At 33.5% G+C, this 288,358-nt stretch overlaps 2 protein-coding genes and 1 pseudogene across 7 annotated transcripts; 1 reads left to right on the top strand and 2 right to left on the bottom strand.

Moving 5' to 3' along the window:
• Positions 1–32,338: 32,338 nt before the first annotated feature.
• LOC143201829 (uncharacterized) lies at positions 32,339–32,435 on the bottom strand (annotated as a pseudogene).
• Positions 32,436–93,745: 61,310 nt separating this feature from the next.
• LOC143200509 (cysteine sulfinic acid decarboxylase) lies at positions 93,746–121,171 on the top strand. Of its 2 annotated transcripts, XM_076410947.1 has the most exons (7): positions 93,746–94,023; positions 98,078–98,306; positions 98,362–98,581; positions 98,645–98,768; positions 101,475–101,727; positions 115,911–116,102; positions 120,293–121,171. In XM_076410947.1, exons 1-7 carry the CDS (start codon positions 93,755–93,757, stop codon positions 120,470–120,472), a joined length of 1,467 nt encoding a protein of 488 aa, XP_076267062.1. In that variant the 5' UTR covers positions 93,746–93,754; the 3' UTR covers positions 120,473–121,171. The 2 variants fall into 2 exon arrangements, with proteins under 2 accessions (XP_076267062.1, XP_076267063.1); XM_076410948.1 differs by lacking the exon at positions 115,911–116,102.
• Positions 121,172–132,846: 11,675 nt separating this feature from the next.
• On the bottom strand, positions 132,847–274,836 carry dsx (doublesex). Of its 5 annotated transcripts, XM_076411918.1 has the most exons (7): positions 274,070–274,824; positions 202,880–203,023; positions 194,212–194,289; positions 193,654–194,009; positions 184,568–184,711; positions 168,526–168,771; positions 132,847–134,151 (listed from the first exon to the last, which is right to left on the bottom strand). In XM_076411918.1, the coding sequence occupies exons 1-4, from the start codon at positions 274,617–274,619 to the stop codon at positions 193,915–193,917; spliced, it is 867 nt and encodes a 288-aa protein (XP_076268033.1). In that variant the 5' UTR covers positions 274,620–274,824; the 3' UTR covers positions 132,847–134,151; positions 168,526–168,771; positions 184,568–184,711; positions 193,654–193,914. The 5 variants fall into 5 exon arrangements, with proteins under 5 accessions (XP_076268033.1, XP_076268037.1, XP_076268034.1 ...); XM_076411920.1 differs by lacking the exon at positions 132,847–134,151 and having other exon boundaries at positions 194,208–194,289; XM_076411922.1 differs by lacking the exons at positions 193,654–194,009; positions 194,212–194,289 and having other exon boundaries at positions 274,070–274,836.
• Positions 274,837–288,358: the final 13,522 nt, after the last annotated feature.

Genomic DNA, 288,358 nt, shown 5'->3' with positions numbered 1-288,358 from the left:
TTTATTAGTATAATTTTCAGATACTAATCAATGATCGATAACCTTTGTTGAAGGTTTCTGAAATCTATTTTTTTACATATATTTATAACGTTTTATAGTTTTTCCTTTGCGATACACGAAAAATACTAATTTTATTACAATATTTGTATTTATATACGCATGATACATTAAATCTGAAGTTGTTTTTGAAGACACGTAAGTGTTTATTGTATGTATGTGGCTATTTTGCACTGTCGCCCAATCAAACACAATTTTTTTTGCTTCATACAAAGTCCTGATACATTATGGCACAACTCCAATGAAAAAATGCCTCAGACAAATTTTATGCCTCTTATATTGTGGTAAAAATAAATTAAGATATAATAAACATAGTTACAAATATCTACCAGCCATTAACTAAGTTTACTAAATAAAAACTTTTTTTATATTTCTTATTTTTAATTAATATCAGTTTATAAACTATTTACTCGAAATATTACCCCAAATACAAAACTGGGGATGGTTTATTTTATGATACTAATGACGCTGGACAAAAAGTTGCTGTTTATAAGATTGATAATAAAATTTCCGAGGTAGATTCAAGGCGTTCTATCTTCGCCCGTGACGTCAATGTAAAGTTGTTGCCCCGTTGTATAGCACTCGTTTATTTCTGGATCGGATACTTTTCCTTTGATCATAAATTTGTCGAAAATTCGCCTATATATTTTTGGACTCGATCGAGTCGTCTTCCGACCGAGTTGTTCCGAATTAATTTATATATTCGCCGGCCTGCTCGCCCCGTGATTCTTTGCCAGATCGTGTTGGGTCTATTTTCATTTGATCTGCGCCAATTGGAGGAAAAGAACGAGGGAGGGGAAGGTTGTTATTCGTTCGTTGAAATGGAGTATCGTTTCAGTAGTTTATAATGGAAATAAATAGTCTTTTATTAGCCACTATTAGTTGCAAATGATGTAATTTATGTACAATTATAAGTGGGGTAATAAAAAGATGATATTTCATAAAAATAAACTAGTTATTATTCTTTCGTCAGCCTTTATAGTTCCACACTATTAACAAAAAACTTAGTTTTTTATAAGCTTGTATCAGAGGCTTTCCCATTCTCTCCATTTTTTGATTTCAATGTAGATTAAAAAGTTTAAATCATTATATTCACTGTTTTAGAGTAAAGTATACCATTATATAAAACTAAAACTATTTAGAATAGAAATAAAGTAATCGTAATTTTTTCTAACATAAATTTCATGGTACATTGTGGAGTATAGGCTATTAATGACACTGTTAACTGCAAATCGAAGATAATATAAAACCTATCTAGTTACTCTGGTACTATTTCCTAATTTTTAACCTAAATTTCACGTTACGTTCTGTAGTATAGACTGTTAATGACACCATTCAATACCAGTAGGATCTAAAGATAAAGGTAGGGTAATCTAAAAACTTAGCTTGTTAGTGGCTACCAACAATAGCCACTGAACTAGTAGAAAGTCACGAACAAACTCGGTATAAAAATATCAATATGTTCAATTAGTGATTTAAAATTAACCTCATTATCTCAATAAAACTCACTAATATATGAAAAAAACGTAAAATAACAAATCTGATTAAAAATTATCTGTAACCGAACGTGATTTCGATTTTTCCGCTTAGTCGATTAATTTTTTTCGGTAACATCGGGGATATTTCATTTAATGTCACCTCATAAAAGTCCGGATATTAATCCAACGTGGCCAAATAGAATTTTAATTAGGCGGCCTATCAGCTCGGCATGAGCTTAAATGACAGAAAGGCGAAAAGGGTTACCCGCCCTGAAAATATACGCGAAAAGGACGAAGGCACGACTCAATATAAAGATATATGACCCTGCGACAGAAAAAAAGAGCCTGTGTGTGCGTGTGCGCTTTTTTTCGAGCTCCAGCAATGCCCGGCCATCCAGGCGACTAAATTATTTAAACACATTGTCAGGACGATCCTTTTGAATATTTCTTTCCGAATATTTAATGGAACAATGCTAATATAAAGTAGAAAATACATAAAGTAGATGTCTGTTTTCAACTGGGTTAAGAGGAAAATATAACCAAAATAAATTGGCTAAAATAAACATAAATTTTTAATTAGTTTTCAATCTTTTTCCGATTAAAATCGAGAACAGAAACTCATAAGAATTTGTTTTCTAATAGATCATGCCTTATTATATCTGATTCCTGATAATATTATGACTAATCAGCAATATTAATTGGAACCTGAATGACAAAATTATGGATAACGTCTTTTACTTGACCAGATGTAAGATGAAATGAATTAATGTTATATATATATATATATATATATATATATATATATTTATATATATATATATATATATATATATATATATATATTTATATATATATATATATATATATATATATATATATATATATATTTATATATATATATATATATATATATATATATATATATATATATATATATATTTATATATATATATATATATATATATATATATATATATATATAATAAAAATAATATACCCTATATAACATAAAAAGAAACATCCAAAAACGTTTTCACAATTAATGATGACATGAGACACCTCAACTATTTGCAAAGGTTTATATTTTAACGTCTATATCGTACCTTATTACATCTAATACTTTACTATATTATCATACATAACGAATATTTGTTCGAAATAGAACGATACGAGGTTCAATATTGTTTTCTACTAGAGATAATTGATATTCCTTTATAGCAATTGATAGAGAAATTATATAATTGAAGAGCTAATAGTAATAGGCATCTTTCAGTCCAATTAGATCCAAGAATTATTAAATTTGAAGACTCAGTTTATAGACGAGAAACACTCAGCTTAAGAAAATATTACTCAAACCAGTGAATTAAAAAAAAAGGATTTCTACTGACCCTGATTTTCTCTGGTTCAGGTTTGCTGATTGATATTGTATCGTGGATTGATGAATAACAGTGATGAAATGAGGAACAGCTTCTATATGAATAACACTATAATGATGAGTTATAGAATATTGGAGGTCTTGAACTGTAGAATTACTGTAAAAAGTATGTTAAAGTTAAGTATGTTACGGCTATAAATGCGAGTTGTATGGTTTTTTATTTATTGGCAAATAAAACAACAATAAGTACATATGGTGGATGTAACAATGATCTTATATGATGAAAGCCAGGTTAGTAACCTTAATAGTTTTGGTATATGCTTAATTAAAGGAATAAGTATTTAATGTTTAACTATTTGATGTTTGATTGTTTTATTTTGTGTTACATTAAAGTGTCTGTTTCTATTTTCCGCTTGCTCGCTACTGAGGACTTGGATGGTACGTAAAATTTTCCACTGTCTACTTGAGTTTATCATTTTATATGTTCATTATTACAGTTGGCTATAATTTAGATTATAACTCCATTAAAAAAAAAGTAATTTGGCGTCAAGTTAAAAGCTAAGCAAAAAGCAGAACGCGTCATAACAGACGCGAAATAAACCAATTATTTAAAATGGGAACGCAGCGTCCCTTTTATATTCTCTCGTAAAGTGGATGGAGAGTCGACCCACAGCGGGAAATATTGTTCAGGCTCCTATCATACGTATAAACATAGAGCATCTCGTTCCGTACGGCGGATCGTGATTTATTTTGATAGTAGCAATTTTTCAAGGGGGCCCGCCGAAACGGTAGCGGGGCCCGGGGTGTGGGGAAACAGCCGAACGCGAGCGAAAAAGATGGCGAGAGTTCCCAAAGCCTCCGGGGGAGTGCCGATGGCGAAATCTGTTCCTGGGAACGACGAGAAAAACCGGGACACGCGGCAGTCGTTGTACGTCGCGCGAGCTCTTTTGTTTCGGTCAGGAACAATGGGGCCTTTGAGGCGACTTGATCGAATGGAACAACAATGGCTCACGGCACATCGTCATTGATTACGCGAGAGCGAATTACGGGCGGACGCTACAATTGCAAACAACAACTTAAGACGATTTTGAGGGAACAAAACCATGCGGCGGGAGAAATAAAGTTTCCCGGCACGTCTTGTATTAAAAAATGGGATTGGGGGACCAAAAATAGACGGCAGAGTTTTTATGCGCTCCGATGAATGTCTTCTATTGTGGCTATGTAACAATTTAAGGCCGTAGAAAATACTATTGATACTGTCAGGTATAGGACTTCAGTTCTAGAGATTTTCGGTGATGCACAGGTGGTTTTGTTCAATGATTAAATATTATATGGTGATCCCGAAATAAGCCAGTGAAAAATTAATGAGAAAATGAGGATAGAAGAAAAGAGGAGACCAATTTTTTAAGCCATGTAGTTTTACTACTTAGAGCTTTGCCTCTATTCCCGAGTTTATTATGATCTCATATTTTTTCGTCTTTTATTAACATATATATCGTTTCCAATAGGGGTTACTAATAATAGAGAGTAATAGAATAATCAAGTAGAGAGATCATAATATATACCAAATCTTGTTGCATATTGGTAACAATGTTTAGGTTAACTCTTCCAGTTACATGGCATGTCTTGTAGGTTATATTTCACTGCATATACATGATACATTTTGTTCTACGACAGTTAAAACGAGCCATTGGTGTTCCCATGAATCGTTGTTCAGATTTTTTCTTACGGTCCGAACTATGTTATGATTTGGACGGCAGTATCCTGAGATACAGCTGATACTCTTTCCGGACGTAGTTTTATTCAAGTTCGAAATAACAAACACAAGATAATTAGTGAAGGATTAGATACCACGAGAATATAAACATTCATGCTACAGTAGATTTTATTATCGGATTTCTACCTACCGGTATCTCATATGATAACTAATTGTGCTAAAGTATATCAGAATTTTGTCCTTGTATGCGGAAAAGTAATGTCTGATAATAAGGATTATTCATAATTTATTATTAGGCACATTTGCACTATTTATAATGTTATGAATTCTATGCCTGCATGGATTTTTGAGTTTACTTTCTGGTAGCTCCTGCCTTATTTCTGATTCATCATAATATTATCAGTAATGAGCAATATTATTTCGAACCTGAATGATACTGTGTTCAAAATTATTGATAACGCCTTTTACTAGGCTAGATGAAATGACTGATGTCATATGCTGAATATAGTAAGCCAAAAATTGAAGATTGAATCATTTAATGTACTTCAAATGGGGATGCTGCGCTACAGAAATACATTAATATAGAGGAATCTACCAAGTGTTAGCATTAAATACATTAATAATGGTTTTAGTATCTTTTATCTACTAAGTTACTTAGTAAGCTCATGTACCACCATATTGAGAGCTTATTATTATATCTTCAATTACCATTAGGGGAAAATAAATTACACAATTCTTTTGTTTAAATCAAGTTATGATAAAGTTAGTATAATCACGCCTCCAATTAGATAATTTTTGAATATTTATATTTTGAGTTTTACAAGCTTTAGTTAATTGAAAAGATTCAATTGTAATGTCTATATATTATGAAAAGGTTTTGTTTTTGTCCACCCTTACAACTTATCCTTGTTTAGTACGAATTTTGGATAGAAAATAGCATTCTTCTTCTAATCTGCAAATGACTAGATAACTGTATCATGCTAAATAAGCTTTTGTATTGATATTGTAAAATACAGCATGACAATTGTGTGGTATTAACAAGACTTTTTGGTAATCATAAATCGATACCCACACCATCTATGGGATGTAGGTTGAGAAAGTTTATGCTTAACGGTTCATGTGATATAGTTCCTCACAATAAATCAAGAACAAGATTCTGATAAGTGGATTCATTAGATAAGAAATTTTAATTATTTAATCAGAAATAAGTATGGTGATAATGAGAATAGTTTTTCTTTAGCGTTATATAATCCCGGACCGAAGCTCTTTGAAAGTAATATTGAAAGCATCACTTGTCAATAAACATATTTGTCCGAGCACTTTCGGCGTCGAGAAAAATAATGAAAAAACAGGAGAAAAGAAAAACCTAAACGCTTCTCCAATTTACCGACAAAACAAACACGCAGAAAGTTTAAGCCGTCGTATAAGAAAGGGATTTCTATGTCGTACAATAGAAAAACTGTGCCCCATTATAGAGCCGGCCGACAGCTTGGATGTATTCCTCCCGGTTTTTTTTTAAATAAATGGAAACTTTCGCTTGCCGAGCCTATTTGGCCTCGACCGGGTAAATGTTTGTCTTTCGACAGCAGTTTGTGGATCTCTTCTCGAATACATTTCTGTTCATTATTCACTTTTCTTTATGTCAAGACCGAACACTTGCTATTGGGAAGGGTTTCGGTTTATTTCTTGTAAATAATCGCGGTTATTCAGGTTTTTATAGGGCGAAGAAATAGCTTTTGAGATTTTTTTATAACTTTTAGTTTGCAAAAAGTGCTTTGAGAAAAATAATTTCAAAATGGCTCAATAGATAACTTTAAAATCACATGTCTCTTTGAATAATGATTCAATGAAGCCATGTTACATCGCGATTGAAAGTTAATCGTTTATAGTATATTCAAAACATGCAATATAACAAAAAAGATAACACAGTTTCTATTTTATCGAACATCTTTTAACAATTAAATTATCGGTCAATTTCTGTCTCTCTGATGGCGTTTATCTAAAGGAGAGATATTATTGCAGACAAAAAGAGGAGTAAACTACGTAAAACACAAACATTTAATTTAAAAATAATATGTATTTGTCAGCATTTTGTGAAATTAAGCTTTAGGAATAAATTCATGCCTGTTTCCACCATGAACTATAATATATCTGCGATGACTTAATAAAACATTATATGGTAGCAGTTAGTGACAAAACATAGACATTCTTTTAATTTTACATCTTTTATCTGCTTTTGTTGTCTTTACATCCTTTATTAAAGTTTTACCAAGAGTGGCCCTATGTCCCATTTTGAAATATCTCCTCTGGATAAGTAACATATGCTATTAAAATGGTATTTTTTAAAAACAATATATTAGGGTTGTATTTGACCTCCAATAAAACTACTTTTCCATATATATAATATTTAATAGTACTATTATTATGTCGTATTATAAAACTACCAAAAAAATAGCTTCAATATAGGTTTAAGTCCACCAAAATGAAAGGGAAACCGTCTTAATTCTGATTCGATATTATTCTAAATGTACTACGGCTTATTCCACAGTTATTTCATTCGAACGCCGCGCAACAGTATGCAAATAATATGCAATTAAAAAACGATAAACGACAAAAAGTCCCGAGTGGCACTGGGGATATCGCGGGGAAATGGTTTCGTTTCAACAGTAGCGCCTAAACATTATCTGAGAAACTTTTTATTTATGAAGTTAAATTGTACCGAACTTTCGAAATAATGGAAAATTCCAGCCCTGTACCGTCATTATTCGCGATAATAAGATTCCATTTCTTATTCTGGCTGATGATTTACGTTGGCAGTTGTGGAGGTAGGGCGGAAATGACGTAGATTAAACTGTAATTATAAATACGAACTTGATGTGGTTATCGCTATAGAAAAAGGATGAAGACGAGTCGAATTTCTATCTGTTATATAATATATATTTGTTCACCTATAAATAGTTGAGGCTAATTTTCTTTTACTAGCTTTTATAACTGATGAATAATATACGATATCTTAATGACATTATCAACATCTTTGTTCAGTTTAAAGTTCATCAAGGTGGTGTGACTATTTCCTTATTTGACTAAAAATTGTAAATTGCACGATATGTTAGTGAAAGTAACAATGGTTAGAATTTAATGCTCAAAAAGACCGTATAATAATATCGTATATATCTAAAAGTGATCTAGTAAATAATCAGAAAATATCTATTTTTTTGATTATATAATCTACGATATATTAATGAAAATATTACTCTATATGGAGAATTTTATTCACAAGAAGATATTATTTTTAAATTGTATATATATATATATATATATATATATATATATATATATATATATATATATATATATATATATAACTTCTGTAAAATAATAAAGAAAAATATATATATATCTTTGGATAATTAATTTTCTCTTTAACTATTCGCTAAGGACAAAAATAAATGTTCAAAATTACCAAAACATATATAAACTTAAATGCTTGATAATATGGCCTGGTTATTTTTGCTACATATTTAATATTTGATGAGTTTTAAAATATTATGGACGAAATATATTTTTCTCTATTTAATAATTAAACATAATCTTACTTATATCTTAAAAACTATTCCTCTAACATGAAAAATAATGCTATTATCGATTTTTTCACCACAATTTTCATAGAAATAGGAAGTTTTACCTCATTTGGAATCCCATAATTTTTTGACAATTTTTCCATATATATACTCAGGAAAAATTGCGTTTTTTAGCCATTTTCAAACTTCTCTTTATAATTCCAGTTTAAGCAAGGCTACTGACTTAAAAATATCACTACTTATGTAAAATTAGATGCTGAATAAGATAGAGGAGTCAGTTTTATGAGAGTCTAAAAAGTTTTAGATATATAACTTAAAAGTTGTTTTTGCTGAAATTTTTTTAAATTGGCATTTTACTTGTATTTCAAAATCTGTTTAATAAACACCAAAAATAATGATTTCCATATTCTTTTTACCACCATATTTAGTAGATATAAAAGTTTTAGCCCGTTTGGAAACATAAAATATTTGACCGTATATTTTCTAAAACAAGTTTCTAAATCTAATTCCAAGTCGAAATTTGACAAAGTATCTACATATGCACAAGCTAAACTTGTTATTTTATTGGGTATTATATATCTTATTTTGTATAATTAAAAAATAATGGCAAAAATATCGATTCAGTAATAAATAGTTTTATTTTTATTATTCTTCTATTGTTCTTTAAAACTCTGAAATAGCCAATATAGCACAAAAACAGTTCTAGAGAATAATATTAAAAATAACTGTTCAGCTATGAATAGTTAAGGTTGATTTTTCTTCAATTCTTTGTTATGACTTTGGAATATTCTTCCGTATGTTAATGAAAATATCAGTATTTATGTAGAATTTAGTACTCAACCAGATTATATAAAATATCCACCAAACTATTTGATGTACAAGGCATCAAATATATCATGGGCAGGCTAAAATAGGGCAGATGGGTCCTTTCAGATATAGGTATTAAGTTAAAGACAAGTTGTAGGTTTATCAGCAAGGACTAATAACAATATAAAAATAAATAATAAATAGCAAAAACTTGCTAACTGGAAAATGAGGAATAATATAGAAAAATTTCTTCGATTATAATAAAAAAAAAGGATAACTAAACAATAATAATGAATAATCGTTGTTCGCGAACGATTTAGCCAAGAAAACGTCTAGACTATTACGTATACATTATCATTTCGATATGGATCCTCGTCCTCCATAGCGGGCATCGGATTAGCATAGAAAGAATCCTGTTTTGCGGGACCAGATAAAAATATAATCCTATCTTCGCGCTGTCGCAATAGACTTACCCCAATTTGGGTAATTTGAAAATTATGCCAGATTACGCAGGGGGAGTGCTTTCGTATTACATTCGCTGAATATACAAAACTTATCGATGGAACAGAACGAGTTGCGGAAGAGGTTTCTTATGATTAACGCGTACGAGTTTTATATCGAGCCTGAAGATCGTTGATACTTCGTTTGGGTGGAATATTATTTGCTGTTTTTTGGTCTCTATTGCAGAATGGCACTTTTATAAGAATTCAATTTTTTATTCTTTTTAAGCCCTGCTATTTCGTTCTAAAAATAAGTATTAGTTTATATCAGGCTAGACTTGTATTGGTTTTATGTCGAATTAAACTTCACTCAACAGCATAGCATATAGCATATATCTTGGTCAATAAATGTATCTCTTCATACTTTCGCTTCTATTCGCTACTAAATCGATATCAACATTTTTGATAAAAAAATACTTCTAGCAAATTAAAAAATTCTTAACCTATTCTAGCATAAAATAAGCAACGATATTTTGTAGGAATATAACATCTGACATTACGGGTAAAGAGAAAATGTCAATCATAGTCGGAAAAATTATGACAATTAAGCTGCTAGCGCTTTTTAATGAATGATGAGCCTTTATACACAAATAAAGCTAAACAAGTCTGTCCAATTCTATTCTATGAAAATCAGAGATATAACATTTATAGAGAATAATAATAACAATATTCGTTCAGATATGGGAACAACATTATTTTAACAATTTCTCTATATATATATATATATATATATATATATATATATATATATATATATATATATATATATATATATATATATATAAAATTGCCATTTTTGGCCATTTTAGAATTTTTCCTCTTAACTCCTGGTTAAACAGGGATTTAGAGTTAAAAATATTTCTACGACAATTAACTATATATTCAAACATTTCAAAGAAACTCGTTGTATGGTAAAATAAACCAGAAAACTACCTGTTTTAAGCGAATATCATTTGATTTCGTGGGTAGAGAGAAAGTGTTAATCATATCCGAACAAATTATGACCACTAGGCAGCTAAAATTTTTTAATCATAAAAGATACAAATAAGTTACGTTAAATAAGCACTAAAAGAATGTAAGCGAAGTGAAGTAATATAGGCTTAAGATCACGTCAATATTATTACTATATTATTAACTAATATTAGTGTGAATTGAAAATTCAATAAAATTGTTCTGTTACACTGTAGGTTTTTTGAATACATTTTCTGATTCTTATGATTCTTATAGCGCACAATAAGAGGTATGAAGGGGTACTGATATTATAAAATAGTAACTAATCTACGAACTAATATAAATAGGTACTTCCTTGGAACACCTGACACCAAAATATCAACTCAAACTGATGCTTAAACGTTTTTTCCATATATACCAAAGGAAAATGGAGATCTTTCGCCTGAGTTAAATGGTGTAAAAACAAAAATTAATTGATTTAAACTAAAATTTCAAGACAAAATCATTCATTATATTTCATGCACAATATTTTTTATTATTAATTAGATTTTTAAAAAGTTGATGAAATATTATCATAAAGTTTCAAATACGATTTATTAAATCGAATTTCTTTCCATTTTGACTAACTTACGACGACATTTTTAAGACTTTTTTCTTCAGTAATTTTTCCTAACTCCCCTCACGATATCGGTAAACATTCCTAATGAAACAACAACACTAAATAAAACACAGTTTCGTTTACGATATCACCTCTTACGCGCAGTTACAACAAATAAAACGTTCTCGACTTTATATATTTTTCACAGACTGCTTGATTCAAAACGTTTACGGCCGAATATAAAAATATGATTGTTACAGCTTGGTTTGACGTAAACCTCTTTATAAAACATCGTAAAGGGGGTTGATTTGTACCCTTTCTTTATATCGGGATAAATTTCCAAGTTTTTATGACTTTCGTCACTGCGGGGTGGGTGAGATGAGGAGACTTTGAGGAAAGGAAGTTCTAATAGGTAGCTGCGTCACCATCATCAATTGACTGTCTATGGTCGAATTTTTATGAAAACAAAATAATATTTTAATAGGTATTATATTTTCTGGTTATATTTGAAACTTCTGTAAATTAATAATAAAAGTATTCCTCCAACTATGCATAGTTCTAAGTAATTAATTTTAATTTTTTCCATAAAAGAATGAAACAAAATATTACAATACTTTAAAATTACCAACGCATTTATATAATGAAATTTTTAATAATATGGCTTGGTTACTTTTTCTATGTTTTTTATTGATTTATAACATTAGGGATATAACGCAATTTGGTGATATTTTAAACATTATTAGCCTGGCAAAAAAACAATGTTATTATTTAATTTAATATAAACTTTAATGAAAGATACCATTAAAAATTAGGAATTACATCATGGTTAGGGATATCCTTTGGGTCTATAATCATCTAATTAGTCCTGAAATATAATGAGTAAACCTCTTAATGTAGGAAAACATACGATATTTCCTGAAGTTTATCATTATTTACTTTTAAAAACCGTTTTTATGCTAAAGCAGAATACTTTGTAAAATAATTAATTTCATTTGGACGTCGAATCCTGTAGAATACACATATAAATAAGAACAAATATGACCTGCCACAAAGACATGTAAACTAATGAGCCTGTCAAAGTCTCCCAGTTGTCAGGCGTATGCAAAATTCTCGAAAGCAAAAGTGATAAGAGGTTATGACTCTAACCTATCAACTGTTGTGGCTGGATAATTAACTGTAGTTTTTAGATGTACTGTAATTTTAAAATCATTTATATTTCATAACATTTTTGTTCAATTATTTTATTTAGATTAGAATTTTTTGTGTACCAAAGCCCAAGTCGATACGGCAATATTGAGGCGTTTTGACGTCACAGATCAAGACGAGGAATGTACAAAATAACTTTGAACAGACTATATAATATCTTTACCTCCGGCCCTTTAGTGATTCAAACGAACAAAATGTGGAACAAAAAACGGATGTACCCGTTTAAGTTTCCATTCTGTATTTTTATGTTTTGTCGTGTACATTCGTTTTTGTATCAATTTCGCAGAACGTTGGTTAGTGGTTTCAATTTTTTTATCACTTTAATCAACGACACTCTTTCCTTTACTCCCCCGGGATCGGTAATAGATCAGTAACAAAGTCTCTTTCCATAAAGAACACGGGCGGAATGGCCGCCGGCCCGTTGTATATAAAAATCTATTGTTTTTCCGCGAGGCCTGTCCATGACAGAAGGTCCAGTTCCGTGACCGGAACTGAAAGCAGTCGGCAACAGTCGAGTTCCATTGTGTCGCCGACGCTTTCGGCTTTTTATCCTGCCCGAGAATAATGTTAAACATGACCAGATAAAGATTTTCCCTTGTGTTTTTCCAAGTTTACCAGACGGCCGAGCGATTTTTCACCGCCATTGTTTTTCGATTTCGGTATTAGCGTCAAGATAATCATTAAGAACGCACAAATCGCGTTGATAGTATTTTAATAAATGATCTTCCTACTAATGACGCTCTCCGAGATTGATTTCACGCATATTCTAGTCCTATAATGGCCGGAGATTCCTATTTAGCTCATAATTCATTTGATAGTTTATTTGGTAATCGTTTGCACGCTTTTTTGACATTTAAATCCTTTTATAGCATCTGTTGAGGTTGTTGAGTTAAGGAGATAAATAAATAATTTATTAACTTATTTATTAAACAATATAATAACAAAATAATATAAAAGATATATGAAATAAAAAACTAAAATAAAAATATCGTAAAATCGTTTCGTAATGGCAAAGAGAATTATGAAATTATTTATTTAACGATTTCCTAAATCGCATGTCTGATTTTACTAATGCCGATTCCATCATCGGACCGAACTCATGATTACACAGACGTCATATAAAAATTCTACTATTCTTCTTGATGAGCTTCTGATGAAAATCGTGATTCGATTCTGACTCTTTCTTTACAATTAACTACTCTATCTTAACTATTCCATTTCGGTTCTTGATTATTGTTGTAGACTTTTTCTACTTTCTAAATTCTGATTCTTGTTTATGTTCTGACTGTCCTGATTTGATCATCTTTAATTTCCGCCAAAATTTTATCCCGAGAATACTTCTGTCTTCATTTACCAAGTAACTGTTCACAGGCAAATACACTCCGTTCCATATTTGTTTGTTGATTTGTTTTACAAATTCCAGCTTCAATCTTAACTAATCACGGTCACTGATTTCGTTTTATTGAAGTAAATAATTTATATTTCAAACGGAGGCTCTAAATATTAAGTTACAAACCATACCAATTGTCCAACAAATGTCCAATAACCCTCTGCAATAAGTAAATGTGCATATATATTCTTTATCAAACTATTTTGATTATATATCAAACATTTTTAGAAAATAATAATGAAAATATTTATTCGACTGTAACATCATGTCCAATAAGACGCTGCTATTATTTTATCTGAATATTTGTACTTTTGTAGAATAATAATAATAATATATGTTCAACTATAAATAGTTCTGGGTAACTAAAATATCTTTTCGACAGTTATTTATTAATCACAATTTTCCTTTTGTTATTCTCTAACAATTCCTGAACCAAATCCAATCAATATCGGACACATTCAACAATTACTGCCAGAATAATCAGTAATAAGATCCAGGATGTAGTAAACGAGGGAATCTCATGTTAGGACCGAATATCATTCGATCCAGTGGAAAGAGAGGAAGCGGCAATCATACCCGGAGAAATTATGACGAGTAAGCCGCTAACGGTCATTAATATCAGCTTATTTTTTTCGCAGCAGGCGCTCAATAACCGGCAGGGGTAGAAGACAGAGCGCAGGAATAAAAAACCGGACCGTAGTTGGGTTTAATCTTGCTGCGCGAGGAAATTCGTGACATCGTTATTTTTTTCACGCTCGATAAGGTTTGTTATTTCTATTTCCGTTTAATTAGGTGGGAGCCGGGCTGGAGATGAATGTTTGGGGCCAGCAGTAAATACCGTCATATTTCAGATGAGGTTTATCAGATAAATCTGACCAGTTTGTCTTCAATAAATGATGGCCTGGTTGGAAAGAGTTCGTTTTGTTTCGTATAACCTGTAAATAACATGAAATTTTGTATGAATTCAGTGAGCAAACATCGTACAATCATTAATACCATTTAAAAAATAAAAACAGTATTTATGAATTATTTCTTTTGGATGATATTATCAATAGACAATGTAATTTGAATATAATTTAATTGTAATTCATTGGAATTATGGGAATAAGTTATCTATTTACTAAAATATTATTTACAAATATTATATTATATGATTACAACTGCACTACGATATGAGGGGAACATACATTGTTGGAACATACATTGGAACATTGTTGTTCGTTAGTCTTGTTAAAATTCGGCTTAACGGCTTAGCAGCTCAAAATTAGAATGGCTGGACTGATTAGGCTAAATTTGGTCCAGAGAAGTTTTGTATGGTTCGTATACAAAATGTTACTGTTATCATTAGTTTCACTAACCCAAAGAATCAACATTTTTGTTGATTGACAAATATTTATGGTTGTTTCCGTAAGTTTATTTTGTACCAATAACTTAGTTCTAAGCGAAGAATTGACAAGTATTCGTTAAATTTCAAGGCATTAAAATTAAGTGGAAACTACTGAGTTCCGTTGTATTGGTGGAAATGTTCACTCGGTCACCCAATGGATATTTGAGCTCGCCAGTCAGTTACATATGTATCACGAAGTGATTAAGAATAATTTTTTGAAATTTTTTATGATTTTACTCCAAACTGGTGGAATAATAAATATAAAGTATTGTTGAAGTTTTTGTAACCAGTTTTAAGTAATCAGGGTTAACAGAAAAATGATCAAAAATCAAAATCTTGCTTATGTTTTGAACTACATATGCCTTCAGGTAACTGACGAATAAACACCATCATGTAAATCTTGGATAAAGATTAGAAATGTTTCCGATATCTACCTTATTCATCAGATTTAACTCTCTTTCATTTCTGAGTGTTGATTTGGACTTACTACTAACCCATACAATACGATATCAATGGAACAGACTGAGAAGAATGACAAGCTGTATTTTTAACGTACGACAAATCATAAAATCGTGTTTTTCTTACATAATAAAGTGTTAAACCTCTAATTTATGGACAATTTGTCGATGTTATCACCGTATGTTGAAGTAGCTTTAAAAGAATCCATTTTCTTCCAATTAATATAGTATTAAAACGATCCATATAAGGCTTAAGCATCAGCAATAGAACGTAATATAAAAGCCTGCCTCCAGTTCTCTACTAAATCGGGTTCCACGAGATTCGGTTTTATTTTCTTTGCTTTCGCCACGTCCACGAATACACCTTGCGCATCTTAACCGTCATAAATCACACCGTGGGTGCCGAAAAGGATATAAATCACCGTAAATCGCATTCGTCGAAATTAAAATTTCATTGGGGCAAGCTCCAACGCAATTTTTTTTCGGTTTTGTTCTTCCGGCTCGTTTTTTCAAGCAAAACTCTTGCTACACAACTCATTTGTAATGAAATATATACATTATTGTCAATATATATCGAGTATTATAGAATTTTCAAGAATTATGATATAAGGAAGGAATATTACTAAAGTTAAATGGTGAAATAAAAACATTTTACATGACCATTTCACGAGTTATATATTGTTTTCGAAATATAGAATTACACAAGGCTAGGCCGCACACATTTTAATAACCCCATTAATATATTAACAATTTACAGTGCCTTTTAATCAATATCGAAATAAACTGAACAATCAATACCATAAAAACCAATCGGCTACTCGGCAATCATGTTACGAAAAAAGGAAATTTCAATTAATTTGTTGACTAGAGAGAAAATTGAAATCATACCCGAATAAATTATGACCACCAAGGCGCTTATCGAAAAAAGTATTTTACGGGAAAAGTTATAAAAGGTCATAGATCAAAACGGTACATATATCATTCATTGGAGTTTGACATTCATATGAATAAGATTACTTTGAAAATCTAAAGGAAAACGAAATAAGTTTTTCTCAAAGCCGTTAAATTAGGTTTAAATAGCTAATTTCTTTCTTTTCAGAAAATAATGACCAAACTGAGGCATCTCGGAGGCGTTTTATCTACTCCTAATTATGTAATTCATCTGGGAAAACGCGAACTATCCATCAGCATCTTTGTCGAAAACCAGAAACGAGACAACCTAGCCGGGAAAATCATCTGGAAATTAATTGTTCTCAGCTTTTCGACGGAATATTAATACTATCTAGATGTTCCTCCCTCCTATCAATATTCTTCAGTACTTCGCGCGTCTAATTCCGGCTCCAGCTGTTCCACTAACTGTGCCATCGAATGGAAAATGACTAGTCACCGGACCAGACCTCTTTATTTGCGAAAATATGATGGAATTATTTCGGATCCAGATAGGAGTCCCGTCCGGAACTTGATTTCGCTTCCCCTTTGGGGTCGTTTGTATAATGCCCCCGAAAGTCTCCGGCAAAATTTTAAACTTCTTCGCTTTTATAAAATTGTATTAAAAAGAAACAGAGAAAAGCGAATAAAAATCTAGGTTTAGATGTAATTTGAAAACATTTTATTGTTCTAAAGCAACATGATCTTTCTTTCAGCATAATTGGTCGTTACGTTCAATGTTTCGCGTAAATATGTGTCATATTAAGTAAATAATAAGAAATAAAAGGAGTTGATTTCTATTGCTCCCCGTTTTTTTTATTTTGTGGATTTCATTCAATTAATTTTTTTATAGATATAAATTTGATATATTACTTACGATATTATTTCATAAAATAAATTAACTTTCAAGTTGATATTCAAAATATAAAACATATAGTCCTTATAGTCCTTTCGAAGTAACAGTGAACTCAAGTTATCAAAATGTAAGACGTTATCACGTCGCAATGTTGCCACATCAACTTTTACTTATGAACGAAATAAGATAATATTAAATATGATTTATATTGACATTGTACATATAGTGCATATATTATCGAAGTATTTACACTTCAGTTAATTATACAGCCACAATAATCTGCAGGTTAGGCTTGTTTTATTATTAGAACTTTTATTATATTGATCTCTGTTCCACGCAACCCATGCAGTAGAGATTTGGACACGGTTTTTTGTTGGTGTGGTATCCTGTGGAGGCCTAATCTCACTAATTAACAATTTTATATAAATTCAATACATTTTATTTTCATTGTAGTGTATATATAATAATTTTAACATAGTCACAATAATTTATAGATTAGGGCTGTTATATTATATTTACATTGAACTCTGTTCCACACTACCTATGAAGTAGAGTTTCAGGCAGGTAAGTTTTTAGTATTGGTACCCTCTGGAAACGTAATTAACAGTTTTATATTGTAAGTTATTGTTTCCTTTGCTGTAATGTTTCCATCTCATCTTTCCTTGTCAAGTTCTTCTAGTACCAATTAAGTTCTTATTATTATCTTGTGTTACTACATCTACACATTTTTCTTGGATAGTTCTGATTTCCTCTATATCTTCTGTTTAAATATCAATTGCACTTTCGCCTTCACCATCTCTTTCACAATAACTTTCACTATAATTTTCACCACCATTATCACTTACATTATTTAAATAATTCAATACATTCGACGTCGTAATAACGTGAGTTTACTGCTATTTTTTGGAGGAACCGTATATAGAGTCCTTCCAATAAAAAAGCCAATGCACGTTATCAAAATTTATAATGCAACGTTGCTACACCATATTGAAGATTTCATCTGTTTTGCATCTAACAACCAAACACAAAATAAAGAAAATCATTAAAGAAAAATAACGTTATAAAATATAATATGTTTTAAGATTAAAAGACATATTTATTAAAGGACTTATATGCTTTTATTACCTTAAATAAAAATAATTTCACTAGATATATATAAATATAGAGAAAAATATGATATATTTAATGTTCGAAAAGCCTAAACATCTAAAGAATACAACGCATTTTATTCAAATAATAAAAAAACAGCCCCACAATTTGGGGACCCCTCATATTATACCGATTTTAAATCAGAATTAGCCCGAATATGATGTAACATTTATCGAAACCTATGTTTACCATTCGGCTTCGGGCAATAAAGGAAAAGCGGCACGGGGAAAAAGAATAATAAAACTTTTATGATCGTATATCTGGCGTCGAGATTTCAACTCATCTCGGTAGGTAATTTTTATTCTCGCATTCCCTTCGTTTTACCTTTTAGGCGGGTGTCGAGATGGCGGTGAAATTTTTACACGTTCTTTATGAACAAAAGATTGAAAGTTCCCTGTTTTTATCGCGACTTATCTGAAGTTTATAGGCTCGCAGGAGGATGATATCTAAATAAATAACTCGGCGGGCAAATTGGAACGAAATTGAACATAAAGCGTGTTTGAGTATTTTATGATTTATTGAAGTAATGTGGTAGTTGTTATGATTTTGTAGCTGGAGCTCACATTGTTTAGGTCCGAGGTTTGGTTTTTGTTAATATTCATCTAATTTTCTCAGGCTTCATTTAAATAACAAACTACTATTGTATACGTTGCGTATAGTCATCATTTATGCTTTTTATGAAGATCTAGACCATTTGTGGCTATCGAAGTTCACTGTCACTGGTCTGAAAAACTAGAAGTATTATAGCTATTAAATTTAGTTGGTTAATGCTGTTAGTAATATCAAAGGAGATTGAGGTACATAAATAACAAGAGAAGAATGGTTAATCATGCCTTTAAAAATTCTGTTCCTCTATATATTTTGCCTCTACTAATATAATAAATCCAATCCAATCAATAAAGGCATTTTGATCAGTATTTGAAGATAATGCAGGTATAGTATCATAATATCGAAAAATGTTTTAAAAATTGTTATATCATAAATGCATTAGTCTGGAAACTAGGAATAATTAAACTACTAAATTTAGTTGGTTAACAATGTGAATAATATCAAAGAAGTTTGAGGCTTCAAAAGGTGTTTCATACCTGCAGAAATTATGTTTTGCAATATTAACTACTTCTACTACTATTAGAGTAACCCTAGTAAGAATAAGAAGACAGTGGAGATATTTATGAAGCTCTTGATTGTATTTTTTCTGATGTTGCGAACAATTCGTTGACATTGCTAATATTGAGAATATACTATAAACTTTTAAAATAAATTAAAAATTATTATACCATAAAGACATTGGTTTGGAAAAATGAGAATACATTAATACATTACATAATATCAAAGAAAATTGAGGCTAATCTTAGGAGGGAAAACACGTTTTATACCAGTAAATATTATATAACATTATATCTACTGTTAATATTATAGTATAAATAAGGGTATTCTGATGAGTATTTGAGGATGTTAGAGACGCTGAACTTGAAATGTAGACAAAAAACCCACAGCTTCAAGCTCATTAAAAAGAAATATCATAATATTAAAAAAGTTACATCATGCTTGCAAAAATTATGTTGGACTATATTTTCTGCTTTTACTATTATTAATAAGCCTCCTGACATAACAAGGATATTTTGATAAGCATTTGAAGGCTCATTTGATTTAAATCCCACGAAATGAGATTCTCTACTTTGGAGATACTTTCCAATACCATATACGACAGAATAATGAGAAACGATGTATATTTTAAACTTAGAATTAAAACCACAATAGGATATACTGTTTGATCTTTGCTCTGTTCAAATCAGAATGATTTATCTTCGAAGAAAGAACAAGTCCCGATAACGTCGAACAGTATCCGCGAAAAAAAGCGAGACGGCGCTTAATGTAATTCAGCAGTTCTCTCGCGAGTATATAAAACACACGCTGGTGTGTTGTTGTTCTAAGTTATCGCCCCGCGTTCATCGACGATAATGCCGAGCGGGATCTCTGCCTGCATCCTCCCGCAGTTCGCCTTCTTCCGGGTGATATACCGATACAATATTCGACTACCGCTTCTCGGTAGGATTATATTTTTCCGATATATTTACGAGTCTTTCGACGATAATCAGATGAAATGTAGTGGCAGGTTTTATCTCAAATATTGATTCATTTAGTAAATAAGGATATGGAATTGAGAGTTAGCATTGTCTAACTATACTATTTTTTACTTATGAGCATTACTCTAGTTAAAAAGAGACATAATGAAGTCTTATAGTTTCGAACATGTAACAGAATCGGTCAATATATCAATATCGATCTCTATTGGTACTGGTCGACACCTTTGCCATATGTCTGCAAACTTATTAAAAGCATTAATAATACTACTCTTTGATAACATTTTTCCATTCATTGTTTTATTGACATTAGTATATTGTTATATCAGAGTCAATATAAACCAAATTAAAGGCAACATTTGCATTATAAATTTCGATGACGTGTATTAGCTGTTTTATTGGAAGGGCTACATATTACCTACCATTATCAGCACTGTGCTTAATATCTATCACCCGATTTTTTAAATAAATAATTTACTCAGAACCATCAAACATTTAAGACAGCTTGTATTGATGCTCTACCTGCTATTACCTAACAGGAAACAGTACTATCGCGAAAAATTTTATTTAGTAAAGCTCGATCGATATCGGGCGACTCAGATAGGCCTAATTACCTAATGGATTCGAACTTAACGTCTTCTGCGTCCAACAAAAAGCACTCGCAGCTCTCCCGCTTCTTTCAAATCAAGCCGGATGACTCTCGCTTTAATCTTCTCGCATTTTGTTGGGATGGCGTCGGCTGTCGCTTCTCCAGAACAGAGATCCTCGACCGCTATAAATCACAAAACAGACGATGAAAAGGATTTCAACCGTCGAGATGTATCTGCCTTGCCTTCATAACTGAAGCTGAGAGTACGAATGGGTTAGTTATGGCCATAGTGTTCATAATTAGACAATATCTATTCTTGTATATAACTTGAGTTATGTTTGAAACCTCTTAATATAGTTTCTATAATAATACAGTATTAATTTTGATGATTATCTTCACTATTTCCTCATTAACTACAATTATAACAGACACTACACATATATGTATGTTTGGATTTACTATAATATATATTGCATAAAAATACACCTTTTATTTTCTGGTTTAACAATTTTTTTAGAAGGAATGCTTCATCAGAAGTAAATTTTTTTCGTTCCAGCTTAAAATCTTCTACATGTCATTTGCAAGGGAACTTTTGGTTTCCTTCTTTAAATAGAAGAAATCTAATTATCGGACACCTTGATTATAGAGGCATCTCTACTTATTAAAATGGCGTTAATAGTAAAATAATAGTGGAAACACGAAAACATATACAGAAGCCGAAATTAAACTTGTGTATTGAACTTGAGTGATTTTGCAATCATTTTCAGACATTGAACCTTCCAACTACCACTCTTTTTCTTCCACTTTGAATTGTTTGATTGACAACAGCTGTTAGTTCACTGTTACCTTTATTCAATAACTTCTGTGCTCTTTCTGAATATATAATATTCGCTGTATATCTATCATTCAATATCTATCTCCACTTTTCTTCTTATCATTTCATGTAAAATTTGTCTAGTATTCAAAAATAGTTTTCATGTTTGTTTTCATGCCACTGTAGTACTTATATTCACTTATTATAAGTACTGATTAATAGTAAAATTAATGATATACACATAGTCATATGTAATGTTTAATGGTATATCACATATTACGAAATTAAACGTGTATGACATATAGAAGATGCCATTCTTGTAAGTGATAATGTATTACATTCCTGAAAGACTTGTATGATCACAGCGAAGAATAGAAATGAGTATGTTGGGGTAAAAATATAATAAAATTACTAAAAAAATATCTTTTAGATATACCATAGACTTGTTTAGGAATGTGGATCATTGTGGATGATATTTCATCTAAATGTTAAATCTCTGAATATTAAATATAATCTGAATATAAAATATTAAATCATATTCGTATCAGTACAGCTAGTAAATTTGTGTGACATATGAAGTTTTTAACGAAAAATACCATGGTCATCATAATTATCATCGTAATTGTAATATGCAACCCTCCTAATTATTATAAAAGTTCAATATACTGAACGCTTTTACACTTTTTTTAGTTTTTCAGATTCTTCGAACCAAAATTCGCCTCAGTCTCGGTCGATAGACTTTATTCAAATAAAAAACATTGATTTATAGCCGTTTGATTTGTCAGCGTCTTCCCTGTTTGATTGATGGCGGCCGTGAGACAGAGGAAGGTGTGGCTCAGACGATATTCCAAAAAAAAACGAGTAAACAGAAGAGAAAGTCATTTAATCTGATTTGAGCGCACTAATGTTCAGGCAGACGACGTCCATTATAAAATTATTATTTTGGCTAGTCCGCAAAATATCGTTTTCCGTCTGGGTAAATGAAATGAAATGAGGCCAGAAAAACCCGAATGCATGAAGATTTTTTTAGACTTAGACTCCGATGGATTTTGATTCGCGACATTATACTACCAACAATATTATACAACTTTTTTCTAACGCGTCAGGTATTTTTATTATTATATTTCTTAACGCTACTGACTAACAAATGAACAAAATTTACAGAATACATTTTCTAATCTTAGCTTGTAGCCTTCGTCACACAAATTTACAAATAAAAATTAAAAACGCTATGAACAAGATTTGGACCAATTTCTAGAAGTACACTACCATCCCCTTGACCACTACACACATCAGGCCATGTAATATTTTGTATATGTAACAGATGTGTTTCGAACTAGATTTATTTTAATGTACAAATATATGCTAGGCTGTACCAAATCGCTTTCCATGACGCATACTTTTGACTCTACAAATAGCCGGTGCTTACTGGAGGCTAGATCTGGACTATACGGTAGGTCACAAAGAAATTTCGAACAACATTTCATCTACTTTGACCATTCTATGCATTAACATATGTTTCAGAAATAATAAAAATGACTGTGGGTTTTAAACTATATACTAGTTTACTGTGCAATGCTGTTTGAAGATTTAAAGGGATAGTTAGGAGAGCGCGTCATCCGTATGTCGAGCACTGCACTTATTGAGAAATTATTCAGTAAAATCTGTAGAATTATCTCTTCTGTATCTGAAACCTTCCTTCAGTGATGAAAAGTGGTTAAATTTTTAAATAAAAGTGGTATTGCAACGTCACCAACAAATGTAGCCATGGTAACATTTTCAATTTTTGGTAATTAATAAACACATGTTACTAGTATTAGTGTTTGAATTTTGAATCTTCAACTATTTTATTTTGTTTTTAACATGTTCTCCCTTTGAAAAATATAACAGTGTGCCTTAATACTAAACATTATAATGATTTCGATATTTTTTGCGAGGCAGCGTGACCGCCAAAGACATTTACCAGAAAAAAACCCTTCCTATTGATCTGTATTCTCTCCATCGCGTCCCCGGTGATTTATGGTTGTCGAAAGAGCCGCACGAATATTGTCGACCTACGTATCGTCACGAAAGAGAGAATAAACGAAGTCATCTGGTCCAAAGATGGACCGAACAGACGCAAACATTTAGCCGGAGTCTAGGGTCGCTGGAGGAGGATGAGGGGGGAGGGACCTAGTAACGTGAAGTGTTACGGCTATTATAAAATTAGTCCGTTTTCGCAGCGACAGCAGTCCACCAGGAGCCCGGGACACTCTCGCCGCCGACGCCGCCTCCTCACCCCGGCCGTTCCTCCCGTCCCTCCTCGGTGCTTTTAACGGATAAAAGATGGCAGAAAAAAAAGCGAAGGGCAATAAAAAACTGTTTTCGTTCGATGGAAATTTAGTTTACTTTGTCGGCCAAATTCATATTTCTTTCGGAGCGAGATAGAGCGCGAGAGCAAGGTTGAGAGAGAGAGGGTTCTCGAGGGGTCGACATGGCTTCTTTGTGTTTCGGTCGTCCCCAACTTTGGACAATGGGAGATGTGTAAACATCGAAAAGAAAATATATTTTTTATGGTTAATATTATGTAAAAAATAATATATATATATATATATATATATATATATATATATATATATATATATATATATATATATACGAGAATAGCTTAGTTTCCAAAAACAAGAATAGTTCCTGTCCCAGATCCCGTAACCACCAGGGAACGCTCGTTCCTAAAAAGGATGCCAAGTCCAATCCATCTGAAACAGGCCCATCATCTTGATTAGTTCAACGAAAAAGCGATATTACACGCTTTGAACGTCTGTGAGACGCATTCCACATAATCCCGAGCGAACCATTCCTCGCCAAACATTCAAGTCTCCACCAAGCTCCTCGCGTCGCACCAAGAAAAAACCAGACGTTAAGAAAAAGGTTGAAAAACTGGAGCCATCTTTCTAGATCTCTCCAAAGCTTTCGATCAAGTATGGTATCACGGTCTAATATTCAAAGCGAGACAGCTTGGTCTGCCGAATGTCCTAATCTCCCTGATAGATTCATACATGGACGGTAGGTTCTCTCAAGTGAGCATCGGTGACGCAATTTTCTCTCGTATATGTGGCTGAATTTCCACCTCACAAACTTTCCCACACAGCATTCTGTGCAAATGATACCACTTTTTTCACAACCGGTTATAGTCTCGACGCTATTCGCAACAGACTTCAAGACTAGCTAAACCAGGAGATTGGGTGGTACAAATTCTGGCGACCGGACTGGCCCCAGAAAGTATAATACCTCGGTCTCCAGTTCGATCGCAGATTCCAATCGTCAGATCAAATTCAGCACGCTATTTGCTAAGGCAATGGCGTGTACAGACTTCTATTTCCACTCCTCTGAAGAAAAAGTAAACTTCCAGCCCCCAAGAAAGTGACCCTGTACAAAATGCTAGTCCACCCAGTCTGCCTCTACGGAGCATATATGTGGTACAGGTATATCTCTGAGAGACAACTTGAACTACTTCAAGCGTTCCAAGGGTTTTTGAGAAACATTAACACTCACGTAGAATCAGGCATCACGTTTGTGAAGAATTTCACGAGCACGCTCTGTGTAAGGTTCTCCATAGACACCTTAGAACAAGACAACACCTTGATTAAATCCCTACCCATCCACAAACCTGGATAGTAAACCAACTACGACATTCCCAGTCCCAAAACGCCCACATCCCAAACCCGAAGGATATAAGAAAAAATCTAGCTGCTCATCTTGGAATAGGAGACAAAACATCAGCAGAACCAAGAAGAAACATTCGTTCGAAAGAGGTCCCTGATGCACAGTCAGCGAATTTTCCGAGTGACCTATCGCCAGTGTGTGTGTGAAGTGATCTGAAAACACGAAGTCCCAGATTAGAACAGCTTTGCTTGGCGAACGTCAATAGCTCCATTTGAAGATGAAAAATGTTGCTAGTTCTGCGACATTAATAGCAGCGTATTGGTTGAACGATGATGATGAAGGTATGTGATTAAAAGTGATTTAAATAAAGCTCATTTAACTAGTTTGACTGTCTGAAAAATAAGGGTTAATTTATATTAAAAATAATAATATTATAAAGTTAATTAAACAGTTTCTCAAAAAATGTAAGAACTAACACCCACTGAACTATAAAATTATATAAAACAAGCTCCTCCGTCGAAACCTTCACGGTACTATTTAATCCCGACAAATATTCGCGCGGTATATTCATAAAGGTTCTGCTTTTGTGGCCTTAAATCTAATAAAACTATAAGTTCGTCGGTTCAATTTAAATATGCATGAGGAACGGGCCCGTTCCGACGCCATTTTTGGTCTTTTACGCCCTTCCAATGCGCCATGAATGTTTAAACATATCGCCGACAACAACAAGAACGAAGGAATTCGCGATTTTTTCTCGACAATACCGGGATGCGAACACACGTGGTAAGTAGCTCGTTAAAGAGAACGTTCCTCCCCCGTTTGTGCTGTCCTCGCAGTCTGTTGATGGGAATTGGGAACAACTTCCTCTTGATTTTTCCCCTACCGAGGGCGGTGCAAGGTTAATATTTAATGTGACTCTTCGGAAGGGGCTTTTTGTTTGTTTTTAAAGAACATATTGCACATGGATGAGTTTGTTCTCTGATAGTATTTCTTATTCATACTTAATATACCCTATATTGAACCAAAATTAGAGCCTGAATCTCTTCCAGTCTTCAGCTTTTAGTTGATGTTCAAATTATAGTTCATTAAGCGCGTTTTAAGTATAATTGTTTCCCTGATTATAGAGGATGTTGTGGTAAATTTGATAGATCAATTTTTATGAATAGTGCCTTCAGGTAACTGCAGCCGAGGCACCTGCACGTTGGAAAGAACCTAAAATGTTGTTGTTCAGCTGACAAATATTCGCGCGGTATATTCATAAAGGTTCTGCTTTTGTGGCCTTAAATCTAATAAAACTATAAGTTCGTCGGTTCAATTTTAATATGCATGAGGGACGGGCCCGTTCCGACGCCATTTTTAGTCTTTTACGCTCTTCCAATGCGCCATGAATGTTTAGACATATCGCCGACAACAACAAGAACGGAGGAATTCGCGATTTTTTCTCGGCAATACCGGGATGCGAACACACGTGGTAAGTAGCTCGTTAAAGAGAACGTTCCTCCCCCGTTTCTGCTGTCCTCGCAGTCTGTTGATGGGAATTGGGAACAACTTCCTCTTGATTTTTCCCCTACTGAGTGCGGTGCAAGGTTAATATTTAATGTGACTCTTCGGAAGGGGCTTTTTGTTTGTTTTTAAAGAACATATTGCACATGGATGAGTTTGTTCTCTGATAGTATTTCTTATTCATACTTAATATACCCTATATTGAACCAAAAGTAGAGCCTGAATCTCTTCCAGTCTTTAGCTTATAGTTGATGTTCAAATTATAGTTCATTAAGCGCGTTTTAAGTATAATTGTCTCCCTATTTATATAGGAAGTTGTAGTAAATTTGATAAATCAATTTGTATGAATAATGCCTTCAGGTAACTGCAGCCGAGGCAGCTGCACGTTGGAGAAAACCTAAAATGTTGTTGTTCAGGATATGATCACTTCATACAATGATAGGGAAGATGTTACAGCCTCCAAGTACTAACCATTAGAAGCATCAATATTATTGTGACATGAATTTGTTGAGATTTACAGTATTTTTTTTACAAGTGTTCTGAAAAGAAAGATGTACAATGGTTGATGTCAGAGACACATTAAAAAAGCATTTGAGTGGTTATGATGACAGAATTCGAGCTACCGTATGATGTTTTTACACTACGTTTACTTAGATTTTACAGTTAATAAAATTTAATTAATAATTTACACTTGACCATATTCTTGTAAATAATCCATCTTCGGCAATGCAGAAGGTCATTTGAGGTCATGTAACGAGGAGCAGGACAAGGGGAATCAAGACCTGAAAATGGCAGATGAGATTATGCCGAAACGTTACAAAATCGGAAAGGGTTTTAGAACAATAAACTATTAATTTACTTCAAAAAACCCCGAAGCAAATCGACAGTGGGGGCGTTTATCTATTAGAAAACAGACCACACTCATCTAACTCTTGGACATCCGCAACTATATATATATATATATATATATATATATATATATATATATATATATATATATATATATATATATATATATATTTATATGTATATACTAAACTAAACTAAATTTTCTACATCAGCAATGTTTTTCACATATCAGGATCGGTATCGTTCCACGTCGAAAATGGAGGAACGGCAGTCCCGTTTATTTTTCCTGCTATAAGCATTTTATATCATTCCCATAATTTATGTGGAAACTTTTTCGTGGTGTTGTTATCAGAACAAAAAGCTACATTTTAATTTGTCTCCCCGATGTTCCTGCTTAACTTTTACGAGTATTTCCGCGGCTCCATATTGTTTTACATTTTTTTTATTATATTTGTTTTGTCCCGGCGTTTTCCCCCCTCCGTATTCAATTTGTATTAACGTTTATATTCATCTTTATTGCCGGCAATTCGGCTAAAATATCGTCGGGGATTTGGGGTAAGTCACCTGGAAATTCGGTTTGTGTAGATGTAATTAAGAAGTTTTTCTTACATAGTATATGGAATATTACTTTCATTATTAATTAAGATCAAATATTATTGATCAAAACAACTTTCTCGAAGTGTCGCATAACTGTTTAAATATCAATTAAATATCATTATATACATCAGTTGCCTAATAGTTGTACCTCCACCCTTTTTCCTAGCCATTCTTTTTTGTTATAGTTACCCATTAGCATGGGCCCAACTGGGCGGCTTATAGTTGCAACTTCAGTCCGCCTTACACCTTTAACTGTGATCTGTACTTTAAAAAACTATTTTATTTAACAAAAATAAGACATGCACTACATTTTATTCTATACAATATAGTATTAGTCTGACATTATAATATCATATGACATTATTAGGCACAGCATTAAAAAACTCTTATATTTTATGTTTATTTTAGATCTTTTACAATTCCTAATAGCTAAATAAATGGAGAAACTCTCTCTATTTTTTGTTTAAAATTTTTCTACATGAATAAACTACGGTATATAAGAAGATTATGTGTTAATTTTGATTGTTATTATTTCCAAATAATGATAGTATTCGAAATATGTGAATTCTATTTTGAAAAGCCATAGAGGAATCTCAGTTATACCACCAGATTTTTTGATATCTAAAGAGGGGGGATCTATATATATATGGGCTTTAAGAAGTTTTGTTCGTTTTCTATTAATCAAACTACTATGTGCTGTATTTTACCAGGTTTATATTTCTGAATTATATTGGAACTGCTTTTAAACAAATATCACAGACATTTCTTCCAACACATCATGATTTTCATCAGAAGTGTGTCTATAACTAAATAAGGTAACATAATTGGAGTTAAAAATAAACTTATACTAGAAGAATATTTATTATTACACTGTAACTCTCTTGATACTTCCCCAACATAAGAACCAATTTTTATATAAGCTCCCGAGGCCAACGTTTCCACGGCGCCAGGAACACGGATGCAATCCCATGTAAATTTCTTATAAGTCTTCCATTTCGGAGCGGGTGGAATCAATTTTGCAAATTGGGGACGTCAATCTCGACATAGGTAAGTAGTCGGGTCAATATTGGTTTAGGATATCGGCCACCGTTGGGAAGTCGTTGTAATTGAAAAGCACATTCCTGCGAACGCTTAGAGGCGTTATATTAATAAACGTCCACGCCGGATTGGTATTTACCCTGTTTCGTATGTACACTGTTCAGTAAAACCGTAAGTATACGGAAGAATATCCATTAATTAGGCCAAATATTTGGTAAAGGTTATTAGGTAAAAAAAGGTAATTTGAGTTTTTTTTAATGTACATAGTGTACTGAATGCCTTATATAGAGCTGTCACATAATTGAGACGTAACTAAAATTAAAAGTGTATCGGGTATTGTATCAACATATTCTTTAATATACATGTAAATAGATTGCACAAATTGTTATTATAAAGTTTATTTTAATGCTATACTTTTACAAAACGTGTATTAGACTTGCTTTAACACATTGAATATACAGGATATATACCAATGTCGTCATTGTAGGAAATATTAAACCACAGGCAGGACTGTGTCAAGGCCAACCTCGAACTTTAAGCTCTTGTTTATTATATTAATGAGGAAATAAGAAATAAATGTCAATTAGACCAAAAAACATGTAGTTTATAAAAATATAGAAAACATAAAATTTAGGTAGAATCTTGCAGATGATGTAATACCAACAACTGATGACCAGAACACCTACAGAAAATTTTAAACAGATACGATATCATACCAACAGAATATGGAATGAGAATCAAAAGATCAGAACAAAAGTGGTTGACTAGAGATGATAAATATCCAAATTTAAGATGTGAAAATAGAATAAGTAAATGCATTTTAGTATCTTTGTATAGAAACCAGAAATAATGGAAGCCAGGAGCTGGAAATAAATTACAGAATTGGGTAAGAAAACCATTAAAATAGGAAACATCAAGCAAAACTAAAATGGAAGTGTACAAAGAAATTTATGCCATACTCTCCAGAACTTGCCCCGACCGACTATCAACTTACTGCATGAACGCGCTTGTAGAGCAGCAGTTCGCCAATTTCGAAGAAGTCAAAGGACAAATAATCTTTGTGGGATACTATCCAGAAAATTGTCTGAAAGATGGGCGTGAATTTGAATAAATACATTTTGCTATTTTCTTGAAAATTATGTAGTTTTTTTTTTCGAGGAAACCAAACATACGTGAATGCAAACAAGAACATCAAGACTATATAGGTCAACGGTCGAACCCCAAACGCAACCCGGAAGTCCCGTGGCGAAACTATCCCGGCCTGGATCGGGATAAACAAAAACATCCGGCTGAGGCGGCGGCTCACTTTTTTTATGACGGCCTCATAAATCGACACGTCACGAAAATCGCCCTGTTATTGGCAGCTGAGCGGCGAATTTCGAGCTCCGTACACAGACATTAGGGAATCCTAATCCTTCCTCATCCCGACCAAATTCCAGACAAACGTCGAATAAATATACGGCATTAATCACCGCTTTTTGCCCCGACTGAACGCCACGCATTATGGCTCGTCGACTGACAGCTTTATCAAGAGGATTTATATCCAGACCGCGACGACTATCGTACGAGAGAGGGGGGTGGTAAGCGGTGGCTTGGCTTTTTCGATCTGATTTTTGACGTTTATTCCTCAGGATTGATTTTTTTCAGATTTCGATCGGGTTACATATAGTTAATGAACTTACGCCTTACTGGTAGCAGTTCGTTTAGCCAATTGGTTAGTAATAGCTGACGGATACCATCGCGAGAGTAACAAAAAATTGGTTATGTGACATTTAGCTCAGTTTAGCTTTAATCATTGTATTGTGTAAACGTCCAAATTTTATTATGAATAAATATATGCCACAAGGTCATCATCTGTTTTTTTTTGACTACCTAAATGGTGAAGGAATACGACGGGTTGGTTCTTTGAATAAATTGAATTGTTTAATACTCTTTCACAGAATAAAATTATATCTAAGAGGGTCCATTGATTACACAAGATGAAATGGTTTGAATGTTTGAGTATTTATCCCGGTCTCATTTTACGATTCTCTTGAATTACTTAGTGACAGTCGGTATCTGAATGTCTCGGTGTAAGTAATCAGTCTCGTAGTACCTGGGTGCATCCACAATACTTTATATTATATATTTTACCGTATTTTCATATAGGTTTGAATATTTGCTTGTATAATAGCAGTTTATTGTACTGATACTTCTGATTTTCTTCCAATTAATCAATACATTCTTCTATACTTGAACTACAATTATTTACTTTTCTTTTTTATGTTCTTTATTATAGTAATAGTATAGAATTATAGTAATATTTATTGTTAGTAGTAGATGTGGGGCCTGAATATAGGTGAACTGCACAGATTCACGTTCATTAATTCTATACATTTTGATCATCTATTTATTTATTGATCAAAAACCCATCAGTCTGTTACTGTATTTAGGATCTGTTTACAAAATAGAATCACATTCAAATGAAATATTAGTATATCGAATACAAGATATGACATAAGAAACAAAACAGAAAAGTGTATAGTAGTAAAAACATAAATATTTATATACACAATGTTTCTGCCTGTGTATATGTAATTGAGCTTCTCCTAAACGGTTGGACCGATTTTGATGGAGTTCCTTTCATATGTTTTGGTTGATATGAGAATGGTTTCTAGGTCCCTATGCTACTGCTTCTCAAAATCTCAGATGAGGTTTTACCGAATTTAGGTCCTCCAGGGAGCCTATCGGGTCGGAAGCAAGATTTGCAAGATATTTTATATATTCTGTATAGATGGCTAGTAGATATAGGCTAGATTTTGCATGTCATCCTTGCGAAGGAGCCATGCTAATCTCCTTTCTGTTTCCTTCCAAATTTAGTATATGTACCTGATGTATATTCAAAGTTTCAAAGTTTTTTTGTGCATAGATGTTTAATATATTGCCTGCCGCAATTTGTAAATTTGTTTTAGAATCAGAAAATATTTTCCTTCTCATTTTATTCTAGTTAAAAAGAGACACAGTGCTGTCTTATTAGTTCGAATACGTAAACGAATGAGCCTGTCAATGTCGTTCGGTTAGCAGAGGTATGCAAAATTCTTGAAAGCAATAGCGATAAGAGGCTATAATTCTAACCTATAAAATATTGTGGCTATATAAATAACTCTAGTTTTTAGATGAACTATAATATTAAAATTAATTATATTTGATAACATTTTTGTTGTTTATGACCAAGCCAAACTGCACTAAAACTCATAGTTGAGGCAACAACATTGCTACATTTTGACGTTACAAATTTAGATGATGTGTGACCTACAAAATAACTATGAATAGGCTATCTGAGTATATTATAGTATATGTATTTTGATAAGTTTATATGTTGGTAAAATATGATATTTTTAAATTCTCTTCAGTATTCTATTTTTAAGTAATTTGATATTATTAAGTTATTGTTTTTGATTCTTGATCTGAAGAGGTCTGGAAAAGAATAGGAAGTATTTAAAAAGGAGGGAAGCCTAGGTACACTACGATAATTTCATTAGCAAGAAATCACGGATGTATTTGGGGGAGTCATTCACATCGACCAGAAAATATTTTGGTGCTTATGGTGGGATCAGTAAGTTGTAGTGCATTGCAAGCTGTTAAGGCCGAATTAAACTGTTATTGAGGTGTCTATCGAAGGCAATTGAACAAATTAAATGACGTATTGTTTCAATAAACTAACAGCAGTGGCATATGACATACTAGAACATATTTTTTTGCATGACAATGCTCGACCTTACTGTGCAAAATTTGTCGGGGATACAGTCAGATCATTGATTGTATCACTGTCATTAATATTATAATTAACATCATTCTAAAGATACAGTATCGCCATGTTGTCAAAAATATGAGAAAATGTTGCAAAAAATGACAGAAAATATTAATCAAAATGTTAAAAATAATCATTATGTATTGTTATAAAATTTTAACATCAGTACTTAATGTTACAGATAACGACATGGGTATATGAGATACCTACAATATTATTTTCACTACCAATAATAACTGATTTTTAATGACCTAACGTTGAGATACCTAAATATTCTGATTTGTTAATATTTTGATCTATTTTCTTCTTTTTTATTTCTCACATGTCTAACTCTATCGATTTTAATCTGCTTCTATCAACAGAAGGAGGGCGTTTTAATGAGTGACGCGTCAGACCGCGAACGGGGATCCCTTCTGTTTGTATCGGGGCGAGAACGTAAACGTCGGGCTGGTGTGGGTCTGATAACCGCAGATCGAAGGGTGCCGATACAGGGACGTCGGACGGATCGTCGATGAAATTTCGTTTAAATTCCAGATGGGCCTTGCGGGGAAACCGTTGATGGTAATAGGGCTCTGTATCGACACATTTCAACGTCACTTTTACCAATTTAGCCCTGCTAAACGTTAATACCGTGTGAGTTTAATGGAAGAAGGCGTCTGTTGATAACAAGTGAAAAACAATAAACTCTTTGTTTGGTTTGGTTTGAAGCTTTCTTTTTATTTTTCGTATTTCAACTCCAACACTCGAGAATTGCATATGTTCAATGAAGATGTTGTTACATTTTCAGATGACACTGAAATGCTATATATATATATATATAGTAGTCTTTCGTAAAATATACCTAAATATCTTGACATGAACTTTGATGTTAAAATCAAGCCATATGATAAGAAGAAATGTAAAAAACTCAAGCTGGTCTACAAAAAAATATACTAGTTATTGGATAGAAATTCAGTCCTGTCAGTTTATAATAAGCCTTGGAATCACGCAGTCTTAAGGTGTTCTATTCTGGGGTTGTACCAGAGAAACCAACAAAAATATTATACAAGGATTCGAGAACTGCGAGGTACTGCTAGGTATTGTTGAAATTCCATGGTAATCGATATATCGATTCATCGATAATCTACATAAAAAACTGAAGGTGGAAACTGCCGATAACTGTACCTAAATATATGAACATAGGCTACATCAGCACATTAATGTTGAAGTCCTCTAATTTTCAGACAATAATGGCTTAATCAGAAGAATAAAAAGTCTAGAACAATTTGATCTATTTCAGTTTAATGAACTTTACTTTGTGGTGTTAAAAACCCTAGCAAATTAGGATAAAACAAATAGCTAGTTATCATTAATTTACTAGATATTTTTAATAAAAAAATCAACTCAAATGAATGACTATATTAAATTCTATATAAACTATTTGGAAACACCTTTGTCGTAATTTGTATATAAAACTTTCTATTTCAAGTAAAATAAACTAGTTTTCTACTTCTTTAGGTTCTCTTGTTTTGTCCACAGACTACCTATTTGTTTCAAGAAAACTATGTTAATAATGCCGAAGCCAATTAATTTTTTTTCTAGCCGTTTAAAACCAAACGCGGATTACTATCTGAACTTTTAATTTTTCACTAGTCCGTTGGGTTTTTCTGGGGATTATCTGGCACTGGTTTTGTGTCCCAGCTCGAACTTTTTATCTTGTTGTCGTTTGTTGTTTATAGTGGACGCTGTTTGGCGATGTTGGTCGTATTTTCCTGTTGATTTATCGGCATTTCATGGCCAGCTACAAATGCGAAATTGTTCAAAATATACATTTCATAGGATATTATTTTTACCATAACTTTCTAAATAAAAAGTAGCCTCATACACTGTCATACATATGCCCTAATAGCTATATATTCTGCGAATAAAAGAGAATAAAACATTTAACAAATGTATGTTAATTCTATGATATATCTAATTTCTTTACTTGTAACTCTTTAAATTAGTCTAACAGCAAATGAAAACATATATCATACATATATATCTATCAACTCGAGTAATTCTTAGTCACATTTTAATGATGTTATATACAATATACAATACAGTAACTGATAAATTCTTTCTTGATCATGATATTGCATTTAATTTGTACAGAAAAAATATAAACAGCTTCATCGTATAAGGTTTCTTTTCTTCCTTCATGTCATAATTAAGGAATATTAATTGAGGTTTCGTACAATATTAGCTCGAGGCTTTTGTGTTCATAGTTAATATAAAAAAACTTATGTGTTAAAAAACATCATAATGTATTAATTAAATTAAACAACTTAATACAGTCATAAGGACTACAAAGATATATCTAAAAGGAATAGTATAAAAAAATATATCACTCAATGATTTGATAAAAGCTTTGAAAAAAAATTATTATGTTTATTTATATTTAAAATATTGACAAGGTTTTTCTTTCTTTCACTCTAACATCTACAATATTTTAGTTAAATGAAGATAGTTAGAAGGATTTCCTACGAAATATTTATTTGTGTTGTAAAAAGAGAAAAGGAAATATACGAATGACTGAATAAATTTATAACTCCTGATAGTGATGTCAATATTTTAGATATTGGAATTATAATGCTTGATTAGATATTGATTATTTTAATTATCAAACCAGGCCTGGCATATAGTATAAATAAGTTTTCCACGTAAAAACGATTTAGAAAAAAGAGATTCGAACCCAATTCACCTTCCACTTTTATCGGCCATAAGTAAACATCGAAAATAGCTCTCGCACATTTTATGTGAACTTTTCCCGATATATTATAAAAACGATTTATAGCTGTTGAACTTATATATTTCAATATTAAAAACATATATTATGGAAAAATGTATTTTGAACTGTTTATTTTAATTAGTTAACAATACATGTTTTTAAAACGTGTAAAACGCTATTCAGTCAGTAAGTAAAACAACAGTATCGAAATAACTAAGTTATTTACGACTTTGTATTGTGTCTTCATATAGTCTGCAAGTCTACATTTTCAAACATTCAACGCTGTTTCAAGGCGTGGCATGTATTATATACAGATATACAAAATTCAGATTTTATAGCACATAAAATCACCACCAAGAAAAGTACAAATAGATTACCATGCTTTAGCAGCAAACTCAATATGCTATTCACTTGTCAACGTAAACTATGCTATTCCTCGTTACTCAGATAATTTTGTTTAAAACTCCAAAAAAAAAAACACGAGAGCATTTATTTTTAAAATCTTTCATCAATTTAATAAAATAAATATACAATAAATATTCACGAAAATATTTCCCACCAAAGCAATTAACGTTAATCTTCTCGCAATAACTAGTTGCTCGAATAACAAAACTTCTGATCTATATCTCCGGAAGCGTTACTGTAGTCTACATAAACTACCGTTAACACTATCATTTTCTCATTTAATCCACACTCATTTATAGGCAGGGCACATTGTCCTGCACTGTGGAAAATGGCAGGGGCCCCGACTAAGTTTACTGCAGCTTATGCAAATGATGAAGTTAATAGAAGATTTCGGAAAATTTACGGTGCTAGGAACTTAAGAAGGACGTTATAATAAAGGTAATATTTTTATCTGGTACGTCGGTACGTGTATGTTTTCATCATTATTCCACAGTTTATACGTTCTATAAAAATAGATATTTTTAGAAAATCTGTTTAAATGTCTATCTTAAATGTTAAAAGTATATTTTAATATTCAACAAAGCTCATATTTTAATAGATTGTATGGTAACAGTGATTGAGGGGAAACGAGGAGTAATCTAGAGCCACGTGGGGGTTGGTTTCTCAACATAATTGCTTCACATTTCCTTATATATCAACGTTTTATGACAATTTATTTGATAATGCTATTCTTGTTCGTGAATGATTCGGAGGCTATTTTTATATGTAATATAAAATCAACTCACATTTGCTCATTACAAAAACCTTCTATGGATTCCGACAAATATTTTGAAATCAAAATTAGCTAAATCGATTCAGCAGTTCTTGAGTTTTATCGAGTCTAATTCGAGCATTTGAAACGTTTTGCCTCTTTTTCGGTAAAACAGTTCTACTACTGTAGAAATTTAAAAAACTAGGGCAAGTGAAACAAGAAACTCTTATATTAATATTATGATATAAATAAACATAAAATCATTACTTGTTATAGAGAAAAAATATTATATGAACAAACCAAATTATATTAGAAAATGATAATACAATAATAAACACCTTCTGAAACAAACTATTTCAAAATTTAACTTAAACTTCTATCTTTTTTATTGACATATTACACCTGTGATGTAAAGAATATTTTAGAACTATTTGAAATTAAGGATATATATGCATTATTTAATGATCTTTCTTTATGCATTACTAGGGGAAAAAGAATGGATAGTATTGGGAGAGCATCAATATTTTTTTAGACAATAAAATTATTAAATCATGTATATAAGTACGAACGATAAAGACATTCATCGAGTATGAAAATGATTAACTAAAACAGGCCACAAGATACATGAAACGGATAAAATTATCTATGCCGTCAGATACCAACTTTTTTCTATAACATCTGAGTTGACGGACCCCTTCTTCCCATCCAATTCCGGGAATGGTTTATCACGTGACGATACGAACATTCGAACGACCGTAACGATCTCTTACGTACCAGAATTCTAATTACAATTAACGTTAAATTTCAATTACGGATCGGGTTTCGGATCGTTCTACGTTCGTCTTAGATGTTCCCGAATACATCGTTTGATGAGGAAAATCGTCCAGGTTATTACGCGATAAATTCATTTTATTATGTCGGAACGGGGGCTTCGAACGTTGGAAGTTAATGGTGGCCTTTAATCGGGCGTATGCCTGCTTGAGTGTGCTGATGTGTATATCTACGGAATGCTATTTATTTGACCCATATAACGCATTCAATAAGTATTATTACGTGGTATTGTAAGTATCCGGAGTCATATCTAGTTGGTGCTTCTATAAAAATTCATCAATCATCATTTTGTGTCATTTAAACATATTATTCTTAGGATAGATGGGTTATTATGGCTTCCAAATCTACAATCTATTTCATAGCTACCAATATTATCAATTTGGTGAATGTCAAATTTAATTACAAATACTCAAACAATGACTAGGTGCATATAACCATAGATATAGTTGATGAAACTCTCTAAGAGTAATAAAAAGAGTGCTCAACTATATTCTTCGGCGTAGTCTTAATACTCGACAAGGTTTGGTATGAGATACTTATCCAAAAGCTTCAGAAACCACATCCTATTGAACAATTAAATAAATAAAACCAAAATGTACTAAGTCGGTAGACTAGTGTAAATAAAAATAGTTGACATTGCAATACCTACAAATAGAAAAAATGTGAAGTGTCATAATTGGTAGGTGTATATGGATTTAGAATAGATGTAGAATCAATTATTAACCTGCATGCTCCATTGGTAGTAACTCAATAAGTGGATAAAGAATCTATACAAAGGAATAATATCCCCGTACTAAGAAACTACCCAACAGAAAGTTGTGATTTCCTAACAAATAGGGGTAAAGCATGAAAAATGGCAACAATGCATAGTACTAGCAAATAAAACTGTGCTAAATTAACTAGGTCAAAAACTTAAACAGAAACTTGGTTTCATATATCTATTGCTAAAAATTGCGAATCTTGTCTAACAACTTCTAAACTCACCAATTCCTAAGGACAACAAAGGATGGGCAAGAAATATAAAGAGAAGGTGGAAATATTTGCTGAATATTTTCCACTCATATGTTGCTGATTTATATGAAATTTTAGTTCAGAAAATATATTTATAAACTCAAACACTCCAAAGGATATACTTTAAAAATTTCCTAAAAATCACAGAGCGCCTGAGTATGGTTTGATAAGTGGTCAAGTACAAATCAAAAGGAGGTATAATGAATTTTGACACCATAATAAGATTGCAATTAATATGAGATGAAAATTAAAAAGAGATCAAGATAAATATTCGAGAGTTAATCATATTACAAATCTAATTTAAACAATCACATCTGTTCAGCACTATTTATAGATGTAGCCTTTGATAAAGTATTGGACATGAAGGTCTTGAATACAAGTTAGCAAACATGTCTAAGTGTCATACTAGTATATATGTATCTGATTGTAATGAACATGTACAACAACATACTGTGCCTTGGTCAATATTGTACTTGTTTTATACTAGTGATATACCTAAATATAAAGAAGTAATAAGAATACTGATGGTACTATATATTAAAAGGCGAATAAGTAAAATTAAGGTATCCAAATAAATTATAAACAGCTGCCAAGCATTCAACAAGCTCAAGTGAACAGAACCAAGGAAAATAAACAATTATTTGGTCGGTAAAAATGTCAAGAGTTAATAAGTGTCATGCTAGTATATATGTATCTGATTGTAATGAACATGTACAACAACATACTGTGCTTTGGTCAATATTGTACTTGTTTTATACTAGTGATATACCTAAATGTAAAGAAGTAATAAGAATACTGATGGTACTATATATTAAAAGGCGAATAAGTAGAATTAAGATCTCCAAATAAATTATAAACCGCTGCCAAGCATTAAACAACAAGCTCAAGTGAACAGAACCAAGGAAAATAAACAGTTATTTGGTCGGTAAAAGTGTCAAGAGTTAATAAGTGTCATGCTAGTATATATGTATCTGATTGTAATGAACATGTACAACAACATACTGTGCTTTGGTCAATATTGTACTTGTTTTATACTAGTGATATACCTAAATGTAAAGAAGTAATAAGAATACTGATGGTACTATATATTAAAAGGCGAATAAGTAGAATTAAGATCTCCAAATAAATTATAAACCGCTGCCAAGCATTCAACAACAAGCTCAAGTGAACAGAACCAAGGAAAATAAACAGTTATTTGGTCGGTAAAAGTGTCAAGAGTTAATAAGTGTCATGCTAATATATATGTATCTGATTGTAATGAACATGTACAACAACATACTGTGCTTTGGTCAATATTGTACTTGTTTTATACTAGTGATATACCTAAATGTAAAGAAGTAATAAGAATACTGATGGTACTATATATTAAAAGGCGAATAAGTAGAATTAAGATCTCCAAATAAATTATAAACCGCTGCCAAGCATTCAACAAGCTCAAGTGAACAGAACCAAGGAAAATAAACAGTTATTTGGTCGGTAAAAGTGTCAAGAGTTAATAAGTGTCATGCTAGTATATATGTATCTGATTGTAATGAACATGTACAACAACATACTGTGCCTTGGTCAATATTGTACTTGTTTTATACTAGTGATATACCTAAATATAAAGAAGTAATAAGAATACTGATGGTACTATATATTAAAAGGCGAATAAGTAAAATTAAGGTATCCAAATAAATTATAAACAGCTGCCAAGCATTCAACAAGCTCAAGTGAACAGAACCAAGGAAAACAAACAATTATTTGGTCGGTAAAAGAGGCAAGAGTTAATACGCTTTAAAAATATTTACTCAACGTGTTAGTTACACAAATAGTGTTAATTTAAATAGAGATATTTACTTGTAAAATAAATAATACCACGCCAAACTGCTCAAAATTAATTCCGGTATATATTTACCAATAGTAACCAATAGCACAGAAATAGATATGAAAAATCATTAAATATTCATCTCGAACTATCTAAAGCAATAGGTTGGTTAAAATTTGAGAACGAATACTTGATGATTTCGTGTATTTGCTGACGAAAGGAGTACTTTTAACGATTGAATTCGACTGCGGAACAATTAAAGATTGATTTTCTGGCAATTTCGCCTTTCCCTGAATCCAAAAACAATCCTGATATGTCGCCAACACTATCTTAATGACGAAAACCGCAAACTGGAACCGTTCTCGGCTATTTCGGTCGAGCCGCAGCCCGAAACAAAAAGCGATTGATTGCAGATGAACCGCCCGAATGTCGTCGACAGCGGGAGCTTCCCCCGCCGAGGGACTATCAGCCCTCGGGCTCACCGGACACGGTTTTGTCACGTTTTGGATGGAAATTACTTCCTCCGAAGTGGATAAGGAAAAAACTGGATGGGCCCGATGCGGTCGGAGGAGGGCTGTCGCCAATTTCCGAGTCTCCGGCCTTTATTCGATGTGAAATAGCGCGTCGAATTATCAGCATTAGTCGATTTTCGTGGAAGTTTTGGTAAGTTTAATGTTTTCCTTTTCATCAGTTTGATTGAAAAGTGAATAGCAATGTTACAGTTAAGAAAACACATATTTTATGGAGGTATTCTGTTGTATTGAATTGTATCGAGATTTATTTATGAAAACAGAGCAAATCCACAACTATATGTAAATCTCTGTTTTGGTCTATGATAGAAAAAGTGGTCAAGAAAAGGCGAGTAAACATTATTTCACTATAGTCTACCTAACATAACAGTGAACTGCAGTCATCAAGATTTTTATTGGTTATGTATTGCCTGATGCTGTTTGTAAATTAATTTTTGAATCAGACAATACGTCCCCTCTCCTTTTATTGTAGTTAAAAAGAGAAACAATGCTGTCTGATAACTCCAAGCATATAACCGAACGAGCTTCCAAAAGTCATCCGGTTATTAAACGTCCGCAAAATTCTTCAAAATATTAAACTACAGGTTATAGACCAATGGATCCAAAAATAAAATTGATTCAAATTGAATGTAGCCTATTTATTGACCCTTCTCGAGCGCATGCTATGAATTGATGATGGGGACGATGATGATCACATTGCAACCATAATTTCACTGTTCACTGCAGTTATAAGATTGCTGTCTTTACTTATTAATACTCGCCTGTGCCTTTCCTGAAACCATGCAATCATAATAATTTATTTTGTGTGACACGCATACACTAAATCTACTTTGGACAAGATTGTCTTTATCGAGTGAAAATCTTTATCGTGTGCACTAGTCCAGTGCTCTTTACAAAATTGTTAGTGTACAAGAAAATAAGTCCGATGGCCTTATCAAAAGACTCGAAGAGTTCTTCTCAACATTCAAAAATATATAGTTTTCCGAAAAAAAAAACACTATTTTAGAAGCAACTCATTAGAGCTAAATAAGACATCACATTCCCCATGTTAGTTATTGGTGCACCTTCATCAAGTAACGAATTGAATTAGTAATATTCATATTAATAACTTTTATCTAGTATTCTTTAGACAGTATATCTGAACTGGACCTACTCATTAATTAGTTAATACTCTCTCCTACATTTTTACTCTTCAATTATTAATCAATTATCTTCAATCCAACTCTTTAATCATTAATTTAATTAATACATCGAGCAACAAACAACGGTCGTTCAAAAAAAAACTGAAAGCTGATAAAATATTTTAAAATAATAATAATACAATTAATTTTTCTGGTACACTGAGTAATTTTGCTACTAAATTTTGACCCCAGTCATGTGTTTTTATTACTATAATCACTCTTGTAATGAACAATAATGATGGTAACATGGGAGAAAACCTCAAGAAAATCAAATAAAAAACATAACATCTGTGCTGAAACTCTGAGAGAAAAAAATATAAGAACGTATTTCTTTATAGAGACGTATATAACAAATGACAAGACTAATCTAAAACATATATTTGAAGGACAGATAGTATAATTTAGATAGTTACGTATAGTCGAATTTCGACCACGGGGTCATCACTAGTAAATAAACATTCCTCATATGTTATTATTTTTTATAATTATACAAACATTGGTAATTAATTAAAAAAAATAATATCACTCCAATATTTCTAACTAAAATGAAATACATTCATACAAGACTTTTCTACATCTTGGAATATCATCAATCATCATCATCGAACAACATCATCTTGGACGTGTACCGACGTCATTATGAATCTTAATACCAAGCCAAAGGGAATAGAGCGTTAAATATTCATTTAAAATCGATATCGTCAGACTGCCCGCCTATTTTCGTTTGAATTGCGTCCGATTTTTGAGCACTTTTTATGAGTATTCCACGTCCGGATCGCTGTTCGTCCGCAATTTACAACAGAGCGGGTACTAAATCGCCTTGGTTAATGCGTCCTGATAGACAGCGATTGCACATTACGTCCCTGGCACACACCCAAACTGTTCCGGCTCGAGGAATATAAATATCCCCGACCATCGCTTTGGCTTGCCTCCCCCTCTCTCATCCCGGTCCTGACCCCCGCCATCTTCCACACGTTATGGCGCGACTGGTCCTTTTGCTGCTCGCATCTCTCTTTCTCGACTATCGCCCCGGGATGGAGGCGTTAAATCTGCTTTGTCTGTTTCCTGTTGCCCTTGACGAGACAGCAGCGTTGTCTTTGTTGGCGTGACGGCGCTTGGCGTATATCTCCATCGGGATGCGGTACGTGATTTTAATGACAACGAGCGTCGTTGCCCTCACCTGGACGCCACTGGACGCCGGCGTCATCCGGAATGATGGCCATAATTTGCTTCCATTGATCAGAGCTCTTTGGTTTCGAGAGCGGAAAGAGGTTGCGTGCTCGCGCAAGACGAGCACGTGAGCTGAATTTTGTGGTTTTGTTTATTTTTTCGGGTCTGGTTTATGTGACCTAGCGAGACGAATCGTTTTTCAAGTCCACAGTGATGGCGAAACTGTCAGCAATTATATATGACCAATAATATTTAATTGTAGATCTTAAACAAGAAACATGAATGAAATAAAGACGATAATAAATCATAATTATTAATAATCCATTAACTCAAAGATTGTATCAGTGAATCGGCGTCAATAATCTAATAACAATGCAATAAACGAAGTTTCTTAATAATGTTCAACTATACCTGGATTTTAATTTTGACATAAAGTCCTTTTTAACTTATTTTCTTCTATCTCTGACTGAACCATCGAGATGGAGCATTGAATAATAGGAGGTAATTTTTTCGTTCTACAGCACTATATTTGTAATTTGTAAACAAAAAGAAAGCATATACGAACTAAAGAAAGGAAATAGCAAAAAAAAATATAGTAATATATAACGTACAGGAACAAGACACAGAAAATACAATAACAACAATAAGCAACAAATTAATAATGGAAACAAAAATAAAAAACAACTACAAAAGAGGTAGAAATACTAAAAAATCAAGAGGAAATTATATCTTAAGAATACCTAGAGAAGGAAACTAATAATATCAGAAAATTGCTACAACGTATCTAACAAGAACAAAAAGTGAATAAGGAACAAGAACATGATGACGACAAACACGAAATAAATTGTGAGAGATCAATAAGGCAAACAACAACTCAAAACAGAAACACATAAATAGGAATCTTATGGAAATTAATCCACCGTAAAAGAACTAGAAACTTTTAGAACGAGATCTCGTTATTGATTCAATATATTTGATTCATTGCAATGTATTTTATTTGAACGAAAAATATTGAGCAAATTCGTTTACTATAGAGATCAGAAAAAGATAAAGCCATATCTAATTAAGATATAATAACAAGAACATCGGACAGTAATTGTGAATAATTAACAGAATGGGAAGAGGTTGGAAGAACCAGAGAGAAACAGAATTAAACCAAAAGGTAAATAGCAAAAGGAATAAAAAAAAGATATGGAGAACACCAAGAGAAACTTAACAAAACGGTAGCAATAGGAGGAAATAAAAATGAAGGATTTTAGGTGCCAGTCTGTAGTCGTCAGTTTTCCTCATTTGCTTTTTAGATAATTCGTCTTCCCACGTCAGCTCTTCGTTGTGGGCTTGAATTTGCTGTGATTGGACTTTCAGTGATTCATCGATTGTTCTTATCGTAGAATTTTCCATTTCAAAATTCATTAATAATTGCTCCCGTGTTAAGGTGGTGTTTGTAGTTGAGTTCCTCTCTTCTGTTTCATTTTCGGTTCCATATTAGATTGTGTTTTGACCTCTTTGCTTTCTTAGAACAGCTCTTTAAAGAGCTCTTCATCTTGGGTGAATTATTTACTTTGAATTTTGTTTGTTTGATTAAATAATCATTCGCAAGTAGCCAGATATATTGGGGTACCGACGTTTTAAGGAAATATGTTGCTAAATAATACGTGTTTGTATTCGAAACAGGTCAATTATCACGAAACACGATCCTGTTTACTTGCATTACCTCAATCGGTTTAATTTTCCAAAGAAAATCAGAGATATTACCATGAAAATTCCATTTTAATTAGGGCGGATGCGGAATGGCAACGGCCGCACAAAAAGGTGCCTCGTTAAAAGAAAGCGAACGCCAAAAGAAAAAAAATCACGCTCGGAAGAATGGACCTTGATTATCCAGACTTGTCCCTCGGGGTAATGGATCGGTAATTAACCTGGATATAAATTTCCGGCAAATGGGAGACGGGAACGATCGTTTCTGTGTCGGTTTGACGGCGGGAAGGGGGTGGTAGAGAGAGGAATTTTAACCGTCCCGTATCCCTCAGCCGGCGCTAGATAACGTTCATGGATAATGCGTGAAAATAAAATGGATAATGACGACCTGACGGTAACGGTATTGTCACGGGCTCGTTAGGCCCTTCGTCGATTGCTTCCGCTGCTTCGACTTACCCTTTCGTCGGAGGGGATTCGGCGAACAAATGTGCCGAATTTCGTGTATATTAAGTTGACGAAAGAGAAATGGCAACATTTGATTGCTAGTATTACGTTCGGATAAGCTTAAAATGTAGTTTTAAAGTTGGTGATAGTTCTGAATAAAATTGTAATGAATACTAATGCTCCTTATACAATTTCTTCTTCTAAAAATCCTGAAAATCGAAAAATAATTAACAAAATTATTATATAAATTTATAGGTAATCAGGGAAATAAGACCAATTTTACTGCTAAATTTTGAGCCTAATCATGTATAGGTTTTTTATTATATTCACTACTATATCTGCAATTAACACTGAAGATACTAAAAGTACTCAAAACTGAAAACCTCAAACACAACACAGAAGAAAATTCAGAATCAGAGAGAAAAAAACAATATATTTAGCAATATTTAAAGAGAAACCTTAAAAAATTGGAATGAAGATAACATAACATATAATAATACAGCCATTTTTAATTTAAAAAATTAATATCGGAGAATCATAGTCCTAGAAATTATGAAAACGCCAAACACGATATTTTTTTTGTCATAGGTTAACATATTTCTTGAAAATTTTGGATAACTATAATAAACGAGTTATTACATTGAAAAAAAGAGATTGAATTAGTATTCTTTTGACGATTTCTTTATTGTAAGGATTTTTCTGATTACCTATGCATTTTTCTATGACTCATTATTTGCTCTTTAAAATCAATCAACCATTCTATCTGATGGTATAAATGTCGTGATGAATTGTCAGGTAAGTCACAAGCCGTCTAATATCTGACGAAAACAAATTCCTTCATATTTGCTTCTGAGATATCTAGAAACTAAAGGCGATAGGACGGTCCTCCTACTGTTGCGATAGCCGCAGGTTCGAATCCGTATAGGGCATGGTCGTAAATTTATGTTTGTGATTGTTTAAAATTTGTGATTGTCCTAGGCAAAAGTGTAAAATCCGACAAGGAAAATGATCCCAGTCACGCCAGTAACCAGGCTGGGTGAGACCGGATATCTTTTGGGATGATTTCTAAAGTTGGTCACTCGGCAGTCGGTAGGTGCTATCTGCTATATAGGTGTCTGCTATCCCATAGATACAAAAACCGAAAGGTTGGTAAATCCAGCATTCTGCTCATCTTATGTAATAAATAATGATCAATAGTGATACTGAAAACACTAATATTTGACTCCCATCAGTTTCAAGGCTCCCTAAAAATTCTCTTGAATTTGAAATTTATACTAACGGATTTCTAGTAATATTGAATAAATCGTTGTTATCAAGAATACTAGGTTTCATTTACTATTAAAAAATTAATTTTGATTTTAAATTGGTTAAACGTGATATTCAAGTGAGAGAAGGAGTAATATTTATTGAAACGCCAAAGATGTCCGCCTTTATTTGGAAATTACAATTGCAAATGAAAATTATATATACAATTTTTAAATCAGAAACCTTTATTCATTATTTTAATGAGGTTGCTTGTTGTTAACGCTGTCGGTAACACTAATAACATTATTTCTCGACAAAAGCCGAACTTTCAAACGAATTCGAATCGAGAATATTGCAACAAACTAAAACATTAATTCCAATTTACGCAGTGGAACAATCCCGGCACGGGCCCCTCGCCCCCCATCGCTCCAACTTCACACGTTCGGTCGCCTCTTTCGACATCACACGCACACACACGCGCGCGAGCGCTCTCATCAGAGCCACCTGCTGTTCAATCGATCATATTACAGAATAAATTATTTAGATTTAAATTGTGCGACTCCCACGATAGTTCAGATACCGGTGAATGGTCTTAATTTGTCAACGTTTAGTCGGTGTATGATGATGGGGTCGTAGGTAGTCGCAAATCGAGAAACGTACATGGGACTCGTAATTACGTTTCCTTTGATCAAATAATAAAGAATTTTGTCATCTAGAAACATATTAAATTACGTGTAATTTGATTGATTACGAGTCAGTAATGTTTTGGTTAAATTTAAATGTATTGTTTTCTAGAAGTTAAAAAATAACACATATTATAATTATAAATAATACATTTTCTAAAACTTAAAAAAATAAAAACACAGTACAGTGAATAGACTTATCTGTAGGTAAAAGAGACAAAAACTTTAATATATATAACTATATTAGTCAAATATAAACAAAGTCAAAGTCAAATATATTAGTCAAATATAACTATATTAGTCAAAATATAACTATATTAGTCAAATGGGAATACTTCCGTGTTTTAACACCATATGTAGAGCCCCAATGGGAGTACATCCACCAAATTCTAATTAAGCTTAGGATTGATATCTCAGGTTTCACCTTTAAAAATAATATGAACGTTGTTGCTAATAACCATCTGTAATATGTATGTTATGCGCTAAGTTAACTCTTAAATTAGCGAGAAATAAAATTTAATATGTTATTACAAATAATTATTAGAAACTTAATTAATAATCACATAATTAACCACAAGTCCAACCACAGAGTTTGGAAATTTTTTTATAACATCTTTATTACATACTCTTAGTACAATCTTAATTTACAATTAATTTACTACTACTATTCCTATGTATTTGGATTAATTAACAAGCAAGATAAGTGCGAGAAAATATATCAGTATGTATTCCTCAATCATAAAATTATAATTATTTATTAATTACTAACTCATAGCTATAGTTTACACTAAATGGGTACACTTTATATAAGTTCGTATGGTTTTGTTCGTTTCAATCTCCTGACATCCTTCGCGCTGTCCAGCAGTTGTTTTGCTTCCACGTGAGTATGATTTAGTAATCTTCTTTTGTGTTTCAAGGCGAAATCTTGGATAAGTTCGCAAATCCATTTTATTTCCAGGTCATCGTGCAGATCTTCGTTGGTTACGTAGCGATAGGCATTGGTAATCAATCGAAGAGCCTTGTTTTACAGCGCTGTTTGACTAGTTGATTTGAATTTTTAGTGCAACCCCATATTTGCACTCCATAGGTCCAAATTGGCTTTATAATTTTATTATAGATCAACCTCTTTGATTTTAGATCAAGTTGAGAGTATCTTCCGACTAACCAAGAAGCCAGAACGATAGTAACTCCGATAAATCCCAATAAAGTTGTTCGTAATTATATAACATTTCTACTTGATGCTCATAGACGTATCGACTAAAAGGTTTGGCCACGCTGTGGCACCTTCCCGTATACTAGTGGAAAATATAATATGCAAAATAAAAGCGTCAGTTGCCGAATTAACTGAAAATATGGGATATGTTATCTATTGCGATGGACGGGAATAGAATACGAAGAAAAAATTAGAAAGTTAATAGATCTATTCATCTGGGTTATCAACCAGCATCAACCAGCAGCCAGATCAGCTAGTATAACTAAAAGCAAAGCAAGAAAGCAAGACCTGATAATGACAGATAGCCAAAATATTAAAGGTTCCTTTAAGCACCAAACATGGAAATCATTAGCGGCATAATGCTATAATTTTAAAGATGATACGTATTTTTCCCAACGTTTAACATTATACTAAAGACATTTAGTATAATATTAAATATGTAGATTTACAAGAAACATAATGAACACTTTCAAGAATATATTTTATTCGTATATTTAAAGCAGCTAACACGTGTAAAAAATATTAGGCTTTCCAAACTCTTTGTCGATCACAATCAATCGAACTGATATCTAAAAAAAAACCCGAACCGGATCCAAACCCAAATCTGGAATAATTAAATCAGAACCGCCACGGAGTTTGTGTAAATTAGAGTAAACAGCGACAAAAAGGGCGTCGGGATGGTGACTGGACGTCGGCGTCAGCGCCGTCGGCCATTTTTCACCGGGACGCCGTCGACGCCCGTCGACGCCTTTTCACTCGGAAACGGTGGCGGCAACAGCAGCACCAGCGACAAATTGAAGCAGCCTGCAGCAACCGACTGCGTCTTCTATTTGCAGCGACGTTAATTAGTCACGTTTCGTTCAACGCGGTCTCATCTCCAGGGCCGCGATTTACCTTTGCTTTGCTCACGACATAGATTATAGCTGTTGGGGTCGGAATTTGCGGTTTGTCTTCGTTGCCGTTGCATCTCGTCCTGTTTCAGTGCAGTTTACGGACGTATTGTGTTAATGTTTTATTGCGATTTTACCAGGAAGGCTCGATATGAAGTTCCGGATCGCTATGACAAAATGGTTATCATACAACAAACACTGTGGAAGAACTGAAATAATAATCCGAAAATATTTCATAATCAGCAGATATTATATATAGGTTATTTCATTTTGTTTCAATATTGAAGCTGCATACACCTTAATTAAGTCTTAATTAAGGTGTATTAATGTATACATTTTTACCAAAACATAAAATTTGTATCAGAAATTGAGAAACAATCATATTTTAGAGGTAGATTACAAAATGAGTATCACAGCCCTAGAAATTATGAAAAAGATTTAATATGTTTCAAAATTATAGATATCTGCAACAATAAATCGGTTTGAGTATTTTCAACTATGTATGTTGGTATACTGAAAATGAAAGAAATATGGAAAAATGTTTAGTACTTGATTATCATCAGTCATCAACATATGCACAAATTTATTATGACCTATGTCTTTATATATTTGGAAAATATATAATTTTTAGATTTCGTTTAGACTACTACACAATGTTTATTTAGTGCCTAACAAAAAACTAGAGACGCGTTACCCATTGAAGGTCAATGGAGCGGCAGGGACTATTCGTGGACCATTTCCTTCAGGCGGTCATTCTTTTCCGTGTTATAACGCGCGGTTGCCCGACAAGAAGCTGGGGCTTAAAATTCAGCGCGTAGCCCCAGGATGCATATGAATTTTCTGCATCTCGCCGCATTCAAATACGGTGAAGCCGCCATAAAGAGAAATGATCCGGAGGAAACGCGATGGAGATTGAATTCGCAATTTTGCCTCCTGTCGGTTTCCTGCCAGTAAACAAAAGTGCTGTTTCAATTTTAGATCTTTCCAGTGACTGACCATCTGTAATATTTAAGTCTTGTATAATACATGATTTTATTTAATTTTTTTAATTTTTAACTTTTATATTTCGTTAATTTTTAGCTAATCCATTTTTTACAGTAATTAATTTCACAGTAATAAAGTCTTAATCTTTTTTGTCATAATTTTATATTGTTGTTTAATAAATTGATAACTTTATATCTCTATAACTTTTTTTGTTTCAACTTATTGATATTCTGTTAATTACGGGGATATGATATAAAAGCAACTATATTTTCATTTTAGAAGTTATTTTATAAAATTATTCCTTACCCATGTTTGCGAACGAAAACGTTTCAAATTCATATGGTAGTATTATTGTACTCGGTATTTAACATTGATTAATGTAATTAGCTGTGACGGATTCGAGTGAATTTTTTCAGAGTGGCCACCAGTAAATATTAAATTTTAAAAATAATCTAGAAAAATAGGAATTAAAGAATCTCAATCAGTAGGAATTTTCACGCTTTTAAGCCTTAAGAGAGAACAAAACTATCCGAAATCTATCGGCTAAATCTAAACTTATTTTACAATGAGGGCGGCAAAAAGTCGCACTTTTCGCTACGAGAGAAGATCCTCGCTGTTGATTTCGGGTGACTTGGCCCAGTTGGGACGATAAACTGGAAAAGTTTTCGCTCCAGGTGCGGAAACTTTCCGGCGATATAAGGAATTAGATAAGTCCTCCTTCGGTGTTTCGTCTTTATTACGCCCTGTGTATATTTGAGTAGCTCGAATGTGTGCAGCTCGAAATTGTTCCTGTCAATATATGCGGAAGAGGTTTTATCATAAGCTGAACTATTTTAGCTCTATTGCGTATTGGGGCTTTAATTCTTAAGCATACAGCTCATTCATATTATGGAACATCATTCATATTTTCTGATATTTCCTGGACAATGATTCATCAACTTCTGGGGTTTTCTAAGGTCTGTATGTCTATATGTTTTCGATATACCAAGTTATATGATAAGTAAGCCCAGAAGTTAAGGAATAAATTATATATTTTAAAAAAATCAAATAATTGAATATAGTACTGGAACTAAATTACTTGTAAAATATTTAAAGACCGCATATATTTATGGCAAATAGTAAAATAAGTTGGATAAACATGTCGCTTCAAAAACAATAGGGAGGTGTCTCGATTTATCTGTTGGTATTCTTATTTCATTTACCTATTCTTCACTATACAGAAAGAGCTGTACTTTATTTTTCAGCAAAAGTATATTTTATATCCTTTAGTGCAATTTTTCTTTAATTTCATATACTTATTTTAACGATTTCGCTTATAGCCTTTACAATCAAACAGCCAATGCACATCATAAAAATGTATGACTAAAATACTAATGAAAATAAAATCATGAAACAAAAATAATTTTAGAAAATATTTTTCATTTTATTATATATATAGTACATCTAATACATATATTATGGAAGGACTTAAAACATGCTTAATTATACTGACATAATAGTTTGTAAATTAGAGTTTTTTTATTATATCTATATTGAATGCTTTTCTACATCACCTATGAGGTAGAGTTCTAGGCGCCTTTTTATATAGTGGTATTCCCTGGAGGACTAATCTTATTAATTAACAATTGTATATCCAAGTAATGTATTTTTCTTTCATTATAGAGCATATTTACCTTGTTATTTTTGTTCTTGTTTCCTTCGTTCCTTATAGAGTCATTTTGATGTCACTATATTGCCAAGAGTGGCCCAATTTTTTATTTTGAGATATCTAGGTCTTGTCAAAATATATAAACTGAAAACTTAAGGTTCATTCTAAAGTTCTTAAGGTCTGCACGAATTAACTGTTTGGGAACCAATGGATTTATAATTATGACTATTTAATGGCTTAATCATTTTCAATAAAAATAATCACTAATGTTAAACCACAGTTAGAAATTTATAAAAACAAGCGCCGAAGCACATTTTGCCGGCTTATAATCCCTATTATTATCATTAAAGCTTTAATAATTTAGCAGATATATGACAACAATGTCGACCAGTGGCAACAAAAATCGAATTTTATAGACTCATTCAATTATATATTCCAACGTAAGAAGAACAGTAAGAGAGAAATAGTAGAGAGAGAAAGAAAGAAAAGACAGAGAAAGAGAAGAGAGAGGAAGAAACAGACGAAAGAAAAGAGGAAATCCGCTCGGAGTTTGAAACAAATTTTACGTTTTTATAGATTGGCAATTTGGTAGTACTTCCGACTTCATCCATGACGTGCGTTGGCTAGTTTATTGGATAGGACTTTAGTTCTCTTATTAAGGAATATTATTGGAGAATTTATTAAGTCACCTCATATATAAAATTTGAAGAATTACATGACTATTTTTAGAAGAAATATGTAATAAAATCTGCCGCTGTGACTCACTAATGCGCTTATAAAAATTCGAATAATTTATATAAACGCTTGAAAATGTAACTGTACCATTAATAATCGTTGTAGAAGCCTCGGAGCATTACGATTGCCGTCTGTTTCCTCTGCCGTCGCTTCCGTCCCCTCCTCCTCACCTCCTCAGCTCGACGGAATGACGTTTGGCTTAAAAGCGTATCGTTTCGACGCTATTTATAACCGATGCGCTACCGTACACCATTTATTAGATTACGACAACATTTTTAGGTTGCTCGTAGCGGGGAGAAGTGGAGACTAGTGGGAAAAAAAATGTCCCGTCTCCCCGTTCGTTAAATCCGCGTTACAGCTTTACATGTTCGTTATGGGAGTTTGGCTTATTGGCGTCGTTAGACCGGCGGAGGAGGTCTACGAGGAATTTTCGACCTAGGGAAATGTCCTCGTCGAAGTGGAAGCACTTCTCCCGACTAACGTCAGCCTATTTGTCACGCGGCATGTAAAAATGTTTCATTTCGGGAGGTTTATCGATTTGCTGGAGATAAAATAAACTACGTTTATGTAACATGTCAACTGAGAACCCAGATTCTCAGTGAATTTGGCTGAATTGATACTGATAAGCTATTTGCATATGCTACTATAATAAAATTTCTCTAAAAAATAGGGAATAAGAAATAAAGAATTTAACACACGGAGAGAATAGATTGCTGTCTCTAAATAATATTAATTAAGAATTATCAGCGTGAGTTCGATTTTTGATCCACTAGCTGTTACACTTTACTCCAGAACCACCTGTCTTTGACTTTCTTCATAATTTCGTTCTCTCTCATTCTTTTTATTTTTCTGTTATTTTAATTATTTCATTCCTCCTTTCTTCTTGACTATCATTTGCTCATTCTTGATACCTATATTTATTTGTCCAATGTTCCTTTCCTCCTTCTCCTGTGAACGTTTCAATTTTTATCGCTATTTATTCATCACCTTCTTATTTTAAATTCCCTTTTAAAATCCCAAATTCCCTTTCACCATCTTTCAAACTTTGGTGACTGATTTTGCTTGTTTCTTCGGTTCTTCTTTCAACTGACTTTATATTGTTTGGTTTGGTTACTACAGTTTGGTTATCAACAGTTACTGTATCAATTTATATGAATGTTTTTGGTGGTCCTAATGCTTTTCTAATTTTTTATTCTTACTAAAATGCTCTAGCGCATTGTTTGTTTATGAATTTTAAAAGCCTTTGGTCCTCGTTATTCTTGTTAGTACAGCTAAACTATTTAACTACGTTGCTGGTTTCTGAATCTGACTTTAGTTATGTTGTTCCCTTTTCTGGATTTAAATTATTTTACTCATAGCATGTTTCTTTATTATTTTCCAGAAAGACTAACCACAGAACAATAAATAAGAATTAGATTGTTGGCGTAGGAGAGTGGCTTGAACCAAATAAGTCGTGAGTTAAATGGGTAAGATTAGCAAGAAATCCTAGAACCTGTGGAACCATGGCTTCAATTATCTGCACTGAGCTTTTAGTTTACAAAACAAGCCTTCAATTATAGATATTTATACTGTTACAATGAGGTTCACTGTGCTATGTCTGCTTATTATCCGACTTTAAAGAATCTCTCATTTGAACGACTTCTATATTAGGTTTTTTATTTGACTTTTTTGTCGGGTCTTTACGTCCCCCTCAACCTCAAATGTCAACCAATACAAAATGTGCGTATAAAAAATCGTCAGACATCAATTTTCGATGACCCTGGAACAACGCAAGATTTCCCAAGACGGCCGCAAATTAAAGACGCCATCTCGCGGCGTGGAAATTAAATACGGCGGGCAGGCCATGGGGGACGTTCCGGTGGGTCATGGCTCAACGGCGGGCAGAAGACGATGGCGGTGGCCGCGATATAAACGATCCGACAGGACGTGGCGTCGAAATTAGATCTTTCCGACGATTTTTTATGTCGGCTTTTGTGCGATCCCCTCCGCTGCGGCTCGAAATTGCTTTATATGAGCGCGGCCATTGTTTTCTGGAAAAAAATTGGGCCGTCTTGTCGGGATCAGAGCTCGCGGAGGGCCCGCAACACGGCTCAGGCGACGACAATAAAGACGAAACGCAATAGGAGATAATGGATCGCTGGCGGTTTGGCGGGCTGTTTTGTTTTCGCATTTGGGATCTCGTTTCCCCTCCGTTTCTTTAGCCAGGATTTGAATTGTGCGATTCTGTCGCAAGAAAAACGTCCTCTTAATGGATACATGTATAATGTAGTCAGTTATTAGTAAAAATATTAAGTGTAAGATTATTAAGATACCAATTCTTCTAAAAATATTTCAAGAGATTCAAATGAATCAAGATATATGCCAAAGTGATAAGGTATTGCTTAAGTATTTATCACATTTAGCATAATCTTATTACGATAACAGCATTCTTTCCTCTAGTTACTGAATTCATAATCAGTTGAAATATGTTAATTTATATGAATATCTGAAAGGTTTATAATTTATAATTGTCAATAATGCTTTATTCCTTTAAATGATTACGAATTTCTAAAATAACTTTAGTCCTCTTTATTTATCATTTCCATTTTAGTCACCATAATTTGTCTAACTATGATAACCATTTTCTTTTTTTATTCCTAAATTTCTCCTTGGGTTTATATGAATTTTTCTAATGGCCCTGGTACTTTTCTGATTTTTTATTTTTAAATATGCTGTAGCATGTTGTGTGTTTATGAATTTCTGAAAAACAAAAATTAGCATTTTTATTTTACAGTTTCTCTATTTTGTCTAATTACCTCAGAAATGCTCTATTTTTAGCTCTTAAACATTTTCATTAGGTTATGTGAATATTCCTGATGTTTTTCTGGTTTTTCATTGGTAAATATGCTCCAACGCAATGTTTATTTCTGAATTGAATTGAATTAATTTCTAAAAGCGTTAAAAATTTTGTAATATGCATGTGATTTTATATGAAAATGATATTAAACTTATCGAACATTTCTGTAGAATATATGGAAACCAATTAACTTACGTTTGGTATTTAATAAAACACTCAAGGGGTCATAAATAAGAAACATAAATACGCAGGAATCAACCAAAATATAATGGCCACGCCGAAAAATGAAACTGGTTAATTACGGCTTATATTTTAAAACAGATTTATCGGTTGTTAACGACTGTGAAATTAGCTAGCGATTAAAACTAGAACTGTAAATTAAACGAGCGCCGCATCAACTTATCCCCAGTCCATAAATTTCGACCAATTAACTCCGGGACACGGGAAAGAAAATATCGAGACGTTCGGTAAGGGAAAAGGTGCAGGAGGGGGAGGTGCGCGCCCCTCCTCGGGCCGCAATGAGACGGGCCATCATGCCGCTATCCATCATCGTTGCCGGAATGAAGTTGTAATTTGCGTGAGGCCGCCCGGAGCTTCGAACCGAACCTAATTAACGGCCAATACGGTCTTGATATTTCTATTTCGCCTACGGCGATGTTAATAAACGACGAACAACGATCGAACAATTGACCTCGTTTATGTCGCAGCAGGCCGCCTCTTCTTGTATCGGATTAGTCGTTTGTTTTCCAATTTATGTATAGGGATTCTCGATCCTGTTACTGCGTGTATCGTGCGGATAACTGAAATATATCGAGATTGTTTGTTTTCCCTGTGATGCCTTTAATTTTTTAAATCTAATCCCTCTCAGACTAAAGAGTTGATTTGTAATTGAGAAACGCCAAGTTCCCTATTGTTGGTTATCGGATTAGAACCGCGAGTATTGAGTAAAACTAGACGAAGTTTATCAGTCGTTACATATTATACCTCCAGGCACTTCTAGTTAAGCCAGTGCGTCATTATTACATAGTTGAATAATTTAAAAAATGGGGACAGTATGCTAGAGAGGATTGGTCTTATAGCTCTTGTGGTTGTTGAGATTGTTTTGGTCTATGTCTGTTTCCATAGTGGGTTTGAGGAGTGGCTGAAATCTCGAGTTTTTAAACTGAATATTGTGAATGGTATCTATTGAGTAACCAGCGAAAGCTAACTTGGGCAGGGTGTGTATGTCTTACTCATCATTCTTGCACAAGATATTCTATTATCCATGTATACTTCCCCACATTCACAGAAGACCTTAATATGGTTTTTCATTATATCATATCATATAAAAGAGGACATGATCCATCTACATAAAGCCTCGCTCAAATATCATTGAAAAAATCATATTTTTGAAAGATTTATTTACTGTTACATACCATACCTCATTATTCTACCAGAAAACATCATAATAATAAGTACAAAATGCCAAAATTTAACCTCTGTGACACAAAAGATTTTATTTATTATATGTTAACATTAAAGGGCTTTTTAAGGCCTGTTACAATAACTATTACATATTCAGTTGGATAACATAATTACAAGGTTATGTAAGTACCATCGTGTATATTTTTTACAGGATTATATGTTAGGGTTATTGATTAGATAACATTATTCTCGACAGGATCTTCTTCCCAGCTTTTTTCCACTGTTTAATCGATTTATTCCTCACTGTATATGTTTGACCAGTCATTTCTACTCAACATTCACGGCAAACAGTGCTAAAACGAATAAAAATAGTCTGCTTTTAACGAGGTCTAACTAATTTGTTCACATTTGAATGCTGCGTCTTTTAAAGGTAAGACCCTTAAAAGGAGATTTACGTTGATTAAATGCTTTTTTAAATTTTTCTAAAACGGATGTTTCTATGACGAATATGGCGAGACCAAATAGACCCAATGTCTTGAAGTGATATCATTGAGTCTTAATCTTTATCAATACCAATTCTGTATCAATATTTAAGAGGCTTATACCTTCTGCCGTTAGGAGGCTTATAGTATTGATATTTCTGTATATATTATCATGTGACTGAAGTACCTTTCTTCACAGATACTGATAAATAATTCTCAAATTATGTTAGTTCTAATATAGGTTTATAGGGTAACTTCTTATCTTAAAGAGATGTTGATTTTAAGTGGTGATAGAGGGTTGTTATTTTTAGAAATTTTTGTTGGAGGGAAGGCATTTGGATATATTAGTGGGAGAGAAACCGCAGTATTATTCTATGAGGAATAGATAACTATTTTGCGTGTAGTTATTGTATTTCTACTACCGAAGAGAGTACTCATAGTTAAGTGTTGGTTTTAAACAGGACCCTGCTTCTCATGGCCCGTTTTCCACCATCTTACTTTAACATTTATAAATCTCAAAGTTTTCTCGAGGCATTTTCCAAAAATAGCCTTATGGGCTGGCTAAAATCTTGCTTTAATGATAATATTGTACGGTGTGTTTATATGTCACATATGGTTCTTTGGCACAATATTCTTTTATCGGTGTAAATCTCCCAGTTTCTCCTATATACACTTCCCCAAGAGACAAAGAGTAGATCTTTTAGGGAGAAATAAAGGCGGTTATGTGATTGCGAACATGTATTAGAATAATTTAGACAGAACTTATTGGCAAATCCCACTATCTACTTTTATATATTACTAGTGAATACACTAATGACAATAAGTAAGAAAAAAACAATAACACTTAAATAATAATTTATCATCGATTAGCTGCCCCCCCCCCTGCAGCCAACGAAGTCGGAGTACCGCCCGGCGAATATTTTACTAATTATTCACGGACCAACACTGGTCTGAGCTCCAGTATAATTAACGGAAATTTATAGGCGGACTAATGTTTACTCTTGGCAAACTAAGCATCATTTCAGTTGGCGTCTTTACTTTAATAGCCGTTCAAATTAGTATCCATTAACAAAAGATAATTTCGCTACATCTCACCGAAAGAATTATTCTCCCCTAATCATATCTATTTCGTTTTAATGGGTTGATAATAAGTCAAAAAATATACCCGCTGCGACTTCTTTGCAATGTTTGAGGCAGTTTACGTGTTCCACGGTGAAAATAAATCTCATTTGTACTTTTGTCAATCTACTTTTGTACAATTTTTGTTCGACTAGTCCCAAGAAACAATCTCTGGTGCGTACGGAGGGACGGTAATGTACAACTTAATCTTGGAGACACGAAACAGTGGTTCGTAATATTTGCCTTATTATGATGCCCATTTTCTCTTCTCGTGTTACAGAATTATGCGTTACAGAATATATTAACCTTTAAAAATTGATCTTATGCATTTATAATTTGAATTTGTTTGAAATGCTTTAATAAATTATATGTTTATTGATTTCTACAATCCTTTTCCAAACTGTTTGTTTTTTATTTGTAATAGTTTGCCTTATTACACTAACCATTTTCTTTGGTCAACTTACTGAATTAGTTCATAGTCAGTTTAAATATATTAATACATGATGCCTATATAGATGCCTTTATATATTTTATTTGTTAGAAATGCTTTAATATTTATGTCTTTATGAATTTCTAAAATTATTTTCAATCTCATTGTTTGTAATATGTCATGATAGGCTTTATTACGATAACCGCTTTTTTCCCTAGTTAATTAATTCATAATCCATTCCAATATTTCAATTTACATGAATATACCTGAGTGCCCTTATAACTTGTATTTCTTAAAAATGTTTTAAGAATTTATGAATTTTCGAAATCATTATTTAAATTTATTTCTTTTTGGTTTATCACAATGTGGCTTATTACGATACCCATTTTTTATTTTCTAGTTGCTTAATTCATACACTTTTTTCCCTAGTTAATTAATTCCTAATCCATTCCAATATTTCAATTTACATGAATATACCTGAGTGCCCTTATAACTTGTATTTCCTAAATATGTTTTAAGAATTTATGAATGTTCGAAATCATTTTTTAAATTTATTTCTTTTTGGTTTATCACAATGTGGCTTATTACGATACCCATTTTCTATTTTCTTAATTCTGAATTCATATCTTTTAATTGTTAAAGTCACGAATAAACCCGCTACGATTTATACATCTAATTTTGTTAATTATTGTGTTCAATTAGTTGCAAGAAACAATATCTGGCAAGTACGGAAGGTCGGTAATGTATACCTTAATCTTGGAGAAACGACTGTCATAAAATTTCTCTGATATAAGTCTGATTTAAATTCTCCAAGAAACTGTCGAACAGCGATGGTATAATCAAGAAAAATCCGTACGTCTCGGAGCGGCACGCTTCATTGCCAGCTGGAACGTTTCCCTTTTCGCCGCTGAAGTCCCGTCGATTATATTGTCAAGCGAAACAGACCCACGTCACAAGCACGGCCCAATTTAAATGTTTGGAGCAGTCGTTGCCTCGAATATTCCGCCACGGCAGATTGGCGTATCTTATACGTCGACGAAGAAACAAAACAGCGTCTTAAAATTGCTTTAAAGTTTTGTCCAGAGAGAAGTAAAATGCTTCACAGTCAATATTAGGTAACTTAGGCGATCATAAAACATTACTCTTTTAGTTTAAATCTCCTATGTGTACAGTCCGTTCAATAAAACATTGAGCTCACGTTATCCAAACTGATAATGTCAGAACAATCTCTGAAGTCTAGTTCATTTTATCTCTGACAAAATTTTAACCTAAATAAAATAATAAAACAAAAGTTGTTATCAAATATAATTTACTTTACAATTATAGTACATCTAATATGTAGGTTAAGGTTAAGGTATTACTTTATTTATATTGAACTTCTTCCATATAACAATTAGAGTTCTGGTACGTATTTTTTATGTAGTGGTGCCCCCTTGGGACCAAATCCACCTAATTAACAAATATATATACAAGTAATGCATTTTACTTCCATTAAAAGGCATAATTGTCTTTTACATTTAGTTTTTATTTCCTTCGGTACAGTGTTTCCTTGTAAAGTCATTTTAATTTATATATTTATCGCACATTAATTATGTACTTACGTTTAAAGGTAGGTACATAATTAATATGCGATAAATATATAAATTAAAATATAATAAAAAATATATAAATATAAAAATAATATATATATATATATATATATATATATATATATATATATATATATATTCAGACGTTTATTATATCTAAAAACTATAATATTTTGAGATGTTGACTGCTAGATTTTGAGATGTTGCTGGCTTTAACCTTCTGGAAAGATATTCAATAAGATTTTAAATTTTTAGGTTTAGTTGTTCAAATAGAGTAAGTTTTAATGTTAATTTGTTGGTTGTTTCAATTTCCAGTTTTGATGACCATGACTAGACCTTTAGTTTCTTTTTTTATGAGGTTTTTGCTTTACTGTTAGAATGAATTTCTTCTCGTTTGTGCCGCCAAAACTCGAGAGCAGCTGGACCGATTTGGCTAATTTTAGTTTAGAATTACTTATGGAAGTCTAAGGAAAGTTTATTTCATGAGAAAATATGGAATGATTGTGAGAACAATAATAAAAATAACAATTTTGTTTTCCCAGACATTTTTGAAAGAATCACTGGCGCGATGGATCTACAATTTTCTCAGCTGTCAAGTATTTAAGGGTATGTTCGGGAATTTATTTCGTAAGTGAAAATCCTGAACAGTGATTAAAACTGTCGACCACACACAAACCGCGATAGATTTATTTATTCAAAACACATATTTCAGGTAATTTTTGGATGCCATCCCAAAAAAACTGTTTCCCCTTTGAGTAAAACCATTCATGTTTCCATTTTCTAACTTCAAAATTGCTGTAGTGCTGTTTTGCTAGAACGTGTCCCATTGATGCGAAAAATTGTTATCAAATATAATTTACTTTACAATTATAGTACATCTAATATGTAGGTTAAGGTGAAGGTATTATTTTATTTATATTGAACTTTTTCCATATAATAATTAGAGTTCTGATACGTATTTTTATGTAGTGGTGCCCCCTTGAGACCTAATCCATCTAATTAACAAATGTATATACAAGCATTTTACTTCCATTAAAAAGCATAATTGTCTTTTACATTTAGTTTTTATTTCCTTCGGTATAGTCTTAAGTCATTTTAATTTATATATTTAACGCACATTAATTATGTACTTATGTTTAAAGGTAAGTACATAATTAATGTGCGATAAATATATAAATTAAAATATAATAAAAAATTTATAAATATGAAAATAATATATATATATATATATATATATATATATATATATATATATATATATATATATATATATATATATATATATTGAGATGTTGACTGCTAGCATCGCAAACTCTCGATCTTCCACTGTCTGCAACAACTGAAAATATAGAAACAACACATATTTAATTATAGCGAAAGGTTTCAAGCACTTTATAAAATTACTCTCTAATACGTTTTGGAATATATTGTTTAGCAAGTTTTAAGGCCACAGTTCGGAATGTGATTCCGAGATATCCATTATGTAATTAGTTGTTGCTTTTTGCCTTTTTCTTGTTTTGTTTTGTTCTTCAAACATTAACTTACCTCGAAAAGTAATCTACATTTATTGCATTCTTATTTTTAATAAATATAATCATCATTCAACGTCTTGTATTATACATAGAGTAGAATTCGATAAACGTCTCAATCAGGAGCTAAACACAGCGGGACTCTCGGACGAATATGGAGGCTATTGTGTTGGTAACCGTCATTAGTATGTGACCTTTTGGCAATAACTCGTAGTCAAATGGTCACTAAGAAATAAGGAAACTTGTTATTTGTGAAAGCTTGTCGAAATTTGTTCTATGTTAATTTCTTGACTATTTTCCAAATGAAGCTATTCGTTATCTGGTTATGGTTATGGTTACTGGTTATGGAGTATTTGGTTATTTGTTACATGAATTAAACTTTTAGACAATATTACACAAAACTGTGTCCTTTAGAGACATGTGAAATATATTTGATATGAGGTTTTACTGCATCCACCACATATTCCAAACATTTCTCCATGTAATTATTATGTATTATTTACAAGTAGACGTTTTAATTCCCAAGAGAATACTAAAAGTGAGGCTGATCTTTATTTCTAGAAATAAATCACGATTTTTGAATCGAATTACTATTGCTGCTGTTAGGAATATTATTGATAGTGGCGCAACGTAACGGCCGCAATCATGTTTTTGCCATCGTCCTATTGTAATATTGGCTATGTAAATTTGTATTATATTTATAGCGGGACCAGCAGCAAGCTCCAGCGCCATCAGATAAACGGTCGGGATTTTCATAATAATTGATCCGGATCTGAAACGGGACATTAATTATTTATGACACGAATCGGTGCAAAGTTCGCCATATTTATGCGGCTCGTCATCGCCGACGCTTTTGACTTGCAAATTCACGAAATAACTCCATTAACCCGGCAGTCCCGACGCCAACCGGCGAAAGATTAACGAAACGGTATGGTCGCGAGCTTTGAAAGCACGATCCGTTGGTCCACGCACCGAAAGTCACCCCCGACTACCAATTATCGAACATCGAACAAGCGCTGAACCGGAAACAATTGGAAACAGAAGGGGTCAACGACACCGGCCACAACCTAGCTGACTTAAAAGACTTGTAGATAGAAGGAGGCATACCTAAAGCTTATGGTACCTGACTCTACAGTTCATAAAAGTTTTTATTTATGTTTGTGCTTCGAGTAAGGCTATGGTATGTCCAAAGTAGCAGGAAACCTACATCATCAAAAATAAAATGTATTTTTTTGTACCAGACAATAGTTTCCTTCTAATTTTATTCACATTGAAAAGAGATGTAAATCTGTCTAAGGTGTTCGAACATGTAACCCAATCAGCGTGCAAAACTTGTTCGTTTATAAACCGAGAAATGTTTCGGCTCTTTGTCTATTTTGAAAAATTTCAAATCGCTGCTTGATATTTATGATTTCTCTTTTTGAAAATGTCGAAGCCAAATAAGTAATCAGTCAGAAACAAATTAGTTCTCTAATGAATAAGTTTGAAGAGATACAATGGTATTGGTGCCCATTACTATCAGAAAAATTTGTTAGAGACGTAAGCATTGACACTATTAATTATTAACCTGCTGTGATTTTTATTGGAAACATGTTCTTGTGTTATAACTGCACTGCATATCAGTATGGACACCTCATAACTAAACTTTCTCAAAAACAGAAAAACAGTATAATTTTGAAATAATCGAAAAGAAATTATCTAGATACCTTGATGTTAGTTCTATTCACGATTAAATTTATGAAATGCTTAAAAACGATGATAATTTTTATTAATATAAACATAATTTAATATAATTTCTTCAGATATAGCTGTTAATATAAAAAGTATATATAGTATCCGGTAGTATCTCTTAATTGACTCATTGGAATGGGAAAAACACTACATATTTTGCCATTTACATAACCACTATTTTGAACAAAAGTGTCTCATAACAAGAAAAATTATGAAAAGCCATAAGGACTCAAAAAATATCAATAAAGTTGAGAATCTATACAAGTTTTATTGTTTTGTACTAAAATGTGTAAATAATTTGTATGACTTCTTGATCTTACTATAAACGAACCTTTATATTTTTATTTATATTGATTTATTTGACTCCTGAGTGAGAATATAAGGAAATTAGAAGAATTTTTCCTTCTTCAATACAATTGCTTATTTTATTTGTTATTTATTGACAATTTCTATATTATTATATATGTTATATTCAGTGGATTTCAATAAATAAATAGAAACTGACAAGTCATTATCATTGACGCGGGTAAACTCAATTTTTCCCGTAGTTGCTACAACGTGGAATACAAAAAAACTAAACTGTGTCATAATCGTTCAGACGAATGAATATTGACATTTGATTAGCAGTTCCGAAACTCGATAACGTAAAAAACAAAAGGGGAACGCGGAACAAATCCAAGGTGGGTTTAATTTCGTAGCTGTCAGGTCGAGGCATCGTGTTCAAATAAAATTGACGCAGCAACTGCCGGATAGGGTTTTCCAACCTTGCCACGCCCACTTTGCCGCGTGGCCTACGCCAATTTCCGACTTGGATTATTCGACTTCCACGGTTATGGTACTGTATATTTGACAAGTTTGATATCGTGCGCTAATAGCTCAGTTAAATCACTTGCATTTTGCACCTATCGATTCTCATGACGATTTCAGCATTAACAACACTTTAACCTTCTGGAAAGATATTCAATAACATTTAAATTTTTTAGGTTTAGTTGTTCAAATAGAGTAAGTTTTAATACTAATTTGTTGGTTGTCTCAATTTCTAGTTTTGATGACCATGACTAGACCTTTAGTTTCTTTTATGAGGTTTTTGCTTTACTATTAGAATGAATTTCTTCTCGTTTGTGTCGCCAAAACTACAGCTGGATCGATTTGGCTAATTTTAGTTTAGAATTACTTACGGCAGTCTAAGGAAAGTTTATTTCATGAGAAAATATGAAATGATTGTGAGCACAATAATCAATATAACACTTTCGTTTTCCCAGACAATTTTGAAAGAATCACTGGGGCGATGGATCTACAATTTTCTCGGCTGTCAAGTATTTAAGGGTATGTTCGGGAATTTATTTTATAACTGAAAATCCTGAACAGTGATTAAAACTGCCGACCACACACAAACCGCGAAAGATTTATTTATTCAAAGCACATATTTCAGGTAATTTGTGGATGCCATCCCAAAAAAACTGTTTCCTTTTTGAATAAAGCCATTCATGGTGCTATTTCCTAACTTCAAAATTGGTGGAATGCTGTTTTGCTAGAACGTGTCCCATTGATGCAAAAAGTTGATAGTAGGGCAGGGCAAGCTTTAGAGAATACAGCAGGTGTAATAATATGTCCTATCCAAGTGCTTTCAATACTCCCTTGGCCGATTTTTGATCAATGCACCACACAAATTCATCATTATTTATGAGTAGCGATCACCATTAATTGTTTCACCAGGTTTCAACATTGATAGCCACGGTTATGGCTTTTAAAATAATAAAATATGTACATAATAATCGTTCTAATGATTAAATAAAAATAAACAAAAACTTTATTTAACTTATCTACTGTACTTATTTTGTCTTCTTCTAGATAAAAACAATCTAGCTTAGCACCTACCTAAAGCAATTAGTATATATACAATATTATTTTAACTACTACCAACTAATCAGTTTGAAGTCGGTGGCGAACTCAAAGAATACAAAAATAATATTATAATTTTGTGACATATATACAAAATTAAAATACAAACAAAACAAAACTACTTTGTCGCTTGACTTCAAACATATCAGTTGGTAGTAGTTAAAATAATATTGTAAATACATAAATATATTTAGGTAGATATTAAGCTAAATTGTGTGTATATAGTAGAATATATAATACGTGTAGTAAACATACTAAATAAGGTTTTGTTATTTTTATTTAGTTATAACAACGATTATTATTTACAGATCTTATTTTAAAACTTTTTCTATTGTTATATATCTAAGTTTCATTTTTTGTACTTTTTAGTGAGCTTATTTTTTGAAATCGATTCAATATTTTTCAATATTTTTCTACTTGTCTTATCGTGATTCTTTGAACCACAAATTCTGTATAGTTATGCTTTAAACATATTCCTATTTTACAATAAAAAGTTGTAAATTGGGCGTTTAAGTTGACGCACTATTCTCAGAAGAGCTATACCATAACCAGACAATAATTGATAATATATGCGTAAAAATTATTGAATGAATAAAAATAATCGCGTCTCTATCAATCACGATGTGGGCCATTAAAAGACCGATCGCTATCTGGCCCGATAGTCGCATCCATTACGCCCGACACATCAACGTAATTTTCTCGCTTATCCGGCCGAGTCGGAAGTCGCGTTTGCAGTTTCCGCTCATCGAAGGGAAATTAATGAAAGCGGGACTCGTACTTTGTCGAATAGGCGTGTGTGCGAAACAGAAAAATCCCGAAATGAAAACCCGTTGCCCCTATACCTAATGGGAAAATCAATGCCCTCGGGACACTGCATTATTCATAACGAATTTCCACGACCTGAAAAATGTAACCGACAATATGTTGAATATTATAAAATTGTTAGCGATAGCCGTGACAGGGGGATTAGCGACCACTCAGTTCAATATTTTTTTAAATTTTATTTATTAAAACTAGTAATACAGGTATCAATTAACATTAAACTGACTTAACCTACTAATAAACAATTACACCTAAGTTTATTTCCACTGAATCACTTAGTGTGCAAACATTCGCAAGATTAGAATGTCTTCTCTCGTTTGAGACATCTATTGACATTGAACCTCTGATTTATTTGGACATTGATGTCATTAGCGCAGCTCCACAACTGAATTCTCTATCTGCACACTGGTCTCAATATATGTTGATACAAAATAAACTTGTAGGATGGCAATTTAAATTAGTGCTTAATTTCTTCGGAAACCTTCCAAGAAGTAACCATTGCAATACTGTCAGAACAGTTATTGAGGTAGAAGTATGGCAGAACATCATCCACTTTGATAGTACAGAATCTTTTTTCCAGATGTTCAACAAATATATTTGCTTTCTCAAAATTATTTCGGGCCCACCTCCCATCAGGCATTGTAATTTACAGAGAATTTCGAAAGGAATTCACCCATTGGTGCTTGTTTGATTTCTCTAATTTCCTTTAATTAATTGTTACTAGCTCTCTTAAGAAATATTTTATTTTCTTCTAAGTAGACTTTTCCGGCAATCAATTTTTCGGCTCAGCTATAATAAACCTTCTGGATAATCAAAAATAAATCCTCTCAAATTCTCTTATGTATACTTTCCTGCATACTCTTGCTTCATTTGCGTACCCTACTCAAGAAATAAGAAAATTGCTATAAAATATTTAGCGAGCTAATATTTCTTCTTAATTATATTTTGTTATTTCCTATCTTCACTCAAGGAGTTAGTATAAAATTATATTATAAATAGTATGACAAAGACTTTGCAAGATATATAGAATGTCCATTTTATAGATATTTTGAGGTCCTTAAGGATTTCTCACAATTCTTCTGAATATGATTCGCCATTATTAAAAATAACGGTTGTGCAAAATTTGTTGTTGTGTTTTTATATTTTTGAATGAGTTGAATATATTAGATAACAAATAAAGTTTATAATTAGAGTTCTTTAGGATAAATGATGATAAGATAAATACAGCAAAAATCCCTCTAGTAAGCTACGAAGTATTGAAGTGATTTTCATTAGGATCTTAAATGACACATTTCTTGTATTTTGTGGAATAAATAATGTTAATATATTTATAGGTGTAGCTTGAATGCAATAAAAAAATTAACCAATATAAAATTAAAATTAAATAAATCTTACACAGACGTTCACCCACACAAATAGTTATAAATGATCGATTGCTGTTAATGCAGACCATCTCGAATTTTAATACTTCAAGCTTGTCGAGTAGAGACTGCTGAAAGCATATATTCGACGCAAAAGGTATGCCAGAAGGACCTAGTTGAAATTCATATATTCCTCCAATGAATAAAAATGTACGACGGTCGATTTTTTTACTGTTTGTTGTTGTCACTGGGACCCCGTTCCTTCTTTTTCCCATTTTTTCTTCGCTTAAATCGACGTGGAATGGTGTAGTGTCTAATTTGTCAGTCGAAAAGATGCTCCGTTAAATTTCCTTTGACGATGTGACGTGGATTCCGTCGAAAAAACACACACTCCTAAGATGTTTTATTCGTTATTTACGTTGTTTCCTTGTTTTGCATGGGAATGAACGCGGTGTGAATGTAAAGTATACGTTTGTTGTGCAAATATTTTACCGGGTATGAAAGAAAATTCGCTTTGTTAAAAGTTTCTGTTTGATTATTCATAACTTTAACAGTTTGTTCTCGGGAACAACGCTTAATGTCGAACGTAGTTTTCGATAACAAACCTTTTGTTTGTTTCGCGAAACTTTAGCTGATAATTTTCCTGCTGGGCTGAATTTTATTGACGGCAAATACAGTGCAGGGCTTTAGTTTATTGTGCTTTTATTTTATTTTTAAAATCAAGACTTTTGAGTTTTGATACATTGGCGCCATTATTGAAAAATATAGTACTATTTATTTCATATTGACAACAAATGTTCCTTCAATATACTATCATTATTCAAATCTAAGAAAATTGAAAGAAATAATATTCAGAAATCTTAAAATAATACTAAAGGCATGTCAGTTTTATTGATATATAGATATGTTTCATATAAACAACTTGGTGCTTATTACCACATAATGCATCTACTTCTTCATAGATATTGATATTTTTAGTTAAGTCCAATGTTATTAAGAAAAGTTTCAAAGTATTTAAAATGGACAAAAATCGCGATTTTTCCTGAATATATATATATGGAAAAATTGTCAAAAAATGTCATGTCTCCAAATGGACTGGAACTTCCACATTTGATCAATATTATAACGAGAAAAACGTTACAGGCATTAGTTTTCACGTAAAGTTAACTGTTTTTGATATATTAACAAAAATAGAGGTCAAACGATTTTTGATTAAAAATTCAAAAGGCTCATATCTTTATAACTGTTTGGTATTCGTTAAAACTAATGTCACCACCTTATTCGGCATACAATTTTAAATATTTCTTGCAATTTTAATTCGTATACCTTTGTTTCATACAAAGTTATAAGAAAAAGTCCGAAAATGTACAAAAATCGGGATTTTTCCTGAGTATATATATGGAAAAATTGTCAAAAAATGTCATGTCTCCAAATGGACTGGAACTTCCACATTTGATCAATATTATAACGAGAAAAACGATACAGGCATTAGTTTTCACGTAAAGTTAACTGTTTTTGATATATTAACAAAAATAGAGGTCAAACGATTTTTGATTAAAAATTCAAAAGGCTCATATCTTTATAACTGTTTGGTATTCGTTAAAACTAATGTCACCACCTTATTCGGCATACAATTTTACATATTTCTTGCAATTTTAATTCGTATATCTTTGTTTGATACAAAGTTATAAGAAAAAGTCCGAAAATGGACAAAAATCGCGATTTTTCCTGAGTATATATATGGAAAAATTGTCAAAAAATGTCATGTCTCCAAATGGACTGGAACTTCCACATTTGATCAATATTATAACGAGAAAAATGATACAGGCATTAGTTTTCATGTAAAGTTAACTGTTTTTGATTTATTAACAAAAATAGAGGTCAAACGATTTTTGATTAAAAATTCAAAAGGCTCATATCTTTATAACTGTTTGGTATTCGTTAAAACTAATGTCACCGCCTTATTCGGCATACAATTTTACATATTTCTTGCAATTTTAATTCGTATATCTTTGTTTGGTACAAAGTTATAAGAAAAAGTCCGAAAATGGACAAAAATCGCGATTTTTCCTGAGTATATATATGGAAAAATTGTCAAAAACGTCATGTCTCTAAATGGACTGGAACTTCCACATTTGATCAATATTATAACGAGAAAAACGATACAGGCATTAGTTTTCATGTAAAGTTAACTGTTTTTGATTTATTAACAAAAATAGAGGTCAAACGATTTTTGATTAAAAATTCAAAAGGCTCATATCTTTGTAACTGTTTGGTATTCGTTAAAACTAATGTCACCACCTTATTCGGCATACAATTTTACATATTTCTTGCAATTTTAATTCGTATATCTTTGTTTGGTACAAAGTTATAAGAAAAAGTCCGAAAATGGACAAAAATCGCGATTTTTCCTGAGTATATATATGGAAAAATTGTCAAAAACGTCATGTCTCTAAATGGACTGGAACTTCCACATTTGATCAATATTATAACGAGAAAAACGATACAGGCATTAGTTTTCATGTAAAGTTAACTGTTTTTGATTTATTAACAAAAATAGAGGTCAAACGATTTTTGATTAAAAATTCAAAAGGCTCATATCTTTGTAACTGTTTGGTATTCGTTAAAACTAATGTCACCACTTTATTCGGCATACAATTTTACATATTTCTTGCAATTTTAATTCGTATATCTTTGTTTGGTACAAAGTTATAAGAAAAAGTCCGAAAATGGACAAAAATCGCGATTTTTCCTGAGTATATATATGGAAAAATTGTCAAAAACGTCATGTCTCTAAATGGACTGGAACTTCCACATTTGATCAATATTATAACGAGAAAAATGATACAGGTATTAGTTTTCACGTAAAGTTAACTGTTTTTGATATATTAAAAAAAAATAGAGGTCAAACGATTTTTGATTAAAAATTCAAAAGGCTCATATCTTTATAACTGTTTGGTATTCGTTAAAACTAATGTCACCACCTTATTCGGCATACAATTTTACATATTTCTTGCAATTTTAATTCGTATATCTTTGTTTGGTACAAAGTTATAAGAAAAAGTCCGAAAATGGACAAAAATCGCGATTTTTCCTGAGTATATATATGGAAAAATTGTCAAAAAATGTCATGTCTCCAAATGGACTGGAACTTCCACATTTGATCAATATTATAACGAGAAAAACGATACAGGCATTAGTTTTCATGTAAAGTTAACTGTTTTTGATTTATTAACAAAAATAGAGGTCAAACGATTTTTGATTAAAAATTCAAAAGGCTCATATCTTTGTAACTGTTTGGTATTCGTTAAAACTAATATCACCACCTTTTTCGGCATACAATTTTACATATTTCTTGCAATTTTAATTCGTATATCTTTGTTTGGTACAAAGTTATAAGAAAAAGTCCGAAAATGGACAAAAATCGCGATTTTTCCTGAGTATATATATGGAAAAATTGTCAAAAACGTCATGTCTCTAAATGGACTGGAACTTCCACATTTGATCAATATTATAACGAGAAAAATGATACAGGTATTAGTTTTCACGTAAAGTTAACTGTTTTTGATATATTAAAAAAAATAGAGGTCAAACGATTTTTGATTAAAAATTCAAAAGGCTCATATCTTTGTAACTGTTTGGTATTCGTTAAAACTAATGTCACCACCTTATTCGGCATACAATTTTACATATTTCTTGCAATTTTAATTCGTATATCTTTGTTTGGTACAAAGTTATAAGAAAAAGTCCGAAAATGGACAAAAATCGCGATTTTTCCTGAGTATATATATGGAAAAATTGTCAAAAAATGTCATGTCTCCAAATGGACTGGAACTTCCACATTTGATCAATATTATAACGAGAAAAACGATACAGGCATTAGTTTTCATGTAAAGTTAACTGTTTTTGATTTATTAACAAAAATAGAGGTCAAACGATTTTTGATTAAAAATTCAAAAGGCTCATATCTTTGTAACTGTTAGGTATTCGTTAAAACTAATGTCACCACCTTATTCGGCATACAATTTTACATATTTCTTGCAATTTTAATTCGTATATCTTTGTTTGGTACAAAGTTATAAGAAAAGTCCGAAAATGGACAAAAATCGCGATTTTTCCTGAGTATATATATATGGAAAAATTGTCAAAAAATGTCATGTCTCCAAATGGACTGGAACTTCCACATTTGATCAATATTATAACGAGAAAAACGATACAGGCATTAGTTTTCAAGTAAAGTTAACTGTTTTTGATTTATTAACAAAAATAGAGGTCAAACGATTTTTGATTAAAAATTCAAAAGGCTCATATCTTTGTAACTGTTTGGTATTCGTTAAAACTAATGTCACCACCTTATTCGGCATACAATTTTACATATTTCTTGCAATTTTAATTCGTATATCTTTGTTTGGTACAAAGTTATAAGAAAAAGTCCGAAAATGGACAATAATCGCGATTTTTCCTGAGTATATATATGGAAAAATTGTCAAAAAATGTCATGTCTCCAAATGGACTGGAACTTCCACATTTGATCAATATTATAACGAGAAAAACGATACAGGCATTAGTTTTCATGTAAAGTTAACTGTTTTTGATTTATTAACAGAAATAGAGGTCAAACGATTTTTGATTAAAAATTCAAAAGGCTCATATCTTTGTAACTGTTTGGTATTCGTTAAAACTAATGTCACCACCTTATTCGGCATACAATTTTACATATTTCTTGCAATTTTAATTCGTATATCTTTGTTTGGTACAAAGTTATAAGAAAAAGTCCGAAAATGGACAAAAATCGCGATTTTTCCTGAGTATATATATGGAAAAATTGTCAAAAACGTCATGTCTCTAAATGGACTGGAACTTCCACATTTGATCAATATTATAACGAGAAAAATGATACAGGTATTAGTTTTCACGTAAAGTTAACTGTTTTTGATATATTAAAAAAAAATAGAGGTCAAACGATTTTTGATTAAAAATTCAAAAGGCTCATATCTTTATAACTGTTTGGTATTCGTTAAAACTAATGTCACCACCTTATTCGGCATACAATTTTACATATTTCTTGCAATTTTAATTCGTATATCTTTGTTTGGTACAAAGTTATAAGAAAAAGTCCGAAAATGGACAAAAATCGCGATTTTTCCTGAGTATATGGAAAAATTGTCAAAAAATGTCATGTCTCCAAATGGACTGGAACTTCCACATTTGATCAATATTATAAGGAGAAAAACGATACAGGCATTAGTTTTCATGTAAAGTTAACTGTTTTTGATTTATTAACAAAAATAGAGGTCAAACGATTTTTGATTAAAAATTCAAAAGGCTCATATCTTTGTAACTGTTTGGTATTCGTTAAAACTAATATCACCACCTTTTTCGGCATACAATTTTACATATTTCTTGCAATTTTAATTCGTATATCTTTGTTTGGTACAAAGTTATAAGAAAAAGTCCGAAAATGGACAAAAATCGCGATTTTTCCTGAGTATATATATGGAAAAATTGTCAAAAACGTCATGTCTCTAAATGGACTGGAACTTCCACATTTGATCAATATTATAACGAGAAAAATGATACAGGTATTAGTTTTCACGTAAAGTTAACTGTTTTTGATATATTAAAAAAAAATAGAGGTCAAACGATTTTTGATTAAAAATTCAAAAGGCTCATATCTTTGTAACTGTTTGGTATTCGTTAAAACTAATGTCACCACCTTATTCGGTATACAATTTTACATATTTCTTGCAATTTTAATTCGTATATCTTTGTTTGGTACAAAGTTATAAGAAAAAGTCCGAAAATGGACAAAAATCGCGATTTTTCCTGAGTATATATATGGAAAAATTGTCAAAAAATGTCATGTCTCCAAATGGACTGGAACTTCCACATTTGATCAATATTATAACGAGAAAAACGATACAGGCATTAGTTTTCATGTAAAGTTAACTGTTTTTGATTTATTAACAAAAATAGAGGTCAAACGATTTTTGATTAAAAATTCAAAAGGCTCATATCTTTGTAACTGTTTGGTATTCGTTAAAACTAATGTCACCACCTTATTCGGCATACAATTTTACATATTTCTTGCAATTTTAATTCGTATATCTTTGTTTGGTACAAAGTTATAAGAAAAGTCCGAAAATGGACAAAAATCGCGATTTTTCCTGAGTATATATATGGAAAAATTGTCAAAAAATGTCATGTCTCCAAATGGACTGGAACTTCCACATTTGATCAATATTATAACGAGAAAAACGATACAGGCATTAGTTTTCATGTAAAGTTAACTGTTTTTGATTTATTAACAAAAATAGAGGTCAAACGATTTTTGATTAAAAATTCAAAAGGCTCATATCTTTGTAACTGTTTGGTATTCGTTAAAACTAATGTCACCACCTTATTCGGCATACAATTTTACATATTTCTTGCAATTTTAATTCGTATATCTTTGTTTGGTACAAAGTTATAAGAAAAGTCCGAAAATGGACAAAAATCGCGATTTTTCCTGAGTATATATATGGAAAAATTGTCAAAAAATGTCATGTCTCCAAATGGACTGGAGCTTCCACATTTGATCAATATTATAACGAGAAAAACGATACAGGCATTAGTTTTCATGTAAAGTTAACTGTTTTTGATTTATTAACAAAAATAGAGGTCAAACGATTTTTGATTAAAAATTCAAAAGGCTCATATCTTTATAACTGTTTGGTATTCGTTAAAACTAATGTCACCACCTTATTCGGCATACAATTTTACATATTTCTTGCAATTTTATTTCGTATATCTTTGTTTGATACAAAGTTATAAGAAAAAGTCCGAAAATGGACAAAAATCGCGATTTTTCCTGAGTATATATATGGAAAAATTGTCAAAAATGTCATGTCTCTAAATGGACTGGAACTTCCACATTTGATCAATATTATAACGAGAAAAACGCTACAGGCATTAGTTTTCACGTAAAGTTAACTGTTTTTGATATATTAACAAAAATAGAGGTCAAACGACTTTTGATTAAAAATTCAAAAGGCTCATATCTTTAAAACTGCTTGGTATTCGTTAAAACTAATGTCACCACCTTATTCGGCATACAATTTTACATATGTCTTGCAATTTTAATTCGTATATCTTTGTTTGATACAAAGTTAAAAGAAAAAGTCCGAAAATGGACAAAAATCGCGATTTTTCCTGAGTATATATATGGAAAAATTGTTAAAAAATGTCATGTCTCCAAATGGATTGGAACTTCCACATTTGATCAATATTATAACGAGGAAAACGATACAGGCATTAGTTTTCATGTAAAGTTAACTGTTTTGATATATTAACAAAAATAGAGTTCAAACGATTTTTGAATAAATAAATTTCTCAGTTCTCTAATACCTATAGCTCTAGATAATGTGATATTACCAACTTTCTATACAAATCCTATATTCTCTATATATTCTATAAGCCTATATTCTCTTATACCTATTTTTCTAGTTATAAGATAACTTTAACAATACCAAATAAATAAAATAAATCACATAATTTTTAATAAGTTTTCGCATTTTGATAAATATATCTGTATTCAATGCAGAGTTAAAAGATAATGCTTGAAGATAGTCAGATAAATCCTATATTCTTTAATACCTGCTGTTGAAATTACGGTGTTAACTATTTCTTTACCAAACTTATTACGAAAACTAGATTTGTTGATCATTGCTGATAAAACTTGTGTCAATCTAATAGAAGAAAGTGATAATACTCTTATATTAAATCGGATTTTAAGTATTGATAAATATATATAAAAATTAAGCACGATAAACAGGATAAAATTGACACGATATTTTGAAGGGATTCCGTCCAGCTCTCAGATTGATAATGCGAAAAGTTCAAGTTTCATGGGTGTCATAGGATGAAGAGAGGTGGGTGTTAGACCCTCCGTCCTCCACCCCCGCGGAAAGAGTGCGAAAATGACGAAACGAAAGCCTAAAACAGGCGAGCGAAATTGAGCAACTTCCATTTAGATTTCGAGCCGGCGATATGTATCTTTATTCTTCCGGTGAAATGGCGCCTTCCTATGGTTTCCGCTCGTGTCGGATATTGCTGTTTAACTTCGGAGTTTATCGCGAAACTGGTGCCTCGTTTCTTTCATTGTTTCAATGGATTGTTTGATATTTCCCGGATGGTACAGATAACAGACGGGCGATTCATCTGATATAAAAACCGACAGAATCCTCTAATTTGCTTCCTTTCCCTGTAAAACATCATAATACAATCGCTAAGCACCCTTATTAAAAGTAAAAATTGATTAATTAGACCGGACAAAGGTACACATCATCAAGTCAACGCTTTCGCATCGTTAGCGAAAGTTGATGCTTACTTTTTGGAGCAGTTATTTCTGACTTGGGTCCCTAATATTTCACCCAACTTCGGAATCTTGTTTGTCCTCGGCCCGTCCCCCCAATTTCCATGGATAAAAAACTTTTCCTGCGCGTATTCTTCTTGTTTTCGCCGCGACAGATGAAGAAAAATTATTCAAATTTAACATCCGCCTTGTGGACGGTATGCTGCGACCATTCCAACAGTGATTCCCAAAAAGTTTCGGCGACCAGTCGACGTTAAATTTTCTCGAGGAGTTTGAGGGATTAGGTTTTTCTTCGAGACGTCAAGAAAATGGTCGCTGCAATAGTATTGGATAGCAGCAAATCAATATTATTTTTGAAAAAAGAAACAGCTCGGCTATCAAAGAGACCAGTCCATAATTTATAACGGTTGATATTTGTATATAATATACCTATGACTAAAGAAAAGTTATGAGAAATTGTTTTGAATGTAGGCAAAAACTTCTATTTTTGAATATCTATTTTTCTAAGTGACATGGCGTTATTTGTTGCCAGCTTTACTTCGTAAAGAATTAATAAAATCCTTAAATCATATACATATTCCCTCATAAGTTTTACATCAAAACAGACCTACAAGGAGAAATCTAAAAAATCAGATAAATTCTATATTCTCTAATACCTACTATTCTAAATAAATAATTATATAATATATAATACCAACTTTGTTTCATACAGAATAAATAACTTCACTAAATTAAGTACATATAAGTTCCTCATAATTGTTCAAATTTTGATAAAATATGTAATATGAAAATCGTAATAAAGATAAAGCTTATATTCTCTAATACATATTGTTCTAAGTAAAATGACGTTATTTGTGATCGACGTTGTAATTTTAATAACATCAGTAAATACAGTACACAATAAAGTTTTTTATAATTATTCGCATTTTGATAACTATATATCTAACGCAAAGTTACAAGGGAAAGTCTAAAAGAAAATAATGATGCTTTAAAATGTATATAAGTTATATATATATAATATATATATATATATATATATATATATATATATATATATATATATATATATATAAATGTAAGTAAGATAAAAAAATAAAGCCTATATTATCTATTACCTACTGTTCTAGGTAAAGCCACGGTATTTACTGACAACTTTGTTTCCTATAGAATTAACACCATAACTAAATAAAGTATATATTTTTCCATAACAGTTTACATTTTGATAACCATATGTATATCCAACACAAAGTTACACTGGAAGGTTTGAAAGATTATTTAAAGCCCATAATCTCTAATACCTACTGCTCTCAGTAAGGGGTCTTCGTTTATATATCCAATATTATTTCCTATAGAGTTAATGATACTATTAAATCAAATACACATTTTAATAATCATACCTAAAACAGACAGGTAAAGCCTATATTCTCTAATACCTATTGTTCTAAGTAAGTTGATGCTATTTATTAACAAGGTTGTTCCATATAGTATTTAACACTACTATACAAAGTATATATTTTTTCATAAGTGTTCATATTTTTATAGCTATAGCTATATCCTAAGCAAAGCTGCTTTGCTAACTAAACACACTTTGTTTTGTATAAGGTTAATAAGATCGCATCATTTCTTTATAGTGATTCCATTACCTACAGATATAGTCTATATTCTCGAATACATACTCTTTTGTCTAATAATAATAGCGTCACTACCATCGTAAGTAAACAATTTAATTCTTCATCTGTTTTATTAATATATCTATAGTTACAAGGCAAATCCTTTATTCTCTAATACCTAGAGGGATATTTATTAACAGATTTTATATACATCACTTAATAAAACATTTATTTCTTCATATTTCTTGTTATTTTGTTGTAAATGTCTATGCCCAATGCAAAACTACTGTGTAAAGCTTGCCTTAGCTTATATTCTCGATTACCCGTCATTGGAATGTCACATAATTTTAATAAAATTGATTAAATCACTAAAAAAGCATTATTTTTGTATGTGTACTAATATTTTAGTCCAATAAACAACTTCATTTTAGATAATTTTTCTTACAGCACCAAATCAAGCATTTACCTCTTCATAAGTGCTTAGATTCTGATAAATCTATCATCATTTCAATCGTGGATAGTTTGAGTACGTATTGTTCTAGTAACATATAGAGAGAAACAATACGACTTGTAGGAGTTCGAATGGAACAAAGTTTGAGTAGGCCGTCGAAAAATAATCTTTTGTCCGGCCATAATACAACAAGGAACTTACAATCGATTAGGACTAGGATCCGAGGGTCAGGACGGAATATCTGGATCTATTATATCGTAGGCCGAGACTAGGGGGCCGTTTTATGTTTTACAGTTAATAAGATGCCGGCCGTGTTGTCGTCCCGTTCGCCGTGGAAAGGGTCCAGTGAGATCCGAATTCTCCGCTACCATTATACAGAAACTACCCGGCAAACTAAAACTGCTAATGGCTGAAAAGATAATTATTCTACGGCCGTTGCGAGAACTGGGGAAGTTTTCTGGGAGTCCCATCGACCAAGACGGGGACTACTTAAAATTCATTTGTTTTGCGAAATGGAAGAATCAAGGTTAACGCTGATGAAACAGTTCTAACGCCCACGGCTTTTTTATATCATTCATTTATATAAATTAATGCGGATTGTTTCCTTTACAATCATATATTATATAATCTTCTATTACAGGTCAATTGAAATGTCCCCGGCCTACCATAGTAAAACAATTTTTTTGGAAAAATTATTTTTTTTGTTCAACATAATTCCTTTCAAGGGTAGTACATTTGTCCTTTTGTACGATGCGGCCGTTTTCTTGTCGATTTCGTCCTTCAAACGGTCCAATAACGCTATGTAATAGTCGTTGCTGTTGATGGTTCTTCTTTTTTCAAGGTAGTCAATGAAAATGTTTCCATGTGCATCGCAAAATACAGACGCTATAAAATTGCTAGTCAACTGTTGCGTTTTCCCACGCTTTGAAGCACTCGGATGTCGATTGGACTTCGGAGTGAAATGATGAAAACCATGTTTCACCCATTATCACATATCGACGCAAAAACTCGGGTTTATTACGCTTGATAATTTTCAAACACTGCTCCGAATCATCAACTCGTCGTTGTTTTTGGTCGAAAGTGAGCTCACGCTGCACCCACATTGCATAGAGCTTTCCTAATATTCCTAATATTCATAATATTTGTGAATAATATGATGTGCACGTTCAGTTGATAGCTTTAGAGTGTCTGCTATTTCATTCAATTTCAATATACGGTCATTCAAAATAATTTTGTAGATTTTTTAAATGTTTTCGTCGGTAACAATCCCTTTTGGGCGTCCACTGCGTTCACCGTCTTCGGTGCTCATTTCACCACGTCTAGACTTAGCATACCAATGCTTGATGGTTGATTTTCCTGAGGCAGTATCCGGAAACTCGGCATCAAGCCAAGTTTTTCCTTCAACTGTATTTTTTTCCTTCAAAAAGCAATATTTTATCAACACGTGAAATTCCTTTTTATCAATTTTTTTCACAATAGCTGTTGCGACAGCTGTCAAGTTTATACTCGCACCTTTTGAAGAATAGGGATAACTAAAAAACATATGGATTTAATTCTAGTAGCGTCATCTATGTGTCAGGACGGGGACGCTTATGTTTGGGACATTTTATACGGAAGAAGAAGTTTTAGGTCTAAAATTTGTAATATGCCCCACAATCTATATCTTGATAAATTAATTGTTTATTTTTATATTAGGAAACACTTTATATTCTCGAAGAACTTGAAATATAATTCTTATACAAAATAAATCATATCACTAAACAAAACTGCTTCAAAAGTACTACTACACTAATAACTAAATCTTTAGAAATTCATTGTTCTAAAGTATTTAATTATCAACACAATTTAAGCAATGAAAATAATATACTGTTAGAGACCCATGATTGGTCTTGTCAGTTTGGCCGAACTACCTACCCTCTTAATGTTTATCTATTTATTGTATCATCCTTATTATTTATTGTCTCAGTATATAGAATATAAAGAGTTTTAATATATGTGTCGAGCCCACTGGTGTACTTTCTTTTATTCTTAATTTATGTCTGAATCTGTAAGAGTATAGAGTATCGTTCTCTAAATTAAGATAAATTCAATTCTTCATATGTACCGATATTTTAAGATATCTTCGCCTTGATTATTTTACATAAGTGCGGATCTTTTGAGATATCCTTGATTACTTTAAAATAATAAGCGGGTATTTGAAAGTATTATTTCCCTATAATATATAACTTGGTATTACAATAACCACTTAATAAAACATTGAATTCTTCAAAATCGCCGATAAATAAATTAGAGTTTATTTATTTATTTTTTAGAAAAGCTGTTGTTATATCAGTAAAAAAATTTTTAACCACTTTGTTTGGTTTACATTTCGTAAGTGCGTACCTTTTGAATCCAAGTTACAGAACAAATCGACAGTTTTCTTAACAGTGCGCTATTCTACACTATTTAAATCTCTAAATATTTGAGTACGATATAAGTTGCACTACAAAATAAAACCTTTAATTATTCACAAGTGTCCGGATCTCAATAGGTGTTTGAACTGGATTTATGAAGAATAATCTCAAGGTAGTCAAACATACTTTATTTTTTATATCTACAGTTCTCTAGCAAAATATTTTAGAAATTCCCTATTTTTTTAAACTTTTTCATAAGTTTCATAATATTGGTAGATATATATTACGTCTATCTTCGCATCAAGATCTCCTTATACTATTTTATGCTATTTGTTGAAAACATTTTGTTCCATTATACTTAACACTCTATATAAATTTATATGAAATAAATGACACTATATAATAAACAATTAAGTTTTTTATAGGTACAGCTATTTTATGAAAAATATCCTTATTTGCATCATAATTATAAGAAACAATTAAAGTTTCATACTAAGTTCTCAAAAACTTAAATTATAGAGCACTGTATTCTTTATAAACATTGATATAGATATTAATAAATATATCTCAAAACTAGAGATAACAGTTATTGTTCTAAATAATGTGATCTATTTCCTAAACAATTTTGGCTCGTATGAATTAAATTATACCATTAGATAAACGTTGATTTACTAAACAACATATACATAATTAAGGTAAGCTCTCTATATTATGAAAATCTAAACCTCCTTATTTAACGAACTTAGTAAAACCATCTAGTTCTATATTTACATGGCCCCCCGGCCCGTAATCAACAACATCAAATTAATTTTAAAGCTTTATCCTACCGAATAGTAACAAATGAATGAAACAAACATGTATATCGAGAGGAAATGGAGCGGCTCTTATTTAATAAATGAATTTAATGAGCTCCCTCGTCGAGGGGGCCGGCCCCCTTCCCGCTCCTCTCGGAATGTGTTCTGTCGCCGTTAGAACCCGGCTACCGAACGTCCTATTAATTATTTATTAATCAGCGCGTAGCGTTCATTAAAATTTTATTCCAGGGCCTTTTACGGCGCGGCGATAGTCGTCAGTCGGTGACATAAACTCAATTTACTTGAAATAAGACGTTATCAAGCGCGGTGAAGCGGCAGAAGTGGCTGGGAAACACCCAGAGGACATCTATCTCTGCTTTTTCGCACCGTCTGGATTTTTTCGGTCCCACCCAGCGGCAATCCTCGATATAATTCCCTTCATTTTTTTTGAGGGAATATTACGTATTAAACATCTTCTCACGGGTAGCGGTAATGGTAGGATGGGTGATCAGCCTGATGGAGATGCGTCTGGGGGATAAGATAGATGAAGGAGTGTTCGACGTTGATTTAGGTCGTAGGCGTGGGATTGCTGTTTTAGTTTTTAATAAACAATAATTGTTTCGAGTCTTCTTAAGCACTCTACATAATACATAATGAAGAGAGATTAGATATTTTTAATCTTAGTCCAAATTTTAATCCTAAAATTGTATTTCGATAGGAACAAGTGGCTATATTGATGAATCAGTTTAATTCCAACCAAGCACCCATGAATTTTGTTGTATCCAACAGCAAAACGTAGTAAATTTTTCCTTGACAGATCAATAGAAAGTTCTGGAGTAATTAGTATAAAAACAATGTTTCAAGGTAATGGTTATTCTACCCAAAAAGTATAAATGTACTTGTTCTTTGCAATGATGGAGATCCTTCGTTATTCTATTCAAACTCAGTTGTTTATCAATGTAAATTTCTTTATTACATTCAATTTAAAATCGCATATCTCTAGTAACGCTATTTTAATAAAGTAAAGTAAAATCGTATTTGGAAATTATCTGTCCATAGAGCGTTTCAAGGATGTAGGTTCTAGGTCCTTATACTATGTTATGCTATTTGTTGAAAACATACTGTTCCATTGTATTTAACGTTCTATAAAAATTTATATGAAATAAATGATACTACATAATAAACAATTAAGTTTTTCATAAGTGCGGATATTTTATGAAATCTATCCTTGTTTGAATTAACTTAATTAACTAAGAAACTTAAATATAGAGCGCTGTATTCTTCATAAATATTGATATAGATATTAATGAGTGTATATTAAAACTAGAGATAACAGCTATAGTTCTAAATAAAGTGAGCCATTTCCTAAAGAATTCTGTCTAGTTTGAATTGAATTATACCATTAGATAAACGTTGGTTTACTAAATAACATATACATAATTAAGGTAAGCTTTTTAAATTACGAAAAGCTAAACCTCCTTATTTAACGAACTTTGTAAAACCGTCTAGTTCTATATTTACACGCCCCCCCCCCCCCCCCCCCCGACCCGTAATCAACAATATCAAATTAATTTTAGAGCTTTATCCTACCGAATCGTAACAAATGAAGCTGATCTTATTTAATAAATGAATTATAACTGAATATATGCATGGAATAATTACTCATGCACTATTACATAACGTTATTGGATCATTTGAAGGAAGAAATCGCAGAGAAACGGCCGCATTTCAAGAACAAGTATGTGCTGCTTCATCAAGACAATGGACCGTGTTAAAAATCCATGAATTGGGCTTCGAATTGCTTACTCATCTACCCTATTCTCCAGATCTGGCCCCGAGCGACTATTTTCTGTTTTCAGATCTCAAGAGAACACCCGCTGGGAAGAAATTTTCGTGGAATGAGGAGGTGATTGACGAAACTGATGCCTATTTTGAAGCAAAGGACAAATCGTACTACAAAAATGGTGTAGCAAAGTTAGAAGGTTGCTATAATCAGTGTATCACCCTTGAAGGGAATTATGTTGAATAAAAAAAACTAATTTTACCTAAAAAAGTGTTTTACTTATCACCTATTATATATTATATTACAAACTATTTTCTTATACTGACGAAAATATTAGAGCTTGAAACAAGAACATTAAACTCTTGATTAAAAACAAGCCATATCAAAGCCATCTTATCCATCTAACAAGGGGCAATCGTGTACTGTATAGATCCCGACCTGTCTGGTGACTTAATGAAGATTAGTAGCAGTATCGGCCGCAGCGTCGTTAACGTCGATAAATAATAGCCGCACTACGCCTATCGACAAACGTCCATTTTGCTACGGAATGAAATATCTGACGATACAACTCACCGTGTGTCAACATGGAGAACGGTCGACGCCCCCTGCGACCCTTGTTCAGGTAAATAGCCGTCCTGCTGGACGTAGATGCGAATCTTCTTACCGAGTTAACACGACGCCGGCCCCGTCCATCGATCACCCGCGCCGAATTGTTGATAACAAATAGGGGACAACAGCAAATAGTACATAATAAATGTGTCGGGGACATCAGAAAGATTGAAATATCGGGACCGAGAGAGCGATTCGAATCGAAATGCTTTTTTTCTGTCTCCCTTTTTCCGCGCCGAGGATGTTTTGCCTCTTTTTGTCCACGTATTTTTCCCATTTTAAAAAATTCTTTACGCGGGGGATGTTATTGAGAGTATCTTAGTGTCGACGAACTGTCTGTCACTCCTCCATGTTTCTTTTTTATATTGATATTTCGAGATTAATCACATTTTCAGAATTTATCGCCTTTAAGAAATCTCCGTTGACTGTCATTACCTATAATTAGAAGATAACTTTTCGGAAATATAGAGTGATATTTAAATAAAAATCTGTAACAGTTTCACAAAGGATACTCATCCTGATGGTATATCCAATTAGAAACATCACGTTAAACAAAATTATGAACAGATAAGACCCAGTAATTAGTCAAAAAAATATACCTAATTTAGACTGAAAACAGAGAAATCAGTCTCCTATAGTTTATAAATCTAAAAATTAAGGTCTGTACGTTAATCTTGCTAAAACAGAAGAGCGTTGGACCGGCTTCGCTAATTTTGTTTTTGAACTATTTGCCAGGACAGCTTTTTACAGTCCAGGAAAGGTTCATACGAATATATTTTTATTGTTTTTCAAAGTACTCGCCACGACGATCGATACACGACAATCGATGTGTGAGAGCTCACATTGTCATGATGATGAACAATTCGACGTCTCATGTTTGTTTTCCATCTGATTTGGTTGTGTACCAATCAGAATTTACTGTTCCACGATCCATTGAAGGCATTGTTGCAATATGACCAGTTTTCTAGAAGAAACAGGCCACCATTTTCTTTGAAGTGCTTCGTGCGCGAATAACTTTTGTTGGATTTGGTTCATCTTGGAACACCCATTCAGTCGACTGCTGTTTACTTTCGGCCTCATACGAATATATCCATGATTTGTCAAATGTCACAATTTTATAGACGCGTTTTGAAGCATCGCGATTGAATTTCTTAAGCATTTCTTTGCACCAATCGACACGAGCCTTTTTTGAGCGATTGTCAATTTGTGTGGGATCCAACGCGATCATAATTTTCGCATAGCTAAGTGTTCGCGTAAAATCCCACCTATGCTGGTAAAACTAATGCTTAGGGATTCCTCAATCTCACAATAAGTGACATGACGATCCTCCTTAATCATTTCGCACACAGCATCGATGTTTTCTGGCACAACAGCCGATTTTGGACGACTTTCACGAAACTCGTCGGACAGCGAACTACGACCACAATTGAATTCACCAAATCAACGATACATGGCGGTTGTTAATGGAGCTTCATCATCAATAATCAAATTAAGTTGATTGATGCACTCTTGTTGTGATAATCCACACCGAAAATCACTGTGTGCAGTCCACTCAGATAACTGTCGATTGGACTTCGAAGTGAAATGATGGAGTCATGTTTCATCCATTGTGACATATTGACGCGAAACCTCAGGTTTATTGCGCTTCATCATCTTCAAACTTTGCACAGAGCTATCTCAAACCCAAAATGTTCGTGAGTGATATGATTACACGTTCAGTTGATATCTTTAGGGTGTTCTATTTCATTCAGCTTCAATTTACGGTCATTCAAAATCATTTTGTGGATTTTTTTAATGTTTTCGTCGGTAACAACCTCTTTTGGGCGTCCACTGCGTTCACCACCTTCGGTGCTCATTTCACCACGTCTAGAGTTAGCATACCAAAAATTGATGGTTGATTTTGCTGGGATACTGTCCGGAAACTCAGTGTCAAGCCGATTTTTTTCTTCAACTGTACTTTTTCCTTCAAAAAATAATATTTTATCAACACGCAAAATTCCTTTTTATCCATTTTTTTACAATATGTTGTACAAAAGTTGCCTCACTCAAAATGCTATAATTCACAAACTAATGATCCGACAGCTGTCAAATTTATACACGCATCTTTTGAGGGTTAGGGCTAACCAAAAAATTGTTGGATTTAATTCTAGTAGCGCCATCTATGTGTCAGGCCGGGGACATTTCTAAAATGCAAAAATCGTAACATAATTTAATAAACTATGAATATTCAATTCTTATATAACAAATTTTCCCCATTTTTCATTTATACAATCGATATCTTATTGTGACAAAATTGTGAGTGCTTTGTAGCATAAATATTAGTCAGAAAGCTTTTACAAACATTTATTTTGTCGGGTGTAATTAATTACTGTCGAACTTCAACGACTGGACGACCACCAGTAATCAATTAATCAATTAAATTTCGGTATTATCACAATTATATCAGCGCCAATCGACAACAAATAAAAAATACACACACACACACACAGACACGCGCGCACACACAATCGGTTTGTCGCTATTCACAATGGTAACTCGCTTGTTCGATAAATATGATTTTCCGTCGAGTCACTCCGGGCTCCCATTGATAAATAATCGACTCCACAGAATGGGCAAGTGCCCGCTCCTGCTGAATACTGGGCAGGACTGCCGTCGGGAGACCGAAATTGAATTTGCCGAAATGTTTACCCTCACGTTTTCTTCTGCTCGCCGACTCGGTAAGTGCTTTTCACCGACAGATATTGTAAAAAGGGTTTGATGGTGAAGCCCGAATAGATTGCAATCGGCTGGCTTTTCCACTGTATTTTTTGGAGCGCATTCATCTCCGCGAGAGCGCCGCTCACATCGAGAAGAGCAGGTTTTAAATGCATATTTGCATGTTTCTTAATAGCTTCTATAACTGCTCTCATATAACAGGTCCATTGAAAAGTTTCCGGCCTACCGTAGTTAAGTTAGTGATAATTCCAGAGGCGATATAAAGATTTACTCTCAATAGAATGATAGTATATCAACAAAACTATTATCTTTGTTCAAGAGATAAAAAGTGTTCGTATATTTTCGTACATTTTCCATATATAAATAGTTGTGAAAATTAGGATTTTATGTCATTTTTAGCCTTTGTGCTGTCATTTCCCCGTTACAAAAATAGCAAGCTAATGCAAACCACTACGATTATAAAGAAAGTTCCACTGATTCCAATGCTAGTATAATACATTTTGTATAACTTTTAATTTTTAAATACTACAACGAAACATTTATTTTTTAAATTGTCCATAAATTAACACGAAATTTCACATATATCTTGGGAAAATCGATACTGAAACTTATAATTTATTAGAGCAAGTGAATGACACTAAATACTATTGAACTAAGGGTGTTGTTTTGAGTGTTTTCAGCCTTTTCATGATGCTCTGGATATCTTATGTCGTATGATCATTGTTTCTAACTTCTGTTTACACGTATTCTGCCTGTGTGATTAATATTACATAAGTACTAATTATTTTTAGCCACGTAGTCTTCCACGGTTAGATTTTTTTGGCCCAGTTCTTAACAGAATTCAAAGTTCATCGCTCCTAGTTGCTTATTCAACGACAGTCGAACTGAAGTCTGATTAAATTCGCGACGGCATCGAGACTCCGTCGCCGGATCCGCCAAGAATACGGTCCGTTAACCAAAACCAAAGACGACGCGGGGCGCGCGCCTTGGAAGCCAATTAATGGCAAACGGAAACTGCGAAATAGCCCCCCTTTCGACGACCGCGTCCCCGTTTAATTAATTTCGAGGCCGTACCGGGTTTACGAACCACCAACGAGGGCGAGGAGGAGGAGGAGGAGGAGGTGGTGGTGGCGAGGAGAGGAGGCCTACTCGAAAGTCTATTTAGATGGTGTGATTTAAGTTTCGTCTGTGTATGGAAACTATTTCGATTCCATCCGGGTCGAATATATAGCCTGGCTAGGATACCGGGCCAGCGCTGAACTAATACGACCAGATAATATACAATTTTGATGGTGTGGGGCTTGTTTATTCCCGTTTGTGTACGTAGGAACTAATCAAGGCCTTTAAATTACTGTTCGCTATGTTATTCGCTTGAAACGGTACAATATTCGTATAATAAAAGTATATTTTTCCTCTGTCCTCTCCTTTGATCTACCTTCTGACCGCTTCATCGCCAGGAATAATAACAGTTTTGTCAAACATGACTATCAAAGAGAAACCTCCTTCTCTGTGAAATAATAGACCTAACTGGCCAGTATTTAGGGAAAAGTTAGACAGGATCATGTTTTTAAATTTGCCATTAAATACAGAAATTGTTATAGAAAGAGCAGCAATAAATATTATACAGGAGGCAGTATAATTCACGACCCTTAACGGTGAAATATCTACAAGAACAATAATGAAAATAGATGTACCGTATACAATTTAGAAAAGAATAGTAGAAAAAACGAAACTTCGAACGAATTGGCAATAACTAAGAATTACAAAAAATAAAATAAAGTGCAATAAAGCGATAAAAGATCTGCAAGATGGTTAATGGTCCTTCCTTTTTCAAGGTAGTCAGTGAAAATTATTCCATGCGCATCCCAAATTATAGACGCTATAATCTTGCCAGCCGAGTGTTGCGTTTTCCTACGTTTTGGAGCGGGTTCATCTTGTCCAGTCCACTCGGATGTCTGTCGATTGAACTTCGGAGTAAAATAATGGAGCCATGCTTCATCCATTGTCACATATCAATGCAAAAACTCGAGTTTATTACGCTTGATTATCTCAAACACTGCTCCGAATCATCAACTCGTCATTGTTTTTGGTCAAAAGTGAGCTCGCGCAGCACCCACTTTGCACAGAGCTTTCTCATACCCAAACATTCGTGAATGATATGATGTACACGTTCAATTAATAACTTTAGAGTGTCTGCTATTTCATTCATTTTCAATTTAAAGTCATTCAAAATGATTTTGTTGATTTTGTTAATGTTTTCGACGGTAACAACCTCTTTTGGGCGTCCACTGCGTTCATCGTCTTCGGTGCTTATTTCACCACGTCTAAACTTAGCATACCATTCCTTGATGGTTGATTCTCCTGAGGCAGTGTCCGGAAATTCGGCATCAAGCCAAGTTTTTGCTTCAACTGTATTTTTTCCCTTCAAAAAACAATATTTTTCAACACGCGTAATTCCTTTTTATCCATTTCTTTCACAATAACAAAAGTTGCTTCACTCAAAATGCTATAATTCACAAACTAATGAACCGACAGTTATCAAATTTATACACGCATCTTTTGCGAATTAGAGCTAACCGAAAAACGTATGAATTGAATTCTAGTAGCGCCATCTATGTGTCAGACCGGGGACTTTTCAATTGACCTGAGAGAAACGTGCATATAACCTATGAAATTAACTGCTCGAACCAATTATCTCCGTCCTTTCCTCCCTCACAATTTATACAGGAAAGGGTTCGTACATTTTCGTCTGCCCTCACAAAATGTGAAACACACAAACAGCCGAACCGTCCATTTTCAATTTTGCGACTATCGACTGTTTCCATTGTCTTCAGACGATAGTTCCCAACGCTTGTGACACTCAGTGTTAGTACAATAACTGTTTTCTTCTGTTTCTTGTAGTATTGTTCTAGCCTCAGCTCGATGAAACCAATATCTTTATTTAATATTTCACGAACATGTTAATCAAGTGGAGGAGCCTGTATCGTCAAAAACAGACCTCCCACGTTGATCCTACTCACCCCCCATCGTTCCTTTTCCAACGGACTCCCCATATCAATCACCTGCACCATTCTGTATCTTATATAGACCGACAGTTTATCCATCGTCACCCCGTCAGCCCGAGAACCCCATGAGGTAGTGGTGGATTTTCAGTCGAAAGGCAATGCAAAAATCGAACCCCCTCCGTCCCGATCTCACCCCCGCTTTCTCTTTCAATCATCGCACGGCCGCAACCGATCGCCTCCCTCCCCGTTCCCCCTTTATCCGGCTTGATGCCCATAAATCACGCTACCTATTGGCAACGGTATTTTTTCGTTTTTTTTTCTCTCCTCGGGTAACATCCGGCTTCGGAAAAAATTAATATTTATGTCATCGTGATACATCGCGTACAAAGAGGGCGCTAATTTCGCCCATAAAAGGTGATCGGTTTTTACCTGGATTTTTTGCGTTGTTGTTGTTGTTGTTGTTATGGGGAAAGGGAAGTATCGGATGCTGGGGGAGAGGCGGGGGATGTGAGGGGGATTTATTTATGTTTTGCGTTCTGGGTTCCGATTTCCGGCGGACGCTTTCGGGATCAGAAGTTCCCGAATAACAATTAGCGGATTGGGCCGCTTTATTTTTTGTTCCCCGTTGGATTGTTGAATCTCGCTATAAAGGAACCAGATAACTTTTGAAAAGTTGCCTGTATTGCTCGTTGTGTTTTGTATATTTTCCACTTAACAACCGACGTATAACCCTAATATTAAATTAGAAATAATATTTAGGTTATCGACTGAGTTGTTCGATTCCTCGAATGGTCTAATTTGTTACAAAACATCTTTAACAGCTGAATGGCTCAAAGAAAACGACCAAGCTTTAATTATTGCGTATATATATATATATATATATATATATATATATATATATATATATATATATATATACCGAATACGTTATTTATTAAATCGTGTTGAATAATACTTGGAAAAAAAATTATTTCCTATCAAAACAGTTCTTTGATTTCGGGAAACCGCAAATGGAACTATCGTAGGATGCCTGAAGATGTTTAATAATACTGTTTTGGATTTCCTATGCCATCGTTATAAACTTTGTCCATGATATCGTTGTCTAACTCGTCACGTTCTTTAGTAATAGGGTGAATACTATTTACGCTTAACAGCTGAATTATTCTACAATGGCAACCGATATACTTTGCCAACCATAACTATGGCATATTCAGTGATTTTAAAAGGAACGTATGAAAACATGGAACTAATTTTAGACTTAATCAAATACAAAGTACAATCAAATACAACTGATAAGTTTATGCTTGTTCGAACAACTATAGTGCTCGGACTACAGTTAGGTTTCACGAAATATTGTTGTCTTCTCTGTTTATGGGACAGTACAGATACCAAAAACTACTATGAAGTTAATGATTTGCCAAAAATAACTGACTGCGTTTGTGGTAAATCAAACGTTAAATATAAACCTCTTATTCCACAAGAAAATACGATTCTTCCACTCTTCCACCATTCTTCATTTAAAAGTAGTTGCACTGAAAAATGTTGTTAAGGCCATGAATAAAGATGGTAAAAGATTTTTGTAATTTAAGACGGTTTTTTCTAAATCAAATAATGCTAAACTAAAAAAGACATTATTGTTGATACACAACTAATAAAACTTATAAAAATAATGAATTCGATGAAAATCTAACCGCGAAAGAATCCGCAATCTTTTTTCTATTACTCTCCTAGAACGTCAAAGATTTTCCCGTGAGCAATAAATATTATTATATGATTTCAGTTATATAATATAATATAACTAACCTAACATGTAGTAGATCACTTACTGAAGTGATAGTTATATTACTAAAGAAAATGGCGTCTTAGATAACGATAACGTAATCTTAATTATGTTAAAAAAAATGTCTTACACAGTATTATTAAATTTCTACAGGCATCTTGCGATGGTTCCAATAGTTTCAAGAACTGTTTTGATAGGAAATAAGTTATATAACTTCAGTAAGTGATCTACTGTAAAATTTATAATCTAAATCTTATTCTAGATAGTATTCTAACTTACCTTTATACTGGACTTTATAGTCTATCCTAACTTATTCTAAAACCTATTCTAGCTTATACTAGAGATTATTAAATCTCACTCTATGTGTCTATTAATCAGTTCGTACGGCAGTTTGCGTTTGAGCCTACGCACTTCACTGTCATCACGCACATTTAACTATTTGGCGAGTGCATTGGAAAGTACTAATAGTCTTTCAGAGTACTTTGCACTAACACTCCGAATTACACTCGTTATGGGTTCTATGGGGATATCGCACAGAATCAGTTTGTTGCAGACGTAATATGGGGCATCGACGATGACTCGCAACACTTTATTGTGGAACCCCTGGAGGATATCTATGTTAGATTTGCTAGTAGTACCCCACAGTTCAATACTATATGTCCAAATGGGCCTAAGTAATGACTTATACCGCAAAACTTTGCTATATAATGATAATTTAGATTTACGCCCTATCAGCCAGTACATTTGGTTTAGTTTAAGCCCAAGCTGTTTGCGTTTTGTAACTATATGTTTTTTCTATGTCAAACGTTGGTGGAAACGCATTCCCAGATATTTAACGTTGTCTGCTTGCGTTCATAAGTTCATAATTATAGAATTTTACTAAGGAACATGTTCTTCTACAAAGGGTGAATGACACATGGGTTGATTTTGTCTCATTTGCTTTGGTACGTCACGTTCTCAACCACAATTCGACTTTGTTAATATGAAGTTGGAGGTTTCTTGTGGCTGATATTGGATCATCGTGTGATGATGAAACCACTGTGTCGTCTGCATATGTTGCAATAGTAGTGTTTCTTGAGGTCGGTAAGAACACCCGAATATATTGAGTGTAGGTCAGCGTATTCGTCACCCTGTTTGACAATAAAATGTCTGTCTCTGAGGTACAATTTGAGCAGTTGAAAGTGCGTATGGGGCAAGGCAATCTTAAAGCTGAGTTTTTAGTGAATGACTCGACAAAAATCAAAAACGATGGCGTGCGAAATGTCTTTAAAAATACATTAATGTTATGTAGTCTTTCGATGACGTCTTGTTTTGTTGAACATAAACCTCAGTTACTTTCTCAAAGTTATTCGGTTTATAATAAACCTAAAACCCAAGCAACAGAATTAATGAAACGTAAACACGAAACAATAGATTATTGTTGTAGTGAAACCCGTGGGATACACCAAAACGAACGAATATATTATTTTTTATTTATTCTCGACGTAGTATCGCCCATTAAAATCGCCCCGGGACATCACTTCTAATTCGCCGTTATCCACACTACACAAAAGAAGCATCTTCATTAATCAGAACGGGACTTGATTTAAAAATAATTGAAAATTGTCGGAATAAATTGAACGGGCACTAATCGCCGACAATTAGCTTAATCAGGAAACCCAAATTAGTCACGGGTTTCGATAAAAGGGCTGGTGATTTCTGTCGGCACTTCAGTCTTTTCGAAACGGTTGGAGACATGGACGATTTCAGGCCGTTGCCCAGCCGAGAACTACACGCGGATTTCTTGAAGAAAGTAGTCCAGTTGTTGTTCAAAACGGTGGTGTTCACCACCCGGCAAGATAAGGTTATTCTGTGGCGCTCGCCCGAAGATTTGGAAAAGCAGTTCGATTTCGAGGTGAGACAGAATGGGGAGAGCCAGGAGAAGTTGCTGCAGTTGCTCAAGGATACGGTGAAGTACAGCGTGAAGACCGGACATCCTTATTTTATCAACCAGCTTTTTTCTGGGTGAGTAACAAATTAATTTATTACTACTATACTGTTGTACTTGCTTTAGTATACAAGCAAGGCGAATATGGGGCTAATACATCAGTAAATGCTTCTCAAATTAAAATAAAACTAAACTTTTTAAGCTAAAGCTAAGAATACACTTATACAGTAAAGAAGTTCATGTGCTTTGGTTCGCTTCAGCTTTCTGATTTCCTGCGTGCTCTCCAGTAGCTGTATTGCTTCCACATTACGTGGAAGTGATTTCACTCCCTCATTTCATGTTTTAAGGTGAAATCTTGAATCACTTCGTATATACATTTGATTTTAAGGTCATCGTGCAACCCCTCGATGGTTACGTAGCGACTAGCATTAGTAATTATTCGAAGAACTTTGCTTTGGCAGCGTTGAATTACTGATTACTTTAATGTTTTATTGCAAGCCAATATTTGTACCACAAGTTATTCAATGATTAAGTAAGAATTAGAGACATTGATGGTATTTATATATCTTTGGGTTGTTCTGATTTACTTAATCGGTAGTAGTCGTTATATTTTCATTCCTAACATATTTATTTTTTGTTCTATAAATGTCTTATTCCTAATAGCCTAATGTAATTAAAAACACCAAGATATCAGTTGAAGTATCAACAAATACTTTACAATCAAGCTTCCAGTTTCTTTGTCTTAAAGAATAAAGAACAATGATGATGACTTATCGTATTTATCCAATGAAATCGGATTTATATATTCACAGAAATTAATTTATTTTCATATTTAAGTCGTAATTAACGATTTACTTGCTAAAATAACAGAAAATACAACAATCTGCCGCGATAAGTTGCACACAAAACAGAGCATAATACGCCAGTATTCACTAACGAATGATATATAGTTATTTAAGAAATATAATATAAAGAATGTGAATGATATGATCACCTGATATATACAAAATATTTATTTATTAATAAGTCTGCAATTCTTCGCACAATATATTTGTAGAGTGTCTGAATAGTTTTCAACGTTTTGTTGTTCTATTCTTGTTCCAAAAAATATACAATAATTGTTTCAATAATGTTGTTGATGGAAACCTACTCCTCATTCACTATTCAAAAACTCGTTATTAATAGTGATAAAGCCGTGTAAAAATTAACAGTAATATTTTATAGAATATAAATATGGAGAATATTCAAATATGAAGTCGTTCTATATATACAAGTAACATAAAAATCATGTTTATTCACTTAAAATTTTGATTATATTATATATATTATGAGATGCTATTATAATATATTTTCTGTTAATTATTGAGATAACATTTCCTTTTCTGGTTGTAATTTGGATAGCAATATATATCGTTCCTAGTGCAGTCATGAACCTACCAAAGATAATTGTTAATATTCTACTATTTTCTTAAGGGTAGAGAATATTTTTAGTTATTATTACTCAATTTCACAAATGGCTGTTTTAGCTGGGTATTTGTGAATTTAAAATGTCATATTTTATGAATTAGGTTTTATACTATATTATGAGTTAGTTATTCAGCTAACATCCTTTTTTGTAGTTGTAATTTGGTTAGCTATACATTATTGTAAGTGCAATCATATATCTGACAAAGTAAATTGTTAATATTCTACTATTTTCTTAATGATAAGGAATATTTTAGTTATTATTACTCAGATTGTCAAATGACTGTTTTAGTTATATATTTATTCATTTAAAATTTTGATCATATTTTATAAGCTAGCTCTTATACTATATACTGAGTTAATTATTTAACTAGCATTCCTTTTTGTGGATATATTTATTCATTTAAAATGTTAAATTACATTTTATGAGTTAGCTATTATACTATATCATGAGTTTATTATTCAGTTAACAGTCTTTTTTGTGGAGGACGATAAATTGTTGCTAGTACAATCATATATCTACAAGAGTAAGTTGTTGATATTCTACTAGTTTCTTGACAGCAAGACATATTATTTTCAATAAAACCCTTGCGAATCACTTCTTTATTCAATTAAAAAACGATTGCTCGTTCAATATCACCATCAGCCCGTTACCAACATCGGCCGATTGCTCCGGAATGCCAACTATCAATAAGGAACGCTCGACAGTACATTCGAGAATAAGATGTTTATCTGTAACAATCCAATCGAAGCGATCCACTCGAATCCGTCCGGTATCCCTTCGGGGGTGAATAAATCTCGGCTGTCGTGGAAGCGGCGGAAACAAATTTCGCTTTTGTGAAATATTCAGCGCGTCCTTTAAAATTTGATTGAGATTTTTGGTCGGTCTATGCCCGATATTAAAACGCGATCTCGTTCATCCTCGAAAGATGATCGCCGAGACCGTGTCTCTCGCGTGGCGAATCACGGGAGAGTAGGGGGGAGCGCGTAATCCCCGTAATAACAGCCGAGGGGAGGGGGGATGATTCGTGTATTGACGTAATAAAGACGAGTTCGTGTCGGCGATTTCGTTTCTTTGTGAGCGGTCGCATGATTTGTACAGAAGGAACATTATTAGGATATTCTGGATATTAATTTTTTGTTGTTCTCGTATAGTAAGTGGCCAATATTGAGATTATTTAGTTTTCTAGTTTAATTGAGTTTCTGTAACAAATGATTAGTAGAAGGTCTATTATATATATTTTTATTTTTATCTGTAATCTATTTCTATCGCATTAACTACCAAAAAAAACCAAATACAGTTTTATAACGTTCGTTTTAGTAATTTTAATATTATTATATTAATTTTCTGCATTAGAAGTTTCTATACGTTGAGGCATGCTCTCAATATATGTTTTCGTATCTTCCTGGAGGAATTGTGATGCTATTCTCTAACGAGCGTTTCAATTAACCGCTGCTCCATTATAATCACTTCCTTTGCAGATCATAAACTCATCGTTGTTTGTGGCCACCTTTGAAGATAATTATATTCAATAAAAAAACTAATTTTGCATGTGTTTTGCTATGGTAGGCCGGACACTTTTCAATTGACCAATAAACTATAAGGAGTACTGAACCTAATAATTTGGTCACTTACTGTATATTTACCATATTCATCAACATCTATGGCATACCAATTTCTCAAATTCCCCAATTTTTGGAGAAAATCTTGCTGATTCCCCACTAATCGTCTCAAAATTATTTTAAGAAATGAGATTATTAGTCCCAACTATTAGAATTATCTATACCTACTAGAGATAGTTCTTAATATTCTGCTAGTTTCTGGATAGTAGAAAATATTTTTAGCTATATCAAATATTATATAATTATATATACTAATATATAGTCCATATTATTACCCATTTTCTCATATGACCGCATTATTCTTGTTTTTCTTCTTACAAAGACATCTAAGTTTTTCTGATCACTTGTGTCTTATGAGCTGTCTATAACTCATTAAATGTGGTTATCCACGGCACCTTCTGAGTTTCAATGATTTCCAGTGATCCTTCTATTTGAATAGAAATTTTGACGTAGATCCTACCAAATATCGTGGAAGCTATGAATGGCTTTTCATCGTTGTAATATTGCAAAAAACATTATATTTAATCAATTGATTTGAATTTTTAATATATATATATATATATATATATATATATATATATATATATATATATATATATATATATATATATATATATATATATATATTCAAAAGAAGCTCGATACTTAGGTTGCATACAAGTCAACGGCAATAATTTGCGAAAAAGGTTGTGTTAAGTGTTTCGTAAGATTTAGAAACAACTTATTCATCATAAGTTGTTCAAATGGCCTGAATATTATCTCCACTCTCTACTATCAATAACTGACAAAAATGAAGCAGATGTTTAAAAAAAAGGTAGTATTTATTAATAGGAAACGTCTTGCTTTTTGGTTTTGCAAAAATTAAGAGAGATTGACTAAGATTAGGAATACCCAATTATTATTTGTTGCCTCTGGCTTAGCAACCGATACATAATTTTACCTGAAGAGTGATGAAAAGATCATCATCGATTAATGTTTGACAAAATCAAAATTAGTTTTTGCAAAACAGTTATTTCTTCATTTTATTTATGTCTTATGTTATAGGCTGGACCCCTATGGATTGGCAGCCCAATGGTTGACAGATGCCCTCAACGCCAGCGTTTATACCTACGAAGTAGCACCGGTATTTACGTTAATGGAACAACATATCATCAACGAAGTATGTAAAATGATCGGACCACAATGGAGTGACGGTATATTCTGTCCTGGTGGTTCTTTCGCAAATGGATGTGCTATAAACTTGGCCAGGTTCCATCGATACCCTGAGATCAAAGTAAGATTGAAAGCAAATAATATCAGTCACACTGTTTACGTTCTCTATTTGTTAGAAAAAGGGAAACAAATCTGCCCCACCATTGGCAATATTCGCCTCAGATGAATGCCACTACTCCATCTTCAAGTTCAGTGCATTGTTGGGTCTGGGCGAAGATAATGTGGTCACACTAAAAGCTAATGATGTAGGTCAAATAGTTCCTGAAGATTTGGAGCGGAAGATATCGGAATGTATTGAAGAAGGAATAGTACCTCTGATGGTTATCGCTACCATGGGTAATTCTCCTACACCTAGAAATACAAATTATGCTTTCATTGCTTTTTTGCTTCCTTTAACAGGAACAACAGTTAGAGGAGCCTTCGACCCAGTAAACGAAATATCCGTAATATGCAGGAAATACAACATGTGGCTTCATATTGATGCAGCTTGGGGAGGCGGGCTTTTGTTTTCACCAAAATACAGGTACTATAATAGTATAACATAACATTAAGTACTACAGCACTAACTAATAGAAATGACCAAGTTTACAGATTTCAGTTTAATAACTATAAAGCTTAATACATTACTTAGAATTAACCCTACATTATTTCTTCGAGGAAGCAATGAACAATTCTTTATTCTTAACCACATTATTCGGGATTTATTATTGAATGACGATTTCTCCATTCAAAAATTGGTAGCATTAAATAGCAATTATCATTAGCATTAAGTCATAGATCAATTGAATCGTTATGGCTTCAATTTTAGGTAATTTTAACGGTTATTAACATTCATTTATTGATAATGTTTTGATGATTTAAGAGGTCACCTTGTCTAGCATCGTGATTTTTTTTGTTAATTGCTGATAAACTGATTACTAGATTTGCGCTAAATAAAATGGTAAAGTGATTTTTCAATATTCGTTGAAAACTTGAGACGTGATCTGCTGTACAAACTTATAATCTAAATCTTATTCTAGATACTATTCTAACTTATTCTAAAGACTATTCTAATTTCCGTTATTTATATTAGTAGTCTCTATAGTTTGGTCATATATACCGTATATTTGGCACCTTAGCCAATATTATGCTGACAGGTCACCAATAACGTCAAAAATCTTTCTGAAAGAAGAATTTTTACGTTCAAATATACAGAACAATAATAAATATCTTAATTTATTGGTAAGGAATTTGGTTCTGAAATATCTTGACTTTAACACCAAAATACCTGAAAGTGCAATATTTTTGCCTAGCTAGAATTGGAACAAGGGTGAAATAAGCAAACACTTCCAAAGGAAGAAGAAAAAATTCATTCTGGACTACCTAAAAAGGATTTTCAAAGTTTTAGATTGGTATGTAGAATAAAATCCATTTGGTGTCTTGCTACTTGCTACAATTCATCAGCTGTTTTCTTGACATGAGTGTCTTGCAACTTTTTAGTCTGAAAATTTTTTTTAATTTAACAAACTCATGGCATACATATTGCAACTAGTTATTCACTATTTAGAAATGTTTCCTTAATATTGTTGTTAAAATCCATATCTAGTATTTCAGACACAATTTTAGTTAGTATTTGATGGATGTACTCTATATACATATAAAGCGTAACACAGTTTTCATATATTACTTAACTATATTAACTAAAAGAATTCTGTGCTTTCAGCTTCCTCGTTGGTACCCTTAGATCTTTGTGGATGTCATTTTTTATTATACCATGAGGCTTTAGCAATGTTGCGAAGTACTTTCTTGGTGCTATCTTATAGTTACAAAATGTAAGTTCATACTGGGGTCAAAATTTGTTTAAATAATAACGATTCTTTGTAGAGTGATAACTAGAATTGTTGTCTAAGCAACCACTATATTTTTGAGCCTCATATGAAGCTCATTTCTTTTTAATATACTGCGAAATATGCAGTAGCAGAGTCTATGAAGTATAAATCATGGTAAAATATTAAACGGTTAGTGCCGAAAGATTATCTGTAATATTTAATACATTATATATTCTAACTGCAGCTCTATAGTAGTAAGTAGGTAGATAGGTGGGATAAGCCGGTAGTTTTGATCAGTACTCAATATTTTTAGTCACAAAATAATTTTTCGAATACACCCGTAAATAATCCCTTCTCACAGTGAAACTATTGATGACAGCTTTTACTATTTTTGAGAGAATATTCCATATTTTGTTACCATATAAACCTTCCCTGGATTTCCATAAAAGGTCCAAAACCAAAACCAGCTAAATCGGTCCATCCGTTCTCGAGTCTTAGCGAGACTAACGAGCAACAATCCATTTTTAAGATTAAACAAGCCGAAATAAACCGGCGTCATCACACGTCAGGGTCCCCTCAAACCAATTTAACACCCTGGTCAAAATAATAGTTCGCAGCGTTCGAGCGTTGAACATAATTGATAAATTCGCGAAAACTAACGCGTATTATTTCTAAAACACGACGCTGCGGGCGAAATTCGAACAATAGACGCCGATAATTCAACCCGAAAGGCCGCGTCGGTCAAAAGCGGCTATGCAAATTTAAATCCGACCTTTCTCGGATAGTTTTCTTCGCACTATCCGTTGTTTTTCTCGCAGAAAAACGAGAGAGCACTAAATCAGTCGCCGTAAACCCCGACCGGGAACACAAAAGACAGTGGCGGGCGCTACCACACTCACCCCCAGGGGAAGGGGTAGGAAGGACGTGCAAGTCGAGCGTTAATAATACATTTAATTTTCGTCGGTTGGTGAAATAGCTCCACTTTTATATCCACGTTTCGGTGGAATGGGACTGTCGTAAAAGGACGTCGGATTCTTGGTAAACTAGGGTCGGATGATGAAGCCGGAAGCGCGATACGAACGACATAAAGTAAACCTGTACGAAGGCATTTGCAGCTGGAACGTCCATGCACTAAACTGGGTGAAAATTGGGTTAGTAAAACGTATTGCGACTATGAAATTTTTGCGGTTTATATAACAGAAAATATATGTATATACGATCTGATTTGAATAGGGATATATATGAAACTAAACAAATCTATAGAATACATGACTTTTTGCATGTTTTTGCATATAGATTACAAGAATAATTATTTAGAGCTTTTAGTAAAGAGTAGAATGTTTTCCAACTCTAACGTTTTACTATAAATATTTTGTGGGCTTCACATAGATATTAAAAATATGCCATTACAACTGTTACAGATCTAAGTTGAATGGTATAGAAAATGCAGATTCCATTGTCATCAACCCCCATAAGCTTCTAGCAGTTCCCCAGCAGTGCTCCATGTTACTCGTTAAGGATAAGAAGATCCTCCACGAATGTCATTCCAGGGGTGCCGAATACCTATTTCAAAAAGACAAATATTATGACGCTACCTATGATGTAGGAGACCGATATTTACAGTGCGGAAGAAAATGTGACGTCTTCAAGTTTTGGTTCATGTGGAAGGCCAAGGTAAGATTGGTCAATTACTAAGGAATAACTCGAATATGTTCAATGGATTTCATGGATCTTTCGGGTAATATACCTGAGATATTCAGAACAATATCAGTGAGTCGGGTAATAGTCAAATACATTGTTTTTGTTGTTATATGAGCTTCGCCGCTTTTAGACTTTTTACTTTGGGAAAATTAAATTAAATGTTGGGTTTAAAATGAGGACACACATTCATTAAACATTCTAAAATAAATTATCTGAAGAGAACATAAGAAAACGAAGTGTTTCTTAACAGATAGCTTTAAAATCGCATCTATCTGGCAACACTTATTCAATGAAGTCATAATATAGCGCGTCTGAACGTTAACATGCCGGATTTAGTCGGTGTAAACTTCTCCAGTTTCCAGAAGGTCCTTCTCGTTGAACGTCAATCTAATTGTTCGTTAAAGAAGTGGATGAATAATTAATCATTAAACAGTTTTGAGTTATTTACGTTAGACAAAGAAAATATAGCAAAGGAAAGTTTATTTTTATTCAGATTCCATATCAGTTAACTCTGAAAAATGTAATAGAGAATCAAAAGAAACAAGTAAATATTGAAAAAAATAATTAGGATTAAGATCAGGAATTAGGAGGAGAAGCTTCCCAAACTCCTGAAAACCTACATCGACGCTAGGTGTTTGATAGGACTGAAGCTACACTATTATGTCAAACTATTAATTCAACTAAACCGTTAACAACTACTTTAATTGAACCAGCTCATATAAAAAATTTCTATATCAATAGGAAAAGATTTAAAACTTCAAAACTTTAAGAGAATCTCGATGATTACGTAGGTTCCATATTAATTAATACTGAATAATTTACTAGTGAATACCTGAAAAAAAAAACAAGACCGAAATAATATTTAAAAGAATAAATAAGGGCGATGGAAATTGAATTACATACGATGATAATATGCAAAATAAATCGTGTTTAAAGCTTTACAAATGGTTTCAAAGCCCCATTGACCGCAAGTGTTAAATAGAAATAAAGAGGAAATGTTCATCATAAGCTAATCTATTATGTCAAACTATTCATTCGATAATTTATTGTTAATAACAAACTGTTAATATGACTCTTTAATATTAAGAACTAGTAAGAGTGGATTAGGTCATTTAAAAAATAACTGGTAAATAGAAGAGATAACAAAAGAAGCTCGATGCTTACATAGGTTCCGTATTAATTAACAGTGAAGAATTTATTAGAAAATGGCCATCATAAACTGCTCTATTATGCCAAGTTATTAATCCGACTCTGCTGTTAACAACTAAAGTGGCCGAGCCAACTGAATTAAGCAATCTCTGTCACTGATCAGTAGGAAGGTCATTATTCTCCCCCAGGCAAGATTGATACGACTACCATTTGTTATGCTCTCTGGATTTCTTTCCAATATAAGAACCATGGACACCACAGACCTGAGTCTAGTCACCCGTTAAAAGGAGAACCATAGAATTGAATAGGAAATATTCATCATAAGCTGCTCTATTATGCTCAACTGTTAATACGACTCTTTCCTATGAACAACTAGTGCGATTGGATTAGGTGATTTAAAAATAACTATGATTGATTAATAGGAATAGACGGGACGTATATAGCTTCGTATTAATTAACAGTGAAGAATTTATTAGAAAATGGTCATCGTAAACTGCACTATTATGTAAAACTATTAGTTCGACTCTGCTGTTAAAAACTAAAGTTACTGAGCCCACTGAATTAAGCAATCTCTGTCACTGATCAGTAGGAAGGTCATTATTCTCCCCCAGGCAAGATTGGCACGACTACCATTTGTTATGTTCTCTGGATTTCTTTCCAATATAAGAACCATGGACACCACAGACCTGAGTCTAGTCACCCGTTAAAAGGAGAACCATAGAATTGAATAGGAAATATTCATCATAAGCTGCTCTATTATGCCCAACTGTTAATACGACTCTTTACTATGAACAACTAGTACGATTGGATTAGGTGATTTAAAAATAACTATGATTGATTAATAGGAATAGACTGGACGTATATAGCTTCGTATTAATTAACAGGGAAGAATTTATTAGAAAATGGTCATCGTAAACTGCACTATTATGTAAAACTATTAGTTCGACTCTGCTGTTAAAAACTAAAGTTACTGAGCCCACTGAATTAAGCAATCTCTGTCACTGATCAGTAGGAAGGTCATTATTCTCCCCAGGCAAGATTGACACGACTACCATTTGTTATGTTCTCTGGATTTCTTTCCAATATAAGAACCATGGACACCACAAACCTGAGTCAAGTCACTCGTTAATAGGAGAACCATAGAATTGAATGGGAAATAATCATCATAAGCTGCTCTATTATGCCCAACTGTTAATACGACTCTTTACTATGAACAACTAGTACGATTGGATTAGGTGATTTAAAAATAACTATGATTGATTAATAGGAATAGACTGGACGTATATAGCTTCGTATTAATTAACAGGGAAGAATTTATTAGAAAATGGTCATCGTAAACTGCACTATTATGTAAAACTATTAGTTCGACTCTGCTGTTAAAAACTAAAGTTACTGAGCCCACTGAATTAAGCAATCTCTGTCACTGATCAGTAGGAAGGTCATTATTCTCCCCAGGCAAGATTGACACGACTACCATTTGTTATGTTCTCTGGATTTCTTTCCAATATAAGAACCATGGACACCACAGACCTGAGTCAAGTCACTCGTTAATAGGAGAACCATAGAATTGAATGGGAAATAATCATCATAAGCTGCTCTATTATGCCCAACTGTTAATACGACTCTTTACTATGAACAACTAGTACGATTGGATTAGGTGATTTAAAAATAACTATGATTGATTAATAGGAATAGACTGGACGTATATAGCTTCGTATTAATTAACAGGGAAGAATTTATTAGAAAATGGTCATCGTAAACTGCACTATTATGTAAAACTATTAGTTCGACTCTGCTGTTAAAAACTAAAGTTACTGAGCCCACTGAATTAAGCAATCTCTGTCACTGATCAGTAGGAAGGTCATTATTCTCCCCCAGGCAAGATTGGCACGACTACCATTTGTTATGTTCTCTGGATTTCTTTCCAATATAAGAACCATGGACACCACAGACCTGAGTCTAGTCACCCGTTAAAAGGAGAACCATAGAATTGAATAGGAAATATTCATCATAAGCTGCTCTATTATGCCCAACTGTTAATACGACTCTTTACCATGAACAACTAGTGCGATTGGATTAGGTGATTTGAAAATAATTATGATTGATCAAAAGGAATAGACGGGACGTATATAGCTTCGTATTAATTAACATGGAAGAATTTATTAGAAAATGGCTCTATTATGCCAAGCTATTAATTCGAATTGGCTGTTAATAACTAAAGTGACCTACCATTTGTTATGTCCTCTGTATTTCTTTCCAATGTAGGAACTATGGATCCCATAGAAGTGAATCCAAAAAATTATCAACTGTCAACAATCTTTAAATAAATTTTTTATGGCTGAGCTTATAAAAAATATTTTACTCGGTTAGACCAAATATTTATTGAGCGATTGAGCTCTATATATGTTTAATTTTTTTCTATTACCAACGTTATCGAAGCTTCAGTGATTCGAACGCGTCCACATATTTCATATCCCCTAAGTATTTAAAAAAGACCGTGATAATATGTGAAAAAAAGAGTCGGAAACCCAAAGTGAAAAAAAAATGCTTATATTAAATAAAGCTGGGCGGCCAAGCATTAAAGCGATAAAATTATCGGGCGACTGCTGCGGCTGAATAAGTCATTATTGGTATCGGGATTTTCGGGACCAAATCTGGCCCGCTCCGATAAGAATATTAAAATTCAATAAAAATTACCATTCAACCGCGAGCAAATTTGTATGAAAAATCGATGAGAAGCCCGGTCGCGCGCCGTGAATGGAGGAACGGGACCGATTGTGCAGGTCGTTGCAGTTTTAATATCCTTACTAGACCGGATGAATGTTCGCGTAAATGAATCACAGAGCGAACAGCGACAAATGCAATTACAGGGGGAGGAATTTTTCATTTTTCCTAATATTATAGGATATTTCGTTAATATGGCAACAGCGCCTGGACCTTACGTTACATTTTAACTGTTTTTTGATACCATTTCAATTCAATGTAATGTTTTTTTTACAGAAACAGTTAGGAAACTGTACAATTAAAAATTAACCATTGTTTGAACGAATTAGACGACTCTTTAGTACTTTAAAATAGTCTAGTGCAACCTTGGATACCAACTCACAGGTACAAGGCGTGAAATTATGACTTCGCCAAACGTTGTCTTCAATGAATCGTTAATAACATCAGCTATACATGTCGTCTTGTTAAAACCACATATCCTCCACACTGAAATGATTGAACTCAACAAACAAGAAGTCGGTAACTAAGTGAACAAAATCTTATCTCGAACCATCTTTCAAAAAGCTTGGAAGCTCCAGACGTTCAGATTATTATTTCAGTTCAGTTATTTTTTTTTTAATTTACTATTATATTATTGATAGTCGCTACAGACTAACTTATAATTTATTTCTGCTGTGACCTGAAACTGGATACTTAGCTATAGTCTATTCAGATCTTCAGCTAATCCGCGTCATCTGAAGTGATGACCCAATGGTGCCGCATCAACTGTGAGTTTTAGTACATTTTGACTTATAGCAAAATTCTAATCAAAATTAAATAATTAAACAATAATACTGTCATCAAATATAATTTATTTTAACTTTACAGTAAATCAAATGCATATATTATCAAGGGGCTTAAAACTACAATTAAGTACACAGTTATAATGGTTTGTGGTTAGGGTTGCGTTTAATTATATTTACAATGAACTCTTTTCCATACCACCTGTGAGTCACAGTTCTAGGAGCCTTTGTAGTTGTATCCCCTGAAGGCCTAATCTATCTAATTAACAATTGTACTGTAAAAAATTGCAATTAACATTGCATTTAACAAAAATTATTTAATATTAGCAAAGATTCTTACCTCTCTAATAAATTTTAGTGGCAACAGGGGCCTACTATTCAACTCATTAGAGACGCAATCTGTTTTGTCTGTCTTTAGAATTTTCTATCACAGTAATAATAACTTACTATTGACTATTGTTTTGAATAATTTTGCAAAGGTTTGACAACCGGACGACTTTGACAGGCTAGTTCAGTTGTTTTAACTGTTTTTTGATACCCTTTCAATTCGATCTAATGTTTTTTTTACAGAAACAGTTAGAAATAAAACTGTACTATTAACAATTAACCATTGTTTGAACGAATTAGACGACTCTTTAGTACATTAAAATAGTCTAGTGCAACCTTGGATACCAACTCACAGGTACAAGACGTGAAATTATGACTTCGCCAACGGTGTCTTCAATGAATCGTTAATAACATCAGCTGTACATGTCGTCTTGTTAAAACCACATATCCTCCACACTGAAATGATTGAACTCAAGAAACAAGAAGTCGGTAACTAACTGAACAAAATCTTATCTCGAACCATCTTTCAAAAAGCTTGGAAGCTCCAGACGTTCAGATTATTTCCAGAAGTTTACATACAATAGTAAAGAAATGTCTCAACATCGCGATTCCATTACTTGTTAGACAAAAAATTAGTTCTCTGTGGCGCAATGCGACTATCCCAAGCGCAAGAAGTCGTGTATTAGCCGAGGAGAGATAGCTATAGATATCTGAATATTTATGACCATGAAATCTTGTTGTGGATATCGTGGGATCAATGTAGCAATGTATACTGTATTAAGACCAGCTAAACCCGAATGAAATTGTTACTGCAGATATCTATCAACGCTAATTGAACAAACTGAATGACGTATTGTTACCAAAAATATCAGCGATGGCAAGTAACCGAAGCACTCACCAGATATAGCGCCTACTGATTACCACTTGTACAGACCAATGCAGCACAGCTTAGTTGCCATATCATTTCGAAACGCTGAAGTAGTGCAAAAATGGATCGACCATTGGATCACTGCCAAACCAACAATGGTCAAACCAACAACACGTCGAAGAGGAAATAAGTATTGTAAACCAATGAAAGTAGAGGTATTTTATTAACTAAAATAATTAGTAAAAGATCAATAATGGATAAATCAATAAAATCACTAGAAAAATAATGATATTTTTTCTAATTCGTTCGAATAGTTTTATATATAAAGTATATTTAAATATTATATTGTCGCCTATTGTTTATAAGCCTCGCCAAACATGCAATGGTTCTACAATGTGGTGGTTACGTTTGTACGACACGATGTCCGAGGTCTGAATTGAAATGGCTCAAAACTAGTATGAGAATATCAACATTGTGCCACCTATTCCCCTAGCGCTAACGCGAATTTACCACAGCCGGTTCATTATTTTTACGCCAAGTATTAGGATTACATTCTAATATAAAGGAAAACACGTAAAAGCTTTTTGAATAAATAACGACCCTGGATATATAGCATTGCTGTTAAAGGTGCTTGTTATTATGGTATACGTGATATTATAAATTGCGAGTTATAAAAGCGAGTGATTTATTGTTTATATTACGAGCACTGTTGCTTTTTTTCGAGGATAGTTACTAATAAAATAAAGCGGAAAATTTTTTTTAATAAAAAATCCAATAAAATTTTATTAAATTCAGTATAGGTTCGGCAAGAAATAACGCTGTAAAATGTCTCGTGTGATTACTCGTTAGCTTGATTACACTGTCAGTTATTACATTTGTAAAAAAAATGTTTTTTTTTAATTTACTATTATATTATTAATAGTCGTTACAGACTAACTTATAATTTATTTCTGTGGTGACCTAAAACTAGATATTTAGCTATAGTCTATTCAGATCTTCAGCTAACCCGCGTCATCTGAATTAATGACCCAATGTTGCCGCATCAACTGTGAGTTTTAGTACATTTTGACTTAAAGCAAAATTCTAATCAAAATTAAATAATTAAACAATAATACTGTCATTAAATATAATTTATTTTAACATTACAGTAAATCAAATGCATATATTATCAAAGGGCTTAAAACTACAATTAAGTGCACAGTTATAATGGTTTGTGGTTAAGGTTGCGTTTAATTATATTAACAATGAACTCTTTTCCATACAACCTGTGAGTTAGAGTTCTAGGAGCGTTTGTAGTTGTATCCCCTGAAGGCCTAATCTATCTAATTAACAATTGTACTGTAAAAAATTGCAAGCGTTTGCATTTAACAAAAATTATTTAATTTATTATTTGATATAAGATTCTTACCTCTCTAATGAATTTTAGTGGCAATAGGGGCCTCCTATTCAACTCATTAGAGGCGCAATCTGTTTTGTCTGTCTTTAGAATTTTCTATCACAGTAATAATAAGTTACTATTGACTATTGTTTTGAATAATTTTGCAAAGGTTTGACAACCGGACGACTTTGACAGGCTAGTTCAGTTACAAGATCGTACTTATCAGACAACATTGTGTCTCTTTTTAAGCAGAATAAAATGAATAGGAAAATATTGTCTAATTCTAAAACAAACATACCAATTGCAACAGGCAATACATTAAACATCTTGATGACGTATGTACAAAAGGACTTTGAATATACTGTCGTTGACCTTTGTTTTCTTCATCTGGGTTCATTTAATAAACTTTTTCTTAATTAACTCTAAACTTCCTGGCTGAGAGGTTGGACTTCCTTCCAGTCCTTTATGCTAGGATTTATAATAAATTTTTTGGTCCTCGTAGACTCTTCCAATGATATCTGTGATCCTATATACGTGGTAAATTGTCGAATGATTGTTCATAAAACCAAATTAATGTTCAGTTATTAGATTTCTTCTATCTATGATTAGCTTTAAGCCTTTTAAGAGAAGTTTTTCAAATACTTAATAAAATCTAACTCAATAAACACCTGATTCATCCCAAACGGAGCTCCAAACTTACTGCTATATATTTTACAGCCTCCCGGCCACAACCACAACTGCACCAGGTTCATCATGCTTTATTTATCTTCCAGATAGCATCAGGACGATACATTAAAAGCGCCTCTTGTATATTTTAGTGTTTGCTTAATTTCGCTTGCAAATAAAAAGCGATCTCGGAGCCAGTAGGTGCTCCCACGAAAACGGATGGGAATATGGATGCAAATGCGAAATTTACTTAAATTATATTCGCTTTTAAAACGGTCTGTTTACCTCGCGACCGTGAAAAGGGGCACTTCCATTCCGACGTTAGAGAGGGTAAATAGTGTTTTATTAAAAGGTTTTTTTCTCTCGGATTCGTGTTTGAGGAACGGTTAAACATCATCGGTCTCCATCAGGAATATCGTCGTCGAGAATAGTTTATATTAATAGAGGAATAATTGAGTTTGGCGAATAAAATAATTCGCAGTAACTAACAAGGAATTGGAAACCTAAGCCGAAGTCATTATACAATATCGAGTCGAATACTGCCACGTATATTCTGTACAATTACACGCATATCTATGCACATAAATCTTTTACACCCTACAATAGGATATTTTACAGTTATTCTCTATAGATGATATACTCTACATCCAGAAAGTTTCATTCAGTCACTGTCACCTTGTAATAACTACAGTGTTAATTTCCAATCTAAATCTAGTTTATAGTTCCACCATGTGTCAATTTTAAGTCAATCCCTCTTTCCACATTTCTAAACAGTTCCTGCTTTGTGCACCTTTCTTGATTTAGGTGTATATTTTACTCTATTTAATGTGGCCGCATTGTTCAGCCATTTGACCTATTACCTATCATTTTTTGAAGCCAAAATATTTTCTACTAATGCTAACAACTGATTTTCGAACGAGTGCAAACACTTATGGTGCATTTTTCCATGCTAGTCGGTCTTAAACTTGGAGGAAATTACTAACTCTGGCCAAGGAATAAAATCACTCATATTTCTAGCATAAAGAACAACAATTAAAAAATATTATTATTAAAAAAGCCTATTTAAATGGTCCTATCTAACTTTTACCTCTTTCCCTCAATTTTTATTGTCTTTACGCTCCTTTTATTAGGGTCTTTCCCAGGGTGATCTAATATTCCATTTTGAAACAATTTTGACTGTACACAAATTGAAATAACAAATCTTGCCTGAAAATACTGTTAGATCCCTTCGTGTCATCGTTACATTATTTAAGTGATGATTTAAAAGTGTATAAAGAGATAACTTACATCCCTGAAAGAGCTGCTGTTTAAGACATAAACAGAGACCAATACAATAGCTCCTCCAGCTCCTAGATGATATTGACGTAGTCAGAATATTAAAGATAATAAACATATTTGATCTAGTTCAATTGAGTTAAAACTAAAACTCAGTGCACCTTAAAAACAGTGACATAAATATTAAGCCCAAAGTGTCGATCGTCGGAAAAGTACTTTGTGACTTTAAATCCATAGAACAATAGTATTTTTTATTAATCTACTAGACGACAACAATCTGCTGTACAACTTATAATCTAAATCCTATTCTAGATACTATTCTAACTTATTCTAAAACTATTTTAGCTTATTCTAGAGATTATTAAATCTCACTCTATGTGTCTATTAATTAGTTCGTATGGTAGTTTGCAATACACTATCATCGCGAATCATTAACTGTTTGGCGAGTGCATTGGGATGGAATAATAGTCTTTCAGAGTACTTCGCACTAACACTCCGAATCACACTCGTTATGGGTTCTATGGGTATATCGCACTAAATCAGTTTGTTGCTCTGAAGAATATTTATGTTAGATTTGCTGGTTGTACCCCACAGTTCAATACCATATGTCCAAATGGGCCCAAGTATTAACTTATACAGCAAAACCTTGTTATCTAATAATAATTTAGATTTACGCTCTATAAGCCGGTACATTTGGTTTAGTTTAAGCCCAAGCTGTTTGCATTTGATCGCTATATGTTTTACTCCATGTCAAAGGTCGATCTAAATGCATTCCCATATATTTAACGTTGTCTGCTAGCGGAAGTTCAGATTTATTAAATTTTACTGAGGGGAATGTTCTTCTACAAAGGGTGAATGTCACATGAGTAGATTTTGTCTCATTTGCTTTGATATGCCGCGTTTTCAACCACAATTCGGCGAATAGTATAAATAAACTAATTTATTAGTCTTAATTTGCTAGATTGATATCATCAATAAAGAACATTGTATAAGAGCTGTTGGAAACAAAAACTAATCACTATACCTTTAAAGGTGACCAAATTCTTGTTCTTTTTCATTTTACATGACCAGCCGACGATGTTTTATGTCCGTACATGAACTTCCCAAGAGCGGCGCAACAATTTAAGTCGAACTAAGTGAATTTAACGCGAAACACGGACATAAATCAACTGCTTGTGAAGCTGATATAAAAGTTGGTCGGCTCATTTTCTCGTTCGTCCATTTTCTAAGATATACACGGGGTTTTGTTAGGACGCGGAGCTAAAAACGCCATATTTCATAATTAACCTTTGCGAGCCGACCTAGCGAAGCCCGACATAAAAATGCTGAAAGGCGAGCAGGTTGAATGAGAAACATACCACCTCACTAAGAGTGGACCATTATCGTAAGTGTAGAGTCACTACGTTATTTATCGCCTGGTTCAATATACAGTTTTTCCTAAAGATTTTTTATATTTTCCTTTTTTACCGAACGGTTTTAATTTTAATGATGCTCGTGATAATATATCTTATATTAGATATGCTTAGTACTATATTAATTTACAAATTAATGTATTACTACTGTTCTGTTATACGTACACTAATATACAAGCAAGGCGAGTACGGGTTTAATACATCAGTATGTATTTCTCAAACTAAAATAAAACTAATCTACTTAAGCTAGAGTTAAGAATACGCTTATACACCTAAAGAAGTTCGTGTGGTTTGGTTCACTTCAATCTTCTGATTTCCTGCCTGTTGTCCAGTAGTTGTATCGCTTCCACGTTGCTCTCTCTGAAATCTTGTATCACTGTGTGTATTCATTTGAGTTCGAGGTCATTAATCATAGAACTTTCTTTTGGGTGCGTTGGATTACTAGTTGGTTTGATGTTTGGTTTGACGTAGGTCGAAATAGGCTTTATGATTGACTGATAAACTAATCTCTTTGATTTTAGGTCAAGTTTAGAGTATCTTCCGATTAACCAGTACAGTTTCTAGACTATAAGCCTAATGCGCTCTGCTTTTTGTCTAACACGGGATTTCCAGTTTAACTTACTATCGAGGTATTTGGCTGATACTGCGAGGAATCGGGCATCCGTCAATATAATAGGGTTTAATTAGGTTTCTGTCATTTTGTCGCAAAGCAAAATTAATATGGACAAATTTGGAGCTATTACACTGTATTTTCCAGTCTCTATTCCATTTGCAGATCTTGTTGATCGCTACTTATACTTTTTCTACAACCTCAGACAGAGGTACATCTTTTGCCATGGCAACTGTATCGTCAGAAAATGTTCCAAGTACTGTTTCTTTTATTGTTGGAATATCAGCAGTATAGAGACACGTGATAATGATGCCACCTACCGGATCTGGTAGTAAATCAAGCCAATTCTCCAATTAGTTTTCCACGCACAAAAATTCATCAAAATCGGTCCTCGTTAGTGTATATTATTTGTTTCATTGTAAGTTTAATTAATAATTAATTACCTTATGTAATGGATTTTTTTTATTTACCCTATGTACGCATAGGATAATTAATTTCTATCTTAATTAGCCCTAATTTCATGCTCTTGTCCATGTCCTCCCTATATTTTCATCGTTCTTCCTTTATTTCGCCAAGCACTGTTATTTATTCGCCTTCAAAAACTTCAGGTATTATATTAATAATCGTGTCCAACATTTCCTATGTTCCCCTTCCCATATTTAAGCTTCTTTCAATCTTCGCATTCCTTCCAGTTCTGCACTTGGTTTTCTTCAGTTTTTTTTTCCGGAGTGGTATGTTCTTCTTTCTCGTTGTTTATTTTGCATCAATATCACACCGAGTCGAGCTTTTTTTTCAAAATTTGTTATGTTGCCAATAATTGCTTCTGCGTCAGATAATCTCTTTGTTATTATTGTCAGACCACACCTCTGTCGCCTATATTCACGCTTCTTTTCCTCCTTAATCTTAAAAATAAGTTTGAATTTAATGTTCGTTGAGTGAAGTGAGTTTCACTTTACAAATTTGTTTTCCACTGCTACAAAAATGAAAAATCTAACCAACTTAACCTGCTGCGTTGTCTCTCTCTGGTATTAAAATTCATATTAATCAAAATTTTATCCATATTTTCCTACAACTTTTTCTTATATTCGTAACAAAATTTTGTTACCGCCCGCCTCAAAAGAACTCTATTGGTTTGCTAAAAATCCAATAATTCATTTATTTTAGCACTTCTTGGCCATTTGAAATCGTGTGAAAAGCAAAGAAACCGCTATATTCGAAATGGCATGTTCAGTATATTCCTATGGTAGTAATTTGGTTGCTTCGTATGTTAAGATGTCTGAAAGATTTTTGAGAGTTTGAGTTGGGTTTTTATCTAATATGTCTTACATTTCATTGTCTTCGAATTCCCTTGGTTTTCTAAGTCATTCTTACCATTGACATTAAATTAACCACTTTAAATTTATCAAAACCAACTATGGGAAGTAGCATAACCATAACATTCTAAAAACATTTGATGATTCCTTCAAATCAAACACCAAATATTCAATAATTAGAACTCGTATGGAAATAATTTAAAAATACGGATTTCGTGCCTTCGTTGCTCAGTTCCTACTTTTAAAATATCGAATATCCCAACTACAACGCGATCTTGTACATATTTCCGTCGCCGCCCACCATCCAGTAATAAAATTCAAATTTTCAACCGCAAATTTCCACCGCGGCAGAAAGGAAATCGCCACGAAAATACCATAAAAGCATTTTCATATACTCCCGCAGTTTCTTTTACGGATGAAAAAAGATTTTTACCGATATGGTCCACAAAAAGAAAGGTTACGCCCGCTTCCCCTTTTTCATCCAGCATTACGGGAGATTTAAGTTTTTTTTTTCAGCTTCCTTGTCCTGTTCAAACAGGAATACATTTTATGCCGTTGAATTGGCAGAAAAGAATTTTCGCCGTTATAACGTGATTTAACTACGATGTTTTTAAGAGTATTCGGACTTTAACAGAATATTAGGACCAAGTTGCATTTTCGTCGTCTGTCACTTTTGTTTTAAAATAACAAATAAAGAAATAAATATACTCAGAGTCATCCCTATCGATTCCAAACCGGAATAAGTGGTCATAATACATGAGGTACTGCTAAGACTGAACGAAAATGATACTGCAGTTGCTTACCAACATCAATTGAACAAGATGAAAGACCTATCTTGGCAAAAAATATCAGTAATAGCGAGTAACACACGAAAAGTCATCCTCTTGCAGGGCAGAGCTCGGTCACGTTGCAATAATTGTCAAGAATACAATTCTGTACCTGGCGCAACTTAAGATCGACACTTTTTAAAATAGTATATATTTTGAATTGGGCTGATATTATTGTTGTGAACAAATTACCGATATTCAAAATTTACTGGCTGGTTCCCGTCTTCTAATATTTTTCTGCCGTGGAACGAAAATAAGAACTTATTTGGGGTTTATAGCGATGTATAATTTCATTTAAGTCCATGATACCGTCAATGCAAGATAAAATGTCTAATTATAACACAGAATTATTAAAATTATGTATATAAATCATCCAGTGCAACTAAAACAACTACATCACGCGGGGATTTGGACCGTTTTAGCGCGTACTTACACTTTATTCAAAAATTCATTATTTCAAAAATCAATTTTTCTTGCAAATATATTTTCCCTTTGTAGAAATAACTTTTATTTCAGGTAAAGTAAATACATAGAATTGTTATAAAGTGGTTTTTGAAAAATAGTCATACAGCCTATGATGATTCCAATTTATTCTTCAAAAAAAAACTTATTAAAACTCGACATACCAACTTAAATATTAAATATATCAAATTCCTGTTTTATATTCCTGTATTATATTTGTTCCGGACGAGTTTTCCGATAGAATAAATGGAAACTTCATTACAATTGGAGCCGGAACGCGTTTCTAATATCGTCTTAACATCATATTTACACAATGCACGGCGGTAAACACGAAAACTGATGATTATTCGTATTATTTCCCAGGGCGCCGGCGGCTTCGCCAGCCACATCGACGTCCTCATGGACCTGGCCGCCTATTTCGAGAGTCAAGTCAGCCTGCGGCCCGAATTCGCTTTGGTCTCCGAACGACAATACATGAACGTTTGCTTCTGGTTCCTGCCGAGATATCTGAGGTCGAGGCCGAACATTGCCGACTACCACGCCCAATTACAAAAGGTTAGAGCCGTCATTACGAGCCCTCGGCCGTTTTTTCCCTAAATTTATTAGTTTTACCATCGGAAAAATGGGGTCGGGTGGCACAATGGAACTTTGTAAATACGAGATACTTAGCTGTACTCAATAGTATCCCTCAATAGTATAGTACTTAACTGCCCCTATACTATTTTACATAGTTCGTTCAATAAAACAGTGTACTAACGTCATCTGAATTAATGACGTCAAAACGTCGCAATGTTGCCGGATCAACTCTGAGTTCATTTTGGCTTTGGCATACAACAAATTTCTAATCTAAATAAAATAATTAAACAAAAATACTGTTATACAGTGTAATTTATATTAACATTATAGTACATCTAATGCATATGTTATCGACTTAAAACTACAATTAATTATACAGTCGTAATAATTTGTAGGTTAGGGTTGTGTTTGATTATATTTACAGCGAACTCTTTTCCACAACACCTATAAAACAGAGCTCTACGTTTTTTTTTAAGTAGTGTCCCCTGGGGGTAAATCCTAATTAATAGTTGTATATCTAAGTAATATATTTTACTTTCATTAAAGAATAATTACTTTTTACGCTTAATATTATTAATAATAGCGATCATGGCATTATCCATTTGTTGTATATCACATATGTAGTGTAGGTAAAGAACTGGCCACAGTACACTTCCCTGGGGTACACCTGCTTTAACTTATTGTGTTGTACAGTAAGATTCTTCTTGTTTGATTCTAAACATTTTGTTTGTAATGTAAAATGTTAATAGTTGAGTGTGTTATTTTTTAATTTTTTGTTTAATATGTTCTATATCTCTAGAAAAGTTGATGATATGTTAATAAAAAATAGAATTTATGTAGAATTTTATACTAAATAGGATAGTGTAACGTTATTATGTATATTGCTGTAACCAATAGTAAAGATGTCTGCTCACCAATAAGCGTATTTGGGTATTAAATTTTGATCTTTCCCTTCTAAATGTGAAACGACACAATATAGATCTCTAAAATTACCAGTACATATATAAAACTAAGTGCTTTATAAGATGGTGTGGTTACGTTTACTATACCTTTGAGAGTTTTAAGAAATTACCGATAAAATATCTTTTTCGCTATATACTTAATAAACCCAATTTTGCTTATATCTTAGAAACTAATAGCCCTACGTGAAAAATAACGTTATAGGCGATTTTCTCATCACAAGATACATAGAATATGAAGATTTCGTCTCATTTGGAAGTCAAAATTTTTTTAACAATTTTTGCGTATATATACTCAGGAAAAATAGCGATTTTAGGCCATTTTCAAACTTTTCCGTATAACTCTGATTTAAAGGAGGATCGAGAGCCAAAAATATGACTACTTATGTAAAATTAAATGCCAAATAAGGTGATAATGTCATTTTTGAATAATTCAGAAATAATTAAGAAATATGGATTAAAAGTTTTTTTTGCTGAAAATTATTTTAATTCGAATTTTACTCCTATTTCAAAAACTATTTAATATAGACCAAAAATAATGGTTTATATGTTTTTTTCACCGCTTTATTTACCAGATTTGAAAATTTTAGTCCATTTGGACACCCAAAATTTTTTGGATTTTTTTTGCATAAAAGAGTGCTAAAAAATCGAGTCTCAATCGAAATTGAACAATAATATTACAAAGCAAACATAGCTGAGTAGGCAAAACTACCTATTTGGTAAGGGGCCATAAAAATTTCCTGTAAATATGCTTCCATTTTTCCTGAAACTCGCGTTCAATCGTTCAATCTAAATGCCTGAAGCCTGAGTATTTATGTAGAAACTCACTTCCAGTAAGATAGGTAACTTTTCTTCTATTTATTTTTACAACTGTAGAAAACTCTACGATATTTTAATGGAAACAAAAGTACTTATAGTCTATTCAAAGTTTTTTTGTACATACGTCATCAAGATGTTTAATGTATTGCCTATCGCAATTTGTAAATTCTTTTCAGAACCAGACAATATTTTCCTTCTCATTTTATTCTAGTTAAAAAGACACACCATGCTGTCTGATTAGTTCAATCACTTGTTGAAATCAATGGTGATAAGAGGTTATGACTATAATCTATTAACTATTGTGACTGTATAATTAACTGTAGTGTTTAGATGTAGTATAATGTGAAAATGAATTATACTTGATAACATTTTTATTCAGATATTTTATTTAGATTAGAATTTTGTTGTGTATCAAAGCCCAACTGAACTAAAACTCAGAGTTGATGCGACAACATTTCGACGTTTTGACGTCACAAATTTGGATGGTGAATGTACAAAATAACTTTGAGTAGACTTGACAACATGTTATAATCATATTATATTTACAGCTAAAAGTTCTACGAAATATTAAAAATGATATTTGTTCAGTTACCCTACACATTTTTTTAGATACTTCTTGCTAAATCTAGAAAAGTTATTATAATATGATAATGAAAATATCAGCATTTATGTAGAGTGTAATGCGCGAATAGATAATATAGTTATATTATGCATATATTAAATATCTGGAAGAAGTTTACAAAACCACTGTAGAATACTCAGGAATCTAATATATAACTATTACTCTTAATTTTAACTTAAGTAGTTTAATGTCTTATTTAAAGACTTATCTTTGTCCGTATATGTCTACGAATATCCCTATTATATGTAAGAAAAGCTCATATAATAATAGGTAGTTGCGCTGGAAGCAATTTCCGTTGTATTGAAATCAATGATAATGATTTACAGGCAATTGAAGTCGGTTTGTTTTAATTTAATTTATTTTGCCAGTACCTACCAGAAAGGTAAAAGAAAAAACAAGGTTTTTGAATTGGGTTATAATTAGAGATGTCCAATGGAACATAAATATTCTATGACAACCCAAAGAAGAATAGATGTTATGCTATAACCATACAGCACCCTCTGTATTAGCCAATCATTGCATTTTCCTCCAATACAAAACTGATTTGGGATGTGAGAGCTTCACTTTCTTCGCATACTAACTCCTAACCATAATAGATTCACGACACCAAACAAATGGAATACATGAATTGTTTGCAAGTTATCCGGTACTTATACCTGTGATTCTGTACTGACAGAAAATCATTTTTAACCAAAAACAAACAAACCAAATAATGTTTCACTTATATTAAATGAAAGTATCTATAATATCTAAAAAAAAACTGCTGGCTTAACATATCTGGATTAGATATAAACTCCGAACTTAGACAGATCACCAATTGACGACCTCCTTTAATTGCGTCCTTTATCCCGCCTCATTCTCATCAATATTTTCCTTTTATTTCCATCAATTAAACATTTACGGCCGCATCGGTGGTCTTAAACGCTCAACATAATGGACAATCTGGCGCGTTTCTTTCTCCAATTTTATGACAAACAGACACATCACGATAGCTGCGGTAGGATTGGCGCTGGTTTACTTTTATAGCCACCCTTAAAACGCCATGATCCTTTTAAGGAGGGCTCTCCCGATCTGGCTAAACTCCGGTTTCCAATTTTATTTACATAACACCATATAGGGTCAACAAAAGTGAGTTTTATACATATACATACATATATATATATATATATATATATATATATATATATATATATATATATATATATATATATATATATATATATATATATATATATATATATATACGCCCTTATTCCGATTGGAGTCGCAATTATTGATCCTGCAGTATGCTGAAGTCCGCATTTCGTATTTCGAGCGCCATCTATGTGTAGAAGATGGAGTATCGTTTGTCTTTTTGCTCCAATAATAAATAGCTCGTGTTTATTATTACTTAACAGTATATATCATAATATTATTGAGAAATCTGGAGTTTCTTTTCATCCAGATCAATGTAGAACTCATTACTTTCGTTGCCAATATAATGGTGCTGACATCTATGGTGATATAATCACAAATTGATCAAAGATATCTTTATTAATAGCGTTAGTATTGTTCAGTTTGTATTAGATTTAAAACCAGACGAATAAATAATAATGTACATGAGTTTTTATAATGGAAATACGGAAATAAAATGTTTATTATACAAGAGGTGCCATCTATGAATAAATTTTCTTTACGAATTGTGCTGAACCCTAGCGGTGGACTGTCGCAACTCCATATAATCGATACCACAGAACACTAATGTTTACATTTATGATTTATGTCCACAGGTGGCGCCGCAGATCAAAGCCGTCATGGTGAATCACGGGTCTGTGATGCTGAACTATCAGCCTCTGAAAAGTTTGCCGAACTTTTTCAGATTCGTGTCGCAGAATTCATCGCTGACAACGCGGGATGTTGACTTCATACTGGACCATATAGTGGAGATAGGCAACTCTCTATTCAAATGAGGAAGCCGTGGGCTAGGGGTGTTGGCCACCGAAAAAAATATAGATATTTCGATATATCGATATTTTAAAAAATAACGATATATCGTTTTCGATATTTAAAAAAATATATCGATATTTTTTTTGTAATAAGTATAAAGTATATCGATATTTTACAAAAAAAATATATCGATACTTTTAAAGAAAAATAAAAATAGTAAAGTAATAGCCTAAAAAAAATATTATTTAACTTTAAATAATTTTTTAAAATAACGATATATCGTTTTCGATATTAAAAAAAAATATATCGATATTTTTTTTTGTAATAAGTATAAAGTATATCGATATTTTACAAAAAAATATATCGATACGTTTAAAGAAAAATAAAAATAGTGAAGTAATAGCCTAAAAAATATATTATGTAACTTTAAATAAACATTTAAAATTAAATAAAACTATTAAAGGTTTATTAAAAATGATATTTAATTTATTCGAAAAAAATATCGAAAAATACCGGCTAAAAAAATATCGATATAACGGCCAAAAAAACATCGGTCGAAAATATCGATACTTTTTTCAGAAAATATCGAAATATATCGATATTTTTTCCGTATCCATGCCCTGGGCCACGCTTTATTTTGATTGTTCTTTAATAGATCTGGAGTTATTCTTTTTTCTTGAGGTCGTTATTACATTATAGAATACACCGATACATCTCATAAACTATATGTGTATTATTTTAGATAGTCCAATTAGTAATAAATGGAGTATTTGTTAGTTTGTTTGTTTTCTTTAATTGCGGTGAGCAATTTTCCCGGTCTGACAGAACCGGATTTGCGAGACGGAATAACGTTATAATTAATGAAGTGCCAGACTACTTTTTCTGTTTTAATTAACATCACTAATGATAAAATCTTTTTTAGAATATTAATGGGTTGTATTAAACGAGACCTTTGAATGAATTTTCCTTTTGGCTATACGTTTTTTTAAAGGTCCTATTTTTATCTTTCAAACCTTATACTTGGTCAAGCATATTTCAACATGTACGGCTTGAAGGTATCATTTATAAAGATTCATTATGTTCAAATATGATTTTAACAGCTTTGGGTGTAATGTTACTCACGTCCCAGCATTCCATGGTGAAAAAATGAATATAAAAACGGCATATATTGTCGTTTTTAAATATCTGCCATATAAACAGACTTTTCTACTAAACTTTTTGGTAAAAAACGATAAGTTGATGATTCGGGGCAGTGCTTGAAGATGATGGATAAAACAAGGATCCATCATTTCACTCCGAAGTCCCGTCGACAGTCATCCGAGTGTACTGCACACGATTAAACCGTTCCAACGCGTGGGAAAACGTAACAGTCGGCTGGCAAGGTTATGGCGTCTGTATTTTGGGATGCGCGTGGAATAATTTTCATTGACTACCTTGAAAAAGGAAGGACCATCAACAGCGACTATCACATAGCGTTATTGGACCGCCTAAAGGACGAAATCGTCGAATAACGGCTGCATTTGAAGAACAAGAAGGTGCTGCTTCACCAAGACAATGCACCGTGTCACAAATCAGTGAAAACGATGGCAAAAATTCATGAATTGGGTTTTGAATTGCTTCCTCATCCACCGTATTCTCCAGATCTGGCCCCCAGCGACTCCTGTTTTTTTCTGATTTCCTGTTCTCAGATCTCCACAGAATGCTCGCTGGGAAGAAATGTTCGTCTAACGAAGAGATGACCGCCGAAACTGAGGTCTATTTTGAACCAAAGGACAAATCGTCCTACAGAAGTGGTATCGAAACGTTGGAGGGTCGCCTTGAAGGAAATTATGTTGAATAAAAAAAAACTAATTTTGCCAAAAAAACTGTTTTACTATCGTCAGCCGGGGACTTTTCAATTGAGCTGTTAAATAATCACGTTCTTCTCCAAGTACATTTACTGTTACTCAGGTTAAAGCATGCTGACAGTAAAAAAGGGGGATAATTTGTCAACCAAAAGTCTTCAACTTTATGAAGTCATAACTCTCCAAATGATGTTCTGCCCAAACCAAATTTCTCCAATATCCAAACCAACATTTAAGAATTAACATATTAATAACAACAATTTAATATTTAAGATGATCCCAATATTTATTATTATTACTTAATTTAAAAAATATTATTCATAATAAGAAACAATATGGCTAAAAATATGCGGTAATTATTTTTTACTAATCTAGAATCTAAAACCATACGCAAATTAATAATTAATGAAATGAGTTCATAGGTACAGGTCAAGGTAGGAATTGTAGCCATGGAAACTGAATTAGACCTTATGTAGGTAAAATATACATAAAAATTGCCCGAGTGTTTGGCAATATAGGTGAAAGAAAAATAGACCGTAATGTATCTACGAAACTTTATTACATGTTTATTTTACAAATATTACAGTGGATAAACAAAACGATATGAATACCTTGCAATATAGTATATCTTGTTTCATATTGGTAATACTGCTATAGTGTAAAAGAATTATGGTTTACATTGTTTCCTACTAACGGTAGCGTTTAATAGGTCAATTAAAAAGTCCACGGCCTACCATAGTAAAACACATTCTTTGGCAAAATTAGTTCTTCTTATTCAACATAATACCCTTCAAGGGTGATAAACTGATTATAGCGACTATCCAACTTTTCGATACCATTTTTGTAGTACGATTTGTCCTTTGCTTCAAAATAGGCGTCAGTTTCGGCGATCACCTCTTCATTCGACGAAAATTTCTTCCCAGCGAGCATTCTTTTAAGATGTGAGAACAGGAAATGGTCGCTGGGGGCCAGATCTGGAGAATACGGTGGGTGAGGAAGCAATTCGAAGCATAAGTCATAGATTTTTGCCACCATTTTCACTGACTTGTGACACGGTGCATTGTCTTGGTTAAGCAGCACTTTCTTTTTCTTCAAAGGGTCAATAACGCTATGTAACAGTCGCTGTTGGTGGTCCTTCCTTTTTCAATGGAAATTATTCTATGCGCATCTCAAAATACAGACGCCATAACTGCCATTGCCGTTCATTCGAGCGGGTTCATCGCGTGCAGTCCACTCGAATGACTGTCGATTAGACTTTAAAGTAAAATGATGGAGCCATGTTTCATCCATTGTCACATATCGACGCAAAAACTTGGGTTTATTACGCTTGATCATCTTCAAACACTGCTCCGAATCATCAACTCGTCGTTGTTTTTGGTCAAAAGTGAGCTCGCGCGGCCCTCACTTTGGACAGAGCTTTCTCATACCCAAATATTCGTGAATGATATGATGTACAAGTTCGGTTGATATTTTTAGAGTGCTATTTCAGTGTGTTAGCTATTGTGTGTTTCTGCTATTTCATTCAATTTCAATTTACGGTCATTCAGAATCATTTTGCGGATTTCTTTTATGTTTCCGTCGGTAACAGCCTCTTTTGGGCGTTCACTGCGTTCACTGTCTTCGGTGCTTATTTCACCACGTCTAAACCTAGCATACCAATCCTTGATGGTTGATTTTCCTGGGACAGTGTCCGGAAACTCGGCATCAAGCCAAGTTTTTGCTTCAAATGTAATTTTTCCCTTCAAAAAGCAACATTTTATCATCACGCGAAATTCCTTTTTATCCATTTTCTTCACATTAACAAATGTTGCTTCCTCAAAATGCTATAACTAAAGACCCGACAGCTGTCATATTTATACACGCATCTTTTGAGGGTTAGAGCTAACTAAAAACATATGGACTTAATTCTGATAGAGACATTTATGTATCAGGCAGGGGCTTCTCAATTGACCTGTTTATGTTATTCGGATTTTGTTCACTATACTACCATATTTTCGATATATTTTGTGTTAGGCAACGATATCACTGAAACTATTGAATGAAAACTCTCTATATAAGTTTATCCATATTCCCAGACTCGCATAAAGAATTGTTTATACATGAGAAATAAAAATGTATACGATATCATGAATCAGAAGTGCCACAGACCGTATAATCAGTCGGTTTGGAGCGTTTTATTCTTGTGTTCTCTGCTACCGGGGGCTTATATCGATCAACTTAAAACTGTTCTCTCGCCGTTTTAAGTTTTACCGGGCAAGTTTTAGGATTTCTGCAACACAAACTTTTAAATATTAATATTAATGGTCGTTTTTACGGCCCTTCCGCTGTAAACACGCCGTCGTAAAAATTTTACTGGTGCATTGAGCAGTGCGAGATGACTTGCCAGCCTTCAATTGGAACCCGGAGGCTGTTAAAATCCCTATTTCTTTCAATTTAACTATTTCATTAAGCGGCCGCGTTTCATATGAGGCGAAAAGGATTTTTCGTTACGCGGTACCGTCCTTAAAGTTATTACCCATTAATTTAATTACGGAACGTAATTTTAATCGCCAAGCCGTACCGCATAGTAAAGCAGTACCTATTTGGTTCTTTTTGCGGCTATCGGGTTATTCTTTTTTGATCAAAAATCCTGAATTTCATTTCCAAAGAACCACAACAGTTGCTTTGATACCTTAAATATACATGCGACTTGTATAATATTAACACTGCAGCGACCTTGAGGCATGTCGAATTTTACATCGTGGAATAACAGTCTACAAAATACCCAGAAATATAATCCCAGATGTTGAACACGGGCGGGGTGCCAGCAGCGTCAACTAGAACCCGACAATGAATAGCTGGCAACCCCAAGACGTTTATCTGGGATGTTATTGAAGGGTATTTCGATTCATTCAGTGCTCAACCATCGTTTGCTTCAGACGTGCCACCATCGACTGCCCAAGCCTCGTCTCCAGGTAACACCGCTACCATCCGTTATATCTAATTGTATTTTTCACATTTTTTTATACAGCCAATAAATAACGGTCACATAATGTAAACACCACTGTTTCATTTCGTTTTACCTCCAGTCACCGAGCCACATCATTTACCCTAAAACACTAATGATGCAGCAGTACCATTACATTAATTTGGATACTGGATTATAAAAATCTACATGAGAACAAATTATAAAATACTCGCATATACTTAAAATACAACGTTGTCAGTTGTTGAAAATTATACGTATATTTGAAGAATAGAGGAAAACGTAAATAGAATAAATTATCTTGAATTCACAAGTTAATATAATATTTCTGTTGAGACAGAAGTTAAAATATTTTGGTATATGTTTCGTCCCCCATAGTCTTTTCAATCTTCCACTTCTTAAATTAGCTCGGGTTTCATCCAATATAAAATAGATTGGAATTTTAGCAGATAGTTGGGCTTCAATCATATTTTTATCTGAATTCAATAACTCACACCCTTCACCCTTTGATATACTCCTATGAATTCCTGATAGATTACGTTCAAATGTAGAAGCGGTAATATTTTACCAAACTTGGAACCCCCTACCCTAAAAATCTTCAAGCCAGCCAAACTTTAATGTTTCTCATTGAATTTTAATGCTGTAGATTGACTATATCATTAGAACTTTTACTTGGGCATGGTCAACTAAGACTAAAATATAGTGAATTTGGTGTAGAAGTGAATCCAATTAGCTAAATTAAAATAAAAATTGAATAGATACGAACCTGGATGGAACGTCCTTATATGTCTATTCTGATTAAAAGTGTTATAACAGCTTTTTCGAAAATATTCACCAATCGATGATGATTTATCCATTACAACCTACCATTTGTAATCAAAATATGAACAATGCAAAAAAAAATAAAAACAACACAATTTTTTACCTTATAAAACAGAGCTCCTACCAGAACCAGTGTTAAATCCAAAATAACTATTGTGGTTCGTTGGATTCTGCCTCTGGATTGTTTGTAAATCAGGCAACGTTGCAATATCAAGCGGAAACTATCGAAGTTTACCGTATACCGATTAGGATTCTCCAGAAATAGCCCACCACTCTCGCGCAGAGTTCAAACCATTGACTTCGTTCATGTTTGTATTCACCAAAATAGTTATTATATGTCCAAAACAATGCGAGGTAAGATATTAAAATAAACAATGTGCTATCTCGGTGAATTCATGTTCTCTAAGGCATCTTTCGTTACTTTCTTAATAATTGATATCAGATTGAGCTCAAAATTTAAACACTCAAAATAAATAACGGTAACTCCTTTGTAACAGTAATTATGTCCCAGAATATAAACGAGAGAAATCTGTAAATATAAATCCTAGTTAATTTTATGCTATTCAAGTGCGAAATGTTTTCTTTTGATAGCGAGGAAGAGAGAAAACAGTTTTATTAAGCTATTTTATCGACCATAAAACTATTTTATTACCCAACCTTTAATAATTTTTACGTTTTACTGAAGATCGAGGTCTAGCCTCGTCTCTTATTGCATGATAAACGCGTCGCTTTTTTCCTTTCCTCTGAGAGATAATTCGATAATTTCTTCTACTGCTCGATTATATCATTCCTCGTCATTTTTCGCCACCTTTATATCGATCGGGGTGATCGTAAACGACGTCTCTCGGCTACCGTCCGACTTTTCAAGCTTGGACCGCGCCGACTTTTCAATATTAACGTTAACGATCGCTTTTATGGTAATCTTCCCGCAGTAAACACGAGCCCGTATAATTTTTACTGGTGTGTCGGGCAGTGCGAAATGACTTGCCAACTTTCAATCGTAGACTCCGGATCGTTAAAATCTCCACTTCTTCGCCGTTTTTATATAATTCGGAAGAAAGAATTTTTCGTTACGTGGTACGAGTCTTCGGTTTTTTTTAATTACGTGGTACCATCCCGAGATTTTTTTCTCTCCCTGTGTTGTGTTGTGGTCAATAAGAATAAATAATTATATAATTCTTCATCATTTTTTGCCACTTTATATCGAACACGGCGATCATAAACTAGGTCCCTCGGTCACCGTCCAACTTTTTAAGCTTGTTTTCAGTCTTCGCTCAGTTAACACGAGCCCGTATAATTTTTATTGGTGTGTCGGGCACTGCAAAATGACTTGCCAACTTTCAATCGTAGACTCCGGATCGTTAAAATCTCCACTTCTTCGCCGTTTTTATATAATTCCGAAGAATGGATTTTTCGTTACGTGGTACGCGTCTTCGGATTTTTTAATTATGTGGTACCATCGCGAGATTTTTTCTCTCCCTGTATTGTGTTGTGGGCAATGAGAACAAATAGTTATATAATTTCATCATTTTTCGCTACTTTATATCGATCGCGGCGATCATAATCTACGTCCCTCGGTCACCGTCCAACTATTCAAGCTTGCTTTCAGTATTCCCGCAGTAAACACGAGCCCCTATAATCTTGACTGGTGTGTCGGGAAGTGCGAAATGACTTGCCAACTTTCAATCCTAGACTCCGGATCGTTAAAATCTCTACATCGCCGATTTTATATAAATTCGGCGAAGGAATTCTTCGTTATGTGGTACCCGTCTTCGCATCATTTTTTTATTACGTGGTACCACCCCGAGATTTTTTCTCTCCTCCGTATGGTGTCTTGGACAATGAGAACAATTAAAAGGTTTCGGAGGGTCATAAAATTGAAAAATGTACGCTAGCGAATCTGGAAGATTTCGATTATGACTTGATAGATTTTCATAAAGATAAAAATCGATCGCAGAGGGTGGAAGGGGGAGATGGACGAGGAAATTATCTAAAGGGCACTATTTTATTATGCAATACGAGATGAGGATGAGGTTGCTTGCGATCGGCAAACGATGAAATTGTTAAAGGTGAGTAATAAAATAAGTTTATGACCAATAAAATGGTACAGTAAGTCTCTCCTTTCTTGCAGTATCTGTAGAAAATATCTTACGGTCGCCGTATATACATAAATCGACTGCATGAACCCCCAGATTCAGTTTAAAACATCTCCAAGATCACTAATAAGCAAATTTAAATAATTATAGTTGGATATTCAAGACTATATTCAACAATTCATTCTTATATATGTAGGAAAGAGTTTTCAGGGCTTTACAAAAGATGGTGTAGCTGTTACTAAGTTCTAATTTTCGGAAAAGGAAGGTTTTGAAAGAAACATTGATGTTTTAAATGATAAAGCCTTAAATATGTGCCCAATCGCTAGAATTGTAATGACGTCGAGATGACGTAATGATTGTAATTTACGAGTATATTGTGATATATTATTTTAATTATTTTAAGTTCTACCTGCACTTTGTCTCAACATAATACATCGATAAAAACTTCAAACATATGGTCCGTTAACATCCATAAGCGTTCATAATATTCATAACCTTTAGCTAAATATTGCAAGATGAGTCTCGAATGAAGTACTGTTTGTGTATACGAGTTCCAAGTACCAAGTTATAACTAATATCATGTGATGACTTGAAATTTGTACATGAGTCAGACCAGGCAAGGTTTGAAATTCAAAAAAAAGGAAACACGTGGCTTAATTCATTATGTTTTATGAGACTATATAGTAACTCAAATTAGTTTGTGTAATTCTTTGACACTATCACGAGGTCCATTAATGTTAAAGTTAAAAAACCTTCAAAACTTATTTGTACGCACTATATTTAGATTAAAGACAACCAAGAGACAGTTACAAGACAATATTAGTATAGTTAAAATATTACTGGAAGTCTTTTTGTTGCTGAATCTATATTGTTCCATATTATAACTCCACTTAGGACTCAGTTATGTTGATGTGGAGGCCCTTAGATATCTCTTTTCGCTTACGGTTATGGTGATATATCCGCTTTCCATCATCAGCATTAATAGCGTACAAACATTACTATTTTAGACAAGTAAAATTTCCTTTCAATCTACATCAGCTTCATTGACTCAATCATTAACTAACTTCGGCAAATTCAAAGAACTGATCAATATATAATGGTTTCTCAAGCTGCTCTAGCATGTAACTCGTATCTTCAGCCAGTACGTTCACATAGCAGCTGCAAGAGTTCAGTGCGAAAAAAGAACTTTGGAAAAACTTTTTTTAAATAACTTAAACAGCTTTTCATAGTCTTAAGCGTTTTTAGAAGTCTCGCAAGAGTTGGCGTTAGCACAATCCATATTGTTTACTGTAGCTTAACAGTTATATCTGTTGAACATTGAAACATTGAACTCTTTCTTCAATAATAAATAGGAATGAACAGGAGAAATTTGCTGCTGTTTTAATTGCGTTGGAACTATGTACCATCCTCACACAATCCTAATACACTATCCTTACTTTTCTATTTTGAACATGGCGGTTTGATTGCCTATCAGACAAAAAAGTAAGAGCTTTCAGTAGCGTATTGTGTTCAAAAAAAGGGGTGACATCTACTACAATAATTCTAATGGTGACCGGGACTCGCTATGTAACTTTCGGCTCTTTTTATAGAATTTTTCATGACATCCTGCAACATCTGAAGCTGAATTTCTTCAAATTCGTGACGAATAGTGTGTTTAAAATGTTGAATCGTTTGAGGCTTATTCACATAAACTTTTGATTTAAAAAAAACCCAATAAGAAAAAGTCTGGTGCTATTAAATCCGGAGATCTGCTTGACCGTGCTAAATCGCCACTTCGCGAAATTAGTCTTCGTGGAAAAACTTTATTCAGTAGTTGAATTGTTGAACAAGCTGTGTGTGCTGTGGCCCCATCTTGCTGAAACCACATGTCCTTTAGTTCTTTCTGTTCCATTTCAGGCACAAGAGAATTTCGAATCATGTCTTGGTACCGTTCAGCAGTAATAGTAACTGCTAAACCTTGGTCATTTAAAAAAAAAGGGACAAATTATCTGTCCAGCATGAATACTACACCATACAGTTGTTTTTAGTTGATGCAGTGATGTTTCATAAATTAATTTAGGATTCTGTGTTCCCCAAAAACGAACTGTTCTGTTTATTGACGTGGCCACCGAAAAGAAAAAGAGCTTCATCGCTCGTTATCAATTTAGACGAAAAATCGACCGATTATTTTCAATAAATATTTCACCTCCCTATATATATTATATAATTTTTTCTCAAAAATACATTTAAAATTATTATAATACCTAATCCTTACGAAACTCTGTACACTGTACATACTAAACACGGTGAAATCAATTCACAATACTGATAATAAGTATGTTAATAATAAAAGATGGCGGATACCATCGCTCGAGAAGAAAAAAAACGCAAAGATGCAAGTAATAAAACAGGCCTTATAGGCCATAAAATCCAACAGTAAAGCTATTATCGTCTCTGGTTCCTTTTAGAATATAAAGGAACGATTTTATACATAAACGACAGAAAAATCATATGAATTATATATATGATTACTCGTATACTTCGCTGGTGTTTCCTAGTTTCATTGTTTACGAAAAAAAAAAACAAGAAAATATCACTAAAGTGCTCTTATATTCAGTTAAACTCATTTATCGACATTAATAACGTAAATAGTCCCGAAAAATCATCAAACATCTTGTAAAAATTAAGGAAAAACCGTCACATGAACTAGTTATAGAAGTCAATAACCAGATGGAGGACGAAAATGCAAATAGAACTGTGGAAACGCGGAAAAAAACACGGTGTTAAGAACGATCGGGGGCGGAGAGGTACCGCGTAACGAGAAATTCTTTCGCGGGTTCTATTTTCTCGAAAGTACGGTCTTTTATGGCGGGACCGTAACAACAAAAGAAGTAGAGGAGATTTTAACGGTCCCAAGACTGCAATTGAAAGCCGGCGAGTCATTCCGTACTACTGAACGCACCGATAAAAATTTTACGAGTCCGTGTTTAGTGCGGAAGTGCCGTAAAGACGCTCGTTAATATTAATATTTAAAAGTTTGTGTTGCAGAAATCCTAAAACTCGCCCGGCAAAACTTAAAACGGCAAACGAACATTTATAACTTGATCGATACGAAACGAAACGATATCGCGAAAAAATGGCGGAGGCGCGCCCGGGCTGCGTGAAACGCGGGGGAAAAAATCATATTTTACTGCGGCGCGAGATGCGGGGACGTCTCCCGTCGCCCGGGCCAAGAACTGGAATTATTATGCTTGACCAATAAAATTGTTTTATGAGCAATGAAACGGGATAGTAAAACAGTACTTCTCTATTTTGATCTTTTTACTATCCTAACAAGGGACGTTTTTAACTCGCACAGTCGATGGATCTAATTTAAATTTACCCTAGATTGACCGTCTTGTCTCCATCTATCTAGTATCGTAGATTAAATTGTTATATAACAAATATTAGTCTTTAAAATCAAAGAAAAACCAATCACCCTCCTGTTAAAAGAGAAAAATTAAACGAGGACTAGAATGTAATATATTTGCATGGAGAAAAACCCAGAAAAAGACATAAAATAGAGAATGTTGAGGCATCACATTCAATGCAGATCCAATCCATAGTGATATTCAACACTTTCCAGAAACAGCTTTCATATTACCAAGCCAACATTCTTTAATGATAATAGGTCCAAATCCCATTCACTATAATTACATTTTAGACATAGTTGTGAATTTAACCTAACTATAATACTTGGTTTATAATACAAGTGCCCTTGGTACTGTTTTTTATGTCTTCTGTCATTTGACAAAAGGTGACTCCAATTCATAGTTTCAATTTTGAAAATAAAAAATTCTGCCTTTGAAAAAAATTGTTTTAAAAAAGTAAATACACTAATGATTTGTTTGATATTTCCACCCAAAACATATTTGAGATCAGAGAAGTTTTTGAGTATAAAAGGTAGTTTTGTCGCCAAAAAAAAGAACTTGGACAATTCCTTAAAAATCATGAAATAATCAATGCATGATACTCCCTTTTCCGTTATTAAAAAATTGTGAAAACATTAATATAATTTGATATACCAATATTCTTAAATTATTTTTTGACTCAAACTTCGAAATAACGAGCGACTTCGAGAACAAAAGAAAATTACCGTTACATATAATTTAATGAAGCTGTGACTGTGACTAAGCTTTTTGGTAATGTAAAAAGCAAACAACGAACTATAAACTCACGGTTGCCTCATGACTCCAGCTCTTCTATAAACAATTGTTCTTGAAAACTGATGTCTTGTGAGTGAAGAGCAAGAGGAACAGATTTATCAAGACATAAAAGAAACTAAGAAACGATACCAAGTACCATGAATACTAAGATCAAAGTGGTCTCTTAACAGAAACACAAGAAAATTGACCACACAGGAGAAAGAGCTATATAAAAAAAACCCTATAGACAAACCCAATTAGTTTACAACATCAAGGACTTGTTCAAAACATATTTGAGATCAGAGTGGTATTTGAGTACAGAGGATAGTGGATAGGATTCCTCAAAAATCATTCTTCTCAAATGCTTATTTCATGATAGTTTTTCAGTCACTGTATAATACTTAGTTTTGCTTAGATTCAAATAATTTTGAACATATTCTGGACTCAGTTATCTTTCACTACACCTGACGTTCATAAAAATCTACGGAAAAATAAAAACAACGCGTCTACGATTTGCTGTAAACATTTTATTATAGTAAACATGCCTATCAACTTAATACTATAGCACATGTTCATTTTATAACCTTAACATTTAAGTTACATCTAGTTATAAGTAGATAATAAACATTTAATAGATCACTACACATCTACGAAAACAACGTTTTATAAAAATAATATGTACAGTAACTACACCTAGGTTGTATCACTAAACGATATACAATAACAAAAAGAAAAGGGAGATAGAGAGAGATAAAAAAAAACAAAGCGACGACTACACTCCTTGTTGTTTCCGAAATCCTCTCTTAACCACTAAATAACAAACTAAATTGAGCATTTACTGTAGATAAATTAGCAGCCAAGGTGTGTATGTGTTGTGTGTGTGTCTATCTATACGACCTAAATCTATCTGTTTATATCTAGAAAACATCACCAATATCAACCACTTAAAACTAACACATGTAAACTGACAAGAACAAAAAAAAACAACCTCTAAGCTAAGCGCGCGAGTCCCAGTCGGCCGGTAAAACGAAACACAATCGAAAAGGAATCATTATTTGGCGTCAGTATTGTTAGTTGCATAACTAACGTATCACATGATCTCACTGACAACTAGGTAATCATTGTAAACAGTGCGGTGTCGTTGTGTGTATGTTCGGTTGCATAACGAACTAACAAATTAAGTGATTGCGCGTTAACGACATGGCTTACTTGACATATGAGAACAATAATAGCGTTGGAAGGAAGTGTGTGTGTATATTGTGCTAGGATGTGCAAACTATGGGGGTATTACTCGAAATGATTTACTGTATAACCCTCCTTTCATTTATAGATATACATTTATATATAAAGCAGGAAAATAGAGTTCTATCGTCCTAGGGAGGAAGGATATTTATCTCGATATATGCTCGAATTCGGTTGGATTACTCATTTGTTATATATATCTAAATATATTGTTATGTACAGGGTGTTCTTGTGTTTTGCACGGGACGCGATGCGTGTCGTCGAGCTTGGTTAGGATTGTCATCGTTGTCTGGTGATTTTTACAAGCTGAGGGTGACGGGTCGCCGTGCAAGACCCTCGAGGAACACGCCACATCAAAAACCAGGTTCCACTGCGGAGGGCGGGGGTGCCCAGACGGATCGGCTCGACGTGGTCGGACAGTGGAACTGCCGTTTGGACGAATAACATTGATAAAAGACGGATGAATTGATTTTCTCTTAAGGGACACGAATCTTCTTAACAGTTACGGATCACAACATTTCTTCTATTCTAATAATTCGGTTGGTTAAGTATAGGTACACTTTGGATGACCTGGAACAAAAGAAAAGGTTATGTTCGCATTCTGTAAATTAATCCTAACAACCTAACCTAACAGTAGGAATGACCGATATTATGAAGACATCGATGTTGATATCGAATTTTTATAACATCTTTATTAGATACGCTTAATAAAATCTTAATTATAAGATAATTTATTACTAAATGCCATTTGTACTTGGATTAATTCACAAGCAAGACAAGTATCAATAAGTATTTCTCAATTATAAAGTTATGGTAACTTATAGCTATAGTTTACACTAAAGATATACACTTTATATAAGTTCGTATGGTTTGGTTCGCTTCAATCTCCTGATATAATGTGCGCTGTCCAGCAGTATTGCTTCCACGTTAGTATGATGTAGTAATCTTCTCTCGTGTTTCAAGATGAAATGTTGGATAACTTCGCAAATACATTTGATTTCCAGGTCATCGTGCAGTTCTTCGTTAGTTACGTAGCGATAGACATTGGTAACCAATCAAAGTTTTGGCAGCGTTGGCAACCCAATATTTGCATCCCATATGTTCAAATTGGCTTTACAATTGTCTTAATAAACCTCTTTGATTTTAGATCAAGTTGAATCTTCCGACTTACTAGTATAGTTGTTTTATTTCGGTTCTAATGAGTTTTGCTTTTTGTCTAACATGATGTTTCCAATTTAATCTATCGTCAAGATGGATTCCAAGCTATTTAGCTGATTCTGCTTGAGGAATCGGGCATCCATTGAATGATATAATTAAGTTTATGTTAGTTCGCCGCAATGCAAAAGTAACGTGGACAGATTTGGAGCTATTAGGTTGAATTTTCCAATCTTTCGTCCATTTGTAAACTTTGTTGACTGTCACTTGTACTTTTTCTAGAGCCCTAGGCAGAGATATGTCGTTTGCCATAGTAATTGCGTCATCAGCAAATCTTCCAAGTAGTGTTTCTTTTGTTGTTGGACTGTAAGCACTGTAGAGCAGATAAAGGAGAGGTTCTAAGACGCTACCTTGTGAAACTCCCGCCGAAATAGTTTTAAATGTCGAGAACGCCATTTCGTGCGATACTCTAAATTTTCTTTCGAATAAATATGACTCCAGCAACTGACAATAGTTACGCGGTAACAATTTGCTCATCTTACAGATTAATCCCAAATACCAAACCCGATCAAAAGCTTGTGAGACATCCAGGAATATTGTAGGGTATCGAATGAAAAGTATCGATATTTCGGTGGTCTGTGTAATGATGACAATTTGTTTGGAACAAAAAGAGAAAAAAAGGGTTTCGATAGATTTCATCAATTATCTGTAGATCACTATCTATTTTTAACTTTTAAGGCTACTACACATGTTCGATGATAATTGTATTTGATTAGGTTGATAACTATATTTGAATAGTCAGTATAAGAACTTTTAAGCCTTTTTTTATGTATGTTCGCCGATTTCGTCATGATTTATGGACCGATTTTCAAAATCCTTTTTTTTTATTGGAAAGAGTGCATTTCCCAGGTGGGCCCATTGGAACCAAATCAGGATCTGTTGGGGGTAAGGGAGAAAATCTTTAAGCACTATCCTTATGATATGAGACGTCGTAGAAAAAAAGAAGGCAACAGTTTGTATGGTGTAACTATTAGAACGTTATACTTAGATGTGGAGGTCGCGAGTTCGGTTCTCAACTGTGCCAGGAACTTTTTATATACTAGTTTGGTTGGAAAAAATCGACTTCAAAGTGATTAGTTTGTAGTAGTTAAAATAATATTGTAAATAGATGAATAGGTTCAGGTAGGTATTAAGCTAAATTGTGTGTATATAGTAGAATATAAAATACGTGTAGTAGATACGTTATATAAGGTGTTTGTTTATTTTTATTTAGTTATTACAACGATTATTATGTACATATTTTATTTTAAAATACTTCAATAAAAAGTCGGCTCAATGTTTTTGTTATAAATATTTTATTGTGTTATAGTTACTATAAAATTTGGTTAAATGAATATTTTGACTTCATAAATGAATATCTTAAAATTATCATTTTAAATTTTTTTAGTAGGTTTGCCATCGGTACAATTTTAATTCATCTTAACAAATAGAATATAGGGGACTTGATTTCAATAACACTACTCTCACTGGTCCCAAGTGGAGATTGTGTTATTATTGGCTACTTTTAAAAAAAGTTATAACCATAATATATTAATGTTCTTACCTTACCTTAAGTATAATACTGTTAGTGTTTTTACTTGATTTTCTTCAATATAATTTTCTAACAGAGAAATATAAGACAAACAATCCAAATAAAATCGCACTAAAAAGATTAAACGGTGGAATACGGGAATGATGGTTAGGAAACGGTAAGTGACGTCAATGTTTCGTATCGCTTCTCATTGCGGTTTGAGACTTAACATGGCGAATTGAACCTTTTTGTTTTTATTTCCGGTGTTTTTTTCCGGCTAAATCTTAGTAATCCCTCTTTTTATTTAAAGTTAATGCATATAAATATTATAAATTAACTTCGAAGTATTATAAAACAATAGAGCGGTTCTTTTTCAACCAGTACGGACCTGTTAGTCGAAATATAAACGATCGGTTCGCTCTCTTGACGTCGAGAAAGAGAAAATTACGACCCAATCGTCATTGGTAGCGGTAATTTATAACTCATTTTTTTCGCCGACCGGCCGAAAGTCGCAAATCATTCACAGATATTTCGCATAACAATACCGAAATAATAAAAGATAGTCTTATGACTGTAATTAGGAGAGGCGAACCTCGAACCAGTCCCGGAGAAAACCATAAAAATTTTAATTAGATATAAATCAGGATAGGATTTCTATACGCAGACTGTCGAGAGCGTGTGTTTGTGTGTGGTTCTTGTTCGTTTTCCGTTTTTTTTTGCTCCTTCATCTTGTTGTGTTCTGGGTCAGTTCTTTTTAACAGCCAAATACAGCAGAGGCGGCATATCTTTGGTGTTGTGTCAATGGTGCAGGTCAGGTTGGTTGGATTAGAGCCTCTACGGTCGTAATTCATACTATTTAATAGTCTCTGGTTTTTATTTCGTGTATTGGACTGAATTCCTATGACTATTCAGCTCGTCAATCCTTTTATTATCTTTAATTCTTCACTTTAACTATCAATTATATCTTTGAACACATGTGGCTATGAATTAGACTACAGGGAAATGCATAAGATACCTAAAAAGAATAATATTTTAGTTTAGTTTGCAGTTTGGTAGCAGAAGTTGTTCAATCCACACTAGAATCTTCAAAAAGAACAGGAAGTATATAGTATGAAATATGTTTTTCAAGTAAAATAAAATGAGGGTGTGGGATATCATGTGTTTCTTCACAGATTCAGAGACATCAAAACCGGGTAGTATAACATTAAAAGGGCCAAGAACTAAATGTATATATGGTACGAGATAAGAACAACAGTAGTAGAATAAAAGAAAGCAAGATCTGAAGATGGCAGATGAGATGTTAAGCCCAAAAACTATTATTAATTTTCAAAATAAGATTAGAAATATATTTAATATATAACTTTAATCACAATAACAAATGTCTCTATATTAATGTACATGCAAACTATCTCAGGAACTAACACTCACTTACTTTGCTTAAAATTTTAACGAGTAGTGATAATTTTAAATTACTACATCACTAAACATTATATCAAAAGTACCATGAGTAAGAATATTTTTTGAACTGATTCTTTTTGAACTGCAACAACTTCTATTATACTTATATGACTTAATTATTCCAATAATTATTTGCTCCCTTGACAAAGTGGGATGCTAAAGGGACAAATTTATCTGTAGTTCATTTTAAATGTTGTAGAAATTGAAGTTTTTCAGTAATGTCATGTATATATGATGAGCATATGTAAGGCTATATTTAATGTCTTGAAAAATAAGTATTTCTATATAATCTCTTTGAAAATTATATTATCGATTGACATGAATGTGAACGTAAATGCAAAAAATTCAAATAAATATGGATAAAAATGTATTTAAATCGCCATACTGTGCAGGACAGTGGGTTTCGTTACACTATAATTAATCTTTTAACGTCAGCCAGAGCAAGAGAAAACATTTACAGTCGTTATCTCTTGTCGTCTTCTAGTCCCAACTATTATTTCATGCCCACTCGAGGGAGGTTCGAAAAAAATCTCCGTCTAGCAACCGTCTAAATACTTCAAGCCAAATGACCACCATTTACTTACGATATACATACAATAACCAATATAACATAAACAGCATGGATTATGGAAGGTGTTAAAAAATTGTTCTATTTTCCATTAATGCCGAAGGCGCGTGGAAGAACGATATTCCTTTTATCAGCGTTCGCCTAAAGATACCCCCTAATTAACTATACATGTTATACGCCAGCCCAACGACTATTGTGAGTTTGTTTAATTTGTTTAATTGCAAGAAGAAAAACATTTATGAGTCGTAAAGTTAGACTGATGGTCGAATATGAACCCGCCGCTGCTATTATCGTTTAAAGTGGTCTTTTATTACAACATGGCTGCTGTTTATGTGTATAGGCCGCCATATTTATTATTATCGTCAACGGGAAACCGTAGAAAATATTACGGGAATAATCAGCATCGGCAGATTACGGCTCGGGTTCGATTATTAACCTCGAAATATCGATATTTTCATGGGTGGTCGAATTTCTACAGGTGACCGATGAAGTTACTTACAAAAAAAATATGTAATAGTTTTGTTCAATTTGTAGCAAACTTATATGAAATGAAACAAGCAAAACTACAATTTTCTGTAATTGCTATTGAATAAAACGAAATGTTTCTTAAATAATATCGCATTTTTACTACATTTATAGAAAAAAAATAGACCCAATGTTCAAATTAAAATAAATAAATCGCATAAGAAGAAAACAACAATGTTATATATACGATGTATAATTTCTACAGATGCTTGATAAATTTTATATGCAATTTGTAAGACGATAATATTTTATTTATTTAGATATTTCTCAAAAATTTACTGTGTGAAAGTTGTGTACCACTACATCTTCATATTTTCTTCCAATCTTGCATATTTTCTCGAACAATAACAATAGCCACTTGTTTTGTAGCAACCAGGTATTTTGTCAGGTCGATGTTATGACTATCACAGACGTCCGATTCAACTTATTTATAACAACAACAGACAATAACGCCACAATTAGAGCATTGCTTTGATTTTCCTACAGGTGTGCGATGAAGTTAATTATTATTAAATATGCAAAAGTACCCAATTTGTAAGTTTGTAACATGCAATTGAAAAGTCCCCGACCTGAATCATAGATGGCGCCACCAGAATTAAATCCATATATTTTTTAGTTAGCCCTAACCCTCAAAAGATGCGTGTATAAATTTGACAGCTGTCGGGTCATTACTTTGTGAATAATAGCATTTCGAGTGAAGCAACTTTCGTTATTGTGAAAAAAAGGAATTTCGCGTGTTGATAGAATATTGCTTTTGAAAGACAAAAGTACAGTTGAAGCAAAAACTTGGCTTGGTGCCGAGTTTCCGGACACTGCCCCCAGAAAATCAACTGTCAAGGATTAGACAGTGGTGAAATGAGCATCGAAGACGGTGAACGAAGAAGTTGTTACCGACGAAAACATTTTAAAAATCCACCAAATGATTTTGAATGACCCTAAATTGAAATTGAATGAATGAAATAGCAGACACTCTAAAGATATGAACTGAACGTCTATATAATATCATCCACGAATATTTGGGTATGAGAAGGCTGTGTGCAAAGTATCACTTCTGTTATCTTATTAACAATTTCAATGAATATATTTTTAACTATATGTTGCACAAATGCTAATTATGCATCGGTATGTAAAATAAACATCATTTTTCGCATTTTTTGAATAAATATGTATATCTGCAAACATTCAAAATGTCTATTTTATGGTGTGGGATTATTTTTTCGATTTGCTGACCGTTCTGTGACACAGAACTATAGAAAAATCGTAACAACTCGTATCTCGCCATGCCAGGGTCGCGTTTCCTTCCCGGCATCGTCAAAATTAAAACCTTCCTCCGCCTAATTCGTTCAAAGCTCCCCCGGCAGCAAACTAACGACAAAATTAATCTGCAGCAACGGCTCGACCATAGAGGAAAGCAGTAAAAATTAGAAAAAGCCCCATAAATGTCGGAATACTCGTACGCTACAAAGTTTATAGTGACCGGGCAGAGTCGGTTAACTGATTTCCAACTAAACAGTAAAGGTGGAAACTTTTAACAACGACCTGGGGAACGGTTTCGGGGGAGATGGTGAGGGACGGATAAGTATTACTGGGCTTCTGTTGTAATTATCTTAATTATTTATATTAAAATTGTCACAGATTATTTGCAAAGGATCATATTTCGAACATATATTAATCTGATCAAAAAATAATAGGATTCTTGATCAGGAACGATGGCAGCATCTTTTAGTTTATTTAATAATCTGAAGAACCAGTGCTGTTTAAGTTTAATGAATAGTTTTGTTTAACGGACAAACAGTTTTTTTTGGGATGGCACCCATAAATTGCCTGAAATATTGGCAAGAATTCTTAAATTTTTTTTAAATTATGTAGTTTTTTCTATATCTTATAATAAAAGGAAATAATTCATTCAATGTATATCAAAGATTACTTGTAAAAACATTGGGTATAGTAATATTTTTATAGTTAATAAAATAACACTCAGGATATGTTCACCAAGATTAATTTTTTGGTTTCGAAATATCTGCATTTCTTCATGGAAGTAAACATTTTGTAATTGGGAAGAAGAAAGAATTGCTGGGTCCCATGCCAGATAAGTGTGGTGCATCGGTTTATGCCTTTTGATGAGTGTTCGACAAAATCTTGAAAGAATCGTTTCTTATGGTCTACTCTACTATAAAATTTATATGAACATTAAGTGAATTTCGTACCAACAAGACACCGCTGACCATCTGACTAACTAACCCAAGGCTAGAAAAGGTTGAGTTCTCCATCAGTTGCACATCTTTCTTGTAAGTTAATAAAGTGTTCTTAAATAAAGTTATTCCGTTCCAATGTGAGACACCTAGATACTCCAGATATTGGTAAACCTAGAATAAGTGAATGAAAACATATAAGCAAACTAGATGAATCCTCAACACGGAATTGTGAGTCGTTAGAATAGAACGGAAGCACTCGAACAGAATCCCACAGGAAGAAATTCAAATTGCAATCCAGTCTTGGAAATAATTAGAAGCAAAGACAAAAACAAATATACCCAGTACCCTGCCTATATAACAAGTCTGGTTGTAGATAAACTAAGCCAATCATAGAGACCAGTGGAATTACTAGCAGGTGGTATTGCCGTATCAGAATGAGCAATGCGAAACTTGTGGATGGAAAACTTCCTGAAAATAGAAGAAGCATCCTGATTATTCGCCATGATAACTTAATCTTATAATTCAACAAATATTTGATATGCCAAAAGCATAAAAAAACTTCTTGAGGTATAGTATTTTGAGTGTCGTCACCATAGTAAACGGGAAATAACTGTTCCGATATTGAAAAAACGAGTAATATATGTTGTAGAGTTATCGTTATGAATTATCGTATCAGTTACCGAAATATTTATAGTTAAGTTAATAATTAAGGTAAAGATGTTAAGCAGCGTTATAAAGACCCACAAAAGACATTGAATAAAAATGGAAATGACAGTGCTTGAAAGTATTATGCGGTTGCCATGGCGTCACTCTGACAGTCACACGTCAATTTATTTTTATATGTTTAGTATTGTGCATCGATAGCCGCTACTGTTTCCCACCTTCCAGAATTTACAGACTCCATGTCGAAAAGACTATGTATTCTTTGAGGGTGTCCACAAATCGACACCTAGTCGGCGCTAGTCTGGTCCCGACTCATATGTCGGAATAAGTAGTAATCAGAAGGAGCAAAGTCTGGAGAATATGGTGGGTGAGGTAGCACTCCCATTTTAATGTTTCCAAGTATGTTTTCACCCGTTTTGCAACACGTTGTCCTGTCATCATGCTGAAGAATAATATCCTCGCCTTCGAGTATTTTTAGCTGTACGAAATGCTCTTTCACCTCGGTGTTAAAATCACCACTTTTTAAACGTCTAAACCAGCATTTACATATTAAGACCGAGAGAGCAAGCTTGCCATAATCTTCACGCAGCATTTGATGACCTTCAACAGCCTGTTTCTCCAAAAAAGGTACAGATTCAGACATTTTCAATGCACTGAAAAAAATATTTGTTCACACTTCGACGAAATGACACATACTGAAAAATTAAGTTTCAATTAAGGCTTCAATATGAAGTTGGCTTCAAATGTACCCGATAGGATTTAATACACAGTAACACCACGAATTTACAAGCCTAATATCTTGAAAGAAACAAGACAACAGTTTCAATATATAGACTACAGGACACATAAGCACAGCAAGTAGTTGTAAAAATGTCGGTTGAGGAACTGATAAGTCTAACAGGACACCTGGGCTGCTGACATCTTATTAAAACCGTTAATGAATGAAGTTATAGGCGGACAATTTTTTACGGCTAAATTATTTAATAACGTGCTAGGTCTTTAGACGTTTTTATTATGGTGTGCGACAATAACTCCCATAGCCGGCTAAAAAGAAATATTTTATGGGCATATTTTAATACAGGGAACGTTTGTATTAATGTGTGTTTTAATACGTCCGGAACAAAGCAGACAACGATCAACGACAATAAAAAGTTAGAGTAGGTATCATATTTATTTCGCGACACAACTACAGCTGTTCGGATATCTTTTGGAACATTTTATGAGCATCATTATAATGGATCTTGGAATAAAAGTTGTCCAATGACGATGTAACGCCATAATTCTCATGTAGTAGGTGTAGTTCCTTCCCGTGTTTTAATTCATGATTTTCTGAACTCTAAATACATTGAACCAACCTACAATATACTTTTACACAGTTCAACAATTGCATGTTAAAAAGAAAGGAACAGAACTTTGTATGAGGCTGAACCAAATGTGGTGGTTCCTCGGACGACCATCCAAATCATCCCTAATTAACAAATTGATATCATCTATATATTAATAGACTAAGTAAAAATTTCGCCTCCTTGTATGAACGAAAACAGAGGAACCTGAAGGTGTAAAATTGGACACGGTTAAAGCTTATATCCAGAAAGAGTTTTTAGGCCTGACATTTTTGTGTAATATACGTTACAAGTAAAGACATTGCAACAAAACGAAATACGCACAAATCAAGCCGTCAGATAGCTGACATAAAATATATATACAAATCCGCGCGGGCTAAGAGTTTAGCCAGACGACACTAATGTACTAGGACCCAATTTCAGTAGGGATGGTAAGATGAACAAGTATTACTGCGGTTCTGTTGTATTTATCTTATTGATTTATATTAAAATTGTTACATATTATTTGCAAAGGATCATATTTCGACTATATATTAACCTGATCAAAAAATAATAAGATTCTTGATCAGGAACGATGTCTGCGTTTTTTAGTTTAGTTAATAATCGAAAGAGCCTGTGCTGTTTAAGTTTAATGAATGTTTTTGTTTAAAGGATAAACATTTTTTTTTGGGATGATATCCATAAATTTCTTGAACGATGGACAAGATGAATAGAATCAAATGGCCAGTACTTTGATATATTTTTTTTCATTTTCTTTAAGGTTATATTAAATACTAGCGACCCACCCCGGCTTCGCACGGGTGCAATGCTGATACTAAATTAAATACACTACAGAAAAAATATGAACGTTGTATATAAAAACATAGCGGCCCGCTCCGACTTTGCACGGGCATAAAATATATATGCCTATGTCACTCAATGAAAACATGATTAAAATCGATCCAGTATTTTTGGTTCATTCATTACTGCCCTTGGCCTGCACGCATTAAATTTGGAGTAAAACAATTCCTCTTCCCCTATACTTACTATGAAGATTTCCTGCTATCTTTGGAATATCTAAATTCATACAATTTTTATTACATTACACATTTTTAAACGCAAATTTTAAATTTGTAATATCTCCGAAAATATTTGTTTAATTTACATGCTGTAAGGAACCATATTGATCTATATTAATTGCACACTGTATTTAAGGTACTTAATTCGATTAGGATTAATGCCGTATTGCTTAAAATAGCTTCGTAAATAAGCCATTTTCTCACGTAAAAAGTAATCAATAAAAATGGTTAATGTGGGTTATCCCTAAAAGATAAACATATATCATCGCGGACTTTTTTGTAGACCTTTTTATGGTGTACAATACTGTAGTACATTAATTTGATCTAACTCGTAGGGTTAGGTAGCGTTTTTGCTAATTGCTAAATAAGCCTAAAAAATAGGTTAATTTACGACATCACGTTAGAAACCTCTAAAATTAGCAATGTTGCCTTAGTATATTATGCATGTATTATACATATAAACCTTCCTCTTGAATCACTCTATCTATTGAAAAAAACCGCATCAAAATCCGTTGCGTAGTTTTAAAGATTTAAGCGCACATAGGGATATAGGGACAGAAAAGGCGACTTTGTTTTATACTATGTAGTGATTACGAAAAAGAACGGTAATGACTTTCCGGTTCATCTTATTCATATTGGCGTTCATACCTATTTTTTTTAATTACAGTACATTATTACACAATATGCCTATGTACATATAATAAGAATGCCGAATATATCGAAGGAACTTATTTGTTTTCGTGCAACAGATCTACATCGTAAATAAACTACTTGCACCAAGAAAGGTCCAAGCTCCCCGAAAACGTACCGTATATCCCACTCGAGTCAGCGAATCAGCTTCTCACTAACCTGGTCTACAAACCTGACGAAATTTTACGACTTCAAAAACTTTGGCCTCTCGACATCCGTCGTTTTTTCTCTTTCCTCTCTTTCGGCTTCGGGTCCGTACCGCCCGCCCCGCCCCTTCGCCGCTATCCTAGTTCCTTTTTTATTTTTCGAAATGGAGTTTTAACTATAGGTCGTAAAACGAAATTCGTCAGACCCTTTCGCTCTTACAATGAGCAGACATAAAAAGATCCGCATTTTGAAAGAAAGTAATAAAAATTAACACGTGTGTGTATTTGTATGTGTGTTTGTCGGCTGTCGGTGGCTGTCGTTTTGGTTGTTTCTTTTCTTTGTAGAGAACGGCTTTTGTTGTTAGTACCGTCTCTTGACGCTCGAGACTTAAATGAATTGTTATTTTCTGAAAGAAATTCTGCCGAATAGAGGCTCCCTACGTTATTAGCGTCGTTTTCTCGATAACGCCTTCCTCTCGAAGCTTCTGACATGTAAATATTTATTATAAAACTACTTTAATCTAAGTTTTAGCAAGTGGGATATCGAAAATAATCAACAACCATCAAAATATTGTGATTATCTAATGAAATAGCCTTAGTGAATTTACAAAAATCCATTTATTTTCATATTTAGGTCGAGAGTGATGATTTATTTCATAAAATATAATCGGAAAATAGAGCTATCCACCATTTTAATATAAGCTGAACATCAATCAGCGCCCATTGCGTGTTTAATGTCAGAAGTGGTTTTGTTAGCTCCCTGTATTTGTCCAAATTTAAGATTTATACAACATGTACGAATTCCCATAAATTATACTATTTGAATTGAAACATATTATTGAAAAAATAATTTAGAAATACTGTAGCAATATTTCGAAAATATGTATCAAATTATTAGACGTAAATCACTTAAAATACTAGGTAATTGAGAAATATAAAGCGAATGATATAATAGAGCATTCAATTTTAAATAAACAGTGACATTTTAATAGTTATATATTTACCTAATGCCAAGTTACGAAGTCATAAGTTCGAAAATAGTTCATTATAGCGAATATTTCGAAATAAAAAGAATAAATCGTGAACTATTTTATAATATAAAAAGGCAATTGTAACATACAATAGAGCAATCATTTCTCTAAAGGAGTGATATTGGTTTACAAGTAGTGCATTATAGAGAATGTTTCTAATTAAGTAGGATTAAATCCTAAATAACTTGACAATATAAAAAGAAATCTTAAGATATAATAGAACACACAATTTTTAATTAATGTTGCAATTTTAATAAGTTTATCTAAGGCATAGGTAGATAGTCACAACTTTAAAAACTGGCCAGCATAGAAAATGTTTCTAATTAAGAAGGAACAAATGATAAGCTATTTAACATGATAAAGCAACTATATTATATAAAAGGGTACTCAATTGTGAATAAAGGCTGATATTTTGATAGATATATCTCCAACTAAAGCAAAGTCAGAATCTAAGAAATTAGATTGGTATACCGAATATTTCTAATTAAGAAACAAAAATTGTAAGTTATTTAGCAATATAAAAAGAAAATTATATGATATGATAGAGCATTTAATTTTGAATAAATAATACTTCAATAGATATATATTTACATAAAGCAAAGTCATGAACGCAAAATTTAAAAATACTTCAGTATAGAGAAATGTTTCGAATTAAGAGCCAATTGCGTTAGAGTTCAGTGACATACTAACAACCAACAATTTTTATAGATCTATCGATATTTATTCAACAAGTCAGGACAAAAAGGTGATTTTGTTCTGTGTCAACTTCGAGGATTTCTTTTTTTATTTGTTGACCATTAACATACTTTAAGTTCATAATTTATACACAAAATACGTTATTTTGATGCTTTAGAGTCCAGCACCATTGGTTACTTGAGTTATATAACAGCGAAAAGAATTTTGGAGTTAATTTAGAACTTTTATACTTATAATTTCACAAAATTAGTATCACACATCACTATTAATCAACCAATTTTTTTCAAAACTACATTATGTTAATTAGTAAATATAAAATCATTATTTTATTATATTTTGAAGTTGATAAAAATTACAACGACAGTGTTTGAAAATATTACGCGGTTACCACTCTGACTGACACATGTCAACGATAGCCGCTACTTTTTCCCACCTTCCAGGCAATTTACAGACTCCATGTCGAAAGAACTATGTATATTTTGAGGATATCCACAAACCGACACCTAGTCGGCGCTAGTCAGGTCCCGACTCATATGTCGGAACAAGTAGTAATCAGAAGGAGCAAAGTCTGGAGAATATAGTGGGTGAGGTAGCACTCCCATTTTAATGTTTCCAAGCATGTTTACACCGGTTTTGCAACATGTTGTCGCGTCATCATGCTGAAGAATAATTTTGTTGTGTATTTGCTGTTCGATTCGAACGTATTAATTATAATCGATAGCGATGTCCATTGATAGATTCATCGGCAATTGCCTTCAAATCCTGGTCTTTGAATATGTTTAGCTGTTCGATATGCTCTTTCCCCTCGGTATTTACACTAAATTAAATACTTTAAATACTTCAAAATTAATTTGTAAGCCTAATATATTGAAAGAAATCAGACAAACAGCTTCAATATATAGTAAAAATCCAGGGAAACCCATACTACAGGACACATAAGCACAGCAAGTAGTTGTAAAAATGTAGGTTAAGGAACTGATAAGTCTAACAGGACACCTGGGCTTCTGATATCTCATTAAAACCGTTAATGAATGAAGCTATAGGTGGACAATTTTTACGGCTAAATTATTTAATAACGTGCTAGGTCTTTAGACGTTTTTATTATGGTGTGCGACAATAACTCACATGGCCTGCTAAAAAGAATTATTTTATGGGCATATGGGCAAGTTTTTTCAAAACTACATTATATTAATTAGTAAGTATAAAATTATTATTTTATTATATTTAAGTAACAATTTTATTCAAAGTTCAAGATCGTCGTCTCTCTTAAACTAACACTTACACAAAAATAATAATAATAAGCGAAAAAGTTTAGATCTTATATTGAACTAAACAAGATCATATCAGAATTATATTGAGATATATGAAAATTCCATTAACTTTATACTGCAATTTGCATGTCTGGAAATTTGGCTTGTCAAAGTTTTGGAGCATTTATAGCTACATATCTACAATGTTCTATGGACTTCAAAGCTATAATATGGCTTCATTAAATATTTTTTATTAGAGATATGCGACTTAAATAACGAAATTACTTTTCTCTAACCTTATGTATTGAAATCATTAGGCTATAAACAATTTAATGCTTGTAAATAGTAAAAATACACTGTATTTAATTGGACTTTGGATTAGAGGACACTTACGGTGGTTTTTATTCTTTTTTATGCGTTTGGTACCACGTTTTTTATTGTTTAGTTTATGTGGTACTTGCCCTAAGATTTGTAATTATCGGATGTCTTTAAATGTTTTAGTTTTCTCCTATCTAATCAGAGAATTGGTTAAAACTAAATATAATTTACCACTGCTTGAGGAAAATAAAGGTTAAATAAGAGCATTTCATGTATGTGATTCGAACAACCATCGCCATATTAAGACAATCAATGAACATGACAAATTACAGCGAATACAAGAGATAAAATATTTATAGATATTCTTCAGTTATTTTCACCAAACTATGCTAAAATTTTGTCGCGTCGTTCGAGCGGCATGCTTTTACGCGTAAGCTATATGTGGACTATAGGTGTCTTTTTGTAATATTTAGATGAACTAGCCGTCTTTAGTAGAATTTTAAAGCTCCAAAGGTATTTTTGTTATTGCATGTTAATAAAAAATGCGAGGTGTGCTAAAGTTTTGTCGGTGTGTGTAACATGTCAATGGAAAAGTCCCCGACATGACACATAGATGGCGCTACTGGAATTAAATCTATATGTTTTTTAGTTAGCCCTCACCCTAAAAAAATGCATGTATAAATTTGGCAGCTGTCGGATCATTAGTTGGTGAATTATAGCATTTTGAGTGCAGCTACTTTTGTTGTTGTGAAAAAATGGATAAAAAGGAATTTCGCGTGTTGATAAAATATTGCTTTTTGAAGGGGAAACACACAGTTGAAGCAAAAACTTGGTTTGACGCCGCATTTCCCGACACTGCCCCAGGAAAATCAACCATCAAGGATTGGTATGCTAATTTTAGACGTGGTGAAATGAGCACCGAAGACGGTGAACGCCCAAAATAGATTGTTACCGACGAAAACATTAAAAAAATCCACAAAATGATTTTGAATTACCGTAAATTCAAATTGAATGAAATAGCAGACACTACAAAGATATCAACTGAACGTGTAAAGTTCTGTGCAAAGTGGGTGCCGTGCGAGCTCACTTTTGACCAAAAACAACGACGAGTTGATGATTCGAAGCAGTGTTTGAAGGTGATCAAGCGTAATAAACTCGAGTTTTTGCGTCGATATGTAACATGGCTCCATCATTTCACTGCGAAGTATAATCGACAGTCATCCGAGTGGTCGATGAACAGCACACGATGAACCAGCTCCAAAGTGTGGGAAAATGCAACAGTCGGCTGGCAAGGTTATGGCGTCTGTATTATCGGATGCGCATGGAATACTTCCCATTGACTACCTTGAAAAATGACGGACCATCAACAGCGAATATTATATAGCGTCATTGGACCGTTTGAAGGACGAAATCGCCGAAAAATGGCCGCATTTGAAGAAAAAGAAAGTGCTGCTTCACCAAGACAATGCACCGTGTCACAAGTCAGTGAAAACGATGGCAAAAATCCATGAATTGGGCTTCGAATTGCTTCCTCATCCACCGTATTCTCCAGATCTGGCCTCCAGCGACTATTTCCTGTCCTCAGATCTCAAAAAAATGCTTACTGGGAAGAAATTTTTGTCGAATTAAGAGATAATCGCCGAAACTGGTGCCTATTTTGAAGCAAAGGACAAATGGTACTACAAAAATGGTATCGAAAAGGTGGAGGGTCGCCTTGAAGGGAATTATGTTGAATAGAGAAAACTAATTTTGCCAAAAAAATGTGTAATAAAATAATGGTTTATTCCACAACACTGTAGTATTTCAACGATTCTGATTATTTCTCATCCTGATTATATTTATATTTGTCCATTTATTAAACAAAATAACGTTTCTATGTTACAGTAAATTACAAATGTGATTCTTAAGGACCATTTTTCAGTCTGTGCAAATACTTAGACGGCATAAATTATAATAATGGTTTATAAACAATAGTTATTACCCAGTGAATATCGTAGAAAATGAAAGCCCTGATTGTTTAACTGGCACAGACGATAATGTACGTATCGATTTAGTATTATTCTGTTATCATTTCGTATAAGGTGGTTCTTTGATATCAAGTTGATATATGGGATAGCCGAACGACTGGTGGTTTTGATTCTGCTAGTCAAAGCCCTTGTGTGTTCTGCGTTCTCATTAATATATATGTGCACATTGGCGTTCATATTTTTATGTTTAATTACAACAAGGAAATATTTTCGAAAAGCTTTTGTTAATTTGATTAAATAAATTTATAGACAGAAAAAATATATAGAGTAATAAAATACGACAGCTACTATTTGGAAGGTCGAAGAGTTGAATAATAAGTAAATAAAAATAAAATTTTATTGTAAAATTTATGTAAATACATTATTCTTTTATCAAATAATTCTAATATAAAAATTGTTTTTTCATGACATTTTCTTGAAGCACGTTTGACTTTGAAAAAATTGTATATTTTTTCGTTAATTTAATATGTTAATATGATTTAATAAACAAACATAACAGGTCCCCGGCCTATTATAGTAAAACACATTTATTTGGCAAATTTTTTTTTATTCAACATAATTCCCTTCAAGGGTGATACGCTGATTATAGTGACCCTCCAACTTTTCGATACCGTTTTTGTAGTACGATTTGTCCTTTGCCTCAAAATAGGACTCAGTTTCGTCATCACCTCTTCGTTCGACGAACATTTCTTCCCAGCGAGCAGATTCTTTTGAGATATGAGAACAGGAAATAGTCACTGGAGGCCGGATCTGAAGAATACGGTGGATGGGGAAGTAATTGGAAGCCCAATTCATGGATTTTTGACATGGTGCATTGTCTTGGTGAAACAACACTTTCATTTTCTTCAAATACGGTCGTTTTTCGGCGATTTCGTCTTTCAAACGGTCTAATAACACTATGTAATAATTGCTGCCAATGGTCCTTCCTTTCTGAAGGTTATCAATGAGAATTATTCCATGCGCATCCCAAAATACAGACGCTATAATCTCGACAGCCGACTGTTGCGTTTTCCCACGCTTTGGAGCGGGTTCATCGTGTGCAGTCCACTCGGATGACTGTCGATTGGACTTCGTGTTGAAATGATGGGGCCATGTTTCATCGATTGTCACATATCGACGCAAAAACTCGGGTTTATTAAGCTTGATCATCTTCAAACACTGCTCCGAATCATCAACTCGTCGTTGTTTTTGGTCAAAAGTGAGCTCGCGCGACACCCACCTTGCACAAAGCTTTCTCATACCCAAATATTATTAATTTATTATTATTACATTAACAATTTTGTCAAACAAGTTTTAATAACACAACATATTATATTTAAAGTCCTTTACTCTATTCTGAGAAAAATATGATGACTAGTAACCATTAAAAACCACTTTTAATTGGGCGTGTTCTTAGTTTTTTTTCTTAAAATTGAATGAGGAAGTGCATAATAAGAAAAAAGAGAGCGAAATATCATCTTTATATATCGTATCTTCTAACAGAGCACCATAAAGTTATTTGTACACATTAAAACAATTTCTTATCTTTCATTTACCATTTTTTGCTTTTCTCAATTAATTTAAATTTTGTACTCAATATTTCTACTCAATATCTTCGTCTTCCATTGGTTTTAAGATCTAGAGCGGCGGTTGCTGTCGCTGATAAGTTTCGCGTTAATCGATCAAAACTCTTGCGTATAGTTCGCAACGAGACGCAACGTCCCAATTCTTCTGGTTCTGCCAGAGAGTGTGTCACAATGACCAGGCGTACTGTCGGCAATAAAATTTTCGTTTTAATGGCCTTTTTATTCGCCGTAAAATCCACCGAAAATAAAAATAAGTCCTTCGCAGTTATCCCGTGGAGAATTTCAAACGCGGCTCCATCATTTCTTCGCGCTAGCTTTGAGGATCTCCGCGAAATGGGACTAAGACTCGCTGTTCGGGGCTCGACCTCCCACGTATCATAATTAAATTAGATTAAGCGATTATCACCCATTTTTTGGACCCTTGCCTTTGTTCAAATTGAAGGTCTCTTCATGATGTACTGATGCCATGAAATAAGGTGGCTAATTTCACAAAAAATATACTATTTTGTTGCTAATTGCTATTGCATTACTAATTTTTTAATTGCAATTACTATTGCAATATTTCTATATTTTTAATTGCAATATATAATTGTTGAAAAAAAATTTTATCTAAAATTATGAAAATATGTATGAAATTAAAAGAAATAAGTTCACAAATAACTTCCAGTACTAGATGAATGCACCAGACAAAGCAAAAATTATATATTAGAGCTTTCAATTTTGAATAAATAGTGACATTTTAAGGTTTATTTAAAACAAGGCTATGAGATTATACATTTGAAAATAATTCACTACAGCAAATATTTTTAATTAAGAATGAACAAATGGTAAACTGTTTTACAATATAAAAAGGAAATTATATCATATAAATAAAGCATTTGATTTTAAATAATTAAGGACATTTTAATAGATATATCTTTAGTGCAAAGTTATGAACTAAAGCAAAGAATTTAACAATACAAAAAGACAATGACATTATATAATAGGGAATTTCTCCAATTTTGAAGAAAGGTGATATTTTGATAATTATATCTTTACCTAAGTCAGTATTAGGCAACCATGAGACTAAAAATTGTTTTATATAGCATATTATTTAAAACAATATTTCTAATTAGGAGTAATAAAGCATAAACCACCTAATAACATGCAAAGGAAGTTACGTCATATAATAGAGCATTTAATTTTGAATAAATGGTGATATTTTAAGAGATATATCTTTATTTAAAAGAAAGTTATGAATTCATTAGTTTGAAAACTGTTTAGTATGGTGACTGTTCCCAATTAAGAATTTCTTCTATAATATAAAATAAATAGCAAAGAATGTAACTCTATAAAAAGGTAATTTCGTTATGTACTATAGCATTTAATTTGGAATAAATAGTAATATTTTAACTAAGATAACGGCTCAATTGAAAAGTACACGGCATGACATATAGATGGCGCTACTAGAATTAAATCCATATGTTTTTTAGTTAACCCTCAAAAGATTCGTGTATAAATTTGACAGCTGTCGGATCACTAGTTTGTGAATTAGGGCATTTTGAGTGAAACAAGTTTTGTTATTGTGAAAAAAAAGGATAAAAAAAATTTCGCGTGTTGATAAGATATTACTTATTGAAGGGAAAAAATAAAGTTGAAGCAAAAAATTGGCTAGATGTCGAGTTTACGGACACTGCTCCAGGAAAATCAACCATCATGGATGGGTATACTAAGTTTAGACGCGGTGAAATGAACGTCGAAGACGGTGAACTCAGTGGATACCTAAGAGAGGTTGTTACCGATGAAAACATTTTAAAAAATCCACAAAATGATTTTGAATAACCATAAATTGAAACTGAATGAAACATATCATTCACGAATATCACGCGTGAGCACACTTTTATCCAAAAACAAGGATGATTTGATAATTCGGAGCAGTGTTTGAAGATGGTCAAGCGTAATAAACCCGAGTTTTTGCATCGATACGTGACAATGGATGAAACATGGCTCCATCATTTCACTCCGAAGTCCAATCGATAGTCATTCGAGTGGACTGCACACGATGAACCCGATCCAAAGCGTGGGAAAACGCAACAGTCGTCTGGCAGGGTTATGGCGTTGTTATTTTGGGATGCGCATGAAAAAGAAGGAAGGACCATCAACAGCGACTATTACATAGCGTTATTGGGCCGTTTGAACGACGAAATCGGCAAAAAACGGCCGCATTTGAAGAAAAAGAAAGTGCTGCTTCATCAAGGCAACGCACCGTGTCACAAGTCAGTGAAAACGATGGAAAAAATCCATGAATTGGGCTTCGACTTGCTTCCTTATCCACCGTATTCTCCAGATCTGGCCACCAGCGACTATTTCCTATTCTCAGATCTCAAAAGAATGCTCACTGAGATGACATTTTCGTTGAATGAAGAGATGATCGCCGAAAGTGAGGCCTATTTGAAAAGTTGGAGCAATTGTGTTGAATAAAAAAACTAATTTTGTCAAAAAAATGTGTTTTACTATGGTAGACCGGGGACTTTTCAATTTATCTGTTAATTTAATTTAAAATATTTGTTTACCTATAGCAAATTTAGGAAGTCATAACTATGAAAATAGTTTAGTATACTGAATGTATCTAATTAAAATGAGATATAAAAATAATGTTACGCCATAATAAATATAGTCTATTCAAAGTTTTTTTATACATACGTCATCAAGATGTTTAATGTCTTGCCTGCCGCAATTTGTAAATTCGTTTTGGAATCAAACAAGAATTTCCTATCATTTTATTCTAGTTAAAAAGAGACACAATGCTGTCTTGTCAAGTCGTCCGTTTGTCAGACGTATGCAAAATTCTTGAAAGTGTAGCTACCTTGAGGCATGTCGAATTTTACATCGTGGAATAACGGTCTACAAAATACCCAGAAATATAATCCCAGATGTTGAACACGGGCGGGGTGCCAACTGGAACCCGACAACGAATAGCTAGCGGCAACCCCGAGACGTTTATCTGGGATATTATTGAAGGGTATTTCGATTAATTCAGTGCTCAACCCTCGTTTGGTTTAGACGTGCCACCATCGACTGCCCAAGCCTCGTCTCCAGGTAACACCGCTGCCATACATTCTATTCTATATCTAATTGTATTTGTCACATTTTTTTATATAGCCAATAAATAACGATCACATAATGTAAACACCGCTGCTTCATTCCGTTTTACCTCCATTCACCGAGCCACATCATTTACCCTAAAAAAGCCATAGGGATAAGAGGTTATAACTCTAACCTATAAACTATTGTGACTATACAATTAACAGATTTTAGATGCACTATAATGTTGAAATAAATTATATTTAAACATATTTTTGTTCCAATATTTTATTTAGAGTAGAATTTTATTGCATGTCAAAGTCAAACTGAACTAAAACTCAGAGTTGGTGCGGCAATATTGCGACGTTTTGACGTCACACATTTAGATGACGTATATACAAAATAACTTTGAAAAGACTTTAGTTCAATTTTGTACAAATAACGTTAATTAAGTAAATACAACATCACTCAAAGAAAATTCGTAAAATAAATCTGCAGCGATTTATTTAATAAGTCGCGTAATTCAACGATTCCGTCAACAACGACATTCCGTGTTCTAAAAACATTTGAATTATTTAAACTTCCATAAGAAATATTGATGATGGGGGAGGTGGGTTTGGCTGCAATCGAACTGAATTGAAGATCGACATCAGTTTTATGGGCGATTTTCAATTGAATCGAATCTAGCCGTCGTCGTCGTCGTCGATTGTTTTTTGTTTTGCTCGTAGCCCGCTGGATTTTTTCGCGATTTACGAGTGAACGGAGCAGTTTCCGTCGTAAAAGCGTCGGCTCGTCGTTATTGGGAGGCGGTGGGGGGTGTTGGGTTGTGGGGGGAGGCAGGCCGTTTAAGTATTCGCTACACCACCGCATTACGTAATACATAAAATTCGTCATAAATATATTTTACAATTTCGTCAAGTGCAACGCTGGTTCTTACCATGAATAAACCGAGATGTCGTAAATATTTCCATTCTATTTTAGTCGAGGCAACTTATGTTTTCAATTAATTACTTCTAACATCTTCGAATTAGATCGTTTGTTATTAAATATCATTAGAGTGGTGCAATGATATTATTAACCTAACTCTTTTTGTTGGCTTAATCATTGAACGGATAAATTGTGTTTGACTGATACTGGTGATTAACAAACTCCTAGTTTTCGAATCTTGCCCATCTGGTGCATACGTTCGTATTTGATCAATATGTAATTGGGCCATTTCAAGAACAAGAACAGTACGGGATAAATTCACCAATACGTGTTTTCCGAATTATAATTAAGTAAACCATGAGAAGTTACAAAATAAAATTATACACAAAGCACAGCAGAAATGGAGCAAGATCTGTTTAAAAACAAACAGCATAGTGCTTCGAAGAAATAATACTACAAAAAACCCAACTTTACAAAATTTCACTTTACACAAGTCTCATTTTTACCAACAAGGATTTATCTGGATTGGACCTATGGTTTAACGAGGTCTCCGAACCACCATCCTCGGCATTAAACCTACCCGACTGGCCAGGGACGGTAGGTGGATGGTTAATCTTTGTCGGATTTTCCACTGTTGCCTGTAAATACATTTAAAATTACAACCACAACCATATAGTACTTCCATACCTCATGAGGATTCAAACCAACGATTATATATTATATATTTATGGACACATACAGGAACTTAATACAGGAATATTTTCAGAAAATGCTTTATTTGCAAGAATCAAGTTACAAATATTTTCACTATATATATGTAAAGTGTCCAAATTTTGTACATCTTGGATATATATATATATATATATACAAACAAAAATACACTTATTTCTTGAAAATACATTTTTAATTCTGTAACTTAAAAACTAAACGCTGCATAAAATTTATTGTACTACCATTCGATTCAGCGTAAAATTCCCTCCAATTTCTCTAATATTCATTAACTTGAGATTATTTGAAATGAAATGACAACAAAAGTGTTGAAAATGGCAAAAAATCGCCAATTTTCACGACTATATGGAAAAAGTGCCAAAATTTTTTACCACTTAGATAAACACAAAACTCTCAGAATATATGTATTTTGAGGTGGTAGAACCGAAAATCGATGTTAAATTGCCTTAGAATCTGTAATTTTTAAGATAAGCGACATAAATAGAAATCCACATATTTCTTGAAAATACACTTTTCATTCTGTAACTTAAAAACTAAACGCTGTATAAAATTTATTCTACTACCATTCGATTCAGCGTAAAATTCCCTACAATTTCTTTAATATTCATTAACTTGAGATTATTTGAAATGAAATGACAATAAAAGTATTGAAAATGGCAAAAAATCGCCAATTTTCACGACTATATATATGGAAAAAGTGCCAAAATTTTTTACCACTTAGATAAACACAAAACTCTCAGAATATATGTATTTTGAGGTGGTAGAACCCAATATCGATGTTAAATTGCCTTAGAATCTGTAATTTTTAAGATAAGCGACATAAATAGAAATCCACATATTTCTTGAAAATACACTTTTCATTCTGTAACTTAAAAAATAAACGCTGCATAAAATTTATTCTACTACCATTCGATTCAGCGCAAAATTCCCTACAATACCTCTAATATTCATTAACTTGAGATTATTTGAAATGAAATGACAATAAAAGTGTTGAAAATGGCCAAAAATCGCCAATTTTCACGACTATATATATGGAAAAAGTGCCAAAATTTTTACCACTTAGATAAACACAAAACTCTCAGAATATATGTATTTTGAGGTAGTAGAACCGAATATCGATGTTAAATTGCCTTAGAATCTGTAATTTTTAAGATAAGCGACATAAATAGAAATCCACATATTTCTTGAAAATACACTTTTCATTCTGTAACTTAAAAAATAAACGCTGCATAAAATTTATTCTACTACCATTCGATTCAGCGCAAAATTCCCTACAATACCTCTAATATTCATTAACTTGAGATTATTTGAAATGAAATGACAATAAAAGTGTTGAAAATGGCCAAAAATCGCCAATTTTCACGACTATATATATGGAAAAAGTGCCAAAATTTTTGACCTCTTAGATAAATATAAAACTCTCAGAATATATGTATTTTGAGGTGGTAGAACCGAAAATCGATGTTAAATTGCCTTAGAATCTGTAATTTTTAAGATAAGCGACATAAATAGAAATCCACATATTTCTTGAAAATACACTTTTCATTCTGTAACTTAAAAACTAAATGCTGTATAACATTCATTCTACTACCATTCGATTCAGCGTAAAATTCCCTACAATTTCTTTAATATTCATTAACTTGAGATTATTTGAAATGAAATGATAATAAAAGTGTTGAAAATGGCAAAAAATCGCCAATTTTCACGACTATATATATGTAAAAAGTGCCAAAAATTTTTTACCTCTTAGATAAATATAAAACTCTCAGAATATATGTATTTTGAGGTGGTAGAACCGAAAATAGATGTTAAATTGCCTTAGAATCTGTAATTTTTAAGATAAGTGACATAAATAGAAATCCACATATTTCTTGAAAATACACTTTCCATTCTGTAACTTAAAAACTAAACGTTGTATAAAATTTATTCTACTACCATTCGATTTAGCGTAAAATTCCCTACAAATCCTCTAATATTCATTAAGCTCAACTTATTTGAAGTGAAATGATAATAAGATTATTGACGTATCTATGATATATATACATATCTTGAGGTGAGAGAACCGAAATATATTAAAAATATATTAAAAATATATTAAATTATCTGAAAATTTAAAATTTTTAAGCTGAATATAATTCTTTAATTTTTAACCGTTTTACCGACGTCATATGATACCGATGGGTGGTTTGGCAAGAATTTGAATATTAAACTAGAATTTTTCCTTAAACATTTTTATTTTCTGCTGTATTAATATATTTCCGAGATATGGTAAATACATTAGTATATCGTAGGATGTCATTAATATGTCAATTATTTAAATTAGTCATCGGACGACCGCAGATTCTGTAGTCTACTACACAGGATGTTACGAAACTAATGTACAGTATTTTAAATATTTGTGCCTGGTGATCATTACTTTTTATGCATGAACATAAATCTAAAATCTGAGTATTGTCAGAGAATATTTCAGTAATTTTAAATCAAATATAAGATGCAGTTAACTTATCTTATCTGTTGTTCTTACATAATCAATTTTTAATCGATCGAAATAAGGAAACTGTCCCCCGACTGGTGCTTAAATTGATAACAAACACCTTGTCCGGTCAATAATAACCGGATACCTTGCGAAAAACACATCTCGATGACGCCGTACAAAACCAAAAACGCCCACGAGCTCTTTATGAGCCGATGCTGATGCTCGACATTGCCCGTGGTGTACTATAAAATTATAATTTACGTTACTACGACATAGATTTATACCAGTTCTAAAGTGTCCTATCTGGGAACAGCTCGAGAGCAAGATGGTACGAAATAAATTATTTGTTTATTAATGTTAATAAATTTCGCCGGCCAGACTAACGCTAACGCCAAAAGAAAAACGCTCTCTCCTACTTCGACGCAGTTTGCGGGTCGTAAAATTTTTTCCGGACTGACGAAAGCGCATGACAAAGAGACTAAAATACAGCGACTATTAAATAGATCTAATTTTAGACACTTACACTGATGATCGGGCCATTTTCCGGACTGTTTTAACAACTTTTAGTAACGACAACAATGCAATAAAAATACGTAACAAATTGTGGTGTTAACGAGAGGCATCTATTTTGTTGGAAATACATTTTATTGCAACTGGTGATCGTTGCAGGTCGAATTTCGGGCGTTTTTTGATCAAGGGCCGTGTTTCAAGACCACCAAAATGTTGTTAGTACTTTCTGAAAGGTCCTTTAAACAGATAATGGACGTTTGTTGTGTAATGAAGCGTGGCCAGCAAGTTTTATCGGTGAAAATGTGAAATATCTTCTACATATAAATAGCTTGATATAGTTGTGAAAGGAAAAGCCCCACATATGCGAAAATTTCATCCCAACATAGATTAGCAACATTCAAGAATAACAAAAATCATCTGTCCTCTTTGTACTTTTTGAAATCATCTTTTGACTGATTGACTTCCGAATCATTTCGAGTTCCTTTAGTAAATTCATTTCTTAACAAAGCACTAACCGAATATTGTAGATAACAAATAGATTTTGATACAAGATTTAAAATGAACAAAAAAACGAGGAAGAATGAACAAACTTGGGCCTAGAATGTGGGTCACAAAACATTTTCTACATTTGCATCTTCTTTTTTCTGAAAAATGATCTGCTTTTTTCCCGCAAAACTTCTACATAGTGTCTGTGGAGCGAGCAAAAAGAACGGCTACACCAAGATATAGCGAAAATCGAAAGATGATGGCATGATGAACGATTATTATTGGACTCTAACCCATGAAACAGATCCTAGACAGTATAATAGAACCCTATTTTGGATTGACATTTTGACTTTTCGTCCAAAGAGCCAATATAGTTCGTTTATATTCGGCTAATTTCTTTTCGAGATGGTCCTTCGATTTTAATTTGGCATCTGGGTCATGCCTATTAAATATTTAGCACTATTCACATATGGCACTATATTACCATTCAATTTCAAGACTGGTGAGTTTAGATTCTTGTTGGTAAAACTAAAAGAACGGTTTTTTGCTCGGTTAGGTTTATTCTCCATTGTTTGGCACAGCCTATTAGTTTATCGCTAGCTGTCTATGGTCTTTATTGATGCTTCTTGGTTGATTTTTGTCCACTAACACTGTGGCATGTGACTAATATAAAAAAGATTGAGGATAGGTCCCAGGACGCTGCCTTGAGGCACTCCCACTTGTATTTTTTTCAGTTCAGAGTATTTTTCTTGTTTGATTCTGAAGAGTCTATAAGAGATACAGGATGTTAACGTTAACGCCTATATATATCTGTGGCAGCGTTTTGTTTAAATTATATATCAAGCCCTGGAGCCAAGCTTTATCGAAGGCTTGTGCTTAGTCCTAGGAAAATTGTAGATCATATTTATATTGTGCTCAAAGAACGCTCTATGATATCGGTTATTCTATAGACCTAGTCGATTGATGAATGATTCTGTCTGAATCCAAAGATAGCACGGAATTAGGTTGCTTTATTTCATTATTGGACTAATTCTCTTGAATATTATTATCTCGAAAAGTTTCAACACAATTTTTAATAGAGGTTATGCATATAAGATTTGACTTCATTAGGTTCAACAATAGTAGAATAAGAAATATATTTAATATTTTACACCTATTTACCTATATCTTGCACTTACCACCTATCAAATTTAACTTATATACAGGTTTTGGTTGCTCAAGTCCAAAACCATGCATAAATGTGTAAATAGCATCAGAAGTACTTCCAAACTAGCATCGCATGACGTTTTAATATCGTATTTGTTATATCAATACAAAATGAATGAATGAGAAATAGTGTTGAAGCAATTAAGTTATACATAATCCCCAGTTGCGGCATCTCTGTCGCCTTAACCCCTTCGCCCCCGCCCCATCGACTATATAATAAATTTTAACTGACCAAAAGGGAGAGACTGCGCATACCTCGTTCGCTACACCGCGACGTTAAATGTAGCCATAAAACGCACTTTATATCCGTTTTACGGCATTTGTAAAATATTGCATTCGGTGGGTAATGTATGCAACCGGCGTTGCAACTGGATATGTGAGAGATTAGCTTTAAATCCATCCGAGAGCGGATCCCTACCCCCTAACCCCCTCACCTAGCGGTCCTCGGGCGCTCCTTTAGGGCTAGGTGTTAAATTTTAGTTGTACGGCGGTTTTGTGAGAGGTATAGGGCGCTCGTTTCACTTATATTAACCTGGTGGGAATATCATAACAGCGGCATGGCCGACACGGCGAGTGTTACGACGCAAACATTCAACTTAAATGTTTTTAACTTGTGGTTTAAGATGACCTTTCCTTCCTAAAAATATAGCTGAACATACTATTTACCTTCATAGTCTCTTTCAATTACCTGGTCGATTGTTGAATGTTTGTTAATAAACCCAAATTGGTGTGTAGATATTAGATTTTTTTCTCCCTATAATCAATTTTATTTTTTTAAGAAGTTTTCAGATTAGATATTACTAAAGCAGACAGTGAATAGATCACAGGACGCTGCCTTGAGGTTTGTATTAATTTCAGTTCAAATTATTCTTCTTTTTCTTTAATTTTGAAGAGTCTATTGGACGATTAGGATGTTAATATGCCTACTATTGATTTGGGAACATTTTGTTTAATTTATATATCAAGCCCTGATGGCAAAACTTATCGACAATTTGTGTTACGCCCAGAAAAATTGTAAGCTCTATTTGTACTCTTAGTATCCGGAGTATAAGCCGAAGCGGCTCGTTGGATGTCTACAACGAATTTTTTTTGCTCCAAAACTTAATTGTTAGGCTGTCTTAAAGGGTACGGTTAGTTGAATTCGACTGTTAAATCTTTCTAAGTCCGTTCTCTTGATTACATTGCTATCCCGGGTACAGCCCCACAGCTCCATGCCATATGATGGTTTAAATACCTGATTGTATATCCCTATATTTTTGAGAATAAGCATTTTGTATATTCTTCTAAGGAGCCAATATAGTTGTTTATATTTTATTTTGAGTTCGGCTAATTTCTTTTTGACATGCCTAAATATTTAGAACTATTTACATGTGGTACTATAGCACCACTCAATTTCAAGACCGGTGGGTTATTTAGATTATTTCTGATAAAATTTGTAGCGAAAGATTTTAGCTCCTTTAATTTCATTCTCCATTATTTGGTTCAGTCTATTAGTATATCGCTAGCTGCTTGTAGTCTCTTTATGGATGCTTCTTGGATATTGTCTACTGCTAACAATGCTGCACCATCCGCAAATACAGTATTGGTAATTCCTCGAGTTAGAAATCAGATAGTGAGGCACTCTCAGTTCAGATTATTCTTCATCTTGTTTTTGATTCTGCAGAATCTATTGGAGATTTAGCATACACGTTAATATCTTTACATATTTCGTTGGGAACATTTTGTTTAATTTATATATCAAGCCCTGATGGCAAAACTTATCGACGATTTGTGTTACGCCCAGAAAAATTGCAGAGCTCTATTCGTACTCTTAGTATCCGGAGTATAAGCCGAAGCGGCTTGTTGGATATCTTCGAACAATTTTTCTGCTCCAAAACTTAATTGTTAGGCTATCTTAAAGGGTACAGTTAGTTGAATGCGATTGCTCAAAGCTTCTCAGTCTGTTATCTTGTTTATTAACGTTGGATTTTGCTCCTTTTTAATTATAATTCCACTCAGGAGCAGAATCAACGAGTTTTAAAATATTATTAATATATACTGTACCAATTTTTCTCAACAAATGCCTTTTTAAAGTAAAAAAAAAACGATCAGAATACATGCGAGGACCCAATACTATTACACATTTAAGAACATAGTCATATAACAATGGTTAGTTTCTCACGAAATCACCACGAAACGGTAGAGCAATAATTGTTTTCGTTCGAAATATGGGTGGACCGACGGTATGCCCGGCCAACTTGATACCTTTTCAATTTTCTGCCTCGTTACCGTACGGGGGAATAAAAACTCGGGTCCGATAACTACTCAAAACAACGTTTTAAGCTGTCGGACAAAGCTGATAGTTCCTTGTGCCGCTTAATTTTACGACGGTCATTAAAAATATTCGATATTAGTGAAACGTCTTTGTTTTACGGCCGCACACACACACACATATATATATATATAGGAGCTATCCCCATTAGATTATAATATTTTCGAGATTGTTACCGGCCCGATGGTGAATCTCGACAAGCAAACGTCGAAGATGACGATAAGATAATGGTCAAGAAAGGATTCAGAGTTAAGACACGTTTACATCGGAGTAATATACCCCAATATTTTTTATTAATTGCAATGTGTAATAGATATGCTTAGTAAAATCTTAAATTACAAGTTAATTTATTAGTACTGTTCTGTGGTACTTGCATTAATACACAACCATGGAGGTACGGACGGTACATCAGTAAGTTTTTCTCAAATTAAAATAAAACTAAGTTAAAGTTGAGAATACACTTCACACTAAACAATTTCGTGTGGTTTGGTTCGCTTCAAACTTCTGATTTCCTGCGTGTTGTCCAGTCGCTGTATTGCTTCCACGTTGCTGTAATTTCTCAACTTTATTTCATGTTTTCAGCCGATATCTTGTCAGAGCCGAGTCATCGCGTAGCTCTTCATTGGCAACGTAGCGATAACCAATGATAATTAATCGTAGAACTTTGTTTCGAGTGCGTTGGAATAGTACTTGGTTTGATGTTTCAGTGCAACCCCATAGTTGCACCCATAGATCCAAATTGGCTCTATGATTGACTGATAAACCAATCTCGTTGATTTTAGGTCAAGTTGAGAGTATCTTCCGAGTAACCAGTATAGTTGCTTGACTTTGACTTCAATCTGCTACGCTTTTTGTCTAACATGATGTTTCCAGTTTAACCTATCATTGATATCTATGTCAAGGTATTCGGCTGATTCTGCTTGAGGAATCGCGCATCCATCAAGTGATATAATTAAGTTTTTGTCATTTCGACGCAACGCAAAATTAACATGAACAGATTTCAAGCTTTAGTAGCTGTATTTTCCAGTCCCTAGTCCATTTGTAGATCTTGTTGACCGTTACTTGTACTTTTTCTACAGGCTTAGACAGAGATGCATACTTTACCGTTATAACTGTGTCATCGGCAAACGTTTCAAGTACTGTTTCTTTTGTAGTTGGGATATCAGCAGTATAGAGCAGATACAATAAAAATCCCAAGACCTATCCTGTGAAACACCAGCCAAAATAGGTTTAAGTGTTGAGAAAACCCCTTCACGCGAGACTATAAATTTTCTTTTAAAAAGATATAATTCTAGTCGTCGATAGTATTTCCGCGGTAGTAATTTGCTCATTTTGTAGATTAATTACAAATACCATACCCGGCCAGAAGCTTGTCAGTCGTCCAGTTATATTGCAGGGCTCACACCCCAATATAATAATTATTAATTAATTATTTTATAACTAAACCATAACTTAAAACAAAACCCAGAAATATCCGACGTTATTTCCAACACAATCCAATATATCGAAATATTAACTAATAATATGTCTAATAGATCGAAGTAATTATACCATAAAAAAACAATTATACAAATGCAATTAACTCGAATATTGATAAATGTTTGCCATTCTAAATTGTAGTTAAAAATATTTATGGAAAAACGCTCCGTATTAACTTTAATTGCTAATTATTGTTCGGGCTTTCTATTCGCATATAATAGGTTATATCCAGTGTTTTCAATTAAATTCTTAAGTTGGAACAACTACATTATAATAGATGTATATAGTATGTAATCCATGACAATCGATGGAGTGGTATCAACCAAAATTACCTCCTATATAAGAAATAACCGTTGACAACTGTTTTAAGAAATGGTAACCCATTAAAAGTTTCTTTCTGACCAGCCGATTAAAAAAACAATAACCATTGAGATCAGGATGTATTTATTATCTGGGTCATAAGAATTATCTGACGGTACACAGACCTCCGAATATATCACTGACGGTGAATTAAAAGAAAACAAAATTGAAGTACATTTAAAATTAATGAAGAATGTTTTTTTTAATTACAGAAAATTTAAGTAAGTAACTGGATTATTTTTTGTATTTTTTATGAATCTTTAAGCAATTCTACTACAGTCTACATCAATTATGAAGGCTATAAAGTTTTTCCTAAAGCCAACACCTTGCATTTTAAACTCTCAAATTCGTAACAGTATAAAAGAAATGTTAAATATGTAATTTTGTTCGATATATTTATTATTAGTAGCTTTAGATAAATATATATCGTTAATAGTAACAGTATGTCAATTTCAGATCTACAAAATAACTCACTAACAGTATATCAAAGTAACTAAAAGCCAAAGTGTTTTGAGTTTGTTATCAGTAAATATCGGTGATCATTTAGTTATTAAGATATATAACTATACTCTATTCAAAATGTTTTTGTACATACGTCATAAAGATGTTTAATGTATTACCTAGCAAAATTTGTAAATTCGTTTTAGAATCAGACAATACTTTCCCTCTCTGTTTATTCTACTTAAATAGAAACACAATGCTGTCTGATTAGATCGAATACGTCGTCCGGTTGTCAGACGTATGCAACGTTCTTGAATACAATAGGAATAAGATGTTACAACCCTAACCTATAAACTACTGTGGCTGTATAATTAACTGTAGTTTTTAGACGTATTATAATGTTAAAATAAATTATATTTGAAAACATTTTTGTTCAATTATTTTATTTAGATTAGAATTTTGTCATATGCCAAAGTCAAACTTAATTAAAACTCAGAATTGATGCGGCAACATTGCGACGTTTTGATGTCACAAATTGAAATGACGCATGTACAAAATAACTTATAAAACTAATAGAACTAATAAATAAATTAATATAATAAATGTATAAATAATTAATAAATAACAGACTGCAGATAGCCATGTATTCAAGTACCTAAATGAGCAATGACCTCTAATTCAACGAGCCTTATATTCTTCAATATTAAATAACGATACCTTTTATCAATTTAAAATGTTCAATTAGTAACAATCGATGATTTTTATTAATGTAAAATATATCAAAGTAACTAGTTATCAAAAGATTTTATATTATATTAGTAGTAACTAATTGTTATTATCTATTTATAACTAACCATTGATAATATAAATTTAGCTACTCAAATATCACATTTTACATTTTCTATTAGTAACTATCGATACATTTTATCGACTTAATATATCAATGTTATTAAAACTCAACACATTTTGTATTAATATAACTCAAAATCGTTTCAAAGTAGCTATCAATACCATTAATCAAATATAAAATATACCATAGTAACTATATAAAAGTATCAATAGATTTATATACTACTAATAGGTATAAGATGTCGTACTACAAGATGTCGATACATTTTATATTCTTATTAGTAACCATCGACATTTTTATCGATTTAATATACATCAAAGTAATTAAATTATCAATAACTTTTCTCTATTAGTAACTATAGATACATTTTATTAATTTAATATATTAATGTTACTAAATGACAACGGCCTGTATATTCTTTATTAGACTGTCCACAGTTTTACTTTTTGTTGATTTAATATATACTTTAGTTACTAAATATTAATATATTTTATAGATAGTTTTAGTAACCATCGATATTTTTATATATAGCAAAATAAATATGAATAAATGTTATATATTTTATTAGTAACTTTCGATGTATTTTTCCGATTTAATATACCAATGTTACTAAGTGTCAACATGCTTTATATTAATATAATTCAAAGTTGACAAATTCATACACAGTATATAAACATAACTATTAGATGTCGATACATTTTATATTCTTATTAGTAACCATCGACATTTTTATCGATTTAATATACATCAAAGTAATTAAATTATCAATAACTTTTCTCTATTAGTAACTATAGATACATTTTATTAATTTAATATATTAATGTTACTAAATGACAACGGCCTGTATATTCTTTATTAGACTGTCCACAGTTTTACTTTTTGTTGATTTAATATATACTTTAGTTACTAAATATTAATATATTTTATAGATAGTTTTAGTAACCATCGATATTTTTATATATAGCAAAATAAATATGAATAAATGTTATATATTTTATTAGTAACTATCGATATATTTTACCAATTCTATATTCCAATGTTACTAAGTGGCAACAAGCTTTATATTAATATAATTCAAAGTTGACAAATTCATACACAGTATAAACATAACTACTAGATGTCGATACATTTTATATTCTTATTAGTAAATTTTATGTTGTATCAATAACTTTTATATTCTCTATTAGTAACTATCGATACATTTTATTAATTTAATATATTAATATTACTAAATAACAATGACCTTTATATTATTTAATAGTAACTATCCACAGTTTTATGGATTTAATATATACTTTAGTCACTAAACATTAATATATTTTATATATTTTAGTAACCATCGAAATTTTTAAATATAACAAAATAAATATGAATAAATTTTTATTATTATTATTAGTAACTATCGATAGATTTAATATACCAAAGTTAATATATGTCAACATATGTTTAGTAACTATCGATTTATTTTATCAATTTAAAATATATAACAACAACTATTGATTTTGTTATCGATCATTGATTTGTTATCGAGTATCAAGGTGAGTTGAAATCGATACATTTTGTATTTTTCCTTAATAACTATCGAATTGTTTATACATATACATATTAATATATTTTATTAGTAACTATCGATATTTTTATCGATTTAATATATAAAAAAGTAACTAAACATGAATAAATTGTATTTTTTATTAGTAAATATCGATATATATGATCAATTTAAAATTATTTCGGTAATAAAATTGATTATTATCGAAATATGAAATATCGAAATTCGATGTGTTATTAGTAAGTATCGATTTTTAGAGTATTCTACTTACATGTATATACGAGTAAAGATAAACATACCTTTTAATATTCAACTCCTCGATCTAAGGGTCGGCGCATTCTGGGGTGGAGAGGGCGAGGCGCAGGCGTTGGGCGGTACCCTCAGGAAGAGCGATGTCTGCGCGTGTTGGTGGTACAACGAAATCGAGGGCAGGTATACGGGCGGATACATCGCCGCTGTGGACGTGGTGTACAACCCCTGGTACGGCAGGTGGTAGGTGTAATGGGCCGCCTCTACCGCCGCTATGGCTCTTATTTCACGGAATGCTAAAAAACGGAAAATCAGAAAGAAGCAAAAAACCCAAAGTGATCAATTAGCTTGTCGACTATGAAGATTAATGGCCACCAACTCCCCAATAGGAAATCATTACGTGAAGTGTACAAGCGTCTAATTTAGCCGTTTGCCAAGTGAGCCCCAATTCGGTAGCTCGGTTCATGTAGAATTAATATCTAAATACAGGTCATTAAAGGTATTTCATTGGAAATAAATTGACCAGCAACAAGCCTAATTATTTATATTTAATTTCAGCTTAAACATACCGGGGAAAAAACGAAAGAGACACGCCAGAACCGTGGTTGGCGTGCAGGAGGTACGACCGTAATTTGTAGGAAATAACGCCCGTTTGACCGGACCACTTCTGCGGGTTGCCGAACAGAGAAAAATTGCCCGATTTTTCTCTTTTTGCGCGGTCTCAATATTAAGCAACGTATACTTAGGACGTTAAGATAATGTCTCGTTTCAGTTACTTCAGATTCAGGCCGAATTAAGATCTTAAATGCGATTTCTTTTGTTTTTAACGGATATCGGGGATGATTTCCATCATATTACGGGTAACTGTCGGTGTTTACTCGGTGTAATCCTGTTTTAAGAAAAAAATCTAGTAGTTTTAGCAGGACTGCTTCATTTTGCTAAATATATAGTCGTGCGACCGCCTCAACTTTGACATAGTACAGTGGGCATGTTGGTGAAGCTATAACTTTGAAATTTAGAAGTTATATTAGGTACTTGCATGTAGTTTGACTTTTTTACGAACCGTTATGTCTGCTGGGTGCGACAGAACTTCTCATTCGAGCTACAATAATGTATCCTCCTCTACAACTTCTTGCCTCTATTACTCTTTATTTCTGGTCTTTTGTGCAACAATACGTCGTTCAATTTGTTCAACTGATGCCGGTAGACATTTGCAGTAATAGTTATATTCGGTTTTAGAACTTTGTAGTGCCGTACACCTGGCAGATCCCACCATATGTACAGAAAAACTTTATGGCCATGAATATTCCAATTCGGAGTCGATGTGAATGACTCTACTGGAGTAACCCATGACTTCTTGCGCTTGGAATTGTGGTTGTAGACCCAGTCACAACACTCTACAAAAAAACTGCTCTTTCTCTGACAAACCAGCAATCAAAACAGTATTTTCAATGAATTAGTGTGGTTCCCTTCTTTTGGATCATCTCCTTTTAAGCTCGAATTCGAAACTTCTTTGAGAGACTGAGCTGTGTTTTCGTCCAATAAGTGTTCCAGTTCACTACCTTCGTACTATTTTGATCATTCAGGCCTTTCTTTCTCACGGACATCAAAATCATCACTTTTAAATGGTTAAAACCAAAACCGACGATAGGGAAATGACGGAGAAATATCACCATAAGTTTCTGAAAGTGTTTTATGAACTTGGGCAGCAGATCTCGAGACAGTTTCATGCTTAGCCACTGTATACATTGAATAAATCAAAAATAATAAACGAAAAACTAGTATAATATAATAAACTGTATAAAATTACTAGTATAACATAACTAATATAAACTAGTGATACAACAAAATCCTAAATTGGGTATACAACTAGTTTCCACCGTTTAATAAACAAAATTAAGTTAAAGTTGATTGCAAAGTGACATATTGAAATGTTGACCTGTCATAATGTTGATATTTTAGCAATTTTGGAACGAATATGTCTCAATTGCCTCTAAGAGTATATGGTAAGACTGACTTAAGTGACATTACAACAATAAGTCGTTGTATTTGATGACTTAGATTGTAACTGATGTGTTTTGTTTGAATTTGAAGAAGCAACGATTTTTCTTATATAACATGTCAATTTAAAAGTCCCCGGCCTGACACATAGATGGCGCTACTAGAATTATATGCATTATATGTTTTTTAGTTAGACCTAACCGTTAAAAGAAGCGTGTATAAATTTGACAGCTGTCGGATCATTAGTTTGTGAATTATAGCATTTTGAGTGAAACATCTTTTGTTATTGTGAAAAAACTAGATAAAAATGAATTTCGCGTGTTAATAAAATATTACTTTTTGAAGGGAAAAAATACAGTTGACGCAAAAACTTGGCTTGATGCCCAATTTCTGGACACTGCCACAGGAAAATCAACCATCAAAGATTGGTACATTAAGTTTAGACGTGGTGAAATGAGCACCGAAGAGGTGAACGCAGTGGATGCCCAAAAGAGGTTGTTACCGACGAAAACATTAAAAAAATCCACAAAATGATTTTAAATCACCGTAGATTGAAACTGAATGAAATAGCAGACACTATAAAGATATCAACTGAACGTGTACATCATATCATTCATGAATATTTGGGTATGAGAAAGCTCTGTGCAAAGTGGGTGCCGCGCGAGCTCACTTTTGATCAAAAACAACGACGAGTTGATGATTCGGAGCAGTGTTTGAAGATGATCTAGGGCAATAAACCCCAGTTTTCGCATCTATATGTGACAATGGATGAAATATGGCTCCATCATTTCACTCCGAAGTCCAATTGAGAGTCATTCGAGTGGAATGTACAAGATGAACCCGCTCCAAAGCGTGGGAAAACGCAACAGTCGACGAGCAAGGTTATGGCGTCTGTATTTTGGAATGCGCATGGAATAATTTTCATTGACTACCTTGAAAAAGGAAGGACCATCAACAGCGACTATTACATAGGGTTATCGGATCGTTTGTAGGACGAAATCGCCGAAAAACTGCCGCATTTGAAGAAAATGAAAGTCATTCAAAGAAAAAGAAAGAATTCACCAAGACAATGCACCGTGTCACAAGTCAGTGTATTAGAATTGCTTCCTCATCCACCGTATTCTCCAGATCTGACCCCCAGCGACTATTTACTGTTCTCAGATCTCAAAAGACTACCAAAACACAATAAAATGTGTTTTATGGTAGGCTAGGGAATTTTCAATTAACTTGTCAGTCACTAAATAAATTTCCAAATGCTTATTCTATAATTTCGCACCACGTATACCTTCCCTGAACCTCCACAAATATTTCGAAACCAAAGTTAGCCAAATCGATCCAGCCGTTCTCGAGTTTTAGTGAGACTAACGAACAACAATTCATTTTTATGTATATAGATAATAAAAAAAAGCACCATCGAAGTATGTGCAGGTAGGACGGTGGCAAACTAGATCTACACGTCGCATACATAATTAATCGCCGATCTATGTCCGAACCATCGGAATCATTAATATTAACCACATGGGAGAATGATTAAAGCATTTATTATGAAGTAGCGGAACGCGTCATAGATAATCAATTTCTACATATTAAATTTTGCTTCTTCTCCATCGGAGAAGAAGGTATGGAAACGAACCGACAAGGAAAAGGTAATTATTTACACGGATGGTTTTTCCTTCCTGGTCAACGTCTTTAGTCGTTGCTAATGATTGCTATTCTAATCAGTCCGACGGTCTATAATTAAAGGGGCGTCGACTATGAAGACACTTAGAATATTATCAGTAGCGACAGTTCGTCGACGTTTTTCATTGGTAAATTAGTTTGTGTTCGTTAAAAGGCTTCTGTCTAGAACTGTCCTCTGAGAGCAAATCAAATTGTGACTATTAGTACTTAATATAGATCTTTGATGCAGTTGATGATCCTGAGTGGCTGAATATATTTGGAATAGAATTTTGATCACCCCAGGCTTAGCCCTCTGACTCGCGAGCTAGTGCAGTGTATATGTTATGTACGCAATTTATCTGTTAACTTTTCCAACAAGTCCTAGGTTGTTCTTGCCGCCGACTTCCATTCTAGGTATCTGTGGGTTGTCGTTAATTACATACATAGTTACTACTATATATGTTGTGGCGACCGCCACGACCCTTTAGGCCACCACCAATTCACCATCAACAACTACAAAGGTTGGCAACGCCGGTGGATTGGTACCATGCAAGTTCCAGGGTATAAAAGACCATCACGACGACGTCTCGCCCTCTTTTCTTATCACCGTCCCCCTGTAACAGTACCACTTCCACAGCGCTACCGTACTTCCTTCACCTTAACCTAATATCCTGTCAATTCTCCCATCGACCACATGTATCAATCGTAAGTTAAAATAAACAACTTTGATTCAACCAGTGTTTTTAGTTCCCGTGCAAATTCCTTCCAAAAATAGTAGTGAGTGTTCTGACAAATAATCGCAGCGGCAGCCACACATTTCGACCGATTGACCGACCCGACGAACATACCTGTGACGAACATACAATGTGAACGCCACTGTTACCACAATTTTATAAAAACTCTTTGGTTTTGATGATGGAGGAACCCTTATAAAAACTCCCCCTCCCTCCTGTTAATGCTCACTCATTATTAAGATGATTTTTTGTAACAAATGCCGTGCAATAACTAAAAAGGCACGTGAAGAGTATACGTTTAAACTTATAAAGTGTGTGAAATAATTGTACAACATAAGATTTAAAGCTTTGTTATTTATTATTTCGTTTAGTTTATATAACTGTCCATAACTAACTGATATATAATACAGAAATGTTGAAATCATCATATAACAAATTAAAATGCAATTATTTTGAGATATTATCTGGCAGTATTTAGAAACGCCCAAAAGCCATGTTTGCACCATGACATATTCATGACAAGTAAATATGTGCATCCATGGACTTCATGAATATGATCTCGATCAAAATATGATGTTTTACTCTGTTTTTATTTCAGATTCAAAAGTGTATTCGGCAATATACTCTTCTAACCTTTACAAGTGCTTTTTCCAAGTACAGATATATTGTTTTTTGCGCTAGAATCGGCAATCTCAAGATCTCAACAAGTGCTTGGCAAAGGCTGTAATGCAGGAGTGGATTGCAAAACATAAATTAAGTTTTGAGTATATAATGGTAAAGATTGAAGTATTTCTAATTATTACTTAGTAAATATAAATGAAATATTCAATTGATTTTGATGTAATTTACTTTTTTAGTAATAGGCCTGAAAAAAGACACACAGCAATTCAGATGTTTGGTCAATATGGCCATAGAAGGTCACGTCTTCCTCTCTGTCACTACATATTCAATCAAATCAAATTTTTATAGGATGTGGCAAAGAATAACTATAATAATAAACATAAAAAAGTGAATATGTTCTCCAATGAAAATTAAAATACACTAATTAGACGCAGAATAATTAATTAGGCAAATTAAGCCTGCAGGAGATGCAACAGTTGGTTTAAATAAGTGTTTTATGTAGATATAATAACTCCAAATTATAAACTATTAATTAACCATATTTTAAGTCCACCGATAATATATGCGTTAGAAGTACTGTAAAGTTAAAAAGAAATATATTTGATAACACGTTTGCATTGCAACATTTTATAACATTGCGACTGTTTTCACCTAAAAAATTCAGATGGCATAAGTTCACTGCTACTTTAGACAGACTATAGTTTAAGGATTATAAAGGCATGTATATGAAGTATAGTTTTCTGGTGTCTGGAGAAGCGAGCTTTAACATCATTGATGTTCTTTTATTATTATGTAATTATTATATTGTTAGTAGTCGTTTCCGACTAAAATACAATTTGTCTTTATGATAACTTAAATCTAGGTATGTAACTAGGTAGACCCATCGTCCCCATCTCAGTCTCTGGTGAAATAATGTTTATACATGTCCCTGCTGTAATTTTTATTATATGCACGTCAGTAAACAAGATCAGATGGTTTGATTCTTCTGTGTCCTGTTCTGGTGGTATCCAAAAGCAGTAATATTTCAATATCCTCATGAGCATGGAGTCTTTTCCCATGCCTCTTGATTTCACTTCCTGCAATCCTCTTCATTTGTTGACTTACTGAGGGTATCTGAAAGTCGATGTAGGTAATCAACCCTATAGCATTTGGGTGCGCCCACAATATCTCCCAGGAATTTGTTCTGAAAATACTGTATTTCGTTTATATTACTCTTTGCAGAACATCCCCATAATTGAACTCCGTATGTCCATACAGGTTTCAGTATTTGCTTATATAATTCCAGTTCTTTTCTTTTCTTCATAGTAACATATAAATCCTTCCAGCGAAGTTCTGCATCAAGATTCATTCCGAGATATTTAGCGTTGCTGCTATATGGAATGATAGTATTATTTAGTGTTATAGGTGCTTGTACGGTCTGATTGTAGATGAACTGCACATAAACAGAATTACTTTCGTTTTTATTTTCCAAGCTTATGTCCAATTATTTATATTGTCACTTGCCTGTTGTAATTTTCGTGAGGTTTCTTCACTATTGTCTCCGACAGCTATAATCGCAGTATTATCAGTAAATGTAGCCATCGTAATCTGTGTCTATCTATGTTTTGTGATATATCACAAGTGTAGAGTAGATAAAGCATTGGCCCCAGTACACTTCCTGTGGTAGACCTGATTTAGCCTCTTTTATTGTAGAGTAAGCTTCTTCTTGTTTGACTCTAAACATACCGGTTGTAATGTACGATTTTAATAGTTCGATGTGTTGTTTTGGTAACATTTCTGTAGTTTATGAACAAGGCCTTCATGCCAAACCTTATCGAAGGCTTGTACTACATCAAAGAATAAAGCTGAGCATAGTTTTTACTTTCGTAGGCCTTTCATCTGTTATTCTGTGGACCTGGTCAATTGTTGAATGCTTGTTAATAAATCCAAACTGGTGTGTTGGTATTATGATTTTTCTCTCAATGCTCGGTTTTATTTATGCAAGAGGAATCATTGCTGTGACGCGTTTGTTGTTTCAAATCCTCCCCATTTCGTAAGGTATATTGTCGATTCTGTTTCATCGCCTTGTGGAGCACGGCCTAACGCAGAACGTGTTGAATACAAACGACGCTTAATAGTCGTTAAAAAGTGCGAGAACACTCCGCGTCGGTGGAACGTGCCTAAGACGCGGGCAGCCATAGCCGCGATCGACGACCAAAACGTCTAAACAAACACGCGATATCGCGCAGTCACTGGCGGAAAAACAAAAGACCGGCGGCTCCCTCCGCAGACTTTCGAACCCCGGTCCGTACCACCCATTACCATACGAATCGCGCGAATCGGACAATGGTCGCGGTAGGCCCCGAGCGCGCGCTCTCTCGTCCGCCGTTTTTGCCTTCGGTTTCTCGTTTTTCCGATAGAAACGACATCGTAAAATCGCGCCACGATATTTACGGCGGTCGTAAACGCGCCGCGTTGTAATATTTTTAGCGTATTTACGCGTACGGACCCTATGCGTAGGAGAATGTACCAAATGCGGCCCTGCGTCGACCTTACGTAAGGACTACGGTCGCCCGACGCCCAGTCGACCGTGCTATTATCGACCGGTAATATTCGTACATTTTGTTTGTATTTTAGGTAAATTTAATACATTCTCGGGCCGAGCGAGGTATAGGCACGTAGCGAGCTTTAACGGGCGACCGTAAACGATCGGCGTATCGGCCGTTTTAATGATGTTTGGACGCGAGAGCGGCGTGAAAAATGGAACGGTCGGGAATAAATGGCGTTAACAATTATCTAATAACGCTCTTTGCCGGCTACCGGTGTTGCGTTTTCATCTGATTATCGTTCGAAATAATTACTTTTTATCATAAAAATGTGTTTTAGCGAGCTTCCAGGCAACGGTTCGTTAATTTTTACTCGATAGGCAAAAACAAGCTATATAGATCATTGTTTTCGACACTGACTGTTCATAATACACCTTATAAAAATGTACCCGACCTATACATTAATTTAAAAGGATTTGCAATAGATGGTGTTACAGTATATTAAATCGAATTATGTTGAAGCCTCACTAACAAGCCTCATTTCTCAGTACCATCTACTCCAACCATATCTCATCTATTTCAACATATACATACTGGTTTCGACGTTTTAAAAGTGGCGATTTTGACACCGAAGACAAAGAGCGTACTCGATAGCCAAAAAAAATATTCGTGTAAAGCGCAAGAGCATATGCATAACTGTTGGGAGTAACACAAAAAACAATTGAAGAAGAAATTAACAAATGATGGAATCGTGAACAAATATTAGATCGGAAATTATCAGCGACTTGAATGAAACTTTCTGAATATCTATGATGCTGACAATTTCCAAGAAAGGGTGATGACAGTGCAAACAACTAAAGGTAAATATATAATTAATATACGATAACTGTAGCAAACTTTTTTGTAAAATGTGGAAGATTTATGAGCACAGATATGTGTGTAATTGTTTAGAACCATTTGGTTAAAATATGCGAGGAGAGAAAGAATGAATGAAGAAGAAAGAATTGTTTTGCAGATATGGCCAATGCATTAGGGAGAATGCAGTTTTTCAACTCTACTTTTTTCAAGAAACATGTATACAGGTAGCAACATAACAAACTTAGGAGATATACAGTGGCATCAAAATAACTTCACAAGGAAACACTATACCGAAGGAAACACGAACTAAGCGTAAAAGGTAAATATGCTCTCTAATGAAAGTAAAATATATTACTTGGATACACAATTGTTGATTAGGTTGATTAAAAGCCCAGGCTACACTGCTGTATAAAAAGGACGCCTAGAATTCTTTCATAGGTGGTGTGGAAAAAATTTTAATGTAAATATAACAAGATAGAACTCTGACCTACAAACTATTATAACTGCATAATTAATTGTAATTGTAAGATGTCCTATTATCTCAAAATAAATTATATTTGATAACAGTATTTTTGCTTAATTATTTTATTCAAATTAGAATTTTGTTGTATGTCAATGCCAAAATGACCTCACACTGAGAGTTGATAGGGTAACATTGGTTTCACTACTTTATTGACCATATTATATTATAAATAATAATAAAAAAAAGTTGTGAGAAAATCATATTTCTCTTTATTCGGTAATATATAACTTACATCAACAAATAGCTGAATAATTCTCGATCCAAGTCATATATAGATATTTTGATAGCGATCTCTACAATATACTTACCGGTCGAACTGGAACGAATCAGTTCCTGCATCAAGACAAATACTGATAAGGTGGAATGACAGTTTTGGTAAGAATTTAAACTGTGGTCATTTTACGAGCCCTAATTCTAAAGAGTAGCCGCTTTTCCGCTGAATCGAATGACATAAAATTTATAGACAACACCGTAAAGCGTCACTGGATATCGTAAAGGTCAGCGAAATAGCGGGGGGGCGGCGGGGGGTGTACGCGGACGGACTAGGACGGGACCTTTAAAACGGTCTAAATCCTCGCTGTATGATGATCTTATCATTTATTGATCGTAAATTGGTAACGTTCGACTTTATGTATATATGTATGCGTACTGAAAAACGATCGGTCCAATTTGTCCGTTCCAGATTACGAAGTGAATATACGGGAACCAGTCTGGGCAAGGTCTAATTAGTCCGAGCATCGATCTACATTAGTTTTATTAAGCAATTATTTTTTCAGTTCAATGTGCAAGCAGAGTGATATAAACTAACAGGTTTGGTAGTCATTTAATAATTATTTTGTTGGCGTTCTGTATTTTTAAACTTTGAATTCGAAAATGAAAGACAAGACATTTATCCGAAGACATCTACAGTAACAGCTTCATTCCGTTTTAGCAGCTAGTAATACACTGCTCATTACTGATCCCAAAACAGGCACAGAAAGAGATATCGAAGTTCTCCTTGGCTAACCCATGACTCCTTACGTTTGGAAATTATGGTAGTACATCCACTGTCCATCCACTTTTCAGTTACAATACGCCACAGAAAACTGTTCTTTCTTTGACAGATAAGCAAAGAAACGGTTCGAAATAATATTTCCAGACAAAAAGTATTGTAAATCAATGTCTTCGAGATTTATTGCTTCTCCAGGTCTTTCTTTATCATTGACATCAAAATCACTCCTTCTACATATTTGAAACTAAAACTGACAATTAGGATATGAGGAAATAGCATCACCATCAACTCCTAAGAATCCTTGATGATGATGATGATCCTTCTCAAGAGATTTCTCAAATAAAACAACAAAAATAATGCAAATTAAACATACAATTTTGAGCAATGAATTGGTAGTAGTTAAAATAATATTGTAAATAGACAAATAGGTTTAGGTAGGTATTAAGCTAAATTGTGTGTATATAGTAGAATATAAAATATGTGTAGTATATACGTTAAATAAGGTCTTCGTTTATTTTTATTTAGTTATTACAATGATTATTATGTATATATTTTATTTTTAAACGTTTTTTTTGTGTTAAAAATAGTAAGTTTGATTATTTCTTAAGTTTTAGTGAGTTCCTTATTTATTTGTTAAGTCGGTAAGGTTTTTTGATAAAAGTAGTTTATTTTTCTCTTTTTGGTGTTAGATATTTACTGAATAAATTACGCAGTTATTTTATTAAATATTACAATGGGAAAACCAAGTAAAGTTGTAGCCCGTATGAGGAAAAAGGGGGATAAAGAAACGATGATTGAAAATAAGGAGCGCTTATGTCCAAGGGTCCGTTACCTATATACCTTCCTAATATGGAGAAATCGGCGAACATACATTAAAAAAAAAGTAAACGGCAACTGAACATAGACCTCCTCCTTTTTCGAAGTCGATTAAACATTGTTATTTTAAGTTGAAACATATCAAAACGAATGAATTACTGTTTTACAAACAAAGATTTTACATCATATCCAAGCACCTAATAGTAAGATTCTTTTTCTACTAACCATAAATGCTTTTAACATCATTTCAATATATGCTTTAGAGGAAGATTACAATATTTAAAGATCATCATCCATATGAAAATGAATACTTTATATTGCTTAATACAAGATGCTTGACTGTAGTTAAACTGTTACCTTCTCTTTTTGACAAGCAGTAGAATTACGTTTCTACAAAATTGAACTCTTTAAATTTCAGGGATTATTAGAATATCTCAGTAAATCTCATGAATGAATGCTGTGTTTATACGAAGATACAGTGAATTTTTCGGAATATTTTATTATTATAATACTTTGTTATATATTTTATATTTATCTAATTCAATTATCAAACTAAATGATATAAAATACAATACAATACAAAAACTAAACAATTTATTTCATATTGTATTGTTTTTACAACCAACGAATGGCTAATTTCAAAAAATTGATTTTGCTTAATTTCTTTTTGTAACTCTTGTTTTTGTGAATAAACATTTCGATATATAAATCAAACTATCACCAGCAATTTAATAGTACAATTCTGTTTCTATAAAAAGAAACTGTTCACACGTTATAAATTTTCAACCGAAAATATTATGACAAGAAAATATGATAAAAGAAGAAACGCGAGAATGGAAAAAGAGACGAACTTATAAAACATATTTCCGTTTTAATATAATTTAGCAAAATTCGATTTATAGTCACATCGATAATATTTATCGGCTTTTTTAGCGACTAGACTGAACTAACACGTTATAAATCAGCGATATTACTTCATAAAACATAAGGAAATCGATTTTGTTCGTGTCAGTGCCAATTAAAATGTGTTCGATAAATACAGGTGGTGGATGAAAAGTCTAGGAGGTCCGGGACCCGACATCAAATTAGTGTGACATTTTTATTTTCTAAAGTAAGAGTTTATTTAGCTAAAATTTTAAAAACATGTTGCCCTTCGTCAGTACTCATACTCGTACGTCGTACTCAAATTAGTTCAAGTACTCCATTGCTTTGTAAGGGTAAGAATATAGGTGTTTATACTTTTAATTACAAATAGTAGACATTAATGTATAAATCATTGATATGTGAATATTGTCAAAAAGGCTAGGTGACTATTGCATATCTACTCAATTTTTATTTTCGTGTCTACATACATACGAATAGAAAAAAGAAACATAAGTATATAAGTAATAACTTCATTCTACATACTAAATTTCTGGATGTTAGTTCTATTCAAGATTAAATGTCTGAACTGTATGAAAACGGTAAGAATTTTTTTAAATATAAACATAATTTAATACAATTATTTCAGAGATAACTATCCATAGAAAACTTAGAAATACACAGCTCTCTGAGGGATATAAGTCATCACATCAAACAGCATTAGGAAATATAGGATTTAAATAGTATAATCTTCCAGACATTTTAAAAGTATACAATTTTTAAAGGCATATAATAAAATTAAGGGAACTTGTTATTTCATTTAGTGTACAGACATTACAGACAGAAATTTCAAAATGGAGCTATAGGCAACCCTTGGCAAGATGCTAATAAAAAGAGTGTAAAGACAACAAAAGTTAGATTAATATTTGAGTAGGTTTTGTAATAATTGTTACTTGGTAAATATAAATGAATTATGTAATTCATTTTTTTAGTAATAAGCCTGAAAAAAGATGCACAGTTGTTCAGATATCTGAAAAATATGGTAACAGAAAGTAACGTTTAAGTCCCTATCACTGTTTGTTATGAGATGCGGCAAAGAATAGCTACAAAATACTACAGAGAAAAATATACAAACAAGCAATATACAACTGTTTGGATATGTGGAAAGGATTGTCCACAATAGCACCCTTTGCTTTGGATGAGCTCCATTAGGCACACACAACTTGATAAATGGTGAAATTAGGAATTAGTGTTAGATTGGAAATTAACAGCTTAGTTATAGACTTATGTAGTGGCATAGAATATAACACAGAGTGAATGAAACTTTCTAGATGTAGGGGGTAATGATTTCTAGGGTTATGATTTAATGTAGACAAGGACAATATCAATACTGAAGGATGATGAGAGTGGAAACAACAAAGAGTAGTTATGTAACTGATATAGGATAACTGTAGAAAATTGTATTGTAGAATGTGAAATATGTGTTTACCCAGAAGACGTAAACAGGAAGCAAAGAATTATTTGGCGTAGGCACTTTGGGAGCGAGCTTAACGTAAATATAATAAAAAAAACTCTAACCTATAATCCATTGTGGCTGTTCAATTAACTATAGTTTAAGTCCTTCCATAATATATATTATATGTTAAAATAAATTATACTCCCAATGTATTTCGAAAGATTTTAAGTATTTTTCTACAGTTCTTATATCAACTCCCTACAATTTAGTTAATACTCACAGTGTTTGAGGAGAGTATTCATCGGTGATGTACGTTCGCTTAACCGCCAGCGAATAAACCAAATATTTCCAATCGTTTCCGAGCATTAATTGTTGACGGACTATAAAATCGAGAAACCGTCGCGCACTGTATCCCAACGGTACGATTTTATGGCGTACCGCAAAACCGTACGAACCGTACAAAGGCCCCCTGTAATAAAATATTATGCGAACATTAATATTCATATCGATCCAACCGATTGATTTATGTCCCCGTCACTAATATTCTATTACATCAACATTTCAGACGGGCGGAAGAACGAGAGACGAGCGCGGCCAATGAGAGGAAAAATAAGAAAAAATAACCGCCCCCCTTCACCTCTGGACGCGGCGGAGGGTGCCTGTTTGGGGGAGGGGGGGCTGGCGGACCATTAACGTGAACCGAATAAGCTCGCCACAGCGCATATTCATAAAATAAATCATGAGGCCGTTTTGCTGTAAATGTTCTCATGATTTATTTTACGTGGTGGGAAGCTGCCGCCGAAGGGGGGCGGGGGACGAGGAGGTGGGGACGCTGCGCGTTCCTTCTGCGCTATCTAAAAATACGGAAATTTTATATGACGATCCGTCGGACATTTTCAACCGTAAAATTTAATTAAAGAGCTTTCGTTAACGGCTTTCAATCACCTCGGTCTCCGTATCCATACGTCGATTGATGCGATGATATTTATACTGTGCCGGTTACGTCGTTGTGATGATACATCCTCGGTAAAACTGATAAAAGAATTACATCGGTGGCTGCGGACTGGGTTGTATTGTAACAATTGGGCCAGGTACTTTAAGACCGAATAGTATAACGAGTAATATATCTAAAAAACCGACGTTGAGAGGGGTTTGGTCTGAAAACAAAATAGTTTTTAAAGTAAATAAATAATATACATTCTGTGCGCAGCCGATCTACCTACAACAAAAATAACCACTGTGGCAACATACGCAGACGACCTACAAACAAACCTAAATCAAATACAAAAATAATTGAACAAAAATGTCAACAAATATAATTTATTTTAACATTATAGTACATCTAAAAACTACAGTTAATTATACAGCGAAAATAGTTTATAGGTTAGGTTTGTAACCTCTTATTAATATTCACAGGTTCGGTATTGCGTATGTTTTATAGATAGAATAAAATGAGAAGGAAAATATTGTCTGATTCTAAAACGATTTTACAAACTGAGGCAGGCAATACATTAAACATCTTGATGACGTATGTATAAAAGAACTTTAAATAGACTATATGTACTATTGCATATATAATCATATCATATGTTATATGTCATATCATATATCAGTTAGTCAGACGATATTCATCCTCCTAGTAAACCATATTTGGACTTATTAGGTTCAAATATGGGGTTGCACTAGGTCATCAAATCGACTAATATTATACCACTGCCTAAACAAACTTCTTCGATTAATTACCATAGCTCGTTAATAGAAAAAAATCAGTAATACATTAATTTATAAATTAATACGAAAATAATTCATCCTTGTATACCACATAAACATGGTAAACAAATATATTATTACATATACATTCGAATAGCCCTTGTATAATGTATTATCGTATATTTTTAAGTATGCCATAAAAATTCTAAATTACATGTTTTACTATAAAATGTCCATATCATTATCTTTAATGTTATGAACCCCTTTAATACTAATTATGTTGGAATCTTGATAAGCATTCTCTCTTAAAATTTTACCAAGAAATACGGCATAAAATGCACCATTAAAACCTATCTTATTTTTTGCGCTATAAGTTTTTCTGTATAGAAAGATACGGACTCCAACCAAACCCAATCAGAACAATCTAAGATCGACATTAAAGTCAGTTTACACTAGATTTTTAATGTATCATGCTTAACTGGGTTATTTCTTTCGAATAATTGTGTTGTCCTTATATTTATAGGACGCGAGCACGTCAAACAATGAAAATTTGTTAAATATAAAGTGCAGTTTTTGGATGTGGTTCAGAAATAAACCCACTGCCGCAAAAAATCAATATTTCAACTTTTAATATGAAACGCCGGCAGAAAAATGCAATTAGTCTTGTGAAAGTAGGTTGCATGCGAAAATGGTGAGGATTATTATGCAATTTGCCAAGTAATATCAAACTTCTTCGTGTATATTAAAAAGGCAAAGAAAAACGACAAATATCGTGATAAGAGTCTAATTTTAGAGGATCTATCCAACCGAATATTGAGGCATATCGGATGAGGATAGTTAAACGGCTATTTCGATGATATGGGGGTTGTCTTTTATATTTCGGGATTTAGTTAGACTAGTGTGTTGTTTGTTGATGAGTTTAATTCGCTCATTGGTGATGAAACAAAATCAAAAGTTCATCAAAGACGCATTAACAATGTCGTCATACACAATAATTCATCATTCCATACAGCAACAACGCTAAATATCTCTGGAAGGAACATATAAAGGAGAAAAGAAAAGAAGTGGAATTGAAATATAGGAAAATGTACTGGCTAATTGGAACAAAATCACAATTGAACAATGTAATGTATTAATTAAATATTTTTTTAAAAAATACACAATATTTCGATCGTTGAAAATTTTTATCAAGTTACAAACTGGTAGAGCTTGATTCCCTGAGACCCTCCCTTTGATGCTCTACTAGGATCTATCCTATAGGTTCTACTAAACGTATATTAATGGCCACTAATCACTAGTAAATTCAATATTTTGAGGCTAATAAAGTAACAACCTACCTGCTTGGATTTGCCTAAATGCCTCATCTTGATTCCTCTTTGCGTATTTCAGTATAACGCTCACCAGTGAAATCATCTTCCAGGAGAGATGGAATTCGTCCTTGACACGTTGACATAAATCCACTAGAACGTCTGCCATCAAACCTACACAGATGAAGAAATGTCCAATTATTAGGAGCTGAGATATTGGTGGGAATGTGGAATAAGAAGGGGACTTTCGTTCTTCAAGGACCTGCTGCTCTATAGAAATTTCCCTTTTTATTTATAAACTATGTAGCTGGATGAGAATCCTATAAAGGGAAAACTCATTATCCTACAGTTGAAACCTCTCCTTGTAATATATTTACTGTTCGCAAGTATCAATGTAAACAATTAGTAAACACCCTAACTAAATAGCAGTTTTCTATTCAGTGTTATTGAATTATACAGTATGTATTGACACTAGTCATGGAATATTATCCACGTTTAATAACTTATTTACATGGTGCTCCGTCATATCCCAATTATTGGTTTATTAATACTGCTTATTATTATGTTAACAATGCAAAACAATCAGGAAAGTTAGAAGATAATGAATTGCAAACGCTGATTACTCGAAATCTCAATCCAAGCTCTCAAAAATCCGTTAAGCCATTTAACAGTTGATTAATCAAAGTTTATATACGATGGAAAAGATCCAAAAGGAGACAAAAAGGTTACTACACGGTTTACCTTCTTGTCAGTCAAAGAGAAGGGTTCTGGGTGGTGTATACTAACAAGCGATGAAAGGTGGATCTAGTACTGCAATCCCAACCACAAGAAGTCACGAGTTGGTCAAGAAGAGCCATCAACATCGACACCCAAACAGAACATTCAAGGCCATATAATCTTACTGTATGTATATGATATCCCAAAAAGTATATAAAAGCAAGAAGTAAGGTATTACGAGCTTCTAAAGAAGAATAGAGATTGTTTATTAATTTGTTTGTTTGTTTTAAAAATACATAATGGCATCTTATCATTGACATTAGTTAAACCAGAAAATACTGGTATTTTATTTAATATAATAAATTGTGTTTAGCATCAAGAAGTTATTGTAATTAGAAGATAAATATTTAGTGGTGCTTGTCTTCTAGACAATTTATTGTTGTAATCAGAAAAAATGTAGTCAACTTCTAGGGTAAGTATTTGATCCCCGATCGGCAGCGAACGTGTTAGGTCAGATTAAAGCTAATTCTTAGTTATATTACTAGTTTTAGTAAATAAATTTAAAGAAATAATGAAAAACTATGATCTTATCATTGTTGAATAAAAACCTAGGAAAAGTCAACCCTGCACGATCCGATTTCGTGTCGAACTAATCGAAATAAGTAACTCTCCATCGTCGAGAGCACCCGAAATATCAGTACGGCAACGGTATAATACGTTGTTTACCACTCGATGCACTCGTATAAATAGTATAAATAAGATATTTACACGCGCAACAACTTAGTAACAATTTGAGCACGTGTAGGCCGGTGTGTGCGTCACAGCAAGGTCACGCTTGGCGCGGCGGCTACGCAGAAAACAGTTTTGATAACGATCTCACGGCTCGAGAAGGAAAAAGGGGCGGCGGGCGGCCCTTTCCGTTCGATGGTCCGATTTCGTTCGTGATGTTTTTCACCGGCGATCCGAGGGATTTCGTCTAAAATTGCCGCTTGTGGGGTATTGTTTCCTTTCGAAGGCACGCCGTAGACGAGGCAAAAGTGATTTCCATTTCATTGACATCGAAACGGATGACCTTAAACTTGGCCTTTATTGGTAATGTGTTGTCGTGACGTTGCGATATCAGAATTGTCCGTATAGTTTATTGTAATCAAGAGCCTGGCGCGTCGTTCTTAAGGAACAGCTGGAATTATGTTAATTTAAACCGTTCGGTCACAAAATGATGAATATTTTATAATTTTCACAGCAAAAATAATGTGAAATGAATGGTTAGAGTAACATAACTATGATTTAAGGGTGAAAACAGGTGTAGAGGCTTCAACAAGTGTTTACAAACCTTGAAAATGCAATTAACATAAAAATACATTACCATAGCCAAGCCAGAACCCTTGTGGGTATACCGTTTCACATAAATCCAGCTAAAAAAAAGGCATCAGAAACTTATGTATGCGACTTGATCGTATCCTAAAAGGAATGGAAATGGCCATCATAAATTCTAGTTTCCTATCTGGTGCAAAAACAAAAAGGGCGGTGATCAAAGGTGGATCTGTATTGCAAGGTGTTAAAACTCAACGAAACCAACATTTGTCGAATACACGAAGAACTATGACGAAAACGAGCCAGCAATAGTTATTAATAAACCCAAAATCCACTTCACAACATGCTTCCCAGTGACTAGAGACAATGTTTCCCAATACATTTCCGAAATGCTGATGAACTACAAAAATACGTATGTAAACAGATATTATCGGAAACTTTAGCAAAAGCTTTAGATAACCATGCAAAACACTTTAATTGCATTTAGTTTCATTAATATTTCTCAGCTAAAGCCAGAAAATTATAAAATTGATTACAGAGAATTACAAAGACTATAAAAAATATTTTGAAACTTGAATGGTAGAAAGATTTTTATACAACCTTTACAATTTAGTGTTCATCTATTTCAAAGTACTTATTTTTATGTTAACGTCGCAGAACAATCCTAAACAGAGCCTAAAAAGTTCGAAGACAATAAATTGTAAAGGCTTATTAGTCGAAATCTCAAAACAAACTTGCAAAAACCCATTAAGTAATTTAACAGTTGGTGAATTAAGGTTTATATGCGATGGAAAATATCCAAAAGGAGAAAAAATGATTACTACACGGTTTACCTTCGTATCAGTCAAAATGAATGGTTTTGGGTGGTCTATACTAACAGGCGTTGAAAGGTGGATCTATCTAAATGGTGGGTGATATGGTGTGGATAATTCCAGCCACAAGAAGTCATGATTTCGTCAAGAAGAGCCATCCACATTGATACCCAAACAGAACATTCAAGGCCATACAATATTGCTGTATAAGAGCAAGAAGTAGGGTATTAAGAGCTTCTAAAAGGGAATGAAGACTATTGTTTTAAAAACGTGGGCTCCGAACCACGGTCCTCAGCATTAAACCATAAGACATCCGGTCTTACCCAGCCTGGTTACTGGCGTGACTGGGATCATTTTCCTTGTCGGATTTTACACGCATGCCTAGAACAATCACAAATTTTAAACAATCACAAACATAAAGTTGAACCCGCGGCTATCGCAACAGTAGGAGGACCGTCCTATCGCCTTTACCCCTGTGCCACCAGAGTGGATATCTCTGTTACGTCACATATCTTGAATGTTATAAATTCCAAAGCAGGTTAACATGAATTTTAATTTCTTTCATCTCAAATAATAAAGATTCTGATATTATTTTTATCGCAGTTATAACAAAAATCAAGCTTTTTCCATATATAGTCGTGAAAATTTGCGATTTTTTGACTTTTTCAAGTTTTTTCTGTTATTTCCGTTATAATAATTGCAGGTTAATGAAAATTATATGAATTATAAAGAATTTTACAATGAATCAAATGGTATTATAACAATTCTTGTAAAGCTTTTAAGTTATATAATGAATAGCGGCATTTTGGAACGATGTAAGTATTTTCATTTCTGCCACATACCTCAAAAACTACACATCATAAGACAATTTAACATGGATTATACTTTATTTCACCCCAAGATATGTATATCTTTAGAGTATTATCTCTATCCGAGAGGTGAAGATTTTGAACACATTTTCCATGTTTAGTCGTGAAAATTTGCGATTTTTGCCACTTTCAATTATTTTGATGAAATTTCCGTTACAATTATTTCAAGTTAATGAAAATTTAAGGGATTTTAAAGAATCTTAAGCTTAATCGAATGGTACTTTATAGAATTTTACATAAACTTTAGTTTCTAGGGTAGACAATAAAATTCAATTTGTGTCAGGTATCTTGAAAACTATAATTTCTAAAGCTAACTTGAATTCTAAAATTTAACATGAACTTTTGCATTCTTCGCCCGAAAATACGTATATATTGAGATATTTTTGTTTATCTGAAAAATATCGCACTTTTCCCATGCCTCGAAAATTTGGAATTGTTTGTTATTTTCATATCCTTTGCTGATATTTTCATCTAAATGATTTCAAGCTAATGTAAATCACATGAATTATAAAGAATTTTATGTTAATTTGAACATTAGTATAACAATTTTCATAAAATCTTTAGTACTTAAGTAAATCAATTCAATGAAAAAGGAATTTTAGAAAAATGAGTGAATACCTCTTGATATCACGGATCTTAAAATTAAGGATCTTAGGGTAATTAAACAAAGATCCTCATTTCTTTCGCACCAAGATATATACGATTTACTTTTTCCATGCTGGTAAACCCATTTAAATAATTTCAAACTAACGAAAATTGCAGACATTATCAAGAATTGTGTGCTCGATCAAATAGAAACAAACAGATTATAATAAATTAAATGCCTCCCACAAAGGTACTGAATAAAATTACTAAATAAAATATAAATATCTATAAACTTCCGTGACCGCCATATTCGCCTGATTTAACTTCGTCCGAGTTGTGACTAATCCCTTAAACTTCAAAAACAACATCCAGAATATTAGGATGTATCATTAAATAGAAATAAACAGGACCCTAACGAAAATTCCTCAAAATCATGTAAAAATCGGACGGACCGACAACGCCGCGAGCCCCGTCACACTCCAACGCTAAACGAAATCTTGTTTATTTTAGAAACGTCTGGACAGCGACACATAATAATAGACAGGGTGCACGCTTGCCATTAGTCTCTCGAAGTAGTCGGCGTCGATCCCGGGACGTCGCAGGAATGCACCCGGGAGGGATTTTTTCGAGGGAATCGCGCGCCGGGCCTCCGCTTGGCCGCTTATGAACCGAAATTGTCGTCGGGCGGAGGCGGTCGCGGCGGCGAAAATGACGGCCGGCGTCCGTCTTTTGTTACGCACACGTCGTATGATTGACGGGCGATTTGGCAACAGGGCGCGCATAGTTTCTGCACTTAAATTAGGTTTGCGGGTGAGGGGATGGACGGGGCGGCGGGTGACACCGCTGACCGATATGAACGGTGGCGTGTATAAATCATTTGACGGAAACTCGTACAACCGATGTCTGAAATAGATCGACTTTTTTCCTACAGGTTACAGCAGGGGCTCTACCTGCTCCAACAGGGATTAATTTAGCTCCCAAATTTTTATAAAGTACTCAAGAATGATATTCGGCACCTTTTGGTCTTGTAGTAATTGTAAAATTGTAGATTAGCCTTAATAAACTTCAAGAAAAAATCTTACAACTTGTGACCGAATATTGTTATGCAAGAGGATAAGTTTTGCGTCTGTTACTCGATATTGTTGGTCTTTCTAGTCCCAATACGTCATTCAATTTCTTCAGTTAACATCATTAGACATCTGCAGCAATTCAATTAAGTTTTAGCAGCTCGTAATACTCAGCACCTTACTGATCCACACCAAGACATTATCGTCATGAATATTCAGCATCAAAGTCAATATAGATGGCCCTCTTAGACTAACTCATGACCTTCGATGGTTGGAATTTTCGTAGTAGATGTTGAAAGATTTCGAAATCATATTTTCAATCAATTCATGTGGTAGCTCTTTTATATAAAGAGTTGTTTCATCTGCTTCTGATAATTTCTTGGGTATCCCAGGCTTTTCTTTGTTATTAATATCAAAATCACTACAATTAAATCACTGAAACCAAAATCGATAGTTGGGATATATCGGAGCAGCATCACCATAAGCTTCTAAAAGTATATGTTAGGCTTGAATGTAAAAATGCTATTTTAAATAGAGAAACGTCAAAGACTAGTATCTACACTTCCATTATTATCGATAATGTTGCTGATGAAATACAAAAATACGTATATAAACAGATATTATCGGAAACGTTAGCAAAAGATTTAGATAACCATGCAAAACACTTTAATTACATTTAGTTTTATTAATATTTCTCAGCTAAATCCAGAAATTATTTTAGCTTATATGGGTAATAGTTACTTATATGTTAAAATTAATACATATACATCAAAGAAAATATTAAAAATAACAGAAACTGAGAAGAATTTTTTTTTATATAGTTTAAAGTCTCCTTTTACCAACTATGGGTTTATCTGGACTGGGCCGAAAGTTTAACGTGGGCTCCGAACCAGTCCTCAGCATTAAGCCTACCGACTGGCGAGTAACCAACTTTAGAAATCATCCCAGACATCCGGTCTTACCCAGCCTGGTTACTGGCGTAACTGGGATCATTTTCCTTGTCGGATTTTACGCTCATGCCTAGAACAATCACAAATATAAAGTCGAACCCGCGGCTATCGCAACAGTAAGAGGACCGTCCTATCGCCTTTACCGCCAAGCCGGCCGAGTGGATATCTCTGTTACGTCACATATCTTGAATATTATAAATTCCAAAGCAAGTTAACATTAATTTTAATTTCTTTCATCTCAAATTATAAATATTCTGATATTATTTTTATCGCAGTTATAACAAAAATCAAACTTTTTCCATACATATAGTCGTGAAAATTTGCGATTTTTTTGGCCTTTTCAAGTTTTTGCTGTTATTTCCGTTAAAATAGTTGTTACTCGATATTTTTGGTCCTTCTAGTTCCAATATGTAATTCAATTTCTTCAGTTAACATCATTAGACATCTGCAGCAATTCAATTAAGTTTTAGCAGGTCGTAATACTCAGCACCTTACTGATCCACACCAAGACATTATCGCTATGAATATTCAGCATCAAAGTCAATATAGAGGGCCCTCCTAGACTAACTCATGACCTTCCATGCATGCAATTTTCGTAGTAGATGTTGAAAGAGTTCGAAATGGTATTTTCAATCAATTCATGTGGTAGCTCTTTTATAGAAAGAGTTGTTTCATCTGCTTCTGATAATTTCTTGGGTATCGCGGGCTTTTCTTTGTTATTAATATCAAAATCACTACAATTAAATCACTGAAACCAAAATCGATAGTTGGGATATATCGGAGCAGCATCACCGTAAGCTTCTATAAGTATATACTAGGCTTGAATGTAAAAATGCTAGTATTTACACTTCCATTATTATCGATAATGTTCGTCCTTTCTCGGGTAAATACAAGTTGTTATTATTTTTTGGTTAATAAACTCAGATGTCTTGACTATAAATTGGGTACATCAGAACCTCTAGTAATCTGTGAGAGATCGTCAAATATGGTTGTGGTCAGTTGATATCATGAAGAAACTTAATACTATTCGGAGGTTTCGCGCATTCAAAAAAGAACATTGTAAATATCAGAGTCCTAAAGATTACTTAGAACCCTAGATGTTCATTAAAAGAAAAAAAAATTAAATCAACTATGGAAGATAATGATGCAATCAAATAAAGACAAAACCAAAATGTCTCTAGACAGTAACAGAATCAGTAATGATCTCAAATCAAAGAGAACTATCAAAATATTTTAAGACAACGTTAACAAAACCAAACCAACAAATGGGTGGCCTACCAAAGTACATTCAACAAAATTTGCTGCCTTAAGTGTTTAAAAACTATTTACACTGATACTTTTACGCACCCTTACAAATAGATATAACTAACATACAAACACCTAATATTTAATATATATTATTGTGATTATGATAAACTGCGATAAATACTTTTTCACAAAGTTATACATCCGAGTTAGAGCCGGGATAAAAGTGTATATGCAAACTCGTTCTTAAAATCTAGCTCTAAGTGCGAATTCAAAAAGAAAACAGGAAAAAACAAGGGATTCATGTGGCTTGGAGGTGACGATTCCGATATTGAAGATGAACGATGTGGCAAAATCATCTATGAGGTTCAATCAGAACTAATTCTAAACTGATCTTTAAGTAAAAAGGGTTGAAAAAGTTCATTAAGTTCAAGGATAATTCGGAGGAACCGGCAACATCGCCGACCTTAAATTTATTTGTTTTAGAAACGTTGGAACATGACTAATTATTTATTTAATAAGTAATCAAGTAGCACCGAGTCCGTATTGTTATAAAGCATAAGGGAAACGTGAGAAACGGGCCAGTTCTTGGAAACTTATCCAGTACTGCTAGAGTGTAAATTATTTTTAAAATTCGTTAAATTCGGGGATAATCCGGAGGAGATGGCAACGTCGCGAACCTCCTTAAACTTCAAACGTGAAACGGAATTTTGTTCACTTTAGAAAGCCCTGAACATTAGCGAGTGTATTCCTAATCAATAACCAAATACTATCGCGTCTAATAATAGAACATCAGAGAATTGTGAGAAATGGACCAGTCTTTAGAAACTTATCCAGTGCTGCTCGAGTGTAAACCATTTAAAAAATTTGTTATGCCCGGGGATAATCATGAGGAGATGGCAACGTGGCGAACCTCCTTAAGTTTCAAGCGCGAAACGGAATTTTGTTTATTTTAAGAACCCCTGAACATGAGCGACTGTATTACTAATTAATAACCAAATATTATCGCGTCGAATAGTAATAGAGTACCAGAGAATTGTGAGAAATGGACCAGTTCTTAGAAATTCATCCAGTACTGTTAGAGTGTAAACAGTTTAAAAAATGTGTTAAACTCGGGGATAATCCGGAGGAGATGGCAACGTCGCGAATCTCCATAAGCTTCAAACGCAAAACGGAATTTTGTTTATTTTAGAAAGCCCTAAACATGAGCAAGTTTATTCCTAATCAATAACCAAATACTATCGCGTCTAATAGTAAAAGAGCATCAGGGAATCGTGAGAAATGGACCAGTTCTTAGAAACTTATCCAGTACTGTTAGACTGTAAACAGTTTAAAAAATTCGTTAAACTAGGGGATAATGCGGAGCAGATGGCAACGTCGCGAACCTCCTTAAATTCCAAACACCAAGCGATATTTTGTTTATTTTAAAAACCCCTGAATATGAGATGACCGTATTCCAAATAAATAATGAAATAGTACTGAGTCTGTAATGTTATAGAGCATTAGGGTATCGTGAGAAATGGACCAGTTCTTAGAACCTGAAACGGTACTACCTACCTTGAGAGCTTAAAGCGTATTTTCTTTCTTCTACAATTATTCTTACAGTTGTATTGAAAATGTAAAGTAATAATTTAACTTATTTTACTTGTACTTTATACCTTTCTTTAAATAGTAACGTTACATGCTATATTACATAAGTAGTCTTTAGAGAAATCATAATGAAACTTAAGTTTAATAATACTAACGCTTATATACACAGAAACAAAAGAAAAATAAGAGCGAAATAAAGTCCAGTGGCCTTGTGCGCTTTCGGTATTTTTAGATGAAAAGATTGCACTTAAACTGTAAATTAACAGACTTGAATGAGGCTTCTCCGAAGTTGTTCGATCTTCTATCTTGGGTCATCTTCGTATCTGTATTCGTAAAAGAAAAATCACAAGTTAATATGCGGAACTCACTCCGTTATCGATTGAAAACAGTGAGAGCCAAAGAGAAATCAAATAAAATAAAAATCAAAGCAAACTAGATCGATTAGAAGCAATTGTGATTAGTGAAATTTTGAGAAATTTTGTTGTGTGAGTGAATTTTAATAATCTGTTGATCATCCATACTGACGGGATGAATGCCGCAGTTGTACGCCATCATACATGCTCAGATGATTCATTCTTGAATATTCATTAACAGCCCTCTTTCCTATATCAACAGAAAAAAAGTAAAACGTGATGGCATTGCGGTAGAATCGACAAGACAACAGTATCAGTCATGAAAGTTGTCGGAAAACTGAACGGTTTTCAGATAACCTTTACAATCTGACCAATAATTACTACGACTATGATGTAATAACTTTAGATTCATAAATATAATTTCGCCTCGTATTCTGTCATTAATTTCAACCTAAAATAATTGAAATAACATTGTAAATATTAAAAACTTTATATAACTATTCTTATGTACTTTTTTTAAACAGTATGTGTTGCCGTCTGTACCAAACATAATGTTGCGCTGGTGCAACGTTGGAAGTTTCTCGGTAAAAAAGTAAGAAATTTTTGATATTTCGATCACATGCCTTTATTTGCTCAGAATGTACATAATTGTTGATTATATGTATGTGTACCGATCTTGAGGCATGTCGAATTTTACACCAGAAAACTGCAACAGGCAAGTGTAATAATATAAATAAGTAGACCCAGGAATAGAGAATAAGAGAAAACTTCGTTAGAAGGAACATATTAAAAAGAAAATGACGAAATAATTGCAATATAAAAAAACGAAGTTGATTATTTGGAAGAAAATCTTAAAAATTATCTGTACATAATAAATTGCAGCTGTACAAGCTAATACAACGTGGGTAAAAGTCCCACTACCATTATGATAGCCTATAACTTTTCTCAAAGAAAAGATAAGTAAGTTTGGTTTTCACAAAAAGTTTATTTCATCTTTTTTTTATTATGATTGAAAAATTATATCGGCTAAATGGTGACCACGAATCGCTATGCAACGTTCGGAACTTTTAAAGTCATTTTTCATGACATTCGGCAACATCTGAGGCTGAATTTCTTTAATTTCGTGACGAATATTGTCTTTAAGATGTTAAATCGTTTGGGGCTTACTCACATAAACTTTTGGTTTGACAAAAAACCATAAGAAAAGTCTGGGGCTGTTAAATCCGGAGATCTGGCTGGCCATGGTAAGTCGCCACTTCGCGAAATTAGTCTTCGTGGAAAAACGTCATTCAATAAATGAATTGTTGAACGAGCTGTCTGTGCTGTGGCCACGTCTTGCTGAAAGCACACGTCTAGTCCTTGCTCTTCCTTTTTCAGGGACAAGAAAATTTGGAATCATTTCTTGGTACCGTTCAGCAGTAACAGTTACTGCAACACCTTGGACATTTTTAAAAAAATAGGGACCATACAGTTGTTTTAAGTGGACGCAATGATATTTCATGAATTAATTGAGGATTCTGTGTTCTCCGAAACCAACTGGTCTGATTATTGACGTGGCCACTGAGAAAAGAAATGGGCTTCATCGCTCATTATCAATTAAGACGAAAAATCTTCAATTTCACCAGACAGCCTTAGGATTGCATTTCTGTACCCAACTCCTTGATCAGGATCTCTCGGTAGCAATTTTTGGACTAATTGAATTTTGTTCTGAACATTTTTAAATCAGTTTTCAAAATTCGCCTTAAATTGCGTGTAGAAATGTGTAACTGGGAACCACGTTTCCAAATTGATGTTGCTAGAGACTCTGCAACACTATCGCACAGTAGAGCCACATTTTCAGCGTTACGAGATGTCCGTTGTCTTCCAGAACGAGACCTGTCGTTTGCTGAGTGCTGTTGTACCGTAGTGTCGAAAATTCTGGTTGTGGTTTTGAGGGGCACTGGACGATTAGGATATTTTTTACCCAATTTCCGCCGAGTGGCAATAATGGAACGATCATTTTCAATAAATATTGTTGCTATTTCTGCTCGTTCTTGTGGCGTAGACTTATCCATAATAAAATCTTAACGTCTACATAATACAATAGTTAAAAAAACTGAGCTAAACGTCACATAATCAAGATGGCGCGCTATCAAAATGGTAACGGGACTTTTGCCTATAACCTATATGGGCCTGTTCAGTTCACTTATGAGGATGTTCTGCGAGAAATAATATGAAAATAATACAAATATTTCAGAATAAAGTCCTGACGAATACTGTGGTTGCACCCAAATACTCTAAGCACATTTACTTACACCGAGACATTCGGATTCCAACTGTCAAAATTAAGAAATTCGTAACAAAAGAAGAGGAAAAACTTCACTATCATACAAGTACCAAAGTTCTGCCATTCCTAATGAACGGCGCTGGTAAAAACACATTTTATTTTTTTTAAGGCTAAGGAGCGAATAGGTTTTCCTAGATAAATATCCAGTTTTAAGTCAGTGTAAAGACAAATGGTTAGTTAGTCAGCAAAGGCTAGTAATAACATAATAAAAAATAAAAAAAGGCGAAATCATATTTATTTAACTAACTATGATAATACAAATTCATCATTAATATTAGCATACTTTACTCTTGCCCATGTTCCAATAGCTGAGATGTTCCGATTTAATAAAAAATTAATATAAAACATACCATATTATAGTAAAATGCTATACTTTTCTAACAATAACTTGTAGATTGTCATAGAACAGATTGTCGTTAACCAACGGTAGATGTTCAATGATTCTGAACTGTTAAGAAATCTATGATATGTATAAACCAACCTTAATCATATTATATTTGTTTAATTATATTGTTTATATATACACAAGATAAGTTAAAATAAACTATATCGATATAGGAATAAAACTATCTGTTATTTGTTTTATCTTCATTTAAAATGATAATATAGTTGTAACACTTGAAGGTTTATGATTATTAGTTGTCTTTACTGTTTACTGCTTTATTGAAAATATATTGATAAATATATATATACATTTTAACTTTTAACATGTTAGAACGTCTATAGCAACAAATTAAATAATATAAATAAGATAAGTCCTAACTAAACGCAAAACACTTAAAGAGAAGCACTACAAGTCGGGCTCACATAACATATTCTTTATATATGAGAGACTAGATCAATCTTCTGCAACCCATATAGTTTTAAACGTATGCTATTATATAATTATTTATGTTATATCAAAATATAATATATGTATTATTGGAGTTCATAATACTTACATTATTCTAAATAAGCGATGTAAATAAGGTTGTTAACATATTTTACCATATTACATCCATGCCATTCTACAAACTATACTTACAAAACTACAACATTTTACTAATAATCTATACTCCCACTTTCGCCAAATTTATAAACGAATTTTCATATCGTCCGTTGAAATTTCCTTTAAAAAAATGTAAACATATAATTGACCTAAAACATCTCGTGTCACATTTCTGTGAATGACAGGTCAGGAATGGGCAGCGATGTTGGAAATTGGATCATGCGCAAAATGTTCGCCAACAATATAGTGGTGTTTTTAATATATGATATTCAAATTACATTAAACCTAATTAATAACAATAAAAAAAACTTCTTCGTAACACTGTATGTCATCTCAAAAATTAGTCGTAATAATGTAGATCGAAAGTATGCAATTGTAAAATCTACAAAAAAGTTTGGGTCTTCAATAATATCAGTAGAATCTGTATTATATAAGCAACAATTATAACTTGATTATATTTTAGCTAATGATGAATGTTCAACTCATAGAACTACACAAGAAGAGGCATGTAATATGATCAATCTTCAGTATTCTTCTTATTCTTCTCAGGGAGATGCAAAAAAATACATAGAGACAGGGAGAAGTCATTATAATTGTAAATCAGTGCTATTACAATAGTTTACAAACAAAGATAATGAAGGAGATTCTTAGGGTATGCTTAATAAATAAAAAAAAAATAACCAGACACCAGCTTGAAACAATCTCAAACAATTGCTATAGCAAAAATGAAGCTTAGACAGAATGGATGAATTAACAAAACAGTATTCAGCATTGAAGATGAATCAAAACTGAGATATATTTCCTATGTTGAACCAATATCAATGTGGATGTCAGTGACATAGTACTAAGTTAATACTACCTTATCTAACGATACAATGACACATGACTGACATATGACACAGAAAAGCACTATATTTGTGATGTCATTTCCATTGAAATAATCGAAATATACTGAAAACTACATAGGTTATAAAGAATTCTCTGTTGAATCGAATGGTAGTATAAAGCTTTCAGTTTTCAAGTTATACAATGAGAAGTATATTTTTGAAGTAAAACTAGATTTGCTTTTTCTCCGTATCTTAACAAAATATTACTTCCAAAGCAATTTAACATGAATTTTCGTTTTTTTTGCAACTGAATGGAATTTTGCATGTATTTTGAGATTTTTATCTATATCCAAAACGTAAAAAAATTGGTACTTTTTCCATATAATTGTGAAAATTTGCGATTTTTTGCCATTTTCAGATATTTTACTGGCATTTCCATTATAATAATCAGAAGCTAATGAAAATTTAACTAATAATAAAGAATTTTGCGTTCAATACGATAGTATTAAAATTGTTACAGCCTTAACTTTTTAAGTTATAGAATGGAAAATGTGTTTCGGAAAAATTAGAGGATTTCGGTTTATGTCACGTATCTTAAAAGCGGTAAGTTCTGGAGCAATTTGACTTAAATTGTTGTTAATTTTACCCTAAAACGCATATATTTTAAGACTTTTAGCTTTATCTGAGAGATAAAAAAACTGACACTTTTTCCATGTATATAGTCGTGAAAATTTGCGAAATCTTGCCATTTTCAAACTTTTTGCTGTCATTTCTGTTCAGATAACCGGAAGTTAATGCAAATTTCATGGATAATAAAGAATTTTGCGTTGAATCGAACGATAGGACTAAAATTTTTATACAGCTTTTACTTTTTAAGTTATACAATGAAAAGTCTATGTTGGAAAAATGAGTGGATTTTAGTTTATGTCACATATCTTAAAAGCTGTAAGTTCTGGAGAAATGTGACATAGATTTTTGTTAATTCCACCCTAAAACGCATATATTTTAAGACTTTTAGCTTTATCTGAGAGATAAAAAAAATTGACACTTTTTCCATGTATATAGTCGTGAAAATTTGCGAATTCTTGCCATTTTCAAACTTTTTGCTGTCATTTCGGTTCAGATAACCGTAAGTTAATGAAAATTTCATGGATAATAAAGAATTTTGCGTTGAATCGAACGATAGGACTAAAATTTTTATGCAGCTTTTACTTTTTAAGTTATACAATGAAAAGTCTATGTTAGAAAAATGAGTGGATTTCAGTTTATGTCACATATCTTAAAAGCTGTAAGTTCTGGAGCAATGTGACATAGATTTTTGTTAATTCCACCCTAAAACGCATATATTTTAAGACTTTTAGCTTTATCTGAGAGATAAAAAAATATGACACTTTTTCCATGTATATAGTCGTGAAAATTTGCGAAATCTTGCCATTTTCAAACTTTTTGCTGTCATTTCTGTTCAGATAACCGGAAGTTAATGCAAATTTCATGGATAATAAAGAATTTTGCGTTGAATCGAACGATAGGACTAAAATTTTTATACAGCTTTTACTTTTTAAGTTATACAATGAAAAGTTTATATTGCAAAAATGAGTGGATTTCAGTTTATGTCACGTATCTTAAAAGCTGTAAGTTCTGGAACAATTTGACATAGATTTTTGTTAATTCTACCCTAAAACGCATATATTTTAAGACTTTTAGCTTTATCTGAGAGATAAAAAAATATGACACTTTTTCCATGTATATAGTCGTGAAAATTTGCGAAATCTTGCCATTTTCAAACTTTTTGCTGTCATTTCTGTTCAGATAACCGTAAGTCAATGAAAATTTCATGGATAATAAAGAATTTTGCGTTGAATCGGACGCTAGGACTAAAATTTTTATGCAGCTTTTACTTTTTAAGTTATACAATGAAAAGTTTATATTGCAAAAATGAGTGGATTTCAGTTTATGTCATGTATCTTAAAAGCTGTAAATTCTGGAACAATTTGACATAGATTTTTGTTAATTCCACCCTAAAACGCATATATTTTAAGACTTTTAGCTTTATCTGAGAGATAAAAAAAATTGACACTTTTTCCGTGTCTCGTGAAAATTTGCGAATTCTTGCCATTTTCAAACTTTTTGCTGTCATTTCCGTTCAGATAAACGGAAGTTAATGAAAATTTCATGGATAATAAAAGAATTTTGCGTTGAATCGAACTATAGGACTAAAATTTTTAAACAGCTTTTATTTTTTAAGTTATACAATGTAAAGTCTATGTTGGAAAAATGAGTGGATTTCAGTTTATGTCACGTATCTTAAAAGCTGTAAGTTCTGGAACAATTTGACATAGATTTTTGTTAATTTCACCCTAAATCGCACATATTTTATGACTTTTGGCTTTATCCGAGAGATAAAAAAAATTGACACTTTTTCCATGTTTATAGTCGTGAAAATTTGCGAATTTTTTCCATTTTCAAACATTTTGCTGTCATTTGTGTTCAGATAGCCGGAAGTTAATAAAGATTTCACGGATAGTACAAAATTTTGCGTCGAATCGAACGATATTATTGAAATTTTTATACAACCTTTACTTTTTAAGTTATACAATCAAAAGCGTATTTCGGAAAAATTAGTAGATTTCTCTTTACGTGACGTATCTTAAAAGCTATAAGTTCTAGAGCAATTTAACATGGATTTTCGTCTTTCAGCCTGAAATGAATATATTTAGAGATTTTAGATAATCGAAGGTTAACGATAATTATATGATTTATAAATAACATGCTGAAACATTATGTAATTTTTAACAGAAAATCTTAGTTTTTATATTAAGACCGCGAACTTCTCACCTCACCTTATTCGTATTTGAATGTAACATTCAAGTGAACGATTCTACTGTTGTTTTTTTTTAATGTTTTCAGATGACATACAGTTTAGTTTTATAACACGCTCATATTCTTTACATAATCAATTTACGAGGTCCCTCGGGCAGAACGGGTTTCGTACCCATAAACCGAACAAAATCAATAAGGGAATATAATTTTCAGAGTTCCATCGTAAAATAAAACACAATAACTGAACAATTAAAATATTTTATCGACGTCTTCGTATAAGGCGGACATATACGCCGACGTCGATGCCTGAGATCTTTTGTTTACCCAAGTGTTCCTCTTGTTGCTTACGGTTTCAAAGGTTTTTCTCATCGTCCCGAAGATTGCATGCTATTTGTGATATTTTACGATCATTCTGATGTTCTATATCGGTTGTTTTTCTTTAAAGTGATAGGACTCTAATTTATCAGATGATGAAAGCTGATTTTTAACTATTTTTATTCAGTATCCAATGAAGACAACACATCATGAAGAACATTAAAGCTATAATTCTATATTATATTTAATAAACTTAAACTTAAGTAGTAAATAATAACCACTGTATCTTCACAATCACATCACTATTGACCAATATCTATTTTGAAATGCGTGAAAGATAATGTACTATTAAAGATTATTATTACACATCATTGACGAAGATTGAAGCAATGACACTATATTCTATTCACCAAACGTATACCTTTATAAAAACAGACGAAGTTACTAAATCTGCTGTGAGAACAATTAATAAGAAGACCCACAGAAGAAGCGAGAAGAAAATATAATAAGCATTAATGCTTGTTTCTCCCAAACTTGAATATTAACGGGCTGAAAGAATTTAGAATGCAAGAGGTGCTAGACCTTATGCTGTCATTGAAATAATATATTGGTGATCAATCACTAACTATATAAGGAACATCCGTCCTCTAGAGAATACTTTTAGAGGAATCGACCGTTCTCTAATTTTATTTATATTTTATCAGTTGATGAAAACCTCCTTATTGTGCTATTATGTGCTATTCAGCAATCAAAGAAAAAGTACTTTTAAGAAGAATAAAGCTACAACACAGTTTACAAAACACGGAAACAAAATAAGAATTGCTTAAACGATATAAACAAACAAAATTACCGAATTTGGAGTGAAAATAATCAAGAAGAAGCTCACTAGGCATCATGAACCCCTCACACATCATCATCATCATCACAGAATCACATCATCACTGAAGCAATTGGTGGATATTTTGGAACAGGAATGGGAAAACATTCCAAAACTGTTCAGATCCTCTACGAATCTATTCTGCAAAGAATTGCAGCTATTTTAAAAGCAAATTAGTGCTGAACACCTTGTGCATGTCAGGTGTCCATATTATTTTGTCCATCTTCTGTACATGTTCACTGTAATATCGACCAATATTTCTTTAATAATGAAGCTAAAAGAGTTCTAATGCCAATAACTGAAATTACACCCCATATAGTCGTCCAAACAATCGATTTGGTAGCCAAACCACAATAATTGGTGTAGATTTCTTCAAGATATGATTTCGAGCATGTAAAATCACTGATTTTTGTAGATACAACAAATAATCAACAACAAACACCATTAAAAATCGGGTTATTGATAAAATGAGACCAGAAGAACATATAGAACGTAAATTTCATAACGCATCTTCATCTGTCAATAAGCTTTATTTCAATAGAAATTCTATCACTCTCTAAAAAAATACAACCATTACATAAAACCCTACTTAATTTTTTAAAACACAATTATAATGATTTTATAAATAAAATTACAATTACAATTAGAGTAACTTTAAAACTAAATTAACATAAATTAGGTACCAACCTTCGTCTATCCTCCTCGAGGCTTCCTCTAGGTCAGCACGGGCATCTTTCAGGATGGCATACATCAACGGCATCATTTCCCAGGGGTAGTTGAACTTTTCCAGCAGTTTCTGACAGTCGTCCAGGAGGTCTGCACTCTGGTGAGCTGGAAATCAAGATCGATATTAATTCAAAGTCTTGTCATGCCAAAAAGAACACTTTATATATATTGCTAATCTATAATAATATTGGCTAAATATGATTTGGGATCTTTCCCCTGAGACTATAAAATATATCAGCTTCTCTTTTAAAATAAAATCGACGTTGAAGCCCTATTGGTTAATTTTAAAATAAATATAACGATATTAAATTATGTAATTCGAATTCGTATTATCCTGAGGCCATAAAATCTATAACCCTCATTTTTAGTTTCTGCATAGTGGTTTCTTATGTGTGTTCTCACATTCATACAAGTTTTTAGGAAAGATAAACCAAAGTAACAAGTATAAATATCCATAAATTTAAATGTTTATAACACGATTTACTATCTGTTTCTCTTGTTTTACAACAATCAATAAATTGTTACTGTGTTTCATAGAATTGCATGATTTTAATGTTGTTGTAGTTTATATTATTTGAGTTTGTTATTTATTTCTGTGACATCTGTTTATTATCTGGCGGTTTTAGCATTAATTGGACGCTGAAACGCGCTTTTAATTATTGCTGGTAAGTGGCATTTTACTTTATGATGATTGATGGATTTATATAATTTGATTTACACATCGAGGATAAGTGTGAAACGGTTTTGTGTTTTGCTGTTTCTAGAAATCATTCCTGTGATGTTTCATTTCCTTATTTATAAATCGGTTTGAGTGTTATTGGGGTTAAAATCTCCAAAAATATATATAATTTTCTACTTCTCTTTGATTGCATAGTCAATTGATTCAAATTGTTATGGATTGTGGCAAAGAATAACTACAATACAATCAAGAACTGTTTAGACATCGTCGAAAGGATGATTTACCCTAACACCCTGATATGGATGAAGATCATCAGAAACAGAGGAAAAAAATTGTCAAATTATGGAATTATGAACTAGTGTTAGATTGGAAAATATCAGCAGTCATTCCCTTGAATAGTGGCTCAGAATATGAAAGTGAGTGAGTAATACCAAGACATTTACAATTATTATAGTGGATATATAGGATTTATATGCATAGTTATGTGTGTAATTGTTCAGAATATATATGAGCATTTGGCTCAAATGTATGAGAAGAGAATGAATACTAATTGTTTTCTAGATATGTCAAATGCATTAGGGAGAATGCAGTGATTAGTTATTAGTAACAGAAGAAACTAATGAGAAATACAGTGATACCACAATGATATGTCAATAAAACACTGCAGCGGAAGAAACAAGAACTAAACATTTTTTAGTTTTCTATTTTAATTACTCTTCATGAGTCCACAATTTGCCCTATTGGCAATAAGTATTTCTTATATCTATATTATAAATACATGGCATGTAGAAAATCACTTCATTAAGCAATCTTCTGTATAAAATATTATCTTAATGAATTAGTCTTATTCTAAAGTCAACATATGTCCAGTAATCAGATCAGGTGGTGTTAAACGTTTTAGTCTACGCACTTCGCTATCACGTCGCATATTTAGCTGATTAGCGAGTACATTGGGATGCACTGACACTCTTTCGAAGTACTTCACACAAACACGTTGAATTACACTCGTTATAGGTTCTAGAGGAATATCGCGTTGTATCACTTTATTTGAAATATGGCACGGACCATCAACAATGGCATGCAACACCTTATTTTGGAACCGTTGAATGGATTGATTTGGATTCCATATACCCAAATGGGCTTCAGTATAGACTCATACAGCAATACCTTGTTATATAATAATAACTTGGATTTGCGCCCGATGAGCCAATATATTTGATATAATTTTAGTTCCAGTTGTTTCCGTTTAGAGAGTATGTGCTTCTTCCAGGTTAGGCGTTGATCTAAGTGCATACCAAGATATTTAACATGCTCTGCTTGGGGGATTTGACGATGATTGATATTCACTGGTGGACATGTTCTTCTACGCAGGGTAAACGTTATATGCGTGGATTTTGTTTCATTGCATTTAATGCGCCATGTCTTCAACCATAATTGTATTTGCTCCAGGTGGGTTTGTAGGTTTATTGATGCTGTGACTGGATCTTCATGGGATGCTAAGATTCCTGTATCGTCTGCATATGTTGCCACAGTAGTTATTTTTGTGGTGGGCAGATCATCCGTATACAGAAGATACAGTACTGGACCCAGTACACTACCTTGCGGAACTCCTGAATATATAGGATTTAATTCTGTATGTTCATCGCCTTGATTTACAATAAAATGTCTATCAGTGAGATACGATTTTAGTAACCGATAGGCCGGACGAGGGAGAAGTTTCTTTAGTTTAACCTGCAAGCCTGTATGCCATACTTTGTCAAATGCCTGAGATATGTCTAGAAAAGCAGCCGAACAATATATTTTGGCATTTAGGTTAGCGTTTATTTGCTTTACAAATCTATGCACTTGTTCTATAGTCCCATGCTTATACGAAAGCCAAACTGATGTTCTGGAATAATTTTTCTTTTTTGTATTATATAGCTTAGCTTTTTATGTATAATTTCTCTAAAACTTTCGAGATTATCGGTAATAAACTTATAGGTCGGTAGGAAGTCACATCTTCTGGTATTTTTCCTGGTTTAAGAATCATTAATATTTTAGCTACTTTCCAGATACTAAGGAAGTAATTAATTCGTAAATTAAGCATAGCATTAAATATAATTGTTAATAGTTTTACACCCTTTTCTGATAGAAGAACTAAACATAAGAAGGCAAATATGTTCTCTAATGAAAGTAAAATATATTATTAAGATGTATAATTGTTAATTAGGTGGATTAAACCTCCAGAGGATATTATAGGTGATTGAGAATGATTGAGAATTATTTCAATGTATATATAATAAAATAACTGTAACCTACAAACTATCGTGGCTGATTAATTAACTGTAGTTTAAGTCCTTCAGTAAATATGCATTAGATTATAATGTTAAATTACATTTTATAAAATTTTTGCTTCATTATTAGTTACAAACTAAAAGTCAAAGTTATATGCGGCAACATGACGACGTTTTCACGTTATAGATTGAGATGACGTGAGTTCACTGCTACTTTGGATAGACTATATATATATATTTTCGTATTCCTGGACGAGAGACGTTTTTATGATCGATATTTATAAAGCGTTTTATTCCCTTTGCGAATTTCTATCGCCGTAAAATCCTTTAAGGGCGCCATAATAACGTTTTTATTTAATTCTTTTCCCGTTTGGTGGCCCTATTTCGCGCTTCGAAACCTCGCGGTTTTATACTGTGGACTAGACGGGCTGAAATTTTACGTCGTTCGCGTCCGCATCGACCCCCCTCATCCCTCCCCGATCGCGCTCCACCACCGGAGAGCCATAAAAGTGAAACTCCGCCATCAGATCCGGCATATTTTAATTAAATTGGGATAATTTGGTGGAATTTTGACTTCTCGTGTTGTAAAATCTGATCGATTTGTTCTATAGAGATTTCAAGGCACCATGTAGTTTTTCAATAACCGTCGGCAAAGAATACATAAAATTACTTACTGGTATAATATAATTGAGCTATCGACACGTTTATTTCGATAACAGATGGTTGATCAAGAGGGATTCAACATTTTATTTTCATTTTATGAAGGGAAAAAATACAGTCGAAGCAAAAACTTGGCTTGATGCCTAGTTTCCGGACATTGTCCCAGCAAAATCAACTATCAAGGATTGGTATGCTCAGTTTAGACGTAGTGAAATGAGCACCGAAGACGGTGAACGCAGTGGACGCCCAAGAGAGGTTGTTACCGACGAAAACATTTAAAAAATCCACAAAATGACTTTGAATGACCGTAAATTGACATTGAATGAAATTGCAGATGCTCTAAAGATATCAACTGAACGTGTACATCATACCATTCACGAAAATTTGGGTATGAGAAAGCTCTGTGCAAAGTGGGTGCCGCGCGAGCTCAGTTTTGACCAAAAACAACGACGGGTTGATGATTCGGAGCACTGTTTGAAGATGATCAAGCTTAATAAACCAGAGTATTTCCGCCAATATGTGACAATGGATGAAATATGGCTCCATCATTTCACTCGAATTCCAATCGACAGTCATCCAAATGGACTGCACACGATGAACCCGCTCCAAAGCGTGGAAAAACGCAACCGTCAATTGGCAAGTTTATGGCGTCTGTATTTTGCGATGAAATGATGATGCTACCTTCAAAAAGGAAAGACCCTCAACAGCAACTATTACATAGCGTTATTGGACGGCTTGATTGTCGAAATCGAAAAGCTGCAGCATTTGAAGAAAAAGAAAGTGCTGTTTCGCCAAGACAATGAACCGTGTCACAAATCAGTGAAAATGATGGTAAAAATCCATGACTTGGGTTTCGAATTGCTTCCTCATCTACCGTATTCTCCAGATCTGGTCCTCAGCGACTATTTCTTGTTCTCAGATATCAAAAGAATAGGGAAGAAATTTTCGTCGAATGAAGAGAGGATCACCGAAACTGAGGCCTATTTTGAAGCAAAGGACAAATCGTACAACAAAAATGGTATCGAAAAGTTGGAGGGTCGCTACAATCAGTTTATCACCTTTGAAGGGAGTTATGTTAAACAAAAAAAATTTGCCAAAAAAATGTGTTTTACTATGGTAGGCCGAGGACTTTTCAACTCATCTCTTATACTAATATTTTATGTTCTGAAATTTTTATAGTTCTAAAAAATTTTTTACTTATTTTTGTTATGGTGTTCAGTGGTACAGTAACTTAATCTTATCAAGATGTGGGATCGCTTGCTCTGATATTTTCCTTAAATCTGACCTCCACTTGGAGTCATCCATTTGTCCTGGACCTATTTCATTTATCATTCCTTACTACATCCTCTTAGAGTATCACTACCGCTTTCATAAATACATCGTTATGCCAATTTTATTAAAGATAATGTTGTCCTTGCCCTATTCGGTCCAAGTGGCCCTAAATCTTTTGGTGGGCTCGGCAGTGCTTTTGTGGTAGGACGACAGGACATTCCGTTTCATGCTCCTTGAGCAGGGTTCAACATCGACCACTGAACTCTTTATGCTATACTGCAAGTTTTATCCTATATTGCAATAGAATGTTCTAAAGAATGGCTCATCCTTACCGATTCTTGAAATACCCTCGAATGTTTCTCGGGTTAGAAATATAATCATCCGACTCATCGGTTACCGACTCACTGTCAATCATCCATACCGTCTATCTATATAGCTACAAAACAACTTGGTGGTGGATCCCTTCCCACGTTGGTATATCGGGAAATGACTGCAGCTAAATCGGTAGCCTCCTTTACTCTTCTTATCGCAAATATTTTATCCACACTGATCTTACCCCATCCATTTCGCATTTCATCAAATACGATGTACAGCATCGTTGGGCCCAGGAAGCCAACAAGTTCATTGAAATTGAAACTTAATTTTTCTGTCCTCTTCACGTTTCTTCCCTTTATCACCAGGTCGTAACTCTGAAATCGACAGATATTGGGTCACTGTCGTTTCTCGCTCGATAATTTCGAGCCCGCCTGCTGACGGTGAGTTTTGTCACATTGCCCTTACTTCAGTTTACCACATATTGGGCGATGAACTGTCCACGACTTATCCAGATTAGAGCTGTAGTAGGAATGTTCATCTTGTCGATCGAGATGTGTGGCTGTCGACGGGATTCTTCAGAAAGTCTAGCCTATGCTGAGATAAGTGTCGCTGGCCAATTGTGTTGTGTTTGTTAACTTTTATTTGTGTCCATTTTTAAATAGTTTATACGTTTATATTTATTAATTTATTAATTTATTAATTTATTAATTTATATATATATATATATATATATATATATATATATATATATATATACACTTGTTGTACATCTGTTCCCGTCTCCTTTTTATCAACACAGTGCAATTGAGTAGTTGAGAAAAGACGAGATCCGTCAAAGGGACAAAAAAACTGTTCAATATTTTTATTGATTATTGACACTTAGAGGAAATTAATTTACATAAATATATTTCTGATCTCATATTAAAAATATTATGAAAACCAGGTATAATAACATTAACATATCGTTTTTAAATTATTCTCTTTGATCTATTATGAAAGAAACACGATTAACCTGATGGGGCTAGTGCCAGTAAAATTTCTTTAATTTTTGGGAAGGAACAATTGATAAATACACTAAAAACGACAAAAAGTAGGCCCACGATGTTGGTGTGCATGAAACGAACCGGACACCCGTTTTAATTCTCTTGTCGATTGCCCGTAGACGACGGAAGAGGAGGGAGGCCAATCGGGTGGGGTCAGTCCCATAGGCTCCACCTCGACGGTCGCGCTATTGGACGCATAGGCGGCACGTGCGAAGCAAGAAAACGACTAGCTCGGGACGGGTAGGCATAGGGGAAGCGTAGGCCTACGCGCTGGTTAAAATGGGGGCAGGCGAGGTCGCGACAGGGTGATTTTGCGCGGTAGGCTATGTCGTCGGTGGTAGGGGGAACGGGCATGCTAATTAGGCGTTCTTAAAACGACCGATTACTTATAATAAACGATTTAATTTATGGGTATTTGCATAAATTACGTTTTTTTTTCGTGTAAACGCTCTTAATGGGTTAGGACGATTTTTTTTGCGTGTTTCCGTTTATGGGAATGATGGATTAAATTTGCTCGCTCTGATGGTCACATCGGCCAATCGAACGTTTTCTTTCGGTGTCCGCTGTCTTGATTCGGCTATAACGACAAAAAACGCATAGATGTTATGGGACGTGATGCAAAGGGGTTTAAGGGGTTTAAAACAATGAAACTCTTAATATGCATTAAAATACTGTCAGGCCTGTAAAATAATTAATTTTAGAATTATGTCGCATCGGATTCCATTTTAACTAACTTCATGTTTAAGTCTCACATATTTCAATAAACGTCATTTCGTCGAAATGTGTAGAAACACTGTTTTCGGTGCGTTGAAAATGTCTGAATAAATCGCATTTGCGGGAAGTTTTCCTTTTTTATATTGTAGAGACCCAGAAAATATTATACCAGGTCTCGAATAAGTGCGGGGTACCAGCAGCTCAGCAGTTAGCCTCACCGACAATCTCCTCCCGTTTTCCAGGCTGAAACAATCTCATCCGCCGCTGCAGCCATAACTTTTGCGACATACGACAGTATCCAGTCGTGTGTTAACTCAAATTCGCGAATCAATAGAATCGTTGGATCCTCGTGCCCAATAACAGCTGTCCAATCAGCGGGTGTCATATCCCCAAATATAATGTAGTATCAGTAGCGATCCACAGGGGTCAAAACTGTGAGGCGGTTTCGGTTTAGTGTATTGGTAAGCCCAGCGTCCCACACAGACCAGGTATGTGTATTTATGCGTCATGTATTCCACCGCTTGGTTTTAGGCCAGAACAAAACAGAAATAAAACTGGTACCAGCAATGCCGACTAATAAACGATAACGAGGATCAGGCAACCCCGAGACGTCGATCTCGGATATTATTGCATGTGTACTTTGCATCATTCAGTCACTGGCCATCGTTCAGTTCATACTTACCACCATCGACGGTCCAAATCTTGTCTTCAGGCAAAACCAGCGCTACTCCCATTGATCTATTATCTACTGTATTCTCTATATTTTCATTAGTCAATAATTAAAGGTCACATCATGTCGCTATAACTGTTTCGTTTTGATTTACCTTCATTCACTGATCCATATAATATTCCTAAGGAGTTATAAGATGTGATGTGAACAAAACACTGTTTTCGGTGCGTTGAAAATGTCTAAATTTGTACGGAATAAATCGAATTTGCGGGAAGTTTTCCATTTTTTCATATTGTCACAACGATAACGATGATCTGGCTTTGTATCATTCAATCACTGATCATCATTCAATTCTGATGTACCACGATCGACTGCCCAAGTGTCTTCAGGTAATATTGCGCTGCTCTCTCTGTATCCCTTTGTATTTACTATTTTTTATACGTGAATATATAATAGATCCATCATGTAACCAAACTCAGTTTGATTTCGTTTTACCTCCATTCATCGCAACATAAAAACCCAAAGTAAATAGGCTTGGCCTATATAATATAATAGACATGGCTAAAATTACGTACATTCACACTAATTGGAAGAAAAAGGCTGCTGAAGGTCATCCAATGCTGTGTAAAGCTTTTAGGTGGTTGCAGATGAAATTAATTATCAAGGAAAGACGACAGGTTGACGTTGGATGGGCTCCACAGTTATTGAAAGTCTTTGTTTGTGTAGCTAAATGAGGTTCGGGCAAAACTAGAAAGAGTATTGCTTATTTATTTGTTTGAGTTTTTAGCTTTATCCTAGCGAGTACCACTAACTCTAATGATACGATTTCGTGCATCTGTTTCCCTTAATGTGACTGCACGTCCATTATTGCTTGTGTTAGGGTATAAGTTCGCACATCGTGCGTTATTTTCTCATCGTACTTACTTCATATTAGAATAGTTTACCACTGCAATCAGCTATCATTATTGTCAGTTGTATTATGATTGTCCGTTAATATTATTGACTAAGATTATTGTTGTTAACCATCCTAGTTATTCCATCATCGCTATTGATTATAATTGGCATCATTTTTATTAATATTATCAATATCATCCATTATCAGTGCTTTTCGATACAGTTATTTGTCGATACTATTATTCTTCAATACTATAAATCGCCAGCATATTTCAATTTCAACCTTCTCATTGATGGTGGTCAAATTGGTGGCTAAGCAACGTTTTCATTAGGTTTTCTCGTACGTTAATTTGTTTTATTTATTGTGCCATTTATTGTGTAAGTAACTGTTACATCATTTATTTTGATCGACGTACCAGCTTATGCCCCAACACTAACAATAACGTACAAATGGTCAAGGGAAGTAACGCGAAATCTGCTGCCACTTAGACTAGTAGGCTTCGCTAGGATTAAGCTAAATTATCAAAATAAATAAATAAATTAATAGTACTGTTAGTAGTGCATTCACTTATTCCAGCTCCAGTTCTGATGGACGTGCAATGCGTACAAGGGAGAAAGCCGAAATAGATCATAACTACACATCAGTAACTTTAGCCATTTTGATAGTTGCTGGATTATAAAATAATTATAATTTATATTTACAGTTGCAACCATAATATTATTATCTTTGATTTGCCATAGTTTCAGAATTATGGGGAATATAAGACGATTCGAAGAAATAATAAAATAAAGTAGAATAAAATATACAACGATGCATGGATAAATAAGTAAATAAGTAGAGCATAATTAATATATAATAATAAATATAAAATAATAATTAGAACATAACAAATGGAGATTTAATAAATAATAAATGATAATTAAAAAGAGAAAACTGGAATACTCTGTGAAAAAACTCACCATTTGATGAAACTCATCTTGGGCGGCAAAATATACACTAAAATAAACTGAGTACGAATTTTATATGACTTTTATGAGGTTCTATTATCCTTAGGACCTGATCACACCTGGCAAATACAACCTATGAAGAAAAATCAACAATGTTGCCATTCGCGGTAATTAGTTCTGTTAATAAGTATTCGCAACGGTGACAAATCATACAACTAAAAAGAAGCGGCAATCTCGCCTAGATCCTACATCATCGTTCAAGTCTTTTTTTAAAAAACACTTTTTTTCAAAACACATAACGAACCAAAAATTAAAAGGTCTCAAATATCGAACTACGAGATGGAATAAGAGAGAACTAAGTACCATAGCTATTCTATCTTCATATATTATGTTATCCTTGAATGGTACATGTCTTTCTGTTTTAGGAAAAAAAATTCGAGAAAATATAAACAAATGAAATTCGCTTTTACACATTTCTAAATAAATGAAGGCTTAAAACAAGTCAATTGAAAAGTGTCCGGCCTGGCACATAGATGGCGCTACTAGAATTAAATCCATATGTTTAGAGAAGATGCGTGTATAAATTTGACAGCTGTGAGATCATTAGTTTGTGAATTATAGCATCTTGAGTGAAGCAACCTTTGTTACTGTGAAAAAAATGGATAAAAAGTAATTTTGCGTGTTGATGAAATATTGCTTTTTAAAAGGAAAAAATACAGTTGAAGCAAAGACTTGATTTGATGCCGAATTTCCGGACACTGCCCGAGGGAAATCAATCATCAAGGATTGGTATGCTAAGTTTAGACGTGATGAAATGAGCACCAAAGCCGGTGAACGCAGTGGACGCCAAAAGAGGTTGTTACCGACTAAACTAATAAAAAATCCACAAAATGATTTTGAATAACCGTAAATTGAAATTGAATGAAATAGCAGACACTTTAAAGATATCAATTAAACATGTATATCATATCATTCATTTGGGTATGAAAAAGTTCTGTGCAAAGTGGGTGCCGCGCGAGCTCACTATTGACCAAAAACAACGACGAGTTAATGATTCGGAGCAGTGTTTGAAGATGATCAAGCATAATAAACCCAAGTTTTTAAATTGATAAGTGACAATGGATTAAACATGGCTCCACCATTTCACTCCGAAGTCCAATCGACGGTCATCCGAGTGGACTGCACACGATGAACCCACTCCAAAGCCTGGGAAAAGGCAACAGTCGGCTGGCAAGGTTTTGGCGTCTGTATTTTGGGATGCGCATGGAACAATTCTCATTGGCTACCTTGAAAACGGAAAGACCATCAAATGCGACTATTACATAATGTTATTCGACCGTTTGAATTTGAAGAAAAAGAAAGTGCTGCTTCACTAAGACAATGCACCCTGTCAAAAAACCATGAATTGCTCGAAATTCGAATTGCTTCCTAATCCACCGTATGCTCCAGATCTGGCCCCCAGCGACTATTTCCTGTTCTAAAAGGTCTCAAAAGAATGTTCGCTGGGGAGAAATTTTCGTCGAATGAAGAAGTAATCGTCGAAACTGAGGCATATTTTGAAGCAAAGGACAAATCGTACTAGAAAAATGGTATCGAATTGTTGGAGGGTCGCTATAATCAGCGTATCACCCTTAAAGGGAATTATGTTGAATAAATAAACTAATTTTGGCACAAAAATGTGTTTTATTAGGGTAGACCGGGGACCTTTCAATTGATCTGTCCTACGCATTGCATATATATATATATATATATATATATATATATATATATATATATATATATATATATATATATATATATATACTAGCGACCCGCCCCGGCTTCGCACGGTTGCAATGCTGATACTAAATTAAAAACACTACAGAAAAAATATGAACGTTGTATATAAAAACATAGCGGCCCGCTCCGACATTGCACGGGCATAAAATATATTTTTGGTTCATTCATTACTGCCCTTGGACTGCACGCATTAAATTTGGAGTAAAACAATTCCTCTTCCCCTATACTTACTATGAAAATTCATGCTATCTTTGGAATATCTAAATTCATACAATTTTTATTACATTACACATTTTTAAACGCAAATTTTAAATTTGTAATATCTCCGAAAATATTTGTTTAATTTACATGCTGTAAGGAACCATATTGATCTATATTAATTGCACACTGTATTTAAGGTACTTAATTCGATAAGGATTAATGCCGTATTGCTTAAAATAGCTTCGTAAATAAGCCATTTTCTCACGTAAAAAGTAAACAATAAAATGGTTAATGTGGGTTATCCCTAAAAGATAAACATATACCATCGCGGACTTTTTTGTAGACCTTTTTATGGTGTACAATACTGTAGTACATTAATTTGATCTAACTCGTAGGGTTAGGCAGCGTTTTTGCTAATTGCTAAATAAGCCTGAAAAAATAGGTTAATTTACGACATCACGTTAGAAACCTCTAAAATTAGCAATGTTGCCTTAGTATATTATGCATGTATTATACATATAAACCTTCCTCTTGAATCACTCTATCTATTGAAAAAAACCGCATCAAAATCCGTTGCGTAGTTTTAAAGATTTAAGCGCACATAGGGATATAGGGACAGAAAAGGCGACTTTGTTTTATATATATAAATATATATATATATATATATATATATATATATATATATATATATATATATATATATATATATATATATATATATATATATATATATATATATATACTTTTTTAATAGGGTATAATATGAATGGGAGCTGATGACGACAAAAAAAGACAAAACGACGACGCGGAATCGATCGTGACGCATCACGCCGATTGTTCCCAGGCCGTCTGCGATCCTCGACGTTCTCCTATTCGCTGCGGTTGCCATTAATTTTCGTCAAGACAGCTGAGCCGCAAACGTTGTAGGACGTCGCCCGTTGTCATCCGCGGAACAAGAGTAATCCGACGCCGGGTCACCTGGTGCTATATCTGGCCTGTATCGAGGCATTCCCGCGCTCTTCGTTTGAACGAAGAGGGTCATTGTTTCGTTTCGTGAGTCACTTTTTAAGGAACAGCCCCTCTCCAGAAGTGTCCGTAACGATGGGGAAAAACAATGGCGATCGAGTATACGGTTCCATGGCTACCGGCGCGATGTTAAACGCGATTTTTTTCCGATCAAATGCCAACGGAATGTTAAGGCGAGAGTATTGCGCAGTTAAGCGGTCGGTGATTTATTGGCTGGTTGGCGTGTCATCAAGAATAAGTACACATTGCGTTTGATTTTATTAAATCGTTAAATCATCGGGTCACAATGGGAGGTACTGAGTAATAAGTGTTTTTTAAAATGTAGATTTATCGGGCTTAAAGCCATCTTCATTTACGGTTTGATGGGCTTATTAGCGTTCGAATTTATTTCATCGGATATTGGTTTCGTTTTATTTTGTGATCAATGGACGGTTTTTCCTTATTTATGGTGACTGCAATGGTAAACACGTCCAACGGAAAGTCGGTCTGACCTTCTGTTACTGAACTACGTGAATGCTGAACGAGTGAGACGGATTCTCTTTTTTGTCTCTTTTCCCTGATGACCAGCTAGAACTAAATGGTCTTTTGCTGATTTCGCTTCGTGTTCGGGATAGGGAAGTGTTTTGCGGGCGATAGAGACTCTGGGTTACGATTGGGATCGTCGTAGTTTGTTATCCACCGAGGTTTGTGGATGGGTAGGGATTTTATCAAGCTGTTGTCGTGTTCTAAGGCGCCTATGGAGAACCTTACACAGAGTATGTTCGTGAAATTCTTCATAAACGGGATGTCTGATCCGAGGTGAGTGTTGACGTTCCTCATAAACCATGGGGCTTTGAGTAACGCGCGGAAGTTGTCTCTCAGAGACATACCTGTACCACACCTGTGCTGCTTAGAGTAAGACTGGGCGGACTAGCATTTTATACTGAGTCGCTTCCTGGAGAATTGGGAGTTTACTTTTTCTGCAGAGGAGTGGAACTAGTAGGCTGTACACGCCATTTCCCTTATAAATAGCATGCTGTGTTTGGGCTGACCATTGGAATCTGCGGTCCAACTGGAGACCAATGTATGAAACTTTCTGAAGCCAAAGGATAGGGACTTTATCAATTTGTAGGCGATAGGCGAGGAATTCCTTCTTTCGCTGGAACAGAATAGTCTGAGTTTTGCTCGGGTTTATCTGTAGGAGCCAGAATTTGTACCTCGCTATCGCTTCGTTCAACTGGTCTTGAAGTCTGTTACGAATAGTGTCGGAATAGTAACCGATTGTGGAAAAAGCGGTATCATCTGCATAAAATGCTATGTGGGAAAGTTTGTGGAGTGGGAAATCAGCCATATAAAGGTACATATAAAGAACAGGGCTCGTACTAGTAGAGCACCTTGCGGGACTCCTGCGGAAATATGTTTACGAGAAGATACTGCGTCACCGATCCTCACTTGAAAGGACCTACCATCCAAGTATGAATCTAACAGGGATATTAGGTCATTCGGTAGACCAAGCTGTTTCACTTTAAATATTAAACCGTGATGCCATACTTGATCGAAAGCTTTTCGACCTTTTCTTAATGCCTGGTGGATTGTGTCTGCGACTCGGGCAGCTTGATGAAGGCATGAATGTTGGACACGGAAACCGAATTGTTCGTTCGAGATTATGTGGTATGCATCTGTGAAATTGTTTAAAGCGTGTAATATCGCTTTATCGGCAAGTTTGGAGAGTGAACTAATCAGGCCGATGGGCCTGTAGTCAGATGCATTGGACTTGGCATTCTTTTTAGGAATGACAGCGCCCAGCGCATGTTTCCAGTTTTTTGGGATATGCTTTAACCTAACAATGGAGTTGCTAATGTTAGCAAGTTCGGATAGCAGCTTGCTAGTGAGGTTTTTCAGATGATTTGCTGTTATACCATCTGGGCCTAAAGCTTTTTTAGAAGACAACCTTTTTATGGAGAGCTGAATGTCTCTAGGCGAGACTATGCTCTTCAGAAGATGAACTGACTGGAAGTCTTTCTTCTTTAGAGAGGGGATAGTGTCATTTATTATAGACAATGTCTGTTGAAGTAGGCGAAGAGAGGAGCTTGGCCTTTTCTAGATTTGTAAAGGCGATGTCCGTGGAAGAATCGGCCTTCAGAGGGGGGATTGAGTTCAAATCTTTCCCGCTTACCCTTTTGGCGGCGCGCCAGAGGTCATACAGTGGAGTTGAAAGAAATTATTTCCATTTCTTCTCATTCCAGGCTCTAACCCTGTCACTGATTGCGCAATGTGCCACGCGTTTATCTTCAGGATCCAGAGTGGCGCGAGCTCTTCTCGCTAATCGGTTCTTGTACCTGATTAGTTCTTTCATTTCACTAGAGAGGTTAAATTGAAAAGGTTCAGGGCTGCTTGCTTTAGTAACTTTGTCTGCGGCTGACTGAATATCTAGAGTAAGTTTAGAGACTCCTCTTTCCAGATCGTCTGGAGAATTTATACTTAGGATAAGTGCGGTCTGATGAAGCTCGAGTCGAAACAGACTCCTATCGGTAATTTTCTTGGGTGTAGAAGAGACGGAACTCAAGGAAAAGTCGCTGATATGAAGGAGGATTGGTCTGAGGTCGGAATTGAGGTATTGGAGTACTTGAAGGTCGGAAGATTGATTGATTGAAGTCAATTATTGTTTGTCGATTGGGGGAATAGTGAGTTGTCTATTTAAGAATAGTGGGGGAACTGTTTTCTAAAGTCGAAAGTAAACGCTCATGAGTTATTCTAAAGTAGCTTAACAGATTTCACAGCCACGCGTTGCTCTTTACGAGACTTGTGGGTAGAAAATAATTTTTAGGTCAATTTACAAAAAGTTTGTGAGTTAATTATTTATTATTTAATAGAAAAAATCAGCAAAATACAATGCAAAAATAACTGTGTGAGGTATAATTTATTAGTAAAATTATATAATTTTGTAACGCTAATTTTATAAATTGATATAAAATATAGGGATATTTTTGTTGTTTGCGTTTTTAGCGATAGTGTAAATATAAGATATAGTTAACCGAAAGAACGAAATATATTGAAGATACATTGATTAAAATACATTGAAATACTTAATATTTATCCCAAATTTACTAACATAGCATTATTTAAACTAGCGTTACAAAAAAAAACAGAAAATATATTTAGCGATATATCAAAAACACTGTTTTATATTTAAAATTTAATAATTTTATCAACATTTACAAATCACTATAGATAGAATCTGAATGTGTCACCAGAATATTAGATCGACTTTACAAACCGTTTTACTTATTTTATTTTTACACATATCTCAAGTACAACTAACTATATAGGGATTAATTTTATCTGTATTTTCATCATATTATTGACAAATTCAGAAAAATCCGAGTTCTTAATTATATTTATATAAATATATATATTATGTTGACTTTTTGTGGGTTTAATTGAACCTTAAAAATTGTATTAATACAACTAGGTATAGCTAGCAATATTGAGAGATAGTTTTTATAGGAAACATCTTTCCATAGGTGGTTAATCATTTTCTTACTAGAAAACAATTACAATGTTTCCTACAAATGATCGGGTTTATACATGAAGAACCTCGAAAGTTCATGACTTCGACTCGCTGCCGTTAGGGTATATGCTAGGTTCTCATAATATTTGGCCCATTTAAATTTAATTATTATAAGCTTCTCTTTGTAGCAAATCTCTAGCAACAAAAAGTCGTTACTGAATCATCAAGTGACCGTATCAGACGTGAGAAAATATCGCCAATATAAACAAGCGACTGTGGAATGTTAATCGCGAGACAAAAAAAAACACAGACGGTCCTTTAAGGAAATGAATCGACAACATAAGCAACATTGCGGCTGAGCAAGAAAAAATCGCAAGTATAAACGATCCGATAAAAGCGAACCGGTGTGTGCAGAAACAAATGACGATTGTAGACTAAATATAAGGTTCAATTATGAGCAACGTTGACGGATTACGGCGAGTGATATCGGCCGGACCGTATCAATATTTGTTTGAGAATTGCTATCGTGTGAACTGCGCTGCATTATCATCTATCGGTCGATGTTTATTTTTATTTTGCAAATAAAGCTCTATAGACGCGACTTTATACTTACCGTTAAAAGATTCGTATTTCTTAATAAATATAAAATATTTTTAACATAAAACTTGAACTGACTTCAAAAATAATTAAAGAACTCCCTTAAAAGTAAAAAATAATCAAACTTAGATTTTTAACACAAAAAAACTGTACCTAATAATCGTTGTAATAACTAAATTAAAATATAGAAAAACCTTATTTAACCTATTTACTAAACGTATTTTATATTCTACTATATACACACAATTTATCTTAATACCTGCCTAAACCTATTTATCTATTTACAATATTATTTTAACTAATACCAACTGATCAGTTTGAAGTCGCTACCGAGCAAGAAATTAGTTTTGTTCGAGTTAAATTTGGATTTTTGTCTTGGGTCCATTAGAATTCAAGCAGTCAAATATGCCACAATAGTTTATAAACCGCTATAGATGGTTCTGTTGGTCAAAATGACAAAGTTTATAGAGGAGAAGGCAATATCTCATGCCACACTTTGCAATGTGTGTTTTTTAACAACAAATATAATTAAATTCAGTATTTTAATTCGATTTTATGTACATGGGTCACTATTTATATTTTGGGAATTGGCAACACTGTTGTGATGTGAGTCCCCATCTGACGGTTCCATCGTAAAGTTTGACATTTTTGGACGATATACGTACTGAGAACATTTTGTCGCACGGACGCTATTTGTTTATTTTATATTTAGTTGAAAGTTTGGTCTCGGCAAAAAATGGAACTGAACCGGGAACATTTCCGTGCGATGATTTTTTATGATTTTCGAGATGGATAATCACAACGAGAGTGCATCGATCAACTTAATTTGACTTTAGGCGATGAAGCTCCATCAAAAACCACCGTGTATCGCTGGTTTAGGGAATTCAACAGTGGTTGTAGTTCGCTGTCCGGCGAGTTTCGTGAAGGTCGTCCAAAATCCAACAAACATTGTTCGCGCATGAAGCACTTAAAAGAAAATTGTGGCCTGTTTCTTCGGGAAAACTGGTCATACTGCAACAGTGCCTCTAGAGGATCGTAGAACAGTATTCTGATTGATACACAACCCTCTGTTTGCCAGAAGTCTTCGGTGAAATAAGGAAAACAAACAAGAGACGCCGGATTGTTTTTCATCATGACAATGCGAGCTCTCAAACAAGAGACTATTTGAGTACTCAAACCATCGAATTGATGGGTCATCCACCGTGCAGCCCTGATTTGGCACCCAATGACTTCTTTTTGTTCCCACTCGTGAAGAATAAACTGCGTGGTCAACGATTTTCATCGCCCAAAGAAGCTATTGAATATTCAATGTTCAAAAATCATGTTTTGAAGATACCTCATTCGAAATGGAATAAATGCTTTGAAAATTGGTTTAAGTGTATGCAAAAGTGTATCGATCATCGTGGCGAGAACTTTGAAAGGCACTAAAAATATATTCGCTGCTTAACTATTTGTTTTTTTTACCCTATTCCCGAAATGTAAATAGTGACCTCATATGAAAACCAATCAATCACAATACTAGGACAGTAGTACCATCTGGATATTGAACATTAGAATCCAATGGAATTTTAGCAGCTCGTCAGACTGCAATTATATTTTTTATGTGACTTTAACTCTCACCTCCCACCCTTTGATATATTCCTATGAATTCCTGATCGATTAAGCTCAAATTTAGAAGTGATCTTTACTGAGGTAGAAACCTCCAACCTTGAAAAACTTCAAGCAAGCCAAAATTCAATGATTCTTGTTCATGTTCAATATTGTGGAAGGATCAACGAGCTGCGATTTTGATGAGATTTACTCACATAAAGAATATCGAGTCATATCTATCTGTACTTTTACTTTTGCAGGGTGCACTAGGACTAAAATATTATGAATCCAATTTACAACATTAAAATAAAAATTGAACGGTTACGAATATGGATATGTCTGATCGGATGACTGTATTCGATTCCTTGTAAACGGCACGTCGCAAAATCAAGCGGAAGCTGCCAAAGTCTACCGAATACCGGTTAGGATTCTCCAGAAATAGCCACTACTTACGAAACAGGTATAATTTTCGCCTCATCATTACTGATCACCTCCTTATGGGCTGGCAGAATGACGTCCTGATTATAACAGAAGGCGACATCATCATACGACAACCTATATCGATAAATACGCATCTTTTCTTTAAGCCGGTATGAAAAATGGCGATATCCGCGCCGGGATTACATCGCGCCCATACAATACCGACTGTAAGTTCTTTCTCAGTCCAGTCGGTCGCATAACGGTACGGAACACTGCCCCCCAAAAAAATTAGGTTATATCGAAAAAAAAAACGGATGGGTATCATCGGCCGGGAAAGAAATGATGTGTGAAACGAAAACAACCTTGGGCCGAACACGACGATGCCCGTTTTGGTAGTCGTCACGCTGTAATACTCGCCAGATAGCCTTTGACATTCGTATTTATAGATTATTACTGTATTATTCAATCGGATCAAGAGAAATGGTGTGATAAAATTGGTGTTGTGCTTTATACCAGGTTTATAATTAATTCTCCTTGCATATATTGGAGTGAAAAAAGAGAAAATCTTAGGATTTCTTTATAATCTTCGGTTGTATGCTTCAGTTTTTATTTAATATGTGCTTACATGTAGTCTGATCAGCGATATCTGATATCCAGTAAAAATTTTAAATACTAATGCAAACAACTATTAAAACACGTAACCAGACCGTTAAATTCGACGGTTTTGACGTAAAATAACATCTTCCCTTTTATAATTATTGAATTATCAGTGTAGATAGATGCAAATAACCACCTGGAGAGCCAACAAAGTTCGAAGACAATGAACTGCAGGACTTTTTGGACAAGAACACAGTTTAAACACCCAAAGAACATTCAGATAAATTATGTCTCGTTTCCGGAAACTTATGACTGAACATAGTTAAGAGGAAGGAAAATGGATACTACAAGAATTTACTGAAAATGGCATTTCGGTGGCAAAATGGCATAGAATTCAAGTTTGTTATTTTATTGCTTGTCAGGCACAGAAGAAGAGTTTTCTATGACGTATTGCGATTGACGATGGAAAGGGGATCTACTATAACAATTCCGATTGTAAATTGTCTTGGGTTAGCCCAAGAGAGTCATCCACAACGTCACCAAAGCGGAATATTCATGACCATAAAATATTACTACTCATATAGTGAATGAAGCTCTTACTGCCGATGTGTACTAACGTCTACTGAATAAACAGTCATTCAGTTTATATAAGAATAATCACTCTAAGCTTTGATTCGTGTGGGCGAGCTTAGATAATTAAAATGGGGAAAAAAGAACTATAGTTAAGAAGCTTATGTTATTTATCATTATATAATGATCATAAATGAATTCAAACGATGATATGTATACCATTCCAACAGCAGTTCTTGCCTCTACAGCGGCTAGCCAGATAGTCGTTTACATGTATAGTAAAAATTTAATTATAATAAAGTAACCCTTATATCTCATACATGTCTAATATGTAAGTAATACTATCATGATTTAAGAAATGCTTTTAAAGTGATTTTAAATCTCATACAATTAGGTGGTGGAAGTTTTATTTGCTGGGCTTCTATAGGTTTAGAAGGAAGGACCGAAATAAAATTAATTTCTGAGAAAATAAATAGTATAAGTTAAATTAAATTAATCAATGAACAGTTCACCAAAAATTGTCTATCAGAATTATATTATTCGGCAATTGAATGCTGCTGTTCATACTGCGAAATTCGTCAAAGGCTATTTTTCACATTACTCATATTTTTAAGTGGCAAGTAGTAAACAATTTAACAATATTGAACAACCAAAAATTGCAATCGAAAATGAAGTGTGCTATAGTTTTGTCGCGCTGTTCGATTTTACACAGAATCTACAAGTAAACATTCCTTCCACATTCCTGTCTTTAATTGTCGAATTTGAGAGCCCAAGATGAATTTTCATTGTAATAAATTCGTTGTAATTCTAGAGTTCTAAGGAAAATGTTTAGTGTGCTAAAGTTTTGTCGCGCAGTGTATGTTTCTCTATAAATCCCTTAGAAACAATCAAATCTTTTCCGAAACCTAATTACGTCATTAAATTCTATAAACTTGAATGTTAGTGAATGGAAAAATCATTTTACAACATGATTGGAACCAATGCGTTAAAATTAATTGAAATGTTCTAAACACCAATGGGTACTACAATAAAAAAAAGGAGAATTTGTATCGGGCAAACTATAACTTTCCCGAACATTCACTTCTCTCGCCGATGACCCAAATATTAAAAACCCTTACGAAGCGAAATCCATTTACTTTTTCCCATCTTTCGTTTATGTACGATTTGCAATTATATGCGATACACAGAACACACACTCACAGAGTCATTATGTTATCGACTTGCCGCTTTCGTTGATTCGTCAGTAGATGGTCTAACAATGATTTTATTGTTATTTAAGATCAGATTTATCGTCTATAGGTACCTTATTGATGATTTTGTTTATAGTATGTAGAGAACAATGAATGTTATAAACAGATCCAATAAGATGTTGCTAACGGTAGCTAGAACGGTATGAAAGAATTTTAGTAGAATTTTGTTTTGTCTCCAATAATAACGCGATTACAATGCATCATATTTTTTCTATAAATCCATAAATGTAAAAGTCCCTGACTTGATATATTTCAGAAAGAAATGTGCGTTCTTTCTTTTCTCTACATCCTCAAAACAAGTTTTATCAATGTCTTCTCAGACTTTTGATCTTAATCACTGTTCCAACTTAAACTGCCGGTAATAATTATATCAATAAAATGTCTCGACATAAGGGCTTGGTTTATATTAGAACTTTTTCACTTATTTTCCTTAAATAAAACTCTTGAGAAGTAAAATAAGTTTCTGTTATTTTGAACTCGTCACACTGCTTGCATTATAGTCCATTATCTTTGTGTCTCTGACAATGTTTCCCACCTGTGGTCTAGATTCCTTGGACAATTGTTTATCAGATCACCAAATGACATGTGTATAGTCACGAAACCTTTCCAAAGTAAGACAGACTCAACAACAATTATATTTCACACTAGCTGTATGTGCTAATTGAAATAAAGAATCAATTAATCAGTATCATACGAACGAACGAACTTCATTAATATTTGAGTACAATATCAACGTCTCATGACTCCACAACTATGGTAATTTAGGACATATCACATGACTCTACTTTGAAACGAGTAGATAAGTAGTGCTGAAAGTAATAAGAAACTATTCTACCAAAGTTGCCATGGCCCAATTAACATGAATAGACACTGTAAATAACACAAACTATAACTTCAATAATAAAGCACTCTACCGAGGTGCACGTTAAGAGTATCAGATTGGTAGAGTCTCAATCATAAGATTCTATTTTATCTCGAAGGGGGTATAAAAATCAGGAAAATTGTTATATCACACGTTAAATTATGAGTTAAGGTTGTTATAATGGTTTTAAGTTCTTTAAGTTATTTTATTGATACATATGCCGATTTGAATGATTGGTTTTTGGTAAATCCAGTTATTTCAGCATTTATTGCTGAACAATGACCACGTAATTATCTGCCTGTACTGGATAATTTTTCTTTTTTGATAGATTTGAGTAAAGACACAGAATTCAAATAAGCTATAGTATGGTTTCACTGAATAATTATTATCAAAGATATGTGACATTAAAGCACTCGTTGAGGAGAAACCAAAACTTCATCTTCTAACCTGGAGAGGACGAGAAGTTGTAACCGATAAGTCATTATATCTCGTACTAGAATCAACAAAAGTCAACCAGACCACATGAATGTTTAAAAGTGCCAAAAAATTACTCATCTAATAATCTGGATATAGTAGAAAGCAAGAAGTTACATCTAATAAGTCGTTATATCTCGTACTAGTATCAATAAAAATCGATTACAGTACGTGAATGTTTCAAAATATCAACATTACTCATATTCTAACATGGATATCCTAGAAAGCAAGAACCTATATCTAATAAATCATTATACTTCGTACTGGTATCAATAAAAATCAACTAAAGCACATGAATATTTCAAAATGTCAAAATTACTTATCTACTAATCTGGATATACTAGAAAGCAAGAAGCTATATCTAATAAGTCATTACATCTCATATTAGTATCAATAAAAATCGATAGTGAATGTTTCAAAATATCAACATTACTCATATTCTAACATGGATATCCTAGAAAGCAAGAAGCTATATCTAATAAATCATTATACTTCGTACTGGTATCAATAAAAATCAACTAAAGCACATGAATATTTCAAAATGTCAAAATTACTTATCTACTAATCTGGATATACTAGAAAGCAAGAAGCTATATCCAATAAGTCATTACATCTCATATTAGTATTAATAAAAATCGGTTAGAGCACGTGAATGTTTCAAAATATCAACATTACTCATATTCTAACATGGATATCCTAGAAAGCAAGAAGCTATATCTAATAAATCATTATACTTCGTACTGGTATCAATAAAAATCAACTAAAGCACATGAATATTTCAAAATGTCAAAATTACTTATCTACTAATCTGGATATACTAGAAAGCAAGAAGCTATATCTAATAAGTCATTACATCTCATATTAGTATTAATAAAAATCGGTTAGAGCACGTGAATGTTTCAAAATATCAACATTACTCATATTCTAACATGGATATCCTAGAAAGCAAGAAGCTATATCTAATAAATCATTATACTTCGTACTGGTATCAATAAAAATCAACTAAAGCACATGAATATTCCAAAATGTCAAAATTATTTATCTACTAATCTAGATATACTAGAAAGCAAGAAGCTATATCCAATAAGTCATTACATCTCATATTAGTATTAATAAAAATCGGTTAGAGCACGTGAATGTTTCAAAATATCAACATTACTCATATTCTAACTTGGATATCCTAGAAAGCAAGAAGCTATATCTAATAAATCATTATACTTCGTACTGGTATCAATAAAAATCAACTAAAGCACATGAATATTTCAAAATGTCAAAATTACTTATCTACTAATCTAGATATACTAGAAAGTAAGAAGCTATATCTAATAAGTCATTACATCTCATATTAGTATTAATAAAAATCGGTTAGAGCACGTGAATGTTTCAAAATATCAACATTACTCATATTCTAACATGGATATCCTAGAAAGCAAGAAGCTATATCTAATAAATCATTATACTTCGTACTGGTATCAATAAAAATCAACTAAAGCACATGAATGTTTCAAAATATCAAAATTACTCATATTCTAACATGGATATACTAGAGAGCAAGAAGTTACTTCTACTAAGTCCCTAGTGTCAATGAAAATGGACTAGAAAATATGAATGCCGTAATACGAACAATATGTAGAGTAAGACCCATATAAGAACCTACAAAATCGTCAATCTACAACCGTTAACGCCTCACCACTGACCCATTCTACCCGGACGAGAAACTAACGCTTAGAGACGTGGCCCCGTAGAACGAGGCTGTCGTATTATCGAGTCCGGGACGCGGACTATGAAGAAAAACTTACCCCCTTATTCGGAACCGTCGGAGTCGTAAAAAGGTCGTAAAATGCTATCCAGTAAAAACCCATTTTAACGTCCCCAGTTATATTGGCGGGTATTGTACTGGAACTTACAATATTTTATGGCTTTTTTTTCGCGGATTAATGACCGAGTCACTGGCGTATAGGCAAAAATAAGAACGGGAATGACGGTGGTCCTGCCGCATCCTCCAGACGTACTGTCCGACTAGATAGACCGTCGGATTTCGAGACCGAGTTCAGTTCGAAACGGTCGATTTCTTGACATTTCTTCATTGTTGTTGTGACATGAATTTTATACAGAGGAAGAATAAAATGCTATGAACACCTGGCTGATGTTTTATTTATTAATAAGGCGTTGGACCACTATATGTCTTTAAAAGAGCTGCAATTATTTGCGGAATAGACTCGTAGGGTCTCTGAATAGTACCAAAACATCAGCCTATTGCTTCAATGATAGATGTCTAGTTCTTTGATGAGATATTTGATGGTATTTTGATATTCCTCAAACAATAAACTTCTTCATACATAAGCATCTTCCAATCAAGTATCCAGGTTTATTGATCATTGTAGCACTTTTTTCGTAGCTTCTGGCTTCTGCGTATTGTATATGTATCGTACAGTTAGTCTAGTATATTAAACGGTTTGTTACGAACCCATTTATATACCCACTCATAAAGGCGAAACTTTCATCCCTTCGGAGTATAATGCAAAGAAGTTTCAAAAGGATTTTGATCCGATTTATCGAACCACTACTAGAAATATGTGGAAAGAGACGTCTTGCAAGTCTTCGGTCGGGTAGAGTCTTCTTCACATCAAGACGTTAAATGCAACAGTAGCAGATCAGACGAAATACAAAGGAAATCAGAAGCAATATTCCTCATCGTCTGTAGGACTAGTGATAATAAGCTTTCACTTGATAAAGTCCCTGAGTAAAGTACAATAGAGTGACAAAAATAACATCTAAGTATCTTGCAGCTGGCTACTCGTAACGTAAGATACAGAGGTAACAAATTAGAACGCATGAATGTCGTTATAGAATATTAATAACACTAATTTGATTTCATAATTCTATATATACTAAATATTAATCCAATAAATAGTTATTTCTAACTGGAAGGTATTGTAAATTTAGTTTTAATCAATTAGAAATACAGAATAGCTTAATTATTAAGTCTTTACAATTATTGGTTAGATTTAGAGTATGTTACCAGTTATTATCGGTCTTTTTTTGCAACAAAACGTAATTCAATTTATTTAAATGACGTTGGTAAACATGGGCAGTAACAGTTTTATTCGGTTTTAGCAGGTCGCAACGCACTACATCTGGCTGATATCAATATATGCTCAGCAAGCCTTCAATGAATATTCCGCTTCGGTGTCCATATAAATGACCGCCCTGAACTCACCCAAGCTTTCCTGCTTTCGAGCTAATTTATCAACTGCTGCAAGTTGATTGAGATGGAGTTTCGGTCAGTAAGTCTAAACCATTCCGCCATAGATATCAAAATCACTACTTTTAAACAATTGATACTAAAACAAACAATTGGTATATGATGGAGTAATATCATTATAAGTTTTTTAAAGAGTTTGATGGGATTCTGCGACAGATTTCTTAACAATTGTTAAAAGCAGCAGGTGATCTAAATACAAATAAGTGAATAATAAAAAAGTTCAAACAACGGATCAGTTCTGTTTTTATTCAACAATTATTAATTTGTGAAATAATTTTGCAAAATCAAGACACAACACTGTCACCATTTCTCGAGAGATAATTTCCGCGTAATCTTCAACACTACTCAAAAGTTAGAGTCTATTTCGAGCTACCCTTTATATGTTACTTTACATGTAAAATAAAGTACCGTAAAACCGAAAACACATACTTTACAGGCCATTAGACCCTCCTTCTGTCGACGCAACATCATATAACCCAATAAAAATCAGCGACGATTGATCATAAAAAAAATCGCGGCAGTTAACACGCACTGGGGGATCCCTTAAAATGAAATTAAATATCAATCGGTTCCTTGCGATTAAGCGCGTGGAGCGAGAGACGTCATCGGAACTCTGAATGTGGTCATAAAAACCGTCTAGCCAGAAGGGTGTTGTCAAAGCTCAGTCAGAGCACCGTTCTGGTCCAGGGAGGGGCAGAGGGGAGAGGCAGTTAAACTTCACCCGAATTCTGAAGGGTTAAGACAGGAATCGATAGCCGCCGTGGTCCAGTTACCTTGTTTCAGATTACCATTGTCGGTCGGGGACCGACACAAATCTTTGGAGACTATATAGTCGTTACTTTTTGAGGTTATATATTCAACTGGTTTTTGAACTCATTACTTTTCTTACTGCCCTACTGCTTTGCTTGTTGCCTGCATAAATCAAGTTTAGCAATAGGTCGCTCAAACATTTCTTAAATAAAAAATACACTATTAGTTTCCAGTTGTTAAGGCAATATTTTAGTTCAAGTTTGAATTTCACAAAAAAAAACGAGAACTAGGGCCCTAAATGAAAACAAAGGGCTGAGTGACTGACTTTTGGAATCAGCAGAATATGAAAATTCATCAGCCTTGAAGAAAAATCAAGATAACGTATAATATTTTTTTTGTTATATTTTGGAAAATCCTTTTTACCAACTAGGGTTTATCTGGAATAGTTAGCTAACGTAGGCTCCCAATCACAGTACTGGGCCAGGACGGGAGATCCCAGGATGTAAGTACTGGGTTCATTTTCCTTGTCGGATTTTGTACTCTTATCTTATGAACTATCATAATTACAAACAATTACAAACATAAATTAACGATCATGCCCCAGCAGGATTCGAACCCACGACAATCACAACAAGAAAAGGATCATTCGATAGCCTTGACCACTACTGCAACCAAGTCGACACTTTCGTAATAAATTTTTATTATAGATAGCTTACTAAATAACCTACTAGAATGAATTTTTAATAAATGACAAATGAAATATCTATAATTTTGTATAATATATATTGTATCTATAATAATATTATATATCTACATTTTGTATCTATAATATTATAATTTTGTTTAGTTTCCTATTTATTATTTGTCATTCACGTATTCCTTAGTTCCTGCTTGTATAGTTGATGCTTTTTCAGAATGATGAGTCCAAGATTTATCCTTAACATGCAACTACAGAAAACATTTTAGTAATAACACTAACATAGCTATCGAATCACTTAACAATATAACAGAAGATAAACGACAGAATATTAACAGTTAGTAAGATAAGACATATCGAATACTACAAAATAACACAAGATATAAAAACTGTATTTGGTGAATGTCTAATGAAGTTGATACTGCAATATAAATATATAATCATAATAATATAATCATAAAAATGCAAGGTCTTTATGTCAAAAATTTATATAATTACTAATATTTATGGAAATAAATGAAAAAATCATCAAGTGAAGAGGATTAATTTCAGGAAAAGTAAATTTACAACAAATATTTATACACTTTTAGCTTCCATTGATCCATCGTTTTATTATTACAGATTTTCAATAAATGAAAAATTAAAAAAAAGGAATGTAAAACCACAAATACGTCTATTTTATGTCTTTTATCGACTGAAAACTAGCATCATCAAGTGATAATGTGAGTTTCGGTCGGTACCATATCGGGTAAATAAGGTGGTGGATCGATGGTGCTTGATGAGTTTTCAGTCAGATATTCGTGCACTATGATAAGATACCTTTCAGAGATGATGGGTTGTAGTGTCCCAAAACCCAATACTTTTTGCTTCACACTTAATACGATTTTCAGTTACTATTTCCTTCGACTTCAGTTGAAGAAGTTGATGGTCCATCCGAATGTTGAAAATTTTAAATAATTTATTTATTTAATGTTTGAATCCATTCTTTCCATTCCATCCAGTTTTTTTTTAAACTTTCTTCATCAAAAAGCACATCTTAGATAGAGAAATTATGGTAAACCAAGAATATAACATATCTTTCAATACACCTGTGTAAAATTTAAAGTTAATACCGAACGTACGACCACATGTTGCAATTTTTACAGACGATTGAGAGAATTCAGGTCGACTGGACAAGATATTAATTGAAATCTGACCGGCAGTCAGCCGCAAGACCACAGCTATTTTGCATAATAAAGAAATAAGATGCCTAAATAACGCTATTAAAGACAGAAGAAGAGAACCTGTATTATTATCGACAGGCAGTTTATATTAAATATTCGATGATCAAACACTGAGTCGTTCAATAATTTTGAGGTGAACCATCTAACAGGTCAATTGTCCCCGGCCTGACACATAGATGGCGCTACTAGAATTAAATCCATATGTTTTTTTAGTTAGCCCTAAGCCTCAAAAATGCGTGTATAAATTTGACAGCTGTCGGATCATTAGTTTGTGAATTATAGCATTTTGAATAAAGCAATTTTTCAAGACAAGTCAGCGAAAACGATGGCAAAAATCCATGAATTGGGCTTCGAATTGCTTCCTCATCCACCGTATTCTCCAGATCTGCCCTCCAGCGACCATTTCCTATTCTTAGATCTCAAAAGAATGCTCGCTGGGTAGACGATTTCATCGAATGAAGAGTTCGTCGAAACTGAGCCCTATTTTGAAGCAAAGTACAAATCGTACTACAAAAATGGTATCGAAAAGTTTGATGGTCGCTATAATCAGTGTATCACCCTTGAAGGGAATTATGTTGAATAAAAAAACTAATTTTGCCAAAAAATGTGTTTTACCGGTAGGCCGGGGACTTTTCAATTGACCTGTTAAGTTTGACTTATGTAAAAATGAAAATACACAATTCTGATAGGTAGGTATTAAGCTAAATTGATTGTATATAATAGATTGATTTTATATAATAGATTGATTGTATATAATAATTGATAGTAGATAGGCTAAATAAGGTTTTTGTTTAATTCTATTTACTTATTACAAGGATTATTATGTACATATTTTATTTTAAAATATTTATTTTTGTGTTACAAATGTTGATTATTATTTGACCTTGATTTTTTTGAAGTCAGTTAATATTTTTTCTTAAATATATTTTATTTTTCTCATTTTAGTGTTAGATACATACTCAATAAATTACGCAGTTATTTTATTTAATATTACAATGGGTAGGCCAAGTAAAGTTGTAGCCCGTATGAGGAACTATAGGCCAGGCTTCAGGCCCCGGGGTCCATTACCTAGTCTAGGTGATTTGACAAATGCTCTAACTAAACAATAAAAAGTTATCGTCCCCGCCACCTCTGTTTGGGAGCTAAACGTTCAAACCATTGCACCATAGAAGCAGTTCTCTACTGCAATTCTACGAGGTCTTATATGTTATAGTTAGCGCTTAAAAAGCAATCTGAATTGCATCAATGGTCACATCAGTTCTGCAATAACATTATACCCAAATAAGTGATTATTTCTGATAAAAAATGTGTGGAAACTGGTACGTGCCTCTGAAATTTGAACCTTTCCCTCGCTTTCCCCCCTTCCCCCAACCGATCCTGATTTGGTTCCAATGGGACCATCTCCGAGTGCACTCTTTCGAAAAATTTTTTCTTTTGAAAATCGGCCCATAATTGACCGAGAAATCGGCGACATTTCGAACTGCTTTTAATGTAAACTGACGAGAGATCACAAGGTCAGAACATCGTTATTACCGCCAGGATTGAATAAGACACCAGCCAGGCATCTTCGTGACGCTTGAAACAAACTAGTCCAAACACCCATGCGGCCTGACGAATTCAACCGAGCAACCGGGCAACACATTGTGTAACTAATTAGTTTCTAAAGTAAAAGAAACAACAATTACATCAATTGATGCGGTGTAAAACTAATAAATAGAGAACGCCGCACACCGTCAGCCTTTTAAAGATATAAATAATTCATGAAATACAATGGCCATAAAATTATATACCGTGAGAGCGCATCTATAGGGTACTTAGCCGGCGAGAGGTTGGCAAAAAATGATTCGAAAAATTTTCCGCTACGGATAATTCATTAGCGTTGCTATGGAAACCGCGGTAACAACGACGGTTAATATTCTATCAGAGTGGTCAGTGAGAGAAAATTGATTGCCGATTGGTCGATTGTGCGTCTTTATCTAAACAAAATATTTATTATAAGGTAGACATAAAATTTTATTACAATTCGTTCAGTATTTCTATACGATTTATTAGGATCCATTACTTAACAAATATCTCCGGATTTAGCGCCAATTACTACAATTTTCGCTACTCTTCTTGATGGACAAACCTCATCAACGAATTAACCAACACAACAAGAACCATTTTCTTTTCTGTTCTTGTTATCATTAAATTTTGGCATATGTTGATACCTATTCTATATCGTTAAAAATTTTTTGTTATAAATTCGGTAGTTAACATTTCCACTATAAATAAAACTAATGCTGTTTAGATTTTATAACTTTTAAAAATGTAAAATTACATTCTGCGCTTACCCTTGTTCTTCCATATTTTAAAACCAATGTATGTTAAACCACCAAGGTGTATAAACTTATTAGTCTAGCACAAAATCTAAATATTCTAGATTTTTTGTTAATTTCACTTGAACGACTGTATGGATGGACTCGAAAAGAATGTACCGCCATTAGAAAAGGAAGATAAAATAGTTTATTCCATAGAGTAATACAGATGCAACTCAATAGGGGACTTTGGCGCATAGTTTTGCTTTACCCAACATCCAGAGGGCGCCATACTGGGCCATTCAAGTAATTTGATTGGTTAATTTAAATCTCCATTATAGACACCTGTAAGAAAAATAGTTTACTATGAAGACATTTGATTGGCTCATTAGTAATGTTTAGCACGTGACAACCTTGACGTCATGTTTAATTGACCAATAAAATTTAAATAAATTTTTTTTCTGAAATAAATTTATTAAATAAAATTCAATTAAATATAAATATAATATATAATGTAAATTTATCTACAAAATATATATATTATATGCATTGCAAATCAAAATTATCTCTTCCATCTTTTTCCTTTTTCTTATTTGTTTAGTGCCATTCATTTAATAGATCTATCAGAGTTCTGTCTTTTTGTTTTCTAATACCGAAACAAACTTTGAGTTTTTCCCTCTCAATATTCTGTTCACCTATTTTCGTCAAAAGTATATAGCACATCTTGTTAGTACTTTTAATGTTTTATCCCAAAGATCATTATGAAATGTACAATTGAAGGGTTTGTAAATTTACTTTTTTTAAAAAAAACGACAAATTTTTTGTTATAATATCGACGTGGCACTATCGCACAATAAAATAAAAGACATAGCTCAAAGACCTACTGACAGTATAATAAAACAATTTTGTTGCAGTCTAGGGCACGAGATATTATCTGGCCTCCATAGAATCAGTCTCAATTTATGGGTCTACTGATTTATTCATAATTGTATGTAAACAAAAATCACATATAATCTCATTTGTCAAAAGTGTTACTAATAACCTGAGATCTACACTACGGTACAACTTAAAACTTTGCTGTTATGGGAACATCTGGACCGAAGTTATAGAGCCAAGTAATTAACGGTAACAATGAACAGAAAGGGGGATACTGGCTGAATAACTACAAACTTTAACATTACCTTCTGGAGTTTGTTCAAATGTCGATGACATTTGCTTCGAACACCCAGGTTGTGGGCCTGGAAGGATGGAAATAGGCACTACAAATATAGTAAGACAGTTTAGAAATTTATGGTAACAATTATGAACAGAAATATGGCTCCTTCATTTTACGTTCTATATCAGTTCGATTTTGATCCACTTCTATTTGTACATATTCTGGGCTCGTGGTATTATTTTCACCATCCACCACCACCAAATTTAAATGTATCACAAAAATGTCTATGACATGGTAACGATCATAAATCTGTTTCATGTTTAACCCAATCATTTTAGGACTTTTAATGTTTTCTACTTATTTCCTAAAGATCGCCGGGTACTTTTTAACGGAAAACGATGATGCATTTCTTCACTATCTGATCACTAATATACGATAGATTAATGAACATAAGAGTATATGTAGAAATTAATGCTTAACAGCATAGTACAATAAGCACAAATGAATTCAGTTTAGCTATATATAATATTGAGTAAATTTTCTTCTATTACTTTGCAAAACTCAGGAAAAATATACGATAGATTAATGAACATAAGAGTATATGTAGAAATTAATGCTTAACAGCATAGTACAATAAGCACAAATGAATTCAGTTTAGCTATATATAATATTGAGTAAATGTTCTTCTATTACTTTGCAAAACTCAGGAAAAATATACGATAGATTAATGAACATAAGAGTATATGTAGAAATTAATGCTTAACAGCATAGTACAATAAGCACAAATGAATTCAGTTTAGCTATATATAATATTGAGTAAATTTTCTTCTATTACTTTGCAAAACTCAGGAAAAATATACGATAGATTATTGAACATAACAGTATATGTAGAAATTAATGCTTAACAGCATAGTACAATAAGCACAAATGAAATCAGTTTAGCTATATATAATATTGAGTAAATGTTCTTCTATTACTTTGCAAAACTCAGGAAAAATATACGATAGATTAATGAACATAACAGTATATGTAGAAATTAATGCTTAACAGCATAGTACAATAAGCACAAATGAAATCAGTTTAGCTATATATAATATTGAGTAAATTTTCTTCTATTACTTTGCAAAACTCAGGAAAAATATACGATAGATTAATGAACATAAGAGTATATGTAGAAATTAATGCTTAACAGCATAGTACAATAAGCACAAATGAATTCAGTTTAGCTATATATAATATTGAGTAAATTTTCTTCTATTACTTTGCAAAACTCAGGAAAAATATACGATAGATTAATGAACATAAGAGTATATGTAGAAATTAATGCTTAACAGCATAGTACAATAAGCACAAATGAATTCAGTTTAGCTATATATAATATTGAGTAAATGTTCTTCTATTACTTTGCAAAACTCAGGAAAAATATACGATAGATTAATGAACTTAACAGTATATGTAGAAATAAATGCTTAACAGCATAGTACAATAAGCACAAATGAAATCAGTTTAGCTATATATAATATTGAGTAAATTTTCTTCTATTACTTTGCAAAACTCAGGAAAAATATATGATAGATTAATGAACATAACAGTATATGTAGAAATTAATGCTTAACAGCATAGTACAATAAGCACAAATGAAATCAGTTTAGCTATATATAATATTGAGTAAATGTTCTTCTATTACTTTGCAAAACTCAGGAAAAATATACGATAGATTAATGAACATAAGAGTATATGTAGAAATTAATGCTTAACAGCATAGTACAATAAGCATAAATGAATTCAGTTTAGCTATATATAATATTGAGTAAATGTTCTTCTATTACTTTGCAAAACTCAGGAAAAATATACGATAGATTAATGAACATAACAGTATATGTAGAAATTAATGCTTAACAGCATAGTACAATAAGCACAAATGAAATCAGTTTAGCTATATATAATATTGAGTAAATGTTCTTCTATTACTTTGCAAAACTCAGGAAAAATATACGATAGATTAATGAACATAACAGTATATGTAGAAATTAATGCTTAACAGCATAGTACAATAAGCACAAATGAATTCAGTTTAGCTATATATAATATTGAGTAAATTTTCTTCTATTACTTTGCAAAACTCAAGAAAAATATACGATAGATTAATGAACATAACAGTATATGTAGAAATTAATGCTTAACAGCATAGTACAATAAGCACAAATGAAATCAGTTTAGCTATATATAATATTGAGTAAATTTTCTTCTATTACTTTGCAAAACTCAGGATACTTCTGCGATATATTAATGAAAATAACGGTATATATGTGTGTTTAACGCCCAACATAATGGTGTTTCTAATAAAACAAAAACAGAAAAGACGCTATCTATCGGGCATCAATTTAATTACGCCCGGGGCATTATAATTCTAAAAGAACTTAACACGGGGCTGCCGTCGTGCCACCATGAATCTTAATCGAAACTCAACTTTAAGACAAGACCTGGGTACGCTCCTCATCGATTCACCTCCTGGATAAGGCGTCGAATAAAACGCGAAACACCTTCGGAAAATCGGAAGGAAACCCGCTGTTTTCCCGGAGCACATTCATCTAAGGTAGACACGCTTTAATGGGATCTTTTGTTCTAGACCGTAAAAACGTAGCGCGGCCAACCTCCCCTTCGCCACCCCCTACCGCCGCCGCCCCACCCCGACGAACATTTACTGCCTCGTGAAAATTCGCCCGCCACTTTTGTAACAAGGAATTTCTTAGTTTTAAAGAACCGTATAGTTGATGTAATGGCGGCCGGTGACGAGTTATATATCTGTTTCGTTATACTTTTATGTCCGTTTTATTTCCTCCATGTAAATCTCTCTACGGGCCCTTAAAAATGCGCGTTAAAAATTACGCGATGTTTTGTCGGATTTACGGCCGCTGCTGCTTTAACCGGGCACGATGCGCACTAAATGGTAATGTGTCATTTAAAAGGTCTCATACATATGCCGTAGGTAACTGAAAATGTTACCCGAACAGCACACTAAACTTTTCAAAGGGTTTATACCAGTTTGGAGTCTTTGATTCCATGTTTTAACAGGTCAATTGAAAAGTACCCGCCCTACACATGGAATAATTTTCATTGACTACCTTGAAAAAGGAAGGACCATCAACAGCGACTGTTACATAGTGTTATTGGACCGTTTGAAGGACGAAATCGACGAAAAACGGCCGCATTTGAAGGAAAAGAAAGTACTGCTTCACCAAGATAATGCAACGTGCCACAAGTCAGTGAAAACGATGGCAAAAATCCCTGAATTGGGCTTCGAATTGCTTCCTCATACACCATATCTTCCAGATCTGGCACTCAGCGACTGTTTGTTGTTCTCAGATCTCAAAAGAATACTCGATGGGAAGAGATTTTCATGGAATGAGGAGGTGATCGCCGAAACTGAGGCCTATTTTGAAGCAAAGGACAAATCGTACTACAAAAATTGTATCGAAAAGTTGGAGGGTCGCTATAATCACCCTTGAAGGGAATTATGTTGAATAAAAAAATAGATTTGCCAAAAAAAAAGAGTTTTACTATGGTCGGCCGGGGACTTTCCAACTGACGTGTTAGACGGCGCTCATTTTAATACATACACTGCTTTATCAGTTAGTTTCTAACCTGCAAGTGAATGCTACTAAAGTTTCATGATATTCCACTTATTACTTGTTAAGGGTGACCCTATTTGTATTATTATCAAAACAATGGATCAAAAATAATTTCATGTTTTAATTTTACGCTGGTTCTTGATGGGAAAAATACCATCCAAGCGATACAATGACCTAAAAAGAGTTATAAGGACTCCGCTCCATCACAAACAACATTAATACGTTGGTTTGCTAACTTCAAACGTGGTCGACACCGATGATGCAGAACGCAGTGGACGTCCAAATGAGGTGGTAACATCACAAAACATAAAAAAATCCACAAGATGGTTTTGAATAATTGAAAACTGAAGTTGCGTTAGTTAACTAACATCATAAAGATATCAAAAGAACCTGTTGATTCTATATATAGCGTTATTGGAACGTTTGAAGGCCGAAATTGCAAAGAAACGATCGCATATGGAAAAAAAATTGTTTCATCAGGACAATCAAAACGCCTTTCGTTTGTTACGCCTGATCCTTCCTAGTCCATGTGTTATGTCGAAAAGCAGTGAAGAGGTGAGAACTCCTTGGCTAATATCGACTGGAATCTCAAATAAATTGGACATGTACCGACCGCTACGACCCTTTAGGCCACCCCGCATTCACCTACAGCAAGTTCGAAGGTTGGCAACGCTGGTGGATTGGTACAATGCGGTTCCCGGCTATAAAAGACCACCACGACGACGTCTCGCTCTCTTTTCTTTTCTTAACCGCCTTGTAACAGTACCATTTCCACAGCGCTACCGAACTTTCTTTACCTAACCTAATATCCTGTCCATTCTCCCATCGACCACATGTATTAGTTTAAGTCGAAATGAACAAGTATTTCTTCAACCAGTGTTTTAAGTTCTCGTGCAAATTCCTTCCACAAAATACTAGTGAGCGTTCGGGCAAATAATCGCATCGACAGCCACACATTCCGACTAACGGAACAGACGAATATTCCTACAGAAAAATTATGTAAAATGCTTCTATTAATCCAGATTGTTCCAATTTTCTTCAATCCATCAAAATCCATTTTGAAGTAAAATAATTAACCTAACACTTATAATTAGAGCTCTACAAGTTAATAAAGGCGTGTTTTCGTATTACACCACGAATGAGAGCTTATATGTGTACCTATTAACTTTACAGAATTTATCTCTAATTTTAGAGCGTGTGAGCATTACCCTCCAACTGCCCGTAATCAAACCCGAGACCTATCGCGTTCGGATTCGAACGCAAACAATGAAATGGAGTAGCGTTCAGTTTCCTCCGACTAACAATCGGACAAACGTGACTTTGTGACGGATTCCGACCGGGTAAGTTACCGCAGCAACGCCATCTGCGGTCATACCGTAATGACACCTTTTGTTGTTCGATTTATTTTCCATCGTCGATCTCGATTTAGCCGCTATTAGTTTACACAATCGCCCGGTCAACGGCAACGTTTACGACCCCCACTCGAAACGTTTAAGTCGAATTGCGACCTGTGTATGTGTGCGTGTGTTTGTAACTTAACCTACCTACTCGGTAACCTAAACTGTATCGAACCCTCGGAGATGAAAAGTAGGGTTAGGATATCGTGTGCCTTCAATGGATGTATTATAGTAGTCTTAACGTCAATTTATATGGGGTAACAGGTCAATTGAAAAGTCCCCGGTCTGACACATAGATGGCGCTACTAGAAATAAATCCATATGTTTTTTAGTTGGCCCTAACCCTCAAAAGATGCGTGTATAAATCTGATAGCTGTCGGATCATTAGTTTATGAACTATAGCATTTTAAGTGAAGCAACTTTTGTTATTGTGAAACAAATAGATAAAAAGGAATTTCGTGTGTTGGTAAAATATTGCTTTTTGAAGGGAAAAAATACAGTTGAAGTAAAAACTTGGTCTGATACCGAGTTTCCTGACACTGCCCCAGGAAAATCAACCATCAATGATTGATATGCTAAGTTTAGACGTAGTGAAATGAGTACCGAAGCCGGTGACCGCCGTTGACGTCCAAGAGAAGTTGTTACCGACGAAAACATTTAAAAAATCTACAAAATGATTTTGAATGACCGTAAATTGAAATTGACTGAAATAGCAGACAATCTAAACTACAAAAAGTGTATCGAAAAGTTGGAGGGTCGCTATAATCAGTGTATCACCTTGTATCATCTTGAAGGGAATTATGTTGAATAAAAAAATAATAATTTTGGCAAAAAAATGTGTTTTACTAAGGTAGGCCGGGAACTTTTCAATTGACTAGTTTCAGTAGCTATCTAAATTATTAGGGACAGTACAGTATTTATATAATTTATAGTTTATTACATTGATCTGAACAAATGACTGACTAAATTTTGATCACAGTAGCACTTAAAAAATAGACCCTTATAAACTTTAAACAAATAATATATTCTAGACAAAGATTACATATTATACCCATACAGATGAATATATCTCGACAAAAATTCTAGGAACCTGGAAACTATCGAAAAAATATGCGAGAACTGACTCGAAAGGAAAAAAGCACACACGCTAGACAAACTCGCGATATGATTTAATCATAGTGCAGTATTTATTTACACAGTGATAACGAAATACATACCTATAATCATATAGACATGATAAAATAAAGTCTGAGCATACACGTGTCAGGTATACTCATTAATAGTAACAGAGATAAAAGTTTAGTGGATTGAATAAGCTATATAACATAATAGTTCAAAATATTTATATATCAAAAATTGAACAGAGATCATTCAAGATCCGTTTAGTTACTTGGATATAAATAGTATTAAAAATGTCCCTTTTAGAATGTTTGGTTTTACTTTTTATGACGCATACATATTTATTCTCGACTATGAATCTGCTAAATTGAACTAGAAAACAGAAAGTTTAAATGTATAATCACTTTAATTATTCCAGTTTATTTTATTATTATTAAAAATACATAGAAATGAACATCTTTCAATTTACCACAGTGATTTTAATTTTTAAAAACACTACTTTGTGTTTTATTATATATAAGAAAGCATACTATCACTGAAAAAAGGGAGATACATACGCAACACAAAAGAAAAAATGTTAGTATGATGTTACTCTTCTTATGATGTTAAGCTAAGGCAATTTATTGTTGATTTAAATGATTTATGGTTTATGAGCTCTATGGGATCTACTCTCAGTCCCAGCCAGCTCTAAGTCATAAGTCATCTTTAGTCATAAGTTAAATTTTGCATAGAAGCCATATCAGTTATTTTTACATTTTCCTTACAAAACTGAAGTTCGTATTGTATCAAGAGAATGCTACAGTTTTCTAATTCAAATTGTTGCAAGATAATATATCCTATAATGTGATATCTAATTTTTCTAGTGATACAGTGAAATATTGGTTATATTTAAGAAATCTGAATCATGTTCTGCAATGTTATAAGGTTGCTTAAAAATCCTGGTAAACCGGCAGAAGAAGTTGGATCTTACAGACTTATTTCGCGTGAAATATCAATATCATTTGAGAAGCTGCTGTTATTTATAGAAATACCAGATATTCAGTTTGGATTTCAAAATCAGCACTCGACAATCGATCAAATGCACAGAATAATAGTAGTTGTTGAAAGACAGGCCTTTGGGATTAACCTACAAAATGAGCAAATTGGTACCGAGGAATCAATATCGACTGCTGGAATCATATATTTTCGAAAAGAAATTTAATCTCGCGTGAAGGGGAATTCTCAACACTTAAACCTATTTCGGCTAGAGTTCCCCTGGATAGTGTCATGGGAACACTCCTGTATCTGCTCTACACTGCTGATATGCCCAACAACAAAAGAAAAAAAGTACTTGGGACATTAGCTGATGACACGGTTAATATAGAAATATATATATATATATATATATATATATATATATATATATATATATATATATATATATATATCTGTCTAAGACTGTAAAAAAGGACAAGTAGCAGTCAACAAGATCTACGAATGGACTAGCTAGAGTTATACGGAGTCTATGAACATAGGAAGCGATCCAAGATTTTGCATTAAAACATGAAATAAGGCTGCTAACAATAATATATATATATATATATATATATATATATATATATATATATATATATATATATATATATATATATATGAATGAACAACATACAGGAAATCAGAAGATTGAAGCGAAACAAACCACACGAAATTGTTTAGTGTATAAGTGTATTCTTAACTGTAGCTTAAGTAGCTTAGTTTTATTTTAATTTGGGAATAATTTGGTGGCGCAGTGGTAAAGGCGATGGGACGATCCCCCTACTGTTGTGATAGCGGCGGGTTCGAATCCTGCGGGGCATGGTCGTAAATTTATGTTTGTGATTGTTTAAAATTTGTGAATGTCTAGGCAAGAGTGTAAAATCCGACAAGGAAAATGATCCCAGTCACGCCAGTAATCAGGCTGGGTAAGACCGGATGATTTCTAAAGTTGGTCACTCGCCAGTCGGTAGGCTTAATGCTGAGGACCGTGGTTCGGAGCCCACGTTAAACTTTAGGCCCAGTCCAGATAAATCCGTAGTTGGTAAAAGGAGACTTTAAAATATATTCAAAAAAAAGGTAATATATTAATTTGTAAATTAAGATTGTACTAAGCATATCTAAGGTATGATATAGTTAATTTTAAAAGGTTATTAAAAAATTACACATTTAAGTGTCTGAAGCTCCATAGTTAGCCTTTTCTGATTTTAAATAATATAACAAATTCACCTCAATATATATCAAAATCAACAAGTTAGTTCGGACCATCCTACTCTAATCATCTGATATAAGAAAACGTGTCTGTCAAACTGACCTATCGTCGAAGGAACCCAGATCCATTTGCCCTTACATCATATACTACCAATCTCTAAAAGAACCCGCTATGACATTTCGAATCAATTGAGGATCACAATAAGAAGATCCACTTCCAATAACACTGTCACAAACAGAACTTTAAAAATCAGCAACGTACATAATAATAAAATGTTCAACAAGGAAAAAAAACACTCCTATTTGTTTAGTGAATAATATTATTGGAACAAAAATATATGCAATACGGTCCTGTACGAATTGACTTAAGTTTGTTACTATGTGCCAAAATATTTGAGCGTTCGCCGCTTATCAAAAAATACAAAGTGTTGAACTTTGTCTACCTCACTCTCTCTTTCTTATGTGTTGCATTACGAATCAGGCTTATTTTAGTTTTTACTACTGTAGTTATGTAAAAGATAGATCGTCTATACGCGCATAACCTACATAATCGACAAAACTCAGAGTCAGTTCTTAGAAAATAGCATCAAACCGATTGATAGTACACCACCTAAATTAAAAATAGTGCATCAACAGAGAGAAAAACAACGTTGGTGTGAAAATACTGGTGCATATTACAAACATTGCTAATTTATATGCTAATAAGTCGATGGCAATTTCAGGGAATGTGCTCTCTCCTACTAAGAAACATGTGTTCAGAAGGTAAAGGGTACCAGCATATCGTATCTTATAATTTATGTCGCTTTTAAACGTCTAGCACATCGATAAAAATTAATCGGTCAAGAATATTGTTAAAATCGCGTTAGGACAAAAAATAATTGAGTTTTTCTTTCCCAAAAGTTATAAACAGCTTTCTCAGATTCAAGACAAAACAATAATAACGCAGATAAGTTATAATTAATACTATATATACAAGGAACAAGATATGTTTACCACTATTTCACCGGTTATTGCGATAATAACAATTGCATCTAACTATTATCGACTAAAATTTCTTCTTCTCTTCTTGTTTCTTCATTTAGACGGTGATAATTTCACTCAGAGAACTTGGTGATTAACCTAAGTGAATTTTTCCTAGTTTTTATTTATCTGTTGTTAAACTAAGAAGAAAATTATTGTAATCAGCGTAAATAACAGAAGTCGTTCAAGCTCGGAGTCACTTGTGACTTCTTAGCCAAGATAACAGGTCAATTGAAAAGTCCCCCCCCCTCACACATAGGTGGCGCTACTAGAATTAAATCTATATGTTTTTAGTTAGCCCTAACACTCAAAAGATGCATGTATAAATTTGACAGCTGTCGGAGCATTAGTTTGGGAATTATAGGATTTTGAGTGAACTAACTTTTGTATTGTGAAAAAAATTGATAAAAAGGAATGTCGCGTGTTGATATAATATTGCTTTTTGAAGGGAAAAAATACAGTTGAAGCAAAAACTTGGCTTGATGCCGAGTTTCCGGAAACTGCCCTAGGAAAATCAACCATCAAAGATTGGTATGCTAAGTATAGACGTGGTGAAATGAGCACCGAAGACGGTGAACGCAGTGGACGCCCAAAAGAGGTTATTACCGATGACACTATTATTATCAATCCACAAAATGATATTGAATGGCCATAAATTGAAATTCAATGAAATAGCAGACACTCTAAATATATCAACTGATGAGAAAGCTCTGTGCAAAGTGGGTGCCGCGCGAGCTCATATTTGACCAAAAACAACGACGAGTTAATGATTCGGAACATTGTCTGAAGGTGGTCAAGCGTAATAAACCAGTTTTTGCATCGATAAGTGACAATGGATGAAACATAGCTCCATCTTTTCACTCTGCAGTTTAATCGACAGTCATCCAAGTGGACTACACACGATGAACCCGCTCCAAAGCGTGGGAAAACGCAACAGTCAGCTGGAAAGGTTATGGCGTCTGTATTTTGGGATGCACATGGAATAATTTTTATTGAGTACCTTGAAAAAGGAAGGACCATCAACAACGACTGTTAGATAGCGTTATTGGACCGTTTGAAGGACAAAATCGCCGAAAAACGGCCGCATTTAAAGAAAAGAAATTACTGCTTGAAAACGATGGCAAAAATCCATGAATTGGGCTTCGAATTGCTTCCTCATCTACCGTATTCTCAGATCTGGCCCCCAGCAACTGTTTCCTGTTCTCAGGTCTCAAAACAATGCTCGCTGGGAAGAAATGTTCGTCGAATGAAGAGGTGATCATCGAAACTAAGGCCTATTTTGAAGCAAAGGACAAATCGTACTACAAAAATGGTATCGAAAAGATGGAGGGTCGCTATAATCAGTGTATCACCCTTGAAGGGAATTATGTTGAATAAAAGAAACTAATTTTGACAAAATATGTGTTTTACTATGGTGGGCCGGGGAATTTTCAATTGACCTGTTATATATAAAAAAAACTACTGACAAGTCTCGATATCGAAACAAAACCTTTTCATATCAATACTAGAACAGTAATAAAATACGGAACAACGAAAAAAATGCCACGCGCTAATATTTATTAAACTTTAAACTTAAGTTTGACCTCACCATGTCTATCGTTACGCTTATTGTTACCAAGGCGTGAACTAATTTACTCGCTTGTTATTGCTGTTCCGAATTGTTCTTATCCCGCATCATATAATATTCGTTTTGTTCCATCTCCATTCTAAATTTAACGCGACCAGTTTGACGTAAACTGTCATTTCTCAGGTGGTCGGCTCCATTCGGTGGACCGCTTCTTTGACACTGAGCGGCGTTTAAGACAAATACACAATGAGGTCGGGCTAATTTGGAACGAATAGTTGCTTATATTAGCTCAGAATGCTGCACTCCAACAGGCCGTCCGAGAGAATTAATCACCAGGCTTTAGATATGGACGATGGGATGGATGCGGTAACGTAGACATAACAAATTAAGGTTAATTCCAGAAAATCCGAGACATCTTCTTAATTAAATTTGTTGGTTCTTTAGGAGTTTCACTAGTTTGGAAGCTACATGCAAATAATAAGATTGAAATTTTCTTGGTTTATTAGAGTTCTAATTGAAGTTCTAATCATACCGAACAAAAATAAGTATGAATGTCTGTAGATAGAAACAAAGTATTAAAAGACAACTATTAGAGAACATTCTTTCTGGAGATTGAAAAAGAGCATTTTTCAACTGTTTTGTATCTTCGTATGCTGAAAACGAAAATGACATGGAAAAAATTCCAGTACTTCAGGATTTAAGGTGGCAGTGGCTCAGGCTTCCGTGATGTTGGCTGAGATTTCAAGTTCCGACGAAAATGGTGCCGTGATAATAAAAGAAGTATCCAATGATTGTACCAATATTGAAGGTTGAATGGATGCATGTAAGTTCCAATAAATGCTTACATTTTTATAGATCATTCCGTATATCTAAAAGAAAATCACCAAAATAATGTTTAAGACATTTCAAGCATTAGGTTGCCTAATGAGGTTAAAAATATATTTTCTTTATTCCCATCTCGAATATTTTCCGGAAAAATTGGAAGGTGTGAATGAAGAGAAAGGTGAACGAATTAACCAGAACCTTACAAGACACGGACCAATAAGATACCAATGGAAAATTGAACGTTTCAGTGATGTCAAACTACCCAGAGACCTTCCGGATTCTTTCCACAAGCGAAAATGCTGAGAGGCCTCACTAGGTGTGCTAGTACTAGGTCAAAATATTAATCGTTAATAGCTTGTAAATAAAATAGTATTATTCAAGTTTATTCTCTTTTATTTTAATATAATAACTCATTGGACATAGTTACCGAACATAGTCAGGAAAGTTATGTTCCTATAGCCAAAAGGAAGCCATTTATGGAAACAGCATACTCAGAAACATAAAGATTACGTTACAAAATCTAAACAGCTCAGTTAGACATTTTCTTTGAAGTTCTGAGTTATCTGTGTTGTTATGTATAGTGCTTCTGACTTAATATATCACACCAGATATTTCACACATCATGTTAGACAAAAAGCAAAACACATTAGAACCAAAATACAACAACTATGCTGGTTAGTCGGAAGATACTCTCAACTTGATCTAAAATCAAAGAGGTTGATGGCTGACAATCATAAAGCCAATTTGGACCTATGGGGTTGCACTAAATATTCAAATCAACTAGTCATCCAACGCTGTCAAAATAAGGTTCTTCGATTGAATACCAATGCCTATCGCTACGTAACCAACGAAGAACTGCATGATGACCTGGAAATAAAATGGATTTGCGAAGTTATCCAAGATTTCGCCTTGAAACACGAAAGAGAATTATTAAATCATACTAACGTGGAAGTAATACAAATGCTGGACCGCGCGCAGGATGTCAGAAGGTTGAAGCGAACCAAACCGTACGAACTTATATAAAGTGTATAGCTTTAGTGTAAACTATAGCTTAAGTTATTATAACTTTATAATAGAAGAATACATATTGATGTATTTTCTCGCAATCGTCTTGCTTGTGAATTAATCCAAGTATAAATGAAATGTAGCAATAAATTAATTTATAATTGAGATTGTACTAAGTATCTAATAAAGATGTTATCAAAAAAAAAGATATTTCATACAATAGCTAAAATAGAGTTTTAGTGATTTTGGTTTGAAGAAAAGACTGAAAATCGTCAGTAATCAGGTAAATTTTAAGGCATATTCAATATAAAACAACAGCTTTACAAAATTCAAAATATTAACAAAATAAAATATTAAAAATTATCTCTTGCAGAAGGCATTGTAATAATTAATGACCAGCTAATATTTAAACAAATATTAGCAAAAAAATAAAACATTTTTGACAAAAACGATTCCTTCTAGTTTAAATTAATAAACCCCAGATGCACAAGAGTAGTTCAAGACTCATCATTTAATGAAGCTATTAAGATTATTAAGATTTCCTCTTCAAGATTTTTTCTAGTAATTAACTGCAAACGATTCGGTTTTTTCTTTCTTCGGCGCATAAAACCATTCTTCAGTTTTCGATCTAGTGACTGAAACTTCCTCTATGCAGTCTAAATCCTCGGCTCTCGGATGTTTTAATACAGCAGCAGCAACAAAAAATCCGTCGCAGATTATTATCGTGGACGTTCGCGTTTTTAGCATGCCAAATGCTGACCTCCGAGGAAACCCAATTAACGGGCATCGTTCCTTGTAGAGGGCTCTCCATCAGATCGATTCGTACCGCGGTTATGTCAGGCGCATCCATCAATCAGACGCATCACCGTCAAGAGAATGGTCTTGTGGTACGACCCATCGGTTCTGGGACACGATCGTCCCGAAGTGACAGTTTTAGACCGGTCGAATGAAGAGAGAAATAGATCGGCATAATTTTACATAAGAAGAACTAGCGCTATTATCGTTTACTCAATTTTGAAGTCGTAATTAGAATTTATTCTGAATTATTTGATTATTATTATGATACTCAAATTTCTAAATCTCATATCAGGTTAAATATACAGGGGATAAACACAATAATATGCAAGGGGGAGGTTTCGTGGTATTCATCTGGTCCTCTCATTCACATCACAGGTCGGATTACGGCTGATGAATATTTCGACATCCTCAATGATGGAGTTCTAACTACGACCAAAATGTTGGTGCCAAAACACTGCCGTATTAGAAAAAATAACAAGGCATTGACACGCATGAGCAAAACGGTTCAATTTTGGTTTGATGAGCATCAGAATTCAAATGCAAAGAGTGAGGATTGATTTCCATCTCCAAAATTGTTGAAGCGTTTGACGGATATTTTGAGAACTATTGAGACACTCTACTCTATTATCATATATTTAAATGTCAAATAATACATAAACAGAGTTGTCACTTATCTTGATAAAACTATAACGGCTCGGTTACAATTGAAATAATTTTTCTGTTATATCAATAGCTTGTAGATTGTCATAATATATTTATCAATGTTAGGCATGGTAATGGTGCCTGTGTTGAAACAACAAGGTATATAAAATTCTTAAACCCAAATTGTAATCAGAAATTATGCCAAATGATATTGAAAACCTAACGTGTATGTGACCAAACATATGTGTGAACTATTTATAATAATAGCTTTGTTCCATATCGAACAAGATTAATTTAGGATAGTTCTTCAAGTTTGTAACACCCAACCAGGTGAAACGGCTTCAAGTTTTCCAAAATAAGCTCCTCAGGAGAATCTTAAAACGCTTTATAGTTTGTCAGAAATAACCAAATTCATAGGGAAACTGATACTCCAGAAATCAAGCACTTCATATTTCAATCATTCCACAAACAACAACTCAGGTCAAGTTCTTCTGAAAACGCGCTTGGTCGACATGGTGGGAACTTAGCACCGCGTTACCGCTAACCTGCCCCTTTTCCAGGCTGAAACGACCTCATCCGTCGCTGCAGCCGTAACTTTTGCCCCCATACGACAGTATCCAGTCGTGTGTTAACTTAAGTTCACGAATCAATAGAATCGCCGGGTACTCGTGCCCAATAGCGTCTGCCCGATCAGCGGGTGCCATATCCCCAAATTTAAGGCAGTCGCAGTAGCGATCCGCGGGGGTCAACTGTGAGGCGGTTTCGGTTTAGTGTATTGGTAAGCCCAGAGGTAGTCCTACATAATCCGATCCAACTTCTCACTCCAGGGCAAGTAGGTATGCGTCATGCATTCCACCGCATGATTTTAGGCCAGAACAAAAAAAATTAGGATGGTGAATAATTTTAATCAACCACTCAATGTATTTATTATTTCTCAAAATATATTATATCTAAAGGAAAAATGCTTTTTACCGGTTTAAATTCATGTCAAAACGCTCTACAGTATCATATCACGTCAGTGTACAGTCAGTAAATAATTAAGTACTAAATAAATAAATTCTAAGATGTGTAGTCATGTACAAACGTAAATAGAACCAGCATAATTTAGAAAAAGATTGAACAATAACTACAATAAGTTTCGTTTAGTTTTAGCAGCTTGCAATAGACTACACACGAATCCATCAAATGACATTAGCGTCATGAATATTATATCCTGAACTAACTCATGCATATTTGTGCTTGGAATTGATAGATTCTCTTTTTATAGCCCTTTTTATAGCCACAATACGCCACAGAGATTTTGTATTTAATTGTTAATATGATTTGAACTAGCATTTTAGTCAGTTCGTGTAGTAGCCGTTGTCCCTCATTTTATATCTTCACATGGAAATACCTGGAAAAAGTTGAATCAATAATAGTTAGGCTATCGAAGAGCTAGAAGTCCTGTTCATTGTCGTCGAATTCAACAACTAGGTTAGGTTATTTGCATTGATACTTCGCAATTCCATAAACACATATCGCTAATCAAAATACATGTAACCACGAAATATATTAGTACAATACGCCAATTCGACCGGACTACATTGACGGACAGGCATCCAACAAGTCCTCGGCAGCATCGGTCCGAAACAATTTACAATTTTCGTTCTTATGCCACTCTCTGCCGCTCGATTTTGCCATCTTCTTATTTGTTTGTGTCGCGGTCACTGCTCACCATGATAAATGACAGTTAATCGACCAATCTCCGCAAATTGTTATGTCAGATAATATTGAAATTAACCATCATGTGTTTATTGTCAGTTTCGAATCAATCCGTGCCACTGACAACACAACAAATAGAAACAATGATGATACACTATAATTATTCATGATCTCCACTCATTGAGAAATTGTACATGGATATTTAGTGACTAGAATAGGTATTTTTCATTTGCACAACAAACATAGGCTAGAAAACATTGATATCTGTATACATTTGGAATGAAATTACATTGCACTGATGCTATAACATTACCTACTGTTGCATCAGAGTTGATATATAGTACAGCTGAATATGGTGTTATTGATACAGTATAATAAGATTATTAAGAGGCAGTGCTGGTGGTTAACAATAAAAAGAAGAGAAGAGACTTAGATAAATATAGTCATCCTGGAAGATTGTCAAAGTACTAATAAAATCCAAGTGACAAACGCGAACACATGAGTGATTTATAAACCGTAATTGAAAATGAAAAACAAGCCATGGCTGAATGAGAAAATATAGTCAAAGAACTAGCCGTTGCTGACTAACTTACAATTTGTTTCCTCAGTAGTAACTTAAAACTAGGTACTTAACAAGTCAATTAAAAAGTCCCCAGCCTGACATAAATGGCGCTACTAGAGTTAAATCTATATGTTTTTTAGTTATCCCTAACCCTCAAAAGATGCGTGTATAAATTTGACAGCTGTCGGATCATTAGTTTGTGAATTATAGCATTTTGAACGAAGCAACTTTCGTTATTGTGAAAAAAGTGGATAAAAATGAATTTCGCGTGTTGGTAAAATATTGCCTTTTGAAGGTAAAAAATACAGTCGAAGCAAAAACTTGGCTTGATGCCGAGTTTCCGGACACTGGAAAATCAACCATCAAGGGTTGGTCTGCTAAGTTTAGACATGGTGAAATTGGCCGCATTTGAAGAAATAGAAAGTACTGCTTTACCAAGACAATGCACCGTGTCACAAGTCAGTGAAAACGATGGCAAAAATCCATGAATTTGGCTTCGAAATGCTTCCTCATTTAACATATTCTCCAGACCTGAAGGGATGTGGAGGGTCGCTATAATCAATGTATCTCCCTTGAAGGGAATTATGTTGAATAAAAAAACTAATTTTGGCAAAAAAATGTGTTTAACTGAGGTAGGCCGGTGACTTTTCAGTTGATCTGCTATCTAGGAAGACTCAATAAACCTTACTTAATCTCTAATAAAATAAAAGTTAATAGGACTTTCCACACGAAGGTCTCTCTGTTTACGTAATTGTTCCTCGAAATCTTCAGAATAAGTTGAAATTTACAGAATAGTAATAACTAATTAGTGCATATGTGATATAGTGACTTGGTTGAATTCTACCTGGCTATGATAGGGGAAAATAAAAAAATACTAAGCGTGAATGAATATAACAAGTACATAAATAGTGAACCAAATAACTAAAGACAAAGCCACAAGATTTTGATGAATTTATCTACGATAAACTAATAAAAATTCTTCTTCATTCCCCAATGTGACACGACAAAAAACAAACATGAAACTATATAGCAGGTGCCTAAACTAGTACATATATTAAACGAAGACTACAGAAGAAAAAACTTCTAATCTCAATAACATCATTAAGGCCATATATGGACAAATATTTTAAAATAAGATTTTGGTAACAAGAGACGAGTTATTGAAGTTATTTTCTATATGTTGTTTGTAAACAACCTTATGAATCGTTGTTCAAACACACGGTCATAGTAGTATAGAATGATGGTGACAGAATGATGGTTGAAATGAAAATTCCATTGAAAATTATTCCATGAAAATACAATTTCACCCTAATTAATTAGTTCACAGTTGATTCAAATCATCATCTCATTATATATCTACGAATCAGTTTCAAAATTACTATATTAGCTGATACTAAACTTATTTTTTAACAGACTGATATTCACAGACACCATTTCAATTTAATATTTTTACAGATATATAATAGCTGCTGCATCACCACGCCATTAGACTCACTGTATCTTAGGGCTAGCGGGTATGACTCAACTAATAAGAATGAAGCGACAGTACAGAAGATTCATTAATGGTAATCTTAGCTTATTCGTTGTTGTTTTTTTTTTCAGCGTAAGGTAAAGTTGCTTTAGGAAAAAAGCTTCAGATTTAAATGAAGAGCTTGGATTAAGGTAGATTAAAAAAATGGTTTAGACCAGCAGGTGTTTCCTCTTATTTCCTGCTACTTAATTTATATTTTTAATTGCTGGTTTTGTTGTCTATTCATTTATTTTCCTGTATTAGGCGAATTATATAAATATATATATATACATATATATATATATATATATATATATATATATATATATATATATATATATATATATATATATATATATATATATATATATATATATATATATATATATATATACATATATATATATATATATATATATATATATATATATATATATATATATATATATATATATATATACATATATATATATATACAACGAGAATAGGAAAAAAAACAAATAGTTAAGCTGCGAATATATTTTTATTGCTTTTCAAAGTACTCGCCGCGATGATCAATATACTTTTGCATACGCTTAAACCAACTTTCAAATCATTTATTCCATTCCGAATGAGGTGTCTTCAAAACATGACTTTTGAACGCTTCAATAGCTCCTTCGGGGATGAAAATCGTTGACCACGCAGTTTATTCTTCACGGATGGGGACAAAAAGAAGTCACTAGGTGCCAAATCAGGGCTGTACGGCGGATGGCCCATCAATTCGATGTTTCGAATGCTCAAATAGTCTCTTGTTTGAGCCGATGTGTGAGAGCTCGCATTGTCATGATGAAGAACAATCCGGCGTCTCTTGTTTGTTTGGTTGTGTACCAAACAGAGTTTACTGTTCTACGATTCTCTAGAGGCACTGGTGCAATATGACCAGTTTTCCCGAGGAAATGGGCCACCATTTTCTTTCAAGTGCTTCGTGCGCGAACTACTTTTGTTTGATTTGGTTCATCTTGGAACACCCATACAGTCGACTGCTGCTTGCTTTCTGGCTCATACGAATATATCCATGATTCGTGACCTGTCACGATTTTATATCCATCTTTCGAAGCACCGCGAATGAATTTCTTAAGCATTTTGTTGCACCAATCGACACGAGCGTTTTTTTGAGCGATTGTCAAATTGTGTGGAATCCAACGCGAACATAACTTTCGCACAGCTAAGTGTTCATGCAAAATCGCATACATGCTGGTGGAACTAAGTCTTGGCGATACCACAATCTCACAGTAGGTGACATGACGATCTTGCTTAATCATTTCGCACACAGCATCGATGTTTTCTGGCACAACAGCCGATTTTGGACGACCTTCACGGAACTTGTAGGACAGCAAACTACGACCACGATTGAATTCACTAAACCAGCGATACACGGTGGTTTTTGATGAGCTTCATCGCCAAATTTCAAATTGGTTAAGTTGGTTTCAAGTTGATTAATGTACTCTTGTTGTGATTTTATATATATATATATATATATATATATATATATATATATATATATATATATATATGCATAAAATTAGTCCAGATAACATAAAACGTCATTTGTAACCATTTAATTTTTTAGTTTATATAGAAAAAAACCTAATAATTAGTAGATTCATGCTAATATTACGCATAAAAGAAGTTCAAGATCTTTTTATATGAACTAGGGCTATTGCCAGAGCGAGATAACCGAAAGAGGTCTTAATTAGTCGATTTTCCCCAATAACTCGAGATATAATTTACATAAAAGCCATACTTTTAATCATATTTAATGTAAGATGTAATTAAAAGAAATTATGAAAATGTAGTATTAAATAATAATGTTTAACATTTAAAACTTGGAAGCATATAACCATATATAATAAGGAAAAGAAGTAATAGCTGAGACAAAGGACTGGAAATTGATGAAAAATAAATATGTTGAGTTTTTACTAGGTACTTGTATGTATTCTGACCCATTATGTGATTTTTTGAGAAAATGTTGTACAACATATGTTCATTAAAATATTTTCTATTCTTTTGTTATTATTATTTCAATGTTCCTAGCATAAGTCAGAAGGCACTATGTCCGGTGAATATGGTGGATGCGGTAGAACTTCCTGTTCGATTTGCAATATTGGCAACAGATATCTTGCTAATCAGTCATGAAATATATTATCAGCATTCAATCAGTCTAAAGAAAGAGAAATAGTTCGCTTTTATACCTTGAAGTTGTTAATTATAGATGAAGCTTTTACACTAACCCAATTTACTATCATTGAGAATAGATTACATTAATTTTTTTTTCAAATTATTATAGATCGGAAGAAATTAATATTTCTGTTGGTCATTTCCTATTCTTAACAGGCAGTCATCAAGTGATGACATACGAAACATACAAATCTTATTCAGACAATCACAAACAATAAATTAAAACAAGACAAGACATTCAATTTAAAAAAGCATACTCTCTCCAATATTTTTTTTGAAAGTCTGTTCTTAATAAATGGAGGTTAGTCCTTGTATATACAATTAATAAATATCTGGATTATTTTTTTCATGGTTTCCATGGCTTACTTGATCACTGAATTAAAACGTATACCTGTATATATAACACAGTTCGTACGTTGAACTTACTCGACTTAATTATTCCCCTTAATCAAAAGCGACGCAATTCGCTTATCACTCAGTATATAGTAGTGTAATCGGTTAATATCATTAATACAAGGTTAATAAATTAATCTCCAGATACGTTTAATAATTTGGGCTTATTACTAGACGTCAATTTCTCTAGTTTGACATGCGGCTGCTGCTTGTCGCGCTTTTCTTTTTATCCTGTCCTAACCTCATTCCCATCTTGAAGTATTCCGGATGATACTTGATCATTTTAACGATAAAACGCGAGAGCGTTTATATATATATATATATATATATATATATATATATATATATATATATATATATATATATATATATATATATATATATATATATATATATATATATATATATATATGCATAAAATTAGTCCAGATAACATAAAACGTCATTTGTAACCAATTAATTTTTTAGTTTATATAGAAAAAAATAATTAGTAGATTCATGTTAATATTACGCATAAAAGAAGTTCAAGATCCTTTTTATATGAACTAGGGCTATTGCCAGAGCGAGATAACCAAAAGAGGTCTTAATTAGTCGATATTTCCCCAATAACTCGAGATATAATTTACATAAAACCCATACTTTTTATACAAAGTACGTTTTATTGGCGTAACGATTTAATACGTGGAAAAAGAGCAAAATATGTATGTATCTTGATTAAAATGTAGACGTCGGTGGCCTGTGATACCAATCAATAATCGATTTGTAATTCTTCTTTTTGTTCAGCGCCGCCTTTGATTGAATTTCTTTTATGTCATTTGTAATAGACCGTTTTGTTCTTGGTTTTATATCAATATTTTATACTGTAGTAAAATATTTATGATAATTTCGTAAAAGAAAACACAAAAAATATCTAGTTTATTGCGTGGATCATATACAGTACGAATTAGGAATGAATCACGTGGTAAAATATTCGAATTTGTGTTAACTTTAACCGGTTAGATATCAGTTTTAATTCGTGCTATCGAGACAAAGACGTAAATATTGACTGGCTGTTTATTATGAGAGACGCAGAAGCCAGTACTACAGCAACACCAGTACTAAACACCTCACGTTAGTAAAACACTCAATAATCTGTCAGAACAGTGTACAACACAATGTTAGGTGAGAAGGTTTTCAATAATTTCGTGCAAACAAAACACTAAACCCGAATAATATTTTTCCTGAACAGAAAAAGGCCTGGAATAAGCAACATATTACTCTCAATTAGTCGACAGTTGCTAGTAACAATATATTAATAAATTAAAGAAAAAATATTTCTGAAAATGGGAAAAAACGTACGGAAAAAAAAAACCGCAATATCTGAAATTTAGAGACAAATAACAAAAGAAGGCCCAACCTCAAACAGTCGAACAACGTCAACTATTTCTTGTTAGTACCATCAATCTAGTGGCGACATAACAAATCTCTTAAAATAACGCGAATTTAGTACTCTTGGGAACATATCCTTAAATCTCGAAACTTAAAATGCATCAAACCGAACCCGTGGGTCTCTTTCTCAGTTACATCTGCGTTTGATTCATTGCCCCCTTATTTATGCTATCGCGTTTTATCGTTAAAATGATCAAGTATCGTCCGGAATATGTCAAGATGAGAATGAGGTTAGGACAGGATAAAAAAAGAAAAGCGCGACAAGCAGCAGCCGCATGTCAGACTAGAGAAATTGATGCCAAGCAATAAAAAAACACAATATCTGAAATTTAAAGACAAATAACAAAAGAAGGCTCAACCTCAAACAGTCGAACAACGTCAACTATTTCTTGCTAGTACCATCAATCTAGTGGCGACATAACAAATCTCTTAAAATAACGCGAATTTAGTACTCTTGGGAACATATCCTTAAATCCCGAAACTTAAAATACATCAAACCGTACCCGTGGGCCTCTTTCTCAGTTACATCTGCGTTTGATTCATTGCCCCCCTTATTTATGCTCTCGCGTTTTATCGTTAAAATGATCAAGTATCGTCCGGAATATGTCAAGATGGGAATGAGGTTAGGACAGGATAAAAAGAAGAAAAGCGCGACAAGCAGCAGCCGCATGTCAAACTAGAGAAATTGACGTCTAGCAATAAGCCCAGATTATTAAACGCATCTGGAGATTAATTTATTAACCTTGTATTAATGATATTAACCGATTACACTGCTATATACTGTGTGATGAGCTAATTGCGTCGCTTTTGATTAAGTGGAATAATTAAGTCGAGTAAGTTCAACGTACAAACTGTGTTATATATACAGGTATACGTTTTAATTCAGTGATCAAGTAAGCCATGGAAACCATGAAAAAAATAATCCAGATATTTATTAATTGTAAATACAAGGACTAACCTCCATTTATTAAGAACAGACTTTCAAGAAAAATATTGGAGAGAGTATGCTTTTTTAAATTTAATGTCTTGTCTTGTTTCAATTTATTGTTCGTGATTGTCCGAATAAGATTTGTATGTTTCGTATTTTGAATATAAAGCAGCCTGAACTTCAAGTAAAATATGTCCTTTCTTGTATGTCATCACTTGATGACTGCCTGTTAAGAATAGAAAATGACCAACACAAATATTAATTTCTTCCGATCTATAAGAATTTCAAAAAAAAATTAATGTAATCTATTCTCAATGATAGTAAATTGGGTTAGTGTAAAAACTTCGTCTATAATTAACAACTTCAAGGTATAAAAGCGAACTATTTCTCTTTCTTTAGACTGATTGAATGCTGATAATATATTTCATGACTGATTAACAAAATATCTGTTGCCAATGTTGCAATTCGAACAAGAAGTTCTACCGCATCCTCCATACTCACCGGACATAGTGCCTTCTGACTTATGCTAGGAACATTGAAATAGTAATAATAAATGGATAGAAAATATTTTAATGAACATATTTTGTACAAAATTTTCTTAAAAAATCACATAATGGGTCAGAATACATGTAAGTACCTAGTAAAAACTCAACATATTTATTTTTCCTCAATTTTCAGTCCTTTGTCTGAGCTATTACTTATTTTCCTTATGGTTATATGCTTAAGTTTTAAATGTTGTTAAACATTATTATTTAATACTACATTTTCATAATTCATTTTAATCACATCTTACATTAAATATGATTAATACAATCTGAATTTATAAAATTAATTTGTTACTGTTGTTCTGTTGTACTTGCATCAGAATGTTTCTTAAATTTCAATTAAATTAGGTGCTAGAGCTAGAATTAAGAGTGAACATTTATACATTACACTAGTTCATATGGTTTGATATGTTTTAATCTTCTGTGTTGGTTCGTGTTAACCTTATTTATAATTTAGGGCGACATCTTGGATAAATCGTAAATCCACCATTTGATTTCGACGTCACCGTGAAGTTTGTTGATTACGTAGCGATAAGAATTGGTAATTCATCAAAGAATTAGTTTGATATATTTGCGCAACTCCAGAAGTTTAAAGAGGCTTTATAATTAACAAATAAACCAACCTCTTCGACTTTAGGTCGGGTTTTATCGACTGAAAACAGTAATTATTATTTTCATATAGTCAAAAAACTAGCGACTGAAAATTGTAATTACTATTACTACTGATTTGTTCAATTCGTGATGTCAGACGAAGATGTACGAACCTTTTCCTGTATAAATTGTGAGAGAGGAATGGACGGAGATGATTGCTTGGAGCAGTTAACTTTATATATGCTTATATGAGATGTACATATTCCTTCACGTTCAAACTTTAAAAAAGAAAAGGAAAAAAATTATTACCGGATAGTATTAACATGCAGTCAATAATTTCATTTTAAACGCAGTACAATTAATTCTAATAATAGAACTTCAACAAAACCTAAAAACTAAAGATGTACTGAAACAATCGATAGTAAAAAGTAGTCAATTACTAAAAAGTCGATAATTCCCAACCCTAGTTTATATCTTTACCCCGCAACTCAACAAAATTGCATGGATTGATTTGGATTGATTGTGAGTCTTGTTGACTGCTCCTGGTATTTTTCTACAGTCCTAGGTGGATATGTGTCTTTTTTCATAATGGATTTAAAAAAATAGAAAGTATTTGATGGATTATATGATTATTTGTTTCAGTAACCTTCAATAAAATTATTATTTTTCAATTATAACGCAAAGAACTATGCATACAAAGCTTGTCGAAACCTTTTAGCAGACAAGCCAGCCTGTAAATTACAAATAAACGTACCGTCCATTTAGCACCGAAGTACCCACGGACGTTTAATGGAAACATAAATGAAAATAACCTTGAAGAGGCCTAGAACACCGCGTCCTCCCCGACCATCGTCAACCACCGACGTCCGTGGAACCGTCATTAAAAAGACGACAGTCATAACTGATGGTGTTGCCGCGTAATGGTACCAACGAAACCAAACAAAGAGAACAGAAAGTTAATCGAGATCGACTGAAATAAATGATAGAAGAGTGCGCGGTGTTCCTCTTCTTCGTCTCGATCGCAGGGGAATGAAAGAAGAAGAGGACGGCGGTTGCTTCCGCGTGCGCCACGATCCTGCGGCCGAAAGGAGATGGACTGGTTCCTTAATGTATGCATCACATTTGAATCGTTACATGTGTTTTTACACTTGGCAAACTTGGTGTCTCCGGCATTTACATAATCGAGCGATTCGCCTGAACCTGGTTATTAGAGACGTTACTTGATTATTTGATGGTTTTTGATACATAACTGCAATATTTTACGTTTAAATCCAGAATAAAATTATAATATGAAGTATCATTAATTAAGAAAATCAAAGAATCATTAATTAAGTTATCCTCCAGTATTATCATGAAAGTTAATGTAAAGTAATCATGAAAAAAAAAGCTCAATCTTACCAACAGAATTAATAATAAAATTAATTCATTGTCATCATCATGTTAATAGAACAGAATTAATAGTAGCTACCCCAACATCAAGAGAGAAATCAGAATATGAATTAAATTGATTCCTTGAAATTAGGAAATTGTAATCAGACAAATCAAAACATTAAAGAATATAAATAAAATTGCTTTCAAAAATGTGTAAATTAATTAAGACCAGAAGTAGGGAAAGATTTCTCACTATGGAGAGCAACTTGAAAATTTAAAAGACCACCAATTAAATGATATAACATCTACAATGGCTATTTTTCATCAGCCCAATATAGCAGAAAACCTGATTTCTCTGACGGAAAATAGTATAAAAAAGGCACCTGGAATTGATGATATTTCAGGAATATTTCGAAACTATTGTCAGTTGCTGGAGTCACACCTTTCCGAAAAAAATTAGGAATCTTGCATTCTCAACACTTAGTCTCTTGGGACCAGTTCTGTGTCTGCTCTACACTGCTGATATCTCAACAAGGAAACAAGGAGTACTTGGAACATTTGCCCACGACACAGTTATTATGGCAAAAGGCCTGAGGCTATAGAAAATATACAAGTAGCACTTAACACGATCTACAAATGAGCTAGAGACGGAAATACAGCTTAATAGCACAGAAATCTGTCCACAAATACTTGATTCATTGACGCGTCTGATAAAAAAATTGTACCAAAAAAACAAGAGAAAGAAAAAATAACAGTTTCAATGAATTTAAGAACATTATTATTGTAGACACAAAGTAAGAACCGATGTGTTACCTAGATATGTATATCTAGTTCTACTAGACAGCGACTACATAATGATAACACACATCTAGCATCACAATTAATTGCAAAAAGCACTATTAGAACTGTCATCAGCATCAAGTTTGATGGTAGATTCAGTGAATGAAATTTAAAAATTAAGTCCTTTCTTCGTTCATTCTCTCTCCATTTTCGAACCACAAAAATGAGTTAGCGTCGTTTCTTTTATACCAATCAGTCATCAGTTCTATACGTAATTTCTCGACGCAAACCAGATCCTGCAACAGCAGCAGCCGCCCATAGCAACTCCTCAACCTCGTCGAATATATGAGGACAATTAAATACCTGTTAATGTAACGCTTTTTTCTTTGAACCTGGACCTGTATATTCCAATTTAATTAACTCCTTTTTTATAGCCACTATATACACACATATATAACTTAATCAACCCATATAAGACGTATAAGATCACGAGGTAAGACACAGACATATCGGAGAGGCCTTAAAGTAAAAAAAATTTATATATTTACGGACGTATCTAGTTCGAAGTAATGCAGGCTCTGATATATTGGTTTAAAATGATGTCTAGAAGATGAGGGCATTTTTGAAATTAATATACGGCATTAGGTTCATTTGCATTTGTAGAATAATGATTAAGACGGTTCATATTAAAAAAAGAGACTAAAAGAAAAGAGGCTACTTTACATACTTTAAATATACATATATAACAGGTCACTTGAAAAGTCCCCAGCCTGAATCATAGATGGCGCTACTAGAATTAATTCCATATGTTTTTTAGTTAGCTAAAATATGCGTGTATAAATTTGATCCCTGTCGGATCATTAGTTTGTGAATTATAGTATTTTGAGTGAAGCAACTTTTGTTATTGTGAAAAAAAATGGATAACAAGGAATATCGCGTGTTGATAAAATATTGCAAATTGTAATTAAAAAATACAGTTGAAGCAAAACCTTCGCTTGATGCCGAGTTTCCGGACACTGCCCCAGGAAAATCAACCATCAAAGTTTGGTATGCCAAGTTTAGACGTGGTAAAATGAGAACCAAAGACGGTGAACGCAGTGGACGCCCAAAAGAGGTTGTTACCGACGAGAATATTTAAAAAATCCAAAAAATTATTATGAATGACCGTAAATTGAAATTGAATGAAATGGCAGACACTCTAAAGATCAACTGAACGTGTACATCATATCATTCACGAATATTTGGGTATGAGAAAGCTCTGTGCAAAGTGGGTACCGCGCGAGCTCACTTTTGACCAAAAACACCTACGAGTTGATGATTCGGAGCAGTATTTGAAGATTATCAAGCGTAATAAACCCTGGCTCCATCATTTCACTCCGAAGTCCAATCGACAGTCATCCGAGTAGACTGCACACAATGAACACGTTCCAAAGCGTGGGAAAACGCAACAGTCGACTGGCAAGTTTATGGCGTCTGTATTTTGCGATGCGCATGAAATAATTATTATTTACTACCTTGAAAAAAGAAGGACCGTCAGCAACGACTATTACATAGCTTTATTGGACCGTTTGCAGGACGAAATCGCCGAAAAACGGCCGCGTTTGAAGAAAAAGAAAGTGCTGCTTCACCAGGACAATGCACCGTGTCACAAGTCAGTGAAAACGATGGCAAAAATCCTTGAATTGGGCTTCGAATTGCTTCCTCATCCACCGTATTCTCCAGATCTGTCGCCCAGCGACTATTTCCTGTTTTTAAATCTCAAAAGAATGCTCGCTGGGAAGAAATTTTCGTCGAATTAAAAGGTGATCGCCGAAACTGAGACCTATTTTGAAGCAAAGGACAAATCGTACTACAAAAATGGTATCGAAAAGTTGGAGGGTCGCTATAATCAGTATATCACCCTTGAAGGGAATTATGTTGAATAAAAAAAACTAATTTTACCAAAAAAAATGTGTTTTACTATGGTAGGCCGGGGACTTTTAATTGACCCGGTCTGTTTTGATTGGTGTTACGAGTAGTATATATATATATATAACTATGCGTCGGTATGATTTCCACTTGTTATTTCTACCCTCAGTATTGCTTTGTCGTCGTAAGTGTAAATATGCTGTAAAATGTAAAATAATAAATGTAAAGTAATATAAAACAGCTTTTTTAAGTAAATTAATAGTTTTTCCTTTTAAGCCCTTTTCCTGTTATAACTTATTTAGCCCTAAAAGAATACGGTATTTATCCCATTCATCTGGTATACTTTTAGGAAGATTCCTGACACGCCCTGTATAAAATATTACGAAAAAAAGCATCGCGAAATCGAAAAAAAAAGCGGGATAATTTTCTCGTTCGTCAGAATGAAACCGTTATTATGCAAATTCGGTCCTGGCCGAGGTAGCGGCGGCTCAAGTTTCTTGGATTATATGTTAAATTAATTTCGTATAATCGAAGTATAGATTCCGCCTGTCAATTTGGTCCTGGCGCTGGATCTGGTCGGCTAAATGCGTTGCCATTTGTCCGACGGAAAAAATCGGTACCGAAGAAAAATCGTCGGCGAGAACGACGCGATGATGATGCTCTGTTGCTAAGGGATCCTCCTGTTGGTTTACGACTTGTTGTTGGTTGGTCTTCTTTCGCGAGCACTGTCTGTCACCCGGTGCAAATATGATTAATCAGCGAGGGAAACGTAAAATGCCCACGTTATGCGGCCGTTAGTAGTTGAAAATACAGTCGTGTTATGCCGTGACCTTCGTAAAAGCGTCGAATTGACGACTGGTCAATAAGTTCGAGAAAATGTACAAATCCCATCGCTGTGGTGAAAAAAAAACTTATTTACTTCCTTAGTTTTAATAAATTAATAAAAGGATATCTGGTGAATGTTTGTAAATAGTAAAATAGAGATAAGCTAAATAGAGATATTAGAAGAAAACCTAATCTAGAAAGACAAGGTGTGCTAATATGAAAGTGAATACCATACACCAACGACAATATTTTATCATGCAGCTCTACAACCAGGACAGGATTTAACAACTCCGCCAGCAATTGACATACCAGAAACTTACCTTCCTGATAACAAACCAACAATGGAAAATTGAAATAACCAAATATCATTAAGCTGTAAGTCAGATAAGATCGCTGGAGTGACTCTAGAAATGATCAAGGCTGACAGATCGAAAAGAGTACAGCCAGTATGGAAGAAAACACTAATTGTTCATACCCTGAAAAAAGGAGGCAGTAAACTTTCTAAAACCATCGAGATATAAGTTCTGCTTTTCAGTATGGTGCCATAACAGTTAGTGCAAAAATTGAAGCACCAAGGTGCTCCCATCAGAACATCTATTATCAGCTCCCGTATTCCATCAGAACCTTAACTTCGTAAATCAAACAATTTAATGATTTTCAATCCATCACTTTGTTTTTGGATGAAGTTTATCTTCATCTTGATGGACCCGTAGATAATCAAAAAGGCAGCTAGTGATAAAGAGATATTAGAAGAAAACCTAATCTAGAAAGAGAAGGTGTGACCGCCAATTTGAAAGTGAATACCAAACACCAACGACAATATTTTATCATGCAGCTCTACAATCAGGACAGGATTTAACAACTCCGCCAGCAATTGACATACCAGAAACTTGCCTTCCTGATAACAAACCAACAATGGAAAATTGAAATAACCAAATATCATTAAGCTGTAAGTCAGATAAGATCGCTGGAGTGACTCTAGAAATGATCAAGGCTGACAGATCGAAAAGAGTACAGCCAGTATGGAAGAAAACAATAATTGTTTATACTCTGAAAAAAGGAGATAGTAAACTTTCTAAAACCATCGAGATGTAAGTTCTGCTTTTCAATATAGTGCCATAACAGTTAGTGCAAAAATTGAAGCACCAAGGTGCTCCCATCAGAACATCTATTATCAGCTTCCGTATCCCATCAGAACCTTAACTTCGTAAATCAAACAATTTAATTATTTTCAATCCATCACTTTGTTTTTGGATGAAGTTTATCTTCATCTTGATGGACCCGTAGATAATCAAAAAGGCAGCTAGTGATAAAGAGATATTAGAAGAAAACCTAGTCTAGAAAGAGAAGGTGTGACCGCCAATTTGAAATTGAATACCAAACACCAACGACAATATTTTATCATGCAGCTCTACAACCAGGACAGGATTTAACAACTCCGCCAGCAATTGACATACCAGAAACTTACCTTCCTGATAACAAACCAACAATGGAAAATTGAAATAACCAAATATTATTAAGCTGTAAGTCAGATAAGATCGCTGGAGTGACTCTAGAAATGATCACGGCTGACAGATCGAAAAGAGTACAGCCAGTATGGAAGAAAACAATAATTGTTCATACCTTGAAAAAAGGAGATAGCAAACTTTCTAAAAACCATCGAGATATAAGTTCTGCTTTTCAGTATGGTGCCATAGCAGTTAGTGCAAAAATTGAAGCACCAAGGTGCTCCCATCAGAACATCTATTACCAGCTCCCGTATTCCATCAGAACCTTAACTTCGTAAATCAAACAATTTAATGATTTTCAATCCATCACTTTGTTTTTGGATGAAGTTTATCTTCATCTTGATGGACCCGTAGATAATCAAAAAGGCAGCTAGTTAATAAGAGATATTAGAAGAAAACCTAATTTAGAAAGAGAAGTTGTGACCGCCAATTTGAAAGTGAATAGCAAACACCAACGACAATATTTTATCATGCAGCTCTACAATCAGGGCAGGATTTAACAACTCCTCCAGCAATTGACATACCAGAAACTTACCTTCCTGATAACAAACCAACAATGGAGAATTGAAATAACCAAATATCATTAAGCTGTAAGTCAGATAAGATCGCTGGAGTGACTCTAGAAATGATCAAGGCTGACAGATCGAAAAGAGTACAGCCAGTATGGAAGAAAACAATAATTGTTCATACCCTGAAAAAAGGAGATAGTAAACTTTCTAAAACCATCGAGATATAAGTTCTGCTTTTCAGTATGGTGCCATAACAGTTAGTGCAAAAACTGAAGCACCAAGTTGCTCCCATCAGAACATCCATTATTAGCTTCCATATCCCATCAGAATCTTAACTTCGTAAATCAAACAATTTAATGGTTTTCAATGTTTACCATCACTTTGCTTTTGGATGAAGTTTATCTTTATCTTGATGGACACGTAGATAATCAAAAAGGCAGCTAGTGGGGCCCAAAATGCAAGCATTTGAAACCTCTTCATTCGCTCATTTTGCTTTTTAAAAATAAGTTCCCAAATGATTCTTTAAAACTAAGTAGTAAAAGTAATAAGTGACAATCACTAGTGAAACATAAAATACCACTGCAAAATCTTTAATTTTATTACGTTTTATTAAACATATCAGCTCTAGGACTCCTGTAACTAGTGTTGGGAACAATCGACTGAAATCGACTATCGACTGTTTAGTAATTGACTACTTTTTACTATCGACTGTATCAGTCGCTATTTTTGGTTCGGCTGTTTTTACTAGTGACTGTTTTCAGTCGCTATTTTCGGTGAGACTGATTTTATTACTATTTACTATCGACTGTTTCAATAGTTTACTTTTAGTTACCATTTTCGGTTTACTAGTTCGTTCGACTGATTTTAAACAATGTGGCTGTGTCGTCCTAGCCGCGACCTCGAAAATAATGTGCCGAATTTATGCTTATATAGATTTATATATAATATATGTGGTTTTATGTTTTTTTGTAGTTTGCTTGTGAATAACTATATATTGTAAATTAATATAGCAGCATTATGGAACGCTAGTTTTCGAGGGTAAAAAAAAAATTGTAAATGATAAATAGTAAGATACTTTGACTGGCATAATAGGTAATACTTTGGGCTGGTATAATAGGTGATACTTTTTTGATAAACTTTCACGATTCTTGTCAAAGCCATTTATTTGTCAAAACTTTTTTCATAAAATATTCTAAACTAAAATTAGGTTCCAAAAGTTCCAGAAATTGTATGGATTCCAAAAGGTTTGAAGAAGTTTTAATTAACGGTAAAGAAGTGAGTAAAGTATATTAAATATTTGTAATAAATACGTTTTCTGATAGGAAAATTCTGCTTCAATATTCAACAATTTATTTAGATGGCTATTAAGAAGAGCACCATAGTTTTTATTTGTTAACGAATGGACTATCTTAACAGAATGTGTTCAACTTTTAAAGCCCATTGAAATAATGACTACCGTTACAGTTATCTGGTGAAACATATCCCACGATGTCTTTAATTATACCGTTAATAAGAGTACTGCAATTTTCCATCATATCCAGGATTTTAACAAGTGAATGGGGAAAAAAACAACAACAATATTGTCTATTAGATGTCATCAATAAAAGACTGGCAACTTTAGATATGAACAAGATATGCGGGAAATCCACAATTTTAGATCCTAGATTTCAAAAAGGCAATACAAAAAGTATAACCTTGCCAGCCGACTGGCGACTTATTACTCTTGATCATCTTCAAACACTGCTCCGAATTATCAACTCGTCGTTGTTTTTGGTCAAAAGTGAGCTTGCGCGGCACCCACTTAGCACAGAGCTTTCTCATACCCAAATATTCGTAAATGACATGATGTACACGTTCAGTTGATATCTTTAAAGTATCTACTATCTCATCCAAAAGCAATATTTTATCAACACGCGAAATTCTTTTTTATCCATTTTTTTCACAATAACAAAAGATGCTTCACTCAAAATGCTATAAATCACAAACTAATGACCCGACAACTGTCAAATTTATACACGCACCTTTAGGGAGTAAGGGCCACCTAAAAAATGGATTTAATTCTACTAGCGCCATCTGTGGGTCAGGCCCGGGAATTTTCAATTGAATTGTTAACTTTCTAAAATCCCAATTCAGATCGTAATAATTTGCTAGTAATCGTAATTATGCTGCTCTTCTATCATATGTCTTGTCTATTAAGAAGCGCCAAAAGTACTTTTTTCCCAACCTAATATTATATTCACCCACATTCTAACATTTTTATTGAGTACCCATCCAAGTACAAACTTATTTTTAGCCAAATAATTTGGTCGTGTCTGATATATATGTAAAATAACTCTGTAAACGACAACAAAAAATTACGGGTTATTTTCGAACGCTGGCATGTTCCATACGTTCTCATTGTCAATTTCGACACCACCTCCTGGATATAATTCAAGTCCCATCCCGGGTACCATCGCCTTTCCCACCAAACCTTTTAACATGAAGTGTTGTCGCCGACTTTTTATCGAATAAAATGTGTTTTATTCTCCTGCTGGCACATATTCAAAATATTTGAATGCTATGTGCGAATGACATCGCGGGTACACGGGCGGATACACCAGCAATTCATTGGCGCCCAGTCCGACTGAATGTGAGTGATTTTTTCAATGATCTCGTTGATAGTTGATGAACACGCATATTGGAATTCGATTAAGTAATCCAAAGGCACGTATTTGAGATAGAACAGAGTGTAGATATTTGTTATGGCGACGAAAAATAGATAAAAACGTGATATATTTATTAAATATTATTCTGAGAATAAGATTTTTATTATTACGTGTGGTACTTGATCAAAGAATTCCCAATATATGGCGTCACAGAAGTTCACTGGATGTCAAGAATCTGTTTCAGTTTAAATTTAGTTTTCATTAAAAATTTTCTTATATATTAAAAAATGGTATTGTACATTCTTGTAAGTATATAATAATAAAGTATAAAAATAATAAAAGTAACATAAAAACGATTAACTTACACTCTATATCAACTGAAGACTACTATGGCCTCAAAAGTTCGGGAAACAAATGCAAATCTTGGACACACTGTTACAGATTGTTGACCCTTTCAACTGTTAGGCGTTTACCATCAAAATAATTGTGAAAATATATTCGTTTCTTCACCAAATTTGGTCGATTTTGTTTCAAATCTATATCAGATCTGTCCAAAAGTCCAAAGTTTAATTTTTATTAAAAATGTTCTTATATATTATAATGAAAGATGTTATACATTCTTTTAAGCATATTATAATTCTAAATAACACAGCAAATAATAAAAGTAACATAAAAAGAATTTAATCGTACATTGCATAGCAACCGAAGACTATTATATCTTTAAAAGTTCGAGAAACAAATCCAAATGTTGGACACACTGTTAGAGATTGTTGACCCTTTCAACTGTTAGGTGTTGAACATCAAAATAATTGTTAAAACATAGTTTTTTCTTCACCAAATTTGGTTGATTTGGCTTCAAATCAATATCAGATCTGTCCAAAAGTTCTGAGTAGTATTAACCACTTCTCTACGATATAAATTGATGGCGCGAAATTTCAAAATCTTTCCTGGGGTGTTTTTTAAGGTCACTAAAGCAAATTTTTTCCTATTTTTGTTAAAATACGAAAGGTTCTACCGAAAATATGAACTAAATAACACATCCTGCTTAAAATTATATAGTAGTCTACTAGCAGAGGCAGTAGTAATATATTTGAAGATGCTGTGCGAAAAATAGTATATTATACATTTTAGAGCACCATATGCCTTATATATTTCCTGATTACAATTATAAAATAATTTTTAACAGTACTCTATCTTCCAAACTTAACTAAACCTCCATTTTATTAAAATAACTAACATTCATTAATCTAGTAGGAGGTATAATGAAATATGTACTACGCTGAAGAGAAAAATATTGAAAAATAGTAAGGAATTTTTGTTAAAATCAAAGGTAAGTTAGTAGTACTTTTACGATCTGTTAAAACTATTATATCAAACTATTAGATATATAAACATCAAAATTAATTGTGCATATAATTAATAAAATATATAGAGAAATTCTCAAAAAATATATGGGTGGTGAAAAATATTTCCGGTTTTTCATAACAGATGATTTCAAAGTCGTATGTATCCAATAAAACATATTCAACGAAACCATAATACAGAGCGTTTGAAAGGTAATATTTCATAGAACATTCTAGATATAAAGGTAGAGTAATACGTTTCTTCAGTTAAAATCATTTACATGATGATCATTTACACAAGACTGGGTACCAAAGAAGCAGCTCGATATTTAGGTTCCAGGTGAATCAATAATGAAAAAATGAATGGATTAAAGTATCTGTACTAGTGGAATAATTTTAGAATAGAAATCGGCAGCTGTTCAAGACAAAAATGTTAGACAGGCCTCCAAAGAGTTTTGAAAGATGCGCGAGATGAACGACAGAGTGACTGATATGAAAATATCAGACGGTGTTGTATTAGCCTATTAAAGTTGTCAACGATAAAAAAACCAAATTATTCTGCAGTACACTAGAGACTTAATTGACTAATGGGTTATACAATTATATAATGCAAAACACCATAATTTTTCGCAATAAATCACACTCTGCAAGATTGGAAAACTGTTATTTCTCATAATTAATGTCGAATTAATAGCATTTAAATAATCTATTTCATTATTAATAATAAAATAACAAAAAAATACTTTAATGATAATCATTAATTTATATGACAAGGTTTGAAAAAACTTACTGAAAAACAAGAATATTCGAATAGTGAAAGAATATATAAGCAAATGCTGAGAATTCACAACTAACTTGATTGTAATTGTTATTCATACTAGATATTTATTTGCAATTATTATACATATAATGATTATGTCACTAGTTTGTTATTGTGAAAAAAAATGGATAAAAAGGATTTTCGCGTGTTGATAAAATATTACTTCTTGAAGGAAAAATATACAGTTGAAGCGAAAACTTGGCTTGATGCCGAGTTTCCGGACACTGCCCCAGGAAAATCAACCATCAAGGATTGGCATGCTAAGTCTAGACGTGGTAAAACGAGCACCGAAGGCGGTGAACGCCCAAAAGAGGTTATTAGCGACTAAAACATTAAAAAATCCACTAAATGATTTTCAATGACGCTAAATTGAAACTGAATGAAATACAGACACTCTAAAGATATCAACTGAACATGTACAGCATATCCTTCACGAATATTTGGGTATGAGAAAGCTCTGCGTAAAATGGGTGCCGCGCGAGCTCACTTTTGACCAAAAACAAGGACGAGTTGATGATTCGGAGTAGTATTTGAAGATGATCAAGCGTAATACACCTGAGATTTACGTCGATCTGTGACAATGGATGAAACATGGCTCCATCATTTCACTCCGAAGTCCAATTGACAGTCATCCAAGTGGACTGTACACGATGAACCCACTCCAAAGCGTCGGAAAACGCCACAGTCGGCTGGCAAGGTTATGGCGTCTGTATTTTGGGACCCACATGAAATAATTTTCATTGACTACCTTGAAAAAGGAAGGACCATCAACAGCGACTATCACATAGCGTTAGTGGACCGCCTAAAGGACAAAATCGTCGAACCATCAACAGCGTTACTGGATCATTTGAAGGAGGAAATCGCCGAAAAACGGCTGCATTTGAAAAAAGAGAAGCAGCTTCACCACGACAATGCACCGTATAAAAAATCCATGAATTGTACTTCGAATTGTTTCCTCCTACACCGTATTCTCCAGATCTGCCCCCAGCGACTATTTCCTATTCTCAGATCTCAAAAGAATGCTCGCTGAGAAGAAATTTTCGTCGAATGAAGGGGCGATCGTCTTCAAAGATAGGGTGAAAGACCGTAATTTTCAGACAAAGAATCATTTTATTTTTCTGCTCAAAGCCCTTTAATACTCTAAAAAAACTCCTTGGGAGAGCAACAGGCAGAACATTGGTTCCAAACATCCATTCTTGCTGCCATGTATTTATGTTGGATGCCATGTATTTATCAGACCAAGAATATTTCACTTTACCCTCGTATAAAAGCGGAATTGAATAAAATACTTCTCTGGCAATATGTATAACTAGTGTATCAATTTAAATGATATAACAAAACAACAGTAAACTGGTTAGAATATTATTGTTTTATTGTTATATAACAGATAACTAGTATTAGTTTCTTTGTGAAATATGTATTTATGCAATTGCCGTAAATTATCGGATGACTAATTATCTCCTTTGGTTTGATATCATTTCTTCCATTTCTTCCATTAATTTACATTCAAATAAATGTGCAATTGGAGATTTATACTGTAATATATTAACTCTAAATAAATAAATTCTCAAAATAGTCGTGAAATGATCAGTAATAAATGTTATCTATTCAAAGTATGATTGGAAACAGTTTAAAATCATTTAACAAAACAAGATTGGATATCAAAAAAGCCCGATTTCATGTTCATTTTTATGAAGAGTATACCAGATGTGTTGGTAGTTACTTTCCGGCTTTTGTAGATGAGGAATCGCAGGACTTATTGGATGAAGACCCAACACAATCTCAAAAACGATCGTCAGAAATGTTGAAAGTGAACCAAATCGCAGTTTGGAAAGGATAAGCGATGCAAAGACGGCGCAACATGAATTGAATGAAACAGACAAACAGAAAATCGAAAAATCATCAGTGACATGAAAGTCATATCTGTAATGAATAGTAACGGGTGCCAAAAAGTATGGTTATCACCTGGTGAAGAGGACCCATCCATTGCGTCTGGTGAAAGTGAAATAGTCTAAAAAGTTAATACTGATCACTACCTACTACAAATCAAGTCAATTTGAATGGTGTATTGATCGAAAAAACGTCTGCAATACGCTCAAAGATATGATAAGATGATTTTGCAGAACGACAATGCGTGGTCTCATTTAGCAACTCCAGTCAGAGAAGTATTGATACCATTTGGTAGGGATATTTTATTGCACCCATCATACTCTCCAGACCTAGCTCCATCCGACTACGTGTTTGCAAAAGAGCACTTCGCACACAGTGTCATCCATTTATAAATTGCTTAAGAGATGGGGAAAATGTATCAATACATAATGGCCAATATTTTAGATAAATAAATTGGAACGAGTTTTCGTTAGTAAAATAAACAGCGAATTTTAGATGATTTTCCCTAGATTTTAATTTTTAAAGATTTAATTTTATACAAACTGAAATACAATTTTAATATCTCATTAAATATTTCATTTAATTTTATTGCACCCGTTATATTCTACAGACCTGGCTTCATCCGACTACGTGCTTATGGAACAGCACTAGGTTTGATTAGACAAAGATATATAGATGAATACCGAGTAATATTAATAGTTTTATATAAACTACCTCACCTTTCAATATTTCAGGTTATTCTTCACTAGAAAATTCACGAGTTTCAGCTCATACTGAGACATTTCCAGGCTGGGTCTTGTGAAAGTTTTAATAGTATAAACACCAGACTATTTTCTCAGTTAAAGATCAATTGACATTACTTAGATGGAAAGTTTAATTGCACCCGTTATATTCTACAGACCTGGCTTCATCCGACTACGCGCTTATGGAACAGCACTAGGTTTGATTAGACAAAGATATATAGATGAATACCAAGTAATATTAATAGTTTTATATAAACTACCTCACCTTTCAATATTTCATGTTATTCTTCACTAGAAAATTCACGAGTTTCAGCTCATACTGAGACATTTCCAGGCTGGGGCATGTGAAAGTTTTAATAATATAAACACCAGACTATTTTCTCAGTTAAAGATCTATTGACATTAGTTAGATGGAAAGTTTAATTGCACCCGTTATATTCTACAGACCTGGCTTCATCCGACTACGCGCTTGCAGAACAGTACTAGGTTTGGTTAGACAAAGATATATAGATGAATACCAAGTAATATTAATAGTTTTATATAAACTACCTCACCTTTCAATATTTCATGTTATTCTTCACTAGAAAATTCACGAGTTTCAGCTCATACTGAGACATTTTCAGGCTGGGTCTTGGGAAAGTTTTAATAATATAAACACCAGACTATTTTCTCAGTTAAAGATCTATTGACATTAGTTGGATGGAAAGTTTAATTGCACCCGTTATATTCTACAGACCTGGCTTCATCCGACTACGCGCTTATAGAACAGCACTAGGTTTGGTTAGATGAAGATAAATTGATGAACCCCAAGTGATATTAATAGTTTTATATAAAATACCAGAGCTTTCAATATATCATGTTATTTTTCACTAAAAAATTCAAGAGTTTCAGATATACTGAGATATTTCCAGATTGGGTCTTGGGAAGTTTCAATAATATAAACACCGGACTATTTTCGCAAAGTTTCCGAACTGATAAACAAGATAGTACTTACGTTTGTATTCGTAGGGTGGTATCTCGCCGGTTACTCCCACCTGCATCGAGGTGCTGGTGGCCGGTACGGCCATAACGGGCGACGGACGCCGCCCAACCCCCGAAGAGGTGGCGGCGGCGGAAGACGTGGCCGCCGCGGCCACGGTGGCGGGATTTGAACACTGTGACGAAACGGACGAGTCGCAGTCCAAACTGGTGAGGTCGGCGGCCTGCACCGGGCTAGGCGTCTTCTGCGGCACCGGCACCATGGACAAGTCAAGGTTGCCGCTGCGTAGCATGGCCTCGTCCTGGGCCTGTGCCCGTCTGAGGGCCGTCTGCATGGCCATCACGCGCTGCCTCTCCGACGTCAGGCGACACTTCTCGCATTTGCACGTACGGTACATGCAGTACCGCTTGTGGCCCTTGAGGGCGATCTTCTTGCGGTGGTTGCGGCAGCGGGCGCAATTCGGGGGGGTGCGCGGGGCGGCCGAGGACGACGACGACGAGGTACCGCCCGCGACGGACGCCCTCTTGGCGTCGAAGTCCTGCGGCTCGGAGGCGACGGTCGACATGGCGTGTGTCACTGGGTGAGGACGGGACGCGGTACTGTCGCGCGCGACGACGACTACGACGACGACGACGACGACGACGAGGAGGTTGGTGGTTGCGGTCGGAGGAACGGCGGCGCGACTCTTAGTTGCATCGGAGTGCAACGGTATGACGAGGAGACGCGGACGCTGCCGTTTACGAGGTTGGCGTGGTGGGGACCTGCATGTGCGGACTGCAGTTTCGAGCGCGTTTTATGTGCTCGTAATGCCGGCAACTCGGTTTTGATGGCCAGGTAACACAGGATCGGACTGTGCCGTCCGTAGACCGTCTTCTTGACTTCACGAAAACCACCAACGAACAAATACACGATTTTATTATAATCACTACATAGTATAAAACAAAGTCGCCTTTTCTGTCCCTATATCCCTATGTGCGCTTAAATCTTTAAAACTACGCAACGGATTTTGATGCGGTTTTTTTCAATAGATAGAGTGATTCAAGAGGAAGGTTTATATGTATAATACATGCATAATATACTAAGGCAACATTGCTAATTTTAGAGGTTTCTAACGTGATGTCGTAAATTAACCTATTTTTTTAGGCTTATTTAGCAATTAGCAAAAACGCTGCCTAACCCTACGAGTTGCATCAAATTAATGTACTACAGTATTGTACACCATAAAAAGGTCTACAAAAAAGTCCGCGATGGTATATGTTTATCTTTTAGGGATAACCCACATTAACCATTTTTATTGTTTACTTTTTACGTGAGAAAACGGCTTATTTACGAAGCTATTTTAAACAATACGGCATTAATCCTTATCGGATTAAGTACCTTAAATACAGTGTGCAATTAATATAGATCAATATGGTTCCTTACACCATGTAAATTAAACAAATATTTTCGGAGATATTACAAATTTAAAATTTGCGTTTAAAAATGTGTCATGTAATAAAAATTGTATGAATTTAGATATTCCAAAGATAGCAGGAAATCTTCATAGTAAGTATAGGGGAAGAGGAATTGTTTTACTCCAAATTTAATGCGTGCAGGCCAAGGGCAGTAATGAATGAACCAAAAATACTGGATCGATTTTAATCATGTTTTCATTGAGGGACATAGGCATATATATTTTATGCCCGTGCAAAGTCGGAGCGGGCCGCTATGTTTTTATATACAACGTTCATATTTTTTCTGTAGTGTATTTAATTTAGTATCAGCATTGCACCCGTGCGAAGCCGGGGCGGGTCGCTAGTATACCATATAACAATTTTTAAAATACCTTACAATGCAGAAATATATTAAGGAAATGTTAAATTTAGCAAGACGCGAACCAACCGATATAGTTTATAACCTCCAGCTATATAACACTATTCAACAAATAGTTTTCGAACTTGTGTGGTACAACCAGAGCTGGACAATGTATTTTGCTCTAGTTAACATACAACTTACAAAATACTATCACTTGTGTATTTAAAATACGAAACAAAACTCGTGTATTTAAATTAAAATATCCAGTAATTAAACAATTTTTATTTAAAATTTAAAATACAAAATACAAAACTTTAATATAGAAAATAAGGAGTAGATTTCCATCTTCGACATCATCGAAGCAATTGACAGATGTTTTAATACAAGAATGTGACAACGTTTCGTTGGAAACTAGTCAGACACTCTACGAATCCAATCTTTGAGGAATTACAGCAGTTTTAATGCAAATTCTAAAAGAAAATGGAGGCACAAGACCTTATTAATAAATATCTTCTAATGTTAAAAACATTGGCTTAATATTAAAACTAATATTAGAGGAAACATTTATTTTGAAACTTTAGGGAAGGAAATATTATATATTATCTAAATACCAGTTCGGCTTCAGCTTGAATACATCTTAGCCAGCGATGAGGCACATTAAAAACTTTTCTCATCATTCTCTAACAATATGGCGCATTAAATTATATTATCTTTGCGAAAACTATCTAATAATGATAATTTATTTATTACAGAATGTCTTGTTTTATTATATAGCAGGAACTAAGCATTTTTAAGCACGAATATGTGGTTATTTATATTAGGAATGTTGTTAATAGAGGGCGTCCAAATTATAGTGTTCACAAATGTTTCTTAACTTTTGTTAACTGTGTTTTTTAATATTAAATATGTGTATCAAACTAGAGCCACACACCTCTAATATGTTTTACAACTATGTTAGATGTATTATTGTAGACAATCCTCCTTTCCACATATACAAACAGTTCTTGCTTGTACATCATTCTTGACCAGCATGTTTATTGTACAAATTCTTTAACACATCCCATAACAATTCGATTTTATTGACGTTACACACTCTTCCCATATTGTTCAGCCTTCTGATATACTGTGTATCTTTTTTTAAATCTATTTATAAAAAGTAAATTATACAAAACACAATTAAGCATTTATATTTACCAAATAACGATTGGGATATTTTACTGTTTGTAACATTTTGCATTTTTTATATTTTGAAAACTATTTATTGAGGCCTTTTCCAACACAGGATTATATGGTTGTATGGTGCATTGTCCTACAATAAGAGATGTTTTCTCCTAGTCCTTTAACATCTGATTTTCAAATCATAGCGAAAACGTATAGTTCATTTGTCCATGGTTGTTGTGTTTGGAATTGGAATAAAACTTTAACTCTTCTGAAGGAATAAAAACCTTCCTGTTTCTAACACGAAGAATATTTTGATTAACAGAACCTAATCAAATGCTATTCTAACTTTTACCTTTCATCGACTTTTGTTGATAGACATTCTTTTTAATAGCGTCTTGTCAAGAGTGAATGTTTCTGGCTGACTATTTATTGGCCTCGCCATTTTCAATCAGAGTAATCACCAATATCAAGCAGCGACTGGAAATGTATCAAAACAAGCAAAGCAATTGTTGTAACGTTTGTTGGCTTAGAACGTCTTATGTTTCATATCACTAATGTTTTGAAGAATTTTGCAGATATTTGACAACTAAACGAATTGGATAGGTTAATCTGTTATACGTTCGAACGCAGCAGACAGCATTTTGTCTTCTTTTAACTAGAACTATTGAAACGAAATTACCATCTGTAACAGGCAATACATTATACATCTTTATGAAGTGAGTTCACTTCTATTTTGGATATACCATATGTTAAAGCCAAAAAAACTAAAAGTCAAAGTTGATTCGGCAACACTGCGATCATGTAGTGACATGAGTTCACTGTTCTTTTCGAGGATATATCTAGAACGTTTTCGTTGATTCTGTTTCATTATATAAAGCAAAAGGGCAACTAATAATAAAGGGATCCATTTTAACGAAGAAAAAAACGATTGATCTATTACTGTTTTTACGCGAGAAAAAGGCAGGAAATGAAGTAGTTAATCATGTAAATATTAATTATCAATAAGCATCCTCCTCAATATTATCATTAACATAAGTATGCCTTTATAAAGTGGTATCGGTTTTTTCATCGGTTTCGTAGACACAACGGGAAAAAAATTACATACCATGCCTGCACCAGGGGAAATTTATGGTGTGTCTTCAATTGGCGCGCGGTTTTTGCCGAGTTCGAGAGATCGAATTAACTTACCGGGGGATCGCGTAGCTCATTTTTCTCATCATAACGGCTTTTTAATGTGTATGCTTCGTGGGTCAGGTAATGACTGTAATAAGGAGTCATTGTGACTGCTAAGCCAGCTATAGTTAATACATCATTTCGCGTTATTCCGACCTGAACATTCAAATTATTTGTCGCCGACGTTACGTAAGGGGATAGTTCGCAATTTTTGTACTTCCGGAAGTACAAAGAAGTCATTGTTATGTTAGCTGTCCGTTCTTCACAGCTAACATCTAGTCATCAGTTGGTCTACAATAAATGTAGTAAAAACAAATCGAAGGATTTATTTAGCAGAGTAGCGGCTGGTGCTGCAGTGATTTCTATTACTTACCAAAAAGCAAATCCCATTCTCGCATTCGCGAATTCTCGTTGTAATAAATGATGAAAAACTGCCATGGAAGTGTGAGCCACGGAACTAACTTGGACCGGTGGAATAACCTAGTGTCGGTAGGCTACAGACGCACGCTATCGTTATTATTTATCAGGGCCACACCAAACAGTCTAATCCAAGACCGACCGCATTTAGTCCAGCTCGGTATGTGATATAGGTTATCTGCATCGTAATTTTACGCGACTTTCGGCCACTTGATAATAACAATATTACTAACTGTGACTATGGAACTGCTCTTTAATTTAATTAATGTGAAAACATTGTTGAAAGACGATGAAAACGACTTCCTAGAAATGGGGGATATTTCGCGGACTTAAAATAATAAATTTTTAAGCTGGACTAGATGCAACTAAAAGTGACCACTTAAAGAATGCTTCGGTAGTTAAAGGCACCTCCAGAGAAATACAGAACTATCTGTTACAGTGTGTCCTTACAGTTTTTCATGAACATATAATTGAGGATATTAATAACTCTTCATTTTTGGCGAATATGGTGAACCAAACAACTGATGTTGCTGGAAAATCTCAACTGGTAGTTATTTTTAGGAACTTCTTAAGGCCTTAATTAAAAATTGATGGAGAAACACTTAGTAAAACAATTTTAAGCATTATAAATCTTTTAATTCAAAATTCGGCCAACAAACTAATCGCACAAAGCTACGATGGGGCAGCGGTGATGAGTGGCCAAATAGAAAACAGTTCATTCAGTGTATGGATGAAGTAGAATCAATTATCCTGCAACGCAGTCTGTATTGCAGCAGCCTTTATTAGCCGTACATTAAATGATCCGGTCTTTTGGCTAACTTTATTCCATCATGTGATGCCCCACGTAGATGTCCTTCTTAACCAACTGCAGCAAATAAAAATCTAACCTAGTGGAATAAGAGACCCTATCGATAATTTTGAACGCAGTATTATTCATGTTCAAAATAATATTGATAACATCATTAGTGTAGCATCAGATATAATAAGTCACCAGAAAATAAAGGCAACCATTCAAGCAGCAGTAATTTGATCACCGAATTTCTGCTTTAGAGGTGCTTGATGTCATAATAAATTGTCCAAACGATGGATTTCATTTTAAAGAGCGTCTAACAGTCACTTTTATTTTTGGAATACTTTGGAGAGTACTGCGGTAAATTTTCTGCGGATAAACTTACTTTCATATGTTCCTCTTATCCCACACTTGACAAAGAACGATTATGAACTGAATAGAATAGATAACTTTAAAAATATGTGATACAAGCCAAATTATACTAATTTTTTGAAAATACATTTTTCATTATATAACTTTAAAAGTAAAAGCTATTGAAAAATCGTTATACTACCATTAGATCCAGCGAAAAATTCTTTATAACATCTGCAATTTCCATTAAAATGCAATAATTTGAACGGAAATGGCAGCAGAAAATATGAAAATGGCAAAAAATCGCAAATTTTCCCGACTGTGAAAAGATATGGAAACAGTGCTAAAAATTTTTATCTCTCAGATAAAGATGAAACCCTCAAAATATATGTATTTTAGAGCGAAGTAAACAAAAATCTATGTTAAAATGCTCTAGAGTTTATTATTATAAGATATGTGATATAAACCTAACTTCTACAAAATTCTTTATAATATCTGCAATGTTCATTAAAGTGCAATTATTTGAACGGAAATGGCAGCAGAAAATGTGAAAATGGCAAAAAATCGCAAATTTTCACGACTATATATATGAAAAAAGTGCTAAAAATCTTTATCTCTCAGATAAAGATGAAACCCTCAAAATATATGTATTTTAGAGCGAAGTAAACAAAGATCTATGTTAAAATGCTTTAGAGTTTGTTGTTTTAAAGATATGTGATACACTATTCATTATATAACTTGAAAAGTAAAATCTATAGAAAAATCAATATACTACCATTCGATTCAGCGTAAAATTCTTTATAATATCTGCAATTTCCATTAAAATTCAATAATTTGAACGGAAATGGCAGCAGAAAATGTGAAAATGGCAAAAAATCGCAAATTTTCACGACTATATATATGGAAAAAGTGCCAAAAATTTTTATCTCTCAGATAAAGATGAAACCCTCAAAATATATGTATTTTAGAGCGAAGTAAATAAAAATCTATGTTAAAATGCTTTAGAGTTTGTTGTTTTAGAGATATGTGATATAATCCAAATTATACTAATTTTTTGAAAATACATTTTTCATTATATAAAAAAAGTAAAAGGTATTGAAAAATCGTTATACTACCATTTGATTCAGCGTAAAATTCTTTATAATATCTGTAATTTTCATTGAAATGCAATTATTTGAACAGAAATGGCAGCAGAAAATGTGAAAATGGCAAAAAATCGCAAATTTTCACGACTATATATATGGAAAAAGTGCCAAAAATTTTTATCTCTCAGATAAAGATGAAACCCTCGAAATGTATGTATTTTAGACCGAAGTAAACAAAAATCTATGTTAAAATGCTCTAGAGTTTGTTGTTTTAAAGATACGTGATATAAGCCAAATTATACTAATTTTTTGAAAATACATTTTTCATTATATAAATTTAAAAGTAAAAGGTATTGAAAAATCGTTATACTACCATTCGATTCAGCGTAAAATTCTTTATAATATCTGCAATTTTCATTGAAATGCAATTATTTGAACAGAAATGCCAGCAGAAAATGTGAAAATGGCAAAAAATCGCAAATTTTCACGACTATATATATGGAAAAAGTGCTAAAAATTTTTATCTCTCAGATAAAGATGAAACCCTCAAAATATATGTATTTTAGACCGAAGTAAACAAAAATCTATGTTAAAATGCTCTAGAGTTTGTTGTTTTAAAGATACGTGATATAAGCCAAATTATACTAATTTTTTGAAAATACACTTTTCATTATATAACTTGAAAAGTAAAATCTATAGAAAAATTATTATACCACCATTCGATTCAGCGTAAAATTCTTTATAATATCTGCAATTTCCATTAAAATTCAATAATTTGAACGGAAATGGCAGCAGAAAATGTGAAAATGGTAAAAAATCGCAAATTTTCACGACTACATATATGGAAAAAATGCTAGAAATTTTTATCTCTCAGATAAAGATGAAACCCTCATAATATTTGTATTTTAGAGCGAAGTAAACAAAAATCTATGTTAAAATGCTCTAGAGTTTGTTGTTTTAAAGATACGTGATATAAACCTAACCTCTACTAATTTTTTGAAAATATACTTTTCATTATATAACTTTAAAAGTAAAAGCTATTGAAAAATTGTTATACTACCATTCGATTCAGCGTAAAATTTTTATATAATATCTGCTACTTTCTTTAAACTGCGATTGTTTTAACGGAAACGACAAGAGAAAATATGAAAATGGCAAAAATCTGAATTTTTCACGACTATATGTATGGAAAAAGTATTAGTTAAAGTACCAAATTTCCGAACAGAAAAGAATGTAGGATGGACTTAATTTATAAAAAAATAGGTAAGTTTATTTCTGGAAAAATCACAGAACACCTTGTAATTGTATCGGGGATCACCACTGGGAAAGCTGACAGGATCCTTTTGTTGGGAATCCTCCCCAGATTACTGGGCCTGATCAATGGACCTTCACCATAAACCCTCTCGTCGTCGCGCAACCCAAACCAGATTAAACCGCGAGACAACAGCATCGAAACCGATGGATGGATAGATAGCTGCACGCAGCCTCGTTATAAAACGGAATTTATGATTTTCCAGCCGGGAGCAGGTGTGCGGGGGTTATTTTAATTAAACCGGTAATATTGCTAGTTCAACATTTATCGTTCCATTTTATGATGGAGGATGAGGCAGGGGCCTCCGGTTAATGTCTAAATAAGAGACGTTGCAAAATTCGGTCGCAGTCGCCTGCGACACAATTCGCCCATAAACAAGGATGCCTCCGAATTTAATACGCTAACTTGCATTGCGACGACGTAAAACTTTAATAAACGACACGTCTCCGTCCTCCCCGCACACGGTTCGAGCCGACACTCATGCAACATTCGATTTTAATTGGCGCGGAAAATGAACGACAAAAAAGGGCCAAATACGGCACTGGGTGTTGATGGAGTGTTAGAACACCATCGCTATTTAACAGAAGCTAGCGAAGGACCAGCGAATATGCAAAAAAATGCGTTAAAAATAATATTCCTTGTCTCGTCGCCCGGTACCTCCGCCATTTCATCAAGAAATTGTTACGTTAGCGCCATCTAACGAAAGCAATCCGAGTACACCATCACAGACACTCATATCAATCTAGATGTTAATTTAGAAATTTCTACCAACCCAGCGTTGCCAGAAGCAAAGACCAACATTTTTCAGAGCGCCATCTATACTAAACTACTTAAATCATTCGAGTTATAATCATATTTATTGACTTATCAAGAGAAAGCTCTTCTATAGCTTTAGGCAGAGATATATGTTTTGTCATAATGACTGTGTCGTCAGCAAATGTTCCTAATACTGTTTCAAATGAAGGTAACTACTGGTTCAACATTATCTTAAAAAGGTCACAGGAATACAACATACAGAGACTGACTGATTCATTGATTACAAATACTTTGCATATCCATTTTTCCTGACAGTTTCAATAAATGTCCACAGATGGCAGCACGACTGTTGTCGTTTTCTTTACATTATAATGGGCTTTATTATAAACAATTACCATTGTTTTGATACAACAGGGTACATTAAACGTTAGATAGAAGACTTTTGAAATAAAAATTATTGATAATAATTGTTATTGTATAACTAACAAGATTTATTAAAGATAATAACTATACTATACTTAAAAAGTTACCTTCGCCATATAGTAATAAAATACTAGAGTAAGTCATATGGTAATGTTCCTGATAATTTTATTTAATATATAAACTTGATGGAAGTCTGAAAGTTTCTTTTGCAATATTTCAAATATCTTGCCCCTTGTTGTGTCTGATTATTTCCAGGAAATTATTTGTAATGATTATATGTAAGATTAATAAGTTTTGTTATTTTTATAAAATAAATACATTTCTCGATTCGCAAAACATTTTAATATACAATATAACTTGTTCTATGTAACTTTGCAACTCAATTTCCTTTATTTTCCAGAAGAACTGGTATATTTTCCATTTTTTACCTGTTTTTTTGTTCACGTAAGCAAATTTATGCCCTTTGTACAAGCTCGTGTGCTTTGGTTCTTTCCGTTCTTCAGATTTCTTTGTATTTTCCAGTCTAGATAATTTCGTGAATCCATTTGATTTCTAGGTTGTCCCGCTTCTTCTTCTTCTTAATTAATTATCTTTACACCATCTTCAGACTAACGAACAAATTTAATTTTGAGCCCGATTTGTTCAGATTTTTGTTTAATACGATGTTTCTAATATAATATCTGGTATTGGATGCCGAGATAAGTATTTAGATGATTTTTTATAAGGAAGGATCATACTTTAAGTGATGTAATAAGGCTTCTTCACAAAGAAACGTCATTTCAATACGTGTGTGGGATAGATATAGATATATTCCTAAATACTGAAGAAGATGAGATATAATAATTGATTGTGTAGATGTAGGCTACTATCATGACGTCATCTGTCAACTTTGTCATCAAATGAACACTAATTTAGATGACAGTGGACAATTAATATAGGTATAAGATGTTAACAAATGAACATTTAGTCGATCCAATTAAATAGCCGAGGTATGTCATAGATAACGTTGAATATGTTGCCATTTGCAGTTAGTAAAAGTACTGGTGGATAAGGTTGCCAAATGTCTGCTAGGTCTGCTAGTAACTGCCGGTTGACATTAAAAAAAGTGAAACTTGCCAACTTTCAAGTATATCAATGTATTTTTAATGTCTGTAATTTAATACTTGACAGTAGATACAAGCTATCAGTTTTGATATAAAATTAATATTTATTGTGATTTTTCTTTGGATATCATTTATGTAGTTGATAGTAGGTAACGAGTTGTCAGTTGTTTTAGCAAATTAACTTTTTTGTGATGTTTCTTTTTGACATCACTAATGTAGATATGACAGTAAATAACGAGTTGCAACTTTTGTTAGGAAGTTATCACTTATTGTGCTTTTTTTGTTTTGGATAGGACTGATCTATATTTGACAGTTGGTAGTAGATAACGAGTTATCAGTTTTGTTAGCAAATTAACTTTTTTGTGATGTTTCTTTTTGACATCACTAATGTAGATATGACAGTAAATAACGAGTTGCAACTTTTGTTAGGAAGTTATCATTTATTGTGCTCTTTTTGTTTTGGTTAAGACTGATCTATATTTAACAGTTGGTAGTAGATGACGAGTTATCAGTTTTGTTAGCAAATTAACTTTTTTATGATGTTGCTTTTTGACATCACTAATGTAGATATGACAGTAAATAACGAGTTGCAACTTTTGTTAGGAAGTTATCATTTATTGTGCTATTTTTGTTTTGGTTAGGACTGATCTATATTTAACAGTTGGTAGTAGATGACGAGTTATCAGTTTTCTTACCAAATTAATTTTTTTGTGATATTTCTTTTTGACATCACTAATGTAGATTTGACAGTAAATAACGAGTTGCAACTTTTGTTAGGAATTTATCATTTATTGTACTTTTTTTTCTTTTGGTTATGACTTGACAGTTGTTAGTAGATAACGAGTTATCAATTTTGTTAGCAAATTAACTTTTTTTTGATGTTTCTTTTTGACATCACTAATGTAGATTTGACAGTAAATAACGAGTTGAAACTTTTGTTAGGAAGTTATCATTTATTGTGCTCTTTTTGTTTTGGTTAGGACTGATCTATATTTGACAGTTAGTAGTAGATAACGAGTTATCAGTTTTCTTACCAAATTAATTTTTTGTGATGTGTCTTTTTGACATCACTAATGTAGATTTGACAGTAAATAACGAGTTGCAACTTTTGTTAGGAATTTATCATTTATTGTACTTTTTTTTCTTTTGGTTATGACTTGACACTTGGTAGTAGATAACGAGTTATCAGTTTTGTAGCAAATTAACTTTTTTGTGATGTTTCTTTTGACATCACTAATGCAAATTTGACAGTAAATAACGAGTTGCAACTTTTGTTAGGCAGTTATCATTTATTGTGCTTTTTTTCTTTTGGTTATGACTGATCTATATTTGACAGTTGGTAGTAGATAATCAGTTATCAGTTTTGTTAAAAAATTAACTTTAATTGTGATTTTTTTCGACATAATTGATATAGTTTTGACGATTTATATTTGCTAACAGCGAATAAAATTTTCTGTTTGGTGGTATCAGTTGTAGTTTTGTTGGGATAGTGAATTGAAGGTTGGAAGAAAAACAAAGATGGTTCCAAATAAATGTATATATTATACTGTTCAATAAAACACAGTTACAATATTTCGAGCTCAAACGCGACATTGCCGACGCCCGAGTCGAAACAATTGCTGTACACCAAATAGTCAAATTTTCTAATGTAACATGGATGATTACTGCATAGGCTAAACCAAACGAAGAAACGGAAAACGCAAAATGTCATCGTGCTCGTGTTACACGACTACTGTTAAGTATAATAATAATTATAATAATAATGATAATAATGATAACCCCTTGTACGTATGTAGTATAGTATACGTCGCCATTTTATATCATGCAGACCGGAGCCCCCCTAGTTTAGGTCCGCCCCGAAAGCCCCCTATATAATATATAATTTTTCCTCTTCATATATATACAAATTTATTTAAAAATTCCTAAACATTATTTAATTTATTTATTAAAATTTATCAACCTAAAAAATCACTACCACAATTTTGTCGATACCAAATTTTGATTTACATCAATATAAATATAAAAATACTCTCGAATTTTTTACACGTATAAATTTATTCTTTCTTGGGGGGGTGCGGGGGCGGTGGGGAGGTTAGGTCGTTTGGGGGATGGGCGGGGACGCGGGCGAGGCGCCTTGGGGGCGGACGTGTAGGCAGACGGGCCCCGCGTCTAAACGAAACGAATAACGGAAAAAGGAAAAATACATAGTTAAATTTTGAGCTATCTCGTTTTTTCTTTTTTCATACTTTTGTACTAAATATACATTCTTATTCGATTCTAATGATGCCTAACCTTAAATTTACAGTTAAAGTAGGTGGGGGGACTCGATTTCGACGTTTCCTTCGCGCGCGTTCTTTTTTTCCGGCTCCCGAGTAAGTCTCAGGAGGGGCTGGTGGTTGTCGCGGGGGAAGAAAACGTCGTTATGTCCCCGACAACATTATTATTAATTTCTTTTTATTCGCCACAGCCACGTTTCATATTTTAATTATTTTCAATTTTTTTTTCTTTTCGAACTCAACTTAGATCAGGTGCCCGAGCAGGTGCGCGGTGAATTTTTTCTCTCTTCGTCGAGCTCACTGCGCCACGACTCCCCGAACGGAGTGACGGTGAACTCGACCGTATGACATATCTATACCTAAAATATATTTACAAGTTAATAACCTATATATAAACACTTGGACACTCTTAAATATACATTTCTAATATAATTTCTCGAGCTGCACATTCACGTTTTCATTTTCTTTATTGTACTGGTTAGTATTTTTTTGTTAAAGCGGTTTTCAAGCGTGTCCAGTTAGTAATTTTGTCTCCCTCCGGGGGTACTTTCAGTTACCGGCACCCTGCCGGGACCGTTGAGTTCGTATCGTCAATTTTAACCGAAAAATCATTTGTGTGAATCGCGCCAAATGAGTGGGACATTTTTGAATTTTTCGCATATCCATGCGGGCCGACGCCGCGGCGATGCCGCATTTCCGGAAATTTTGAAGCCAAATACAGTGACGTGTTTTTATCCGGTGGCTGGGGTTCGATTTCTCCGAACGCAAAGATGGTAAACGGAAAAAATCAAAAGAAAGCGTACAGCGACAAAACGAAAAAACACTTACAATGTTCTCTCTCTCTCTCTCTCTCACTCGCACACTCACTCGTTACTTTGACATGCTTGTCGTTGCCGAGCTTGTTCTTTTTGCTTTTTTCTCGCTTGAAAACACTGAAAAAGGAAGACCGACTTGTCATCTGGCGACATAAAGTGAACTAAACAGGTGCGGTGGTGGATCGCGAGCCGCGCGGCGGGGGAGGGGCGTATTTATTGCACTTGAACCTGATTGGACGAGATCTCGCCTTATTAGTTAGTACCTGTCAAATTTTGAAGGTGCCCCCCTCGGGGGCACCCCTGCGCTTTATCTTACAGAGTGTGATCGTGTGTATGCGTGTGTGTGGGTGGATCTATGTACATTATGTATAAGTGGCGGCGGGGTCCGAGACCCCCGCGCTTCATTGTTGAGGATGGAGCGCCCGAGATCTTCCCGTCTCCGGCGTTCCATTGGCCAGAACCCAGGACTATTGCAAAAAAATATAAATATGTATATTTATATATATGTATATATCGTTCGAGATCTCGTCGTGAACTAGTAGTAGTCCGGCCAAGTTAGCCCAAAACGTAGGAGAAAGATTACCGGAATATTATTATAAATGAAACACGAGAAGTCCTCTTAGGTTCCACATTTGCAAAAACAAATTATTCAAGATCACAGTTCGCAACAATGAATTTCTTGCGTTTTTAATCAAAGCGGTAAGATTTGTCATAAAAATAGTTCTAGTATATATTATAGAGCGTGTAATTGTTTACAAGAACTATTTCTATTTTTTTTTTCGTAAAAGTCACCGTTTTCGACATATAATAATTCAAATAGTTGAAAAAACTGTGTTCTGATTATTAAG

Source organism: Rhynchophorus ferrugineus, unplaced genomic scaffold (assembly GCF_030347505.1).
Source record: "Rhynchophorus ferrugineus isolate W39M unplaced genomic scaffold, kcgeb_rfMv2 rfM8, whole genome shotgun sequence".
Lineage (NCBI taxonomy): Eukaryota > Metazoa > Arthropoda > Insecta > Coleoptera > Curculionidae > Rhynchophorus > Rhynchophorus ferrugineus.
The sequence above is the reverse complement of the archived record's forward strand: the minus strand, read 5'-3'. Positions and strand labels throughout refer to the sequence as shown.

Excerpts from the sequence above, each read along its gene's own strand:
- dsx (XM_076411922.1), bottom strand. The coding sequence starts at position 274,619 with ATGTCGACCGTCGCCTCCGAGCCGCAGGACTTCGACGCCAAGAGGGCG. Across the intron at positions 203,024-274,069 it reads ACCACCCTACGAATACAAAC|CTCACCAGAGTGCAGACCTC; the intron begins GTAAGTACTATC and ends CTTGATTTCCAG. Across the intron at positions 184,712-202,879 it reads CTCGAGGAGGATAGACGAAG|GTTTGATGGCAGACGTTCTA; the intron begins GTTGGTACCTAA and ends TCATCTGTGTAG.
- LOC143200509 (XM_076410947.1), top strand. The coding sequence starts at position 93,755 with ATGGACGATTTCAGGCCGTTGCCCAGCCGAGAACTACACGCGGATTTC. Across the intron at positions 98,582-98,644 it reads GATGGTTATCGCTACCATGG|GAACAACAGTTAGAGGAGCC; the intron begins GTAATTCTCCTA and ends TTCCTTTAACAG. Across the intron at positions 101,728-115,910 it reads GGTTCATGTGGAAGGCCAAG|GGCGCCGGCGGCTTCGCCAG; the intron begins GTAAGATTGGTC and ends ATTATTTCCCAG.